This window comes from Sebastes fasciatus, chromosome 6, assembly GCF_043250625.1.
Source record: "Sebastes fasciatus isolate fSebFas1 chromosome 6, fSebFas1.pri, whole genome shotgun sequence".
Lineage (NCBI taxonomy): Eukaryota > Metazoa > Chordata > Actinopteri > Perciformes > Sebastidae > Sebastes > Sebastes fasciatus.
The window spans coordinates 30473923-30755953 of record NC_133800.1 but is presented as its reverse complement, the minus strand read 5'-3'; the positions used below and the strand labels follow the sequence as shown (position 1 = coordinate 30755953).

At 39.0% G+C, this 282031-nt stretch overlaps 31 protein-coding genes across 45 annotated transcripts; 8 read left to right on the top strand and 23 right to left on the bottom strand.

The window, feature by feature from the left end:
• Positions 1–46540: 46540 nt before the first annotated feature.
• Positions 46541–68749, bottom strand: LOC141770151 (uncharacterized). Its single transcript, XM_074639812.1, has 6 exons — positions 68441–68749; positions 65708–66735; positions 59446–59650; positions 54087–57263; positions 51956–52138; positions 46541–50067 (listed from the first exon to the last, which is right to left on the bottom strand). The coding sequence occupies exons 1-6, from the start codon at positions 68610–68612 to the stop codon at positions 47711–47713; spliced, it is 7122 nt and encodes a 2373-aa protein (XP_074495913.1). The 5' UTR covers positions 68613–68749; the 3' UTR covers positions 46541–47710.
• A 675-nt stretch (positions 68750–69424) lies between these two features.
• Positions 69425–71740, bottom strand: LOC141769770 (uncharacterized). The gene is made up of 2 exons (XM_074639173.1): positions 71435–71740; positions 69425–71282 (listed from the first exon to the last, which is right to left on the bottom strand). Exons 1-2 carry the CDS (start codon positions 71601–71603, stop codon positions 70282–70284), a joined length of 1170 nt encoding a protein of 389 aa, XP_074495274.1. The 5' UTR covers positions 71604–71740; the 3' UTR covers positions 69425–70281.
• A 793-nt stretch (positions 71741–72533) lies between these two features.
• Positions 72534–74960, bottom strand: LOC141769765 (uncharacterized). Its single transcript, XM_074639167.1, has 2 exons — positions 74634–74960; positions 72534–74492 (listed from the first exon to the last, which is right to left on the bottom strand). The coding sequence occupies exons 1-2, from the start codon at positions 74803–74805 to the stop codon at positions 73267–73269; spliced, it is 1398 nt and encodes a 465-aa protein (XP_074495268.1). The 5' UTR covers positions 74806–74960; the 3' UTR covers positions 72534–73266.
• Positions 74961–76456: 1496 nt separating this feature from the next.
• Positions 76457–79498, bottom strand: LOC141769772 (uncharacterized). Its single transcript, XM_074639176.1, has 2 exons — positions 79213–79498; positions 76457–78096 (listed from the first exon to the last, which is right to left on the bottom strand). The coding sequence occupies exons 1-2, from the start codon at positions 79370–79372 to the stop codon at positions 77123–77125; spliced, it is 1134 nt and encodes a 377-aa protein (XP_074495277.1). The 5' UTR covers positions 79373–79498; the 3' UTR covers positions 76457–77122.
• A 1222-nt stretch (positions 79499–80720) lies between these two features.
• LOC141769771 (uncharacterized) lies at positions 80721–85838 on the bottom strand. 2 transcript variants are annotated; one of them, XM_074639175.1, is made up of 2 exons: positions 85487–85838; positions 80721–82518 (listed from the first exon to the last, which is right to left on the bottom strand). In XM_074639175.1, the coding sequence occupies exons 1-2, from the start codon at positions 85632–85634 to the stop codon at positions 81554–81556; spliced, it is 1113 nt and encodes a 370-aa protein (XP_074495276.1). In that variant the 5' UTR covers positions 85635–85838; the 3' UTR covers positions 80721–81553. The 2 variants fall into 2 exon arrangements, with proteins under 2 accessions (XP_074495276.1, XP_074495275.1); XM_074639174.1 differs by lacking the exon at positions 85487–85838 and adding an exon at positions 82614–82965.
• LOC141769775 (uncharacterized) lies at positions 83777–103388 on the bottom strand. Of its 2 annotated transcripts, XR_012594330.1 has the most exons (3): positions 102704–103388; positions 97109–99375; positions 83777–84331 (listed from the first exon to the last, which is right to left on the bottom strand). XR_012594330.1 is itself a non-coding variant. In XM_074639181.1 (2 exons), the coding sequence occupies exons 1-2, from the start codon at positions 102726–102728 to the stop codon at positions 101472–101474; spliced, it is 1089 nt and encodes a 362-aa protein (XP_074495282.1). In that variant the 5' UTR covers positions 102729–103010; the 3' UTR covers positions 100805–101471. The 2 variants fall into 2 exon arrangements, 1 of the variants encoding a protein (XP_074495282.1); XM_074639181.1 differs by lacking the exons at positions 83777–84331; positions 97109–99375 and adding an exon at positions 100805–102535 and having other exon boundaries at positions 102704–103010.
• LOC141770150 (uncharacterized) lies at positions 87412–88388 on the bottom strand. Its single transcript, XM_074639811.1, has 2 exons — positions 88069–88388; positions 87412–87932 (listed from the first exon to the last, which is right to left on the bottom strand). The coding sequence occupies exons 1-2, from the start codon at positions 88238–88240 to the stop codon at positions 87412–87414; spliced, it is 693 nt and encodes a 230-aa protein (XP_074495912.1). The 5' UTR covers positions 88241–88388.
• On the bottom strand, positions 89350–91815 carry LOC141769767 (uncharacterized). The gene is made up of 2 exons (XM_074639169.1): positions 91496–91815; positions 89350–91359 (listed from the first exon to the last, which is right to left on the bottom strand). Exons 1-2 carry the CDS (start codon positions 91665–91667, stop codon positions 90245–90247), a joined length of 1287 nt encoding a protein of 428 aa, XP_074495270.1. The 5' UTR covers positions 91668–91815; the 3' UTR covers positions 89350–90244.
• Positions 92762–95778, bottom strand: LOC141769756 (uncharacterized). Its single transcript, XM_074639152.1, has 2 exons — positions 95432–95778; positions 92762–95285 (listed from the first exon to the last, which is right to left on the bottom strand). Exons 1-2 carry the CDS (start codon positions 95601–95603, stop codon positions 93619–93621), a joined length of 1839 nt encoding a protein of 612 aa, XP_074495253.1. The 5' UTR covers positions 95604–95778; the 3' UTR covers positions 92762–93618.
• Positions 103389–103566: 178 nt separating the features above from the next.
• LOC141769768 (uncharacterized) lies at positions 103567–106719 on the bottom strand. Its single transcript, XM_074639171.1, has 2 exons — positions 106452–106719; positions 103567–105098 (listed from the first exon to the last, which is right to left on the bottom strand). Exons 1-2 carry the CDS (start codon positions 106621–106623, stop codon positions 104065–104067), a joined length of 1206 nt encoding a protein of 401 aa, XP_074495272.1. The 5' UTR covers positions 106624–106719; the 3' UTR covers positions 103567–104064.
• A 1016-nt stretch (positions 106720–107735) lies between these two features.
• LOC141769773 (uncharacterized) lies at positions 107736–109740 on the bottom strand. 2 transcript variants are annotated; one of them, XM_074639179.1, is made up of 3 exons: positions 109259–109740; positions 108364–109111; positions 107736–108279 (listed from the first exon to the last, which is right to left on the bottom strand). In XM_074639179.1, the coding sequence occupies exons 2-3, from the start codon at positions 108905–108907 to the stop codon at positions 107777–107779; spliced, it is 1047 nt and encodes a 348-aa protein (XP_074495280.1). In that variant the 5' UTR covers positions 108908–109111; positions 109259–109740; the 3' UTR covers positions 107736–107776. The 2 variants fall into 2 exon arrangements, with proteins under 2 accessions (XP_074495280.1, XP_074495278.1); XM_074639177.1 differs by having other exon boundaries at positions 107736–109111.
• Positions 109741–111289: 1549 nt separating this feature from the next.
• LOC141769769 (uncharacterized) lies at positions 111290–113953 on the bottom strand. The gene is made up of 2 exons (XM_074639172.1): positions 113630–113953; positions 111290–113480 (listed from the first exon to the last, which is right to left on the bottom strand). The coding sequence occupies exons 1-2, from the start codon at positions 113799–113801 to the stop codon at positions 112477–112479; spliced, it is 1176 nt and encodes a 391-aa protein (XP_074495273.1). The 5' UTR covers positions 113802–113953; the 3' UTR covers positions 111290–112476.
• Positions 113954–117253: 3300 nt separating this feature from the next.
• On the bottom strand, positions 117254–137213 carry LOC141769763 (uncharacterized). Of its 2 annotated transcripts, XR_012594329.1 has the most exons (3): positions 136753–137213; positions 135031–136605; positions 117254–117518 (listed from the first exon to the last, which is right to left on the bottom strand). XR_012594329.1 is itself a non-coding variant. In XM_074639166.1 (2 exons), exons 1-2 carry the CDS (start codon positions 136922–136924, stop codon positions 135311–135313), a joined length of 1467 nt encoding a protein of 488 aa, XP_074495267.1. In that variant the 5' UTR covers positions 136925–137213; the 3' UTR covers positions 134491–135310. The 2 variants fall into 2 exon arrangements, 1 of the variants encoding a protein (XP_074495267.1); XM_074639166.1 differs by lacking the exon at positions 117254–117518 and having other exon boundaries at positions 134491–136605.
• Positions 117525–119812, bottom strand: LOC141769766 (uncharacterized). The gene is made up of 2 exons (XM_074639168.1): positions 119506–119812; positions 117525–119365 (listed from the first exon to the last, which is right to left on the bottom strand). The coding sequence occupies exons 1-2, from the start codon at positions 119675–119677 to the stop codon at positions 118140–118142; spliced, it is 1398 nt and encodes a 465-aa protein (XP_074495269.1). The 5' UTR covers positions 119678–119812; the 3' UTR covers positions 117525–118139.
• Positions 120254–158288, bottom strand: LOC141769761 (uncharacterized). Of its 3 annotated transcripts, none has more exons than XM_074639162.1 (2): positions 122369–122631; positions 120254–122225 (listed from the first exon to the last, which is right to left on the bottom strand). In XM_074639162.1, the coding sequence occupies exons 1-2, from the start codon at positions 122538–122540 to the stop codon at positions 120760–120762; spliced, it is 1638 nt and encodes a 545-aa protein (XP_074495263.1). In that variant the 5' UTR covers positions 122541–122631; the 3' UTR covers positions 120254–120759. The 3 variants fall into 3 exon arrangements, with proteins under 3 accessions (XP_074495263.1, XP_074495265.1, XP_074495264.1); XM_074639164.1 differs by lacking the exons at positions 120254–122225; positions 122369–122631 and adding exons at positions 123195–125006; positions 157920–158288; XM_074639163.1 differs by lacking the exons at positions 120254–122225; positions 122369–122631 and adding exons at positions 123195–125006; positions 125147–125764.
• On the bottom strand, positions 125979–128195 carry LOC141769760 (uncharacterized). Its single transcript, XM_074639161.1, has 2 exons — positions 128009–128195; positions 125979–127866 (listed from the first exon to the last, which is right to left on the bottom strand). Exons 1-2 carry the CDS (start codon positions 128178–128180, stop codon positions 126401–126403), a joined length of 1638 nt encoding a protein of 545 aa, XP_074495262.1. The 5' UTR covers positions 128181–128195; the 3' UTR covers positions 125979–126400.
• On the bottom strand, positions 128759–131056 carry LOC141769759 (uncharacterized). Its single transcript, XM_074639160.1, has 2 exons — positions 130872–131056; positions 128759–130731 (listed from the first exon to the last, which is right to left on the bottom strand). The coding sequence occupies exons 1-2, from the start codon at positions 131041–131043 to the stop codon at positions 129266–129268; spliced, it is 1638 nt and encodes a 545-aa protein (XP_074495261.1). The 5' UTR covers positions 131044–131056; the 3' UTR covers positions 128759–129265.
• On the bottom strand, positions 132116–134120 carry LOC141769762 (uncharacterized). Its single transcript, XM_074639165.1, has 2 exons — positions 133742–134120; positions 132116–133594 (listed from the first exon to the last, which is right to left on the bottom strand). The coding sequence occupies exons 1-2, from the start codon at positions 133911–133913 to the stop codon at positions 132129–132131; spliced, it is 1638 nt and encodes a 545-aa protein (XP_074495266.1). The 5' UTR covers positions 133914–134120; the 3' UTR covers positions 132116–132128.
• On the bottom strand, positions 137548–139610 carry LOC141769774 (uncharacterized). The gene has a single exon (XM_074639180.1). It carries the CDS (start codon positions 139424–139426, stop codon positions 138320–138322), a length of 1107 nt encoding a protein of 368 aa, XP_074495281.1. The 5' UTR covers positions 139427–139610; the 3' UTR covers positions 137548–138319.
• Positions 140515–142972, bottom strand: LOC141769758 (uncharacterized). Of its 2 annotated transcripts, XM_074639157.1 has the most exons (3): positions 142649–142972; positions 141876–142508; positions 140515–141704 (listed from the first exon to the last, which is right to left on the bottom strand). In XM_074639157.1, exons 1-3 carry the CDS (start codon positions 142818–142820, stop codon positions 141016–141018), a joined length of 1494 nt encoding a protein of 497 aa, XP_074495258.1. In that variant the 5' UTR covers positions 142821–142972; the 3' UTR covers positions 140515–141015. The 2 variants fall into 2 exon arrangements, with proteins under 2 accessions (XP_074495258.1, XP_074495257.1); XM_074639156.1 differs by having other exon boundaries at positions 140515–142508; positions 142649–142968.
• Positions 143410–154576, bottom strand: LOC141770106 (uncharacterized). The gene is made up of 6 exons (XM_074639769.1): positions 154147–154576; positions 152965–153998; positions 151098–151272; positions 149817–150933; positions 145769–145944; positions 143410–145530 (listed from the first exon to the last, which is right to left on the bottom strand). The coding sequence occupies exons 1-6, from the start codon at positions 154316–154318 to the stop codon at positions 144551–144553; spliced, it is 3654 nt and encodes a 1217-aa protein (XP_074495870.1). The 5' UTR covers positions 154319–154576; the 3' UTR covers positions 143410–144550.
• Positions 155229–165537, bottom strand: LOC141769757 (uncharacterized). Of its 3 annotated transcripts, XM_074639153.1 has the most exons (4): positions 165262–165537; positions 161545–164570; positions 158657–160847; positions 155229–157789 (listed from the first exon to the last, which is right to left on the bottom strand). In XM_074639153.1, exons 1-2 carry the CDS (start codon positions 165431–165433, stop codon positions 162928–162930), a joined length of 1815 nt encoding a protein of 604 aa, XP_074495254.1. In that variant the 5' UTR covers positions 165434–165537; the 3' UTR covers positions 155229–157789; positions 158657–160847; positions 161545–162927. The 3 variants fall into 3 exon arrangements, with proteins under 3 accessions (XP_074495254.1, XP_074495255.1, XP_074495256.1); XM_074639154.1 differs by lacking the exon at positions 158657–160847; XM_074639155.1 differs by lacking the exon at positions 165262–165537 and having other exon boundaries at positions 161545–162925.
• A 1224-nt stretch (positions 165538–166761) lies between these two features.
• cenatac (centrosomal AT-AC splicing factor) lies at positions 166762–173553 on the top strand. Its single transcript, XM_074639151.1, has 11 exons — positions 166762–167025; positions 168054–168220; positions 168681–168779; positions 168870–168936; positions 169641–169703; positions 170134–170201; positions 170319–170433; positions 170548–170578; positions 170878–170979; positions 171458–171590; positions 172316–173553. The coding sequence occupies exons 1-11, from the start codon at positions 166909–166911 to the stop codon at positions 172434–172436; spliced, it is 1083 nt and encodes a 360-aa protein (XP_074495252.1). The 5' UTR covers positions 166762–166908; the 3' UTR covers positions 172437–173553.
• A 1475-nt stretch (positions 173554–175028) lies between these two features.
• On the top strand, positions 175029–204383 carry atosb (atos homolog b). 2 transcript variants are annotated; one of them, XM_074639148.1, is made up of 11 exons: positions 175029–175374; positions 188118–188294; positions 195247–195403; positions 195657–195870; positions 196732–198078; positions 199794–199852; positions 200201–200300; positions 201388–201546; positions 202432–202500; positions 202822–203027; positions 203513–204383. In XM_074639148.1, the coding sequence occupies exons 5-11, from the start codon at positions 196891–196893 to the stop codon at positions 203664–203666; spliced, it is 1935 nt and encodes a 644-aa protein (XP_074495249.1). In that variant the 5' UTR covers positions 175029–175374; positions 188118–188294; positions 195247–195403; positions 195657–195870; positions 196732–196890; the 3' UTR covers positions 203667–204383. The 2 variants fall into 2 exon arrangements, with proteins under 2 accessions (XP_074495249.1, XP_074495251.1); XM_074639150.1 differs by lacking the exon at positions 188118–188294.
• Positions 204384–208112: 3729 nt separating this feature from the next.
• Positions 208113–232689, bottom strand: naaladl1 (N-acetylated alpha-linked acidic dipeptidase like 1). Its single transcript, XM_074639183.1, has 19 exons — positions 232265–232689; positions 231794–231966; positions 231264–231385; positions 230091–230210; positions 214770–214962; positions 214461–214554; positions 214264–214368; positions 213435–213520; positions 213214–213333; positions 213037–213122; positions 212869–212932; positions 212476–212543; positions 212260–212351; positions 211265–211358; positions 210695–210776; positions 210292–210465; positions 209818–209905; positions 209632–209724; positions 208113–208568 (listed from the first exon to the last, which is right to left on the bottom strand). The coding sequence occupies exons 1-19, from the start codon at positions 232459–232461 to the stop codon at positions 208391–208393; spliced, it is 2229 nt and encodes a 742-aa protein (XP_074495284.1). The 5' UTR covers positions 232462–232689; the 3' UTR covers positions 208113–208390.
• Positions 215954–217894, top strand: LOC141769779 (uncharacterized). The gene is made up of 2 exons (XM_074639185.1): positions 215954–216261; positions 216564–217894. Exons 1-2 carry the CDS (start codon positions 216090–216092, stop codon positions 217760–217762), a joined length of 1371 nt encoding a protein of 456 aa, XP_074495286.1. The 5' UTR covers positions 215954–216089; the 3' UTR covers positions 217763–217894.
• On the top strand, positions 219433–221293 carry LOC141769782 (uncharacterized). The gene is made up of 2 exons (XM_074639187.1): positions 219433–219741; positions 220143–221293. The coding sequence occupies exons 1-2, from the start codon at positions 219570–219572 to the stop codon at positions 221147–221149; spliced, it is 1179 nt and encodes a 392-aa protein (XP_074495288.1). The 5' UTR covers positions 219433–219569; the 3' UTR covers positions 221150–221293.
• Positions 223674–226423, top strand: LOC141769781 (uncharacterized). Its single transcript, XM_074639186.1, has 2 exons — positions 223674–223950; positions 225265–226423. The coding sequence occupies exons 1-2, from the start codon at positions 223779–223781 to the stop codon at positions 226290–226292; spliced, it is 1200 nt and encodes a 399-aa protein (XP_074495287.1). The 5' UTR covers positions 223674–223778; the 3' UTR covers positions 226293–226423.
• Positions 232690–234792: 2103 nt separating the features above from the next.
• On the top strand, positions 234793–253570 carry LOC141769753 (endoplasmic reticulum aminopeptidase 1-like). 3 transcript variants are annotated; one of them, XM_074639145.1, is made up of 19 exons: positions 234793–235026; positions 236221–236739; positions 244412–244550; positions 244749–244883; positions 245037–245157; positions 245354–245508; positions 245706–245819; positions 246161–246298; positions 246547–246678; positions 247311–247391; positions 247686–247843; positions 248030–248109; positions 248229–248412; positions 248602–248758; positions 250182–250366; positions 250520–250681; positions 250812–250952; positions 251514–251595; positions 251709–253570. In XM_074639145.1, exons 2-19 carry the CDS (start codon positions 236249–236251, stop codon positions 251877–251879), a joined length of 2826 nt encoding a protein of 941 aa, XP_074495246.1. In that variant the 5' UTR covers positions 234793–235026; positions 236221–236248; the 3' UTR covers positions 251880–253570. The 3 variants fall into 3 exon arrangements, with proteins under 3 accessions (XP_074495246.1, XP_074495248.1, XP_074495247.1); XM_074639147.1 differs by lacking the exon at positions 234793–235026 and adding an exon at positions 242783–243301 and having other exon boundaries at positions 236625–236739; XM_074639146.1 differs by lacking the exons at positions 234793–235026; positions 236221–236739 and adding exons at positions 241550–241698; positions 242783–243301.
• A 1485-nt stretch (positions 253571–255055) lies between these two features.
• Positions 255056–267475, top strand: LOC141769752 (endoplasmic reticulum aminopeptidase 1-like). The gene is made up of 19 exons (XM_074639144.1): positions 255056–255194; positions 256387–256905; positions 257633–257771; positions 257980–258114; positions 258267–258387; positions 258584–258738; positions 258939–259052; positions 259374–259505; positions 259678–259809; positions 260375–260458; positions 260761–260918; positions 261308–261387; positions 261502–261685; positions 261854–262010; positions 263459–263643; positions 263809–263970; positions 264106–264246; positions 265179–265260; positions 265374–267475. Exons 2-19 carry the CDS (start codon positions 256415–256417, stop codon positions 265542–265544), a joined length of 2823 nt encoding a protein of 940 aa, XP_074495245.1. The 5' UTR covers positions 255056–255194; positions 256387–256414; the 3' UTR covers positions 265545–267475.
• A 1054-nt stretch (positions 267476–268529) lies between these two features.
• On the top strand, positions 268530–274110 carry LOC141769751 (uncharacterized). Of its 3 annotated transcripts, none has more exons than XM_074639143.1 (4): positions 268530–268772; positions 271190–271286; positions 271770–272046; positions 272190–274110. In XM_074639143.1, the coding sequence occupies exons 2-4, from the start codon at positions 271258–271260 to the stop codon at positions 272307–272309; spliced, it is 426 nt and encodes a 141-aa protein (XP_074495244.1). In that variant the 5' UTR covers positions 268530–268772; positions 271190–271257; the 3' UTR covers positions 272310–274110. The 3 variants fall into 3 exon arrangements, with proteins under 3 accessions (XP_074495244.1, XP_074495243.1, XP_074495242.1); XM_074639142.1 differs by lacking the exon at positions 268530–268772 and adding an exon at positions 270955–271083; XM_074639141.1 differs by lacking the exon at positions 268530–268772 and having other exon boundaries at positions 271099–271286.
• Positions 274111–282031: the final 7921 nt, after the last annotated feature.

The window sequence follows — 282031 nt, the reverse complement described above, 5'->3', positions numbered from 1 at the left end:
TATTGTCTTCCATGCAATAAATACCACCTTTGTTAATTTGATGTTGGTTTACCATTACAGAAGCTAATAAAAGTAGCATTACAAACGGTTATTTATGAGTTGTGTGACTTCTTTCTTAGACAGCGATTCAAGTTAAGATTTAAAGCAGTATTAATAGACTTTCTACTACAGTTTCCTACGTACACACCCAGCAAACCTGGAGAAACATTTTCATTTATTCAAAGCTGTGTTTTCTTTTGGCTCTATTTTAGTCTCCACCGCCTCCCAAGGGGAAGATCTGTCTCTTTAGCTGCTAAATGCTCCACTATGTTCACCAGCTAGTCGCTAACTTTGTCTTTGTACCATTTGGTGCTGGGCAGATAGTGCACAGTGGGTTTAGTCAGAGCTTTTTTCACTGATAACAGCTGCCAGCTACTGCGGAAACAAGATTGATGAGAGTGGTGAGACTCAACCAAAACAGTAAAGTTAAAGCGCACCTTTAAACCAAAACAATAAGTTTAAGGACGCTAAAAAGTTCCACAGAGCTGAGGGGAACTGCAGAGCTGAATACAATTTTTAGAAGAAATGAAGCGGTTTTAACAGAAAGCAGTCAAATTCCAGTCTCTAATCTGAGATAATTGAGTTAATTTGTACTGTATGGTTCAAGTACAACGGTATCTTACATAAACGATAAAATGCCATCACATCTATCTGTCTGTGCCGTTAGTTGTCTCTCCAACTCCTCCACTCTCCTGTCAAGCTAAACGCTCTGCTGCTGATCACATGAAGCATAAGTGCTTTTCTCGTCTGTCAGCGCAGCTCAACCCACAAACACACGATAAACACCATAATGTGATATTATCTGGAACTGGCATCAAATGTTCTTTCTAGTGGTGTTGTAATGTAACGTCTGAAATCCCGTCAACCTCAAACCTCAGGCGTGTTTTGACAAATCTGGCATGCAGCGACAGTTTTTGTTTTGTTTTTTAAAAGTATGCAGACTCTGATGACTGGCAAAATCTGATCAGTGTAATCTTCTCCATGGAAAAAAAAAATAGGTTAATGGTTTTAAAATGTTGCTATTCTTGTTGTGTCTTTCTCACTTGCTGAAGTGGTGACGATTATCTCTCCATGGACAGAGAGCCATATTTAGACAGAGTTCATGATGTGATGAATGTATGTTTCCAGGGCACGACATTAACTTTATGGTCCACCAGCTTGCAAGAGATTTGCACCATCAAAATTAATTTCCAGCATATTTTGGCCACATTGTTTGGAAGATCAGTCCATCATAAATATTTCTACTAACCAAAAACTTAAGCTTGTGAATAGCATTAAATTTAAAACGACTGTCACTTTACTTTGGCTAAACAGTTGGATGTTTTCCCCTCACAGAGAGAAAAAGGTCAGCACGTCTGGTCTTTGAATCTTTGATATCAAACTCTCCAGCACACTCAGGTCTTATCATTAAAGCATTTTCTGGGCTTGAGTAAGCCTCTTCACAGGGGAGGAAAGACACCCGGGCTATGCTTTGAACTTGAGATAACATGGTCTCCACATGGTGTGTGTTACGGAAGTGCTTTTGTGTGTGTGTGCATGCATTTGCATTTTCAAGTAAAAGTAAAATAAGGCATAAGGAACATTTGGCAGGTAGAATCTGCAGAGGTTCACTATCCGAAATGTTTTTCTCATGCAGGCACCTTGGAAAAGAAAGAAGGAAAGTATTTAAAATTGTTCAACCACATGTTAAACATCAGCACACACATAAATAACAATCTACAAAACATTAACCAGTTTGCCACGTTGTGATGCCATTCTTTCTTGATTGTAATGCTCCCTTCAGTCTCAAATTCATTCCAGTTTCATGTTAGTTTTTCTAGTTTTACATGTTTAGGGTATTCAGAGGACAAACTCTCCTGACTGAGTCCAAAAGGATTCCTTCTAAGTAACCTGATTTTTCCATCAGGCTTCACTCAAGTCTCTGGTTGGAGTTTGGGGACAAGCAAACCCTGATTTACACATCTTCCAGTTCCCCCACCCACCCCCCTCCCCTACCTGACAGGAGCAGCTGCATCTCATGACAGATAGGCCATGTCATCTCCAAAATTCCTGCAGGGCTGCCCTGCTCTCAGCATTTCTGTCAGCACTCAATATGACGTTCTAATTTTACCAAGGCTGGCACGCCTGTGCACCCTCAGTGTGCACCGCACACATATGTATATTCTCAGTTGTATAGATGCGCTCTTTTGCCACATGTACCAAGTACTGTCCTGAAGTACCTCGAGTATTTAAATTTTCTGCAACTTTATACTTCAACTGCACTACATTTCAGAGGGCAATATTGTACATTTGACTTCACTAAAGGTTTTATATAGAAAATATAACATGAAAAAACACCAGACTTTCGCCAGGAGAGCGGCGTTTGTACCCGTGTGAAACCAGAAGTCAACAATGATATATTTGTCACGCAGCTTCCATATTTAAGTTACGCCACTTCCGCAGTTATTTTAATACAAACCAGGATCTTTTACTAAACCTAACTAAGTAGTTTTGTTGACTAAACCCTAACCAAGTTGTTTCCTGTGAAGACAGAAGTTTATTTTGAAAAGACTGTATGCATGTAACGAGCGGAAATTGACATGTGTCGCTGGACAGTTGGGCACATTCACATGCACGAATATGCACTAAAAGCACGCACAGCCGACCCGGCTATGTCAACAAAGCACAGAGAAGCTTGGATTATAACACACACAGAGGGAGAGCGACTTCATTCTCTGCTCAGGCAGCAATTAGTCCTCTATATCTTTACATAGCAAATAGTTGTTTGATGATATATTAATGCTATGGATATCGTAAAGAGCACCTTAAAAATCTAAATACTTTTTCTTCCACTGCCACATACACAAACCAAAACAAGGATAAACAGATACAATTACAAAAAAGAAGTGACTTGCTGGTGTCTCCGGATTTGTGGAGCCAGTACACGCTTTATGGGTGAAAAATTGGTGTTGCGACAAATTCACATACACAACATCCAATGCACAGCCATACACAAACCAACGCAGGCGCTCCAAGGTCTTGTTAAGGCCATGGAATGAGCTGCACAGCCCTCTGGGTAATGGACAGGGGATGTGCTGGAAGGAAACTCAAGCCTTCTTGCCATTCCAGGCAGAGCACAGCAGGCCTTGCTCCGTATCAATGACAAAAGCAGACAGGCAGCAAGAGCTGATGCATAAAACATGAGCCTGAGAAAGTTAGCACAACTGAGTCAATTATAATTTTTTCAGGAACATGGGATAAGTTGCTGCAACAGAACGTCTACCGAGTGTTTGGTAAACTACATAATAACTCTGTCAACCAAAATAAGTTTCCATTGTTTAAGAAGTGCTATGAACATTCCCACCGTCAGACTACCAGACTCCGTAGAGAATATGATTAAAGAATTACGGAGGAAAAAAGTATTTCATATAATGATGTGTAGTAAAAGATGACTTTGCTAAAGAGTGTTAACTCTAAGACAAACACATTTAAACACGCATGTAGTCAAACTACTGTGTAGTCCACAAAGATACAGCAGTTTTGTATAAATTCAGACAAGGCCAAGGAGTTGTTTTGGTTGAAGCCATATGGGACTCATTTACGAAGGAACTTCTGGCATCGATTCCAGGGCCTGGTTTTGATGTTCAGATAGGCACGGTACACACTTCGATCAACATGAAACTATTCCAAGATAAATGTGTCGCTGTCACTGTAATAGTGAGGAAAAATCCAAACCTAAACCACATTTAAATGTCTTTTATTTCCTTTTTTTTCCACACTTCAACAGACATGAAGGGAGTTAGCTTGTTCCATATCTTTTAATAATCCTCTCGCTACGTCCATAAAAAAACAAACGTCAGTATTAATATTTCTTTGCCTTGAAAGTCGAGCGCAGCTTTTTATGGCGGGATATTCCAGTAATTGGATTCCATTTTAAAAAGTGTAAAAACTATTGTGTCTATAAAGTTACAGTGAACGTTTCTCAGTTCAACTTTAACAGGCAGATTTCTGTCTGCTTTTCTCTCCTGCTTGGATCAAATTAGTTGAGGGGCCTGTTTGGGGAGAACTTCGGCTACAGCAGGGACCAACACAAGGTTCAACTGCAAAACGTCTTGTGTTGCATCAGCTTCTCATGCAGTTACATCAAATCTTTGAAAAAAAATAGGGCACATAGAGAGCAAGAAGCTTCCCAAAACAACAAGGAACCTCGTGATGAACTAACCTGTGACCTCTGAGCCAGGGAGCCAAAAGAACATCTGTGAGAGCTTGACTGATTATAGCTTTTAGTCGTAAGTAACAGTAGAAGAGACAATTGTCTTGGGCCAGTAGCATCTTTATAAAGTTTTCTACTTAGTCCACACAACTTCAAACGTCTGCTGCAATGGGCAAGAGAGAGGCTGTTGTTTTTTTCCCCACATATTACTGGCATTGGTTGTTTAGGTTTTTTTAAATGCAATTTTTCAACAATGTTCTCACGATGAAAACAGAGGTGCAGTGTCGAGTATGGGTCCCTAGAGCTGCCAAATTTAGTGGTTGTGCTGCAATCCGACTCCCACAGATAAAAATGCAAACAAAAACAAAATGTCCTATCTAAAAGTACATGAAATTGCTGCCGATTACAGTGCTGGTAATCATTCATATAATGCCGTTCTTTGAAAACAGCACAACATATTAGTGTTCTTGTAATCTGGTGTGTTGCCCTTGAATGTTTCACAGTAATGCCCCTCACCATGTTAGCCATGCTGTGATTACCATCTGCGCAGCTATGAGAACGCCATTTGCTTTAGATGTGTGGTAAATTGCAAGGAAAACAAAGCCCACACACACGTATAGTAACATGCAGACACTGTGGCACCAAAATACCAAATGTTGCACCATTCTGTAGCTGTGAGAAAAACCTCCAGCTCTTTTGACACTACCTACACTGTCCTGGCGTAGCACACTGGAGAGGGAAAACTAGATTAAGTATTGTACCATTCTCAAATTTCCACTGGCCAACTTCTTGCTCCTTTAAAGCCAAATGAACGTCTGAGCGGAGCCTCCAACTGGTCCAGGACTCTCAGCAGGCCACAACTACCTTTAAGCTCCAGTAAGTGGTTTCTTGGCACACAAAGGGAAAGTTCTCCCATTTTAGCGAGCAGTTTAATCTTGTGGTTTTTCTGGAACTGATGGATTGAACTTTACCTTAAACGCCGGGGCTTCTTTGTGGACTTGTGTCCTAGAAGACAGTCTCCAAGCATTCAAAAGTACACCATCATGTTACACCAATGATCTAGCAGTGCCAGTAGTCGGATTTTACATATCAAAGTCTGATTACAGATCTTGGGGAGTGCTACTGCATGAAAAAAGTTGTATAAATCCTTGTGTAGCTCCAGAGGGAGCTGCGTGAAATCGGAAAATTGCCTGAATATCTTTGGGTTCTGGACTGTTGCTTGAACTAAATACAATATTTCATTACATCACCTTGCAGTTTACGTACATTTTCAGTATTTCAGAAGCCTACATTCTTTGCTTCATAGCACACAGTACTGTACTCATACACAAAGCATCTCTTTTGGCCATGGCCAATTCTTGCAAAGCTACTTAATGACATATTTTAGTTTAGCATAACAAATGACCAAGATGAGGTTTTACCGAACAGCAGTCATTTCTGACATTTTATTAGAATGATCCAACAACCCCATGCTAGAAATAAGTTGGAGAAAATGTAATAAGTTGGCTTTGGAGCAGGAAATTTGAGAATGCTTTCAAGTGCAGGTATTACACACCATGCAGTGTTTGGAGACAGGAGGGCAGCGCTGAAGCCTGCTGGAATTTCTTCACCTCAGATGAATTTGACAGACTCAAATCAAAAGTGTCTGCGTGGAGCCTCGGCCTCTCTTTTTTATGGCAACCTTGCGCAACAAAGGAGGCCTCTTCTATGAAATATGAGTACAGTGTGTTTAGTAGTAGTAGTATTATGAGTATAGAAGCTTGCTGTAGCTTCTTCTCCTGTAGGCCGTGACTCTTTCAACCTGTAACTTCAGTCCACCAGCAGCTGCACGCCCGCATGGAGCCGCCTCCATGAGAGATTCACTGCCTGCATCCATCAGACAGACGGAGAGAGATTGAGGATGCAGTCAGGGTGACAGGCAGCGCAGGTTAGATTTCACATTCACATATTGATCAGAAGAGATATAGAGGATCACTAGCAGGGACTGAGACACCCATTTTAACTCACACAACACTATTCTTTTAAAGGAAGAGGCTGGTGTTGTTCTCTATTTTTCATATTGTCAACAAATTCAATGAAAAGACGAAAACCAACAATGTTTTAGACTGATCAAAAATGTATCAGAGCAATCGCAAACAGGCTGGAGATCGCAGCGAAATAGGAAACGCACACTTGAATTTGTCCATCATACAGGCTTCAATAGATATGAAGGGGAAACAGAGTGCAAGATAGGGAGCATTTCTATTGCCTCCGCACGGCTCTCTACTTGGCAACAGTTGAGCTGGCAGCTCATAGCTAACAGGGCTAACAGTGAAAACAACGGCAACACTAATGACAGAGCTAACAGTGTTATCCTGAGGGGGCCCACCGGAGGATGGGTGCTACACTTCCAAAACAGCGCCGTCGGTAGAGATGGCGTTATCAACTTTAACCACCGTATGTGCACAGTGCAGAGCGGTGGCTGTGAGTTAGCTAGTGGGGCACACTCACATGCACGAAAAGCATTCGCGGCCGGCGAGGTCAACAAAGCACAGAGAAGCTCGGATTACAACACACTAGGGATGGAACGGTTCAGGTAAAAAATTCGAACCGTTCGGTTCGCTAGTCACGGTTTGGGACGTGTATGAATTGTTCGGTTCATTTGAAATAAGTTATGCGGCCGATTCTGTATTTTTTCATGTAGAGTTAGGCACCCGTTTATTGTCACATAGAAAACAAGGCGTATTGAAGGAGGCTGGGAGGTACGGGGTTTAAAACATGCGCAGTAACTGAAGCTGCGGTCATGCCTTGCTATTGGCTCAATTTCGGCGAGTGCAGACCAGATTTTACTGCGCATGTGTTGTACCCCTCGATATGACGCGTGACCCAGCCCCTTCTCAGCTGGCACGGATGAAGTGGCGAATGCTGCTGTCACTCAGATAAGGAAATGGCGAGTGGACACGATAAAGTCCAGTTAGAGGATCCACCAGCATCGTTTGGCTCTGCTGTATGGGAGCATTACGGATTTAGTGTTACCTATGAAAATGTCGGAAAAAGGTGGTGGATAAAACCACCAACTTTAACAGCACCAGGATGGTGTATGTGTGGCTCACTGATGTGTATGGAGCTCTATGGCACAGAGGAATGAGATATATTATGCTTTGTCTATACGACAATACGCATTTCAGTTCAAAAGAAAAAATGTTGTTATTTTTTTCTGTTGAACTGCCCCTTTATCCGCTGCCGGTATGCCTTTAGGCAAGTGAGAAGATGAAAGAATTTGTTGCATCTATTATCATTTCACATTCATGATTTCTAAGTAAGAGGCAAATACTTGAAGGGAAATGGGATACCTTCTCTTCTGGTGGTGACAGCTGGTCAGAGAGAGAGAGGGAGGAGAGCGGTGTGTGTGTTGGTCAGAGAGAGAGGGAGGAGAGCGTGTGTGTGTGTGTGTGTGTGTGTGTGTGTGCGTGCGTGCGTATAAGTGAGAGAGGATGCAGCTGCAGCCTGGCTATATGATGGTAGGGGTCCAGAAGCAGATGGGGGATTCAGACTGCACTGCAACATGATAGCCATTTTTGAAATACCCACATATTTTTAAAAAAATATATAAATAAAATCACTTTCTGGACCCAGGCTCTTGAACATAACAACAAAGGAAAAATCTGAATTTTCCAAGCCCCTATTTAACCAAGTTTTTTCTTGTAATGGATGACATTCTCTTATGCAAACACTTTTAACTTTAGGACTTAAGTGCATTGTGACATTTGAAAAGATAAATTACATAATAACCCATCCGTACAGATGTAGTTTCTGTCTTCTGTAAAGCTTCCCATGACGAGCGACGTCAGCTGATTATGGAGTCCTGCAGTCTAGTTTTTGTCCTTCAGGTTTGAAATGACTGAACAACTTTGGCATCTGAACTGAAGGAAACCTAATATTAGGAATTCTCCCCCATAAAGCATCTCCCTCCCCCCCTCTCTCTCTCAGCCCTGAGGGCTTCTAGCCTCGAGCCTCATGAGGTCTCACTCTAATGATATCAGCAATTTTGGTTGAGCAGGAATGTTTCATGAAATGTACTGCGGGCCAGTCGTAGGTTGGCCGTCTGTGAAGAGTTTCTGATTACTGAAATGTGTAAGAGATTGTTCCCTAATTACTAATATCTGCTGTGGAGTCAAAAGTGTACGATGCACGTAGAGAGAGACATAAAAAATTAATCACATTTTGAACTTAATTTAAATGGACAAACTTTCTAGGCAATTTAACATTTTCAGCAAAAACAGCATTCCTATATGAAGCTTTTTGGACCATTACTTTTTGGTACAATATACATTTATTTTCACTTAAACATAAATTAATATGGAGTTTCTGTTTTCCAGATGACATACTAGAGCTCCAAGAGTGTGGGTAGCGTATTAATACCACAAATCCAAACTTAAATCCTTTGCTCCATTTAAGCAATTTCCATCAAGTCTGTAGCCAGGATGACGACATAATGCGACACCGCTCAAATCTTACACATCTATGTAATGACACAATATTATGAAGGTTTCATATTACCATCTATAGCCTCAATAGGCTTAAATATATATTACAGGCTGAAAGCGATAAAGGAGAAAGCTCCCTCGCTGCTCTGGATGTGATCAAAACCTGCTGTCCCTCGAGGAGGTCGACCCCATGAGGCCAAATCTGTTTGACTCTACTTTTCTCACGTTTGTCTTGTGTGACAGCGCTGAGAAAAATGAAAATAACACCGACTGCACCATAATCCAGTGTGATATATAATATTGCAGGATTTCAGGTGACACAACACATCGTCTGCAGCCTCACAGATCCTCAGTCTTAATAATGTTGCCATTGATCTACTTCAGATTAACAATGCTGGGTTTTTCGGTCAGCTCGCCAAGTTGTCAACTACACAGATATTATCCTTTTTCTTAATTAAATGTATTATTAATAGCACTCTCATGGCTGTAAGTTAAATATGACGCTACAGCAGATCCAAACTCACACCTTAGAGTCTCTGCTGGTTGCCTGGCAACCTCGGGATGACAACAAAACAAGTCACTGCACCAAATAGTCCTGCATATGTTCCTGGTAAAATCAAAAGTTGTCGTTTTTACATTTTGTCTAGATTAAATAAACGATATATAACATGTTAATTAGTGAGCTTTAGAGGATTGTTAGGACACAGTCAGGCTAACCGTTTCCCCCTGTTTCAAGTCTTTATGCTAAGCTAAGGTAATCAACTGCAGCGTTATATTTAACGGGCATATATTCTAATGGTATCAATCGTCTCATCTAACTCTAGCAGTCAGATTTCCAATAACAAATATATTCATACGTTTTCATAAAGCAGCATATTTGCCCACTCCTGTGTTGATAAGAGTATTAAATACTTGACAAATCTCCCTGTAAGGTACATTTTGAACAGATAAAAAATGTGCGATTCATTTGCGATGAACTATTTCAATCGGTTGACAGCCCTAATTATTGCACTATATCTATTATCTTTCTATTTACAATATAAAAATCCGGCTTCCATTAATGAAGAAGACCATTAGCTAATAAATGCTTTCTTGACCTCGCCATGCTAGAACATATCTCTCTTGCACAGCAGCATGCAAATCCTCCTATATGTTACCCGAGTCTGGACATGAGTTACAGCAGCTATAATGTGGTGGCTGTTTCACTTTTATCACTCCAATTATAGTTAAAAACATGACGCCTGCGTAAGTGCCTGCTTGAATCTTCACTGGTCAGGGGAATAGAAGGGGAGAGCGGAGGGCTGCAGAGGGAAACGTACACTCAACACTGTGAAGCGAGGGTTTATGAAGAGCCTATCCCCCCAGCAGGAGATGTTTTATTAGTGGTGTTTAAATGACCGGCTTGTTAAACATCAAGCGGCAGGCAGGCAGCCAGGCGGTTGTGGCCTCAGGATCCACTGCAATGCTACATCGCTGGCTATTTTCACCCTCTTCAGAGCTTTATTTGACATGCTAGTGTGTAGACAGGGTTGTTTCGAGACACAATAATCACTTTTAACTTCAGTTGAAACACTAGATTCCCACCTGTGAGTGCTCGGGTGGTCCTGGGTTATTCAGTATCTCCACAACGTCAGAGAGAGAAAGAAAAGCGGGCCAGGGAAGAGAGGTTAGATAAATAAGAAGCCTCTCCTGAAGTCTTGATGATATTAACACCTCCTTGACACATGCAGAGAATCAACTTAAAAACCCTGCATGTATATTCATTCACACAAATGAAGAGTCATGGAATAATCAAACCACAGGCCCCATCTTTAACTTTTAATGTATGATAAAATGTGATTCATTTGCTTAAAGGTCATGGGAGCACGTTAAAAGTAAATGATCCCTGGAGATTAAGGATGCAGTCATGGAAAATATGGGACATTAACTGTGCTCTTTGATGATGATGACACAGATGGAACATAAGAAAATGGGAAAAGTCAAGTAATCGCTTCAGATGTCGATCCATTTTAGGGCAGTGCTCAGTTATTGCTGATTATTTCCTCTCCTTTCTCTTGGTTTGGATTCCTCCAGAACAGTTCATGTCTGCACGGTTTTAAAGCATCATGAACATTATTTATCACTGGCTGCAATTAAAATGACTTAGAGGGATTTTGCAGTAATTAAAGTTTGGAAAAATAAAATTTTCTTAAAGACTGATGTAATCAATTTAGAGCTGCAATGATTAATCAGTTAGTTGATTGACAGAGAACTAATCAGCAAAAGTGTTTGGAGCTATTTCAAAATACCCAAATTCTCTAGTACCTGCTTCTCAAATGTGAATATTGTCTTTGATTTCTAAATATGTTTTCTTTTATGATTATAAATTTAATATCTTTGGGTTTTGGACTGTTGGGCGATCAAAACAAGATATTTGAAGACATCACAATGGGCTGTAGGAAATTGTGACTGACATTTTTCACTAGTTTTCAAATAGATCAAACAATTAATAGAGAAAATAACTGAAAGATTAATCGAAAATGAAAATAATGCTGATGTTAAAACCAATTTAATGAATTAATTATCCCTTTATGGTTATTTTACTTTATTTTTTTAGTGGAATTTTGTGCACTTCCGTTGAGGTCATGACATTTATGTTGGCTAAGAAATTGTGACCGACATTTTTCATTATTTTTAAATAGATCAAATAATTAATAGAGAAAAAAACTGACGGATTAATCAAAAATGAAAAAAAATCTGATGTTCTGAAAGCCAATTAGATTAAATAATTATCACTTTCTGGTTATTTTACATTTTTTACTATAATTTTCTGTATATCTGTTGAAGTCATGACCCTTATGATGGCTAAGAAAATTATATTATAAAAAATATTATATTACATTATATAATATATCTGTATATCTCATATGGATATATATTATATATCATGTGCAAAATCTACAGATGCAAGTCCAACAACAACAAAAAGTCTCATTTTGACATGACACCAACAAATGTGGATTGCCTGTTTCTTATTTGCATACACAGCAGCCTACTAAACTGCAGAGAAAGTAAGGAGCATCACAAACTGTCAGATGGTTATTCTGCACTCTGTACTGTCAGACACGTATTGCAGTATCAAAAGATTATGCACCAAATCACTTCCCATCCCACAGACTGTCAATCAAAACAGGAGGATTCTGGCTGCATGAAAAGGTAGTGAAGACAGTTTTGCAAGACGTTTCTCTGTCGCAACTTTCAGTGTTATTCTCCTATGATTGAATTATTTTATCCTCTCTGCAGTCTGGGTTTGTGTCGGTGCCGCTTGAGGGGTGAATAAGAGGACTCCTCTGGCTGAAGACAGAAAATTGGCACAGGAGGATCCAAATTTAAAGTTGATTGTAAACCTCAAACTAGAACACTTTCAAGTGTTTCTGCTGTGGATGTCAAAAGAAGCAGTCAGTAGTGCTCAGACGGGGTTAACCTCGGTCACTTTCAAGCTGTAAAGTAGAGGATGTTTGAAATCTGAAGATCATTTGCCTGCAATGACGCAACTTCAAGGTTCTTGAAGGATAAAGTAGATAAAAAGCTAGAAGAATAAAGTATTTTAGAGGTGACCAGCTACTTGCAGCAGAATTAAACTGAAAAAAAAGGGGACAAAGTCAGGGATTTGTCAGCTTCTGTCAAAGGAGGAAAGGAAGCACCATATATTCACGACTATATAAAGTACTGTAAGTTCTCATGCAATGTTTACACGGACAGGAATAGCATGCTATACTGCAGATAAGTATACAGGCAATAGACCTTGAAGCCATTCCAGAAACAAACCACTCAAATTCACAGAAGACAACTTATCTCTGCAGTAACTCAAACAACACACTAGATTTAGAAACCTTATCATCAAATCCACCTGCAACAGTCTAAATAAAGCTCTGTTGTTCTGTTGGACTGGTTGCTGGAGTGCCGAGCGACACTTGTGTTAGTTTGCAGCACATTCGTGGTCCTGGTTACAAAGACTGAACACTCAGGGGTGGTCTGATCTATTATAGACAAAGCTGTTACTGATATATTATCACTGTTTTCCATGCCCGACCTAATATAATGATGTGTCTTCAATTGAGCTTTCGCTTTGGCAAGTGATCGAGGGATGTGGGATGGTATTTAAATAAAGGAATAGTGTGAGCTAGGTGTTCTTCCTAAACCTAACTAAGTGGTTTTGTTCACACGGAAAGCCTAAAATGCGTTACCATAACACGTGGAAATGTCGTGCTATTTATACGCCTTCCCATGAGATCGGGTTGATGAAATGTTATGACAACTCTGCACATTTTGTCAGGTTTTGGTGATTAAAAGGAGAAGTCAATCGTTGAACTAACTTCAGTCAGCTCACCCAAATTGCATAAAACATATCCCCATGACAAACTGTAAATCATTTCCATTGGGACTATTTCTTAGAGTGCTTTCACAATCAATCAAACCAAATGAGGATCAATACTACTTTAAAAGGTTCCAAGTGAACTCTGGTACGGCTTTTAATAAATCCATTAAAAAGTGTGTGACATATCGATCCCTCAGTAATAAATCCTGTAACATTGCTGTACAGTACAAGATGTCACTTTTTCATCCCATCTCTTCCTGTTTGACACACGGCCGATTTGCAGTCATGTAATACTAATGATGTTCATAATCAGTTATTTCTTTGCGAGGTGACATCTTTGTGATACCAGACCTGCTGTTGGTCAACAACAGGATTACATTTTCCGACGTGACTCCTGAAAATGTATGCTGACAGTCGCCAAAACTGTCTAATCGATGCGCATTATCAATCTGTCAGTCTATATAACTTCATTTTTACAACTCTTGGTTTATTTGTGGAACGTCAGTGTGAACAGGGACAGGTCCAGAGGTAAAAAGCAACATGGTATAATTTTTTCCCCTTCATCCAGACCAAAATGAATCGAACTACAGGTGTGAAAGCGCCCTTGGATAGAAAATAATTCCACAGAAAACAGCTCACAACGTGTGTGGTTTACTCAGAGAAGGATATTGTTTCTGTAAAAGCTCATTTTTCAATGCTGTGAGCACCACAAAAGGAATTTAATTTACTTCCACTGCGTTGGGATGGCGACAGAAATCTCAGAGATGAATATCTCACAACCTCGACAAACACAACATTTCTAGATACTGTATCACTTGGTGTAAGAAAATATGTTTTTTTCATAGTAATTTGGATGAACTGACCCTTATATGTAATCTTACCTTCTCTCACTGTCTGACCTTTCAGTGATTTAACTTGTTCCTGCGACAATAATGTGACTTTTTCTTTTACGGGAGCACAAGCAGGCTTTTATTGCCGAGTCCTGAGCCGTCCAATTGATAGATTTGATTTTGATCCTGCTACAACTGCCCGGCGTGGTTGTCCAGACTGCCTGTGATTTATCTGGTGTCTCTAGATTAAACAGTGTACACTTTGGCAGCGTCGGAGACAAGCTGCGCTCTGAACAATTTCAAATGTAAATACAACCTGACTATGAAAATCTGTCTTTGAGCTTTAGGGCTTCGTTGTGTTCTCCGAGCAAATGAGGGCAGGGAGCAGGAGTCAGATGATTGACTGCACAGGGAGTCTTCCTTCAGCTAGTGAAAAACTTAGATAGGAGTTTGAGAAAGTTGTGTAAGCCTGAAAACCTGCAGGGAATTGTGCAAAATAGACATTTTTTTTAGTTTGATACACATTTATGCAAACAAAAGCACACAGGATGATCGGATAATTCAAACAACATGAAAAGAGAGCAAACATTTGGTCTAACATGGTGTCAAAGCAGAACAAGCTGAGCAAATTCTCCTGAACTGTGATTGTATTCCATTAACCCCAGCCTGCTTTCTCTGTAAGAGACAACAGTTGAAAGCAAATGCTGGCAGCACTGACACAGCGCCGTATTAATGATCCACTGGGGAGTGGTTTGAGTCCAGAACATATTTCATGAGCCAGAAGAATGAGCGCTGAGGTTTCTGGTTTGGGGTCAACTGAAGAGTCAAGACCAAACATCCCTCGTGGGGTCCCCACAGGAAGTCATCGCTAAGAGTGCAATTAGAGAGAGGAAGCCCCCCAGTTTTTGCTCCGGGTCTTCCTGCCCAAAAGATAGCATTGGCATCTCTATCTTGGGTCAAATTGATATCTGGGTGATTCAGTTACATGAGCTGTAAAACAGAGACATATAGTCTTTAGAGTCATGCTGAAATGTGCCATATGTTCTGTGAACATGAAGATAACCAAGTAAACTCCGCTCCATACTTCAAGACTTTGGCAAGTAGTTCAGCAAATACGTTTTGATTGATTGAAATATCACAAAAATGCTTATATGCTCGGGCTGAGGTGGAAAAGTAGTGAAACGCACATTAATCTTGCAATTTTCTTTTGCCCTTTTTTTTAAATTCAGTTAAAATTTGCACTAAATGTGCATGGAAACTTGACTAGTGATCCACTATACAGGATGAGTTATTTGTAATGTAAACAAAACTATTGTTAAAAAAAAAAAATGGAGCACTTCCTTCACTCAAAAAACATAACTGACAAAGCAAATTAATGGTTTATAAATGTAATTTGAGAGTCTGATTAACCATTCAACTTAAATTTTATTTTAAATCGTCACATACCAACATGTTTTCATCCCATCTAATCACATACTGACGTTTGGTTAGAACCCCTTTGACGTCACTTTCTAACAAACTGAGTAACCCAGCGCGTCGGACGCTATGATACGGTCGCAGTAAACACATGGTTAACAATGCTTACGTTTAGGCAACAAAACCATTAAGTTAGGTTTAGGGAAAAAACATCATGGTTTGGCTTAAAATGACTACGTTTGTAAAGTGAAAGTGAAACTTAACGTAGTGAACACAAACACAAAAAATAATACGTTCCAACACGGATACCAACAGCGGTGGCCTGTATGTAAGCCCTGTGTTTGTTGGACCCATCCACCTCCACACCCACCCACACCTGTGTGTGTATTTTCGGTCTTTAAACTACATCATCCCACTTCCGGAGCACTTTCTCTGAGTGTTTAATATTTATGTGGATGGGTTTACATTGTCATACAGACGCTAAAGGTTGCCTTGTGCGTCGGTATCAGACGCCAAGGGGCGGGACAAAGCGTCGCTATTTGATGCCCTGGGAGTGGGAACTGGCTGCACATATACATTAAATTAGACCTCTGCATTTAATACATCCTAAGCATTTAAGGAGCAGTGGGCTGCTGTGACACCCTCGGAGAACATTAGATGCCATCTCTCAATGATTGACAGTTTTTTATATTTGGTGCTCATGACCCATGTTTCCCATCCCTAATTGGGAATAGATGGGAGATTAAACAAATTTGACACACAGAAAAGGTCTTCAGAACAGTTAAAAAATAATCACCTCATGGAATCTGAATCTGAAGTGCTAATAGATTTTAAGGGAAAGTGCTCTGAAATAGCATTAATACTATAATAACAATCATAAGTTAATTATGGCCAAATTGAAACACACTGACTAATGTCTAATGTTGTATTATTTGGTGGAGTTGAAGCAATCCAAAAACATCTGAAAGCTATCAGCTCATTTGATCAAATTACACCAATCTATTCCCTTATGTTTCACAGTTACACGCTGGAGCTGCTAACCACTATGCTGAAACAGATCACAACCTTAAAACAGAACTTGCCAAGTCTCTGCGTGTTGATGTCTCCAACTGTGATGACTTTTACGTGACCGCTTACTCACAAAGCTGACTGATGTGTGTTTACGTGTTGAGGAGTTTGGCGTTAGCACCAGGCGGGCTCCTGCTCCAGCTGCTTGTTTATGTTCATTCTGGAGACCAACCACCTTCGACCGACATCAATTCAGGCTGGAGAGACACAACCACCATGTGTGAGTGTTCTCGTACTGTAAATATTTCCTTAGCTGTCGGCTGCCCTCCCTGCCAGCGCTCACATTTTAAGAAGGTGTGGTCTCAGACAGATTTAGAGCAGGTTTACATACTACAGTACATCAGGGGCTGTTGAGGATTACTTGTCAGTTAAAGAGTTCTCTCAACAAAAATATGTCTTTCTACATGACGACTTTAGTTAGTCTGGTAAAGTTGATTAATGGTGACTTTGTCCTCATCATTTGAACAAATTAGTCGTTAGATACCTAAGATTCAAACCTGATCTTAGATCAGTATTCATGTAATCTAAAGAATATCAAACAAGGCAATACCTGAACAAACGCATCACTTCATCATTTTATCCTATTAGACATTTCTGTGAAATTGTCGTATGAATTCTTGAGTTATGGCCAAAAACGTGTTTTGTGAGGTCACCATGACCATGACCTTGACCTTTGACCACCAAAATCAAATCAGTTCATCCTTGAGTCCAAATGGGCGGTTGTGCTTCGGAGATGTCACATTCACGAGAATGGACCGGACGGACAAACCTCTGGCCATGTCTGTCGCCGGTGTGGGGCCATAAAAATACATCAGAGCCAAATCAGCTTTGGCAAGACTCTGAATGCTATTTTTAAACTTCTTGATTTTTATGGGGGTTGAGAGACATTTTAGATGAAGCAATTAGTCGATTAATGAATTAATCAAACTTTTCAATATCAATTAATCGTTTTTAAACAACTAAAAACCAAACCAAACCAAAAAAAACTAATATGGAAAACAAATTAACTTGTTCCAGCTTGTCAAATGTGAACTGAAAATATCTGGATCTTGGACAAAACAACACATTTTAAGGCGTCACCGTGGCCTCTGGGAACTATATAAATGTTTTGCTATTAGCTGACATAAATAAATCAAGACAATAACCTGTAGATTAAGCAATAATGTCTATTATCATTAGTAGCAGCCCTAAAGACTTTACTTCACTATTAAGTGTTCTAAATACTACATGCTTACAAGGTAGCTCAGACGTTTAATTGCCTCATAGCCTCATTTACAGTTTGTACAAGCTTTGTAGGAAGAATATGAGAATATGTGGACTTGAGGGGGAAGATATACTAAAAAATAACTGTAGTGGAAACATTTTGAACAAAGACCTCCAAGATATTCATTACTAGATTATTGGTTCATGGTTTTCATAGCATTTAAACTTTCAGTGCACAGTCACTGTGAGGGATCTGGAGTTGGTTTACTGTGTGGATTAAAAGCACCACAATGGGATGGGTGAGAGTCCCGCAAAAATCAAACGTTTCTTGGGTGGCTTTTTATTTCACAAAAGCAAACACAAGCATGACTAATCACCGGACAGTCTCACTTTTCTTCTTTTCTTTTTCCACACATTAGGAGACTTTGCACTATTTATCTTCCCAAACTGTTTGAGTGTGAAATAAAACAACACTTCTTTTATTCCAATCCAGAAAATAACGAGTGTCCATATTAGTTGAGGTTTTTTTCACAATAAATAATTAGTTGCTATGGCTATGCTGAAGGGAAAATATGATGTTGCTCCATTGGAATGTCTCCTCCATGTCCTGCCAAATCTGAGCTGGAAACACTTAGTAGGGAACCTGTGTGTACTAGGAACCACTAATAATTTGCTTAAGGGAACCCACATCTGGTCGGATGGCTGAGGCAGAGGTTAAGAGTGTCGAAACTGGGCCACCGCTCCCTGCCAGTTGCAGGCTGAGAATAGGGCCTAATGTTAAACAAAAATCTTAACTACAGGAAATAGGCCTGTTATCATAATATAACCATTTGCCTTGGCTGACAACCAGACTGAAATTGCTCCTTGTTTACTATTTTTGAGTGGGGCCAGAAGTTTATGGACAGATAAATCACAAATCCTTAGCGGAACAACTGCAGTCGCCGAGCTGTTTATTTTTAGTATCGAGGCCAAAAAGTAGAGCAAATAGACGGAACAAGTGTGAAAAAAGGCAAGTTTGTTTACACAGCTATCAGCTTTGTTTGAGGGCTTAGATGATAATCCGGAGAGTTCCGCCCTCCGAGCTACCGAACACTGACGAGCGCTCAAACGCTTCACAACTTCTCAAAACAGCTGCTTTTGGAAACAGAAGCAAACAGCAGAGGAGTGTTTAAAAGTTACAACCTGGCTGAAACAAAACCCGAAAACCAATTAAACAACACGAGGAGGGAGATTGTTCTTCAACCTGCGAAGGCCGTTTCTGTCATTTTGGGAGTTTTAAAGTAGAGTATGTCCCAAAACATGTCACTCATGTTTTCCTCCTATCTAGATTCCACTTGCTATCTATTACTGTAGGGCTGTATATTGGCAAGAATCTGGCGATACGATGCGTATCATGATACAGCGGTTACGATTCTATATATTGCAATTTTTTTAATATCTAATTTTAGGAAAACTGTCATAGTATAAAGAACACACCACCATATGCATAAAATCAGAGTATATAAAGTTTACTTTTTTGTGTTTTATTTGCATTTATCACAGTCCCTGTAACATCCAAATAGGGCTGCAACTAACGATTATTTTCATTGTCTATTAATCTGTTGATTATTTTCTTGATTAATCGATTATTTGTTTCCCAAAGCCCAGGATGATGTGCTCAAATGTCTCGTTTTGTCCACAACTCAAAGATATTCAGTTTACTGTCATAGAGGAGTGAAAAAAACAGAAAATATTCACAGTTAAGAAGCTGGAATCAGAGAATTTTTACCTTTTTCTTAATCGATTATCAAAATAGTTGGTGATTACTTTAATAGTTGATAACTTATTAATTAATCGTTGCATCTCTACATCCAACATCATGGCACTATACGAATAAAGTATTGACTGAGTTAATCTTTGCGTGTATACCAGTGTTTTTGAGAATCAATACAGTATCACAAAACATAATATCGCGATATTCAATATTTGCAATATTTTCTTACACTCCTACTAGTGAATAAGACAAGAGGGAAAAAACAGATGATCAAGTGAGAAGGAATTTTTAGCAAGGCATTTGTGTTTTAGCATCACAAATGTGTGAATTTTGGCCTAAAGGGTCTCACCTGTGTTCTAACACTGTAAACTCTGCTGACGAAGCATTCCTTCCACTCGCATAACCTTCAGTGAGAAATTAACCCAAAGCGACAGCATTGCACAGTTTGACCCAACGTGAAAACGACTTCTCAAATCCCCTCTGAAAGACCCATTCAGACGACGGCAGCAGGACCCAAGCGGCTCATTGGTGACCAGGAACAAGCCTCGAATCAGTGCAGTGTTTTGGCAGCGCGCCCTGCCCTGCGCTGATGGGATCAGTGTTTTGGTTCCTGCGTCAGGGTGTAGTTTTCCATCAGAACTAGGGTGAACCACATCCATATGAATTGCCGCATATTTGAGGTTATTAAAGGAGGCCTACGCTGGCACGCTGATCCTCGGTTCTGTGTATGATAAAGTTTTAGGACCCCGGGACAGCGCGGCACCCTTGTTACTGCAGCAGACCCGCTGAGAGAAGCCTAAAGTAAAAAGAAAAGACCAGCTGGGAACACTTAAAAGCAAAGCTAGCATATTAAGTTTTTCCAAAAACAAAGTAACAGTCTTTTCACTTCTATCGCTAATATACCAGCTTTCTTTTTTTTTTCTTAAATGTGAGCAGTGGTTGTTTCACCCAGTTTGTTTTGTGTTTTGCCTGCCAAGGAAAAGTTATTTTTATGAAGTTCCTCAGAAGTTTTAAGGTAAGAAGGTCAGCCAGAACTGATCAGAAATAAGAAATAGTGTACCATCACAACAATAAAAGCCTCTGAGAAAGTCAGAGTCCCATGGCCAGAGTGGAAAGTAGAGTGATTGATTTTTGAATAAGGTGAAACTACTTAGCTTTTGAAAATTGAAATAGCACAATATTCCTCTTACAAATGAAAAGTTGGTTTTATTAGCAATAAAAATGCCAACTTGCTCAGTTCAATACACCACCTGCTCATGGTGGCTCATGCTAGCTAACGTTAGCAAACTTTAGATGGATATTGTTTTAGTGTAACTGACATTGCTGAGTCAGTTTGTGTGTAATGTCACAGATCAGCATTCCAAAGGTTTTATCACAAAACTAAAACACACTGTACCTCCCAAGGACGCGTGTTTGTGGTTTCCTGGTTTGTGATCTCATTCCACTTGTATGTAAAAGCTCGTTTTGACCAACCCACAGATAATCACTACCCAGCTCAGCAGTTCACTGAAACTCTACGTTCTTTAGCTTCTTTTAGCTCATTGATTTAGTTTTCTGACCCACAACTTTACTGTTTTGGTTCACTCTCCTAGCTCAGTGGTTTTTACAGGTTTCAGGGAGAAAGCTCCGATAAACCTGCTGTACACTACCTGGTAAAGGTAGCTACTAGCTTGTGAACATAAAGAAGAATTTAGCTGCTAAAGAGCCGAATATTTCCCTCAGGAGATGGTGGAGACCAAACACAGAGCTCAAAGGAGATTGAATATTGGACTTGCATTCATCGGGTGGACACAAGCAGAATTGCAAATGAATGCTAATGTTTCTCTGGAAGGTTTGGGGGATGTGTAAATAGGCAAACATTCACAAGCAAGTTCCCCACATCAACTTAAATAGTGACAATGTCAATGTCAATGATGTGATCACAGCTTGTTTCTGTTCACAATTCAGTTATTGCAGGTTTAAAGTAACGGACTGAAGGGACAATGTCATTATGCTGCAACTTCAAATTGTGGTCAAAACAAGCCAAAAGCTTGTTTAGTAAAAATTACATAATCTCACTTTAAGAAAATCTCACACTACAGAAGTGCACTGAAAGCCAATCTCAAGTTGTTCACGTGTGATTTTAAGATTTTTATCACGCATGAGATGAGAACTACACAGAAATGCAACATAAATCTTCAAGATAAATATGACAGAGAGAACACAAAAGAAAAAGGGTATTGTATGCAGTGTTTTGTCTTACTATCAATTACACCAGCACACATTGTAGACAACTCCAGAGGGATATAATTAATGTCTCAGACCAACAAAAAACAGATGTAATTCTGTTCATAAAGAGGCCAACATGCAGCCTCTACCAATGTTTTACCGTGGAACTATTCGCTTCGGGCACTGCTACATGCTTATTTGTTTTAACGAGGATTTCTAGCCTGCATGGTTCTCCTATATTAAAGCAGTGAAATACAAAGAGGAGAAAAGTACACCAGCCATGAAGAAAGGGGATATTTATTATAAAGCTGGGACACTATACAGGTATGATAGGAAAAAAAAAAAAAAATGGCTCGTTCGCCTCTAGGAAAGACCTGATTTCACAACGTCATTTTTGCTGCATTAGGCGCTGGCACGTTTCTTTGGAAAAACAAATGAACATGTGCTGCTAGTGGTGACACATATGTAAGGTCACTCATATCCCAGACAACCAAGTGTTTCATTTGAACACCATTAAAAGAGCTCTTTGTCAAAACAGAGGAGCCAACAAGTGACGGTACATACTGCACCTAATGGAGGCAGTTCCTTTTCTGAGTCTTGAGTTTTGACGTATAGTTTAGTAGAGTAGTGTTATATCTTGTTAGGATCTCATTAACTGTCTTTTAAAAGGAAGTAGTAAAGTAATATAAAGGATACAAAGTATGATGCTATTGAGGCGTTATGAAGTTAAGCTGTAGTAAAAAGATTGCACTGTGGAGCAAGACACAAAAATGCCAGTTTTCCCAGCGCATTACAAATTTATATGACAATGAGCATGAATGTGTTAGCTGTTGAATCAGTTAGCTGGTTTTAAGTATTTATATTTGCCATTGCTGTTTTTTCTACCAGATTTATTTGGACAGATTTCTCTCTGTTTTCTCAGGCTGCTACATCAAATTTGCTCTGCATTTCCCAAACTCAAAAAATGACCATCAACATCTGCAAGGGTTCATGCCAGCTTTCCAGCGTTTTGTTTTTGGTCACTCTGACTAACATGATGACTCACTCTTTAATAGGGAAATGCAACAGATCTCTTTAAAGTTTACGATTATTTCTAATGGAAAAACAGTTGTACAGTCACGAGTTACTGAAACAAAACTGTCCAGTACAAACCCCTTTCTATGGGGTCATTACATGCAACAAGGGATTTTATGTAGGACAAATCAAGGAAACAACGTCATTATGGATTACATTTGTGTTAACTTCATTCTAGACGTTGTTTTTAAAGTTTTAACAGAATAAAATGTTCTGTCCCGATGTCTATTACTGTATTCTGTAGATATAGTAATGCCATAAAAGTGTTTTTAAACAAAGTACAAAGTATTTGTTTGTTTTCAGGGTGGAACAGGTAAAAGTCTGTGTGAGACAAACCAGTAGGTTTTTGTCTGCAGGCCTATCTTAACCATCTGAGGGAACCTAAAGCAGGGGGCTGTACCCAAATCTACAGACTCTTGTCGGAGTTCATTTCCCCCCAAACCTCCTCCTCTCAATGAATTCCAGATGTTTTGCAGACGAAAGTGAATTCTAAAGGGTGGAGGGGTGCTGGCAGTTGGAGGTAGTTGTTCTTTTTTTTGCACAGTATGTATAATGTATGTATGTCATCTACCTAAAAAGCAATATAGGCCCCTTACACATGGCAGGGCTCCAAGGTCGTGCAGAGACATTTTGTCCTTAATGTCTTAAACAAGTTTTGAAACTCAATTCAGCTGTACGCCCAGCTACATAATTCACATTTACGATAAATGCAAATGCAGAATATACAGCTGATTCAGCTGAAACAGTCGTAACAAAAAGCAAGTCCACACATACTACACGATTGCCAACTCAGTTCAAGTAACAGCCAGCATAGAAACTATTCCAAGTCTAATGAAGTCCTGACTTGCACATCTTTGGCACAGAAACTCTACAATTCTGCGAACCCTCAAACTCAAATAGTAGGTCAGGCAAACAAGCAGAGGAGGTGTTTCAGATCTAGTGACTGTGTGTGGTCCGCCTTCACTGGAACAACCTGGGGTAATGAAGACACGACTGGAAGAAATACACTGCTCTCTATTTTTAATAAATATCAAATCCGCCTTGCCTGAGGGCAAGATGAAAAGAAGCCTCAACCTGGTGTTCCTCTTGGCTCGTAATAAAGTGGCAGCCCCCATCCAAGCTTCTCAGACAAGAGGAATCAAATGAAAAAATGCATGAAATGCAGTTATTATCCCCGTAGTTTCTACAAAGTCTATAGATCTAAAAGTACACCACACTGATGAGGTGTTTCTGCTCTTGCAGACAACTATACTGGAAGCGTGAACTTGAACATGACATACTTTAAAATCTTTCGTAAGGATGTTTATGCTTTTAGCTACCTGTGGTTTGTTTTTCTTTCAAATATGAACGAGGCTGATGTGAGAAATTAGTGTTTCACCATGAACTTCCCTGACCCCTCATCAGACCCATTAAGGCATCCCTCAAACTGCTCTAAGCACCGCTGTCCCCGAACCAGTCTGACTTCTAGCTGCAAATCATGGTTTCGTGCTCACCACTCTTTTGCCTGACTCACTCGACCAAGACTGCAGACTCATTGTTTGCTTTCCTTCCTGGTAGCGGCACACGTCGGCTACCGCGCATGACATTGGCAGCAGATGTGGCGGGGCCCAGAAAAAATAAACTGGCCGACGACGATGCCGTCCGCAGAAGCTAAATATTGACTTAGCGACCTGTAATCAGATTCACACACATGACAGAATGGAAATAAACAGCAAACTTTTACCCGTGTCGCCTCTGCCGACCCTCCCACCACAACACAGGAACCCCAGCTCGCTGGGAAAAACCAGCCGCCTGGGGCTCTCGGCTCAGCCGATCTGGTAATGAGAACTTGCCTATGACGCCAAGGGGTGGGAATAAGAAAATAGGAGACATATTATGATGTATAATTACTTGTGTGACAGTCCTGCCTCCTACCAGCTCTAAGATCAAGCTTTGGAGTGAAAGCTTTGGAGTTCTTTTCTTCTCAAAATAGAAGATTTCTAGCAAAAAGACGACTTTTGAAGATGAAGTGACTGAGTCTATGGTTATATGGCTATATGTTGACGTTAAACAGGCAATAATGAATAAGTAAACACAGATTTCCTATTGGATTCAGTGGAGTTTAGAGCCACGGTTTCTGTTTTTTACTAAAACTAATGTAGCCTGTTTAAGAGATAACCTTTCTCCACATCTGTTTATAAGATCAATGTTAATCCAAGCATCTGTTTATCTGCAAGAGTCACAGTGCTGGCTCATCTTCTACAGAGACAGAAAACATTAAGCCTGCATTCTCTGAGCTCTATAAATTAAGTCTCCAAATATAAAGACCTTCATGTGGTTGGAATCTGGAGATTAAACAATGGTCGTAAATCAGGCACATCTGGGGTGCAATAAATCTGTCGTCCTATCTTTGGGCTCATCTCGCTCTGGGTGCCGTTTACCAGGATTTGAAGAGCTCACAGTGCAGATAGAGGGATCACTTTGAGGGGATTATCTCACGCGCTTGTTGCATTGTTCATCCATGAAAATCACTTTTTGCTATGGATCAGCATGTGCTTGGAATCAAATTGTGCATGAATTTCATTACTTTAGATACTTACATTTGTTTCCAAGGATTATTTTTGGCTCACAACAAGGGCTTTGCTTTCCACTGATCTGCAAAAAGGCCCGATATAGTGGTGACTCATACGGCTTCATAGTTTGTATTGAAAACTACTAGCAAGTCTCAATTTGCGTGTTATACTCCAGAATTACCTCCTAAAATGTTCTTGTGAGTGCACCTGCTGTCATACCTGCAGGAACTAGTTATCATACCAATTATTTGTGCATGAAAATTGCAACACTATGATGTTTGTGCTTCATATCAGACACCAGTCATTTCTCTAGACACAACCACTCCTTTCTTTATGTGTTAAAATATGTAATTCCTTCATTATTATGCAGTAATGTGTTTTTACACCCCTTTCAGAATACTACTGAATACATTATTGTACCAGTATGCTTTGATCAAGCTACAGTATAGTCACGTCTACTGTATATTTAAAGTTTCACGCATAATTATTATTTCTCTCCATGTCTCCCTGGCTTATTTGCACCAGATGTTTGGGAATTGATTCTGTATCATACACCACCGAACCATCTGTTATTCATTCACTCTTTATTTGTTTTGTTTTCTATGAATATAACACACTCAAAGTGAATGTCGAGAATCTTTTATCACTTGCCAGTGGACCAAACTAATGAGGGATATGAAAGCTTTCTGCCGAGCTTTATGTTTTGGAGCACTGAAGCCTTCAACCACATACTTTTGTAGCCTATATATATGTATCTGAAGTCATCAATCTGAAGTACTGTAAGAGGATAAATTGACGTTGAAGTCAACAAGATGTTCATTTTTTCCCCCATAAAAGAGTTAGAGGGATAAAAAGCTTAAGTTAGACCACGCCAAACTGGCGTGGCGCTTTTCCAACCTAAGCTAAGTTCAATACTTTACTTTTTCCAGCCTTCTCACAAGTACAGTATACCAGGAACAGTCTCTTCTTGCGGATTCAAGCAACAACAACTCAGACAACGTTTAAAGAATACATGGCGTCCACTGTGATGTTTTAGGTATCTCAAGCAAGTTTCAAGTCTCTGCAAGTGGATTTGGATTCTGTGCCGACATGAACTGGAACTATTGGCAAGGTAAAGTGGGGAAAACACATTAAATCTAATAATCTACAGTATGCCTTTGGAAAATTGGCAGGTTCTCTTTAAGATGCTCAAAGTACATCCAAATGTGGGCTTGTTTTAGACATTATATTTCAGAAAGGGGCCATTTTACAATTTGACTCAGACAATTCGGGGCTATCTAACAAATGATTTGAATCATCAAACTCAAGGGGACAGCCCTATTTGTTCTACAAAGACCTGTCCCAGAATGAAATATGCATAAGTCATCGGAACACCTAAGACACAGTCCATTACCAAGGTAAAACACCCACATGCGTTCAGACTTATGCAGGTCAGTAGAATAGATGACACCAAATTGCCCATATCTTTTGATGGTGGGAGGAAACCTGATGAAAGAGACGAGATTCATAAAAGAAAAGGAGAAAATGCTTCATACAGAAAGGACTAAGATTGTGATCAGCTGGATATTAGCACTGTGTGGGGGGGGGGGGGGGGGGGGGGGGGGGGGGGGGGGGGGGAAGCCGGATTGTCTGGCAAAAGAAAAGTTGAACTTTGCCCAACTTTTACCACAACGCATTCCGATGACATCCAGCAACACGCTGTGTAAGCCTATCAAATATTCACAAGCCTACATTCCTGGTAGATTAATTTGTAATGTCAACAGTGAATTTCTATTATTCTAAAATGATTGTTGCTGTAATAGTTGTAAAATTCTCCCTAATAGTTTTATAAACCACTGTGCAGTGTTTTTGGCATATGATAATACTTAAAATTTCTGGATCTATTACTCAAATTGGACTTCTTGGATCGTGTTTCATGTCTCACCAGAACCTGAAGCAACATGCTCCCACCAATGCAGCCCCTCGTTTTAATGCTGCTTGGGTAACACAGAACTTTAAAACCAGAGCCAGAGTAAGGTATTATCTCTCAGGTAGCATTTTATTTACTTAAAGGTCCTAAATACGAAATTGGGAGCATTTCTATTGCCTCCACATGGCTCTCGTCGGCGGCTCGCAGCTAACGATGCTAACAGCACTGAAAGTGAAAACAACGGCAACAGAGTTAACATTGTTTACCTGTCAGGATCAGCAGTAGCCGCCATGTGAGCAAAGTGCAGAGCGGTGGCCGTGAGCTAACCAGTGAGGCACGCTTATATACACAAACGTGCACTAAAAGCATGCCCGGCCAGCCCGGCTATGTCAATAAAGCAAGGAGAAGCTCGGATTACAACACACAGAGGGAGAGTGACTTCATTCTCTGCTCAGGTAGACATTACTTCTCTATATCTTTATATAGACAATAGTTATTTTCTGCTATATTAATGCTCTGGATATCGTATAGCACCTTTAACAGCAGCTCAACACACGTACTTTAATATTATAGACTCAATCAGGGATTAAAACCACCACAACGTTTCCCCCAAACAGCCTAGGACACAGCTTATAAAATGTCTTCTTGATCAAAATATTGTTTTCGAGCCTAGACGACAAGCACTTTACCGTGTCCAAGATTTGACAATAAGTGAATATTCATGGCTACACTATATATCTGGTGTATTCCATAGTGGTTACAGTAAAAACGTAATGTGGAAATAGATGTTAAACTACTAATGCTACTTTTTCCATACACTCTAAAAGGCAGCTTTTGAACCAGACCCAGGTAGGATGGCTGCCATATGGTTCCATTTGTGTGTGGGAATGTGTTTTGACATTTCCTCTCTATTGTTAAGATCTAAATGAACTATCCAAATGTTGCCTTTTATTTCAGTAGGAGGCTGTAATTGTCGGATGCCTGGATAAACTGTCAGCTTAGACCAATTTCTTCCGCAGCCATCTGGACCATTCACGATTTGGCCCATTAGTCCCCCCCTCAATGCCTGCACATTTTTGGCCTCCCTACACAGGAGAGGAGATAGCGGCTCAGATGACGCCAAAGGTAATCACAGGAACTCGAACGAGCCCCTGCCATTGGTGCGCGGTCCAGACTGATAAGTTGGACAAAATGCACATTGGAGGTTGAGGAGGAGATTTTATTCCAGGCCAGGCTAATTGCTGCTGATTGCCGGGCAGATTGGTGGATCGTTGGCTAATCAAGATGGCAGCAAATTGATTAAACCCTGGCCAGTCCTTTGAATGAGGGTTTGTTCCCTCCAAGTTAAAATGACTATCATGGAAAAAAATCAGCAATCAGGAAAGAAACACGATTGTTTCGTGAGAAAAATGTGTCATGTTCGTAAACATGCATCTTGTTGGTCTGTTTTGTGATAGGAGGGCATATAAAGGACACATTTTTGAAATAACAACAAAATATTAGGGCTGCTCCCTGTTAGTTGACTAATTTTGGCCTTAGTTATCTTAGATTTCTTTAGTCGATTTGTCTTTTTTATGCTTTTTTTCATGCTGAATGACTTCTTTCCAAGAAACTTATGATGGTAAACACAAGATTTAAAGTGATGCTTTTGTGTGATTCTTTGAGGAGAAACCCAGTTTTAGAGATTTAGTTTTGGAGTTTAAATCAACTAATCGATTAGTCGACAAAAAAATCATATGAGTATTAGTCAACTAAGAATTTCTTTGGTCGAGGACAGCCATAGAAAACATTAAGGCAAATGAATATTATATTGATAAGTTGCACTTTAAGTATTCTTTACATATATCAGTGTTAATTTAAAGTGTTAAAAACTAGGATTCAAGTCAACTATTACCAGGATTTAGACATAATGGTACGTCCTTGCTTAGCTAATAACTATTTAATGCAATCCTGCAGATATTTTAGCTTTCATCAGTAAATGCCACAGTGCAGTATAAATGCCAAACTCTTTTCCAGGGTATGAAATATTTCTCCTGAATAATAGCAGTCATGAGAAGAAGTTTTGTGAATTTATCCTTCTAACCTTCTGTGTTATAAACGGAAGTCGGCTCTCAAGTTTGATGATGTGGTCCATAATGGGCTGTGTGTTAAAATGATGGCCTTGCAACACTAACGTCTAATTATCTAATCACATTCATATACGTCAAGTAATAAAAACATAAATATGAATAGATACACAGTACAAGTATAATTCAAAAGGAGTCTTGCACAAACTTTCAATCAATAGGTCCCAAAAGATTCAATAAAAACACCAAACAGACATTTCATTTAAGCAGCAAGGTTATCAAAGTTAACAAGACACTAAGGTGAAACAAGAGTCAATAAAAGAAGAAAGAACTGTTATGTCTCCATATGTTGTGTAGTATGAAAAGTGCAAAACATCTTAAAGCGTTTTCATGATCAGCTTTGGATGAAAACAGGATGAGAGCTGCATATTACATAAATCCTCCTCAGCTCATTTGTTGTTTACGTAATGACACTTCTTCAAAAAGAACCCCTTTCTTCAAATGAACTTGTTGCCTTCACTAACTCAGGTTTGGCTTGTCCAATGTTAAAATTAAAGTGTTACTCTTGTATTCTTTTGTTCTGTTCAAAATCTGATAAATGAGATGGCGAAACAGTGGACTCAGCATCAATTCCTGGAACTGATCTGATCCCCCAGAAAATCCCCCTGGAGAAAGCCATGTGCATCTTTTCTACATTTTCCATCTCATCTATTTCATTTCCTCTGGAGCTTTGCGCAAATGAAACTCTTCACTTGCCTCTGGCAGAGCGAATAAAGTGGAGTAGTGAATGTTTACTACTGCAGACTGCAACCGTAACAGGGAATCACCAGATCTTTCAAACACAATAATAGGACGCATTCACGGCTACTGACAAATTGATGAAAACTGAAAAATGTAAAAGAATTGGAACAGGAGTAAATATGAGAATCTACAAAGCTCTTCAAAATGGCTCATAAGGTGCCAAGTGATATCTCGCCAATTCCATTTTTGCAATTAAACCTGCAATAACTGATTTGTTTTGCAGTGCAACAAGCTATAAACACAACATTGACATATTATCACCCCATAAAGTCGATGTTGCGTTTCTAGTCACCTGATTAGATTTTATTTTATTGATTTTATTCCGTCATAAAAAAATACATGATGCCTTTTTAAATAATCACAAAAAAGACATAATGGAACGTGGACATGTGAGGGGGAAATATATATATTTTTTTTAATTATAAACCAATTATAAACACATTATTACATTACATATTGAACTTGGCAAATGTATTCGCTCTCCTTTAAGCTCCGTTTTGAACCTAAAGGGCCACATATCGTTGCGCGGGGCATAAATGGACAGTGCAGCTCCTTAACTTGGATATAAGCTTTAACTCTGAGGAGATACAAAGGGTCTATTCTCCGCCTTGCTGACCTGAACACCTTACTGTAGGGCAAAGGGATTTCTGTTACTGAAAGAAGAGGGATGGGGAAGTGGAGACAGAGCAGTGACCCTCTGAAAATTACATTTCGATGTCACATAAACAGATTTGAGTTTCAACCACTCACATGCTTTTTTATAGCTGCACTCCGGCTTTAGTTAAAAAACAAAAAACAAACACTTAGTGGATTTTACCCCTCAATTTAACAATGCACACAGAGTGGTTGACTGAATAAATTCAATAACGCACCAAGCTGAGATTTGTCTCGGATGAATTTAAATCCACCCTATTCCCATTTGGGAAGGGCTGTCGGAGATACAATCCCAGTAGAGACGGGGGGACAGCAAACTGTTGTTTATTCTTTAGTTCTCTCCAGGGCGCTAAGAAAATGCCAACAAGGTTTCCATTGTGAAAGAACAGACGTCCTTTGTGTGCCCTGCCACAGAGTTCTGTGTTTCCATAGCCCTGTGCTCTCCACCCTCTAAATCATATAATATTCCTGAATTACAATGACATGTGCAGGATAGGGTTTCTCCTCTCTCAGACGTTTCTGTCACAGCGTCTTAAAGTTTTGTCTTGGCCAGGAAATCTGAGCCAGCTCAACACACTGACTGAAGACAATGGTCTTCAGTAATTTATGGGTTTAAAGAGGTCTGGTGTAAAAGCCATAAAAAGTTAAAGTCTGAGGGAAGAGGAACAGTTTTGAATTATTTTTGGTATCAACAGCATCCAGCATGGATTTAACCAGTCAACCAAATTTACAAGACTAAAGGCACTTTCACAAGCCAACATTTAGTCCGTTTTAATCTAACTCTGGCGCGGTTCAACCCCTGGTTCATCTGGGCAGTTGTGGACGCAGAAATCGTACTCTGGTGTGGACCAAAACAACCGGTTAGAGACTGTTTGAGATAGGTGTTCTCGGAGCGTTTCCAAGCGAACCAAAATGCAGGCTGCTCGTGCGGGCATTTGTTGAGTTGGACACAGGTAAAAGACAGGTTAACATGAGTGGGAGAGGACTGACTTTTCAGTTGACATCCGGGCCAAAGAGAACATACAGAATATGTTAAATAAAGTCCAAACTGGAGGAGAAGAGATTCATAAGCATAGTAGGTAAGTGCCGAATCAAAGTGAATAAAGTTAGGACAGCTATATATCAAAGTTTGAGATTCCCTGCGTAGAAGTGGCAGAATCATCTGAATAATGAAATTATCTTCTGAATTCCCATGAATGTCTGTGCCAAGTTTTACGACAACCCATCCAATAGTTGTCCAGATATTTCAGTCGACCAGCAGGCAGACATTGCCTTCCCTTGAGACCACAAGCATGGCTAAAATGAGAGTAAGAAAGAAAGTCTACAATTTGTTGCAGGAACACTGTATATTTTCGGGAATTGCATATGCAAGTGTGTGCTTCTCGGTTTGACATGTGCATTAACATCTTGGCAGAAATACTGTCTGTTGCAACATCCTCCCTCTCCTTCTTACTCTCACCCTCTTTCATTCTCCCTGCAGCTCTCCTTTCATGCCCTCCTCTCCTCCTCTCTCATTGGCTGTCGGAGACATGTCTGTGGTTCTGTGGGATCCTCCCATGTAAACAAGCATGTTTCACCGCCAGCAGACTGCCAAAACCCCTCAATTTGTCACTTCCCCAAGTCAGTTAGTGTTTTGCGGCTTGCAAGGTGCTAGCAAAGGTACTTCAAGGGGAAACCTCAGGCAAAGTGAGGCCAGAGATGGAGGAGATGTGGTTGGTGGCTGGCGCTTTTGTAGGTGTGCTGAAAGTAAAAACCACCAAACAGCCTCCAAAAGAAACCAATACAACCTTCATCTGTTTACACTTCAGACTATGTTTTAGCTTGACAGATGTTACTTCTTAGCGAATTAGACCATCAGGTCGTCATATTACTCCCGGCACAGTCAAACTGTGTAACCGATGGTCACTGGCAGCTCTGCGCATCCAGAACTTGGCATCTGTCTGGTCCGAACCACAAACCCACCATTCATTAGCAGCACATGGCCATGAAAGGCTGAATACTCTTATTTTAGTGCTTTTTATGCTTCAGCTCAAAAGTCACGATGTCAAAAGTTTAACAAAAAAAGTGTCAGAGAAATCGCATAATATCATAATACAGTACTACACATAAATAAAGGAATTCATCTCAAAAGGTCCCTTTTTGAACACTTTTCTTTTCCAAATGTCATCTGTTCGTTAACATCATTCACTGATACTTCATTGATGATTGAGGTTTCATGACCCCAAACTTTGTCTACAAAGATGATCAGCCATGGGGTCACAACATATCAGTAGTATATCATTTGATTTTGACTAAGCCTACTGGACTAACTTTATGAGTAGTAGTAGTATTTAACCCTAATGACTTTAATACAAGAGGTCATTTTGCCATGTGAGGTGTCAAAATGGAGTACATCTTATTTTGAAAGGGTATGACTACTGCAGAACTGAAGATTAGTCTATCAATCAATTAGCTGATTGAAAATAAATCTGCTCCAATTATAATGATCAATTCAAAGTTTACTCTTTTTTAAAGTAAAAAAAATCCCCAAAATTCACTTTAAAATGTGAATATTTGTTGTTTTTTAGTTTTCTGTAATAGTAAACTGAATATCTTCTGATTTTTGTGTCTCTTGTTATGATGACCATTTTTTAGCTGATGTTTTACAGGCTAAACAATGAATCTATTCATCAAGAAATGGATCTGTAGATTGATCAATAACGGAAAAGATTAATTGCAACCCTAGTCATGACATCTCACAGGTTGTTCTCACAGCCAGAATCAAAGTGCAAAGCCAGTCACATTAATATACTAAACATGCAATTTACTCATTTCAAGGTGGTCTCAGCTGTTTGTACTTGTAACAGCTTGTCAGATAATCTACAGCTTGAGGATCTAGTGTGGCTATGATGGTACTTGAGGTTTCATATAAACAAGGGATGCCAAAACACTGACAATCACCTCTCAAAGTTGAACATCTTTGCATTTGAACACATTTGTATTATTTTTAGTACATTAAAGCATGCTAATATTAAAAATAACTGGGAGGACTGATGGGGGAATTAACATTATACTATAAATAATGTAATGAAAAAATAGATATTTGTGCGTAATTTAAATCTAAAACAACTTCAACTTAAAGATGTCTAATCCCCATGTTCACAACCTGTACCTGTGTGAAAAGCATAGGGTGGAAAAGCAGCAGAATATATATCATGTGAAAAAAGCGTGAGGACAGATAAAAGGTTTGATAAGAGATTTGTTAGCGTCAGAGCTTAAAGGGGCTAAATATGAGATTGAGAGCATTTCTATTGCCTCCGCACAGCTCTCAACATGGCGACGGCTGAGCCGGCGGCTCGCAGCTAACGATGCTAACAGTAAAAACAACGACACTGCTGACAGAGCTATCAGTTTTTATCTGAGGGGGAACCGGAGGGTGGGTGCTACACTTCCGCGACAGCTGCATCGATCACGACGACGTCATCAGCTGTAATCGCCGTATGAGAGCAGTGCAGAGCGGCGGCCGTGAGCTCGCCAGTTGGGCACGCTCACATGCGTGAACATGCACTAAAAGGCACGCGCACAGGGAGGTATTGGAACCCATCCCTAATTGTCCCTGATAAACCTGAGTAACAAAACGTAATCTAAGCCAAACACAGTCTGCATTGACTGTAACTACTTATAAAGCATTTTGAGTTATGAGGTCTGCTTCGCTATATAGAAGTTGTTGCAGTCCCCTGACAGACCAACCAGTATACATGTTCCTGTATGATTCTGTCCAGTTGTTGTCAAGACAGATGGATACATTTGCTGTTAAGGGGATAAAATCTGTGATCACATCGTTACAGAACGGACTCTCTAACCACCAGGCTTCTTTGCCAGCTTTTGAAATGCAGAGTATGTTCATGATATTATGACATACTGAGAGATTTCAGCAGCCCTTGTTGGACAGCTTAGCGACTCAAGTGTCAGTGGTTTTGTGGCTGTCAGTACAGAACCCAAAGCTCATGTGAAAATACTTTCAGATGGGATTGAGTTAACGAAGACGCACAGTTGTCTTTGTCATCTGTGCATATGTGCACACGCATGCAGATGTGTACAGCCGCCCCCGCACAATACACACACACACACGCTCGCCCACACACTTCTCCCATTACTTGTCTGTTGTCTTTCCACAGCTCATGTTCACCAGATGCAGCAAGAAACAGATGAGAGAGAGAGAGAGAGAGTGAGTCTAAGGAAGCGATTGAAAATGTAAAAGAAGATAGAGGGAGAAGGGAGGAGAGAGGCGAGGAGTGAGCAGAGGGAGGGAGTGTGGATAGAGATGTGTGCGTGTCTGATGATTCACGCCTGCAAGGTGGAGGAGGAGAGGGGTCAAGGGGACCGAGAAGAGAGGGGGAGGGAGAAGGAGAAGGAGAAGAGGGAGTGCAAACCTCCCTTGGCCAAGCTGAAGAAAACACATGCTGGCCTCCCGCTGATATCTGTGTTAGCCATGAGACCGGCCTGGACAGGTCTGCTCACTTTCTCCCCTCATTCCTCTTCACTCCTATCTTCTTTTTCACACTCACCATTTGCTCACTGCCCTATTGCCTCACATTTCCTCCTCTCTCTCTTTTTCCTTTTTTGTGAGCTGCAAACTGTTGCAACCACTCAGCCTTTCTACTCTCTCTCTCTCTCTCTCTTGCTCTCATGCTGTTTGGGGTGCGACCTTATAAGGGTGTAAGAAAATATATATAATCGAATATTGAATATTGAATATTGCGACATGTTTTGTGATATTGTATGTATTTTTTATTAATAGTGCAAAGATGAACTCAGTCAATACTTTATTTAATTTGCAAAGAGATGCGCCCTCTCAGTGTATGCACCCTCTCAAAGTAGTGCTATGATGTTACAGGGACTGTGATAAATGCAAATGCAGATCCCACTGTTCCGATTGCTTAAAGAAAAATACCTTTTTATGCATATGGCGATGTGTTCTTTACGTATCGCATCACCAGATTCTTCCCAATACGCAGCCCTACTGTATATGTTGATATTGAAAAAATATGATTGATTTTAATCATATAGCCCGGCCCTACTTACTGTATATCTAACTTTTTCTTGAGTCATGTGTCTACCTCGTAACTGTACCTGAAAATGTTGTCCCACTTTGCTTCCCTTCCACACAGCCTTTCTCAGGCCACAAGGTCAAACCAGAACACAGAAAAAGCCCAGGAGCCTCCTGGAGATATCTGGAGAATGCCGAACATGGCCGACAAATGAAGACACAGCTGCGCTGGTCTGAGAGCTCCCAGGCTCTCAGGAACGTGGAGTTATGAGGCCGCTCACACACGACTCTGTTTGCTTAGTCTCTGACACGGAAAGACAACCAACACGAGAGACGGGCAGAGAGGGAGAAAGGAGGGAAGAAAAGGGAGGAGAGGGGTGAGACGAGAGAGGGTGGGTGAAAGACTGATGGTCAAGTAGAGAGATCAAAGTTAGCACAAAGACAGATCCCATAAAGAAAGAGTAATACCAGAAAGATATTGGAAGGACGTTGCCGTTACTGGAATGCTCAAACACCCTGCAGGCCCCTCAACACATGATCAGCTGCTTTCACAATAAGGAAAAGGTGTTAAAGTGATGCGTCCCTTTAGAGAAACATTAACAAATACAAGCATTATATGCTTTTATTCATTCTAATATGTGACCACAAGGATGTTTGGGCATTTTTCTTGTAATTGCAAACAGCTTCATCGGTTTCTTAAAAGAATGTAGAACAAAGTCTTTGTCCAAAAAATTGCAATATCATGAATTTTGAAAAGAGAAATCATTTCCCAGATTCTTGAGTCAGTATTAAAGCCAAAGGAATCCATTTTATTAAGCAACTGTATGCTTTGGCAAAGTTGCCCATAATCTTTTGAGAAGTAGCTTTTTTCTTGAGAAAATTCCTGTTTCATACATTTCTTCTCAGAATGATTCAGATTAGATTCTCAAATTAGACCAAACTCCTGTATGTTTTACAATAAAGCTTTTCTTCTCAGAGGTCAATCACAGTCTTTCATGAGATGTCAGACCTCATGCGGCAGCCGTTTTTAAATATTTAGTGTTTTTCCCATGGGTGTGACTCACTTGGAGACAAAATGTTCAAAAAAATTATATAAAATATAGATTTTGCTGTTCTGTGACCTGAGATTAGTTGTTTTTTTGTCAGAGAACTATAAAATTCAAGCAGCATTTTGCCTGTTTTTCTCATTTACTGCAAATCACATATACTCCACATAGATGGAGACCTTTTCCTAAAGTATGCTGTAATATTTTAGGTATCTTGTCTTTCAAAACAGCTCTTACAGCTGCATCAACAAGCTGAGATGAAGTAGCTGATAACAATAAATGCAAAAATTAGGATTATTTTCCCTATCGGTTAATCTGCAGTGGATTATCTGAATTAATCAATTAATTCTTTGGTCTATAACATGTCACAATATAGTCATAATGCCCGTTATATTTTCCCACAGTCCAGAGTGACTGAAGATATTCAGTTTCCTATCATATATCATGAAGAGAAGCAGTAAATTCCTATATTTTAAAAGCTTTTTTGCTTAAAGAATGAATGATTAATCAATAATCAAAACAGTTGCCAATTAATTTTCTGTCCTTTGACTAATCAATTAACCGTCTCATTGTTGCAGCTCTACTCTCAAATAAGTTGATTTTCATATTGTAAAGGACATGAAAGGAAACTACGGTTTCCTGGAAGGTAAAAACACATTTTAACACTAATAGGCTTTCGAAAATGATGATTTGTAGCAGATGGACTACAACGTGTAAAAACTTTAGTATGGTCCTTTAAAACTCAAAACGTTTCAGAATGACACACACACAAACAAAAACACCGTCCAAAAGGTGTCAGTCATTGCTCCTGGTTGGTGGCCTATTGATGTCAATCCCAACACACACACACACACATGCAGTTGAAACAGCTGGCCAAGCTAAACCTGTATCAGTAAAGGCAACAAGTTCATTTGAAGACATGGGTTCTCTTTGAAGTCGTGTCACTCGGTCAGTGAGCCAACACTATTGTGAGCGGAGGAAGATTTACGACCTCTCCTCTGTGTTCCCACAGCTGCTTTAACACTATCTGCTGGTGACAGCGCAGCCGGGCAACTGATAAAGACTCACATAAAAAACACCAAGAGTACCACTTTTCAACTCTAATGTGCACTCTGATTTAGTAAGTGTGATGCATTATACAGATATTAAAAATAATGCATACAAGCTTTGTTTGGTAAACGCACCTGTATGTAGTAAAACTATAATAATAAGCTTTCTTTGTTTTATGTCTAATGCAGGTGTGGTTTGAATAGAAAAAATCTGAATTTGATTTGTGTCTTGGTTTAAATCCTGATCCTGTTGAAAAACTCATGCTATGACCACCTCTTTATTTTAGATTTTAGATTTAGATTCAGGGTGAGGCAGTCACAGCCCAATCAGCCAGTGAACTGGCGCCCCCTGCTGGCCATGGGGAGGTACTCACGGCTAGAAATGTGTCTGAGAAATGAGATTTTGATACTTTCTGGCAGGGCTATATAATATGACCTATAATCAATATCAAAATAAAGTTTGTTGCAAACTGAGTAGGGCTGCAAATACCTATTTTTAATATCGATTAATCCAGTGATTCTCAAAGTGGGGTCTGTGGCACTCTGTCAGGGGTCCGCAAAATAATTTGCTATAAATCATAAAAGTGTGCTGTCTCATTAAAAAGTACATATCTACAAAGCATATTGTGTCCAATACTTCCACCCATGTTAGAAACTCTGATATGATTGTGACACACAGCAATAAGTTCATTATTGTAAAGCTGAAGCACTGAAAGTCAGCTTTAGACTGGTGAGTTTAAACATCTGGATTTTGTAGGACTATGTCAGTCTTGCTAATTAAACTAAGTTAATTTTACAGTAAATTAAGTTAATTTTCTGTAAACTTTTAAGATCAATTACTTGAACTGTAGGCTATAAATGCTGTCAAGTTGAGTCTAAATGCTATTTGAATAAAATCACACTCTGTTTAAAAGGTATATAAGTGGTATTAGAATTAAATAACATTGCAAATTATTGTGAAAAATGGCCACCACAGTGTCCTGAAGTCAGCAAAAAGTAACTAGTTTTGTCAGAACAGCAGTCCAAAACCTCACAGAAACAGAGCATTTTGGCATTTTTCTTTAAAAATGACTCAAAGCGATTAATCGATCACTAAAAGTGTTGCAGATTAATTTTCTGTCGATCGACAGAGCAATTAATCTACTAATCTTTGCAGCTCTACTGTGTGCACATACTACATGCACATTAACATCTATGGCCACAAGCATTGATTATCTAAAATTTTGCCCATCTGGAAGCAAAACACAATCTGCTGCCGTACAACACACACCCACAGATTAAATATAAATATTAAAATGTCTAATAGCACACAGTTGTATACTTTAACAGCTGGCTGATTAATGCTTCCTCCCTTCTGCTCTCCTCTCATCAGCTACACCGCCTACCCAGGTTTAAAGGCCCTTTCCACCATTATTTCTGTAAAAGACCCTCATTCTCACTGCATTCAGTCCAAGTTATCACAACCACGGAGCTGCACTTAAAGGCCATTATTTATGTTAGAGCTCCGGCTGCCAGGTTGAAACTAGAGCACTTGTCTCCCATGGCTAAAAGGGAACTGGAAGAGGTAATGCCACCATTACACAACTCTAATGTGTCAGCTTCTCCTTGGCTCCCTGATGGTGAAATAACTGTCCTACTGTGATCAGAACAGCAGTCGCTTCCTTCCTTAAAAAGCCATCTTTTCAGCTATTACCTCATGTCACCTTGAAACAATCAGATCGCCTCTCTGCTTTTCACTCAAAAGTTTCCGTAAAACTCCCCTCTCACAGCTCTTAAAATATCATTCTGAGGTCATGGGAATATTGTTAGAGAAATATTCCCTGACTTTTAATTGTTTGGCTGTAGATTTTGGGAAGTAGGAACAAAAGCTTGTTGTGCTGGCGCTCTGGATAACGGCATCAGTTTAAAGCCCTGAAGCATAAAAGCACTGGAAGAAGACCGAGAAAAAGACTGAATTCAAACTTCTGTGAGCAGTTTTTGAAGAAAATTACATACAAAACCCCACTAACTAAAAGCAGAATAACAAATAGAAAGGGCCTTAGATATTCAAAAGGGGACTTGTCATGAAGATTCTGGTAAAAAAAAATACAACAAATACAGGAGTGAAAATTGGAGAGATGGTTGGAGCCCACGTTGTTTGTCCTTCACATTGTCAGTAATAATCCGCTATGTTTGAGAAAATGGACCTGCACCTGTTGACAACAACTGCCACACTGCCTGAGTCATCCTCCTGCTCATTAGTGTCCATCTCTCATCTGTTGCAGAAGTTTTACTGTTACATAAAGTGTTGGACATATTAAAAGTTTCTTTAGAACATCTCAGTTCGACATTAAATCCTATAACACTATCATGTAATAATACTCGGGCTGCAACTAATAATTATTTTCATTATCTATCAACCTGTCAGTTATTGTTCTCAATTAAATCAATTGTTTAGTCTATAAAAAACATTAGAAAATAGTGAAAAATGTCAATCACAGTTAGATGTCATCAAACATTCCACAACCCAAAGATATTCGGCTTACAATGAAATAAAAATCCTCACATTGGAGACGCTGGAACCAAAATGATTCATCAAACATTAAAATAGTTCAGACAGTTATTGATGGTTGATTATCAATACTGTTGAAATAATTTATCAAACAAAAATTCCAAACATTCAGGTTATCGGATGTGAGGACTGGACTGGTTTTCTGTGTTTTATTTAACATTGTAGAGCTGCAACAATGAGTCAGTTAATTGATTACTCGATTGATAGAAAATGACTTGGCAGGTACTCTGATAATTGGGTAATTATTTACGTCTTTTTTTTCATGCAAAAATACTGAATATTGGATGGTTCCTGCTTAAATATTTTCCTTGCTCTACATTAATTGCAGATCTTTGAGTTTTTAACTATTAATTAGATAAAAAAAAAACATTTGATGACATCACGTTTGGCTCAAGGACACTGTAATGGACGTTTTTCAATATTTTCTGATGTTAAAGACCAAATGATTCATCGGGAAAATGGACTACTGAACTATAAGGATAAAATCTTCAATCATGGGGTATGCAATTTTATATCATGATATCACTACAGTATATTTTGATATAGTAAATGTTCTGAAAACTCAATTGAGAAAATATTTATAAATAAAATAACGAGATGTGAATGTCTGTTTAAAGATACTTCATCACGTTGATGCAAAAATCCTGTGAATCGATTTTTATCATGAAGAAATGGTGACCTAATACTACCAGATATATAAAAGGGATAGTACACTCCACCTTATTAGGTATACCTGTGCAGTCTAATGCAATCCAATGCAAGTGTTCTGCCATAAAATCTCCTTTTATGATGACTATAATGTTCAGGTTTGTTGACACTGTCATAGAGGTGTTTATTCAATTATATGTTTTAGTATTGAGGTCACAGTTAATAGTGGTGGTGTTGTACTGGGCTGCATTATACTGAGAGGTGTTGCTAATATTCTGCTCCCCTCACGTATTGTATGTAAATGGGAAGGACAAAAAATTAGGAACACTTCTCAATATAATGTACGGTAACACCACCTTTAACTATGACCTCAGTGATGAACATAATTGAATCCGACAAAGTCAACACAAACTGAACATTATGTGCTTCGTAAAGATATGTTATGAGAGTTGAATTGCATTAGATTGTACATGTGTAGCTAATAAAGTGGCCGCTAAGTGCATTCGTCATATTGCCCAATAAAAACTCTAGTGCAATTTTATTAAACAATATGAAAATTACACAACCATTCAGCCACAACAGGCCTTAGTCAGAGTCGTTATATTGTGGCTGAAATGTTGCCTGCGACTCAAGATAAAGTAGAGCACATTTTCTCCTTACAACAATAGGACATGCATATGGTGCTTGTTAGAGTGAAACATTTTTGCTCTGGCACAAACTAAATACAGAACTAGTTCAGAATATCATACAGTCTGTCAGCAGTGTATGATCAATAGTTTATGAGTCGTCAATCTGCACACCTGCATCCATGCGCTTTTTAGACCCAAATGTAACATCTACAAAAATCCCACATCCTGTGAAAATTAGAGCTCAGTTTTTAAAAACATGCATAACTTCTTACACGAAAACGCAAACAAACAAACCCAAAGAAAAACTGGGGTCTCAAAATTGCTACGTTTGTAACCATGAAATTACAAGGTAACATTATGGTTTATTCAGCTATAAAAACATAATTATGCACTGTGGCTTTATGAATACTGCGGTTTTCAAAATTAGGTCTCTTAGAAAAGCTAAATACCTTTCTGTTAATTTGTTCCCCTTTCCCAGGCCCTTGATTTGGCCACTGTGGTGAGATAAGCGTTTATAAATGACGGGGTTAGCAACTGAGACACTTTCCGCGAGCACACAAGCGTGTCGGGCCAGAATGGATATGGATTTGATTTGCAGTGCACGCCGACGCTCCAGCCAACGCTAATCGCCAGGGAAAGCTTGTGAAAACCATGATGGATTCCGCAGACATGGTTTTTGAGCTTGGGGTTTCATCACAAATCCATTTAAGCTTTTATGTAATTTGGTTAAATATACAGAAACCTTTTTATCTTTTTATGTGTCCATTTTTGACCCACTAGCCTTGTTGGAAAGTATGATGTAGGGGGGGAAATTCCCATTGAAACTGACCTCATCTATGAAACTCAAACTCTGCAGTGTGTGTGTGTGTGTGTGTGTGTGTGTGTATAAGGGATAAAATGAAGGTGATGCTGAGTGACAGAATTAACAGACGGTAGAACCAGACAATATCGGAGTTTAGTACTGTAGTATTTGGTTTAAGGAGCTCTGCCGGAGCAACTCGGCTTCTAGGGCCTGACTGCTGTCCAATCCAATTTCCACAGTGTTAACTAGAAACAAATATTTGCTGAAAAGCAAAATGTCAGCCAGAACATATAGGCAGTGACAGGCTGCTCCAACATGCTGAGCTTAATGAGAAAGAAGACGGAGAGACTGTTGTTAATGAGGCTAAGGCGTCACGTTTTTTGACCTGTGATGATTCCTGATTAGGATTTGAGTTAGTATTTTTTTTTAAACTACAGAGAGAAGAAACATATGAAAGGCTATGTTTTTCTTCTTACATTTGTTATTTGAAAAATAGTTATATTACTCCCAAACTCATACGCAAGTTTCATCTGTTCATGCATGGTCTGTCACAGCCACAAAAAAACTAAAATGGACCAATTTGGCAAGTAATGTGATGGACCCTACCAGCATGGACCAAAAGCAAAGATGCAAATCCACTAATGAGGGCTAGAAACTCCTCTCACTCCAGAGTTCAAATTTCTCTCATAAAATATGAAGTTGGTGGTTATTTTTTTACAGCATGTTATGTTTTTAATACCCAATTTCACTTCATCCAAAATTGTCTTGCAAAGATAGTCTCCCTGTCAACTGTTGTTGCCACTTATCAAATATATATATATATATATATATATATGCAAATATGGCTCCAGTTACTGCCAAGATGGCTGCAGGCCGAAAACCCAAACCTTCTGTGCATTCCAATATCCATACTACCATACCATTTAGTATGCTAGAAGTCGATTTAGTATGTCCCAATACATAGTATGTCAAATACAGTATGCCAAAAATACCAGGATGTCCTACTACATCCGGACACATTTTGCAGTATGCAAACCTGCATCCTTTTCTGACTATTTTGACCCACTATCCTCTGTGCAGCAAGAAGGTCAAAGTTCAAGACACAATGTTATGATGAAATAGTATGTCCCAATTGTATGCATACTGCAACAGTACATACTTTGTAAAGTCAGCTGCAGTATAGACTAAAAGTAAAAATAAAAAAGTATGCAATTTGGAATGTAGCCTTGGCCTTTAATATGACTTCAGAAACTTATGATCACAGATGCGTTCACTATGTTATAGTTCAGTAAGACAACTCGAATGAATGTAGCCTATTGTGTACAGAATATGTGCAGAGATGTTATTTGCCATCTACAATATAGGCTCTGACCTCATCACTCCCCACAAGCAACACCTAGCTCAGCACACCAGATGTAAGAGATAATAATTTCCCCCCAATGAAAACTAAGACACAGAAACTGTAAGCGCATGCCGAGGAAATGCTATCTGAGCAGCAGCAGCAGCAGTGTTACATCAAAGAGTGCAGCAGCAGCAAATCCAAACATGAATACATTTAAGATCAATGCACAGCAGCAGGCCAAAATATAAAGCAACGAGTAATTATTAAAAAATGCACATTTAAATTCATATGAAATCATGGCATGCAGCAGGCTAATTTAAAGTCTTGTAGCATGGTAAGCAACAGATGATCACCAGTGCATGAATATGGAGATGAGTGTGGCTGAATGCAACAGCAGTATAGGCGATAGAGCAGAACATCAGCAGTAAAGCAAGCTGACACAAAGCCACTGTTCTGCAGGAAAAATCATATTCACATAGGCTATATAGAACCAAAATTAGAGACTACAAAAACTATAGTGACCCACGTTTGCCGTGAGACAGGGTAACACCTCAAAAACCAACGACTTGAGAAGAAACAAACATGCCACAAAACCAAACATCCATTCTGTAAACAACTTATCTACTCTGACATGTGCATTCACCTCCATGTAAATCAACAGCATGAACTGCATCAAACAGTAGCAAAACAACAACCAAAGTAAAAGCAATATTAGACAAGAAATTAATTCAGCATGATTAAATAATACAATTAAAATAAAGCACACAAGCAGCAGCATAATCAGACATTAGCAGCTGGAAGAGGCAAAAAATTGAACACAAGCAAATGTAAACACTGCATTGAACAGCCATCAGCAGCCTCATACCATGCCACAAATACTTACCAAACAGAGCCAAAACATGGGCTCACAATTTGCATATATTAATACACAAGCAGTAAATTCTTACCTTGGAGAAGTAACGTTAAAGCAGCAGATGTTTCGCCTCTGGACAAGGAAGGGGTTGCAGGTGTTTTGGCTTGAAGGGCACATGTGCAGCTAACGATCAAAGTAGGAAACATGGTGCAAATATATGTTATTTCTCTACAAATCCTTCCATAATCAACAGGATTGGACTGTTAATCAATGAAATGCTACTTACGGTCTGCTTCTTGCCTTGGTGCAGTGAAGTTTGCACACATGCAATGCAGCAGCAGCAGCAGCAGTGTGAGCAGAGTGTTAGGAGCTCAAACGACCCGCCGCCAGGTAAAGGTGAAAGGGTGCTTGTTGCAGTGAATAGAGTCCGTCAGTCTGCAATGTGTGAGTGTAGGACGGTAACAGCTAATGGTGTCCTTTCAGAACCAGGATGCAAAAACAATAAAAATGTAAAATCATAATTATGTTCTTCATAAAGTTAATGAATGGCCGAGACATGAGTGCAATTGATGAGGGGGAGGAGGAGGATGCTCCTGGTGGTTGCACTTAATTAGGGGTGTAAGAAAATATTGAAAAAAGTTCATGATATTATTTGTGATGCAAAAACACTGCATCGATTTTTAATTAATAGTTTACATGCAAAGATTAACTCAGTCAACTTTATTTAAAGCTGCAGTAGGCAACAAGTTTCTGGCATCATTGGACAAAAATTCTATAATAACCTTTCAGCATATTGTAATTCGAGTGTTCTGAGAGAAAACTAGACTTCTGCACCTCCTCATGGCTCTGTTTTCTGGCTTTAAAAAATCTAGCAGGTGACGGGAGAATTTGACCAATCACAGGTAATTTCAGAGAGCGAGCGTTTCTATTGAGCGTTCCTATTGGCTGTGCTCCGGCTGGTGGGCGGTGTTTGGTATTTCCCCAAGAGATCTCAACATGGCTGCCGGGTCACAAACTTTCTCATTTTACAGCTAAACAGTACACTACAAGATGTTTCTGAAAACATTTGAGGTGAGAAATAGGCCTTACAATAACAGAATATTGATTCATATTTGATCAGCGCTGCCTAGTTTGACTGTTTGATTGGACTTTGCAAGTGATTGACCTGCGTTGAATGAACAGCCAATGGGAGCGCTCTCTCTCTGAAATGACCTGTGATTGGCCAAAGTCTCTCATCACGAGCTAGATATTTTAAAGCCTGAAAACAGAGCCATGAGGATGTGCAGGAGTCTAGTTTTCACTCACAACACATGAATTACAATATGCTGAAAGGTTATTATGTAATTTTTGCCCAATGATGCCAAACATATTCTGCCTACTGCAGGTTTAATACTGCGATATCTCATACAAGGTAGGGGTCAAACAGTCTGTGAAAGGGCTGGAAAGAGCCCTTTAGGATGCTGTAGGCCTTTTGCAAACATCTCTGTGTCCTGGATGGAGGATGCAAACAACCATTAAGGTTTTCTTTGGTAGATAAATGGTGTCTAGTTATACAGTCTAGAAGAAAAACATCCATTTCAATCCAACATACTGAAGTTTGGGACTGTTTTTCTGTTTTGCAGTTGCTTCCCCCAAAGTCCTACTCACACTTACTCCATCAATCACATAATGAAACAAAGTAACACAAGTCATCCAAGATGATTACAAATATTTGCCTGTTTGAAACTGATACAGTGGCCGAGGTTGGGGTTAGGAGAGTGGAGGGTTGCAACCAGCTGTGCAAACACAATCTAGATGATTTATGAACCCACCTGTGAGCTGCTAATGGTTCAAAATGACGCTGGAGCCACTGCAGCTCTGGAACCACGACCCACTGATTAACCACTGCAACACAGACTGATAAATATACTGTACAAAGATGTAGGTGGGTGGTCTGGCAGACAGATAGAGACAGTTTCTGTAAGTTCATTTTATTCATCTATTATCAATTTTTATCACTTTGTATACGCCGTGAAACTACCACTATATACATGCATATGGGCTACACTTCATTTTGATACCTGACAGGAAGCTCTGCACTAAAATAATATTTTGCAGTGAGTGAGCCTTCGGTTGGGAGTGTATATATAACTGAGAAGACAAGATGAAGAGATAGATAAAGTGTGTGTGCATACAAAGGATATAGTGAACGTAATGAAAACATACCATATTTGGTAATGAGCCCACTCAGGTGGTAGGTTTCAACCACAAGGCAAAGCACACTTTGAGTCTGGATCTCAGCTTTAATGGTTGCCCCTGTTACCAGTCTCAACATAACTACAACATCTGGGGGTTATTTTAAGAGCATAAAGTTAGCTCAATAACTTTAAAAAGAAATGCTATTAAATATCTAGTGAAATCAACAACATGGTTCACATATTTACTATTATTTGACTATTTATTGACTTCAATGGTGCAAGTACATAAATGGATAGCAGAATGAGGTTACGTTTGATTAAATGCTGCTATAAGGTTTCTCTTTAACAACATGAGACAGATAAGGTAGATAATATAATAAGCTTTACATGAGGGATTACCTCACACATCACAATTTAATTGAGAGACAAATACATCAGCTGCATGAAAGCATCACATGCCAAACAAACACCAGAATAGAAAAAAGTTCAGCCACTATACAAGAAATTAATTCACAATACCATTAAAAATTGGGCAGCTGACAGCAGCATTAAACACAGAAATAGACAGCCTAAAAATGTACGCACAATTTGCACATTAACACACCACCACAACAGACAATATCGCCTACTCAAAAATATAAAATTCAATGATGCAAATATAAAAAAGACCACATGATGGCAGAATGGGACCATGAGTGTTTTTCCTGCAGAGGCACGTGTTGTAACCGGTCTATCAGATCTGTCTCAGAATTTCGACATCCATTTCCACATGGGTTGTGATGTCATCACTTACCAGTCATTGCATGTTTATCTATATCAGATATGTGTGCTTGTGTCAGCCATTTCAACAGCAGTGTGCTCTGGAAAGCAAAGGCATAAACCTCCAAGACTATCTCTAAGGCCAAAGTTCATTGTTGTTATGCCCATGCAGGGAATTTTTTTTACATGATCTATAAAAAAAAGGCCCTATTGATTAGTCAGGCACAATTAAAACTTTTAAGAACTGCCCTTCCGTAAGACATCTTTATGAACACTCATGTGACTACACCGTTTTGTGTTGCTTATGAACGCAGCTCCACACAAACGGCATATGTACGGTCTCTCGCCTGTGTGGATCCTAATGTGTGTTATCAAGTCTGTTTTTTGAGCAAAACTGGTTCCACAAGTGTCACACTGATACGGCTTTTCACCTGTGTGTGTTCTAATGTGCTTTGTCAAAGTCATGCTGATTGAGAATCTTTTCCTGCATTGAGGGCATTTATAGGGCTTCTCCCCTGTGTGCACTCGAAGGTGAATTTTGAACGCTGAGGAATCTGCAAACTCCTTCCCGCATTCGATGCAGGTGTACGGCTTCTCGCCGGTGTGAACCCTCGAGTGCTTCTTCAAATTAGCACCGCAGCTGAATGTTTTCTCACAGGTTCTGCAAACGTACGGCTTCTCGCCTGTGTGAGTTCTCATGTGGTTAGTCACCGCAGCAAACTGGGCGAACCTTTTCCCACATGTGCTGCAATTGAAGGGCTTTTCTCCAGTGTGAGTTTTTGTGTGTCGTTTCAAGGTCGACTTCTGGACGAACTTCCTTTCACAGTAGCTGCATTTAAACGGCCTTTCACCCGTGTGGATTCTCATGTGAACTTTCAAGTTTTTCATGTAAGAAAAGGGTTTACCGCAGTCGTCACACTTGTAAGGTTTGTTTTGGGGGTTCGGCTCAATAGTATCAGCTGATTTTGCGTTCCCATGGTGACTCTCTTGTGTTTTTTGTGTATGATTTGAAGTTAATGTGGCATGGCCATTGTTACATTTACTCTTTGGTTTTGGCTCAATGCTTGTGGCTGATCTTGCATCCTCATTCTTCTTTGGTTTCGTCTCAGTGCTTATGGTTGATTCTGTGTTCCTTGGGCTCTTCTTTGGTTTTGCCTCAGAATTTGTAGTTGATGTTTTCTCTGCATTATGTTTCTTCTTTGGTTTTGGCTCAGTATTTGTCGTTGATGTTGTGTTCCCAGAATTCCTCTTCAGTTTAGGCTCAGTATTTGTCATTGATGTTGTGTTCTCAGACTTCCTCTTCAGTTTAGGCTCAGTATTTGTCATTGATGTTGTGTTCTCAGACTTCCTCTTCAGTTTAGGCTCAGTATTTGTCGTTGATGCTGTGTTCCCAGACTTCTTCGGCAGTTCAGGCTCAGTAGTTGTAGTTGATGTTGTGTTCCCAGGCAGTTTAGGCTCAGTATTTGTAGTTGATGTTGTGTTCCCAGACTTCTTCGGCAGTTCAGTATCAGTAGTCGTAGTTGATGATGTGTTCCCAGACTTCTTTGGGTTTAGCTCAATATTGGTAATTGATGTATTCTCTGAATTATGTTTCTTCTTTGGTTTTGGCACAGTATTTGTGGTTGGGGTTGTATTCACAGAGGTCTCTTTTGGTTTTACAGTATTTGTAGTTGATGTTGTGTTCCCAGACTTCTTTGGCAGTTTAGGCTCAGTATTTGTAGTTGATGTTGTGTTCCCAGACTTCTTCGGCAGTTTAGGCTCATTATTTGTAGTTGATGTTGTGTTCCCAGACTTCTTCGGCAGTTTAGGCTCAGTATTTAATGTTGTGTTCAGAGACTTCTTTGGCAGTTTAGGCTCAGTATTTAATGTTGTGTTCCCAGACTTCTTTGGCAGTTTAGGCTCAGTATTTGTCTTTGGCGTTCTGTTCCCAGACTTTTTTGGCAGTTTAGGCTCGGTATTTGTAGTTGATGTTGTGTTCCCAGACTTCTTTGGCAGTTTAGGCTCAGTATTTGTTGTTGGTGTTGTGTTCCCAGACTTCTTCGGCAGTTTAGGCTCATTATTTAATGTTGTGTTCCCAGACTTCTTCGGCAGTTCAGGCTCAGTATTTAATGCTGTGTTCCCAGACTTCTTCGGCAGTTTAGGCTCAGTATTTGTCGTTGGTGTTGTGTTCCCAGACTTCTTCGGCAGTTTAGGCTCAGTATTTGTAGTTGGTATTGTGTTCCCAGAGTTCTTTGGGATTAGCTCAGTATTTGTCATCGGTGTTGCGTTTCCATGGCTTTCCCTCCTGGGATCTTGGTTATCAGCAACGCGGGAGGTGTGAGAGAGGAGCTGATGGTCACTCTTTGGGTCTGATACTCCAGAGTCCGTCCTGTCACATTCAGATCTTACACATTCAATACGGATTTTGTCGAGGGGATCATCCTCTACTGCACTCTCCTGCTTCAGTACAAGCTGACTGGTGGAGACGTCCTCCTGTTCCTCTTTGATCTGGGGAGGCTTTTGGTCCAGACTGGAGTTCCTCTCTGGATTACAGAGCTGCTGGTCAAGAAGAACTTCCTTCTTCTCATCCTTACAGACATATTGCTGAGGGAGCTCTGAAGGGACAAAACAAAGAACATTAATGATTTTTCTTTCTCCCTTGTGCAGCTTTATTAAGAAATATACTATAAAATAACTCTTGGTGTATGACATATGACTCCGTTTTTAACTACTGTGGCAGTATAAAAGTGCCAGTAGTCTGTGGTCTGCTCAATAAATAAAAAGTAGAATATAAAGAGAAGTCAATCCAAGCTTCACTTTATCCTAAGTTATCCTATGGGGACTGTGTGTTCATTTTCTTTAGATGAGGGGGGCAGGTCTGATTGTTTTGGGGACAAGGGAGGGCCTTTTATTAATTTATTTTTCACTCCAGATATATATATTAATTTAGCTTTCCTTTGAGACATGTACTGTGTAAAACAACAACCAATATTTACATTGACACAGAACCTTGTAACTCACTGCTTCTGCATCATAACTGTAAGCAGAATTGGAGTATAGCTAGGCTAAATTGTCACTGAGTTACCTGACCTACTAAAACTGAATTTCAGTATAGGCCGTAAAATAAACTCACATTGACAATAAAAATAGGCCTCACATTTCTTTTCACTTAACTTTCAAGTGCAAATATTTTTAATAAAGTGAATTCATTCATTCAATTTATTAATTTCAATGAAGTGAATTCAAATATTTCTACTTCCCTTATCTGAATGGAAATTTCCATTTCTGTCCTACCAAAGCTGCTATCCATCTATATCAAAGATAACATTACTAGCAAAAGAGGGAAGATTTCACTTCATGTTGTGTTCCCATCAAATGCAGATCTGTGTGTAAGACAAATTCAGAAAAAAAATGCAAGTGTGACACATGGTGACAAACATCAGTGTGACATTAGATGAACTGGGCTTTTACCTTGCTGTATTTTTCAGGTATAAAGACCTTTCAAACGTGACAAGATAAACATCTTAAATAGGCCCCTTTCTATTTCCTGTTTCCAGTGGTTGCAGTAACTGACAGGAATTAAACTTAGAAGCTGTTGCCCTAGCAACAGAATGGCAATGAAAAGGTCTATAAAGACCCTTTGATGCCACTGGTCAGCAAGATTCACTGACCGTTACCATGGAAATGTGGCTCTTAGGTCTGAGTAGGGAGGCTAACTTATTTTGGCATACATTACTGTATTTTTGTGAAACTGTCTAACTTGCATTAGACAAACCTAAGAGCAAAATCAAGACAGATATGAAAAAAACCTTGACTTCTGCTTGACTTGCTTCAATTTCACACCAAAAAATAGCCTATATTAATTAATTAATTAATTAATTGTAGGGTACTTTATACTTTATATTTTACTCCACGACATGTATTTAACAGCTGAAGGTACTTTTCAGATTCATTTTACAAACAAAAAATATGATCAATTTATAAAATATGTTCCTCCTCCAGCAGCTGCAACATTAAATAAATAATAATATTCCAATAATATGATATACATAATAATCTATCTAACTCTCTGAAAGGGACCATTCTGTCCAACAAGTACTTTAATTTAATACTTCAAGTACATTTTGCTGTTACGTACTTTTAATTCAGTGAAATCTTGAATGTAGGACTTTCATTTGTAATTTTTACAGAGCAGTAGGCGTACTTCTACATGTACTAATATGTAAAAAATATGAGTAAGCTACTTCTGACACCACTGGTTGTTATAGTCCTATTTGAACTTGTTTCACTGACAATAAAATAACAATTAAGATTGCTTTGTAAAACATGAATTTTAATTTTCAATGAGTAACATGATGAACCAGCAACAGCAGCTGAATGTGGTTCATCTGTCAAATGTCCAAATTTAAACTGACGTTTATTTTTTTGTTGTTGATGTTTTTTCTTTTTACACCTAAACCAAGTTAGAATAATGTTACAGTAACAAAATGATCTTCTACAGACCTGTCCTGTGTAGCCTTATCACAGGCTTCAAAAGGACATCCAGCAGTCTGCGTTGACGGACAAGCTTCTCCTCATACACAACTAAAGTCTGCTCACAAACTCCTAATATTTCCTCCACGGCAGCATTTAGTCGCTCGTTGATTAACTTTCTCAAACTCTCAATTGCAGACATTTTCAGGAGATTAGGATTTTAGTTCTGTGGCTGTAACTCAGACACACACTGTTCGTCACTTATCTGAACAGAAACGCTTCCTTTCCTGACAAAGCTGTTGGTTATCTATCTGTTCATCAGAGATAACCTTAGAAAAAAATCGAAAGAGAGACGGTCTCATCAACCCAAACCGGTAGTGCTGCGTGATAGAGGCAGCTACAGGAAAGCCACGTTAGTAGCTTACATCCTGCAACTACATGTCACCCTCAGTAATGTCTGTCCATCAGCTGCCAAAAATATAAATTACAAGCACACAGTTTAAGGAAATAAGGTAATTACAATTTATTAAAAATGTATGAAGTAAAAACATCCTCAATGCATTCAGTGCGTTTTACAGAACGGATGTGCTGTAGAGAGAAATAGACTGCATTTTTAAAAACAAACTCATTACATAGAAGCAACATTTGCCTACAATCAATAATATGAAATCTGATAACATTGAAAAATTGCATTAACAATTTTTAATAATTTCTTTGTATTTTAACAATAAAAACTTTGCAAGGCCCAAAACTGTGAGTCCTTTCCAGTTTCTAGATCTATAAAAGAGTCATAACAATCTAAATCCCAGTGTTCAAAAATATGTACAGATGTTTGACAATTTCTCTGTATTCACAGTCTATATTCCACAAATGAATAAATAGCCTCAGAAAATGGGATCCAAGACTGTCTCTGGAAATAGGCAACAGACTTCCACAGAAGCAGGCATGTTTTCCAGTGTGTGGTAAATACAACAACAGCTTGAACATTTGATTCAATTGAAGCCGTCCTAAACTACTATGTTGACATTCATTTTGAGTCACCATCATGAGACCCAAAAAAACAGCGATAAGGCCACATTTCGACTCATATTGGCATTGTGTGCAAAAGCGCAGCCCACTCATTCATTTCAATGAGACAGCTCAAAAAAGAACACAGGGCTGTCTAGCAAAAAAAGTTAAAGCTGGATCAAGTTTAGCTGTAACACAATGCAACTGCATCCAATCCGGCAAAGTACCACGTTGGCCAGTCAAATACATGCAAGATCACATTCCAGGTAGACTACTTTGTAACAAAAATAGCGTAAATCCACTATTTACGTCATGAATGTTGATAAAATGACTGTCACTGTGATAAACATCTGTGCAGTGTTCAAGCCTTCAAACTCATAGATCTATTACTCAAACCAACCTTCCTGGACTGTATGTCATCTTCTAACATGAAGCAACAAACCCTCACCAAAGCTTCCCCGTCTGAACACCCGATGCGAGTGGCTAGTACACTAAAGTTTGTGCAGCAAAAAAAAGCTGATTTTATTTACAATCAAGACCACGAAGTAAAAACTAAAAAAGAGAGAAAATTTAAAGTGTAACTCCACCTATTTTAAGTCTGTATACAGGTCTAATACTGCATATATGGAAACAAGTTGTAATATTCTATTAAGACAGTGTAACACTAACAAGGTGAACAATAACTGCTGAGTCCTGGAGGCTCGATAAAGCTCTGTGGCTCCAGAGAGAGCTGTGTGAAGTCTGATGAATTGTGTCAGCACGGTTGGGATTAAAAATTACAAAAACATGAATGAAAAAAATCTGAAGCCCATTCCTCATCTCTGACTGAGGCTAGCGTCCCAAGGCTATATTATTAGCAGCTACTAGCACACCAAAATCTTTGGCCAAACTGTCTGCAGATGTGCTGCATTGTGGGAAATGTAGGCATCCAATTTTGACAAGGAAGAAGAAAAAAAAAAAAAAGACGATATGTCTGATTCTGCTTTCTGCTTGTCTGATTTTTACATTTCTTAACTGTCATCCCTGAGTGCAATGCTAAATTGTTGGAGCACTTTAAAATAAAATGAAAAATTTGCAGTAGCAATTCTACTTTAGTGTAATTCATTTACTTGTATCTTACGTATGGTGTATCAAATGCAGACAGGTTTTTAATCAGTGGAGCTTTCTGTATCACTTGCATGTACTTTCTTGTTGTGTTTGTGGCGTTTTATCCAGGTGGAGAACTGTTCTCCACAAGTACTGCATTTGTAAGGCTTCTCCCCAGTATGTAGCCTCATGTGTATTTTCAGGTCTGTTTTATGACCAAACATCTTCTCACACTCAGTGCACCCGAATGGCTTTTCCCCCGTGTGTGTCTTTTGGTGCCTTCTCATAGCTGTATTGGTAGCAAATTTTTTCTTGCAAAAGGAACACTTAAAGGGCTTTTCCCCCGAATGCACTCGCAGATGATTTTTGAAAGACGAAGAATGTGCAAAATCCTTCCCGCAGTCGCTGCAGATGTAAGGCTTCTCACCTGTGTGAATTCTCATGTGCTTCTTCATGTTCACACACGTGCTGAAGCTTTTATCGCAGGTGTCGCATTTGAACGGCTTTTCCCCAGTGTGGACCCGAAGATGCAGGTCGAGATTATAACGTCGGAAGAATTCGTTTCCGCAAACCTTGCATTTGAAAGGCTTCTCAGAGTGAATTATTATGTGTTTATTCAAATCCCAACTCTCCCTGAACATTTTCCCACAAGTGTCGCATTTGAAAGTCTTTTCAACAGTGTGGGATTTCATATGAAATTTGTAGTTTTTGAAATTAGTCATCACTTTACCGCACCTGTCACACTTGTAGGGGTTATCATCATCCTCGATGCTACGGCCAGATGTCTTCCCATCTTTCTTCTTTGAGGGTGGGTCAGTACTTCCATTGTTGCGTTTCTCACTTTGTGTTCGCTCTGTACTTGTGGTTGATGTCGTCTTTCCATCCTTGCGTCTCTTTTTTGGTGTTGGGTCAGTACCTCCATTTGACGTTGTGCTGTCATCGTTTTGTCTCTTATTTGCTGTTGACACCTTGCTTCTTGTAGACATTGCGCGCCCATCATTACGTTCCTTATTTGGTGTTGGCTTTGTACTTGTAGTTGATGTTATTTTCACATCTTTGGGTTTCTTATTCGGGGCTGCTTTAGTGCTTTTAGCTGATGTTGTGTTCTCACTGTTACAATTCTTATTTGATGTTGACTCAGTACTTCTAGTTGACGTTGTTTTCCCACCATTGCGTTTCTTATTCGGTGCTGGTTTAGTGCTTGTAGTTGCTGTTATTTCCCCATCGTTGGGTTTCCCATTTGCTGTTGGATCAGTACTTTTAGCTGATGTTGTCTTCTCATTGTTACGTTTCTTAGTTGGTGTTGGCTCTGTGCCTGTAGTTGATGTTTTGGTCTTATCGCTACGTGTCTTATTTGGCGTTCGCTCAGTACTTCTGGCTGATGTTTTATTCCCCTCGCTACGTTTCTTTTTTGGCGTTTGCTCAGTATTTCCATTTGATGTTATGTCCTTGTCTTTGCATTTCTTCTGAGGTGTTGTTTGAGTTCTTGTAGCTGATGTTGTCTTCTCCTTGTTACATGTCTTATTTGATGTTGGCTCAACACTTCCAGGTGAGGTTGGTCTGCCATCTTGGCTTTTCTTGTTTGGTGTTGGATCACTATTTCCTTTTGATGTCGGGTCATCATCATTACCTTTCTCATTTGGTGTTCGCTTGGTGCCTCTAGCTGATGTTGTGGTCTTATCGTTACTTTTCTTATTTGGTGTTGGTTTTGTACTTTTAGTTGATGTCGTGTTCTCACTATTATGTTTCTGGTTAGCTGTTAGCTCAGTACCACTGGTTTTATTCCCATCGCTACGTTTCTTATTGGGTGTTGGCTCAGTATCCCCATTTGATGTTGTGTTCTCATCACTATGTGTCTTATTTAGCGTTGGGTCACTATTTCCACTTGATGTTGGGTTCTCTTTGTTACCTTTCCTATGTGGTGTTGGCTTAGTACTTGTAGCTAATGTTGTTTTTACATTATCTGGTTTCTTATTTGGCGTTGGCTCAGTACCTCTATTTGGTTTTGCTTTCCCACCACCACTCTTTAGTGGTGTTGTCTCAGTACTTCTGATTGACACTGTGTTCTCATCATTATGTTTCTTATTTAGTGCTGGCTCACTATTTCCACTTGATGTTGGGTTCTCATTGTTACCTTTCTCATTTGATGTTGGCTCAACACTTCCAGTTGAGGTTTGTCTCCCATCTTGGCTTTTCTTATTTGGTGTTGGCTTACTCTTTCCTTTTGTAGTTGGTGTCTCATCTGAGGTGGTGTTCTCATTATCTTTCCCATGTGGTGTTGGCTCCGTACTCGTAGCTGATGTTGTGTTCCCATCGTTGCTTTTCTTTTCAGACGTTTGCTCTGTACTTGTAGCTGATGTTGGGTTCCCATCGTTGCTTTTCTTTTCAGACGTTTGCTCCGTACTCGTAGCTGATGTGTTCCCATCGTTGCTTTTCTTTTCAGACGTTTGCTCTGTACTTGTAGCTGATGTTGGGTTCCCATCGTTGCTTTTCTTTTCAGACGTTTGCTCCGTACTCGTAGCTGATGTTGTGTTCCCATCATTGCTTTTCTTTTCAGACGTTTGCTCTGTACTTGTAGCTGATGTTGGGTTCCCATTGTTGCTTTTCTTTTCAGACGTTTGCTCCGTACTCGTAGCTGATGTTGTGTTCCCATCATTGCTTTTCTTTTCAGACGCTTGCTCTGTACTTGTAGCTGATGTTGTGTTCCCATCGTTGCTTTTCTTTTCAGACGTTTGTGCTGTACTTGTAGCTGATGTTGTGTCCTCGTCGTTGCTTTTCTTATTTGGTGTTGACTCAATATTTCTGGCGGGTGTTGCACTTCCATGGTTACAAGTTATCTGATCTTGGTTCTCAGCTCTCACAGGAGATTTGTGAGAGAGGAGCTGCTGGTCAGTGCTTGGTGCTGATGCTGCAGAACTCTCCCTGTCAGACCCAGATAATATATCTTTGTTTGAGATGCTGGATTGAGGATCTTTAGTCGCTGCACTCTCAGTTTGGTCAGGGTCCAAAGGCTGAGACCGGTCACTGTGGACACTTCCCTCACAAGTTGGAGTCACCTTAGAGGCGTTAGCTTCCTGTTGCTGTGCAAGCGGCGGTTGTTCCTGACTGATGCACATTTCCACATGTTCCTCTTTAATCGGTGGAGGATCTGGTGGGACCAATCTGGATCTCGTCGCATGGTGCTGCTGCTGCTGCTGCTGATACAGGATAACCTCCTCCTTAGGGACATGAGTGCGTAGGAGATCTGAATGGAAGGACAAAAGAATGGGACAATGATGAAATGTAAATATATATATAGCCTAGATTTTAGGGCTGCAACTAATGAGTATTGTCATTATTAATTAATCTGTTGATTATTTTCTCAATTAATTGATTAGTTGTTTGGTCTATAAAAAGCCAGAAAATGATGATGGTGATGATGGTGAAAAATGTCATGATGATCAGTGTTTCCCAAAGCCCGAGATGACGTCCTCAAATGTCTTGTTTTGTCCACAACTCAAATAGAGGAGTAAAGAAACAAAAAAATATTCACATATAAGAAGCTGGAATCAGAGAATTTTTACTCTTTTTTTTTCTTAAAAAATTACTCAAACCGATTAATTGAATATCAAAATAGTTATAGGCGATAATAACGTGTTAACGCAAATTTGTTTTAACTCCACTAAGTTCTTTAACACATTAACGCAATCAATGTTTTGGAGGTTGTAGCAGGCTTAGTTTGAAAGCCAGAGGGAAGATACTGGTATCATATGAAACAAGAAAACCTAAGGAACCCATTGGTACCAACCATGTCATACTAGCTTGTCACGAAGGAGGTTAAATAACACTGCAGATTTGCGCTGAATTTTGGCGAGGAAAAACTGACCATTTTCAAAGGGGTGCCTTGACATCTGACCTCAAGATATGTGAATAAATAAAATATTTAAAAAGCCTCTTGGATCAGCTGGAAAAAGCATCGTCACAAAACTGAAAACAGGGCTGATTTTCTGAGCTCATGAAAAGTTGACTTTTTAGAGATACATGTATGTGGTTCTCACAGGACAGCGATGCTACAAACATATGATGAACTTATAGAATATGATGCATCACTGTAGATTAAACTACCCAACAGTATATAAAATAGTTAAAAACACCTACAGGAGTAAAATGCAACATGCACATTAATGCAGCAGTAATATTAATCCAGAACCATCACATATAATAGTAAAACACTGATAGGGAACATTTTACTACATGATCAATACTTTTACTTTTAATACTTTGAGTCCATTTTGCTGATAATACTTACATACTTTTACTTAAATACGTTTTTGAATGCAGGACTTTTACTTGTAGTGGAGTATTTTCACAGCGTGGTATTAGTACTTTTACTGAAGTAAAGGATCTGATTAATTCTTTCAAAAACTCAAAACTGCATTTAAATACAGTACTTGAGTAATAGCCTACAGTATGTTTAGTTACTTTCCAACACTGATTATTGTCAGTGGTGGAAGATGTACTCAGATACTTTACTTAAGTAAAAGTAGAAATACTGTAGTCTAAAAATACTCTGTTACAACAAGTAAAAGTCCCAAATTCAAAATGTTACTTAAGTAAAAGTACAGAAGTATTATCAGCAAAATATACTTAAAGTATCACAAGTAAAAGTGCTTATACTATGCAGAATGGCTCCTTTCAGTGTAATAGAATATTATATTATTCTGTTTGTATCACTAACACATACATGTAAGAGCATTTTAATGTTGTGGATCCTCATCTTGGAGATACTTTGTATACTACTGGGTAGATTTCAAGTAAAGTATTACATCCTATCATGTGTGTTTTTTTTTATGTAAAAAAATAAAGTAGTTATAACAGTATATAAATGTAGTGGAGTAAAAAAAAAGTACAATATTTCCCTCTGAAATGTAGTGGAGTAGAAGGCTAAAGTAGCAGAAAATAAGCAGGAAATACTCAAGTAAATTACAAGTAAGTCAAAATTGTACAGTACTTGAGTAAATGTACTTGGTTACATCCCCTAGCAACAGTAGCAACAGCAGTTGCTAGGGGCAACAGCTAACAGCCTGCTAATAATTGTCATGCGTGTATTTACCATGGATGTATTAAAAGAAGGTATTTACTGGTATTTACTGCCCTCTGGAGGATGTGACCCGGTATGACAGGAGAACAGAGACTTCCGCATGTAATGACATATCACGTGTGATAGTATTTCGTCAGAAATAAGCACATTAAAGTGTACAAACAATGTGGACACACGTAGCGAATCCGTGTTTTGATCACCTGTACACTAATCCATCACAGCTTTAATCTCTCTAAACCACATAATCCGTTACAATTTTCAACCTCTGTAAAGTGGGACTATACATAGTTAAAGAAATACACATATAACACACAACTGTCTTCATTAGAGATGATCTTTTACCCACCTGTCCGTCGTAACTTGAGCTCAGGTGTCAAAACGACGTCCAGTATTCTGCGCTGTCGAGCGATTTCTGTCTCTAAATCTTCTACTTTCCTCTCAAAGGTTCCTAATATCTCCTGAGCAGCCGCAGTGAGACGATCACTGACGAACTGTCTCATACTTTGGACTGAATCCATTGTTGAATTAAAACTGAGATGAACTTTTATTCGCTAAAAAGTTCATCCAACTCTTTGAAGCTGAACTGAACGTGCTTACTATTTACAGTTTACTTCCTCATTTAGACGGGAGTGTCTACAAGGGAACCTGGAAATTGGGGGAAACTCTCGCGAGATTTTAAGGTGAGGCTATTGATCTATAATAGTTAAAGTTAGGCATTTTATTGTGTTATAAAGTGATTAAAAAACAAGTGAAGACATGTGCAGGGACATATATAAAAAAGACCAAAATATATTATACAGAGAAAGACAAATAACAAAGTACAAAACTAAACTAAACTAAACTAAACTAAAACAACACAAGGGGATAAAAGCAGGTTGAAGAACGTGTGTGTGTGTGTGTGTGTGTGTGTGTGTGTGTGTGTGTGTGTGTGTGTGTGTTTGTGTGTGTGTGTGTGTTTGGCATTGAATGAGGCTAGATGGACATACATGACATATATCTACTCTTAAACACATATACTGTACACATTCACACATATCAAGCACACACATACAGATATCCTTCCTTTTATGTGTAGAGCATAGGGGGAACAAAAATAAAACAAAAAGAAAATAAATGAGTAAAATATATATATAATACAGTATACACACATACACATATATATTAATAATATGAATAATAATAAAGATGATGATGATGGTGATGATGATGAGGTCATGATAATAATATCAATAACAATAATAATACCAACACTTACAATAATAAGTGAGATAAATAAATAAATAAATAAATAAGTAAATAATAACAATAATAAAGAAAAAAAATGTTTTAAGTTAATTCGAAGGTCATATATAATTATAACTGTGTATGTGTGTGTCAAACTATCTTTAATAGGTAAAGTTAAGCATTGATCTCGAATAATTAAGGTTAGGATAGGATGGGTCGTCGGGCAGTAAGTCTCGCGAGAGTTTTTGCAAGTTTCTGCAGATCTCAGATCAGATTTCACAATTTGCAGGTTACCTTCTATACCTTTGAGACACGACCACATTAGTAGATTATAAACAACCTCTGTAACTCATACAGCCACCTACTGTCCCGGAGTGTGTGCTAAAAACAGTGTGTTATCTTCTACAGTATTTTCATGTGTCATTTTTAAAATAAAGAAAACCTGATTCTTATTAGCAGTTTATAAATAATAATAATAATAATAATATACTTTATTATATGGTACTTTTCAAAACAGCAGTTCCAAAGTGCTTCACTGTTAATAACAAAAAATACATAATAGTACACTGCATGAAAATACAATTTATAAAACGAAAGAAGATACTCAACAATAAAAGCAATACAACAAACAAAACACAATTAAATGTCAATAGAACCAAAGTTGATTTAATTAAATTTTAATTTTATTTCATTTTTTTAAAAAAAGGACAATTAATCAACATTCAAACAAATGTAAATTTCACTACACTCTACGTTTCTCCATCCACTGAGATTTGTTTATCAACACCGTCTTGTATAACTTTAAATACTACATTACATTTCTGATTCACCGAGGTGAATTACTGACACATCCCTGTTACGCACAATTAAAGCTTGTAAATATCCACACCGGTTATTTTATATAAAATAAAGACAATAAATAAAGTTGGACAATAGCTTCTTTGTTCTAGCTTTTTGTCCATTAGCTCTTAAAGCTTTGTAAATAGTTACAACTAATTATCTTTGTGATCGATTACTCTGTCAGTTTGTTTGTTTTGTCAAACAATTTTCTCCGTTTGTGTCCCGTGCGCCACGTTACAATCAGCTGTTCGTTCGTGTCCCCTGTTCACAACGTTCAGTGTCATTTTCACTGTACAATCATAGTAGTTTAAAGCCCAACCATGTAGTTTTTTTCCTAAACCTTACTTTAGTGGTTTTGATGCCTGATCCTAAAGTGACGCCAAGTGGCAAGACAAAGCGTCAGTATGTGACGAGTTGGGATGAAACGTGTTGATCAGAGATATGATACTGCAAGGAACAAAATGTTTTGACTGTGGGAACATGTGATGATCTACAGCCACAGGGAACGAGAATTCCTGGTAAATAAAGTCAAACATTTGTAGCTAAAACTCTCTTTTCAACATGTCAAGTCTGCAATGATACACTCAGAAGCATCACACAAGTGTCTGTGTAAACAGTTATCTGCTTCTTCATGGTTGAGCAGCCGCTCGTGAACTCATTTCCTTCGAGGCGGCACTTGTTATTGTAAAAGTGTAAAAGCTCTCCCCAAATGCTGCAGCTCTAAGGCTTCTCACCCGTGTGCAACCGGACGTGTTTCGTCAAGGCCGAGCTCGAAGATAACGCCTTCTCACAGTAAACACAGCTGTAAGGCCTTTCACCTGTGTGACTCCTTATGTGAACTTTCAAATGTTCGAAGCGCCGGAAAGTCCTCTGACATTGGCTGCAAGCGTACGGCTTCTCGCCTGAGTGGGTTATCATGTGTCGTTTGAGGTTACGCTTGAAACTGAATCCCTTTCCACAGACTGTGCAACTGAAAGGCTTCTCGGCAGTGTGAGTCGTCATGTGAATTTTAAGATGTGTGAACAAATAAAAGTCTTTACTGCAGCTGTTGCACTTGAATGGTTTGTCGCTTAGTTTGGTCCCCTTGTGTTTCAACCAATGCAACCCATTTCCATGGTCGCCACTTGTGTGATCTCGGTTATCTGCTACGTGAAAGTTGTGAAAAATGAACTGATGGTCAGTGTTTTGTTCTGGTCCTCCAACGCTCTCTCTGTCAGATTCAGATTTTGTCCTTTTTGGTGAAATGTTGTCTGGAGGCTCAGTCTGTGCTGCACTTTCATTTTGATCAGGAGCCAATAGCTGAGTCCAGTCTTCCTCGTAAGTAGTCTCCTGTTTCAGTTCAAGCTGCTCTCCCTCCTGACTGGTGTAGAGTTCCTCCTGTTCCTCTTTAATCTGTGGAGGCTCTGGGTCCTCTTGGTCCAGACTGGAGTTCCTCTCCTGAATACAGAGCTGCTGGTCAGCGAGAACCTCCTCATCCTTACAGACATCTTGCTGTGGGAGCTCTGGAGGGACAGACAACAAAAGGCTTGCTGATACCAATACCGGTATATATCATGGGATGCAAAGTATGCAAAATCACATTCAAAATAATCAAATTAAAGCTGGATTGCAGACTTTTACATATAAATGAATGAGCCCTTGCCATATGAGTTCACACAATGCTGATTAAGCCTATCGTCGCCAGGGAAAGTTCTCTGTATTTCGCAGTATACTGGAGTTGTGGTGTCTGAGCCGACTTTCCCGCACTGGCACACATGCCTACAGGTGAGCTCGCCGCTGCTTGTGCACATTTTTTTTAAAACTTTAATCCCTCTTCTGAATGCTTTCTTTTGTTATCTGGAGCATCCAGTTCAGAAACTTTTCTTGGACGCTTCTTCGCGACACTTATTTTGTACAAATAAAGAAAAAGAAGCACAACATCCCAATAGTGTTTTCCTTTGTATTTCACATATTGTGTTGACAAGAAGATGCAAGGGATTAACAAGAAGTCAATGCTGTTAAATCTCAGGTAAAAGGCAAAACAAAATGTTGTACAAAGCAAAGAGATGACCTGTGTATTTAAAATCACAAGTGTTTACTGCTCTCTAGGGGTCACTGTGAAAAACTGCAATATTAAATTCATCAAGTTAGCATCAGTACAGCCATGATAACATACTGCTACTGGGAAATGTATACTTTCTTAGCACATTACATGGTGCAGGGCTTTATATTATTTTATAACAAAGTATACATTAGAAATACAGATAATATTATGAACATATGATTGTCTTATCGATACCTCTAAAGAATATAATCTGTATTGATAACTGTATTAATCCTATTAAAGTCTGCAATGGTGCTAGTTTGACAAAGTCTAATAAAGTTCCTGCCTGTGACCACTAGAGGACATTAAAACTCGTGATTTTAAATAAACAGGTCAAGTTAGTAACAGGCCATTTTTATTTACCAGTTGTTTAACCTGAATAATGTATATTTTTTATTATTATCAGTTTCTGAGTCTGCCTCTATGTTGATCTGTGCATTTAAAATCACGAGTGTTTGCTGCTCTCTAGTGGTGACAGCTATGAACTGCTAAATTAGTCAAAGTAGCGTCACTGCAGATATTATAGCATACGTAACTTCCGGTAAATCATTTCAAAATAAAACTTACATAGATGTATAGTTATTCGTGGTCAGCGCGGGAGGGCAGTATATATTGTCATGGCAATGATTGGCTATAAGCAATAACGACATGGCAAATACATGATATTTAGTGTAATAATTTCATATTAAATAAATCCCATATTAAATAAAGGAAATAAAATAAAATAATATATAAAATATAATATAATATATATATAATATCATTATAATTATAATTATAATTATAATAATAATATATAATATAATATAAAATAAAGGAAATACAAAGGGAAACACGATTAGGATGTTGTGCTTCGACGCACAACATCCTAAACGTGTTTTCCTTTGTATTTCACATATTGTGCTGACAAGAAGATGCAAGACACTGCTGTTAAATCAAAGATAAAAAGGAAAAAAAAAATGCTTTTCGGTTGTACAAAGCTAATATTAAACTGCAATATTAAATCGTCAAGTCAACATCAATGCAACCATAATATAGGAGGACAGCTGCACAGCTCCTAAACCCTCTATAAATCCAGGGGGAAACCTGAATATGTGTGCAAAATGTTGATAACTATTAAATATAAATCATCCTGGCCATTCAAATTAAAGCAAAAAACATTAATCTTTAGTATAACTCCATCATATAGACTGATTTTCTTTCAGCAACCTCGACTAACTCATCTCCAGCGACTGTAATGTCTGGGTACTTTGCAGCATGTGAAGCAAAGGAAGAAAATAATTATTTACCGAGTCTTTATTCATGTGTGCAACGAATAGCAGTTTTATAATGAACATGATTGACTGTTACACACCTGTCCTGTGCAGCTTTATCTCAGGCCTCAAGACGACATCCAGCAGTTTGCGTTGACGATAAATCTCCTCTTCGTATGCTGATACAGTTTGTGCAAAAATGCCTAATATTTCCTCTGCAGCTGCAGTTAGTCGCTCGTTGATCACATTTCTCAGATTCTCAACTGAATCCATATTTCTCTCTGCTGTGGAGAATAAGCTCAAACGACTTCCGTGTTTTTTTCCCTGGCAGGAACAACAACAATACAACTTCCTGTTGAATTTTCACATTAAAATAGTAATTTCATATTATTACTCTCGTATTTTTGTATTATTATTGTTTTTTGTTTTTTGATGTTTTTTGTTTTAGTTTTTTTAACTCTATTCTTTCTTTTTATTATTATTATTATTATTATTATTATTATCATTTCTTTTCTTAATTTTATTTAAATTTTGAATGTTGAAGTTGTTTTCTCTAGTGTACTTAATGAGTTTGTCTATAAGCTCATCTACTTAAAAATTGGTTTATAAACTGTTGTAATTACGAACTGTAAATTGCATGTATGAAAACAACCTTGAAAAAAGGGAAAAAAATAAAGTATAAAAAAAATGAAAGTGTAATTTCTACAAATCCACAGAAAAAAAAAATAAAAAACACAGATACACATTCTGACTGAAAACCTAAGGTATTCAAATAAATAAATCATGTAAGGGAAAAGAAAGAAAAAGAAAACAGAAAATCTGGGACCAGTGTATGTTTGGAATATTTCCTTGTTTATTTCAAATAATTATTTCATGAACAGTTTTAGCCATGCGTAGGGAGTTATTTTGATTACTTATCACCTACATTTGAATGGCATGCGTCCGCTCATATAGGGAGCATGCAGGTAGTGACATATTTCTTATAGAGCTGGATGGTAAATAAACAGACCTGTATGTCAGTAAGTCACCCCCCGTTGTTTATATGTGATGGCAATTTAACATGTCTGAATAAGCCTTTGAGTCAGTTTTACTTACAAATCTTGAATCTCTTTCTGTTATGCTTCTAATATGGCACAAATTTTACGTTAAATCACACCAGTCTAATCTTACTTTGTACACATTTTGAACCTTTCTCAAAAAAAACGTCAGCTCTGTTGTTTCTCCCGTGCATGGATCCTCTTGTGTAATGTCAGTCCTGTGCTATGAGCAAAATTCCTCCCACAAATGTTGCATTGATACGGCTTTTCCCCTGTATGGACTCTGGTGTGTATTTTCAACGTTGTGCTGACAGCAAACCTTTTCCCACACCAAATACATTTATATGGCTTCTCCCCTGTGTGCAGTCGGACGTGATTTGTGAGAGATGAGTGGTAAGAAAACTCTTTTTCACAGAAGACGCAGCTGTACGGTTTCTCCCCCGTATGAGTTCGGGTGTGCCTCCTCAAGTCTGCGCCACGGCTGAAACCTTTCCCGCAGGTGTCGCAAGCGTGGGGCTTCTCACCTGAGTGAGTTTTCATATGCGTGACGCGGTTTGACTGACAGTTGAATTCCTTCCCACAAACTCTGCATCTGAAGGGCTTCACCCCCGTGTGGGTCATCATGTGTTTCCTCATCAGAGCCTTCTGGGTGAACCCTTTCCCACAGGTGTCACATTTGAAACGCTTTTCACCGGTGTGGGTCCTTAGGTGAATTTTTAACTTCAAGAAATCATTAAACTCCTCAGCGCAAAATACACATTTGAAATATTTGTCCTCTGGTTTCTGATCATCAGAACTTGCATTCTCTTGGTTCCCTCTCGCTTTGTCTTGGCTTTTAGCTCTGCGAGAGTTGTGAGGAAGGCGGTGGTCATCGTTTGGTTCTGATACACCTGAGCCCTCACCGTCAGATTCAGATTTTATTACTATAACTGCGGTGTTGGTCGGTGGCAGTGGATCCGGAAGCAGAGTCTGATCTTCACTGTGATCCCTTCCCACACAAATAGGCCTCAACTTAAACATATCAGTCTCCTGCTTCAGTTCAAGCTGCTCTTCCTCCTGACTGGTGCAGAGTTCCTCCTGTTCCTCTTTAATCTGTGGAGGCTCTGGGTCCTCTTGGTCCAGACTGGAGTTCCACTCCTGAAAACAGAGCTGCTGGTCTGCAAGAACTTCCTCATTACAGACAGATAACTGTGAGATCTCTGAAAGGAAGGACAGGAGAAGCACTGTTATTGGTCAGGTTAAAGAAGCTCCTATGTAAAGCCAGTGGTGGAAGAAGTACTCAGATCCTTTCCATATGTAAACATAGCAATACCACCAAGTAAAAATACTCTGTTACAGGTCCTGCATTAAAAATGTTACTTGAATAATTATACATCATATTAGATTATACATGTTGATGCATTAAACGGACTGTTTGTAACTTCTTACATGTATAAATCAATCCTGGTCAGTGTCCCATGCGTGCTCGCGTGTAGCTACGCTGTTCAGACGCAGAGTACAACACAAACTACACGGAAGCACCAAAACCACAAAGTTCTATCTAGTGAAGCCCGTCTTGCAAAACAGTGTTGGCCGCGGTCGGAGGTCACGGGGGAGACCGTAGCTTTGGTCTCCAGGGCCGGAGTCTCTGCTGTACTCTGCTCCTCTGCCTGCTTGCCTAAATACAAATATTTACCTATACATTTATTGAAAATTACTTTACTATAAATATTATTTAATAATTATATTCCGCTATTTCCCCAATAGCTGGTAATTTATTTAATACATTTCCAGGAAAAGAATACAAAGTTAATTGATTTGCTTTATTTCTATGTCTGCTGGTAAATAGATGATAATGAGCAAATAACTTCTTTGAAATTTCTTTAAAAACTACCTGAATCATGACACTAGCTACCAGGTTACATCTGTGTAGACAATAAGTCACACAATGGTGAGATTTGTGCCTGATCAGAAGTGTTTTCTATTAGTTTTGGTTTTGGAGGTAAATATTAGGTAAATATTGGGGTAATTTGACAGTAATTCCAAAGAAATTGCAAACAGGTAACTTGCTAATTATCACCTAATTACCATAAAATGTATGGACCTGTAAAATGAAGTGTTACCAAATATAGTCATGCATTAAGGTTACATGATATATTCCATAATTCTACAGTCTGGTATCACTGACTCAGTGTTGACAATTTTAAAGTGTTCTCCATATAGATTTCAGAAGTGGCAGACAAAACGAGAAAAAAGTCGTAATATTATGAGAATAAAGTCATAAGTTTTAAAAAAAGTTGTGATATTATGAGAATAAAGTCATAATATTACGAGAATAAAGTCATAAGCTTACGAGAAAAAAAGTCGTAATATTATGAGAATAAAGTCATAAGTTTAAGAAAAAAAGTTGTGATATTATGAAAATAAAGTCATAAGTTTAAGAAAAAAAAGTTGTGATATGAGAATAAAGTCATAAGTTTAAGAAAAAAATATTGTAATATGAGAATAAAGTCATAAATATAAGAGAAAAAAGACATAATATTATGCGAATAAAGTCATAAGTTTAACAAAAAACAGTTGTGATATTATGAGAATAAAGTCATAATATTACGAGAATAAAGTCATAAGCTTACGCGAAAAAAAGTCGTAATATTATGAGAATAAAGTCTCATAATAAAAAATAAAGAAAAAATGAATGGCCGGTAGAGATGTTCAGTGACCTGCCACAGTGTCAGGTGAGGAAAAAGATTAATTTCAGACCCTGGTACTTATGTACAAGCATCATAAGGCAATACAGTAAAATATACTAATAAGAATACATGCAGGAAGTAATCATTTGATCAATAGGATCAACTGAATAAGAATATAAACAGATCCCCTCATGTGATCTACTAGCAAAGGAAAGGATAATGTAATATAACAAACTTTTCTTGTGTAGTTTGATCTCTGGCTTCAGAGCGATATCCAGCAGTTTGCGCTGTCGGTCGATCTCTTCTTCATACTCGACGATGGTTCTTTCAAAGACTCCTAATATCTCTTCAGCAGCAGCAGTTAGTCGCTCGTTGATAAAGTTTCTGAAGCACTGGACGGAAGACATTGTGAGCGAAGTAGTTAAACATCAGATAGCATGCAGGCCTTTTGGTTTTTATTAGATAAACACACCAACAGCTAGAAACAGCTATGTCCGCTCTGCTACTAACTGCTTCTTACTTCCGCCGGACTCAATATGATGTTACACCGATTTAAAGGGAACGCGCTTTCTACTGCAGAAGAGTTACATCCGGTTTCATCTGTCACAAAATAATGTGAAAAATGTGAAAATTAAAAAAAAGTTCATACACAAATTATATAATAAAACTACGACGGAGTATTAGGGCTACATTGAGGAAAAATAAATTAATTTTAAATTAGAGAATAAAGTCATAATATTATGAGAGTAAAGTCAGAAGTTTAAGGGAAAAAAAGTCGTAATATTATGAGGATAAAGTCATAATATTATGAGAATAAAGTCAGAAATCTAAGAAAAAATATCGAATTATGAGAATAAAGTCATAAATTTAAGAAAAAAAAGTCGTAATATTCTGAGAATAAAGTCAGAAGTTTAAATACCACATTCATGGTGCATTCAAAATGTTAAGTAAAAAAATGGAAGTACTAGCAAAACACGTTCAAGGTAAGAAACGCTAAATTAATTATTATATATTTAATATTTTGGGGGTAAAAGTGAACAATTCCAATACAGCTTGGATATTAATAAATATTTCATTACAAAAGTGATGTTATTTTTGATAACATCACTTTTGTGTTGATGTTATTTTGACTTTCAAACTGTGTCTACATCAGCTGTCAGTGTTTTGAAGTGATTGCACACTAGAACTACTGACATTAAACATGTACAAGACGCTGATCTTTTGAAAAACTGACATTTATTGCATTTTGGAAAATGCTCTTATCCACATCACACCATTAGATTAACAGCCACTACTGTGCACTCACTGTGAAACAAAGATTCCAGAGATACTGGGATTTTCCCAGAAACACTTTCGCTCCAACATATATCTTACTCATGGGGGAAAACACACTCGCAGCTTACTCATGGTCACACCGGTGAAATACACTCTGGTTCGATTCTGTGTCCAGATGGCTATCCGCTTATGTTGACTCAAGGGAAGCGAAGAAAAGTCCGGTTGTGACATTATCCAGCAAAGAACTGCAATGAGCCACGGTCTGCACGCTGTTGACGTCATGATGGACTGCCTGCAGAGCCCTGATGCCTCGCTTGCTGCACAGAGCGCTGTGTGCTTGTTTATTCAAAGTTTATCAATACTGAATGTGTCGCGTGCCCAAATTCAACAAAGCACTCCATGGGGTCCCCAGCAACACACCCACCAAGTGTGAAGTTGATCGGATGAGCGGTTCTCGAGATATGTGTAGGACATACAGAAAGACAGACAGAGATTCCTTGCTTTATAGTTAAAAGAAATACAGCGGCTAACAGAAATATAAGTAATACAGTCATATGACTGGAAACTTTACACAATGATATTGACATGTCATCTTTGTGCAAACCATTTTACATTCAACTACAGAGATGAAGCTATTGCTACAAGTGTATTTCATTCTGTTAGTGAAAACATCTCCACAGCAGTTTCAGCTCAATAGTTTCTCCTTTGTATATTGATCCTCGGGAGTTTTTCCAAGTATGTCATTTGAGTAAAACTTTTTCCACAAAAACTGCAATGATGTGGCTCCTGACTTGTGTGAGTTCAAATAGAAAACGAATTGTCTGTATGCACTCCTATATGCCTTTTGAATTCAAGCACTCCAAAGAATCTTTCCCCGCAGATCTTGCAGAGGTACGGCTTCTCACCAGCGTGGGCTCTTATCATGTGGAGCAACAAGCCCCTATTACGTCCGTAACCTTTTCCACATGTTTTGCAAGGAAATGGCTTCTCACCTGTGTGGGTTCTCATATGGACCGTCAAGTTACTGTTCTGTCTGAAAGCTTTCCCACATGTTTTACAAGCATACGGCTTCTCACCTGTGTGGATTCTCATATGTTTTTTCAATGCTGAAAAATCACAGAATCTGTTACCGCAGGTCTTGCAAAGGTACGGCTTCTCACCTGTGTGGGTTCTCACGTGGACTTTTAAGTCACCAGGAAGTCTGAAATCTTTCCCACATGTTTTGCAAGAATACGGCTTCTCACCTGCGTGTACTCTCATGTGCCTCTGCAATTTTGACTTATAATTAAAATCTTTTCCACATGTGTCACATTTAAAAGACTGTTTACCTGTGTGAGTATTACAGTGAATCTTTAACAAGTTAGAGTTGTTTACATTGCGACTTGTGCTTTTGTGATGTCTTGACTGCTGTTTTGGCTCTGCACAATGAGCTTGGCTCTCAGCTACATGAGAGTTGTGAAAGAGGAGCTGGTGGTCACTGTTTGGTACCGATACAGAAGTGTTTATAACTTGTATGTTGACTACAGACTCTGCTGCACTTAAAGTATCATCAGCATTAAAGTACAGAGTCTGATCTTCACTGTGGTCACTTTCCTCATCAGTAGGAGTCAACATAAAGGTCTCAGTCTCCTGCTTCAGTTCAAGCTGCTCTTCCTCCTGACTGATGCAGAGTTCCTCCTGTTCCTCTTTAATCTGTGGAGGCTCTGGGTCCTCTTGGTCCAGACTGGAGTTCCTCTCCTGAATACAGAGCTGCTGGTCAGCAAGAACCTCCTCATCCTTACAGACATGTTGCTGTGGGAGCTCTGGAGGGACAGAGAACAAAAGGAAGAGGATACTACTGTGATGGTAAAGAAAAACCAACATCTGAGCAGAAAAAATACAATATTTAGACCAGGATCATATAGAAGAGACATTGGCATGTTAGGTTATTAAAGATTACTGAAGTTGTACACACCTATCATGTGTAACCTTTCAGGTTTCCAAACGATATCCAACAGTTTGCGCTGACGATCGATCTCTTCCTCGTACTCGATAATAGCTTTTTCAAAAACTCCGAATATTTCTTCAGCAGCAGCAGTTAGTCGCTCGTTGACAATCTCTCTTAAATACTCAACTGAAGACATTGTTGCTTAATCATAAATTAAATAAGTATCCGTAATTACAAGATCATCTTACAGCTAACGCTACTAGAGCTTATGTTGTTTACTTCCGCTGGGTGTCACACTGTTAAGGTCCGACACCGGAAGTGCGGCAGCTTCTCTTTCCGGTTTCAACTGATGGCATTTATTCAAACGTGTGTGTTTAACAGCAGTAACCAGGATGTTCACGTGCCTCGCTTCATTCCACAAAGAAATCTGGTTATCTTTAATAAACTACTACTTTTAACTGACAGACATGTTTTTGTTGCGGTTAGTTTTTTTTTGCACATGTTGTGTACTTCTTGTTGTTGTTTAACTTTTGTTGTATTTTTTAAATTATGTTAGTTTAGATCTTTCTTCCTTTTTTGTTATTGTTTTTTTTTTTCCTGGGGTTGGGGGGGATGTCCTTTGTATAAGGCTGTGGCTTCTTGACCTCTCCTGACACATTTCTTGTTTGTTTTTCATTGACTGGATTTTTGTGCAGTTTTATATACAGTCTGTGCAAATAAATAAATTAAAATAAATTGTTATTTTGCAGATAATGATTTTGCATTAAAAAAAAAAAGCAGTGGTGGAAGAAGAGTTGAGACTGTTTAAGTAGAAATACTACAGTGTAATTCAGGGTGCATTCAAAATGTTAAGTAAAAGAATGGAAGTACTAGCAAAACATGTAAGAAACGTTAAATTAATAACTATGCATAATGGCCCGTCAGTCATATAATTATGCAATATTTAAATGTTTTGGAGTAAAAGGTGGTGAACAATTCCAACACTGCTTACATGTTAACAATTATTTCATTACAAAAGTGATGCTATTTTTAATTTTGACTTTCAAACTGTATCTAGATCAGCTGTCAGTGTTTTGAACTGATTGCACACTAGAACTACTGACAAAAAACACATACAATACGCTGGTCTTTTGAAAAATTAATATTTATTGAAATTTAGGGCAAATGCTCAGTCATCCGCACAACAATAAGTCATCCACATCATACCATTAGAGTAACACTGTGCACTCACTGTGAAACAAAGATTCCCGAGATACTGTGCTTCTCCCAGAAATGCTTTCGCTCCAACATACTGTAAAGTATAACTACAAAGACGCACCATTGCAAAATTATGGGGTTGTACATCTTATATGGACCTGAAATCTCTCCTGCATATTTTGCAAGAGTACGGCTTCTTGCCTTTATGGGTCAGACTACACCAGCAACCTCTGTGCCACAACTAAGCACTCACTATGAAACTAACATTCCCCTTGATTTGGGAAACTACGATCGTTCCAGAGAAATACAGTTTGCAAACAGACATATAAGTAGTCATATAAAGGGAAACTTTACATTAAGATATTACATCTCGTCAAGTGGGAAACATTTTAAATTCAGTTATAGAGATGTAACTATTGCAAAAGTGTACTTCATTCAGTTCGTGAACACGTCTCCACAGCAGTTTCAGCTCAATGTTTTTTCCTGTGTATATTGATCCCCTTGTGTTTTCAAGAATGTGATTAGCTTTTCCCACAAATGCTGCATTTATGTGGCTCCTGGCTTGTGAGAGTTCAATTATAAAACTACCTGTCTGTAAGCACTTCTATATGCCTTTCCAATTCAAGTACTCCAAAGAATCTCTCCCCACAGGTTTTGCAAAGTTACAGCATCTCACCTGTGTGGGTTTTCATGTGGACTGCCAAGTAACCACTCTGTCTGAAAGCTCTCCCACATGTTTTGCAGGTATACGGCTTCTCACCTGTGTGGGTTCTCATGTGGACTGTCAAGTCACCATTGTTTCTGAAAGCTCTCCCACATGTTTTGCATGAAAATGACTTCTCACCGGTGTGGATTCTTATATGAGTTTTCAGTGTTGACATATAACCAAATCTTTTCCCGCAGGTCTTGCAGAGGTATGGCTTCTCACCTGTGTGGACTATCATATGCCTTTTCCATGCTGAAATATCACAGAATGCTTTGCCGCAGATTTGGCAAACGTACGGTTTCTCACCCGTGTGGGTTCTCATGTGGACTTTCAAGTCACCACTTAGTCGGAAATCTTTTTCACATGTTTTGCATGAATACGACTTCTCACCTGTGTGGATTCCTATATGAGTTTTCAGTGTAGACATGTAACCAAATCTTTTCCCGCAGATCTTGCAGAGGTACGGCTTCTCACCTGTGTGGATTGTCATATGCCTTTTCACTGCTTGCATGGAACAGAATCTTTTCCCGCACGTCTTGCAAAGGTACGGCTTCTCACCCGTGTGGACGCCCAGGTGTCTCTGCAATCTTAACTCATACTTAAAAGCTTTCCCACAAGTGTCACATTTGAAATATTTTTTACCTGTGTGAGTATTATTGTGAATCTCTGACAAGTTAGAGTTATGTACATTGCTACTGTAACTTCTGTTTTGTTTCTTTGGCTTCAGCTCTTCATTACTAGTTGATCCTGAGTCTCCATGTTTGCCTCCTTTCTGATCTTGGCTCTCAGCTACATGAGAGTTGTGAGACAGGAGCTGGTGGTCACTGTTTGATTCTGATTCTTCAGGGTTTTCACAGTCAGATTCGTCTTTTAGCCAACTGATACACATGCTAGCTGGAAGCTCTGTCTCTGCTGCACTCTGACTTTTGTCAGGATTAAAGTACAAAGTCTGATCTTCACTGTGGTCACTTTCCTCATCAGTATAAGTCATCATAAAGGTCTCAGTCTCCTGCTTCAGTTCAAGCTGCTCTCCCTCCTGACTGGTGCAGAGTTCCTCCTGTTCCTCTTTAATCTGTAGAGGCTCCGGGTCCTCTTGGTCCAGACTGGAGTTCCTCTCCTGAATACAGAGCTGCTGGTCAGCGAGAACCTCCTCCTCCTTACAGACATGTTGCTGTGGGAGCTCTGGAGGGACAGAACAAAGGGAAGATACTACTGTGATGATAGAAAACAGACATCAGAGCAGAAAAAACACATTTAAAACAGGATCATATACGAGTCATACAGCCACGTTAGGCTTTTAAAGACCGTTGAAGTTTTACACACCTATCCTGGTTATCTTTATATCAGGATTCAAAACGACATCCAACAGTTTGCGCTGACGATCGATCTCTTCCTCGTACTCGAAGATAGTCTTTTCAAAACCTCTGAATATTTCTTCAGCAGCAGCAGTTAGTCGCTCGTTGACAAACTCTCTCAAATACTCAACTGAAGACATTGTTGCTTAATTACAAAATTAAATAATTATCAGTACTACAACTACAATATCGTCTTCCAGCTAATTCAACACGTCCATACAGCTAACGCTACCAGAGCTTGTGTTGTTTACTTCCGCTGGGTGTCACACTTTTAAGTTCCGACACCAGAAGTGCGGCAGCTTCTCTTTCCGCTTTCAACTGATCAAATAATTATCTGCGCTTCAGCTACAATATCGTCATCCAGCTAAATCCATATATCCATAGAGTAAACGTTAACTTTGTAGTAGCTTGTATTGTTTACTACCTCCTCCTTGTTCTTCTGCTTCTTCTTTTTGGGGGTTTACGACATCCGTTATCTTGTATTTATTTTATTTATTTTATTTATTTTATTTATTTTATTTATTTTATTTATTTTATTTATTTTATTTATTTTATTTATTTTATTTAATTTATTTTATTTATTTGCGTAAGGACCTCCCCCTCCAACCCCAGCAAAAAAAAAAAACAATAACAAAAAAGGAAGAAAGATCTAAATTAACATCATTTTTAAAATACAACAAAAGCTAAACAACAACAAGAAGTACACAAAATGTGCAGAAAAACCCTACCCAACAGTGGAAAACAATCCAATAAAAACAATGAAATACATACAAAAAAACAGTACAGAAGAAAAGAAAATATATCTAAACATATCAAAAGATAATTAGACATCATTAATTAAATGTGATGATAATTTCCTTTTAAAATGTTCTAAGGATAGCAAGCTCTTGATAACATGTATTTTGGTGTTCCATATTTGTACACCACGATATCTGAGGGAGTACTGGCCATGTTTTGCTCCCTCCTTCTGAAACTAGTTCGCTACTGCACCATCTTCAAGATCCTTTTCATTAGGCCAGTGTGTCTCTCAAGAGGTCAAATAGGCATTTTACGCTTAACAACTTAAGAAATCCATTTTAAAATATTAAGCGGAGTGTATCCATCGAGTGATTTGTCGCGACAACAATTTGGAATTGAAACCAATAACTGTATTTTGTGATGATACTGAAACTACTGATGATTTATTATTTTTCATTGTATGTATTCTGGAGCTTTATGGCTTTATGATATACATGACTGGCTTTTCCCAAAAGTTTCTCATCTGGGAAACTTCTCTCAAAAGGACATTGTTTATGGACTTGTCATGGACAATAACAAAGATGACTTTCTGGTGAATAACATTCTCATTCTTGGAAAATTTTATATGCACAAATCCAAGTATATGAAATTGAAACCTGTGTTTCATTCTGAGTTTTGTTTCTTACATAAAAGCCCTTAAAGTCATGAAAAACAAAAATGCATTGAAACTTCTTAGTATAATAGAAGAATATGAAATACAGGTACAGCCTTAGCCCTTAATTTAATTTATTATTATTTTCATGTATAATTTTACACATTTTATCTGTTCTTGTTCTGTATGCACCTTGTCCTTTACTCTAATGCAATGATCTATGAGCCATGTTGTTTGTAAATTTGAATTTGTTTAATTAAAAAAAAAAACTCTTAACTTGTTTGGCTAGTCTGCAACTCTCATTAGCTAGAATGTAGAGACTCAACCGTATGTACATTAAAGAAATGTGAGGTCCGTTTGCATTATGTCACCACTGTGGCTGGGAAGTATTCATCACATCATCACCATACAAATCTTTATTGTTAGAATACATACATGCAAAACTGCATTTTGTTGCAGACGTTCCTTTCGGAACCATATCATATTTTAATTGTTGATCAAATTCATTGATTGCGTCATGTAGCACATCATCTATAATGTGTGTGTGGGTCTCCTTCAAAGCCCAAAACATTACAGTATATCAAGTAATAGTATAGTATATCACGTTGAACCAATCACAAAATACCCCAAAATATTAAATTAACAGAAATACTGCAGATAATAGACTAGCTGGCAGGATTACAACATAAGTGACCCCAACACCAGTAGAGGGTTTCACAGCTTCAACTTCAGAGAGTTCACAATCCACTCATATAAATTAACAAAAAATAAATAAAATTAAATAAATAAATATTTATATATATACTTTTTCAACAAGGGCTGTATAGAAAACTACTTGTTTGTATGCACTCTTGCATGCATTTCCAATTCAAACACTCTAAAGAATCTTTTCCCATAGATCTTACAAAGGTACAGCTTGTCACCAGTCTGGGCTTAAGTCCCCACTAAGTCTGAAAGCGCTCCCACGTGTTTTGCAAGTATATGGTTTCTCACATGTCTGGATTCTCATGTGCTTTTTCAAATCTGGCATCCAACAGAATCTTTTCTCACAAGCACGAATATGGTTTTCAACCTGTGTGGATTATTATATGATTCTTCAGTGCTGACATGTAACCAAAGCTTTCCCCGCAGGTCTTGCAAAGATACGGCTTTTCACCTGTGTGGATTCTCATGTGGACTTTCAAGGCATTGCCACGTCTGAAAGCTTTCCCACATATTTCGCAAGTATGTGTTGTCTCACCTGTGTGGATTCTCTTATGCCTTTTCAATGCTTTATTGTCACTGAATCTTTTCTCACAGGTCTTGCAAAGGTACGGCTTCTCACCTGTGTGGGTTCTCATGTGGAGTTTCAAGGCACTGCTAAGTCGGAAATCTTTCCCACATATTTCGCAAGTATGTGGCTTCTCACCTGTGTGAATTGTCATATGCCTTTTCAATACTGAAATGTCACTGAATCTTTTCCCGCAGGTCTTGCAAAGCCACGGCTTCTCACCTGTGTGGGTTCTCATGTGGACTTTCAAGACACTGCCAAGTCGGAAATCTTTCCCGCATGTTTCGCAGGTATGTGGCTTCTCACCTGTGTGGATTGTCATATGCCTTTTCAATGCTGCCTGGGCACAGAATCTTTTTCCGCAGGTCTTGCAAAGACACAGCTTCTCATCTGTGTGGACGCTCAGGTGTCTCTGCAACGTTGACTCATTGTGACTTATGCTTTGTGCCTTTAGTTTTGGCTCCTTATTTCTAGTTGATCCTGAGTCTCCATGTTTGCCTCCTTTCCGATCTTGGCTCTTAGCGACATGATAGTTTTGAGAGAGGAGCTGGTGGTCACTGTTGTTATTTTCCTCATAAGTAGGAGTCAACATGAAGGCCTGCTTCAGTACAAGCTGCTCTCCCTCCTGACTGGTGCAGAGTTCCTCCTGTTCCTCTTTAATCTGTGGAGGCTCTGGGTCCTCTTGGTCCAGACTGGAGTTCCTCTCCTGAATACAGAGCTGCTGGTCAGCGAGAACCTCCTCCTCCTTACAGACATGTTGCTGTGGGAGCTCTGGAGGGAAAGAGAACAAAAGCAATAAATTGCCTTTGTGATGTAGACAAAAACTAGAATTAGCGCATCACTGTTGTATACCTCCGCCAATCAGTCTAGTTGTAGTTGACATTCACGTCTTATACGGTAGTGGAGTAAGTGTTTTAAAAAGTACGATTTTGGCGAAAATGCATGTGTTCAGGAAGTATTGCGATAAACGAGATTTGGATTATTCTGCACGAGTTTTTGATTTTTGATATAGTTTTGCTGTTGTTAAACCTGGCTTCCATTTACTCTGTTTTGGAATTTTTGGGATTCTCTTCATCGTAGAGGCATTCAAGAAAAACAAAGTTTTCTTCAAGAATTCAAGTAACACGCGATGAGTAATTGATATACAAATGGTCATTCTAAGGGTGAAGTATTCCTTTAAAGGGACTGTTTGTAAGAATCAGAAATGCTTGTTAACAGCGACACCTGTGGCCGTTAAGTCAACGAAAGTCAGCGTCGGGCTCGCGCTTGTGCTCGCTCTACATAGACATGAACGAGCATCGCTCAAAACAGTGAGGCGACACACGTCAGCTAAAACCACAATATCACTCTATATTTCAGCTGCTTGGCAGTAATGTTAGCAGACCAGACGAAGGTCTCTCCATGAATCACTGCTGATCCTAGTGTTGGCTTTTCCTGCCTCAGCCTCCTGACCGCGGCCGGAGGGAGACACCAGCCACAGGTGTCGCTGTTAACAAGCAATTCTGATTCTTACAAACAGTCCCTTTAATGAAGTTTGACAAACACAAGTAAATTGATTTTTTTTTTTTTTTTTTTTTTTTTTTTACAGTTACTCTCTTAAAGGCAAGAACCTGGAAGAAAACACTTAAAAATAAAATCCCACAATTGGCATCATCAAGGTAACATGATGTGTTGCTGCAAAGTGCTGTCCCATTCATATTTATACCAATTTCAAGCCCTTGCAGCCTCTCACACTCACAACCATTTACCAGGTGACATCAGTCAAGTCCCTGAGGGTTCAGGGTTTAAGGCCTTAGGGAGGACATTGGGAAGCAAATAAGTACCAGTATATATTAGTATATATATTCCTCTGTTCTGTGTTAATAAGATAATTACATTTTTACACACCTATCCTGTCAGGATTCCAAACGACGTCCAATAGTTTGCGCTGACGGTCGATCTCTTCCTCGGACTCCAAGATAATGTTTTTAAAAACTCTGAATATTTCTTCAGCAGCAGCAGTTAGACGCTCGTTAACAAACTCTCTCAAATACTCAACTGAAGACATTGCTATCGGGTTAAAAAAATTAAATAATTGGCTGCACTACGACTACAACATCGTCTTCCAGCTGATTCAATGCATGCAGCTAAAGCTACTAGTGCTTGTGTTGTTTGTTTACTTCCGCTGGGTGTCACACTGTTAAGTTCCGACAGTGTCTTTCCGCTTTCAACTAGTCTACTACATCTCAACTACATGTAGCCTACATCTACCTTGCTTCATTCCACGTGGAAATGACTAAAATGTTATTATTTTCTAAACTACTACTTTTAACTAACAGACAACATTTTTGTGACTTCACAGATAGTCTAATTATTTCGTATTAAAAAATAAACATGGCCCATGTAAATTTAATTATGTATATTATTATTATTTACTATATATTTGCGCTTCACACCCTCCCCCCCTTTTTTATTTTCTATTAACTTATTTGTTTGTTTAATTTATTATTACCCTCTTATTTTTTGTAGTATTGTTTTTTTTGTTTGTTTTTTAACTCTATTCTTTCTTTTTATCATTATTATTATTATTATTTCTTTTCTTAATTTTATTTCAATTGAATTGTATATATATTATTTATTATTGTATTTATTTCAACTGAATGTTGAAGTCGTTTTCTCTAGTGTACTTAATGAGTTTGTCAAAAGCTCAACTATTTAAAAATTGGTTTATAAACTATTGTAAATACGAACTGTAAATTGCATATATGAAAACAACCTCGAAAAAAGGGGAAAAAATAAAGTATAAAAAAAATAATAATATAATAAACAGTGTGGAAGAAGTTTTCCGATTATTTAAACTTGCAGTAGACAGAATGTTTTGGCATCATTAGGTAGAAATTCCATAGTAACCTTTCAGCATATTGTAATTCAAGTGTTCTGAGAGAAAACTAGACTTCTGCACCTCCTCATGGCTCTGTTTTCAGGCTTTAAAAAATCTAGCCCGTGACAGGAGACTTTGGCCAATCACAGGTCATTTCAGAGAGAGAGAGCGCTCCTATTGGCTGTGCTCTGGCTGGTGGGCAGTGCTTGGTATTTCCTCAACTGATAACTGCTGCCGGTTCACAAACTTTCTCATTTTACAGCTTAACAGTACACTACAAGATGTTTCTGAAAACATTATTTACTTCCACTGGATGTGACACTGTTAAATCATCCTCCAAATCATACTTTAATTCAACCTCCAGCTGGTGAGCTGCAACATTAAAATACATCTTGCATGCTATAACTTAACACTGTGAAAAGAACTATTATTCACTATAACTTTTACTTGTGATATCAGTCACATCGATTTGCAGCCTTGATAAACAGAATTTTCTTATAGCTTTAGACTTCAGGGTGAATCTGGGATTCTTGAATCATCACCATACAAAGCTTTATTAACATACATACATGAGATCAAATAACTGCATTTCGTTGCAGACGTTCCTTGGGCAATCATGGCATGCACTACATTGTTATTGCTTGTAGTTAACGTAATCCTCCAATCCATCAAGCTGGGAACATCGGTCTGAATAACTGGCATTTAAAAAATATTTTAATTGTTTACAAAATTATTTACAGCACCATGTAGCACACCATCTACATTATGTGTGTGTCTCCTTGAAAGCCCCCAAACAACATTACAGTATCAAGTAATAGTATAGTTTATCAAGTTGAACCAATCACAAAATACATAAATAATAAAATGTATAGAAATACTGCAGATAAAAAATGACACCAGTAGAGAGAGGGTTTCTCAGCCTCAACATCAGAGTTCACAATCCACTCATATAAGTGAAGTGGTGTATAAAAATATATTTTTTGAATTACATTTATTTAACAGGTCAAATGTTAAAAGGAACTATAAACTCATTGTGTAATAAAGGTGTTTCAAAGATTTGATTGTTTCAAAGAAATATTGTTGCTAGCACAAATAGGAGTAATGCAGTAATATGAAGGAAAAAACAGGTTGATTTAACAAACCTTAAAGTCTCTCATTGTTGATGATGTACTACTTCATTACAGTAGGATTTTGTGATCTATTCTTTATGGGAAATTATAAATATGTTTAATATGTTAATTATATAATAAGTGTACACTCGACCAGAGGAGTTGATGGTTTGTCCTGTTTATGGACAAGTGCTGCATTCATGTGTGGGTTCAAAGAGAAAACGACTTGTCTGTATGCACCCTTTTAGGCCTTTCCGATTCAAATACACAGCGTCTCATCAGTGTGGGCTCTTCTCATGTGGACACCCAATTCATCGTTACGTCTGAAATATTTCCCACATGTTTGACAAGCATACGGCTTTTCACCCGTGTGGATTCTCATATGCCTTTTCAATTTTGACATTTCACTGAATGTTTTCCCGCAGATCTTGCAAAGAAACGGCTTCTCACCTGTGTGGGTTCTCATATGAGCGTTCAATCCCGATGCCTGACTAAATCTTTTCCCGCATGTCATGCATAAATGTGGCCTCACACCCGTGTGGATTTTTTTATGAGCACTTAATCCTGATGACTGACTAAACCCTTTCCCGCATACTTTGCAAAGGTACGGCCTCTCACCTGAGTGGATTCTCATGTGGCATACCAACTGACTATTGTGTCGGAAATCTTTTCCACATGTTTTGCAAGTATATGGTATCTCAACTGTGTGGATTATCCTGTGTCTCTGCAATAGGGACTCATTGTTAGTGTTGCTTTTGTGATTTCTATTCTTCTCTTCTTCTGGCTCTGCATTTCTAGCATGCTTGCCTCCTTTCTGGTCTTGGCTCTCAGCTACATGAGAGTTGTGAGAGAGGAGCTGGTGGTCACTGTTTGATTCTGATACTTCAGGATCTTCCCAGTCAGATTCATCTTTTATCCAACTGACACACATGCTAGCTGGGAGCTCTGTCTCTGCTGCACTCTGACTTTTGTCAGGAATAAAATACAGAGTCTGATCTTCACTGTGGTCACTTTCCTCATCAGTAGGAGTAAACATAAAGGTCTCAGTCTCCTGCTCCAGTTCAAGCCGCTCTCCCTCCTGACTGATGCAGAGTTCCTCCTGTTCCTCTTTAATCTGTGGAGGCTCTGGGTCCTCTTGGTCCAGACTGGAGTTCCTCTCCTGAATACAGAGCTGCTGGTCAGCGAGAACCTCCTCCTCCTTACAGACATGTTGCTGTGGGAGCTCTGGAGGGACAGACAACAGAAGGAAGAGGATACTACTGTGATGATAAAGCAGAAAAAAATTGGATTATATGTTTAAAAATAAACGTTTTACACACCTATCCTGTGTAACTTTATTGCAGGTTTCCAAAGAATATCCAACAGTTTGCGTTGACGATCGATCTCTTCCTCGTACTCGAAGATAGTTTTATTAAAAGCTCCGAATATTTCTTCAGCAGCAGCAGTTAGTCGCTCGTTCACAAACTCTCTTAAATACTCAACTGAAGACATTGTTACTTAATTACAAAGTTGAATAATTATCTGCGCTTCGACTACAACACCGTCCTCCAGCTAATTGAATTCAATGCTAACGCTACCAGCTCTTCTGTTGTTTACATCCGCTGGGTGTCACACTGTTAACGTTCCGACTGTGGAAGTGCGACTGGTGGCCAAAACATGTACATCTACCTCGCTTCATTTCACAAGGAAATGAAAGATGTAGAAATCTAGGAGAGATTCTCTTTACTGAATCTCTCCTACATGTTTTGCATACATTCTTGCATTTATGGGTCCGACTACACCAGAAACCTCTGTGCTGCAGCTGTTCATTTATGTGCGGCCTCATGTGGCCTTTCAAGTTACTGCTAGATTTGAAATCCCTCCGACATGTTTTGCAAGTATATGGTTTCTCACCTAAGAGATCAGGACGTGTAGTGATACACGTATGTGTAGGCTCCTGTACACACAGAGGCCATGGTTGGCCCTGCATACATTGGAGGCATGTATTTTCTTCTAATTTATCAGAGCATTTCTATGAATTTGTATGCTGTCGTTTTGCTGTAATAATGGTTTTTTTTGTTTTCTTTTCAGAGTCAGGATAAATGATAGATAGTCTGGTATTGCATTGCACCCTCATTTCTACTTAGTACAACTTTTTCCATTTTATTTATTGTTATTATTATTATTATTATTATTTATTGTCATTATTATTATTTATTTATACTTACTATGTATCTATACATTGCCCACATCTAACAGTCAGACCAATGATCTGAATCTGGACCTATAACAAGATTTCAATGCAACCCAATTTAAATATCACTTGCATAATCCAACATTCCTGGACTAGTGACACTAGACTTTTTAGAAAGTAGACCTCAAAGACTTATATTTGAGTACCGCTTATATCTTGCTATATCTTGGTGGTACTCAAATACAAGTATACAGTATCTAGAATATGTACATTTCACTGTATCATGCAACTTTTCACAATTTGTCACAATTGTTGTTTAATTAAACGTTTATTTGTCTGGATGTTACACAGTTAAGTTCTGAAAGTGGAAATGAGGTTCCACTTATAATTGTTGGCATTTTATTCTTTGAAATCAGTTAGCATTAATCAAAAACTAACTTTAATCAATTAATCATTTTGTCATTTATTAAGGAAAAATGGCAAAAATTTGGCCAGACATAAAAGTGAAATAGTGAATAAAAATAGCAAAAAGAAAGGCACGTTCACATTCATAGGGTTTCTCTCTGGTAATATAAAACAGTGATGCCAGTTGCTCTCAAATGTAAAATCTGACTTCTTATAAAGATGTGTAGGAGGTTTCATATAAAACTGTCAAAGATGACTTGAAGTATATGGATTTTACTGCAAACTTCACATTAAGATATTGATTTCTCGACTTTATTTAAAACAGTTTCAGCTCGATGGTTTCTCCCGTGTATATTGATCCTCAAGTGTTTTTTCAGGAATGTGATTTGAGTAAAACTTTTCCCACAAGTGCTGCAATTATGTGGCTCCTCAATTCTGTGTGTTCTTGTGGGTTTTGACCTTGAACCATGATAACTGAAACTGTGAAGCCTCCCACATATTTTACAAATACAAGGCTATTTGCCTGGATGCGATCTTATATGTTTTGCCAAATAAGATACATTAAAGTACATTTTCCCGCAGATCTTGCAACGTTACGGCTTCTCACCAGTGTGGGATCTTCTCATGTGGACTGTCATGTCACCGCTACGTCTGAAATCTTTCCCACATGTTTTGCAAGTATATGGTTTCTCACCTGTATGAATTCTTATATGAGTGTTCAATGATGATTTCTGACTGAATCTTTTGCAACAGGTGTTGCAAGAATACGGCTTCTCACCTGAGTGACTTCTCAGGTGCATGTCCAAGCATGACTGATAGTTAAAAGCTTTCCCACATGTGTCACATTTTAAAGTCTTAAAGCAAGAACTTTCACCTGTGTGTGTTAACAGGTGTCTCTGCAAATGTGACTTATACTTAAACGCTTTCTCACACGTGACACATTGGAAAAACTGTATACCTGTGTGAGTATTACTGTGAATCTTTGACATGGTAAAGTTATGTACATTGTTAATGTGACTTCTGCTTTTCGGATGTTGATTCTTTGTTTTTTGTTCTGCATTTCTAGTTGATCCTGAGTCTCCATTCTTGCCTCCTTTCTGATCTTGGCTCTCAGCTATATGAGAGAGGAGCTGGTGGTCACTGTTTGGTTCTGGTACCGCAGAGCTAACTGGCATGTTGACCAAAGACTCTGTCTCTGATGCACTTACAGTGTCATCAGGATTAAAGTACAGAGTCTGATCTTCACTGTGGTCACTTTCCTCATCAGTAGGAGTCAACATAAAGGTCTCAGTCTGCTGCTTCAGTTCAAGCTGCTCTCCCTCCTGATCGATGCAGAGTTCCTCCTGTTCCTCTTTAATCTGTGGAGGCTCTGGGTCCTCTTGGTCCAGACTGGAGTTCCTCTCCTGAATACAGAGCTGCTGGTCAGCGAGAACCTCCTCGTCCTTACAGACATGTTGCTGTGGGAGCTCTGGAGGGACAGACAACAGAAGGAAGAGGATACTACTGTGATTATTAAGCAGAAAATGCAGACATGCGGGCATTTAAAATATTGTGATTTTATATTAATTGAATCCCCCTGTTCTGTGTTATTAAAACAATGTAGTCTTTACACACCTTTCCAAAAGATATCCAACAGTTTGCGTTGACGATCGATCTCTTCCTCGTACTCGAAGATAGTTTTATTAAAAACTCTGAATATTTCTTCAGCAGCAGCAGTTAGTCGCTCATTGACAAACTCTCTCAAATACTCAACTGAAGACATTGTTGTTTAATAACAGATTAAATAATTATCTGCGATACAACACCGTCCTCCAGCTGATTTAATTCAATGCTAACGCTACCGGCTCTTCTGTTGTTTACTTCCGCTGGGTGTCACACTGTTAACGTTCCGACAGTGGAAGTGCGACTGGTGGCCAAAACATGAACATCTACCTCGCTTCATTCCACAAGGAAATGTAAGATGTAGAAATCTAGATTCTCTTTACTGAATCTCTCCTACATATTTTGCAAGCGTACAGCTTCTTGCCTTTATGGGTACGACTACACCAGAAACCTCTGTGCTGCAGTGCTGCAGCTTTTCATCAGCATAACAGACAAATAGCAGTAAACAATAAATAAGATGAACAATAAAGATTAGTCAAAGTGATCTGAATTTATTGAAAAAACAGTGATAGTACAGTAATTATACAATTAAACAAAAAACAATCATACCCAATATCGTAACAGTTATTCATTGGTGTCACATGTTACACTGTAAATGGCAACTTTATCGCCCATTTTCAAGAATACCCCCCCAAAAAAGTCCAAATGAATGTCCGTAGTACTTCAAAGTTTACTGAGCACATCTTCTCATATGGACTGCCCGAATATGGATTCTCATGTGGCTTATCAAGTAACAATTGTATCGGAAATCTTTTCCATGTTTTGCAAGTATATGGGATCTCACCCGTCTGAATTTTCATATGCCTTTTCAATACTGAAATGTCACAGAATTTTTTTTCGCAGATCTTGCAAAAGTGCAGCTTCTCGCGTGTATGGATCGGTATATGGACCTTCAACGTTGACGTCTGACAGATTCTTTTTGAACGTTTCGCATGAATATGGTTTCTCCCTGTGTGGATTCTAGTATGAGTTTTTAGCGCTGTCATGTAACTAAATGTCATCCCGCAGGTCTTGCAAAGGTACGGCTTCTAACCTGTGTGGATTGTCATGTGGAGGTTAAATTCACCTTTATGTCTGAAATCTTTCCCACATGTTTTGCAAGCGTATGCTTCTCACCTGGGTGAATTGTCATATACCTTTTCATGACTGAAAGGTCACGGAATCTGATCCCGCACGTCATGCAAAGGTGTGGCTTCTAACCTGTGTGTTCTCATGTGGACTTTCAATGTTGATGCTACGATGATTTTTTTTCCGCAGATCTCGCACAGGTACGGTTTGTCACCTGTGTGTATTCTCATGTGGATGTTAAGTTCACCTTTATGTCTGAAATCTTTCCCACATGTTTTGCAAGCGTACGGCTTCTAACCTGTGTGTATTCTCATGTGGCGGTTAAAGGTACCTTTAAGTCTGAAATCTTTCCCACAAGTTTTGCAAGCGTACGGCTTCTCACCTGTGTGGATTCTCATATGCCCTTTCATGACTGAAAGGTCACAGAATCTGATCCCGCAGGTCATGCAAATGTGTGGTTTTTCACCAGTGAATTGACATATGCCTTTTCATGATTGAAAGTGTACGGAATCTGATCCCGCAGGTCTTGCAAGGGTGTGGTTTATCACCTGTGTGTGTTCTCATGTGGATTTTCAATGTTGATGCTCTGATGAATTTGTTTCCGCAGATCTCGCACAAGTACAGCTTCTCACCTCTGTGGATTTTCATGTGCATGTTAACGGTACTTTTATGTCTGAAATCTTTCCCACATGTTTTGCAAGCGTACAGCTTCTCATCTGTGTGGATTCTCATATGCCTTTTCATGACTGAAAGGTCACAGAATCTGATCCCGCAGGTCTTGCAAGGGTGTGGCTTTTCACCTGTGTGATTTAACAGGTGTCTCTGCAATAGTGAATTATACTTGTGCATTTGTGATGTCTTGTCTGTTGTTTTGTTTCTGCATTACTAGTTGATCCCAAGTGTCCATTCTTGCCTTCTTTCTGATCTTGGCTCTCAGCTACATGAGAGTTGTGAGAGAGGAGCTGGTGGTCACTGTTTGGTTCTGATACTTCAGGATTTTCCCAGTCAGATTCGACTTTTATCACACAGATACACATGCTAGCTGGGAGCTCTGTCTCTGCTGCACTCTGACTTTCGTCAGGATTCAAGTTCAGAGTCTGATCTTCACTGTGGTCACTTTCCTCATCAGTATGAGTCAACATAAAGGTCTCAGTCTCCTGCTTCAGTTCAAGCTGCTCTCCCTCCTGACTGGTGCAGAGCTCCTCCTGCTCCTCTTTAATCTGTGGAGGCTCTGGGTCCTCTTGGTCCAGACTGGAGTTCCTCTCCTGAATACAGAGCTGCTGGTCAGCGAGAACCTCCTCCTCCTTACAGACATGTTGCTGTGGGAGCTCTGGAGGGACAGACAACAAAAGGAAGAGGATACTACTGTGATTAAGTGCAAATAAGTTCTAGGATATATGTAAACAACTGAATTCCACTGTATTGTGGTATTGAAATAATAATAATAATAAAAAAGTTTTACACACCTATCCTGTGTAACTTTATATGAGGTTTCCAAACGATATCCAACAGTTTGCGCTGACGATCGATCTCTTCCTCGTACTCGATAATAGTCTTTTTAAAAACTCTGAATATTTCTTCAGCAGCAGCAGTTAGTCGCTCGTTAACAAACTCTCTTAAATACTCAACTGAAGACATTGTTGTTTGATTATAAGTTAATTAATTATCTGCACTACAATTACAATATCGTCTTCCAGACAATTCAACACGTGCAATGCAGCTGACGCTACTAGAGCTGTGTTGTTTACTTCCGCTGGGTGTCACACTGTTAAGGTCCGACAGTGGAACTGCGGCAGCTTTTCTTTCCGCTTTCAAACTGATGGCATTTCATTCAGAGCTTTTGCGTCTTTAACATCATCTACCTCGCTTCAATCTACAAGGAAATTTGGTATAAAACTACAACTTTTAACTGACAGACAAAACAGTGTTTTTGTTACTTCGCAGGTACTGATTTTGTACAACAAACAAGCAGCGGTATTCTGATTATTTAAGTAGAAATAACAGGGAAAGTAGGTTATTTTCTATGTACTACTACTACATGTAAGTGATGTCTTTTAGAGCTATCACAAAATCATATTAGTGGATGTTGAAGAACTTTAAAGGTAGGATGTTAAAAGTGGCAATAACACACTAAAATGTACCCATGCACTGAAAATGTTCGCACACCTACCAAATCAGAAACATGTGATTTAAAGCAAGAAAGTGTTTGTGTAGTTCACATATTGATGGATAACAAGGCGTCATACTTAATAAGCCCACTACAAGTTTTTGAACAAAAAAGTATTCATCAGCAAAGCAACTATGCCTTCAAATAAATGTAGTGAACTAAAAAGTACAATATTTGCCTATAAAAGGTAATAAAGTGGAAGTATGTGTAGAATAAAATGAAAGTAATGAAAGAATACCTCAAAACGGATGTTTTTTTATTCGTAGATTTGTGTGGAATTTACATTTAATCTTGGCCAAAAGAGGACAATCATTGTTGTACATGAGTACATGCATATATATTTGTTTTAATATAAGGCAGCTCCACTGATCAAACTTCATAGTGGTATTAAATAAAATATTTTCTCTATCTTCAGCCGGTGAGCTCCAACATTGAAACACCTCTTGCATGCTATAACACTCTATTCTTCACTATGACTATTTTAACTTTTGATGTCAGTCACACACATCTGCAGCCTTAATGAACAGAATATACTTATAGCTTTTTTTTAGACTTCAGTATGAATCTGGTGTTCTTACATCATCACCTTACAAAGCTTTATTGCTAAAATACAAACATGAGATCACAAAACAGCATTTCCGTGCCCACCTCCCTTTGGGCACTGATCATTGCATTCATTCACTATTCATTCATTACTACTGCTTGGGCTGATACGTTTGAGAGCACCATGTGCAATTTCTGTTTGTGTGTCACTTCTGAAGTCCAGAAACAACAGAAATTATAACAAGTTGATGCAATCCCAAAATACATTCAAAAACATTCAATTAAATGACATGACAAAAAAGAAAAGTCATTGGAAGAATTGCAACATACACGACCCAGCCCCTGTAGAGAGGGTTTCTCGGCTTCAACATTAGAGTTCACAATCCACTCATATGACTAAGGTGGTGGATAAAAATTGTAAAAAAATAATAATAATATTCATTTTACAGACTGAAAGTGTGTATAAGAGCTATAAACTCGTTGCGCAAGAAAGATTTGAGAGATTATGATTATTTCAAAGATATAATGTAGTAATATGAAGAAAATGTACTACTTTATTATAATAAGATATTGTGACCTCCTCTCAAAGGAATTGTTGACATTCAGTTAAAGAGATGTAGCGTTTGTATTTCATTCAGTTAGCGAACACATTTCAACAGCAGTTTCAGCTCAAAAGTTCCTCCTGTGTTTATTGATCCTCAGGTGTTTTTTCAATTCTGTGATAAGAGTAAAACTTTTCCTTCAAGTTCTGCAATTATGGGGCTCCTCACTTCTGTCAGTTGTTCTGTTTTAACCATGAACCATGAGAACTAAATTGTCTCCCACGAATTTTGCAAATACAAGGCTACTTGTCTGAATGCAATCTTATATGCCTTGCCAAGTGAGACAAATCAAAGTATCTTTTTCCACAGATTTTGCAAAGGTACGGCTTCTCACCGGTGGGGACTTTTTTTATTGTGTACTGTCAATTCACGGCGACGTTTGAAAGCTCTCCCACATGTTTTGCACAAATATGGCTTCTCACCCGTGTGGATCCTCATATGTTGTTTCAACGATGACACGTCACAGAATCCTTTCCCGCAGGTCTTGCAAAGGCACGGCTTCTCACCTGTGTGGATTCTCATGTGGCCTCTCAAGTGACTGCTACGTCTGAAATCTTTCCCACATGTTTCGCACGAATATGGTTTCTCACCTGTGTGGATTCTCATGTGGCGGTTAAATACATCTTTAAGTCGGAAATCTTTCCCACATGTTTTGCAAATATATGGCTTCTCACCTGAGTGAATTGTCATATGCCTTCTCATGATTGAAAGTGTACGGAATCTGATCCCGCAGGTCTTGCAAGGGTGTGGTTTATCACCTGTGTGTGTTCTCATGTGGATTTTCAATGTTGATGGTCTGATGAATTTGTTTCCGCAGATCTCGCAAAGGTACAGCTTCTCACCTCTGTGATTTAACAGGTGTGTCTGCAATTGTGAATTATACTTAAAAGCTTTCTCACAGGTGTCACATTTGAAAGACTTTTTACCTGTGTGAGAATTAAAGCTAATCGTTGACATAGTAGGGTTACATACTTTGTTAGTGTGACTTCTGCTTTTGCGATGTCTTTTTTCTAGTTTAGACTCTGCATTACTAGTTGATCCTGAGTCTCCATTCTTGCCTTTTTTCTGATCTCGGCTCTCAGCTACATGAGAGTTGTGAGAGAGCTGGTGGTCACTGTTTGGTTCTGATACCACAGAGCTTATAACTGGCATGTTGAATACAGACTCTTTCTCTGCTTCACTTAAAGTGTCATCAGAATTGGAGTTCAGAGTCTGATCTTCACTGTGGTCACTTTCCTCATCAGTATGAGTCAACATAAAGGTCTCAGTCTCCTGCTTCAGTTCAAGCTGCTCTCCCTCCTGACTGGTGCAGAGCTCCTCCTGCTCCTCTTTAATCTGTGGAGGCTCTGGGTCCTCTTGGTCCAGACTGGAGTTCCTCTCCTGAATACAGAGCTGCTGGTCAGCGAGAACCTCCTCCTCCTTACAGACATGTTGCTGTGGGAGCTCTGGAGGGACAGACAACAAAAGGAAGAGGATACTACTGTGATTAAGTGCAAATACGTTCTAGGATATATTTAAACAACTGAATTCCACTGTATTGTGGTATTGAAATAATAATAATAATAATAAAGTTTTACACACCTATCCTGTGTAACTTTATATGAGGTTTCCAAACGATATCCAACAGTTTGCGCTGACGATCGATCTCTTCCTCGTACTCGATAATAGTCTTTTTAAAAACTCTGAATATTTCTTCAGCAGCAGCAGTTAGTCGCTCGTTGACAAACTCTCTCAAATACTCAACTGAAGACATTGTTGTTTGATTATAAGTTAATTAATTATCTGCACTACAATTACAATATCGTCTTCCAGACAATTCAACACGTGCAATGCAGCTGACGCTACTAGAGCTGTGTTGTTTACTTCCGCTGGGTGTCACACTGTTAAGGTCCGACAGTGGAACTGCGGCAGCTTTTCTTTCCGCTTTCAAACTGATGGCATTTCATTCAGAGCTTTTGCGTCTTTAACATCATCTACCTCGCTTCAATCTACAAGGAAATTTGGTATAAAACTACAACTTTTAACTGACAGACAAAACAGTGTTTTTGTTACTTCGCAGGTACTGATTTTGTACAACAAACAAGCAGCGGTATTCTGATTATTTAAGTAGAAATAACAGGGAAAGTAGGTTATTTTCTATGTACTACTACTACATGTAAGTGATGTCTTTTAGAGCTATCACAAAATCATATTAGTGGATGTTGAAGAACTTTAAAGGTAGGATGTTAAAAGTGGCAATAACACACTAAAATGTACCCATGCACTGAAAATGTTCGCACACCTACCAAATCAGAAACGTGATTTAAAGAAAGTGTTTGTGTAGTTCACATATTGATGGATAACAAGGCGTCATACTTAATAAGCCCACTACAAGTTTTTGAACAAAAAAGTATTCATCAGCAAAGCAACTATGCCTTCAAATAAATGTAGTGAACTAAAAAGTACAATATTTGCCTATAAAAGGTAATAAAGTGGAAGTATGTGTAGAATAAAATGAAAGTAATGAAAGAATACCTCAAAACGGATGTTTTTTTATTCGTAGATTTGTGTGGAATTTACATTTAATCTTGGCCAAAAGAGGACAATCATTGTTGTACATGAGTACATGCATATATATTTGTTTTAATATAAGGCAGCTCCACTGATCAAACTTCATAGTGGTATTAAATAAAATATTTACTCTATCTTCAGCCGGTGAGCTCCAACATTGAAACACCTCTTGCATGCTATAACACTCTATTCTTCACTATGACTATTTTAACTTTTGATGTCAGTCACACACATCTGCAGCCTTAATGAACAGAATATACTTATAGCTTTTTTTTAGACTTCAGTATGAATCTGGTGTTCTTACATCATCACCTTACAAAGCTTTATTGCTAAAATACAAACATGAGATCACAAAACAGCATTTCCGTGCCCACCTCCCTTTGGGCACTGATCATTGCATTCATTCACTATTCATTCATTACTACTGCTTGGGCTGATTCGTTTGAGAGCACCATGTGCAATTTCTGTTTGTGTGTCACTTCTGAAGTCCAGAAACAACAGAAATTATAACAAGTTGATGCAATCCCAAAATACATTCAAAAACATTCAATTAAATGACATGACAAAAAAGAAAAGTCATTGGAAGAATTGCAACATACACAACCCAGCCCCAGTAGAGAAAGGGTTTCTCAGCTTCAACATTACAGTTCACAATCCACTCATATGACTAAGGTGGTGTATAAAAATTGTAAAAAATAATAATAATAAAATTCATTTTACAGACTGAAAGTGTGTATAAGAGCTATAAACTCGTTGCGCAAGAAAGATTTGAGAGATTATGATTATTTCAAAGATATAATGTAGTAATATGAAGAAAAAAACAAGGTTTATTTAACAAAACTTGATGGCATTGTTGACAATGTACTACTTTATTATAATAAGATATTGTGACCTCTCAAAGGAATTGTTGACATTCAGTTAGAGATGTAGCGTTTGTATTTCATTCAGTTAGCAAACACATCTCCACAGCAGTTTCAGCTCAAAGGTTCCTCCTGTGTTTATTGATCCTCAGGTGTTTTTTCAATTCTGTGATAAGAGTAAAACTTTTCCTTCAAGTTCTGCAATTATGGGGCTCCTCACTTCTGTCAGTTGTTCTGTTTTAACCATGAACCACGAGAACTGAATTGTCTCCCACGCATTTTGCAAATACAAAGCTACTTGTCTGAATGCAATCTTATATGCCTTGCCAAGTGAGACACATCGAAGTAACTTTTCCCACAGATTTTGCAAATGTACGGTTTCTCACCGGTGTGGACTTTTCTATTGTGGACTGTCAATTCACGGCGACGTTTGAAAGCTCTCCCACATGTTTTGCACAAATATGGCTTCTCACCCGTGTGGATCCTCATATGTTGTTTCAACGATGAAACGTCACAGAATCCTTTCCCGCAGGTCTTGCAAAGGCACGGCTTCTCACCTGTGTGGATTCTCATGTGGCCTCTCAAGTGACTGCTACGTCTGAAATCTTTCCCACATGTTTCGCACGAATATGGTTTCTCACCTGTGTGGGTTTTCATGTGGCGTATCAAGTGACTATTGTATTGGAATTTTTTCCCACATGTTTTGCAAGTATGTGGCTTCTCACCTGTGTGAACTGCCATATGACTTTTCCACGCTGACTGGTCACCGAGTCTTTTCCCGCAGAACTTGCAAAGGTATGGCTTCTCGCCTGTGTGGATTCTCATGTGGACTCTCAAGTTACTGCTACATCTGAAATCTTTCCCACATGTTTCGCAAGTATACGGCTTCTCGCCCGTGTGAATTGTCACATGCCTTTTCAATACTGAAATGTTACTGAATCTTTTCCCGCAGGTCTTGCAAAGGTGTGGCTTCTCACCTGTGTGCTTTTGCATGTGGAGCGTTAAGCAACTATTCCATCTGAAACCTTTCCCACATGTTTCACAAGTATATGGACTCTCACCTGTGTGGATTCTCATGTGGACTATCAAGTGACTGTTGTATTTGAAATCTTTTCCACATGTTTTGCAAGCATACAGCTTTTTAACTGTGTGTATACTTAGGTGTCTCTGAAAATGTGACTTAAACTTAAAAGCTTTCTCACACGTGACACATTGGAAAAGGTTTTTACCTGTTTTGGTATTACAGTGAGTCATTGACGTAGTAGGGTTAGACACATTGATAGTGTGACTGTTGCTTTTGTGATCTTCATTCTTTGGTTTTGGCTCTGCATTTCTAGTTGAGTCTCCATTCTGGCCTCCTTTCTGATCTTGGCTTTCAGCTACATGAAAGTTGTGAGAGAGGAGCTGGTGGTCACTGTTTGGTTCTGGTACTTCAGGATTTTCACGGTCAGAATCATCTTTTAGCCGACTGATGCTAGCTGGGAGCTCTGTCTCTGCTACACTCTGACTTTTGTCAGGATTAAAGTCCAGAGTCTGATCTTCACTGTGGTCACTTTTAACTGAAATGTAGCTTAGAGGCTTTTCCTCCATCAAACTATAGGTTTCATCAATTCTCATGTTGCAAGTCTGACCTTCGATGTGGTCACTTTCCTCATCGGTAGGAGTCAACATAAAGGTCTCAGTCTCCTGCTTCACACTATAAGTTTCATCAATTCTCAAGTTCAGAGTCTGACCTTCGGTGTGGTCATTGTCTTCATCAGTAGGAGTCATCATAAAGGTCTCAGTCTCCTGCTTCACTTCAAACTGCTCTCCTTCCTGACTGGTGCAGAGTTCCTCCTGTTCCTCTTTAATCTGTGGAGGCTCTGGGTCCTCTTGGTCCAGACTGGAGTTCCTCTCCTGAATACAGAGCTGCTGGTCAGCGAGAACCTCCTCCTCCTTACAGACATGTTGCTGTGGGAGCTCTGGAGGGACAGACAACAAAAGGAAGAGGATACTACTGTGATTATTAAGAAAAGATGCTTGCAATTAAGTTCCTGGATATATTAAAACAACTGAATTCTACTGTTTTGTGGTATTGAAATAAAAATAATTAAAAAGTTTTACACACCTATCCTGTGTAACTTTATTTCAGGTTTCCAAAAGACATCCAACAGTTTGCGCTGACGATCGATCTCTTCCTCGTACTCGAAGATAGTTTTATTAAAAACTCTGAATATTTCTTCAGCAGCAGCAGTTAGTCGCTCGTTAACAAACTCTCTCAAATACTCAACTGAAGACATTGTTTAATTACAAATGACATAATCATCTGCGTTACAACTACAATATCTACTACGTCTTCCAGCTAATTCAACCCGTGCATGCAGCTAATGCTACCAGTGCGCTTGTGTTGTTTCCTTCCTTTGAATGTCACACTTTTAATTTCCGACAGTGGAAGTGGGTTCTTCTTCTTCTTCCTCTTCTTGGGGTTTTACAGCAGCTGGCATTCTTTGTGTTGCATTGCTGCCTCCTTCAGGTTTTACCCGTCCACTACACTAGCCACAATGACCAGTAGGGTGTTTTCCAATAATATATAGTGAGCTGTTTAATTTGGCAGTGCCCAATTCTTAGTCTGCTAATTATAACCTGTTCTTTTCTGTTTTTGCCATGACTTCTTAACCCTCCTTCTTTATTTTGGATTTTATATAAATGTCTCCCTTTGGACTCTCTATCCCAGGGCTGCTGCCACTGTTGAAGTCATTTATCTCTCTGCTTTTAATAAGGGTTGTCTGTGGTTGCACAGCTGTCTCGCTTAATTTCACAGGGAAATTATGTGTTTTTTTCTCCGTGCTTGACTGATGTATTTACGAGCTATTTCGAAAAAAAAATAATTTTGAATAAAAAAAATATTAGCATGGATGGAAGGACTTAATACAGGTAACGTTCAGTAAAACATACCCCTGCATTAAAAATGTCAGTAAACACACGACACTTTATTGTTAGAATACATACATGAGATCACAAAACAGTATTTCGTTGCCCACATTTCTTTGGGCACTGATCATTGTTTTCATTCAGTTTAGGCTGATTTGTTGACAGCACCATGTAGTACATCATCTACAATTTGTTTGTGTGTTTGTAGACCAGAAATAACAACAAATATTTAAAGTGCATGCCATTCCAAAATAGATAAAAAATATGAAATTAAATAACTAGCTGCAGACAAAAAGAAATGTGTGTAGTTGGCAGGATGGCAACATAAGTGACCGAGCACCACTATAAACAGGGTTTCTCAGACTCAACTACTTCATAACCCACTCATATCACTGAGAGGGTGTATGAAAATAGTAAAACAAATGACAATATATATATATATATTTATATTGTGTGTATTCATTTTTAGGAACTATTAACTCACTGTGCGTCCAATATTGTTTTCAAAGTTGGGAGTCTCCCAATGAGAAATTAATTGTTTCAAAGGAATACCCATAAAAAATTCAAGTAATGCAGTAATATTAAGAAAAAGGTTAGTTCACCAAAACTTGATGGCATTGTTGCCAATGCACTACTTCATTATAATAAGACATTGTGACCTCTTCTCAATGGGAAATTGTAGAAATTAAATTATGTAGCGATTGCAAAAGGGTATTTCATTCAGCTAGTGAACAGCAGTTTCAGCTCAATGGTTTCTCCCGTGTATATTGATCCTCAGGTGTTTTTTTTCCAAGTAAATGATTTGAGTAAAAAAATGTCCTTCAAGTGCTGCAATAATGTGGGTCTTCACTTCTGTGTGTTCTTGTGTTTTGACCATGATCCACTAGAACTGAAACGTCTTCCATATATTTTACAATTATAAAGCTACTTGCCAGTATGCAATCTTATATGCTTAACCAAATCAGACATATAAAAGTAAAATTTCCCACATATCTTGCAAATGTACGGTTTCTCAACCGTGTGACTTTTCAATTCTGATGTACGACTGAATCTTTTCCCACAAGTGCTGCCAAAAATATGGCTTGTCACGAGTGTGCATTCTCATGTGGACTGTTAAGTCCGTATTAAAATATAAATCTTATGTTTCACATAAATAAGGCTACTCACCTGTGTGGATTCTCAAGTGTATATCCAATTTTGACACTGAAAAGCTTTCCCAGATTGTCACTGTGTAAGTATTAGGGGGAATTTCTGCCATGGTAGAGTTGCATACATTGTTACTGTGACTGGTGCTTTTGTGATGTCTTTTATGTGATTTTGGCTCTGCATTTCTAGTTGATCCTGAGTCTCCATGTTTGCCTCCTTTCTGATCTTGGCTCTCATCTACATGAGAGTTGTGAGAGAGGAGCTGGAGGTCACTGTTTGGTTCTGGTACTTCCGAATTTTCATGGTCAGATTAATTTTTAACTCCTCCAGAATTATCATTATGAACGTAAACATAATGAATGTAAACAATGAACATGTTGTTAGTACTTACAGTTGAGAACTTAGTAGCTTGTGGAAGATGCACAGTGAGTGCATGGGCAGAGTGTACCAGGCAGGCAGGCAGCCCATCCAATCATTTCATTTGGACCAAATTAAATTATTGGACGGGCTTATTACAGTCCTACGACAGCCACAGATCCCGGATTTTTTTCTTTTTTTGTCAGTACATAGTGAATTTCAACAAGTATAACAAAACAAAGTGTGGTAAAAAGCTAGCTAGCTTAAACTTTCAAAGTATCTACTCTAACTATAGATCGTATAAATGTTTAGATTACAAAAGTGATGCTATTTTTTGTCTTGTTTCCTGTCCATCAGGTTGTATCTAGATCAGCCGGTCAGAGTTTTGAATTGATTGCACACCAGAACTACTGACAAAAAATCACAAGATTAACAGCCACTACTGTGCACTAACTGTGAAACAAATATCCCCAAGATATGGAAAACTGATTGTTTTGAGAAAATTATTTTACTTAAACATATTGTCATGTATGTAAATACTAAGATGCACCTACTGCGAGGTTATACATCTTTTTACTAAAAAAAAAAAACCCCATCCACATGTTTTTTTTAAGTACATAGCTTCTCTCTTCTAACTCAAACTGAAACCTCTGTGCTGCAGTTATATAGCATTTCACCTGTGTGAGTTCTCGTGGCCTTTTAAGTTACTGCTAGATTTGAAATCTCTCCCACATGTTTTGCAAGTATATGGTCTCTCACCTGAGTGTGTTCTCATGTGGAGTTTTAAACAACTACTCCATTTGAAACCTTTCCCGCATTTTTTGCAAGTATACGGCTTCTCACCGGTGTGAGTTCTCATGTGGTCTAACAAGCCACAACTGCGTATGAAACCTTTTCCACATGTTTTGCAAGAATATGGCTTCTCACCTGTGTGGATTCTCATATGAACAGTCAATAATGATGTCTCAATGAATCCTTTACCACAGATGCTGCAAGAAAATGGCTTCTCACCTGTATGGATTCTCAGGTGTCTCTGCAGTTTTGACTTGTACCTAAAAACTTTCCCACATCTGTCACATTCTAAAGGCTTTTTGTGAGTATTACAGTGAATATTTAACATAGTAGGGTTACATTCATTGTTAGTGTGGATGTTGCTTTTGTGAGGGCTTTTCTTTTGTTCTGGCTCTGCATTACTAGTTGATCCTGAATCTCCATTCTTGTCTTTTTTCTGATCTTGGTTCTCAGTTACATGAGAGTTGTGAGAGAGGAGCTGGTGGTCACTGTTTGGTTCTGATACTTCAGGATTTTCCCAGTCTGATTCGTTTTTTAGCCAACTAATACACATGCTAGCTGGGAGCTCTGTCTCTGCTGTACTCTGACTCTTGTCAGGATTAAAGTACAGAGTCTGATCTTCACTGTGGTCACATTCCTCATCAGTAGGAGTCAACATAAAGGTCTCAGTCTCCTGCTTCACTTCAAGCTGCTCTTCCTCCTGACTGGTGCAGAGTTCCTCCTGTTCCTCTTTAATCTGTGGCGGCTCTGGGTCCTCTTGGTCCAGACTGGAGTTCCTCTCCTGAATACAGAGCTGCTGGTCAGCGAGAACCTCCTCCTCCTTACAGACATGTTGCTGTGGGAGCTCTGGAGGGACAGAGGACAAAAGGAAGAGGATACTACTGTGATGTTAAAGAAGAAAATGCCTACAGGCTAACTAAACAATTTGGATTTTACATAAATCAGATTTTTGTGGTATTAAAATGACTATTTTTTACACACCTAACGTTATCCTGCGGAACTTCATTTCGATATCCAGCAGTTTGCGCTGACGATCGATCTCTTCCTCGTACTCGAAGATAGTTCTTTCAATAACTACAAATATTTCTTCAGCAGCAGCAGTTAGTCGCTGGTTTACAAACGCTCTCAAATACTCAACTGAAGACATTGTTGCTTAATTACAAATGAATTATCTGCGCTACGACTGTCTACAATATCTTCTTCCAGCTAATTCAACACGTGCATGCAGCTAACGCTACTAGCGCTTTGTGTTGTTTACTTCCGCTTGTGTTGTTTACTTCCGCTGGGTGTCACACTGTTAAGTCCCGGCAGTGGAAGTGAGCTGGCCTTTCCTTCCGTTTTCACTTGAGGTTGAAAATCTGTCTTGCTTCATTCCACAGAAAAAAAATAGGTTATTTTCTCTACTAATACAGTTAACTGGTGTCTTTTCGAATTATTTCAAATAAATTATTTTAAATAAAAAAACACAATAGCAGGGATGGAAGGACTCAGGGAATGAAATTAGCACCTGCCACTTGCCAAATAACAGGGTAAATGTTGGCTGTGGCAGGTACAAAATTCAGGTCACCTGCCACCATGGCAGACAGGTTTTCCTTATATTAAGAAATATTATTTTTTAAAAAGCAATTCTAAAGCATAAATTAAATATTAATTTATACTACTTATATAGGTAGTATAAGGTTATAAGGTTACATGATATATTCAGAATTCTACGGTCTGGTTACCACTGACACAGTGTTTAAAATTTTAAAGTGTTCTAGCTAGAGTTCAGAAGTGGCAGACAAAAGAAATTGAGTGGCCGGTAGAAATGTTCAGTGACCTGCCAAAGGGGCAGGTGAGGAAAAGGTTAATTTCAGACCCTGGAAGGACTTAACACAGGTAAGTAAAAGTAGCATAACACAGTGTAAAAATACCTCCATGCATATATTAGTAAACATGCCAAATTAGTGTCAGAAAAAAGTTAATTCAAAGTATGAAACGTTAAAGTATTCATTCACATTGGCCTGTCGGTGTTACTGCAGTTATAATTTGTAAATAGCATTTTTGTAGCACATAATTGAGGTGGAATTTTTTACCTGGTTCACATACTAATGGATATTTCAACAAGGCTTCATACGTAATAAGCTCACTATAGGTTTTTGGATGTAAACATCCTTATCAGCAAAATAACTATAGCTGTCAAGTAATTGTAGTGGCCTAAAAAGTAAAAAAAAAATGCCTATAAAATGTAGTAAAGTAGAAATATAAGACGATAAAAAGGGAAGTAATCAAAGAATACCTCAAAACTGTCTTTTTATTTGAAGTGTTCAAGATTTCATATCCGTGTGGAATTTACATGCACTCTTGGTCGTCTGAGGACAATCAATGCTCATAGGTTTAGACTTCAGGGTGAAACTGCGGTATTCTTAAATCATCACCTTACAAAGCTATATTAGTAGTAATTACATGAGATCAAAAAATTGCATTCTGTTGCCCACATCCCTTTGGGCATTGATCATACTTTTGTAGGAACTATGAACTCGTCCAACAAAGATTTTTGAAAGATTTGGGATTTATGATTGTTTCAAAGAAATGATGTTACCAACAGAAATGAGTAATGCAGTAATATGAAGGAAAAACAAAAGTAGTTTAACAAAACTTGATGGCATTTTTGAAAATGTACATCACAATAACACATTATGACCTCCTCTCAATGGGGAATTATATATATTCAGTTACAAAGATGTAGCTATTGCAAATCCACAAGTGTATTACATACTGTGAACAAATCTCCACAGCAGTTTCAGCTATTTTGATCCTGAGGTGCTTTATCAAGTGTGATTTCAGTAAAACTTTTCCTTCAAGTGCTGCAATTAAGTGGCTCCACACTTCTGTGAGTTCTTGTGTTTTGACCATGAACCACTAGAACTGAATTGTCTCCCACATATTTTGCAAATACAAGGCTAACTGCCTGTATGCAATTTTATATGCTTTGCCAAATGAGACGAATCAAAGCATCTTTCCCCACAGATCTTGCAAAGGTACGGCTTCTCACCAGTGTGGGCTCTTCTAATGTGGACCAACAAGCCATCATTACGTCCAAAATCTTTTCCACATGTGTTGCAAGAATATGGCTTCTCACCTGTGTGGATTCTCATGTGGCCCATCAAGTAACTGTGAGATCTGAAATATTTTCCACAGGTTTTGCATAAATACGGCTTCTCACCTGTGTGGGTTCTTATATGAGTCTGCAAATCGTTTGACCGACAGTATCTTTTCCCACAGGTGTTACAAGAATACGGCTTCTCACCTGTGTGGATTCTCATGTGAACATTCAATAATGATGTCTCACTGAATCTTGTTCCACAGGTGCTGCAAGAAAATGGCTTCTCACCTGTATGGATTCTCAGGTGCCTCTGCAACTTTGACTGATACCTAAATACTTTCCCACATGTGTCACATTCTAAAGGCTTTTTGCCTGTGTGAGTATTACAGTGAGTCTTTAACGTAGTTGGGTTACATACATTGTTAGTGTGAATATTGCTTTTGTGAGGGCTTTTCCTTTGTTTTGGTTCTGCATTACTAGTTGATCCTGAGTCTGCATTCTCGCCTTCTTTCTGATCTCGGCTCTCAGCGACATGAGAGTTGTGAGAGAGGAGCTGGTGGTCACTGTTTGGTTCTGATACTTCAAAAGTTTCACAGTCTGATTCGTCTTTTAGCCAACTGATACACATGCTAGCTGGAAGCTCTGTCTCTGTTGCGCTCTGACTTTTGTCAGGATTAAAGTTCAGAGTCTGATCTTCACTGTGATCACTTTCCTCATCAGTAGGAGTCAACATAAAGGTCTCAGTCTCCTGCTTCAGTTCAAGCTGCTCTCCCTCCTGACTGGTGCAGAGTTCCTCCTGTTCCTCTTTAATCTGTGGAGGCTCTGGGTCCTCTTGGTCCAGACTGGAGTTCCTCTCCTGAATACAGAGCTGCTGGTCAGCGAGAACCTCCTCATCCTTACAGACATGTTGCTGTGGGAGCTCTGGAGGGACAGACAACAAAAGGAAGAGGATACTACTGTGATTATAAAGAAGAAAATACCTACATGTGAATACATTAGTGCCAGTATATAGGCTAACTAAACCATTCGGATTTTATATAAATTGAATTCCTATGTGTTGTGGTATCAAAATACTTAAGCTTTACACACCTAACGTTATCCTGCGGAACTTCATGTCGTGTCTCCAAACGATATCCAACAATTTGCGCTGACGATCGATCTCTTCCTCGTACTTGAAGATGGTTTTATTAAAAAACTGCAATTATTTCTTCAGCAGCAGCAAACTCTCTGCTTAACTGAAGACATCGTTGCTTAATTACAAATTAAATATCTGCGCTACGACTTCAATGTTGTCTTCCAGCTGATTAAATCCGGGCATGCAGCTACCGCTACTAGTGCTTGTGTTGTTTACTTCCGCTTGTGTTGTTTACTTCCGCTAGGTGTCACACTGTTAAGGTCCGACAGTGGAAGTGAGCTAGCCTTTCCTCCCGTTTTCACTTGATGTTGAACATCTCTCCTGCTTCATTCCACAGGGGGGAAAATACGTTATTTTCTCTGTACCACTACATTTAACTGATGTATTTTCGAACTATTTCAATTAAATTATTTTAAATAAATAAATAAAAAACATAATAGCATGGATGGAAGGACTTAATACACCTAAGTAAAAGTAGCAATAATACAGTGTAAAAATACCCCTGCATATGTTATTAAATATGCTAAATTAATATCAGAAAACTTTAATTTAAAGTATGAAATGTGAAAGTACTCATGCACATTGGCCCGTTAGTGTTACTGAGGTTATAATGTGTAAATAGCATTTTTGTAGTGGAGATTTCTCCGCTTTCAACCTGATGGTTTGAATAAATTGCTACATTTGTCGCTTGTCACTTTTTAGAATTAAATGCTCCGATAGTGTCTGAAAAACTCTCCAGTCCAGCGAGAAAGTCAAGAATAATTTCATCCACCAAATGCAGAAAAACAAACTGAACAAAGTGGTAAAATAACAAAACTTTTGTTTTTCACGACATTTAATATTTTCAAAAGTAGGAGACCTACTTTCATAGGAGCTATGAACTCATGTGCAACAAAGATTTTTCAAAGAAGCAATAATGTTGCCAACAGAAATGATGATTACTGATGATAATGCAGAAATATGAAGGAAAAACTAGGTTAGTTTAACAAAACTCGATGGCATTGTTATAAATGCATCACTTCATTACAGTTAGACATTGTGACCTCCTTTCAATGGGGATTACATACATTCAGTTACAAAGACGTAGTTATTACAAAAAAAAAAACTGTATTACATACTAGTGAACAAGTCTCCACAGCAGTTTCAGCTTGTTGGTTTCTCCTGTGTATATTGATCTTCAGGTGTTTTATCAAGTCTGTGATTTGACTAAAACTTTTCCCACAAGTGCTGCAATTATGTGGCTCCTCACTTTTGTGAGTTCCTATGTTTTGACCATGAACCTGAATGGTCTCCCACATATTTTTCAAATACAAGGTTAACTGCCTGTATGCGATCTTATATGCTTTGCCAAATGAGACGAATCAAAGCATCTTTCCCCACAGATCTTGCAAAGGTATGGCTTCTCACCAGTGTGGGCTCTTCTAATGTGGACCAACAAGCCATTATTGCGTCTGAAATCTTTTCCACATGTGTTGCAAGAATATGGCTTCTCACCTGTGTGGGTTTTCATGTGACCCATCAAGTAACTGTGAGATCTGAAATATTTTCCACAGGTTTTGCACATATATGGCTTCTCACCTGTATGGCTTCTTATATGAGTCTTTAAATCGTTTGTCCGACAGTATCTTTTCCCACAGGTGTTACAAGAATACAGCTTCTCACCTGTGTGGGTTCTTATGTGGCATAATAAGACACTATTATATCGAAAATCTTTTCCACACATTTTGCAAGAATATGGCTTCTCACCTGTGTGGATTTTCAGGTGTCTATACAAATAGGACTCAAACTGAAAAGTTTTCCCACATGTGTCACATTTGAAACACTGTTTACCTGTGTGAGTATTACGGTGAATCTTATGCAAGTTAGAGTTGTTTACATTGTTACTGTGACTTGTGCTTTTGTTATGTCTTTTCTTTAGTTTTGGCTCTGCATTTCTAGTTGATCCTGAGTCTCTATTCTTGCCTCCTCTCTGATCTTGGCTCTCTATATGAGAGTTGTGAGAGAGGAGCTGGTGGTCACTGTTTGGTTCTGATACTACAGCGCTTATAACTGAAATGTAGCTTAGAGGCTTTTCCTCCACCACACTCCGAGATTCATCGAACCTCAAGTCCAGAGTCTGATCTTCACTGTGGTCACTTTCCTCATCAGTAAGAGTGAACATAAAGGTCTCCGTCTCTTGCTTCAGTACAAGCTGCTCTCCCTCCTGACTGACGCAGAGTTCCTCCTGTTCCTCTTTAATCTGTGGAGGCTCTGGGTCCTCTTGGTCCAGACTGGAGTTCCACTCCTGAATACAGAGCTGCTGGTCAGCGAGAACCTCCTTCTCCATACAGACAGGTTGCTGTGGGAGCTCTGGAGGGACAGAGAAAAAAAGAAATAGGATACTACTGTGAGAAAAACAGACATCTCAGAAGATAACATTTTTGTATATTTACTCCTGTTTTTAAATGGAGCCCGGGGAGGGACATGGAGGGGGAAAAAAACAAAGTTTAAAGGTGTACCTTTGCGAGATTTTGCAAATGTTAATGTACCTCTGGGTCAGTTTGGCATCATGAAAACAATGGTTAGGTTAAGTTATCTTTATTGTACCATGAGGGGAAATTTGTTTTGCAGCCAGGGCTCACCACGAGAAACGCATGCAGCTGTTCGCTGCAAGAGCAGCTGTTCCGCTCTCTGGAGCGCAGAGACCCGTGGGAGAGGTTCATAGAATGTTATTTTGAGATTGGTCTCAAATATAAAGACATTAAATCAGTGATACTAAATACTTGTTGCAACAACAGATTAATGCTTAAAATATAATTTATTTCAATTAAAGACTGTGGTTAAAACAAAAACGTACTTTTGAAATCAACGTAGTTTTAGTATGCTAACAGAGAGACCAGATACTGCAACGATACAGTAGCTAGCTGTATAGTATGATTCATTGCAATGACATAAAGCATGATAAGCATGTATAGTTTACATTTTTATATGCGGTTTATATTATTATATGGTTAAATAGACAATAAATGAGTACGTTTATTTTTATTTAACATTTTTAACAGCTGGGTTTAAAGGGGATGGCAGCAAAAAAAAAAAAAACACTGTCTGGGGTGAATGTAAATGAGTATAGCTAATTACTTCTCTATCAATTTATACTTTTCATGTTATGTTAGTACATCATATATAGATTTATTCCATAGAGTTGTTTTTTTAATGTTGTGTGTGTAGAATCAAATATTTGCAAATGACAATACATATTGAAAGATTAGGTATTGAAGAGTAGTTCGTCAAAGAATACAATAAAAGCATGAGAAATTGCAATGACTTAATTATTTTAACTTTAAAGGAGAGATTAGAGATTGTCTTTTTTCATATATATATTTACTGTATTGTTATTGTTATTATATATATCTTTTTCTAATTGTTTGTTATTACTCATGTTGTTTCTTTATATTAATCTTGTCTCTAGGTGGAGGCTTCAGATAAGCCCAGTGGGCTTTTTGCCTCTTCCTGCACGTATATTATTATTATTTTTTTGTTATGTTGTGTAGTTTTAAACTGTGCAAAATAAAAATATATAAAATAAATTAGACTTTCATTTTAACTAAAAATGGGGCAGTAGGCCTATACTGTATATTAACATGTCTGAAAGGCTGATTTGGTGGGCTGAATGTGAAACCATACTCCTCTATTACTATTTATGAAAAGACCAGTTTTACACACCTATTCTCTGTAATTTGATTTCAGGTTTCCAAACGATATCCAACAGTCTTCGCTGGCGATCGATCTCTTCCTCGTACTCGAAGATAGTTTTATTAAAAACTCTGAATATTTCTTCAGCAGCAGCAGTTAGTCGCTCATTGACAAACTCTCTCAGATACTCAACTGAAGACATTCTTGTTTAATTAATTACAAATGAAACAGATGCGCAACGACTCGTCTTCCAGCAGAAACAAGCAGCTGACTAACGCTACTAGCACTTACTTGTGTTGTTTACTTCCGCTGGATGTCACACTGTTAAGCTCCGACAGTGGAAGTGAGAAAGCTTTTCGTTCCGTTTTCAATTAGGGTTGTACATCTGTGTTGCTTTAATTTTACAGGGAAACAGGTTATTTTCTCTTTACTACTACATTTAACTGATGTCTTTTCGAGCTATTTCAAAGAAATTATTTAAAATAAAAACATATTAACTTATTCATATATGTTATATTTATAACATATAAACATATTCTGCACTTTAGTCTATTTAAAAAAAATAATAATCTCTACCTCAATGCTTATCCTGCATTATATTACATATTTGAAATTTCTTAATATCTATATCTCCTATATTTTATTATCCAGCACTATATTCACATTTTTAATAGTCCCGTATCTCAGTTGTTACCCTGCACTATATTCATTTTATATTCTCCTGTTATTTTTTTATATCTGGTATATTTTTTTATACTCAGTATTACTCAATGGGGAATTGTATCCATTTCATTAGAGATGTAGCTATTACTTAATTTCGCTGGTGAACACGTCTCCACAGGAGTTTCAGCTCTATGGTTTCTCCTGTGTATATTGATCCTCAAATCAAGTATGTGATTTGGTTAAAACTTTTCCTTGATGTACTAAAATTATGTGGCTCCTCACTTCTGTGAATTCCTCTGTGTTCTGACCATGAACCACTAGAACTGGGGCCCATTCCATAAAGCATTTGTTTTAATTTGCTTTAGATTGTTTAATTTGTTTTAAATTAATGTATCTTTGTATTAATTCCCTTATTTATTTAGTCTTGTTTAATTTCCACTTACATTTTTTATGTACTGTGTTGGCTTTCTACTGGGACACTGTGTGAAACAACTCCTTATCTGTGTAAAACTACTCCTTTTCCCACACTCTCCGTTGCAGATTTCTATATAATCACATTGTAATAATCTCCTGCAGGCAGTCTTCTGCAGACTCTGTGTGACTCTGTATAACCAGTGCCTCTTCCTATAAGAATAAAATACAACAAAGACATTTCATCTGTTTGAGATCTTTATTTCAACGTTCATTAGGACTCATCTAGGGAAATTGACAGAATTTCCATTACAATGCAAATATCTTTTATGGCTCGACAATACACACGCATCAAAGAATTTTTTCCCACAGATCTTGCAACGGTACGGCGTCTCACCAGTGTGGGCTCTTCTCATGTGGACCAACAAGCAACTATTACGTCTGAAATTTGTTCCACATATTTTGCAAGAGTGCGGCTTCTCACCTGTGTGGGTTCTCATGTGGCCTGTCAAGTGACTGCTACATCTGAACTCTTTTCCACATGTTTTGCAAGAATGTGGCTTCTCATCTGTGTGGATTAACAGGTGTCTCTGCAATTTTGAATTATATTTAAAACCTTTTCCACAAACGTCACATTTTAAAGACTTTTTTTCTAGACCAGTGGGAGTAGTACGGTGAATTTTTAACATGGTAAAGTTTTTTACATCGTTACTGGGACTTTTCATTTTGTGATGTCCCTTCTTAAGTTTTTCCCCAAAAGGGTTGCAAGAATATGGCTTCTCACCTGTGTGAGTTCTCATGTGTCTGTCCAGTGATGACTTATGCTTAAAAGCTTTCCCACAAGTATCACACTGGAACAATTTTTTACCCATGCTAGTATTACAGTGAATAGTTGACATTGTTAAGTTGTTTACATTATTAGTGTGACTGTTGCTTTTGTGATGTATTTTCTTTAGTTTTGGCTCTGCATTTCTAGTTGATCCTGAGTCTCCATTCTTGCCTCCTTTCTCATCTTGGCTCTCAGCTACATGAGAGTTGTGAGAGAGGAGCTTCTCACTGTGTGCTTCTGACACCACAGAGATTATAACTGGCATGTTGACTACAGACTCTTTCTCTGCTTCACTTAGAGTTTTATCAGCATTCAAGTCCTTATTCTGATCTTTGTGGTCACGTTCCTCATCAGTAGGAGTCAACATAAAGAATCCTTTCTGGTCTTGGCTCTCAGCTACATGAGAGTTGTGAGAGAGGAGCTGGTGGTCCCTGTTTAGTTCTGATATTTCAGGATTTTCCCAGTCAGATTCGTTTTTTAGCCAACTGATACACATGCTAGCTGGAAGCTCTGTCTCTGCTACACTCTGACTTTTGTCAGGATTAAAGTAGAGTCTGATCTTCACTGTGGTCACTTTCCTCATCAGTAGGAGTCAACATAAAGGTCTCAGTCTCCTGCTTCACTTCAAGCTGCTCTCCCTCCTGATTGATGCAGAGTTCCTCCTGTTCCTCTTTAATCTGTGGAGGCTCTGGGTCCTCTTGGTCCAGACTGGAGTTCCTCTCCTGAATACAGAGCTGCTGGTCAGCGAGAACCTCCTCCTCCTTACAGACATGTTGCTGTGGGAGCTCTGGAGGGACAGACAACAAAGGGAATATTATACCACTAGAAATGCAGACATGTGACCAAATTAGTACCATAATATGTATAGTGATCATATATAAATCTTAGTCCTCTGTCTTGTGGTATTAATTATTAACAATTAGGTTTTACACACCTCTCCTGTGTAACTTTATTTCAGGTTTCCAAAAGACATCCAACAGTTTGCGCTGACGATCGATCTCTTCCTCGTACTCGAAGATAGTTTTATTAAAAACTCTGAATATTTCTTCAGCAGCAGCAGTTAGTCGCTCGTTGACAAACTCTCTCAAAGACTCAACTGAAGACATTGTTGCTTAATTACACATTAAATATTAATCTTATCTATAACTGAAATATCGTCTTCCAGCTAATTCAACACGACCATGCAGGCTCGCTACTGGCGCTTGTGTTGTTTACTTCCGCTGGGTGTCACGCTGTTAAGTTCCGACAGTCGAAGTGAGTTATTTTTTTCTTTCAGCTTTCATTAGGGTTGTACATGTGTTGCTTCATTTCACAGTGACAAATTAGGTTATTTTTTCTCTTTACTACTACATTTAACTGATGACTTTTAGAGCTATTTCGCAGACAATCATGTAAAATAAAAACACAGTCTTTTAGCGAGGATGGAAGAACTTTACACAGGTAAGTAAAAGTAGCAATAACACAGTGTAAAAACACCCATTCATTCAAAAATATTAGTAAATGTACCAAATTACAATCAGAAAATTTGTATTTAAAGTATAAAACATGTGTTGTACAAGTGCTCATGTACAATGGCCCCTGTCAGGTTATATAGCATTTTATTTTAGAGCAGCTAGTTGAGATGGAGAAAATATATATATATTATCATTTAAGACGTCAGTCGTTTACATTTATAGGAGAGTTTCTCAGAATCAACATCCATCCACTCAGATAACCTACATATGTAGTGTATAAACATAGTGAAAAAATAATATTAATTTAACAGGTCAAACATTTGACATATGGCTTCTCACCTGAGTGCAACGCCGAAAGGAGATACAAAAACATTCAATAACTTCACTGTTATACAGTGTAGTGCTACCAAAAGCCCTTCACACATCGTTAGTCTCTTCCTGATAATAGTACACCAGTTATTTCTGGAAAAACAGGTCAAACAGGTCAAATATTTGTAGAAACTATGAACTGAACTGAAAGGAATTGTTTCTGCAACTACTGCTACTAACAGCAATCGGAGAAATACAGCAATATCATTCAACAACACTTGATGGCACTGTTGATGTACTACTTCATTACAAGATATCGTGACAGCTTGATGGTTTTGCCTGACAAAACAAAACAAAATAGAGATTTTAGAAAAACTTTGAGTGCTGCATTCATGCGGCTCCTCACTTGTGTGGGTTCAAATAGAAAACTACTTGTCTGTATACTCTTTTATGCCTTGCCAATTAAAACATTGCTCATTATCTTTTCCCGCAGGTGTTGCCGTTATGACTTCTCGTCTGTGTGGTCTTTTCTCATGTGGACAAACAAGCCACTACAACATCTGAAATTTCTCCCACATGTTTTTCAAGGATATGGCTTCTCACTTGTGTGGATTCTTATATGACAGTTTAATGTTGATTTATGACTGAATCTTTTCCCACAGGTGTTACAAGAATATGGGTTCTCACCTGAGTGCAATGCCGAAAGGAGATACAAAAACGTTCAATAACTTCACTCTTATACAGTGTAGTGCTACCAAAATCCCTTCACACATCATTAGTCTCTTCCTGATAATAGTACACCAGTTATTTTGGGGAAAATGTGCTTTTGCATCATGTCTGTGATTTTTTTCTTTTGACAAGTATTCAATACCTTCACTGTTATAAAGTTTAGTGCCACCAAAATGTTTTGACACATCAACGGTCTCCTGTTGGTTATACTCCAACACTAAGTTTGGAAAAATGTGCTTTTGCATCACTTTGGTGAATATTTGTGGGATATCCAATAACTTCACTGTTGGGAAAAATGTGATTTTGCTTCATTTTGGTGACTTTTTAGTGGGAAAATATTCAATCAAGTGCAAACAGCTGCTGACGGCAAATTATTATATCAAGAACATTCTCTTACATTCAAATTTTCTGTATTTCATGTTGTCATGTAGATAGACATGTGTGTTGTGTGTATAATATATATCACTCAATCATATAATGCCACTCTTTATTTGTACAGTATAGTACTTTTCATACAAACATATGTAGTGCTTAACACAATACAATATATAAAGGTTGTAATTTGTGTGTTAAAGATCCAACATCCGTTCATTCTTGTTGCATTATGTCACATTGTGAATTGAATTAATACTAGTAAATATAGCCTTTAAGTTGTCATGAACAATGTATGCACATCTGAGAGAGATCATAAAATACATTGGTAAAAAAAAACAATGGACGGCTGATGCAGCTGTGCCACAAGTCACATTTAATTGACGTTGCATTAAAATGACGGCTCCGAGGCAAAGATGTCTCATTTGTTGCAATGCCTGTTGCCTTCACTCCTCTGTCCTCGCCTCCTCCGCTCGCATCTCCCGTGGGAGGGACTAAGACGCGAGGAGAGGAGTCGAGGAAAGGAATCAGGGATGTACAAACTGGGAAATGGGAAAGGCCTAATGACTTCATCAACCCTGGCACTCACCAAGAGTGCATGTAAAGGCAGATTTCAAAGTAGTGTCAAAAATTCAGTTATCAAGACAACATTTGGAGAATTGGTGTACTTCATCTAGACAGCATAGAGATGTCTGTAATTTGTTATTTTTACAAAGATGTATTGCTCAATAAGTGGGAAACTTAAGTTTAAAGATGCTCTATTTCAATTGACTGCAATAGCCTACATGATAGAATTCAAAATACTGTCAAACATTCAGTTTTTGAGATACAATTAATCCACCACACAACATCTACCATGGCATCAACATCTTGTCATTTATTTTCAAGAACATTGGAGATTTATTTAGCGAGCATTTGCAGTAGCAGTTTAAAGTAAAACATTTTGATGCACTGTGGGCTCAATTTTTAATAATTCAAAAATCTGTCTTGATCATTTGTGGAGGACAGTCTGAAGAAAGCGTAGCAAAAATAGTGTCAATCAAGCAATAAACGGGGGAGGAGATAGGTTTAATTAGTTTTACAGTTTTTGCAAAAAACAGAGTGATGGACTTCACAAATCCTGGCGGCTTGAAGCATCTGAACATTTCTGCTCTCTCAATTAATTTCAAATTTCAATTAATGACATGATGCAGACAAAAAAAAACTAGTTGGTAGGATGACTAAATAAGTGACCCAACACCACAAGAGAGGGTTTCTCAGCCTCAACATTAGAGAGTTCAAAACCCACTCATACCGCTGAAGTATCTAAAAATTGTAAAAGAGAATATTGATCTGGCAAAGGTACGGCTTCCTTCTTACCTATGTGTGTTCTCATGTGGCGTATCAACTGACTGCTACATCTGAAATCTTTCCCACACGTTTTGCAAGAATATGGCTTCTCACCTGTATGGATTCTTACATGAGTGTTCAATATTGACTTCTGAGTGAATCTTTTCCCACACGTACTGCAAGAAAATGGCTTTTCGCCTGTGTGGATTCTCAGGTGGGATGTCAACTCACTACTCTGTCGGAAGTCTTTCCCACATATTTTGCATGTAAACGGCTTTTCTCCTGTGTGGATTCTCATGTGGTTCAACAGGTTACTGCTACATCTGAAATCCTTCCCACATATTTCACAAGAATACGGCTTCTCACCTGAGTGGATTCGTATATGACCGTTCAATATTGATTTCTGCGTGAATCTTTTCCCACACGTGTTGCAAGAGTATGGCTTCTCGCCTGTGTGAATTCTCAGGTGTCTCTGCCAATGTGACTTTTTCTTAAAAGTTTTCTCACAGGTGTCGCATTTGAAAGACTTAATAGTTGATCCAGAGTGTCCATTCTTGCCTTCTTTCTGATCTTGGCTCTCAGCTACATGAGAGTTGTGAGAGAGGAGCTGGCGGTCACTGTTTGGTTCTGATACTTCAGGATTTTCCCAGTCAGATTCGTCTTTAAGCCAAGTGATACACATGCTAGCTGGGAGCTCTGTCACTGCTGCACTTTTGTCAGGATTAAAGTACAGAGTCTGATCTTCACTGTGGTCACTTTCCTCATAAGTAGGAGTCATCATAAAGGTTTCAGTCTCCTGCTCAAGCTGCTCTCCCTCCTGACTGGTGCAGAGTTCCTCCTGTTCCTCTTTAATTTGTAGAGGCTCTGGGTCCTCTTGGTCCAGACTGGAGTTCATCTCCTGAATACAGAGCTGCTGGTCAGTGAGAACCTCCTTCTCTTTGCAGACATGTTGCTGTGGGAGCTCTGGAGGGACAGACAACAAAAGGAAGAGGATACTACTGTGATGATAGTAAAAAACGACATCAAATTAAATTAAAAGTGTGTATTTAACCCATCAGGATGCTACATGTCACACTCCTTTGTCAGTATATCAAAGAACATGTTTTACACACCTATCCTGTGTAGATTTATTTCAGGTTTCCAAACGATATCCAACAGTTTGCGCTGACGATCGATCTCTTCCTCGTACTCGACGATAGTTTTCTCAAAAACTCTGAATATTTCTTCAGCAGCAACAGTTAGTCGCTCGTTGACAAACTCTCTCAAATACTCAACTGAAGACATTGTTGTTTAATGAAGTAATTAGCTGCACTACGACAATAATATCGTCTTCCAGGAAATCCAATACGTGCATGCAGCTAATTGAGCTAATGCTACTAGCGTTTGTGTGGTTTACTTCCGCTGGATGTCACACTGTTAAAGTTCCGACAGTGGAAGTCAGTTATTGTTCCGCTTTAAGTCTACAGCTGCTTTTATCTGGATCAAACAGTCTCAACGAGCAAATACACATAACTTTATGTCCATGGTAATAGCAAAAGTATGTCTTTGTGAAACTTTAACGTTTATTGTAACCGAATAATAATTACAATTGTGGCTAAAGAAGTGTTTGCAGTTAATTTATATAACCAGGCATGACATTTACATGAGAATATAGGCATAGGCTACTATAGGCTCTTGTTTCTGATGTTTATACGTGTTTGGTAGGCTTAGCTATGTCTAAAATCATTGTTTTATTTTGAAACTAGACTGTAATTAACATGATTTACGGATGGATTATATATCAAATAAAGAAAAGGTCTCTTTTACAAATATGACTTCATTATTTAACCTACCTACAAACCATAAAATGCTGTGATTTAAAGCTGTTTCAGTGATTCAGTGAGTTTTTTGAATTCATTTATGAGGATTATATCTGACAGATTAAAGCCCACTCAGTCCTTTTTAACTGCTGAAATTCCTTAAAAGGACCATTACAATACAGTTTTCACCTGCCAAAAACTGTTTGCAGCTCCTAAATTGTGCCCGGAAAGTTTTTTCTGTCTCAGAATGGTTTGATTTCATTCATGAGGATTAAATCTGACAGATTAAAGCCCACTCAGTCCTTTTTACCTGCTGAAATTCTTTTAAAGGACCATTACAGCCCATGAAATACAGTTTTCACCTGCCAAAAACTGATTGAAGCTCCTACCTTGTGACTGGAAAGGTTTTTCTGTCTCAGAATGGTTTGATTTCATTCATGAGGATTATATTTGACAGATTATAGCCCATTCGGTCCCTTTTACCTGCTGAAATTCCTTTAAAGGACCATTACAGCCCATGAAATACAGTTTTCACCTGCCAAAAACTGATTGAAGCTCCTACCTTGTGACTACAAGGTTTTTTTCTGTTTCAGAATGGTTTGATTTCATTCATGAGGATTATATCTGACAGATTAAAACCAACTCAGTCCTTTTTACCTGTTGAAATTCTTTTAAAGGGCCATTACAAGCCATAAAATACAGTTTTCACCTGCCAAAAACTGATACTATTAATATTTCTAGTAATTTTACCTTTATTTGATAATCGTTAGGTGTACATATTTGTGTTATCTTCATATTTTTATGCAGTTATTTAACTTCCATAGGATTTTATACTACAGTATCCATGGTAACTATGGAGCTATAAAAGCTCATCACTGGGGCAACAAGTCAGACCGGGCTTGTATTTCCCAGGTGAGTGTGAGTGTTTAAACTACTAATCTGTAAATATGAATGTATAGTCTATGTGTATAATCTAATAGACCGGGCTTGACGTTTGTCCCGAAGTGCTTGTAAGCAAAATAAATGTATGTTGAATCGACATCGGAGCTGTCTGTGGTTCATTGGAGTGAACCGTTAACCGTTAACCGTCAGCTGTTGGTCTACATTCAAACACAACGCAGAGACTGTTGGCTGCCACCGCTATCAGCGGTACAATACAAAGTTAACGGGGCCGTCATGAACTGTTTTATAGAGGAAGTAACCTGAGGAAGTTACACTGTGAGGTAAGTAAGTTGGAGTTGAGTGGTATAAGACGGTCCTTGGTGCTACACCGTTCGTGTTCCTCCGCCATATACCGTTTCCTAACGGCCGGCGGTAGTGATGGGAATTCCGGCTCTTTTTAGTGAGCCAGTTCATTTGGCTCAGCTCACCAAGAAGAGCCGGCTCTTTCGGCTCCCAAACAGCTCTTCGTTTTACCACTTCTGCCTTTTATAATTCAGCTAAATTTAGCGCTGTTTTGACCTATGATTAGTATGTGTGCACATATATAACTTAAATTATTCAATGTAATTATACCTGAACGGTACACCATCAGGGAACAATTTATACCACTCTGTACTACAGCGACACACCATTAGCCACTTTTCAATCTCGGCGCTACTGAAATATTCATCAAGAAGGTCTTGTCATTAAAATTTAGATCAAGTCAAAAAAACGTTCAGTCACATGGTAGGAGCTGCGATCAGTTTTTGGCAGGTGAAACTGTATTTTATGGCTTGTAATGGTCCTTTAAAGTAATTTTAAACAGGTAAAAAGGACTGAGTTGGCTATAATCTGTCAGATATTATTCTCATGAATGAAATCAAACCATTCTGAGGCAGAAAAAAACTTTCAGTCACAAGGTAGGAGCTGCAATCAGTTTTTGGCAGGTGAAAACTGTATTTTATGGGTTTTAATGGTCCTTTAAAGGAATTTCAGCAGGTAAAAATTACTGAGTGGGCTATAATCTGTCAAATATAATCCTCATGAATGAAATCGAAAAACTCACTGAATCACTGAAAAAATTTCAGTCACAGCATTTTATGGTTTGTATGTAGGTAAATAATGAAGAGTCATAATTGCAAGAGACCTTTTCTTTATTTATATATAATCCATCCGTAAATCATGTTAATTACAGTGTAGTTTCAAAATAAAACAATGATTTTAGACATAGCTAAGCCTACCAAACACATATAAACATCAGAAACAATAGCCTAGTAGCCTATGCCTATTGTCTCATGTAAACGTCATGCCTGGTTACATAAATCTCAAAAACTTCTTTGGCCACAATTGCAATTATTTGGTTACAATAAACATTAAAGTTTCACAAAGACATACTTTTGCTATTACCATGGACATAAAGTTATGTGTATTTTCTCATTGAGACTGTTTGATCCAGATAAAAGCAGCTGTAGACTTATATAAACTGGGCGATACAGTTTTAAAGGGCTGTGCGCGCTCCCGCAGACGGCAATCAGTTTCTGGCGGATGATCGCTTTTTGGCACAACACCTGCTCTTTCGGCTCCCAAACGGCTCTTCATTTTACCACTTCTGCCTTTTATAATTCAGCCAAATTTAGCGCTGTTTTGACCTATGATTAGTATATGTGCACATATATCACTTAAATTATTCAATGTCATTATACTACATCTTATAATTTCCCGAATTCTGCTTTTGTGTTATCACAGTTATTAAAATGCATCCAAATGCCGCTTCGTTTCAGACTGTAGTGTCTCTGGCTGCTGGCACTGCTCACATAACCTGGTTGGATAATAAGGTTATTTTCTCTGAGTACACAAAGTAGTAAAGTAGTACTTAAGTAAAAGTAGCACCATGTAGTACCATCCATCCATCCATCTGCAACCGCTTATCCCGTTAGGGGTCGCGGGGGGGCTGGAGCCGATCCCAGCCGACATTGGGCGAAGGCAGGGTACACCCTGGACAGGTCGCCAGTCCATCGCAGGGCTGATGAATTAGCCATGTAGTACATCGGCTATAATTTGTGTTTGTTGGTCACCTCTAAAGCCCAAAAAAATGAAATATCAAGTTGGTGTTATCACAAAATACATAAAAATATGAAATAAAATGACATCTTGCAGATGAAGAAAAAAGTTGGCAGGATGACAAAATAAGTGACCCAACACCACTAGAGAGAGGGTTTCACAGCTTAAACGTCAGAACTATCAACTCACTTTGCAACAAACAAGGTTAGTTTAACAATACCTGATAGCATTGTTCACAATATACTACTTCATTACACTCAGATAGTGCAGATCGACATATTGACCTTTTCTCAATGGGAAATTGTAGACATTCAATTACAGAGATGTAGCTATTTTCAAAAGTGTATTTGATTGAGTTATTCAGTTAGTGAACATGTCTCCACAGCAGTTTCAGCACGATGCTTTCTCCTGTGTATATTGATCCTCAGGTGTTTTTTCAAGTCTGTCATTTGAGTGAAATGTTTAAGTGCTGCAATTGAACTGTATTGTCTCGCACATATTTTCAAATACAAGGCTACTTGCCTGTATGGGATCTTATATGCCTTGTCAATTGAGACACATCAAAGAATCTTTTCCCACAGATCTTGCATAAATATGGCTTCTCCCCGGTGTGGGCTCTTCTCATATGGACCAACAAGTCATTATTACGACTGAAATCAATTCCACAAGTTTTGCATGTAAACGGCTTCTCACCTGAGTGGATTCGTATATGAACATTCAATGCTGATTTCTGAGAGAATCTTTTCCCACACGTGTTGCAACAATATGGCTTCTCGTCTGTGTGGATTCTTATACGAGTCTTCAAATCGGATGTACGAAAATCATTTTTCCCACAAGTGTTTCAAGAATATGGCTTCTCACCTGTGTGGGCTCTTCTCATGTGGACCACCAGGTCACTATTCCGAAAAAAATCGTTTCCACATGTTTTGCATAAATATGGCTTCTCACCAGTGTGGACTCTTCTCATGTGGAACAACAAGTTACTATTACGACTGAAATCTTTTCCACATGTTTTGCATGTAAACGGCTTCTTACCCGAGTGGATTTGTATATGAACATTCAATGTTGATTTCTGAGTGAATCTTTTCCCACACGTGTTGCAAGAATATGGCTTCTCGCCTGTGTGGATTCTTATATGAGCCCTCAAATCGGATGTACAAAAATAATTTTTCCCACAAGTGTTACAGGAATATGGGTTCTCACCTGTGTGGACTCTTCTCATGTGGAGCAACAAGTCACTATTACGACAAAAATCTTTTCCACAAATTTTGCACAAATATGGCTTCTCACCTGTGTGGGCTCTTCTCATGTGGACCGATAAGTCAGTATTACGACTAAAATCTTTTCCACACGTTTTGCAAGTAAACGGCTTCTCACCTGTGTGTATTCGTATATGATTGGTCAATATTGATTTATGAGTGAATCTTTTCCCACACGTGTTGCAAGAATATGACTTCTCGCCTGTGTGGCTTCTCAGGTGTCTCTGCCAATCTGAGTTGTTCTCGAAAGCTTTCTCACAGATGTCACATTTGAAAGACTTTTTACCCATAGTAGAGTTATATATGTTGTCACTGTGACTTATGCATTTCTGATGTCTTGTCTGTGGTTTTGGCTCTTCATTACTAGTTGATCCTGAGTCTCCATTCTTGCCTTCTTTCTGATCTTGGCTCTCAGCTACATGAGAGTTGTGAGAGAGGAGCTGGTGGTCACTGTTTGGTTCTGATATTTCAGGATTTTCCCAGTCAGATTCGTTTTTTAGCCAACTATTACACATGCTAGCTGGGAGCTCTGTCTCTGCTGTACTCTGACTTTTGTCAATATTAAAGTACAGAGACTGATCTTCATTGTGGTTACTTTCCTCATCAGTAGGAGTCAACATAAAGGTCTCAGTCTCCTGCTTCAGTTCAAGCTGCTCTTCCTCCTGACTGGTGCAGAGTTCCTCCTGTTCCTCTTTAATCTGTGGAGGCTCTGGGTCCTCTTGGTCCAGACTGGAGTTCCTCTCCTGAATACAGAGCTGCTGGTCAGCGAGAACCTCCTCCTCCTTACAGACATGTTGCTGTGGGAGCTCTGGAGGGACAGAACAAAGGGAAGAGGATACTACTGTGATGATAGAAAAAAACATCATAGCAAATTACAAGTTTTTATTTAATCCATTAGGATGCTACATGTCATACTCTTTGTTAATATATGAAACATGTTTTACATACCTATCCGGTGTAACTTTATTTCCGGTTTCCAAACGATATCCAACAGTTTGCGCTGACGATCGATCTCTTCCTCGTACTCGAAGATAGTTTTATTAAAAACTCTAAATATTTCTTCAGCAGCAGCAGTTAGTCGCTCGTTAACAAACTCTCTCAAATACTCAACTGAAGACATTGTTGCTTAATTACACATTAAATATTAATCTGCGCTACGGCTATAATATCGTCTTCCAACTAATTCAACACGTCCATGCAGCTCACGGTACTCGCGCTTGTGTTGTTTACTTCCGCTGGGTGTCACACTGTTAAGGTCCGACAGTGGAAGTCAGTCAGCTTATCGTTCCGCTTTCAATCAGGGTTGTACATCTTTATTTCTTGGGGTTTCAAGGCAGCTGGCATCCTCCTAGAACTAGTCCACTACTGTGCCATCTTCATTCTAGGTCCTTTTTACTGGACCAGTGTATCTCAAGATAGCCGCATTATTCCCTTTCCTTTATACTATTATATTACATATTATACTTATTTCTGTTAATCATTCCTCATTTCAGTTAACATCACTTCTGTTTCTGCCTCATACCTCCTAGGAGACACAAGAACATGCTGTACTGTCACTGGCTGCTGGCACTGCTAACATAACCTGGTTGGATAATAAGGTTATTTTCTCTGTACTACTATAAAGTACAGAGAGTAGTAAAGTAGTACTAAACTAAAAGTAACAATAGCACAATTTAAAATACCCCTGCACTCAACATTTTAGTAAACATAAGAACATTTATTGTTAGAAAACATACACAAGATCACAAAAACAGAATTTCATTGCCCACGTCACTTTGGCCACTGATCATTGTATTTATTATTTAGGCTGAATAATTGACAGCACCATGTAGTACATCGGCTACAATTTGTGTTTGTGGGTCACCTCTGAAGCCCAAAACAACAACAAATATTTAAAGTTGATGCAATTACAAACATAAAAATATAAAATAAAATGACATGTTGCAGATTAAAAAAAAGTTGGCAGGATGACAACATAAGTGACCCAACATCACCAGAGAGAGGGTTTCTCAGATTCAACATCAGAGTTCACAATCCACTCATATTAACAAAGGTGGTGGATGGAAAGAATATTATTTTAAGAGGTCAAATATTTGTAGGAACTATAAACTCACTTTGGCACAAATATTTTTCTAAGATTTGTGAGTTTATGATTGTTTCAAAGAAACAGGTTGATACCAAAGATATGAGTAATGCAGTAGGCTACTTGCCTGTATGGGATCTTACATGCCTTGCCAATTGATACGCATCAAACCATCTTTTCCCACAGATCTTACAAAGGTACGGCTTCTCACCATTGTGGACTCTTCTCATGTGGAGCAACAACTCAGAATTATGACTGAAATCTTTTCCACATGTTTTGCATGTAAACGGCTTCTCACCTGAGTGGATTCGTATATGAACATTCAATGTTGATTTCTGAGTGAATCTTTTTCCACACGTGTTGCAAGAATATGGCTTCTCGCCTGTGTGGATTCTTATATGAGCCTTCAAATCGGATGTAGAAGAATATTTTTTCCCACAGGTGCTACAAGAATATGGCTTCTCGCCTGTGTGGGCTCTTCTCATGTGGCGCAACAAGTCACTATTACGACAAAAATCTTTCCCACATGTTTTGCATGTAAACGGCTTCTCCCCAGTGTGGACTCTTCTCATGTGGACCAACAAGTTACTATTACGATTGAAATCTTTCCCACATGTTTTGCATGTAAACGGCTTCTCACCTGAGTGGATTAGTATATGAACATTCAATGCTGATTTCTGAGTGAATCTTTTCCCACACGTGTTGCAAGAATATGGCTTCTCGCCTTTGTGGATCCTTATATGAGCCCTCAAATCAGATGTACAAAAATATTTTTTCCCACAGGTGTTACAAGAATATGGGTTCTCACCTGTGTGGACTTTTCTCATGTGGAGCAACAAGTCACGATTACGACTGAAATCTTTTCCACATGGTTTGCATGTAAACGGCTTCTCGCCTAAGTGGATTCGTATATGAACATTCAATGTATATTTCTCAGAGAATTTTTTCCCACACGTGTTGCAAGAATATGGCTTCTCGCCTGTGTGGATTCTCAGGTGTCTCTGCCAATTTGATTTGTTCTTGAAAGCTTTCTCACAGGTGTCACATTTGAAAGACTTTTTACCTGTGTGAGTATTAATGCCAATTGTTGACATAGTACGGTTATATATGTTGTTACTGTGACTTGTGCATTTGTGATGTCTTGTCTGTTGTTTTGTTTCTGCATTACTAGTTGATCCTGAGTCTCCATTCTTGCCTTCTTTCTGATCTTGGCTCTCAGCTACATGAGAGTTGTGAGAAAGGAGCTGGTGGTCACTGTTTAGTTCTGATACCACAGAGATTATAACTGGCATGTTGAATACAGACTCTTTCTCTGCTGGACTTAAAGTGTCATTAGAATTGAATTTCAGAGTCTGATCTTCACTGTGGTCACTTTCCTCATCAGTAGGAGTCAACATAAAGGTCTCAGTCTCCTGCTTCAGTTCAAGCTGCTCTCCCTCCTGATCGATGCAGAGTTCCTCCTGTTCCTCTTTAATCTGTGGAGGCTCTGGGTCCTCTTGGTCCAGACTGGAGTTCCTCTCCTGAATACAGAGCTGCTGGTCAGCGAGAACCTCCTCGTCCTTACAGACATGTTGCTGTGGGAGCTCTGGAGGGACAGACAACAAAAGGAAGAGGATACTAATGTGATGGAAGAAAAAAAACATTAGAGCAAATTAAAAGTTTGTATTTAATCCATTAGGATGCTACATGTCATACTCTTTGTTAATATATGAAACATGTTTTACATACCTATCCGGTGTAACTTTATTTCCGGTTTCCAAACGATATCCAACAGTTTGCGCTGACGATCGATCTCTTCCTCGTACTCGATAATGGTTTTATTAAAAACTCTGAATATTTCTTCAGCAGCAGCAGTTAGTCGCTCGTTAACAAACTCTCTCAAATACTCAACTGAAGACATTGTTGCTTAATTACACATTAAATATTAATCTGCGCTACGGCTATAATATCGTCTTCCAACTAATTCAACACGTCCATGCAGCTCACGGTACTAGCGCTTGTGTTGTTTACTTCCGCTGGGTGTCACACTGTTAAGGTCCGACAGTGGAAGTCAGTCAGCTTATTGTTCCGCTTTCAATCAGGGTTGTACATCTTTATATCTTGGGGTTTCAAGGCAGCTGGCATCCTCCTAGAACTAGTCCACTACTGTGCCATCTTCATTCTAGGTCCTTTTTACTAGACCAGTGTCTCTCAAGATAGCCGAATTATTCCCCTTCCTTTATACTATTATATTACATATTATACTTATTTCTGTTAATCATTCCTCATTTCAGTTAACATCACTTCTGTTACTGCCTCATACCTCCTAGGAGACACAAGAACATGCTGTACTGTCACTGGCTGCTGGCACTGCTCACATAACCTGGTTGGATAATACGGTTATTTTCTCTGTACTACTATAAAGTACAGAGAGTAGTAAAGTAGTACTAAACTAAAAGTAGCAATAGTACGATGTAAAAATACCCCTGCACTCAACATTTTAGTAAACATAAGAACATTTATTGTGAGAATACATACACAAGATCACAAAAACAGAATTTCATTGTCACATCACTTTGGCCACTGATCATTGTATTTATTATCAGGCTTAATCATTGACAGCACCATGTAGTACATCGGCTACAATTTTTGTTTGTGGGTCACCTCTAAAGCCCAAAACAACAAAAAATATTTAAAGAACATGCCATTACAAACATAAAAATATAAAATGAAATGAAATGTTGCAGATAAAAAAAAAGTTGGCAGGATGACAACATAAGTGACCCAACATCACCAGAGAGAGGGTTTCACAGCTTCAACATCAGAGAGTTCACAATCCACTCATATTAACAAAGGTGGTGGATTGAAAGAATATTATTTTAAGAGGTCAAACATTTGTAGGAACTATAAACTCACTTTGGCACAAATATTTTTCTAAGATTTGGGAGTTTACGATTGTTTCAAAGAAATATGGTTGATACCAAAGATATGAGTAATGCAGTAGGCTACTTGCCTGAATGGGATCTTACATGCCTTGCCAATTGATACGCATCAAACCATCTTTTCCCACAGATCTTACAAAGGTACGGCTTCTCACCATTGTGGACTCTTCTCATGTGGAGCAACAAGTCAGAATTACGACTGAAATCTTTCCCACATGTTTTGCATGTAAACGGCTTCTCACCTGAGTGGATTCGTATATGAACATTGAATGTTGATTTCTGAGTGAATCTTTTCCCACACGTGTTGCAAGAATATGGCTTCTCGCCTGTGTGGGCTCTTCTCATGTGGCGCACCAAGTCAAATTTAAGAAAGAAATCTTTTCCACATGTTTTGCATAAATATGGCTTCTCACCAGTGTGGGCTCTTCTCATGTGGACCAACAAGTTAGTATTACGACTGAAATCTTTTCCACATGTTTTGCATGTAAACGGCTTCTCACCGGAGTGGATTCGTACGTGAACATTCAATGCTGATTTCTGAGTGAATCTTTTCCCACACGTGTTGCAAGAATATGGCTTCTCGCCTTTGTGGATCCTTATATGAGCCCTCAAATCGGATATACAAAAATGTGTTTTCCCACAGGTGTTACAAGAATATGGGTTCTCACCTGTGTGGACTTTTCTCATGTGGCGCAACAAGTCACTATTACGACTGAAATCTTTTCCACATGTTTTGCATGTAAATGGCTTCTCGCCTAAGTGGATTCGTATATGAACTTTCAATGTATATTTCTGAGAGAATCTTTTCCCACACGTGTTGCAAGAATATGGCTTCTCGCCTGTGTGGATTCTCAGGTGTCTCTGCAAAATTGAGTTGTTCTTGAAAGCTTTCTCACAGATGTCACATTTGAAAGACTTTTTACCCGTGTGAGTATTAATGTCAATTGTTGACATAGTACGGTTATATATGTTGTTACTGTGACTTGTGCATTTGTGATGTCTTGTCTGTTGTTTTGTTTCTGCATTACTAGTTGATCCCAAGTGTCCATTTTTGCCTTCTTTCTGATCTTGGCTCTCAGCTACATGAGAGTTGTGAGAGAGGAGCTGGTGGTCACTGTTTGGTTCTGATACCACAGAGCTTATAACTGGCATGTTGAATACAGACTCTTTCTCTGCTGGACTTAAAGTGTCATTAGAATTGAATTTCAGAGTCTGATCTTCACTGTGGTCACTTTCCTCATCAGTAGGAGTCAACATAAAGGTTTCAGTCTCCTGCTTCACTTCAAGCCGCTCTTCCTCCTGACTGATGCAGAGTTCCTCCTGTTCCTCTTTAATCTGTGGAGGCTCTGGGTCCTCTTGGTCCAGATTGGAGTTCCTCTCCTGAATACAGAGCTGCTGGTCAGCGAGAACCTCCTCCTCCTTACAGACATGTTGCTGTGGGAGCTCTGGAGGGACAGACAACAATAAGAAGAGGATACTAATGTGATGGAAGAAAAAAAACAGAGCAAATTAAAAGTTTGTATTTAATCCATTAGGATGCTACATGTCATACTCTTTGTTAATATATGAAACATGTTTTACATACCTATCCGGTGTAACTTTATTTCCGGTTTCCAAACGATATCCAACAGTTTGCGCTGACGATCGATCTCTTCCTCGTACTCGAAGATAGTTTTATTAAAAACTCTAAATATTTCTTCAGCAGCAGCAGTTAGTCGCTCGTTAACAAACTCTCTTAAATACTCAACTGAAGACATTGTTGTTTAATTACACATTACATATTAATCTGCGCTACGGCTATAATATCGCCTTCCAACTAATTCAACACGTGCATGCAGCTCACGGTACTAGCGCTTGTGTTGTTTACTTCCGCTGGTTGTCACACTGTTAAGGTCCGACAGTGGAAGTCAGTCAGCTTATCGTTCCGCTTTCAATCAGGGTTGTACATCTTTATATCTTGGGGTTTCAAGGCAGCTGGCATCCTCCTAGAACTAGTCCATTACTGTGCCATCTTCATTCTAGGTCCTTTTTACTGGACCAGTGTATCTCAAGATAGCCGCATTATTCCCTTTCCTTTATACTATTATATTACATATTATACTTATTTCTGTTAATCATTCCTCATTTCAGTTAACATCACTTCTGTTTCTGCCTCATACCTCCTAGGAGACACAAGAACATGCTGTACTGTCACTGGCTGCTGGCACTGCTCACATAACCTGGTTGGATAATAAGGTTATTTTCTCTGTACTACTATAAAGTACAGAGAGTAGTAAAGTAGTACTAAACTAAAAGTAGCAATAGCACAATTTAAAATACCCCTGCACTCAACATTTTAGTAAACATAAGAACATTTATTGTTAGAAAACATACACAAGATCACAAAAACAGAATTTCATTGCCCACGTCACTTTGGCCACTGATCATTGTATTTATTATTTAGGCTGAATAATTGACAGCACCATGTAGTACATCGGCTACAATTTGTGTTTGTGGGTCACCTCTAAAGCCCAAAACAACAACAAATATTTAAAGTTGATGCAATTACAAACATAAAAATATAAAATAAAATGACATGTTGCAGATTAAAAAAAAGTTGGCAGGATGACAACATAAGTGACCCAACATCACCAGAGAGAGGGTTTCTCAGATTCAACATCAGAGTTCACAATCCACTCATATTAACTAAGGTGGTGGATTGAAAGAATATTATTTTAAGAGGTCAAATATTTGTAGGAATTATAAACTCACTTTGGCAAAAATATTTTTCAAAGATTTGGGAGTTTATGATTGTTTCAAAGAAACAGGTTGATACCAAAGATATGAGTAATGCAGTAGGCTACTTGCCTGTATGGGATCTTACATGCCTTGCCAATTGATACGCATCAAACCATCTTTTCCCACAGATCTTACAAAGGTACGGCTTCTCACCATTGTGGACTCTTCTCATGTGGAGCAACAACTCAGAATTATGACTGAAATCTTTTCCACATGTTTTGCATGTAAACGGCTTCTCACCTGAGTGGATTCGTATATGAACATTCAATGTTGATTTCTGAGTGAATCTTTTCCCACACGTGTTGCAAGAATATGGCTTCTCGCCTGTGTGGATTCTTATATGAGTCTTCAAATCGGATGTAGAAGAATATTTTTTCCCACAGGTGCTACAAGAATATGGGTTCTCACCTGTGTGGGCTCTTCTCATGTGGCGCAACAAGTCACTATTACGACAAAAATCTTTCCCACATGTTTTGCATGTAAACGGCTTCTCCCCAGTGTGGACTCTTCTCATGTGGACCAACAAGTTACTATTACGATTGAAATCTTTCCCACATGTTTTGCATGTAAACAGCTTCTCACCTGAGTGGATTAGTATATGAACATTCAATGTTGATTTCTGAGTGAATCTTTTCCCACACGTGTTGCAAGAATATGGCTTCTCGCCCGTGTGGATTCTTATATGAGCCCTCAAATCAGATGTACAAAAATATTTTTTCCCACAGGTGTTACAAGAATATGGGTTCTCACCTGTGTGGACTCTTCTCATGTGGAGCAACAAGTCACTATTACGACTGAAATCTTTTCCACATGTTTTGCATGTAAATGGCTTCTCGCCTAAGTGGATTCGTATATGAACATTCAATGTTGATTTCTGAGAGAATCTTTTCCCACACGTGTTGCAAGAATATGGCTTCTCGCCCGTGTGGATTCTCAGGTGTCTCTGCCAATTTGAGTTGTTCTTGAAAGCTTTCTCACAGATGTCACATTTGAAAGACTTTTTACCTGTGTGAGTATTAATGCCAATTGTTGACATAGTACGGTTATATATGTTGTTACTGTGACTTGTGCATTTGTGATGTCTTGCCTGTTGTTTTGTTTCTGCATTACTAGTTGATCCAGAGTGTCCATTCTTGCCTTCTTTCTGATCTTGGCTCTCAGCTACATGAGAGTTGTGAGAAAGGAGCTGGTGGTCACTGTTTAGTTCTGATACCACAGAGCTTATAACTGGCATGTTGAATACAGACTCTTTCTCTGCTGGACTTAAAGTGTCATTAGAATTGAATTTCAGAGTCTGATCTTCACTGTGGTCACTTTCCTCATCAGTAGGAGTCAACATAAAGGTCTCAGTCTCCTGCTTCAGTTCAAGCTGCTCTTCCTCCTGACTGATGCAGAGTTCCTCCTGTTCCTCTTTAATCTGTGGAGGCTCTGGGTCCTCTTGGTCCAGATTGGAGTTCCTCTCCTGAATACAGAGCTGCTGGTCAGCGAGAACCTCCTCGTCCTTACAGACATGTTGCTGTGGGAGCTCTGGAGGGACAGACAACAAAAGGAAGAGGATACTAATGTGATGGAAGAAAAAAACATCAGAGCAAATTAAAAGTTTTTATTTAATCCATTAGGATGCTACATGTCATACTCTTTGTTAATATATTAAACAGGTTTTACATACCTATCCTGTGTAACTTTATTTCAGGTTTCCAAACGATATCCAACAGTTTGCGCTGACGATCGATCTCTTCCTCGTACTCGATAATGGTCTTTTTAAAAACTCTAAATATTTCTTCAGCAGCAGCAGTTAGTCGCTCGTTAACAAACTCTCTCAAATACTCAACTGAAGACATTGTTGTTTAATTACACATTACATATTAATCTGCGCTACGGCTATAATATCGCCTTCCAACTAATTCAACACGTGCATGCAGCTCACGGTACTAGCGCTTGTGTTGTTTACTTCCGCTGGTTGTCACACTGTTAAGGTCCGACAGTGGAAGTCAGTTAACTTATTGTTCCGCTTTCAATCAGGGTTGTACATCTTTATATCTTGGGGTTTCAAGGCAGCTGGCATCCTCCTAGAACTAGTCCACTACTGTGCCATCTTCATTCTAGGTCCTTTTTACTAGACCAGTGTATCTCAAGATAGCCGCATTATTCCCCTTCCTTTATACTATTATATTACATATTATACTTATTTCTGTTAATCATTCCTCATTTCAGTTAACATCACTTCTGTTACTGCCTCATACCTCCTAGGAGACACAAGAACATGCTGTACTGTCACTGGCTGCTGGCACTGCTAACATAACCTGGTTGGATAATAATAATAATATTCTCTGTACTACTATAAAGTACAGAGAGTAGTAAAGTAGTACTAAACTAAAAGTAGCAATAGTACGATGTAAAAATACCCCTGCACTCAACATTTTAGTAAACATAAGAACATTTATTGTGAGAATACATACACAAGATCACAAAAACAGAATTTCATTGCCACGTCACTTTGGCCACTGATCATTGTATTTATTATCAGGCTTAATCATTGATAGCACCATGTAGTACATCGGCTACAATTTTTGTTTGTGGGTCACCTCTAAAGCCCAAAACCACAAAAAATATTTAAAGAACATGCCATTACAAACATAAAAATATAAAATGAAATGAAATGTTGCAGATAAAAAAAAAGTTGGCAGGATGACAACATAAGTGACCCAACATCACCAGAGAGAGGGTTTCTCAGATTCAACATCAGAGAGTTCACAATCCACTCATATTAACAGAGGTGGTGGATGGAAAGAATATTATTTTAAGAGGTCAAACATTTGTAGGAACTATAAACTCACTTTGGCACAAATATTTTTCTAAGATTTGTGAGTTTATGATTGTTTCAAAGAAATATGGTTGATACCAAAGATATGAGTAATGCAGTAGGCTACTTGCCTGAATGGGATCTTACATGCCTTGCCAATTGATACGCATCAAACCATCTTTTCCCACAGATCTTACAAAGGTACGGCTTCTCACCATTGTGGACTCTTCTCATGTGGAGCAACAAGAGAAAATTACGACTGAAATCTTTCCCACATGTTTTGCATGTAAACGGCTTCTCACCTGAGTGGATTCGTATATGAACATTCAATGTTGATTTCTGAGTGAATCTTTTCCCACACGTGTTGCAAGAATATGGCTTCTCGCCTGTGTGGATTCTTATATGAGTCTTCAAAACGGATGTGGAAGAATATTTGTTCCCACAGGTGTTACAAGAATATGGGTTCTCGCCTGTGTGGGCTCTTCTCATGTGGCGCACCAAGTCCAATTTAAGAAAGAAATCTTTTCCACATGTTTTGCATAAATATGGCTTCTCACCAGTGTGGACTCTTCTCATGTGGACCAACAAGTTAGTATTACGACTGAAATCTTTTCCACATGTTTTGCATATGAACGGCTTCTCACCGGAGTGGATTCGTACGTGAACATTCAATGTTGATTTCTGAGTGAATCTTTTCCCACACGTGTTGCAAGAATATGGCTTCTCGCCTTTGTGGATCCTTATATGAGCCCTCAAATCAGATGTACAAAAATATTTTTTCCCACAGGTGTTACAAGAATATGGGTTCTCACCTGTGTGGACTTTTCTCATGTGGAGCAACAAGTCACGATTACGACTGAAATCTTTTCCACATGGTTTGCATGTAAATGACTTCTCGCCTAAGTGGATTCGTATATGAACATTCAATGTATATTTCTCAGAGAATTTTTTCCCACACGTGTTGCAAGAATATGGCTTCTCGCCTGTGTGGATTCTCAGGTGTCTCTGCCAATTTGATTTGTTCTTGAAAGCTTTCTCACAGATGTCACATTTGAAAGACTTTTTACCTCTGTGAGTATTAATGCCAATTGTTGACATAGTACGGTTATATATGTTGTTACTGTGACTTGTGCATTTGTGATGTCTTGCCTGTTGTTTTGTTTCTGCATTACTAGTTGATCCAGAGTGTCCATTCTTGCCTTCTTTCTGATCTTGGCTCTCAGCTACATGAGAGTTGTGAGAAAGGAGCTGGTGGTCACTGTTTAGTTCTGATACCACAGAGCTTATAACTGGCATGTTGAATACAGACTCTTTCTCTGCTGGACTTAAAGTGTCATTAGAATTGAATTTCAGAGTCTGATCTTCACTGTGGTCACTTTCCTCATCAGTAGGAGTCAACATAACGGTCTCAGTCTCCTGCTTCACTTCAAGCTGCTCTCCCTCCTGATCGATGCAGAGTTCCTCCTGTTCCTCTTTAATCTGTGGAGGCTCTGGGTCCTCTTGGTCCAGACTGGAGTTCCTCTCCTGAATACAGAGCTGCTGGTCAGCGAGAACCTCCTCCTCCTTACAGACATGTTGCTGTGGGAGCTCTGGAGGGACAGAACAAAGGGAAGAGGATACTACTGTGATGATAGAAAAAAACATCAGAGCAAATTAAAAGTTTTTATATAATCCATTAGGATGCTGCATGTCATACTCTTTGTTAATATATCAAACAGGTTTTACATACCTATCCTGTGTAACTTTATTTCAGGTTTCCAAACGATATCCAACAGTTTGCGCTGACGATCGATCTCTTCCTCGTACTCGATAATGGTCTTTTTAAAAACTCTGAATATTTCTTCAGCAGCAGCAGTTAGTCGCTCGTTAACAAACTCTCTCAAATACTCAACTGAAGACATTGTTGTTTAATTACACATTACATATTAATCTGCGCTACGGCTATAATATCGCCTTCCAACTAATTCAACACGTGCATGCAGCTCACGGTACTAGCGCTTGTGTTGTTTACTTCCGCTGGTTGTCACACTGTTAAGGTCCGACAGTGGAAGTCAGTTAACTTATTGTTCCGCTTTCAATCAGGGTTGTACATCTTTATATCTTGGGGTTTCAAGGCAGCTGGCATCCTCCTAGAACTAGTCCATTACTGTGCCATCTTCATTCTAGGTCCTTTTTACTGGACCAGTGTATCTCAAGATAGCCGCATTATTCCCTTTCCTTTATACTATTATATTACATATTATACTTATTTCTGTTAATCATTCCTCATTTCAGTTAACATCACTTCTGTTACTGCCTCATACCTCCTAGGAGACACAAGAACATGCTGTACTGTCACTGGCTGCTGGCACTGCTAACATAACCTGGTTGGATAATAATAATAATATTCTCTGTACTACTATAAAGTACAGAGAGTAGTAAAGTAGTACTAAACTAAAAGTAGCAATAGTACGATGTAAAAATACCCCTGCACTCAACATTTTAGTAAACATAAGAACATTTATTGTGAGAATACATACACAAGATCACAAAAACAGAATTTCATTGCCACGTCACTTTGGCCACTGATCATTGTATTTATTATCAGGCTTAATCATTGATAGCACCATGTAGTACATCGGCTACAATTTTTGTTTGTGGGTCACCTCTAAAGCCCAAAACAACAAAAAATATTTAAAGAACATGCCATTACAAACATAAAAATATAAAATGAAATGAAATGTTGCAGATAAAAAAAAAGTTGGCAGGATGACAACATAAGTGACCCAACATCACCAGAGAGAGGGTTTCACAGCTTCAACATCAGAGAGTTCACAATCCACTCATATTAACAGAGGTGGTGGATGGAAAGAATATTATTTTAAGAGGTCAAACATTTATAGGAACTATAAACTCACTTTGGCACAAATATTTTTCTAAGATTTGGGAGTTTACGATTGTTTCAAAGAAATATGGTTGATACCAAAGATATGAGTAATGCAGTAGGCTACTTGCCTGTATGGGATCTTACATGCCTTGCCAATTGATACGCATCAAACCATCTTTTCCCACAGATCTTACAAAGGTACGGCTTCTCACCATTGTGGACTCTTCTCATGTGGAGCAACAAGAGAAAATTACGACTGAAATCTTTCCCACATGTTTTGCATGTAAACGGCTTCTCACCTGAGTGGATTCGTATATGAACATTCAATGTTGATTTCTGAGTGAATCTTTTCCCACACGTGTTGCAAGAATATGGCTTCTCGCCTGTGTGGATTCTTATATGAGTCTTCAAAACGGATGTGGAAGAATATTTGTTCCCACAGGTGTTACAAGAATATGGGTTCTCGCCTGTGTGGGCTCTTCTCATGTGGCGCACCAAGTCCAATTTAAGAAAGAAATCTTTTCCACATGTTTTGCATAAATATGGCTTCTCACCAGTGTGGGCTCTTCTCATGTGGACCAACAAGTTAGTATTACGACTGAAATCTTTTCCACATGTTTTGCATATGAACGGCTTCTCACCGGAGTGGATTCGTACGTGAACATTCAATGTTGATTTCTGAGTGAATCTTTTCCCACACGTGTTGCAAGAATATGGCTTCTCGCCTTTGTGGATCCTTATATGAGCCCTCAAATCAGATGTACAAAAATATTTTTTCCCACAGGTGTTACAAGAATATGGGTTCTCACCTGTGTGGACTTTTCTCATGTGGAGCAACAAGTCACGATTACGACTGAAATCTTTTCCACATGGTTTGCATGTAAACGGCTTCTCGCCTAAGTGGATTCGTATATGAACATTCAATGTATATTTCTCAGAGAATTTTTTCCCACACGTGTTGCAAGAATATGGCTTCTCGCCTGTGTGGATTCTCAGGTGTCTCTGCCAATTTGAGTTGTTCTTGAAAGCTTTCTCACAGGTGTCACATTTGAAAGACTTTTTACCTCTGTGAGTATTAATGCCAATTGTTGACATAGTACGGTTATATATGTTGTTACTGTGACTTGTGCATTTGTGATGTCTTGTCTGTTGTTTTGTTTCTGCATTACTAGTTGATCCTGAGTCTCCATTCTTGCCTTCTTTCTGATCTTGGCTCTCAGCTACATGAGAGTTGTGAGAGAGGAGCTGGTGGTCACTGTTTAGTTCTGATACCACAGAGCTTATAACTGGCATGTTGAATACAGACTCTTTCTCTGCTGGACTTAAAGTGTCATTAGAATTGAATTTCAGAGTCTGATCTTCACTGTGGTCACTTTCCTCATCAGTAGGAGTCAACATAAAGGTCTCAGTCTCCTGCTTCAGTTCAAGCTGCTCTCCCTCCTGACTGATGCAGAGTTCCTCCTGTTCCCCTTTAATCTGTGGAGGCTCTGGGTCCTCTTGGTCCAGACTGGAGTTCCTCTCCTGAATACAGAGCTGCTGGTCAGCGAGAACCTCCTCCTCCTTACAGACATGTTGCTGTGGGAGCTCTGGAGGGACAGACAACAAAGGGAAGAGGATACTACTGTGATGGTAGAAAAAAAACCATCTGAGCAAATTACAAGTTTGTATTTAATCCATTAGGATGCTGCATGTCATACTCTTTGTTAGTATATTAAAGAACAGGTTTTACATACCTATCCTGTGTAACTTTATTTCCGGTTTCCAAACGATATCCAACAGTTTGCGCTGACGATCGATCTCTTCCTCGTACTCGATAATGGTCTTTTTAAAAACTCTGAATATTTCTTCAGCAGCAGCAGTTAGTCGCTCGTTAACAAACTCTCTCAAATACACAACTGAAGACATTGTTGTTTAATTACACATTACATATTAATCTGCGCTACGGCTATAATATCGTCTTCCAACTAATTCAACACGTGCATGCAGCTCACGGTACTAGCGCTTGTGTTGTTTACTTCCGCTGGTTGTCACACTGTTAAGGTCCGACAGTGGAAGTCAGTTAACTTATTGTTCCGCTTTCAATCAGGGTTGTACATCTTTATATCTTGGGGTTTCAAGGCAGCTGGCATCCTCCTAGAACTAGTCCACTACTGTGCCATCTTCATTCTAGGTCCTTTTTACTAGACCAGTGTATCTCAAGATAGCCGCATTATTCCCCTTCCTTTATACTATTATATTACATATTATACTTATTTCTGTTAATCATTCCTCATTTCAGTTAACGTCACTTCTGTTACTGCCTCATACCTCCTAGGAGACACAAGAACATGCTGTACTGTCACTGGCTGCTGGCACTGCTAACATAACCTGGTTGGATAATACGGTTATTTTCTCTGTACTACTATAAAGTACAGAGAGTAGTAAAGTAGTACTGAACTAAAAGTAGCAATAGTACGATGTAAAAATACCCCTGCACTCAACATTTTAGTAAACATAAGAACATTTATTGTGAGAATACATACACAAGATCACAAAAACAGAATTTCATTGCCACATCACTTTGGCCACTGATCATTGTATTTATTATTAGGCTTAATCATTGACAGCACCATGTAGTACATCGGCTACAATTTTTGTTTGTGGGTCACCTCTAAAGCCCAAAACAACAAAAAATATTTAAAGAACATGCCATTACAAACATAAAAATATAAAATTAAATGACATGTTGCAGATAAAAAAAAAGTTGGCAGGATGACAACATAAGTGACCCAACATCACCAGAGAGAGGGTTTCACAGCTTCAACATCAGAGAGTTCACAATCCACTCATATTAACAGAGGTGGTGGATGGAAAGAATATTATTTTAAGAGGTCAAACATGTGTAGGAACTATAAACTCACTTTGGCACAAATATTTTTCTAAGATTTGGGAGTTTACGATTGTTTCAAAGAAATATGGTTGATACCAAAGATATGAGTAATGCAGTACTATGAAGGGGAAAAACTAGGTCCGTTTACAATACCTGATGGCATTGTTGACAATATACTACTTCATTACACTCAGATATTGGGACGTTTTCTCAATGGGACATTTTAGACATTCATTACAGAGATGTAGCTATTTGAAAAAGTGTATTTCATTGAGATAGTCAGTTAGTGAACACTTCTCCACAGCAGTTTCAGGTCGATGCTTTTTCCTGTGTATATTGATCCTCAGGAGTTTTTTCAAGTCTGTGATTTGAGTGAAATGTTTATATGCTGCAATTGAACTGAATTGTCTCCCACATATTTTCGAATACAAGGCTATTTGCCTGTATGTGATCTTACATGCCTTGCCAATTGATACGCATCAAACCATCTTTTCCCACAGATCTTACAAAGGTACGGCTTCTCACCATTGTGGACTCTTCTCATGTGGAGCAACAACTCAGAATTACTACTGAAATCTTTTCCACATGTTTTGCATGTAAACAGCTTCTCACCAGTGTGGACTCTTCTAATGTGGAACAACAAGTTACTATTACGACTGAAATCTTTTCCACATGTTTTGCATGTAAACGGCTTCTTACCCGAGTGGATTTGTATATGAACATTCAATGTTGATTTCTGAGTGAATCTTTTCCCACACGTGTTGCAAGAATATGGCTTCTCGCCTGTGTGGATTCTTATATGAGCCCTCAAATCGGATGTACAAAAATAATTTTTCCCACAGGTGTTACAGGAATATGGGTTCTCACCTGTGTGGACTCTTCTCATGTGGAGCAACAAGTCACTATTACGACAAAAATCTTTTCCACAAATTTTGCACAAATATGGCTTCTCACCTGTGTGGGCTCTTCTCATGTGGACCGACAAGTCAGAATTACGACTAAAATCTTTTCCACATGTTTTGCAAGTAAACGTCTCACCTGTGTGTATTCGTATATGATTGGTCAATATTGATTTTTGAGTGAATCTTTTCCCACACGTGTTGCAAGAATATGACTTCTTGCCTGTGTGGCTTCTCAGGTGTCTCTGCCAATCTGAGTTGTTCTCGAAAGCTTTCTCACAGGTGTCACATTTGAAAGACTTTTTACCCATAGTAGAGTTATATATGTTGTCACTGTGACTTGTGCATTTCTGATGTCTTGTCTGTGGTTTTGGCTCTTCATTACTAGTTGATCCTGAGTCTCCATTCTTACCTCCTTTCTGGTCTTGGCTCTCAGCTACATGAGAGTTGTGAGAGAGGAGCTGGTGGTCACTGTTTGGTTCTGATATTTCAGGATTTTCCCAGTCAGATTCGTTTTTAAGCCAACTATTACACATGCTAGCTGGGAGCTCTGTCTCTGCTGTACTCTGACTTTTGTCAATATTAAAGTTCAGAGTCTGATCTTCACTGTGGTCACTTTCCTCATCAGTAGGAGTCAACATAAAGGTCTCAGTCTCCTGCTTCAGTTCAAGCTGCTCTCCCTCCTGACTGGTGCAGAGTTCCTCCTGTTCCTCTTTAATCTGTGGAGGCTCTGGGTCCTCTTGGTCCAGACTGGAGTTCCTCTCCTGAATACAGAGCTGCTGGTCAGCGAGAACCTCCTCCTCCTTACAGACATGTTGCTGTGGGAGCTCTGGAGGGACAGACAACAAAGGGAAGAGGATACTACTGTGATGGTAGAAAAAAAACCATCTGAGCAAATTACAAGTTTGTATTTAATCCATAAGGATGCTGCATGTCATACTCTTTGTTAGTATATTAAAGAACAGGTTTTACATACCTATCCTGTGTAACTTTATTTCCGGTTTCCAAACGATATCCAACAGTTTGCGCTGACGATCGATCTCTTCCTCGTACTCGATAATGGTCTTTTTAAAAACTCTGAATATTTCTTCAGCAGCAGCAGTTAGTCGCTCGTTAACAAACTCTCTCAAATACTCAACTGAAGACATTGTTGTTTAATTACACATTACATATTAATCTGCGCTACGGCTATAATATCGCCTTCCAACTAATTCAACACGTGCATGCAGCTCACGGTACTAGCGCTTGTGTTGTTTACTTCCGCTGGTTGTCACACTGTTAAGGTCCGACAGTGGAAGTCAGTTAACTTATTGTTCCGCTTTCAATCAGGGTTGTACATCTTTATATCTTGGGGTTTCAAGGCAGCTGGCATCCTCCTAGAACTAGTCCATTACTGTGCCATCTTCATTCTAGGTCCTTTTTACTGGACCAGTGTATCTCAAGATAGCCGCATTATTCCCCTTCCTTTATACTATTATATTACATATTATACTTATTTCTGTTAATCATTCCTCATTTCAGTTAACGTCACTTCTGTTACTGCCTCATACCTCCTAGGAGACACAAGAACATGCTGTACTGTCACTGGCTGCTGGCACTGCTCACATAACCTGGTTGGATAATAATAATAATATTCTCTGTACTACTATAAAGTATAGAGTAGTAAAGTAGTACTAAACTAAAAGTAACAATAGCACAATTTAAAATACCCCTGCACTCAACATTTTAGTAAACATAAAAACATTTATTGTGAGAATACATACACAGGATCACAAAAACAGAATTTCATTGTCACATCACTTTGGCCACTGCTCATTGTATTTATTATCAGGCTTAATCATTGATAGCACCATGTAGTACATCGGCTACAATTTTTGTTTGTGGGTCACCTCTAAAGCCCAAAACAACAAAAAATATTTAAAGAACATGCCATTACAAACATAAAAATATAAAATTAAATGACATGTTGCAGATAAAAAAAAAGTTGGCAGGATGACAACATAAGTGACCCAACATCACCAGAGAGAGGGTTTCACAGCTTCAACATCAGAGAGTTCACAATCCACTCATATTAACAGAGGTGGTGGATGGAAAGAATATTATTTTAAGAGGTCAAACATGTGTAGGAACTATAAACTCACTTTGGCACAAATATTTTTCTAAGATTTGGGAGTTTACGATTGTTTCAAAGAAATATGGTTGATACCAAAGATATGAGTAATGCAGTACTATGAAGGGGAAAAACTAGGTCCGTTTACAATACCTGATGGCATTGTTGACAATATACTACTTCATTACACTCAGATATTGGGACGTTTTCTCAATGGGACATTTTAGACATTCATTACAGAGATGTAGCTATTTGAAAAAGTGTATTTCATTGAGATAGTCAGTTAGTGAACACTTCTCCACAGCAGTTTCAGGTCGATGCTTTTTCCTGTGTATATTGATCCTCAGGAGTTTTTTCAAGTCTGTGATTTGAGTGAAATGTTTATATGCTGCAATTGAACTGAATTGTCTCCCACATATTTTCGAATACAAGGCTATTTGCCTGTATGTGATCTTACATGCCTTGCCAATTGATACGCATCAAACCATCTTTTCCCACAGATCTTACAAAGGTACGGCTTCTCACCATTGTGGACTCTTCTCATGTGGAGCAACAAGTTACCATTACTACTGAAATCTTTTCCACATGTTTTGCATGTAAACAGCTTCTCACCAGTGTGGACTGTTCTCATGTGGAACAACAAGTTACCATTACGATTGAAATCTTTTCCACATGTTTTGCATGTAAACGGCTTCTCACCTGAGTGGATTCGTATATGAACATTCAATGTTGATTTCTGAGTGAATCTTTTCCCACACGTGTTGCAAGAATATGGCTTCTCGCCTGTGTGGATTCTTATATGAGCCCTCAAATCGGATGTACAAAAATAATTTTTCCCACAGGTGTTACAGGAATATGGGTTCTCACCTGTGTGGACTCTTCTCATGTGGAGCAACAAGACACTATTACGACAAAATTCTTTTCCACAAATTTTGCACAAATATGGCTTCTCACCTGTGTGGGCTCTTCTCATGTGGACCGACAAGTCAGAATTACGACTAAAATCTTTTCCACATGTTTTGCAAGTAAACGTCTCACCTGTGTGTATTCGTATATGATTGGTCAATATTGATTTTTGAGTGAATCTTTTCCCACACGTGTTGCAAGAATATGACTTCTTGCCTGTGTGGCTTCTCAGGTGTCTCTGCCAATCTGAGTTGTTCTCGAAAGCTTTCTCACAGGTGTCACATTTGAAAGACTTTTTACCCATAGTAGAGTTATATATGTTGTCACTGTGACTTGTGCATTTCTGATGTCTTGTCTGTGGTTTTGGCTCTTCATTACTAGTTGATCCTGAGTCTCCATTCTTACCTCCTTTCTGGTCTTGGCTCTCAGCTACATGAGAGTTGTGAGAGAGGAGCTGGTGGTCACTGTTTGGTTCTGATATTTCAGGATTTTCCCAGTCAGATTCGTTTTTAAGCCAACTATTACACATGCTAGCTGGGAGCTCTGTCTCTGCTGTACTCTGACTTTTGTCAAGATTAAAGTACAGAGTCTGATCTTCACTGTGGTCACTTTCCTCATCAGTAGGAGTCAACATAAAGGTCTCAGTCTCCTGCTTCAGTTCAAGCTGCTCTCCCTCCTGATCGATGCAGAGTTCCTCCTGTTCCTCTTTAATCTGTGGAGGCTCTGGGTCCTCTTGGTCCAGACTGGAGTTCCTCTCCTGAATACAGAGCTGCTGGTCAGCGAGAACCTCCTCATCCTTACAGACATGTTGCTGTGGGAGCTCTGGAGGGACAGAACAAAGGGAATATCATACTACTGTGATGGGAGAAAAAAAACCATCTGAGCAAATTACAAGTTTGTATTTAATCCATAAGGATGCTACATGTCATACTCTTTGTTAGTATATTAAAGAACAGGTTTTACATACCTATCCTGTGTAACTTTATTTCCGGTTTCCAAACGATATCCAACAGTTTGCGCTGACGATCGATCTCTTCCTCGTACTCGATAATGGTCTTTTTAAAAACTCTGAATATTTCTTCAGCAGCAGCAGTTAGTCGCTCGTTAACAAACTCTCTCAAATACTCAACTGAAGACATTGTTGCTTAATTACACATTAAGTATTAATCTGCGCTACGGCTATAATATCGTCTTCCAACTAATTCAACACGTCCATGCAGCTCACGGTACTAGCGCTTGTGTTGTTTACTTCCGCTGGTTGTCACACTGTTAAGGTCCGACAGTGGAAGTCAGTTAACTTATTGTTCCGCTTTCAATCAGGGTTGTACATCTTTATATCTTGGGGTTTCAAGGCAGCTGGCATCCTCCTAGAACTAGTCCATTACTGTGCCATCTTCATTCTAGGTCCTTTTTACTGGACCAGTGTCTCTCAAGATAGCCGAATTATTCCCCTTCCTTTATACTATTATATTACATATTATACATATTTCTGTTAATCATTCCTCATTTCAGTTAACATCACTTCTGTTACTGCCTCATACCTCCTAGGAGACACAAGAACATGCTGTACTGTCACTGGCTGCTGGCACTGCTCACATAACCTGGTTGGATAATACGGTTATTTTCTCTGTACTACTATAAAGTACAGAGAGTAGTAAAGTAGTACTAAACTAAAAGTAGCAATAGTACGATGTAAAAATACCCCTGCACTCAACATTTTAGTAAACATAAGAACATTTATTGTGAGAATACATACACAAGATCACAAAAACAGAATTTCATTGTCACATCACTTTGGCCACTGATCATTGTATTTATTATTAGGCTTAATCATTGATAGCACCATGTAGTACATCGGCTACAATTTTTGTTTGTGGGTCACCTCTAAAGCCCAAAACAACAAAAAATATTTAAAGAACATGCCATTACAAACATAAAAATATAAAATTAAATGAAATGTTGCAGATAAAAAAAAAGTTGGCAGGATGACAACATAAGTGACCCAACATCACCAGAGAGAGGGTTTCACAGCTTCAACATCAGAGAGTTCACAATCCACTCATATTAACAGAGGTGGTGGATGGAAAGAATATTATTTTAAGAGGTCAAACATTTGTAGGAATTATAAACTCACTTTGGCACAAATATTTTTCTAAGATTTGGGAGTTTACGATTGTTTCAAAGAAATATGGTTGATACCAAAGATATGAGTAATGCAGTAGGCTACTTGCCTGAATGGGATCTTACATGCCTTGCCAATTGATACGCATCAAACCATCTTTTCCCACAGATCTTACAAAGGTACGACTTCTCACCATTGTGGACTCTTCTCATGTGGAGCAACAAGAGAAAATTACGACTGAAATCTTTCCCACATGTTTTGCATGTAAACGGCTTCTCACCTGAGTGGATTCGTATATGAACATTCAATGTTGATTTCTGAGTGAATCTTTTCCCACACGTGTTGCAAGAATATGGCTTCTCGCCTGTGTGGATTCTTATATGAGTCTTCAAAACGGATGTGGAAGAATATTTGTTCCCACAGGTGTTACAAGAATATGGGTTCTCGCCTGTGTGGGCTCTTCTCATGTGGCGCACCAAGTCAAATTTAAGAAAGAAATCTTTTCCACATGTTTTGCATAAATATGGCTTCTCACCAGTGTGGACTCTTCTCATGTGGACCAACAAGTTAGTATTACGACTGAAATCTTTTCCACATGTTTTGCATATGAACGGCTTCTCACCGGAGTGGATTCGTACGTGAACATTCAATGTTGATTTCTGAGTGAATCTTTTCCCACACGTGTTGCAAGAATATGGCTTCTCGCCTTTGTGGATTCTTATATGAGCCCTCAAATCAGATATACAAAAATGTGTTTTCCCACAGGTGTTACAAGAATATGGGTTCTCACCTGTGTGGACTTTTCTCATGTGGCGCAACAAGTCACTATTACGACTGAAATCTTTTCCACATGTTTTGCATGTAAACGGCTTCTCGCCTAAGTGGATTCGTATATGAACATTCAATGTATATTTCTCAGAGAATCTTTTCCCACACGTGTTGCAAGAATATGGCTTCTCGCCTGTGTGGATTCTCAGGTGTCTCTGCAAAATTGAGTTGTTCTTGAAAGCTTTCTCACAGGTGTCACATTTGAAAGACTTTTTACCTGTGTGAGTATTAATGCCAATTGTTGACATAGTACGGTTATATATGTTGTTACTGTGACTTGTGCATTTGTGATGTCTTGTCTGTTGTTTTGTTTCTGCATTACTAGTTGATCCCAAGTGTCCATTCTTGCCTTCTTTCTGATCTTGGCTCTCAGCTACATGAGAGTTGTGAGAGAGGAGCTGGTGGTCACTGTTTAGTTCTGATACTTCAGGATTTTCCCGTTCAGATTCGTTTTTTAGCCAACTGATACACATGCTAGCTGGGAGCTCTGTCTCTGCTACACTCTGACTTTGGTCAGAATAAAAGTCCAGAGTCTGATCTTCACTGTGATCACTTTCCTCATAAGTAGGAGTCAACATAAAGGTCTCAGTCTCCTGCTTCACTTCAAGCTGCTCTCCCTCCTGACTGATGCAGAGTTCCTCCTGTTCCTCTTTAATCTGTGGAGGCTCTGGGTCCTCTTGGTCCAGACTGGAGTTCCTCTCCTGAATACAGAGCTGCTGGTCAGCGAGAACCTCCTCCTCCTTACAGACATGCTGCTGTGGGAGCTCTGGAGGGACAGAACAAAGGGAATATCATACTACTGTGATGGGAGAAAAAAACATCAGAGCAAATTACAAGTTTTTATATAATCCATTAGGATGCTGCATGTCATACTCTTTGTTAGTATATTAAACATGTTTTACATACCTATCCTGTGTAACTTTATTTCCGGTTTCCAAACGATATCCAACAGTTTGCGCTGACGATCGATCTCTTCCTCGTACTCGATAATGGTCTTTTTAAAAACTCTGAATATTTCTTCAGCAGCAGCAGTTAGTCGCTCGTTAACAAACTCTCTCAAATACTCAACTGAAGACATTGTTGCTTAATTACACATTAAGTATTAATCAGCGCTACTACAATATCGTCTTCCAGCTAATTCAACACGTCCATGCAGCTCACGGTACCAGCGCTTGTGTTGTTTACTTCCACTAGGTGTCACACTGTTAAGGTCCGACAGTGGAATTCAGTTAACTTATTGTTCCGCTTTCAATCAGGGTTGTACATCTTTATATCTTGGGGTTTCAAGGCAGCTGGCATCCTCCTAGAACTAGTCCATTACTGTGCAATCTTCATTCTAGGTCCTTTTTACTAGACCAGTGTATCTCAAGAAGTCAAACAGCCACATTATTCCTTTTCCTTTATACCATTATATTACATATTATATATTATTCATATTTCTGTTAATCACATGTTCCTCATTTCAGTTAACATCACTTCTGTTTCTGCCTCATACCTCCTAGGTGACACAAGAACATGCTGTACTGTCTCTGGCTGCTGGCACTGCTCACATAACCTAGTTGGATAATGAGGTTATTTTCTCTGTACTACTATAAAGTATAGAGTAGTAAAGTAGTACTAAAATAAAAGTATCAATAGCACAATTTAAAATACCCCTGCACTCAATATTTTAGTAAACATAACACAATTTATTGTTAAGATACATACACAAAATCACAAAAACATAATTTCATTGCCCACGTCTCTTTGACCACTGATCATTGCATTTATTATTTAGGCTGAATCGCAGACAGCACCATGTAGTACATTGGCTACAATTTGTGTTTGTGGGTCACCTCCAGAGCCCAAAACAACAACAAATTATATTAAGTTGATGCCATGACAAAATACATTAAAATGTAAAATGAAATGACATCTTGCAGATGAAGAAAAAAGTTGGCAGGATGACAACAGAAGTGACCCAACACCACTAGAGAGCTTCAACATCAGAGAGTTCACAATCCACTCATATTAAGTAAGGTGGCGGATGGAAAGAATATACTTTTAACAGGTCAAACATTTGTAGAAACTATAAACTTACTTTGCAACAAATATTTTTTTAGATTCTGGAGATTATGATTGTGTCGAAGAAACCGGCAGCAGTCGGGAGGCTGAGGCACGAAAAGCCAACACTAGGATCAGCAGTGATTCATGGAGAGACCTACGTCTGGTCAGCTAACATTACTGCCAAGCAGGTGAAATATAGAGTGATGTTGTGGTTTTAGCTGTCGTGTGTTGCCTCATTGTTTTGAGCGATGCTCGTTCATGTCAATGTAGAGCGAGCACAAGCGCGAGCCCGACGCTGACTTTTGTTGATTTAACGGCCACAGGTGTCGCTGTTAACAAGCATTTCTGATTCTTACAAACAGTCCCTTTAAGAGATTATAATAGTTTCAAAGAAATGTTTCTAACAAAAATGAGTAATACAGTAATATGAGGGAGAAAACGAGTTTAGTTCAACACAACTTGATGGCATTGTTGACAATATACTACTTCAACTTATGGTGACCTCGTCTCAATGGGGAATTGTAGACATTCAGTTACAGAGATGTAGTGATTGCATTTCATTCAGTTAGTGAACACGTATCCACAGCAGTTTCAGCTCTGTGGTTTCTCCTGTGTTTATTGATTCACAGGTGCTTTTTCAAGTCTGATTTGAGTAAAACTTTCCCTTCAAGTGCTGCAATTATGTGACTCCTCACTGCTGTGATTTCTTCTGTTTTGACCATGTACCACTTGTATCACCAAATATTTTTTTCAAATACAACGCTACTTGTCTATATGGGTTCTTATATGCTTTGCCAATTGAGACGCATCAAAGTATCTTTTCCCACAGATCTTGCAAAGGTACGGCTTCTCACCAGTGTGGGCTCTTCGAATGTGGGACAACAAGTCATTACTACGCGTGAAATATTTTTCACATATTTTGCAAGAATATCGCTTCTCACCTGTGTGGGTTCTCATGTGGACCGTCAAGTCACTGTTACGACCGAAAACTTTCCCACATATTTTGCAAGAATATGGCTTTTCACCCGAGTGTATTCGTATATGACCATTCAATACTGATTTCTGAGTGAAGCTTTTCCCACACATGTTGCAAGAATATGGCTTCTCGTCTGTGTGGATTCTTAGGTGTCTCTGCCAATCTGAGTTGTTCTTGAAAGCTTTCTCACAGGTGTCACATTTGAAAGACTTTTCACCCGTGTGAGAATTAAAGTGAATTGTTGAAAGAGTAGGATTACATACGTAGTTGCTGTGACTTGTGCATTTGTAATGTCTCGTGTCTGGCATTGGCTCTTCATTTCTAGTTGATCCTGAGTCTCCATTCTTGCCTTCTTTCTGATCTTGGCTCTCAGCTACATGAGAGTTGTGAGAGAGGAGCTGGTGGTCACTGTTTGGTTCTGATACTTCAGGATTTTCCCAGTCAGATTCGTCTTTTAGCCAACTAATACACATGCTAACTGGGAGCTCTGTCTCTGCTGTACTCTGACTTTGGTCAGAATAAAAGTCCAGAGTCTGATCTTCACTGTGGTCACTTTCCTCATCAGTATGAGTCAACATAAAGGTCTCAGTCTCCTGCTTCAGTTCAAGCTGCTCTCCCTCCTGACTGGTGCTGAGCTCCTCCTGTTCCTCTTTAATCTGTGGAGGCTCTGGGTCCTCTTGGTCCAGACTGGAGTTCCTCTCCTGAATACAGAGCTGCTGGTCAGCGAGAACCTCCTCCTCCTTACAGACATGTTGCTGTGGGAGCTCTGGAGGGACAGACAACAATAAGAAGAGGATACTACTGATAATAGAAAAAAGGATAGCTGCGAAGAAAAAAACAAGTATGTATTTTAAGCATTAGGATGGTATATGAGTTTTTATAGTGCCTCTTGTGTTTTTTTTTTTTATATGAACCTTAATTCTGCAAATAAAGTTTGAATTGAATTGAATTGAATTGAATATCACACTCCCTTGTTGGTATATTAAAGAACAGGTTTTACATACCTATCCTGTGTAAATTTATTTCAGGTTTCCAAACGATATCCAACAGTTTGCGCTGACGATCGATCTCTTCCTCGTACTCGATAATGGTTTTATTAAAAACTCTGAATATTTCTTCAGCAGCAGCAGTTAGTCGCTCGTTGACAAACTCTCTCAAATACTCAACTGAAGACATTGTTGTTTAGTTACAAATGAAATATGTATCTGTGCAGCGAGTTTAATATCGTCTTCCAGCTAATACAACACGTCCATGAAGCTAATGCTACTAGTGCTTGTGTTGTTTACCTCCGCTGGTTGTCACACTGTTAAGGTCCGACAGTGGAAGTCAGTCAGCTTATCGTTCCGCTTTCAATCAGCGTTGTACATCTTTATATCTTGGGGTTTCAAGGCCGCTGGCATCCTCCTAGAACTAGTCCATTACTGTGCCATCTTCATTCTAGGTCCTATTTACTGGACCAGTGTCTCTCAAAACAGCCGCTATATTCCTTTACCTCCATACTATTAGAAGAAGAAGAAAGCACTTAATTGATCCCCTGAGGGGAAATTAAATTTTTTCACTCTGTTGTTTTTTTTACAAACAGGCCCAAAATACACACATGCATAAACAGGACGTATATAAATGCATTAGTGGAGGGATGTCAGAGCGAGGGGGTTGCCCCTGACAGGCGCCTCAAGCAGTTGGAGGTTTGTTGCCTTGCTCATGGGCACCTCGGCAGTGCCCAAGAGGCAAACTGACATCTCTCCAGCTACCAGTTCACACTCAGTACTGAAAAAAAGTCTGAAAAAATGTCTGAAAAAAAAGTCTGAAAAAAAATATCTGAAAATGTCAGACAAAAAAAGTCTGAAAAAAAGATCTGAAAAATGTCTGAAAAAAAAGTCTGAAAAAAATTTCTGAAAAATGTCCGAAAAAGAGATCAAAAAAAATGTCCGAAAAAAATATCTATAAAATGTCTGAAAAAACAGATCTGAAAAAAAAAAATCTGAAAAAAAAGATCTGAAAAATGTCGGACAAAAAAAGTGTGAAAAAAAGATCTGAAAAATGTCTGACAAAAAAAGTGTGAAAAAAAGATCTGAAAAATATCGGAAAAAAAAAGTCTGAAAAAATGTCCGAAAAAAAGACCTAAAAAAAGTCTGAAAAAAAAGATCGGAAAAATATCTGAAAAAACAGATCTGAAAACAGATTTGAAAAAATTTACGAAAAAAAAGATCTGAAAAAAGTGTGAAAAATGTCGGATAAAAAAAGTGTGAAAAAAAAGATCTGAAAAATGTCTGAAAAAAAAGTGTGAAAAAAAAGATCTGAAAAATGTCTTAAAAAAAAGTGTGAAAAAAAAGATCTGAAAAATGTCAGACAAAAAAAGTCTGAAAAAAAAGATCTGAAAAATGTCTGACAAAAAAAGTGAAAAAAAGATCTGGAAAAAAAAGATCTCGAAAAAAAAGTCTGAAAAAAAAGATCTGAAAAATGTCTGAAAAAAAAGTCTAAAAAAAAAGATCTGAAAAATGTCGGACAAAAAAAGTCTGAAAAAAAAGATCTGAAAAATGTCGGACAAAAAAGGTCTGAAAAAAAAGATCTGAAAAATGTCGGACAAAAAAAGTCGGACAAAAAAAGATCTGAAAAATGTCGGACAAAAAAAGTCTGAAAAAAAAGATCTGAAAAATGTCGGACAAAAAAGGTCTGAAAAAAAAGATCTGAAAAATGTCGGACAAAAAAAGTCGGACAAAAAAAGATCTGAAAAATGTCGGACAAAAAAAGTGTGTAAAAAAGATCTGAAAAATGTTGGATAAAAAAAGTCTGAAGAAAAAGATCTGAAAAATGTCTGAAAAAAAAGTCTGAAAAAATGTCAGAAAAAAAAGATCTAAAAAAATGTCCGAAAAAAAAGATCTGAAAAATGTCTGAAAAAACAGATCTGGAAAAAAATTCTGAAAAACAGATCTGAAAAAATTTACGAAAAAAAAGATCTGAAAAAAGTCTGAAAAATGTCGGATAAAAAAAGTCTGAAAAAAAAGTCTGAAAAAATGTCCGAAAAAAAAGATCTGAAAAAAGTCTGAAAAATGTCGGATAAAAAAAGTCTGAAAAAACAGATCTGAAAAAATGTACGAAAAAAAAGTCTGAAAAAAAAGATCTGAAAAATGTCGGACAAAAAAAGATCTGAAAAATGTTGGACAAAAAAAGTGTGAAAAAAAGATCTGAAAAATGTCGGACAAAAAAAGTCTGAAAAAAAAGATCTGAAAAATGTCGGACAAAAAAAGTCTGAAAAGAAATTCTGAAAAAATGTCCGAAAAAAAAGATCTAAAAAAATGTCCGAAAAAAAAGATCTGAAAAAAGTCTGAAAAAAAAGTCTGAAAAAAAAGATCTGAAAAATGTCGGACAAAAAAAGTCTGAAAAAAAAGATCTGAAAAATGTACGAAAAAAAATATCTGAAAAAAGTCTGAAAAATGTCGGATGAAAAAAGTCTGAAAAATGTCGGATAAAAAAAGTCTGAAAAAAAATATCTGAAAAAATATCTGAAAAATGTTGGACAAAAAAATGTACGAAAAAAAATATCTGAAAAAATGTACGAAAAAAAATATCTGAAAAAAGTCTGATAAAAAAAGTCTGAAAAAAGATCTGAAAAATGTCTGAAAAAAAAGATCAGGAAAAAAAAGTCTGAAAAAAAATATCTGAAAAATGTCTGAAAAAATGTCTGAAAAAATGTCAGAAAAAAAATATCTAAAAAAATTTCCGAAAAAAAAAATCTGAAAAATGTTTGAAAAAACAGGTCTGAAAAAATGTACGAAAAAAAATATCTGAAAAAAGTCTGATAAAAAAAAGTCTGAAAAAAAAAATCTGAAAAATGTCTGAAAAAAAAGTCTGAAAAAATGTCCGAAAAAAAAGATCAGGAAAAAAAAGTCTGAAAAAAAGATCTGAAAAAAGTCTGAAAAAAAAGATCTGAAAAAAGTCTGAAGAAAAAGATCTGAAAAATGTCTGAAAAAAAAGTCTGAAAAAATGTCCGAAAAAAAAGATCTAAAAAAATTTCCGAAAAAAAAGATCTGAAAAATGTTTGAAAAAACTGATCTGAAAAAATATCCGAAAAAAAAGATCTGAAAAAAGTCTGATAAAAAAAGTCTGAAAAAAAAGATCTGAAAAATGTCTGAAAAAAAGACAAAAAAAAAAGTCACTACAGTCAGAGCTACTGCCATATTACATATTATGCATTATACATATTTCTCTTAATCACATGTTCCTCATTTCAGTTAACTTCTCTTCTGTTTCTGCCTCATACCTCCTAGGTGACACAAGAACATGCTGTACTGTCTCTGGCTGCTGGCACTGCTCACATAACCTGGTTGGATAATGAGGTTATTTTCTCTGTACTCCTATAAAGTACAGAGTAGTAAAGTTGTACTTAAGTAAAAGTAGCAATAGCACAATGTAAAAATACCCCTGGATTCAACATGTTAGTAAATATAAGAACATTTATTGTTAGAATACATACACAAGATCACAAAAACAGAATTTCATTGCCCACGTCACTTTGGCCACTGATCATTGTATTTATCATTTAGGCTGAATTGCTGACAGCACCATGTATTACATCGGCTACAATTTGTTTTTCTGGGTCACCTCTAAAGCCCAAAACAACAAAAATTATTTCAAGTATTTGCTGTGCAACAAATATTTTTCCAAGATTTGGGAGATTAAGATTGTTTCAAAGAAATGTTGTTGATACCAAAATTATGAGTAAAGCAGTACTATGAAGGGGAAAAAAATAGGTTAGTTTAAAAAAATGTGATGGCATTATTGACAATATACAACTTCATTACACTCAGATATTGAGACTTTTTCTCAATAGGACATTTTAGACATTCAATTAAAGAGAAGTAGCTATTTCCAAAAGTGTATTTCATTGAGTTATTCAGTTAGTGAACATGTCTCCACAGCAGTTTCGGCTCGATGCTTTCTCCTGTGTATATTGATCCTCTGGTGTTTTTTTAAGTCTGTCATTTGAGTGAAATGTTTAAGTGCTGCAATTGAACTGAATTGTCTCCCACATATTTTCAAATACAAGGCTACTTGCCTGTATGGGATCTTACATGCTTTTTCAATTGAGACGCATCAAAGAATCTTTCCCAACAGATCTTGCAAAGATACGGTTTCTCACCAGTGTGGGCTCTTCTAATGTGGACCAACAAGTCACTATTACGACAGAAATCTTTCCCACATGTTTTGCACAAATATGGCCTCTCACCAGTGTGGGCTCTTCTCATGTGGTCCATCAAGTTACCGCTAGATCTGAAATAATTTCCACATGTTTTGCACAAATATGGCTTCTCACCGGTGTGGGTTCTCATGTGGTCCATCAAGTTACTGCTAGATCTGAAATCTTTTTCACATGTTTTGCAAGGATATGATTTCTCTCCTGTGTGGATTCTCATGTGTTTTATCAAATTACCGCTACACTTGAAACTTTTCTCACATGTTTTGCATGTAAACGGCTTCTCGTCTGTGTGGATTCTCAGGTGTCTCCGCCAATTTGAGTTGTTGTTGAAAACTTTTTCACAGGTGTGACATTTGAAAGACTTTTTATTTGTGTGAGTATTAAACTCAATCATTGTGCTTGTGCATTTGTGATGCCTCTTCTTTGGTTTTGGCTCTGCATTTCTAGTTGAGTCTCCATTCTTGCCTCCTTTCTGATCTTGGCTCTCATTTACATGAGAGTTGTGAGAGAGGAGCTGGTGGTCACTGTTTGGTTCTGCAGAGTTTTTAACTGATGTGATGATAATAGACTTATCAGCTAGATTCTGATTTAAATCATGATTCAAATACGATACACTGTTTGGTTCTGATACTTCAGGATTTTCCCAGTCAGATTCGTCTTTTATCCAACTGATACACATGCTAGCTGGGAGCTCTGTCTCTGCTACACTCTGACTTTGGTCAGGATTAAAGTTCAGAGTCTGATCTTCACTGTGATCACTTTCCTCATCAGTATGAGTCAACATAAAGGTCTCAGTCTCCTGCTTCAGTTCAAGCTGCTCTCCCTCCTGACTGGTGCAGAGTTCCTCCTGTTCCTCTTTAATCTGTGGAGGCTCTGGGTCCTCTTGGTCCAGACTGGAGTTCCTCTCCTGAATACAGAGCTGCTGGTCAGCGAGAACCTCCTCCTCCTTACAGACATGTTGCTGTGGGAGCTCTGGAGGGACAGACAACAAAAGGAAGAGGATACTACTGTGATTATTAAGCAGAAAATGCAGACATGCGAGTAAATGAGTATCCAGCATATATTTAAACAATAGTAATCATATCTTAATCGAATTCCTCTGCTTTGTGTTATTGAAATAATTAAGTTTTACACACCTATCCTGTTCAACTTTATATCAGGTTTCCAAACAACATCCAACAGTTTGCGCTGACGATCGATCTCTTCCTGGTACTCGAAGATAGTTTTATTAAAGACTCTGAATATTTCTTCAGCAGCAGCAGTTAGTCGCTCGTTAACAAACTCTCTCAAATACTCAACTGAAGACATTGTTGTTTAATAACAAATGAAATATTAATCTGCTCTACAACAATTAAGATGACTCGAAGTTTTACTGATTGACTAACTTCCATAAATAAACTCAATCAATCCACTCAAGTAGCGCGACTGGCGCCTGTCATCTGTTTACTTCCGCCAGATGTTACACTGTTAAGTGTCCGACGGTGGAATGTATGTGTATTTTTGTTCCGTTCACAATTGTTCCCATTTTTACAGAACATGTGTTTAACACCATCGTCGGGGCTGTAACCAGTTATTTCAATAACATTTGTGGCTTATAAATAGGCAACAATGACAGCGCAGAAGCCTTTTTTTGTATTTAAACTAAGTATGGGAATTGTTGTGTTGGGTTTACATTTGCCCCCCACTGAATAATATGTCCTCATCAGAACCTGAGTCTCCATGTTTGCCTTCTTGTTGATCTTGGCTCACAGCTACATGTAAATTGTGAGACAGCTGATGGTTATTGTTTTGTTAGATATAATTATACATTAACGTTATAACAACATCATTTGACATAGCATATAGCACATGATCTACAGATTGTGTCACTTTATATCACGTTGAACCAATCACATGCATGACAATACACGGTTAAGAGAAATGCTGCAGATTAAAGACTGAAAACAAAAATGACCCAACTCCACTAGAGGGTTTATTCATTTAATTTTATTTCAATCAATAATTTCCATTTGTAAAAGAGTTCATAGATTCATGATCAGAGAGTTCACAGTCCACCCATATAATTGAGGTAATGTATTGTATGAAAATGGTAAAAAAAAAAGAAAGATTATTAATTCAACAGGTCAAACATTTATAGGAACTATGCAACAAAGATTTTTCAAAGATTTGGGAGATTATAATCGTTTAAAAAAAAATACTGTTGCTAAAAGCAATATTAGCAATACAGTGATGTGAAGGGGGTAAAACAGGTTAATTTAAAGCAGCAATGGGTAGAAATGGAGCAAATGATTAAAAAAAGTTTTTTTATAAAACGGTCACTATATCCTCACAGTAGTGCATGAGACAGGTAATCTGAATCATATACCTCTGTGTCCTCCGGTGCTCCTAACGGCATCTGCAAGATTTCACAGACCGGAGGAAAACAACCAATCAGAGCCGAGCTGGAGCCTTGCCATCTCTGAGCAGCTGTCAATCACTTGCAAGCTCCGATCAAACTAGGCAGCGCTGATCAAATATGAATCAATATTCTGTTACTGTAAAGCCTATTTTTCACCTCAGATGTTTTCAGAAACATCTTATAGTGTACTGTTTAGCTGTAAAATGAGAGTTTCTGACCCAGCAGCCATGTTGAGATCAGTTGAGGAAATACCAAGCACCGCGCCAGCTCCAGCTGGAGCAAACTTTCTCATTTTGCAGCTAAACAGTACAATACAAGATGTTTCTACTCATTACAATAAGATATTGTCACCTCTTAACGGGAAATGCTTTATTTACAAAGATGTTGCCATTACAAAAGGGTATTTATTTTAGTACGAGGACACTCATACAGAGGGGTTGGTGGTTTGTCCTGTTTATGGATGTATGTGAACTGAAAAAAACTTTTCCAAAAAAAGATGCATTCATTTGCATTTGGACTTGTGTGTGTTCAAATAGAAGGCTATTTGTCTGTACTCCTGTTATGCCTTTCCAATTCAAACATCTTTTCCCAAAGGTGTGCAATTATGGTTCCTCATCTGCATGGCTTATTAAATGAACCTTCAATAGTTTTGTCCACCTGAATCTTTTCCCACACGTTTTGCAAGGATATGGCTTCTCACCTGTATGGATTGTCATATGAGCTTTCAATAGTGATCTCCGACTGAATCGTCTCCCACAGGTGTTGCAAGAATGTGGCTTCTCACCTGTATGGACTTTCATATGAGCGTCCAATAGGGATTTCCGACCGAATATTTTCCCGCAGGTGGTGCAAGGATGTGTCTTCTCACCTGTGTGTGTTTTTGTATGAGCGTTCAATGTTGATACCTGACCGAATATTTTCCCACAGGTGGTGCAAGAAAATGGCTTCTCACCTGTGTGGATTCTTTTATGAGCGTTCAATGTTGATGTCCGACTAAATCTTCTCCCACACGTGTTGCAAGAAAACGGCTTCTCACCTGTGTGGATTCTCAGGTGTCTCTGCAATTGTGACTTATACTTAAAATCTTTCTCACACGTGACACATTGGAAAACGTCTTTACCTGTGTGAGTTTTACTGTGAATCGTTGACACAGTCGGGTTAGATATATTGTTAGTGCTGTTGCCTTTGCGATATCTTTTCTTTCGTTTTGGTTTTGCATTATTAGTTGGTCCTGAGTCTCCATTCTTGCCTCCTCTCTGATCTTGGCTCTCAGCTACATGAGAGTTGTGAGAGAGGAGCTGGTGGTCACTGTTTGGTTCTGATACCACAGAGCTTATAACTGGCATGTTGACTACAGACTCTTTCTCTGCTGGACTTAAAGTGTCATCAGAATTGAATTTCAGAGTCTGATCTTCACTGTGGTCACTTTCCTCATCAGTAGGAGTCAACATAAAGGTCTCAGTCTCCTGCTTCAGTTCAAGCTGCTCTCCCTCCTGATCGATGCAGAGTTCCTCCTGTTCCTCTTTAATCTGTGGAGGCTCTGGGTCCTCTTGGTCCAGACTGGAGTTCCTCTCCTGAATACAGAGCTGCTGGTCAGCGAGAACCTCCTCCTCCTTACAGACATGTTGCTGTGGGAGCTCTGGAGGGACAGACAACAGAAGGAAGAGGATACTACTGATAATAGAAAAAACAAATAAGCAAATAAGTTTGTATTTAAACCATAAGGACTCTATATGAGTCATATTCCCATGTTTTTGCTTTTAAAGACCATTAAAGTTTTTACACACCTATCCGGTGTAACTTTATTTCAGGTTTCCAAACGACATCCAACAGTTTGCGCTGACGATCGATCTCTTCCTCGTACTCGATAATAGTGTTTTTAAAAACTCTGAATATTTCTTCAGCAGCAGCAGTTAGTCGCTCGTTGACAAACTCTCTCAAATACTCAACTGAAGACATTGTTGTTTAATTACAAACAAGATAAATCTCTGTGCAGCGACTACAATATCGTCCTCCAGCTAATTCATCAGGAGCATACAGCTAATGCTACTAGCGCTTGTGTTGTTTACTTCCGCAGGATGTCACACTGTTAAGTTCCGACAGTGGAATGTGTGTATACTTTGTTCCGCTTGCAGCTATGGAAAAACTATGAAACCACTGTATACCTGCTTGGTCAATATGAGGCTGCCCCACTGATTAAACTACCAAATGGTATTAAATCCTATATTAACTTAATCTCCAGCCCGTGAGATAAACACCTCTTGTTCACAACAACTTAAAGGTCCCATATTGTAAAAAGTAAGGTCTTTTATATTATAAAGCAGGTTTAAGTGCTATATAAATACTGTGGAAGTATCAACGCTCAAAATACTGAGAAACACACACACACAGCCCGTATTCAGAAATTGTGCGTTTGAAACAAGCCGTTAGGATTTCTGTCCATTTGTGATGTCACAAATATACAATATTTAGATCATTACACGGTTTTAAACATAAACATTCTGAATGTGTCCCAGTTTATTTCCTGTTGCAGTGAATGTAAATAACATCAGCTGACAGGAAGTAAACATGGACCCAAGCTGTTGCCTAGCAACGCAATTCCGTTGAAAGGTGCTAAAACGGAGCGTTTCAGAAAGAGGTTGAATACAAGTATATTCAGGGAGACAGTAAGAGGAAAATAAAGTTGTTTTTTTAACATTACAGCATGTAAACATGTTCTAGTAGAAACACAAAATACAAGTATGAACCAGAAAATGAGCACGATATGGGACCTTCAACACTCTAATATGACGACTTGAACTTTTGATGTCAGTCACACCCATCTGCTGTCTTGATGAAAAGAATTTGCTCATAGCTTTAGACTTCAGGATAAATCTGGTATTCTTACATCATTACCTTACAAAGCTTTATTGTTAGAATACAAACATGATATCGAATAACTGCATTTTGCTACCCACATTTCTTTGGACACTAATCATTGTACTTATTTATTACTTTATTTATGTATTGCTGATACATTAACAGCACCATGTAGCACACCATCTACAATTTGTGTTCATTGTATGCATATGCATGCTTGTAGTTACCGTAATCATCCATTTCATCAATTTGGGAACATCAGTGTAAAAAAATATAATTTATAAAAATATTTATATAGTTAACAAAATTCTCTGACATCATGTACCACACCAGATACAATGTGTTTGTGTCTTATTGACAGCCCAAAAACAACAACAATTATTATATCAAGTTGATCAAATCAAATGACATGCTGCAAATAAAAGAAAAGACTCTAAGTTGGCAGGGTCACAACATGAGTTGCCCAACACCAGTAGAAAGAGGGTTTCTCAGCCTCAACATCAAAGAGTTCACAAACCACTCATTAAATGAGGTGGAGTATAAAAATATATATAAAAAAGAATATACATGTAACAAGTCAAACATTTGTAGGAACTATGAACCCACTGTGCAAAAAAAGATGTTTCGAAGATTTGGGAGATTATGATTGTTACAAATAAATACTGATGCTAACAAAAATATGAGTAATGCAGTAATATGAAGGACAAAAAATAGGTAAATTGAGCAAAACTTGTATGCATTGTTGATGCTGTACCACTTCATTACAATAAGATATTGTGACCTCTTAATTAATGGAAAATACTTTATATACAATTACAAATATGTTACTACTATATTACAAAAGTATATTCCTTTTAGTGGGGTGAGAACCAAAAAGGTTTCAGCTCAGTCATTGGTCCTGTTTATGGATTGTTTTGTGCGGAATGAGAAGAACATTTCTCTTCACTTTTGTGGCTTTAGGTGAGCTTTGCTCATGAAGCATAACCACTGAGTCCTCTCCCGGATTTGCGAGTAGAAGTCTACCTGCCTGTATGCATGCAGTCTTATGTATGCCTTGCCAATTGAGACACATGGAATAATCTTTTTCCCACAGGTGTTGCAATTATTTGGCTACTCATCAGTGTGTGCTCTTTCATGTGGACTGTGAAGTCTCCACAGAACTCTCCTGTGTTTTGCAAGTCCACTGCTAGTCACTTGTATGAAGTCTTGAGTGCCTTTTCAAGTCTATCATCCGATGGTACCTTTTCCCACAGGTGCTGCAGTTAAACGGCTTTTCATCCGAGTGAATTTTAATGTGGACTTTCAAGTCACCGTTAACTCTGAATTTTTTTCCACATGTTTTGCATGAATATGGCTTTTCACCTGTGTGAATTGTTTTATGCCTCCTTAATGTTGATATGTCATTAAAACCAGTCTCACAGATGTTGCAAAAATATGGCTTCTCATCTGTGTGAACCCTAAAGTGTCTATCTAATTTGTACTTGGTATCAAAATCTTTCCCACAAACGTCACATATGTGATTACCTGTGTAAATATTCAGGGGAGTCTTACATACATTGTTACTGTGACTTTTGTTTGAGTCTCCATGCTTGCCTCCTTTCTGATCTTGGCTCTCAGCTACATGGGAGTCCTCTTGGTCCAGACTGGAGTTCCTCTCCTGAATAAAGAGCTGCTGGTCAGCGAGAACCTCCTCGTCCTGACAAATATACTGAATTGTATGAATTCTTGAGTGCCTTCTCAAGTCTACCATCCGACAGTATCTTTTCCCACAGGTGTTGCATTTATACCGTTTTTCACCTGTGTGGGTTCTAATGTGGGATTTCACGTCACTGTTGAGTCTGAATGTTTTCCCACATATTTTGCATGAATATGGCCTTTCACCTGTGTGAATTCTTTTATGACCATTCAATGTTGATGACCAACTAAATCTTTTCCCACACGTGTTGCAAGCAAACGGCTTCTCACCTGTGTGTTTTCTCAGGTGTCTCTTCAATAGTGACTTAAACTTAAAAACTTTCTTACATATGTCACACTGGACAATGTTTTTACCTGTGCGAGTATTACCGTGAACTGTCGACATAATAGGGTTAGATACACTGTTAGCGGCACTGTTGCTTTTGTGATATATTTTCTTTGGTTTTGGTTCTGCATTACTAGTTGATCCTGAGTCTCCATTCTTGCCTTCTTCCTGATCTTGGCTCTCAGCTACATGAGAGATGTGAGAGAGGAGCTGGTGGTCACTGTTTGGTACCAACACCACAGAGATTATAACTGGCATGTTGACTACAGACTCTTTCTCTGCTTCACTTAGAGTTTTATCAGCATTCAAGTCCAGAGACTGATCTTCATTGTGGTTACTTTCCTCATCAGTAGGAGTCATCATAAAGGTCTCAGTCTCCTGCTTCAGTTCAAGCTGCTCTCCCTCCTGACTGGTGCAGAGTTCCTCCTGTTCCTCTTTAATCTGTGGAGGCTCTGGGTCCTCTTGGTCCAGACTGGAGTTCCTCTCCTGAATACAGAGCTGCTGGTCAGCGAGAACCTCCTCCTCCTTACAGACATGTTGCTGTGGGAGCTCTGGAGGGACAGAGGACAAAAGGAAGAGGATACTACTGTGTTGGTAGAGGGATAAAATGCAGATATGGAGGTAAATTAGTACCAGAATATATTTAAACAATTTTAAACGATTAAAACATGCTTTACACACCTGTCGTGTGCAACTTTAACTCGGGTTTCGAAACGATATCCAACAGTTTGCGCTGACTATCAATCACTTCCTGGTACTCGAAGATAGTTTTATTAAAAACTCTGAATATTTCTTCAGCAGCAGCAGTTAGTCGCTCGTTGACAAACTCTCTCAAATACTCAACAGAAGACATTGTTGTGTAATTACAGATGAAGTTATTATCTGCGCTGCGACTACAACATCGTCTTCCAGCTAATTCTACACGTGTATTCAGCTAAACGTAGCAAGCGCCTGTTTTGTTTACTTCCGCTGGATGTCACACTGTTAAGTTCCGGCAGTGAGTTCGTCTTTCGTTCCGCTTTAACTGAGGGTTGCGCATCTTCATTTGACTGAGGATATTAGGTTATTTCCTCTGAACTACCCATGGTACTTCTGCATTTAACTGATGTTTTTCGAGTTATTTCGAAAACAATCATTTTAAATAAATAAAGGGGGAAGAACTTAACACAGATTAGTGGGTGCAAATGTGTAAATGTCAAAATACCCATGCATTCAAAATGTTAGTGAAATGAAACGTGAAGGTTCTCATGCACAATATAGCCCGTCAGTGATTGGCCATGATGTGTAAATATATTTTTTTGTAGCTTGTAGTTGAGGTGGAGCTATATCATTTTTATTTATGTACTGCTGATACATTAACAGCACCATGTAGCCCACCATCTACAATTTGTGTTCATTGTACAGTATGTCATATGTACCTTGCTTGCTTGTAGTTGCCCTAATCATCCAGTTTATCAATTTGGAAACATCAGTCTGAAAAGGCATAATTTATAAAACATATTTATATAGTTTAAAAAAAAATCTCTGACAACACCATGTAGCATACAATGTGTGTTTGTGTCTTCTTGACAGCCTAAAACAACAAAAAATATTATATCAAGTTAAAAAAATTAAATGACAAATAAAAGAAAAAACTCCAAGTTAGCAGAGTGACAACATAAGTGACCCAACACCAGTAGAAAGAGGGGTTTTCAGCTTCAACATCAAAGAGTTCACAATCCACTCATTAAATGAGGTGTAGTATAAAAATATATATAAAAAAGAATATACATGTAACAAGTCAAACATTTGTAGGAACTATGAACCCACTGCGCAAAAAAAGATGTTTCAAAGATTTGGAAGATTATGATTGTTACAAATAAATAATGATGCTAACAGAAATATGAGTAATGCAGTAATATGAAGGACAAAAAATTAGGTAAATTGAGCAAAACTTGCATGCATTGTTGATGATGTACCACTTCATTACAATAAGATATTTTGACCTGTAATTTATTAAAAAAACTTTATATACAATTACAAATGTCCCTCCACAGAACCCTCCCGTGTTTTGCAAGTCCACTGCTAGTCACTTGTATGAGTTCTTGTGTGCCTTTTCAATTCTATCATCCGACGGTATCTTGTCCCACAGGTGTTGCAGTTAAACCGCTTTTCACCTGTGTGGGTTCTACTGTGGACTTTCAAGTCACTGTTAAGTCTGAATTTTTTTCCACATGTTTTGCATGAATATGGCCTTTCACCTGTGTGAATTGTTTTATGCCTCCTTAATGTTGATATGTCATTAAAACCAGTCCTACAGGTGTTGCAAAAATATGGCTTCTCATCTGTGATGTCTTGTCTGTTGTTTTGTTTCTGCATTACTAGTTGATCCCAAGTGTCCATTCTTGCCTTCTTTCTGATCTTGGCTCTCAGCTACATGAGAGTTGTGAGAGAGGAGCTGGTGGTCACTGTTTGCTTCTGATACCACAGAGCTTATAACTGGCATGTTGAATACAGACTCTTTCTCTGCTGGACTTAAAGTGTCATTAGAATTGAATTTCAGAGTCTGATCTTCACTGTGGTCACTTTCCTCATCAGTAGGAGTCAACATAAAGGTCTCAGTCTCCTGCTTCACTTCAAGCTGCTCTCCTTCCTGACTGGTGCAGAGTTGCTCCGGTTCCTCTTTAATCTGTGGAGGCTCTGGGTCCTCTTGGTTCAGACTGGAGTTCCTCTCCTGAATAAAGAGCTGCAGGTCAGCGAGAACCTCCTCGTCCTGACAGATATACTGAATTGTATGAATTCTTGAGTGCCTTCTCAAGTCTGTCATCCGACAGTATCTTTTCCCACAGGTGTTGCATTTATACCGTTTTTCACCTGTGTGGGTTCTAATGTGGACTTTCACGTCACTCTTGAGTCTGAATTTTTTCCCACATATTTGACATGAATATGGCCTTTCACCTGTGTGGATTGTTTTATGTCTCGTTAATGTTTGCATGTCCTTAAACCTATTCCCACAGGTGTTGCAAAAATATGGCTTCTCATTTTTGTGAGCCCTAAGGTGTCTATCCAATTTGGACTTAATATCAAAATCTTTCCCACAGAAGTCACATATGTAAAGTGGAAACGTTTTATCCGTCGAAGTATTCAGGTGGGTCGTAAATACATTGTTGCTGTGACTTTTGTCTTGGCTTTCCATTGGTTCTGGCTCTGTATTTCTGGTTGATCCTGACTCTCCATTCTTGCCTCCTTTCTGATCTTGGCTCTCAGCTACATGAGAGGTGTGAGAGAGGAGCTGGTGGTCGCTGTTTGGTTCAGGTATCGCAGAGCTAACTGGCATGTTGACCAAAGACTCTGTCTCTGATGCACTTACAGTGTCATCAGGATTAAAGTCCAGAGTCTGATCTTCACTGTGGTCACTTTCCTCATCAGTAGGAGTCAATATAAAGGTCTTAGTCTCCTGCTTCACTTCAAGCTGCTCTCCCTCCTGACTGGTGCAGAGTTCCTCCTGTTCCTCTTTAATCTGTGGAGGCTCTGGGTCCTCTTGGTCCAGACTGGAGTTCCTCTCCTGAATACAGAGCTGCTGGTCTGCGAGAACCTCCTCGTCCTGAAAGATATACTGCAGTGGGAGCTCTGGAGGGAGAAAGGAAACAGGACGTGTGATGGAAGAAAAACTGACACCAGAGCAAATACTATACTAATGCGATGTTGAATGAGTTCCAAACATTCCCCTGTCCAACGCTTTGCTCCAGCCTGAAGTATCGCTATTTGGTGGATCGGCATAAACTTTAGTATACACATTCAGGATGAATTATACTGACTTTAGTTATCCCCTAACTTTTATCTTCCGCCATCGGCAGGTCTTTTTTTTTTTACTTTGACAATACTTGAGTGCATGACCAGATGCTTCCAAAACTAATAATAAAAATAATAAATGTATTTATATAGCACTTCTCAAAACAGATGTTACAAAGTGCTTCACAAGACAATAAAAGCTGAAAAACAGAACATCACAGAACATATCAATAATAATATAAATGGTAAAATGGTAGGACAAGTTGATAAAACAAATATGCAGTATATATACATAAATGTGTATAAATAAACACATACGTCCAGAAACGGATGTTTATATACATATATTTATACCCAGCCTTATACTTATAGGAATACTATCCTAAGAAAAGAAAACAAATAAAAATGTACCCTCCCATGAGCCACAGCTGTAAGCATACTACCAGGCTGATGGTGAACATGGTAAATAATATACCTGCTAAACATTAACGTGTTATATATTATGTACAGTGAGATAATTTAAAGGATTTCATACCTATCCTGTGCAGCTTTATTTCAGGTTTCCAAACGATATCCAACAGTTTGCGCTGACGATCGATCTCTTCCTCGTACTCGAAGATGGTCTTTTTAAAAACTCTGAATATTTCTTCAGCAGCAGCAGTTAGTCGCTCGTTGACAAACTCTCTCAAATACTCAACTGAAGACATTGTTGTGTAATTACAGATGAAGTTATTATCTGCGCTGCGACTACAACATCCTCTTCCAGCTAATTCAACACGTGTATTCAGCTAAACGTAGCAAGCGCCTGTTTTGTTTACTTCCGCTGGATGTCACACTGTTAAGTTCCGGCAGTGAGTTCGTCTTTCGTTCCGCTTTAACTGAGGGTTGCGCATCTTCATTTGACTGAGGATATTAGGTTATTTCCTCTGTACTACCCATGGTACTTCTGCATTTAACTGATGTTTTTCGAGTTATTTCGAAAACAATCATTTTAAATAAATAAAGGGGGAAGAACTTAACACAGATTAGTGGATGCAAATGTGTAAATGTCAAAATACCCATGCATTCAAAATGTTAGTGAAATGAAACGTGAAGGTTCTCATGCACAATATAGCCCGTCAGTGATTGGCCATGATGTGTAAATATATTTTTTTGTAGCATGTAGTTGAGGTGGAGCTATATCATTTTTATTTATGTACTGCTGATACATTAACAGCACCATGTAGCCCACCATCTACAATTTGTGTTCATTGTACAGTATGTCATATGTACCTTGCTTGCTTGTAGTTGCCCTAATCATCCAGTTTATCAATTTGGAAACATCAGTCTGAAAAGGCATAATTTATAAAACATATTTATATAGTTTAAAAAAAAATCTCTGACAACACCATGTAGCATACAATGTGTGTTTGTGTCTTCTTGACAGCCTAAAACAACAAAAATTATTATATCAAGTTAAAAAAATTAAATGACAAATAAAAGAAAAAACTCCAAGTTAGTAGAGTGACAACATAAGTGACCCAACACCAGTAGAAAGAGGGGTTTTCAGCTTCAACATCAAAGAGTTCACAATCCACTCATTAAATGAGGTGTAGTATAAAAATATATATAAAAAAGAATATACATGTAACAAGTCAAACATTTGTAGGAACTATGAACCCACTGCGCAAAAAAAGATGTTTCAAAGATTTGGGAGATTATGATTGTTACAAATAAATACTGATGCTAACAGAAATATGAGTAATGCAGTAATATGAAGGACAAAAAAATAGGTAAATTGAGCAAAACTTGCATGCATTGTTGATGATGTACCACTTCATTACAATAAGATATTTTGACCTGTAATTTATTAAAAAAACTTTATATACAATTACAAATGTCCCTCCACAGAACCCTCCCGTGTTTTGCAAGTCCACTGCTAGTCACTTGTATGAGTTCTTGTGTGCCTTTTCAATTCTATCATCCGACGGTATCTTGTCCCACAGGTGTTGCAGTTAAACCGCTTTTCACCTGTGTGGGTTCTACTGTGGACTTTCAAGTCACTGTTAAGTCTGAATTTTTTTCCACATGTTTTGCATGAATATGGCCTTTCACCTGTGTGAATTGTTTTATGCCTCCTTAATGTTGATATGTCATTAAAACCAGTCCTACAGGTGTTGCAAAAATATGGCTTCTCATCTGTGTGAACCCTAAAGTGTCTAACTAATTTGGACTTGGTATCAAAATCTTTCCCACAAATAGCACATATGTGGAGTGGAAACATTTGACCTGTGCATGTATTCAGGTGAGTCTTACATACATTGTTACTGTGACTTTTGTTTGGGTCTCCATGTGTGCCTCCTTTCTGATCTTGGCTCTCAGCTACATGAGAGTTGTGAGAGAGGAGCTGGTGGTTACAGTTTGGTTCTGATACTTCAGAGCTTTTAACTGATAAATTGACAATAGACTCCTTCTCAGCTGCATTCTGAGTTAAATCATGATTTAAGTCCAGAGTCTGATCTTCACTGTGGTTACTTTCCTCATCAGTAGGAGTCAACATAAAGGTCTCAGTCTCCTGCTTCACTTCAAGCTGCTCTCCTTCCTGACTGGTGCAGAGTTGCTCCGGTTCCTCTTTAATCTGTGGAGGCTCTGGGTCCTCTTGGTCCAGACTGGAGTTCCTCTCCTGAATAAAGAGCTGCTGGTCAGCGAGAACCTCCTCGTCCTGACAGATATACTGAATTGTATGAATTCTTGAGTGCCTTCTCAAGTCTGTCATCCGACAGTATCTTTTCCCACAGGTGTTGCATTTAAACCGTTTTTCACCTGTGTGGGTTCTAATGTGGACTTTCACGTCACTCTTGAGTCTGAATTTTTTCCCACATATTTGACATGAATATGGCCTTTCACCTGTGTGGATTGTTTTATGTCTCGTTAATGTTTGCATGTCCTTAAAACTATTCCCACAGGTGTTGCAAAAATATGGCTTCTCATCTTTGTGAGCCCTAAGGTGTCTATCCAATTTGGACTTAATATCAAAATCTTTCCCACAGAAGTCACATATGTAAAGTGGAAACGTTTTATCCGTCCAAGTATTCAGGTGGGTCGTAAATACATTGTTGCTGTGACTTTTGTCTTGGCTTTCCTTTGGTTCTGGCTCTGTATTTCTGGTTGATCCTGACTCTCCATGCTTGCCTCCTTTCTGATCTTGGCTCTCAGCTACATGAGAGGTGTGAGAGAGGAGCTGGTGGTCGCTGTTTGGTTCTGGTACCACAGGGTCTTTAACCGATATGTTGACAATAGACTCCTTGTCAGTTGTATTCTGAGTTAAATAATGATTCAAGTCCAGAGTCTGATCTTCACTGTGATCACTTTCCTCATCAGTAGGAGTCAACATAAAGGTCTCAGTCTCCTGCTTCACTTCAAGCTGCTCTCCCTCCTGACTGGTGCAGAGTTCCTCCTGTTCCTCTTTAATCTGTGGAGGCTCTGGGTCCTCTTGGTCCAGACTGGAGTTCCTCTCCTGAATACAGAGCTGCTGGTCTGCGAGAACCTCCTCATCCTGAAAGATATACTGCAGTGGGAGCTCTGGAGGGAGAAAGGAAACAGGACGTGTGATGGAAGAAAAACTGACACCAGAGCAAATACTATACTAATGCGATGTTGAATGAGTTCCAAACATTCCCCTGTCCAACGCTTTGCTCCAGCCTGAAGTATCGCTATTTGGTGGATCGGCATAAACTTTAGTATACACATTCAGGATGAATTATACTGACTTTAGTTATCCCCTAACTTTTATCTTCCGCCATCGGCAGGTCTTTTTTTTTTTACTTTGACAATACTTGAGTGCATGACCAGATGCTTCCAAAACTAATAATAAAAATAATAAATGTATTTATATAGCACTTCTCAAAACAGATGTTACAAAGTGCTTCACAAGACAATAAAAGCTGAAAAACAGAACATCACAGAACATATCAATAATAATATAAATGGTAAAATGGTAGGACAAGTTGATAAAACAAATATGCAGTATATATACATAAATGTGTATAAATGTACACATGTGTCCAGATGTTTATATACATATATTTATACCCAGCCTTATACTTATAGGAATACTATCCTAAGAAAAGAAAACAAATAAAAATGTACCCTCCCATGAGCCACAGCTGTAAGCATACTACCAGGCTGATGGTGAACATGGTAAATAATATACCTGCTAAACATTAACATGTTATATATTATGTACAGTGAGATAATTTAAAGGATTTCACACCTATCCTGTGCAGCTTTATTTCAGGTTTCCAAACGACATCCAACAGTTTGCGCTGACGATCGATCTCTTCCTCGTACTCGATAATAGTATTTTTAAAAACTCTGAATATTTCTTCAGCAGCAGCAGTTAGTCGCTCGTTAACAAACTCTCTCAAATACTCAACTGAAGACATTGTTGCTTACAAATGAGGTTGTGTTACGAGTCTACAGCTACAACTGTCCTCCGACAGCTGAGACGACTAGCTAGTAACGAGGCTCTTCCTTCAACCATCAGTCTTCTTCTTCTTCTTCGTGTTCTTTTTTTCTGGGCGGTTGGCAAACAAAGAGCTGATGCAGTACGCCACCTACCGGTATGGAGTGTGACTCCAGTCTAGCCTTTATAGACTATGCCAGACAGTCTATGATTAATACCAATAATTTAAATTGATTAATGATAATAGTACGACGGAGTATTAGGGCCACATTGAGGGGGGAAAAACAAATTGGAGATTTCGAGAATAAAGTCATAGCTTTACGAGGAAAAAAAAGTCATAATATTACAAGAATAAAGTTGTAATTTTACGAGAAAACAAGTCATAATATTACGAGAATAAAGTCATAAGTTTTATTTTAGAGGGGAAATAGAGCAGCGTGTCGTCTGTGTGAAAATGAGGAACGTGGAGCATCTTGTAATACTTTAGTAAAGGTTTCACAAATAAGGAAATACTTATTCTGGTACATCAGCACCACATTATCATCAGTATCAGGACATTGAAAAGATTGTGAAAGAAACTGCAATTATTCCAAAGAAATAAACCGAGACAAACAGCTGCTACCCGTCCAGATCAGGCTCAGGCTATGTCCTCTTGTCCGTTTTGTTGGTTACTGGTAATATCTTTTCCTAATATTACGACTTTATTCTCGTAATTTTAGAATTTATTTTCTCGTAAAGTTACTTTATTCTCGTAATAAAATCTCAGATTTCCCCCCCCCCTCAATGTGGCCCTAATACTCCGTCGTATCATAGAAAGTTAAGCAATGAAAATAAGAAAATAGTGTTCCTCTATGACAATGAAACAAAAAATAGATAAAATTTATCTCATGAAATTATCACATAAATCAGACTTCAATTAAATATCTCTTATTTTATCTTATCATATATATCTGACACTTCTGTTTTGTATTATGTTTTCATATTTCAGTTAATGTAGTAGCTACTGTTTAGTCCTGTATGACCAAATATTAACCTGGAAATGATTGTCTTTCTCCTGCTTGTAGCCTACTTTTCATTTCCCCAACTTCTATAACAAAACATTGTCCTGTTCTCTCTTCAAGCATATGTTGAAGGACAAGTGGCAAAAATTTCACTTTATTCTCTCTTTCTGTTTTTGGCTTCCAGACCCTTCCCTTCTCCATCTCTTAATACATCCATGTTCTCCATAGCATATGAGAGAATCGGAACAGTTTAACAACAGCACCACATCCTGTCTGCTTCTGCTTCCGGTGGGAAACATATCGAGACGGCATCGCTTCCGGTTGTCTTGTGTTTTCTCGCAGTAACGTTAGATGTTTTAGGAAAGAAGGCCAAATGCTTTGTTTTAGCTCGGGGTTTGCGTCAAAAGCAGCTTTAGTAACGTATATATCTTAGGGGTTTCTACACACTGTCTCAATGGGTGCATATTACTGTGCTATTTGTAGGCAAACAACCTTCACTGGGAAGGGACATATCTTCGGGAAAAATCACCAGAGCACACTCAGAGTGGTTCTTCTTAAGTTCTTAGAAAAGGTAAGTAATTTGTTCCTACTGATGTATAACATTTGTAATATTTTGTGCTCATATTTTCTTCCACATTGCTGAAGTTGACCTGTTACTGTGCTAGCCCTGATGCTTTAGCTGCAAACCTTTGTCACAATCCAAGTAATCAAGTTGTTATGACACAGATTTCTTTGTTTTTATGTTTAATAGCTTGTGCTACCCAGAGACCAGGGAATGAAATTAGCACCTGCCACTTGCCAAATAACAGGGTAAATGTTGGCTATGGCAGGTAAACATTTCAGGTCACCTGCCACCATGGCAGACAGGTCTTCCTTATATTAAAATATTATTTTTCAAAAGCAATTCCTAAATTAAAGATAGTCAGTGATTACGGTTACATGATCCATATTTCTACTCTCTGTTAACACTGACTCAGTGTTTACTAAGGATGGAAGAAAATATACAAACTAAGGAGTATTGCAATATTATGTTTTGTGATACTGTATCGATTCTCAAAAACCCTGTATTGATTTCTAATTATTAGTTTACAAGCAAAGATTAACTCAGTGAATACTTTATTTTATTTGAATAGAGAAATGCAACTGTAGATCCTACTATTCTGATAGCATAAAAAAGTTAAAAAATATATATTTTTACTCAGATTTTATGCACATGGCGGTGTGTTTTTTATACTATGACCGTTTTCCTAAAATTAGATTTTAAAAAATCAATATATCGTCTTGCTTACAGTACCGCAATATATTGCAGTATATTGAATCGTAACCCCTGTATCATGATACTTATCGTATCGACAGATTATTGCTAATACACAGTCCTAGTGTTAACAATTCTAAAGCGTTCTACATCGATTTCAGAAGTTGCAAACAAAAAAACTGTGTGGCTAGTAGAAATGTTTCGTGACGTGCCACAGTGGCACGTGAGAAAAAAATTAATTTCAGACCCTGCCAGCAACACATAATGTTTTAAGGTATCATCAGTTTAAATCAGGGTGTAACTTTTATGTTTCCTGTGTTTGTCTTATTTCCACTGTCTTCTAGGTGAAGGAAGCTCGCAGAACACTTAAAAAACCCCAAGTAGAAAAGTTTGATTGCACCCAGCACAAGAAGACATTCTGGTGCTACTGCTGTGGGTGTGAAATCGACAGAAATGTTACAGACGACAACATGACTGTGCTGTACGGAGGCTTGATAGAACACATGGCCACGTAAGTTTTATTGAATAAAGTTTTATTCAGCTTATTTTGTTTTCACTGATGCCATGCTACACGTCCACCCTGTACAACCCCAGGATGATCCACACAGAGCACTTGACTTAAGATAAAAGATTTTTTTACTTAATACACACATCATCAATCTGTCTTTTATTATAAAATATTATTAAAAGTATCCTAAATCCACCCTTGTAATAAGGAATCAATTTAACTACAGGAAATAGTATTAGGATATCATCTGTGTTGTATGTTCTGCATCAGAAAAAATACTTCAGAAATTTGTTTTTGCTATCTTGATTGCATATTTTGTGATTACACTACGGTTTAGATGCAGCTCATGTTGCCCAAACTAACACATGCATTTGGGAGAATTCTCATACCCATGCTTTTTTCCATATGACGTTTTGTGATAAAGTGCTTTTGTTTTGACATTTTAAAATGCATTTGCTTTCAGCCCAGAACACAGGAAGAATACTCACAAGTTCTGGTGGGACAATAAGGCTGACCCCAAGTTTAGAGACAAGGTCATCATCACAGAGGAGGAAACTGAAAGGTAGGCCTGGTGAGCCAAAAATCTATATTAATTAAGCTCGTTTGGGAAATAAAATATTCTCTGCAATGATAGTTGTTTGTTTTTGTTTAGGTTTAAAGTGGAGGTGGCAAAAGCGCTGGAATCATTTGTGGAGGAGGAGGATGAACACATAAAACAGGTAATGCATAATGACTTTTAAAAAAAAAAATTAACTTGATAACAACTTAACAAGCCCAAGAGTCATACAGTCATGTGATAGGGCTCTATTAAGCTGACACCGTGGTGATTAGAGCTAAATGCAAACATCAGCATGCTAACATGCTCACAAAGACAATGCTATCATGCTGATTTTAAGCAGGTTACCATGTTCACTATCTTAGTTTAGTGTGCGAACATGCTAACATTTGCTACTTCGCACTAAACACAAGTACAGTTTGAGGGCTGATGTCATAAGTTTTGGTCATAAACCTAAGTTTTGGACAATTTGATATTCTCACCTGATGATCGTGATGAAGTCGGGGGATCACAAAACTTTTTTTCACAGCAATCCATCGAATAGTTGTTGAGACATTTCACTCAAAACCATAACTGTCAACCTCACGGTGGCGCTTGAGGAAAAGTCAGAGGATTAAGGTCATTAAGTCATGAGAATACATCGTCCGGGCACCATTGATGTATGTACCATACGTTATGCCAATCCATCCAGTAGATGGATATTTCACAGGATAAGTGAGAATTTTGTGAGATAATTCAGTCGGGACTAAAGTGGTGGACAAACCGACATTGCCACCCTTGGAGCCAAACTGCTAGCATGGCTATAAAAACCAGACTTAAAATCTGCTGATCATTTTTTTTTTCTTGTTTTTCTTTTCATGCCTGCAGCAAGCTCATCATATCCGGGCCCAGGAGAAGCATCGTCAAGAGGTCCTTCAGTCTCTTTTAGAGGTTTGTTTTCCAAGGATGCAGTGGCAGTATCCATTGCTGTGGCCTTGACTGTTGTTTTTTTGATTTTCACTAATATGGGAAATGCCATCATTCTCCAGCTTAATTGTTGTAACTGCCACAGTAAGTAACCAATGAGCCTCTGGAGATCCTGTTTGAATTTAAATATTGAGGATGGTGAAATCTGGTATTTAGTGGTTTAGAGAGAAAGTAGTTTTCCTCATCAGGTTATAGTAAAAAAAAAAAAAAAAAAAGAAGCTTTTTAGTTACAATCCTAGATGAGATGTTGAGAATGGATAGAAGTTGTAAGAGAAAAGACATTAATAGAGAGAGGTTTATGTTAACATTGTGATGATGAAAGCTGAGATGAAGCATGATTAGTGCTCAGACTTCCTCTATGAACCACTGTTGGCTATTCCTGAATCAATATCAGCGTGAAGCAGAGCTGGAGTTGTTCAATGGACCCAACGGCACAGACATGTCTGCTGAGGATGCTGTCAGGTAACACTTTGTCTACCTACTACATTTTATCCTTTTTTTTTTTTTTGCATTGTATCATTAATAGAGCTTGAATTAACTTTTGTTGTTTTGGGGCTCATTTTGTTGTCTGGGGAACAGCTCTCAATTTACGCCTCAGGGATCATACCAGCAGGCAGGGAGCAGCTTTGTCAAGTCAATGGTCAAAGCACCGCGGGCTGCAGCAGGAAAAGGCCTGACTTTCATCGGCTATCAGGTAGCTCACATTTAAGAACGTGTTTAAGTTTAATAATGAACTGTATTTATGCTGTTTGTTTTTTTCACACAAACACAGTTGTCTCACTTGATCACTTGTTTTTTTCTGTTACAGGATTCTTCAAACGGTGGAAATGTTCATACAGGTACAGTGATATATTAATTTATGTAATGGTAAAGTATCTGAAGAAATCATGCTGAGAGTACATCGGAAATATACATGGGACACAACAACAGGAAAACCTTGCAATGTATACCAATCCAATACAAATAGCCTCACAGTAAGCACTACTTTTGAGAAGTTGAGTTGAACCATTACTATTATTATGTATACAAGTAATATTTCAGCTTGTGCACCATCCCAGTGTCTCTAATAGTTATGAGCTGAGTTCACCTGTTGCGTGTGATTGATGAACAATAAGCATAAAGCCTCTGTGTGTCGTAGGTGCCGTCCCTCCTTGGCTCCAGGACGATCCTCTGGAGGGGTCCTCCGCAGCTGGAGCACATCCGGAGATCGGTCCATCGCTCCAAGACTTCCTCAAACGGAGTAGGAATCACATTTACAGATTTTTTTAAGTTGTGTGTTATGTGATTTTATTGTCAGTTGAACAGTTTGTTTGCTCAAAGAAATGTTCCAGCCATGATGATAATTTCCACGCGCAATTATGTTTTATTGGTTGCTGTCACATCACTTGTGGTAACCAGGGAGCTGTGATTTATAACACGTCGTCTTGTATTCTGCTGGTTTTATGCCTCCATACGTTTGAAGACTTCTTTGTTGCCATTTGCAAGCAAAATCACAGCAACAAATTTAGATTAAAGTACTACTGTTGTACCTTTAACAACCATGGCACTTAAGCCGTACTGACATATTGATATCAGATCTTAATCTTAGTCAGTCTTAATGATACAAAGATTATGTCCATGTACACTTTAGGAAAGATCAACACAAATCTCACAAATATTGGAGTATAATTAAAATATGTTATGATATACAGTATGTAATATATCATATGCTTTGACAGAGGAGCAAGAGAAGCTGAAGAAGCTTCCACCGAACAGAGTGGGCGCCAACTTTGATCACAGCTCGCAAACAGACGCCAACTGGCTGCCCTCCTTTGGTAGAGTGTGGAACAGTGGCCGACGCTGGCAGTCCAGGTGAGATCACAACGCTCTTCACTACACCTGAGACTAATATGCAATGATTGTAGCCCAAGACTCTTCTCACTCCATCCCATGCATTTTACACACATACAGGCCTTAAATTAAGGCCACTTTGGCAGATGATCATCAGTGTGCAGAGAAACCTATTGCAGCAACACGGGGTATGATAGTTAATTCAGATGTTATTTTTAAGGATTTCTTTACATGATTCTTTTTATAGTTGCAATCTTCCTGCTGTCTTCTGCTTTTTTAATGTTCCTTTGTCAGTCCCATTCAAAACACCACAAGTGACGCTCCAGTTTGCCTACTTTAATAACTGGAAAATATTTGGATACTTATGCATTCATTCATTATCCGACAGTCACCTTCCAAAGTGGCCACTAATGATGTAGTCATACCTGACAGCCAATGGAAAACATCCTATCTTCATTCTACTGGCTAGAGACGATCTCCATACTATTGTAATTAATTAGTGGTCATCTTTTTTATACTATCCCAATAGTATTTTAGCACTTGCTAAAGAAAGCTGTGAATATGTAAATACTAAAACCATTTTCATTAAATACATTTCATTGTATTTCATTATTATATGAGCCAGAGTGTACCTAACATTGGCCGAACATTAAAAAGTAATGTTAGAATTTACATAATGGTTCATTTTCAACCCGGTAAATTAACTTCACTGATCTAAGCATGCAAATGTGATTTATTTTTAACAGGCACCAATTCAGAGAAGAGGAAGGGCAGAAGAACAAACGGAAGAGGAAGAGGGAGAACGGCACAGAGGAGTCAAAGAAAGCGAAAATGACTGAACAGCTGACAAATTCTGCCAACACTTAAAACTGAGTATGGTGTGTGAGAATTGAGTGAAGAGATGTATATAGTTTGCAAGATGTGAATGAGGTTTTATACTATGATTCTGACAAGTTGTAATTGGTTGAAATGCTCAGGCTGACTAGAAACCCTACTCTGGTACCTACCAAACAGTATTTGTACATGGGGAAATTGTTTTTAACCATGTAACATAATTGGAGAAAGTTTGCAGTATAGATGTTAACTTAGTATATTAAGCAGTGCCTCTCAGACATATTTATATTAGAAAGTTACCTTTTGAGAATTACATTTTTGTAAAAAAAAAAACATTGCATGGTCCAACACCATTTCCAAAATAATTTATCAATTTGTGTACACTCACTCAACAACAACCGGCTGCATATTCAATGAGTTAAACCAAATTGGTGCTGCCACTCAGTTGGTCACTGACCTGCTCCATTTAATCAAATAGAAATCAGTGACTTCATTCAAAGGCAACAGAGAGAAAATTATATTATTATTATTATTATTACTTTATTATTAGGCGTTTTCCTGCCCAGATTCTCACAGCAAGTCCAGGCTTCTGATAAGCAGGTTAATGGTTAGACTGGCTCTTTGAAAATACAACATGATTGTTCTGGCAAGTAACCAGCAGGGGGCGTCAGCCACTCAACTAACAAAGGCATCTGCTGTGTGATAGATGATAAGAAAGGACTTTACATGAAGGCAAGCTGTTGAAGTCGACATTTAGATAACAATGTGGTAAAAAAAACTAAAGTGTATCATACAACTTTAAGGAAGTATGTCCTTGTTTGTCCTTATGTGGCAGTAAAAGACAGCACCATCGAATAATACGTTTTTTTTTGTGTGTTTTGTCTCTGTCTCAAATTCTGACTTATCAATATTATTTTGCCAATAACCCTAAATGGCAATACACATAATGAGCAGCGTTATTCCCAGTGTTTCTAAAACCTCCAACAATAAACACATCTCTTTTTTGCAGTGAACCTGTACAACCAAATGATGAGCTTTCATTTCCCTTTTCATGATCTATGTTAAGTGATGCATTACTGGAAAAGGCTTATAGGCTGCATATGCAAATGTTTGTCACTTTGAGAGACGTGATAAAATATGTGAAAACAAAGTGTTTGAAAAAAGTGTATATCTTTTGTCTCAATAGAATCCGCATTTTAGATTCAGTGCTTTCTAAAACTAGAAAGTTCCACCTTTATTACAGAAAGAAGGAAGTTAGTTTCTGTGAGTAAAGCTTTCAGTGGTGTGTGGGGACGCTGACGCTCTTCAGGGACATTTCTTGTCTCAAGAAGCTAATTTAAAGATGGTCAGGTAAAATATTCTTGTAATAGGAGTTCTCATACAACTTGCAATAGATGATGATAATGATAACTTGATTTGCCACTTAAAATGGTATATTTGCACCCATATTGCACAGGGCAGGGGTCCTGCAAAATCCAGCTTTTGTCTGCATGCATGCTTAGTCTGCAACTACTGCTGCTCATTCAAATTCATCCATGATGAGGAATAATTTTTTTAAATGCTAATCACTTGATAACTGGTTTTGTAATAGGTATAACGATTTGGTTCTAATCCCCTGCAATGTTTAATGCAGCATAACCCGTCTAAGATAAAAAAAAAAAATACAGAGGCAATTTTGCAATGACGTTGACAAAGGGGAACGTCAGCACAGAGATGGATGAATGGCCAAGGGCAGTAAATGCAATATATTCCACTCCCTGAGCTCACAGTCGGCCTTTCTTTTATCTGTACAGGCCTCCTCCTCTCCATGACAAGGTATAATCAGGCCCCAGTGTGCACTGGGTATATGGGCGTGGAGCTCAGTGCAGCTGCAAGGCAATATGGGGAATACAACGTGTAGCTGATCTATTCTTAGCTATGTGACAACATGGCTATGGCTGATTCACTACAAAACTGAAGAAAATGGGGTTTCCATCTGTACATTTGACTGTGAATGTAACCGTAAACTGTAAATATATACCACATATGGATGTCAGCACTGTGTGACTGTATAAAGATAAGATAAGATAGGATATTCCTTTATTAGTCCTGCAGTGGGGACATTTGCAGTGTACAGCAGCAAAGGGGATAGTGCATAAAACAAGAAGCATCAGCTAACACAGTGTAACAAAATATGAACCATTTAAATAGAAGGAAGTACAAAAATAGGAGCAGTATATACAGTATTGACAATAAACAGACTATTAACAAAATTGCACAAGTGGAAAATGACATTGCACGGTGAGAATGAATGAATAAAGTGTTTGCTTTCATATCAGATCATGTTTTATTGTGGTTTTCTATTAAATATTAGAAGATCTATTGATAGCTGGAGCTCCAGTATAACAGCCATCCTTTGCACTAAAGAATGGGAGGGGAGAAAAAGCACGTGTACTGGGCGTTTCTCACATTAATCCCTCGTCCAATCACAGAGCAGGATTTATGCATATTTTAAAGAAGGCGTAATCCCTGAGCGCTGATTGGCTGAGAGGAATAGAAGCGACCAATCAGTTAAATGACAGGCGCTCAGCTGGCCGTGAAGCCCCGCCCCCTCTATATATTTACTGACGAACCCCGGAAACGTTGTCGCTTAAAGGGCCAGAGGAGGACTTTCAGGCTGAAAGGTTGAAACAACGAAAACAGCTGCGAGCACACAAAAAGACAGGCACACAGAGAGGAAGGGACGTAGTCAGCCTACTAGCGAGCTATGTGGCAAGACAGAGTGGGAGGAAGAGACTGAATCTGGCTGATTATCTTACCAATCAGACATCCAGATAAGGTTTTAACAGCTTTTTAGCTTTTTGAAGTCGATTTTTTACCCTTTAGCTACCTGAAATGCGACAACGCTGCAGATAGATAACAAAAAAGGCCAAACGACTGGGACACGTCAGTGCAAGCTTGAGTTTTTCCTCCTGAGTCCACCTTTTGTTTGGTGAGTAGCCTTCAAAACCTGTGAAATCTGGCTTGCTAAATCTTCTGCATTGTGTTGCACTTTAAATGATAGATGTTGCATTATACAAAGGTTATTTTGGTGATTCATGGATGCTTGCAGTGACACATGCAGGTAATCATTTTCCTTTAATTAATCTGTGCAAAGAATGATTGGAATCCAGCCTAAACCAGCTGATGACCTGACAGTATAGCTTGCCTGGTGTAGGGGGCGTTCCCATTGCTTTGTCTGCCTTCCTCACTCTTTCTTTATGTGTGTGTGTGCGTGTGCATGCAGTCTGCAGTGGTTAGGGATATAAATCCCAATGCATTAATCACCATCATGAGTGGGTGTGTGTGTATCTAATCAAAATGCATGTGCAAATATTTAGTTATAACTGCACACTCATGCCCTCCTGGCATTGTGCATAATGGGCTTTGCAAAGAAGGAGGGATCAACCAGCACTAGCATGTAGTCTTTAGGCCTATATATATATGTATATCTGTGAGATTATGACTATAACTCAGCGGATGGAGTGATGATGATAAAGCTTATAGGAGATGAGGAGTGCAGTAGGCGTATTGTTCCCTTTGGATTGCACTTGGGAATTGCATTGCATCATGCAGTGAAGGGAGCATTGACACCTTGTTACAGTAGATGTAAAATCTATAAAGTGCTAGAGTAGAGTCAGTTATTACTGTGTTATAATGCTGCCTGTGATGCACTGCCTCCCATTGTCCTGACATGCAGGACAGGATGGCATTGACACACACATTAGGCACAAGTATATGCAGTCAGACTCACTCTGCATCAGCCCATACAGCACACGTGCATATGGGAATCCATCAGCTGTCTCACATGTATGTTAATAAAAAAGATTTCTGCACACACGCACACACAGTCATTGCCGCAGCAAATCCATCTGCAATAAGTCGACATTTTTCTCTCTCTTGCTTGTCCTTGCGTTGCTCTGACAGCCACCCCCCACCCTTCTGTCTGGGAGAAACCAGTGGGCTTTGTCCTCAGCTGAGTGTGACGTCACGCAGATCTTTGCTGTAACCAACCCTGAAGGCGAGGTGCATGTTGTTCAGCAGGCCTGGGTCCTGAGTCTGGGCTTGTCCCATGCACAATCACTCTTTCACTTAAGTTCCCAAATGCTAAAACACACTGGGCAAAAAATATAAAAGAGAAGACATTAATTCAGTGTATTCAGGTGAGACAAAGAAACTTAGAAAATCCTCTCACATCAAAAGAAAAGATGGGGAGTGATCAAAAACTCAGCAAGGATTAGTGTGGGACATTTTAGCGTGGAAGGAAAACAACAGCAGGAATTCCCAGCGATGATTGGTCTGTTTGCTTCTATGCTTACTGCCCAGTCAAGGACGTTGAGTTAAGCAAGAGTGTGGTCATGAGTGTGTTTTTTCATGGTAATATACAGAGCCATCAGTACCTAGTTATGCTATTTAGAAGAGTACATTATGGTCGACATGACGCTAACTTGAAGCTTGTAATACTGTAAGAGCCTAGTTTCTTCTGATTGATTAGATTAGGCCCAGACTAACACTGTTACAGCCTCTGTCTAACATTGGCCTGCAAGTGGCTCTTCTTACCTTGCCTGCAGTTCAGTTACAGTATACCGTTTTATTTAGTTCTAGTCTGTGACATTAAGGAGTCCAAGTTAAAGGGCACCTGTGCACCCAACCTATGTTTGAGCAAATGGAATATAGCTTCCGTACCTCTTACGGCTATCTAACTGAGTGGTTATGGTTCACGGTTGCAATTCTCCTTTTTCTTTTTTGCATCTCAACCTGCCAGCGCTTTGTGAGTGTGGCAAGTGGGGGTAGCTATTAAACGCTCTGAGCTGATGAAGGCTTGTTGTCAGCCCTCCAATGTGTCTCTGCAGGATTTGATGTCAGAGATTACAGATGATTATGTGGGTTAGATCCAGTACTCAACACTGCTCTGGGCTATATTGATCTCTCATGTGAGTGTGTGTGTGTGCATGCAATTTACATCCTTATGAGAGCTAAATTACCTGTCTTTAATAAAGAGCTATTTAGCTATTAAGTGTTAGCTGTAAAGGGTAAGATAGCAAACATAGTTGTCAAGCATGTGTATGTCACTGTGAATACATGTTTTATAGCCTTAAATCAACACCAAGAACCAGTTCTGACTGGTAGACTGACACAGAACAATGTCTTTCTTGTCCTAAAATAATAATGATAAAAACTACAGCACTTGTTTTAGGAGCTCAAGATTCAATATTCCTTTATTGTTAAATCTCAATATACAGGTATAAGAGAGTAAAATTATTTTGTTCTGGCTCCTCGACATAGCAGCATAATAGCATTAAAATGCAAAGTGCATATAGTGTGCAAATAAGTGTATAAGGTGCTGTGTGTGTAAATGTGCAAATGAGCTTATACCTAATGTAGTTTTCTCTTATTTCACAACAATGACCGGCTCGCTGTTCATTATCCCTTACATATTTTTTTTTACTTACTCGATCCACTGTTTGTGGAAGCCCAGTGGCATAAAATTGTATGCATTTTTTAAAGATTATAACATCTATCACACAGATTATAGGCAGTATATGGCATTACTAGATGTTTTAAAAGTTGACATCATCTCATGACCCCTCAGGGATCCCAACCATGGGTTTTAGATTTGCTGAAATGATTAGAGAGTCAATCAGAGTGATGCTGTTTTGTTATAAGATACCTTGTCCAGCCAAGGGACAGAGCAGTGGCAGGTGGAGATGAAAGATAAAATTAACAAGAGGAGAGGTCACAGGGCAACTGTGTGTGTTTGCTTGTATTTTCACCAAATGGTTGTCACTTATGCAAAAACGTTGTTGTAAGGAGCTTTTAAAGCTTAAAGTACATGTTTTAAATTGTTTCTCTCTTTCTTAATAATAGCTTATTCCTCAAGGCACCTGTGTAGCTTTGACAGGTACCACTTTGACCTTGAAACCGACACCTTTTAAACCAAGTGTCAGGCTTAACATTTAAGGTCAGTTAGTCCACTTAACTGTCAATAAGAGGGACTAGTTAGTCCTCTTACAAACCTGCAGATTCCATATGTTTGTAACTGTGTTCCAGCATTGACTGACTGTGGTTATCCTATTTATAGGGCACTGAAGGGAATGTCAATGATTTCAAGCATGCTTGTTCAAGAATAAGTAAGTATCAGGAGACTATTTTAAATGTGGTAGAGGGTCTAAGTCTATTGGCAATTAGACCAAACTCAGCAATGCAATAATGGAATGAAAACTCAAATAATGAGGTAGTCACCTAGGCAGTATATTTAAGGATGAAATTAAGTTGAGGTATTCAGTAATTACAATCTAAGTGTCTCAAACTGCCCACTCCAGCCAGGATTGAAGGTCATTTTAATGTTGCTTCTGATTGACCTTGCAAAGGGCGGATACTGCTTGTGACATGCTGGAGTTGCCTAAATGACTCATAATTTGATGAAGCAGTTATTTAGAAAACCTATAAATCAATGTTTCAGCACATATCGTCCCATTGAGGATCAGTGCAGCAGTAGATTACCTGCAGAATGGAAATATTGAGACGTGGCTAATATTCAGTATTATTTCATTTTTCTCATGTTTCATTAATGGATGCAAAACCATCATCACATCTTTTGAGAGACAGTCTGAAAATGTTGTCTTGTGTCAAGTGCTCCATCTTTGTTTTGGGTGTTTGGTAGCTCCATGTATAGTAGCAGCCTGCTCGACTTTATTCAAACACATTTGACAACAGAAGTCCAGAGAGAGAGGAGGAGGATGGCAAGGCGACAGTACCACCTGCTGAATAAATCAACATGGTTTGACATTACACCCTGAGAGACAAAGCGCTGTGATATCCAGTTCTGTTCAGTGTGGGTATGTGAGAGTTTTATCTCTGGCTAGCAGTACTTGTGAATGTACATTTAAGCCATTTTATCAAGCAAAAATGTCAAACATTATCGAATAGTCAATCAACGGAAAAATAATCAGCAACTATTTTGATAATCAATTTATTATTATGATGAATTATTAACAGAATATTATTATTAATATTCCCTAGTTCCAGCTTCTCAGTTTGAGGACTTGCTGTCTTATTTGACAGTAAACTGAATATTATTAGGTTTTCAGTGGGGAAAAGATAACGAGTAATTTGATGACATCACTTAAGGCTTTGTGAAATTATGAAAGGTATTTTTTCACTATTTCTAACATTTCATTAAACAATGAATCGATTATTCAAGAAAATGATTGCCAGATTAACCGATAATGAAAATAATTGCATGTTGCAGTTGTTAATTTACTTCTTCAGGCTTCTCAAAAGAGAGGATTATTTAACCATTTGATTCAATCTTAAACTAAATATCTTTGGGTTTAGGGCTGTTGGTTGGGCAAAACAAACCATTTGAAAATGTCATCGTGGGCCTCTGGGAACTTTTCATTTTTGGAAAAATAATTGACAGATTAATCAATTATTTCTTACAGCCATAGTCGGGGTCAGTACCACAATTACCACACTGATGCACAAATATGAAAACTACAATATTTAGGTGGGTATTGGAAGGTTATAATAAGGTTATAGTTGAAGATTGCTCCGAGAGAATTTACCACAGCTCAGGAACCACAGTTGGGCACGCAATATTGCTTGATACATCAATTCTGGATTGATATTCTTTGTTGTTTTATTCATGCAAAGTATCACAACTAGAACCAGAAAACTAGTTTAGTATGTGTTGTTTAACATGTGTATATTGGTAATAATGAGCTGCTGCAACAAACATGGAAGATGTCTAAAATGCAATATTCGTAAGTGGGTTTTGATCCTAGTGGATGACTTGGCGTGCATATACACAGGCTAAATATAATTCTATGTATGTAGCCTGTGAACCATTTATTCTGTTGATATTGCTTCCATACAACCCCACGAATAAATGAGTAGATGTTGGAAGGCAGATGAATCTCTGTGCATTATATAGGTCAACACAGAGCTTATCAAGCTAAGACCTGTTCACTCTGTGTCCTCTCCCTCTCGTCCTTGTCTTGTTCCCTCTGTCCATCACTCTCCAGTGCGTTGTCATTTGTTTCCTTCCCCTCGCCGTGCATCAAAAGCCCTCTTGTCTATCTGTGCTGCTTGTTTTCCCGTCTCTCCATCTTGTAGAGGCTGAGCATGTATGACAGGCCCGGGCCTTTGCATGCATCATTTGTCACTTAAATTGAGTTTTACAAAAAATGAAAAAGCGTTTCACATTGGATAGCTGTGATAACCGCTCTTGGAAATTCATTATTAATATTATTTTACATACTGGATTTGTATGTTGGGATTTATAAAAAAAACAGTAATGACCTTCAGGTAATGATCCAAACTGGATAGGGAGCTTTTTTGTGTTGATGTTTGCATCTGAACTGGAAGTATGGTGGGTTCAGCTGAAACAGTCTTGTTTTTCCTAATATTAAAGAACACAAACAATTGTGTATTTCCTGAAGGCCTGAAAGCATTAGTACGTCTCATGTCCTCCCAAAGAGGTTTAAAGCTGTGGTGTACTGTACACCTTCAAGGAGTATGGTGCTGTATGCGTGTGTGTGTTTGTTTCTTTTCCACAATGCCTAGAGAAGCAAGAGCTAATCACACAGTAGGCCTACAGAAGTGGAGCCCTGAAGCTTTTTGTTTATCACTGGGGCATATCTGTGTCTTTATTTGTATACTCACAGTTGTGGTGCATTATTGTGCTGTAAATGTTTGTGTGTGTGTGTGCCTGGCCACCATTCTTGCGGGTCTCATCGGAGCCAGGAAAAATCTGAGCCTGCGCAGTTTTTTTTCCAAAACTGCACTGTCCTTGGCAGGATCCCCTTTGTTTGCAGCCCAGTGTAACAAGCAGAGGGCACTATCAGTGTCATGACACAGTTGAGAAGCGGTCACCAGATGGACTGAAGAAATGACCTTTTATACAATGTCAAATTATGATCAATATACTGCATGTATGGTTGAGTGTCCAGTGACGAGTTATCTGAAAAGATCAGTCTCACAGTGTGATCAACTAGTCATCTGGCATCATCATGTTGAATCAGAATGTTTTTATGCCTCTGTACCGATGACAGCCGTGGTCAGAGGCATAATGTTTTTGGGTTGTCCGTCCATCCGGTCCATTCTTGTGAACATGATATCTCAGGAACGCCTGAAGGGAATTCCCTCAATTTTGGCACAAACGTCCGCTTGGACTCAAGGATGAACTAATTTGATTTTGTGGTCAAAGGTCAAGGTCATTGTGACCTCACAAAACATGTTTTTTGGCCATAACTCAAGAATTCATCTGCTTATTATGACAATTTGACACAAATGTCTAATAGGAGAAAAGTGATGACATTTTGGACAGACATATTTTGATGACATATTATGGGAGAAACATGCTGTCATTATCATATTTGCATGCAGAGAGGTATTGCAAAATTAAGATGCATATAATGTGATACATTGGCAGCTTTCATACAAAGAGACATACACACATATAGGACCTGTGTCCAACTTATTTAGGTTGCTTGTGTTTTATTTATGTGCTTGTGTAATGTCTGTTTGCCTATTTGATTTGTATATGAATGGGTGCAGCCCTGCCATAGAGCTCAAACACAGAGTTGCAACTCTTGTGATACCAAAGCTTCTCATTATTAACTGCTGCTTAACGAGCACAAGCATGTGTGTGTTTGTGTTAGACTGATCTCAGGATTAACCCTAGCCAGACCTCTCTCCACCCTTCACCCCGTAACGCCCGCCCCAGACCAAAATGGATGAGCCGCTCGCTGTGTATGTGTGCGTGTCCATAAACATGCACGTGTGCAAGCTTCGCTGGTATTTTAGTTTAGGTTAACACTTATCCTTAAGGTCATTGTAAAGAGGTGCTTTGTTTCCTCAGCTTATTCTGCTGTTGTGAAATGATCACACACCTACAAATGTGGATATAATGAAGCAAGCTCTAATCGCTATTGTAATCTTCTCCCCCATGCCACTGTGGCTAGTCACTAGGGCTGTCAAAGTTAACGCGATAATAACGCGTTTTGCCGCCACTAATTTCTTTAACACATTAATGCAATCGATCTTTCGGAGGTTGTAGCGGACTCAGTTTTAAAGCTACAGTTAGAGTGAAGATACTGACATCATATGAAACTAGACAACCCAAGTTATCCAACCAACCATGTCATACTAGCTTGTCGGGAAGGAGGTTAAATAATGCTCCAAACTTAAAGTTTTGCAAGGAAACACTGTCATGGCCATTTTCAAAGGGGTCCCTTGACCTCTGACCTCTAGATATGCGAATGAAAATGGGTTCTATGGGTACCCACGAGTCTCCCCTTTACAGACATGCCCATGTGATATGTGATAATCACATGTAGTTTGGGGCAAGTCATAGTCAAGTCAGCACACTGACACACTGACAGCTGTTGTTGCCTGTTGGGCATGTTATGATTTTAGCATATTTTTTACTGCTAAATGCAGTACCTGTGAGGGTTTCTAGACAATATTTGTCATTGTTTTGTGTTGTCAATTGATAAAATTATTAAATACTTGACAAATCTCCCTTTAAGGTACATTTTGAACAGATAATTATAAAAATTAACCATGGGCAATCTTGCGATTAATCGTGATTAAATATTTTAATCGATTGACAGCCCTACTAGTAACCAATCATCAGTCAGGTTGGCTGGTTAAATAGCGACAACATACCCTGGTTAGGTATTAGTGAGCAAAATAGCGAAGAAAGTGATGTTCTTTCTTTTCATTTCAGTGCCCAGATGGCAGGCTGGACTACATTCAGCCCCTACCAGCCTGAGTGGTGCAGCACCACCATGCTGTGCGAGTTCCCCAAGCATGAAAGGGAGAAAAGGAATTGATTTAAGCTGAAGGAAGATGGACAGAAAAAAAATACCCAAAGGCCAGGAGAAGGGGGGGCACACAGAGAGTGAGGTGAAAAGACAGGCAGCTGAATTCAGGGTGAAGGAGTGAGGGCTGAGAGGGAGCTAGAGAGAGAGATGGGGCTTTATATCCTGTCCTCCATGAATAGGCAACATATTTCTCTGGAACATTCCATCCTCTGAGCTGGCCCGGCCTGTCACCAAGACTCAGGGTGCCACACTCCTCCCCATCTCTGCATTTCTTCCCATTGCACTGTCTCTCTCTTTTCTTCTTGTACGTATCAACCATTACTTGATTGTGTCCTTCTCTTTCCTTTTACTCCCATCTTCCCGCAACAAAAGTGAGCCAACTGTAAAGGAAAGCTTTTCTGACCAGACACCAGAAAGCATCACAGAGTAGACCTCTACTCCTGCGAGTGGAAGTGTTTGATATTTCATAGAAAAAAGTAACAAAATCATGACATAACATTAGTGTTAGTTATAGATCAGTAGGTAAATATGTTAGAAAATAAAAGAAAGGAAGACTGGATCACACCAAACTTTAATTATCTGTGAGGAAATCCACTGATTACAAGATACTCAAAAGAAACATTTCCACACATGCAAAATCTAGTCAAGAAACGATTGCAGAAGTGAACAGAGAGGCACATCTGGTAATGGAAAAACAAACAAGTTATTTGAGGAACACTTTATTTGGACAGTCCAGTGTTTAAAATGGACTAACAAAAAAAGTCTGTGTTCAGTATTCAGCTGCATTGGCGTGGTTTAAACTTCACCCCAATCCTAAATTTAACCCTAACCCATATAGATGCCATTATATCAAGTGACACTTATCACTTGATAGTAAAGTTCAATACTTAAAGAAGCACGTCTCTTTTCAGCATTGTGATCTTATTCATCAACAGGCAGCTGGTTAAACACACCCTCCCAGAGAGAGTTCATCTCACCGGCTTGTTACAGTGCTCTTGAAATGTAAATATAAAGCAACCACTCCGAGTGGGAAACAACCTGCAGGAACTGGTCTGATCTGATAATGGTAAAGTTTTTGGGTGGGGTAATAGCAGTCAAACTGGCCTAGTCCTGTAGCCTGCAGGAAGAAAGCGGGATGTATAAGACACTCTTGCCTGCAGAGAAATAAGGGCTGAAATGTTGAAAATAGAAAGCAGTTAATGTTATTACCATGTGGTGACACATAATAACTGAGGCTGCTGAAAATAGAAAATGAAGACAAAATAGCATGTGCTGTATAAGTGAGACAGCCAGCACTTAAAACGGGAAGGTTGATATATTTATTTAATAAATGTTTTATAATGGCTTTAATTTATACTAAATGGGGCCAACAAGTTAATGATTGTCATTGTAAACATCAGCTTTCCTACAATATTACTGCCTAATTACAGCATACTAATGCACCTAAATGTTACAATAAAACCAAACACATTGCATCAGAGAATTCAAATGGATCTGAGCCAATAAGGCAACGCACCAGTGCTTCCCGTAGATATTAGCTGGGAAATTTGCCTCTGCACACCGGAGCTTTGTTGATATTCACTGTTTGGCTGCTCTCACCACTCACTCGGAGAGATGTACACCTCTTGACTTAAACACACATATAGGTCTCCTATGTGTACTACTGACACACTTTTGTACATGCCGATAGAAATGGACACCGACACACGCAGGGGTCCATGCCTCTTCAAACATGTCCAGTATTGCACAGACACCCCCCCCCCTTTCATACACTCAGAGACACACTTTCCTTTCCCACCCTTCCTCCACCTCCCTTCTTCCTCTCCTCCTTTTGTTCTCTCCCACCCCGAGAAGGAGGGTGAATTGGACCTTGTTTTCGATATTTCAAACTGGTTACTTTACACTGTGACTGAATGATTTACTCAAGGAAGTTTTGGGCTGGTAGAGTCCGATCGAAGCTCTTCAGTTTTTTAAGGATATGACCGATTAGTGCTGTTGGGTAAAACCCCCCAAAACACAGCTGGTGTCACTTTCAGAGGCCCAGAAAAACAAGGTACTGTATGAGAGTAGTGTGTTTATGTGTGTAACGCAGCGTTTCACATGCCCTGGATGAGAATCCAACCCCAACATCGTGATCTAGACATCAAAACAAACACTGCCAATGCTCTCAAGTCATGGACTGCATCAATGCATGTGTTTGATGGAATGTGAACAGTGTGTTTTCAATGCTTCTTTCTCCTCAGCTGCACTCAGCGTGCCCTTGAATGGAGGAGGGTCTTCAGTGATTAGACACACCCTTTTTTCCAAATATGGAAGGCAACATGGGCTCTTAAAGGGACAGAAGTGTGTTTGTGCATGCTGAAACACAAAATCCTACATAACAGTGCTGCTTGAGAGCAGAAAGTCCCCATTATCACAGTTTTTACAGGCTTCTTGCCTCATTTCAATCTGCCCCGAGTTTATCTTCCTCTGTCTATTTTGCAGTCTTGTGCCGTCTACCTCCCCCTCCCCTAAAAAAATGTTTTTGTAGTTTTATCCACCTGACAGGTGTGACAGATTTTGATGTAGCAAGGTAGTTTTCTTTATTCCATGATTATGAGAAACTGTATTTCTACATATTTTGTGATAACTCCACCTAATGTTAAGGTGCTAAAATGACATAACTATGCAGGTCATATCACTTAAAATAACCCCAAATCACATGTTAAACTTGAAGCGTTTTACAATCTGCACAACATACAACACCGTCTATACTTAGACCCTTAATTTGGGTTAAGGAAAAGCTCCAGAAAACTACATACATTGTCCTCTTCACCCTTCTGTATGAGGGAGATAACACAGCAAAGCAGCAGCAACTGGTTCTGGAAACAGATGGAAACTGAGCAGGAGATAGACGTAGATGAGGAGTCTGAGAAAGACAGTGACAGAAACATGTGAGACAAAGCTATTGATAGCTCTGTGTGTCTTTGCATCTCAACCAGCACAGATCTGATAACAAGTCAATCCTGGTTCCCTAAATAAGGGTAAAGCATAACCGGGTAGACGTGTGTTTGTGTCTGTAACAAAGCTGCGTGCTAAATATGTGTTCTTGACAGCTCCAAGTATGTTTTGTGCTCAGTGCTTTAGCTTGTGTAATCTCCGGCCACAATGTGTGTGTGTGTGTGTGTGTGTGTGTGTGTGTGTGTGTGTGTGTGGTGAGAGCGGGCACACAAGTGTGTGATGCACTTGCTCGCACACTGTGTGTACTTTAACCACATCAATCCGTTTGAAATAGTTCATGCCTCGTCAACATGCTGCTCCTTATTAGCTCACAGATGGCAAAATATACACACTCGCACACACAGCTGAGGGCTGCTGCTGGTACTCAGCTGATAAACTTTTTCACATGCACTTCATTCTCTATCTGTACTGTAGCAGCCGATAAGCCTTCTGCTTTTGTGCTGCGTACATACCACGCTACACACAGAGTGCCTTTTGTGTTAAAAAGACAGCAAAGGAAAGGGGAGGATGAATTGCATAGATGTTTGCGTCTGTATTCTCCGAGGCATTAACCTCCTTTATTAACTGTTGTTCTTTAACTAACAGACACACAACCACACTGTGGGGGGCTGGCACACTATGGGAAGAGATTACACAAGTTAAACACTGTACACAAAACATGCTTGTAGCTGTCAAACACACACACGGTTAGAGGAAAGTGCTCTTTGATCTCTACTCAGTGTTGCCAGATCTCGCGAGAGAAATGAGCAACCAGGTCTATAGAAACAAGCCCAAAAGAAGCAACTCTCCCCCAAAAAATAGACCAAAACAAGCGACCTTACCTACCACAATATGAGAGAGAGAGGCGGCCACTTGATCACTTCATATATATGTATGAATTTATTATGGATTGCATGCATTGGATTGCATTTTTGCGTCCATTTTTAGCTTATAACTTTACATTTTTCTCGTTATAAACTTAAAGTTCAACGTATCGTGTCATTTTTGCATTTACAAGATTGGATTTAGATCGGGGTTGTGTATGGATCCTGCAACAGGACAAACTAGACGGGTATAGAAGAGAGAGACAGGAGCTCAAATAAGCAACTACACTTTAGAAACAAGCCCAAAAAACCGCAACCCGCGACTACCAATATGTCTTAGCCACTTTTCAGGAAAACAAGCCCAAAGTCACTTATAATAAGCAGACTTGGCTACTCTGTCTCTACTTCTGTAGAACAGGCCAAGCAGGAGCAGGTGGGCGTGGTTTTGGTTCCCCACGCCTCCTCCCCCCCTTTCACTCCCTCGCCCCAGCCAATCACGACCTCAGCCACTACAGCTGACCCCCCTTTTCACTAACCAATCAGCTTTCAACGCTCCCTCCCCTCTTTCTTTCCCCTGTATGCCTTCACTGCTGAGTGAGCAAAGCACGCCTTGCTCTATCAGCTGAGAGGAAACGACAGAAAGAAAACACACAGAGAGAGAGAGAGAGAGCTGGTGGCGAGAAAGGGTTGAAAGGAGGGGCCTGTAGATAGAGGAAGAGAGGAGAGAGTGAGGGAGAGGAGGAATGGGAGGAGAGGAAAGGGGGAATGCTAGCATTTGCATTCAAGATATTTTGGAGGGGCGCGAATGAGAGAAAGGAAGAAAGAGGGCTAGGGGGGGAGCTTGAGAGAGAAAAGGAGAGGGAGGGAGATGGGTGAGGGGTGAGACTTGTTGATGGGTTTTCGATTTGTGTATGTGACTGAGGGTGGAGAGAGGTAGACAGGAAGAAAACAAAGTACAGAGAGAGAGAGAGGCAGAGCTAGTGCAGGCCTTCTCACAAAACAAGCAGAGGGAGGCAGAACAAGTTGACTGATCTCTGTCTTTCTCAACACCACCTATTCAGGAGGAAGGAAGCAAAGAGAGACAACAACCCGGAGAGTCGACAGAGAGAGAGAGAGCAGCTTGATCCTGTGGAAATAGAAACACAGCAGAGCAGAGTTACCCATCCAGCCACCAAACTAAACAGAAGGAAGAGAGACAGAGAGTGAGGAAGCGAGATAGACCCCATCTTTCTAAGAGGGTGAGTGCCACAAGTTCTCCTGCTGTTATAACGTTGCTCCTGTCATATTGTCAGCTGGGCTCGGGTGACTCAACGTCTCCTAAAATGGCCACATGAAAGGCATACAGACAGGCAGACCTACAGACAGAGTGAGGGAGGGAGAGACAGAAAGGGACCCCGTGTCAAACAGCATTCTCAGCAAATATGTCACTGAGCCAGCTTAGTTTAGACTCCCAAGCCTGAGTACTGGATGTGTGTTTGGTGCAACACTGTCTCGCTCAGGGGTTTATCAGATTCAGTCAACTTAAGCTGTCACTTTCTGCTCTTTCATCGCTGCTTCCTGTCTTCTGTCTTTGTCTGACACTCAAACACACTCTGACTCGTCTCTCTAACACACAGTCTGTTGTCATTCCATCCCCTTGTGACATCAGATTTCCAAACTCTAGATGACTCCTGTAATCTAATCAACAGGTGATTGTGTTTTTGTGTTGGAGAATGTGCACATATGTGTGTGTGTGTGTGTGTGTGTGTGTGTGTATGTATGTTTATCAGCCTCCAGGCACAGCACAGGCCTGGGAGTAGCACGGGCGGGGTTCTGCTGAAAGTTGATGAGACAATCGGGGCATTTGGGAGGCTCCTAACTTCACGCTGACGTTATCATACCTCTATGTTAAAGGCTGGGTGTAAAGGGTGGACTGAGGACACAAAGTGGACAGGGTGCAGCTAGAGACAAGACTGTTTACAAGAGGCCCATTCAAGATGAGTGTGTGTCATTGATTGAAAACAAGTAATTTCAATTAGCCTATAACAAGGTTGGAGAAGTAACCCCATCCAAAAGCCAAATGCTGACAAATGCCCCCTTCTCTCTTGTCGTTGTGTAAAAAGTTTGCGTGCTGACTAGGGCTGTAGACGTTAACGCGATAATAACGCTAAATCGTTTTAACGCTTCTAATTTCTTTAACGCATTAACGCAATCGATCTTTCAGAGGTTGTAACAGGCTCAGTTTTAAAGCTAGTGAAGATACTGGTATCATATGAAACTAGAAAACTAAGGAATCCATTAGTACCAACCATGTTATACCAGCTTGTCGGGAAGGAGGCTAAATAACATTACAAAGTTACACAAAATTTTGGCGAGGAAAACTGCCATGGCCATTTTCAAAGGGGTCCCTTGACCTCTGACCTCAAGATATGTGAATGACAAAGGGTTCTATGGGTACCCACGAGTCTCCCCTTTACAGACATGCCCACTTTATGATAATCACATGCAGTTTGGGGCAAGTCAGCACACTGACACACTGACAGCTGTTGTTGCCTGTTGATTTGAGAATATTTTTTATGCTAAATGCAGTACCTGTGAGGGTTTCTGGACAATATTTGTCATTGTTTTCTGTTGTCAATTGATTTCCAATAATAAATATATACATACATTTGCATAAAGCAGAATATTTGCCCACTCCCATGTTGATAAGAGTATCAAATGCTTGACAAATCTCCCTTTAAGGTACATTTTGAATGGATAAAAAATGTGTGATTAATTTGCGATAAATCACGATTCACCATGTACAATCATGCGATTAATCACGATTAAATATTTTAATCGAGAGTGTGTGTGTGTGTGTTTGTGTGTTTGTGTGTGTGTGTGTGTGTACACAGGCCTGTAGCATCTAGGTGTTGTGATGAATGTACACAGGCCAAATGTCAGGGTTATTTTCTGAAGATAGGTGCTGGCTGTGACCTCTGCCCCCTTCAACTTTATACATTTCACTGAGAGCTGGTTTTAGAGGTCAGAGCCTTTGCCATACCTCCTGGTGAAAAGTTTGTGAATACTTTTGTGTGTGTGTGTGTATGTGTTTCACCCCACACATGTGCAACTTTTTAAAGTTTACAGGGAGAAACAGGGTCTTAAGTGTATTATTGTCTGTTTTGCAGATGTTTTTGCTTAACATACTGACGCTCCAATTACTGATGAGTGTAGTCTAACAAGCTCTTAATTGGCTGTTCAGTGGAACTAACCCAGTGTGTGTGCAAATCATTTGCCACGTGTAGATCAGCACCTTGTTTGACTTTATGTTAGTTTTTTACCACCACGCCTAACACCACCTCTCTCATGATGATGAAATTAAACGCATCTGGGCTTCCTGATGTGCTTCAAGTCATCTGACCTGAGACCGTTGACCTTTGACCTAATGACCACAGCTGCCTTTGGCCTAAAGGAACACCCAGACTTGCACATATTTCAACAGCAGCTAAATATCCTCCTTGAAGGGCTTGACCATCTCCTGAACAAAATGTCTAAGCTCCACAACAGGCATGTGTCAAGTCAGAGGTATTGAACCCTTTGACCTCAGTCCTTATACACGACTGTGAGTAAGAGTGCTGTGCTAGTGGTTCTTGATGCTGTTGCTTCAGTTGGAATGCCCTTGTGACCTTTACTTAGTTTTAGCTTTAGTTTTATTGATGGTTTTAATGGAAACAAGCAGTTAATAAATACATGTATTGTTGTCCTTTAGCTTACTTCTTTTGGAAAATCACTTCCCATTTCAATGTTTCTGTAAGCTTGACTCTATTCTCATTTTGATCCAGATCTAGGCCTGGGCCAAGGCAAACTGTTCCACTTTAAAATGCATTTTGTCTTGGTCAAGCCCAAGCAGCCTCTATTATTGTTTTTCACCTTTTTTCTCATTTGTCTTTGTTTCACCCACACACGCATTGTATTTCAGAAGCAGGTTTATTTGCCAAGTACATATATACAAGGAATTTGACTCTGGTTTTATGCATCTCTCTCAATGTACTTACACAGAAATAGAAGTAACAGCTAGGAACAAGGACAACAAAGCTGGACAAAGGAGGAAAGAATAGTCAGGATTGTTATGTATGCAAGCAGTGAACAAATAGGTCTATATATATAAATAAAAAGCACCAATACAATAAGAATAAAATAAGAAATAAAACGTCTATATACAAGTCAAGTGTTCTGTAAGTGTAGACAATACAAATGGACTGGATGATTATGTGCAGTATGTACATGTTTACATGTCTATATACTGTATGTAGAGACTTTAAATTGTATTAATCATATGCAGACTATACAGAGGACGGTCCTGGTGGCTCAAATGTTTTTTTGTTGTTTTTTTAAACTGAAGAGGTTCACTGGTATTCACAGGGGGTTGCCATACATCTTAATTTTTAGGCTGTGTGCTAACAAGTCTCAGACCTGCTGATTTATGTACTATAGCCATGAACACTGTTCAAGAACACTGAGTTGACCCTGATGCTGGGGAGCTCTAGCTGCTCCTGCTGTATTTATACCTTCCTCAAGGTCTTTGGCTGGGCTGTACTCTCTCTCCCTCTCTGTCAATTTCAGTTCAGTATGCTTTATTAGCACAAGTGTAACAAAGGCAATATTGCAAAAGCATCAAGCAATAATGAGATTTAAAAAGAAAAAGGTACATTCATGAAATGATGAAAATAGCAGAAAACAATGAACACTTGCTCTGTTTGTCTGCGTCTCTGTCTCTGTCTGGGTGTTTCCCTCTTGTCAGGCATTTCTCATTCCTTTGTCTGTCATCTCACCATTTCTAATCTCGCACTGTCTCTTTTTGAATAATTACTTGCTGGTCCATTTCCAGAGATGCTGCAGATTCTGCAGATGTTACATCGAGATAGCACTTGGCCTGCCAATGATGTGTGAAATCTTCCTGCTTCATGTCAGCAGCGTTCAGTCAAAAAACATGTTTTAATGTTTTTATGTAAGAATAAACTGTTTTGTTTAGTCATGTTGGTGAAATCGGTTCACTGAAGTTGCAAAAAGGGGGTTTGCATTAGTTTTATATACTATTACAGGTGCGGTACAAGTATGAACAGGTCATGTGCATTTTACACACATCAGATTGTACAAGTAGATTAGATGTGAATATGGGAACATTGTCTCTGAGGGAAAGTGTGAGTGTATTAAAACCACTACAATGTTCAGCGATGCAGTAACAGCGTTCTTAAATTCTCCAGTCGGAGCTGGCACACATGCCCAGCAACCTGAAGCCTTTCTTGGGGAGAAGCCAGAGTTTGTTCCCTCCTCTGTTGGTTCCTGGATCAAGCCTGAAAAGGGCTGGGTAGCCTCTGCCAGCCTCCGGCTCAGCTAGTTCAAAACAAGGTCAGAAATCAAGTGGGAACTAGCACAGAGCCTTTGGGTTCTCCCAGTGAGCTATGACATAGGCGATGACTATAAATAATCATTGCTGACTCCTCTCCCATTCTTTCCCCATCCCCCACCCCGTGGCTGCCCCTGGGTGCTCGCTGTGGAGACTCCACCTGTCTTCAGGGAGGTGATTCCTTGTATTGTGTTGATTGAACTCATTATACAGTATACAAGTCATGCTGCTTATCTGTTGTTATTTGACTTGGTAATTCCTGTTTGACTGGGGCAGTTCTGGTTTGGCCGAGCGTCCCCCACTCCGAGAGACATCAGCAAAACAATCTGGTTTACAGCATTGTCTTCCAAATGTCCTGGCTTGGTCAGCAGCAGTTGATATATGACCCTTGAGTGTTTTCAGAACTTGTAGCGATACTGTCTTGTTCCCTCCTCTTCATATTAGCCTAATTCCAGCCAAAAACAATGAGATATAGGAGTTGCAATTTCATGGCGCTTAGGCTATGAATGTTAGAATCTAGCAGGTCTATTTTGTGAATGTATGTGTGACTGCATAGGGACCATATGTCATGTGAGTAATTACTTTACTCCTGACATTGTCTCCACGTGATTCTGATTGTTTGCAGGGATAGGAAAGCGTCTTACCTGATGATACACCCTTATACTGCAGTTAATCAGGTTATAATGTATAGCGGAGAGGTTTCAGTCTCTCTCTATTTCTCCTCTAATGTCCCTCTGTCTGGATCCCTCCCATTCTTGTGTCATCTTTGACAGATGATCCCTTCCTTCTTGTTAAAGTTGAAGAACGTATTGTCCCGAATGAATGGAGAATTTGTTTTGGAAAAAGATATGAAACACAATACATGCTCATATAAGCACTATTTTTCCGCCAAGTCATTTAAACATTGGCTGCAGGTCACCTAGAGTGCAGCTAGTAATACTTGCCTAGTTTGATTATTACATATTTTTATAGCAATTTGGGGATTTTATTCAACATCCCTTGTGGTTTCACCAGTGGATACATTTCAATCTGGTGGAAAATACCAATGAACAACTCTCGTTCTCCCTTTCCTCACCAGTTTTTTCTTTCCTCTTGCTTGATATTTAGCTCTATGTCATCACTTCTGTGTACGTGATGGATCCAGTCATGGTGATTCAAAAGGAAATACTAGAAAGTGAAGTAACTGGTTGCTGTAATGTACTGTAGGTCTAAATAGGAACCGACTGTAATTCTCTTCTTTACTGATTGATGTGAATGTCACATCTTGGCTATTTTCAAAACTCCTCCAGTTTTCACATTTTACATTCCAGTGAATGATGAAATGTGTAAGCAGGTCAATGAAATTATTATTTTTGCCTGCTTTGGGTTAACAGAACATAGGCCTTTGTCACAGTGTGTTGAAATGTTTGGCTGGCTGTACACACCTCATGGAGGACAGCCATTTTGATAGATATTTTCTTGGTGGAGCATCTTTAGACGGGCTCCCCCAGTACCCCCCCACCATCCACCACCCTCCTCTCTCTCTCTCTCTCTCTCTCTCTCTCTCTCTCTCTCTCTCTCTCTCTCTCTCTCTCTCTCTCTCTAGCCCTGCTTCTCTTTCTCCCTCTTTGTGGCCAAGCACAAAGGAGCCGTTATCCTTGGGCTACTGGTTGCCACGGCGACGGCTCACTGTGACTCTCTCCCCCCCCCCCCCCCTTTTCTCCACATTCCCAAGTTCTGGTCCAAGTGGGTCGGCCTGCTTCACTTGGCCTAGCACCATTTACTGCCAGTCTAGAACTGGAAATATCAACTCTCTGTTCCACGACTCGCTCCTCCATGTTTGATCCTCAACCCAAAGTGTTTGGGTTTCTGTACTTAAAAGGAAAACATAAAACAGAATGAGTGTAATGTTTCTCCCTCAGTTGACTTGTTGAGTACTTACTGTATATGATACGGAGATTGATTATTTGATTGATTTGTCTTTTGTGTTGTTCTTCCCAAGTTCATTAACAGGCTTAGATATTGACTTCCTAACTTGCCGTGTTTGCACAATGCGTGTGCCTTTGTCTACTACAGTGTATGTCTGTTCAAGTATGCACAGGTATGATGACGTATATGAGTTTCTGTGACTCTCTTTGGTATAATTTTGAACATGTATATCATAGGTTTTTCAAAGTTAACGCGTTAACGCAAATTTGTTTTAATGCCACTAATTTCTTTAACTCATTAACACAACTTGAGATTTTTAGGTCGTAGCGGGCTCAGTTAAGGAATCCATTAGTACCAAACATGTCATACTAGCCTGTCGCAAAGGAGGCTAAATAACGCTCCAATCTTGCGCTAAATTTTGGGGAGGAAAAACAGTCATGGTCATTTTCAAAGGGATCCCTTGAACTTTGACCTCAAGATATTTAAATGAAAATGGGTACCCACGAGTCAGCTGTTGTTGCCTGTTGGGCTTGAGTTTGGCATGTTATGATTTGAGCATATCTTTGATGCTAAATGCAGTACCTGTGAGAGTTTCTGGACAATATTTGTCATTGTTTTGTGTTGTTAATTGATTTCCAATAAAAAACTATTTGCATAAAGCAGCATATTTGTCCACTCCCATGTTGATAAGAGTATTAAATACTTGACAAATCTCCCTTTAAGGTACATTCCAACAGATACAAAATGTGTGATTAATTTGCGATTAAATATTTTAATTGATTGACAGCCCTGGTACTTCATTATATCTGTTGAGTGTGTTTTCAGGATGAATAGTCACATCTTAATGACAGTTAGTGGTAAAGTAAAATTAACTGACTGATTTGATTTGTTTCTTTATCTTTCCATCTCTTCAGGGACTCTGGGTGGAATGACCCTGTCATGACGCCACAGACCTGCCACACCCCACGCCCAGCCAACCACAGAGGGAGCCCCAATAGAGTTATTTCCAATTCCAGTTCAGAGACATTTCCTCTCAAGAGCCTCTTGCATCACTGACACACCACCCCTCTGGTAAGCTTTAACAAACTAAATGCATTTGATGTGTATTGACCAACTGGTTGCATGACCAAGTTGCTTGTAACTTCTAATGATAATGAAAACTTTTTTTATTCTTGGAAATGCACCCAAATGTGTTCGACAATGCAATGATGCATTATATATAATCGCGCTGTAGTAACTTCAAATCATAAACTATAATATCTATCATGATTTTAGTTGATTGTATTTAATTTTTTCACCGACAAACCTCTTTATTTCTCCTCAGGTTGTAGCTTCCGTGCCCGCCTCATTCACTCCTGCTTCCTGTGGAGTCGTCACTGTTTCCTGACTACCTATCTTGGGATGTTGGCGTCGTTTCGTGGCAGCTGCCATGGAGATAAATGGATTCTTTTAGTAGACCATTTTAGACACAACCTCCAGATGTTGTGCCAGATGCAGGTTGGCCACACGGGCAGAATTAGACAAGGACAGGCACAGAGGTGAGATGCTGATCTCGGGCATTGTCTCAATATGTTATTCAATTACACAGGAGTCAAATTAGGCTTATGCCTTGTTTAAATTGAATTATGTATAGTGGCTCATTAATTCAATTACAGAGCTGTGGTTTCATATTGTTTTAAATCCGAAAGGTCCTGAGTGGTGTTAAGATTTTATGTTCAACTGTCTATAAATATAAGGACCTGATTTCTCCTCTGCTTTTGTGGCAAGAATATTTTTCAGGGTAGAAAAAGGTTTATTACATACACCTTGTTCAGATAACACCATGACAAGTCATTGCATCATTATTGCAATTTAAGTGTCAGGCAGTGTGTCATAACCAACAGTCAGAGGCAAACTATTCCTTTGCAGTCACAATAAAGAAAGCAGCAAAAAGGGATTCAGCACCCCGGCTTTAACTATTTTTTTTATCATGTAGTCCTGAATTTCTTCTGAGGTTAAAAATAGGATGGGACACCTGTTTGAAGTGAGTGTCATCATCAAGCATGTACCAGATACCACATGTGTGTCTATGGCAGTCAGTCAGTACTCTGCTATGTGGAGAACTGTAAAAGATAAGAAAACCTTCATACCAAATGAGATGCGTTAATTCTATTGAAAGATGTAGCAAACTTTGCCACGTGTGATGCAACAAAAATATTATCAGAACCCAAAGCTCCAGAATTACAGATATCATTAGTTCTCACATCATTGTTGACAGCTTAGAAAGGCTCAGTGCGTTCTTGTCCTTTTGAATTTTAGCATGCTATTTCATGTTTTCCATTACTCATACAGTCTTTCATTGTTAAATGCTTTATTGAAATGTATCCTGAATAGTAATGTTGTATTTCTCTTCCTCTCAGGTGCTGTGCGGCTCAGCTTCCTAATTCACACAGTTTGACAACATCACAGCAGGAAGTATAGGACTTCCTATTCCTGTGGAACATCTTACTCTGCCTCCTGGCACTTGAGAGGACCTACTTGACTCTGTTGCAAGTTAGTCAAGACTCTTATCCTTAACCATGCGGCACATTCACGTTGAGTTAGCCCACAAAAAGGCTCCATTAGAGCTTCCAGGCCAGGAGGGGGACCTGCCTCCACCTACAGCCCCAACACCGGGTCTAGACCCTGGTGTCAGACCGGGGGCGCCCAGGCGCTTTGGCCAGGAGGAGTTGCGGCTCCAAAAGGTCTACCAGCTCTCCATTTTCTCCCAGTTGGGGGGATTTTCTACCTCCACAGAAACCCACACTGACACCCAACCGAGGCCTGTCCGGTTGGGCGTGAAAAGGGGGCTCGAGGAGCCACAGTTGACTCATAAGCGCCCCCACCTGGGGGACTTCTCAGACACTGAGGCGTTAGAGGAAGGGGTGCTGTGTGGGCCAGCCCCAGCTCAAGGTGTTGGGATGGGGTTAACTATGGGCCCTGGTGGGCCTAGTTCTGTATACTCTTGCACACAGATGGAGCACAGAGACTCTGAGGGGGGACTGTCACCAAGGTCTCCGCCCCTCTCCCCAAGCCACAACCCCTCCCGACGCCCAACTCAGCACAATCATGACAGGCCCATTCCTGATGTGTTTGCTCCACTCTCACCTAAATCACCCCCAATGTGTGACCCACATGGACATCTCTCTGAGCAGGGCCATTCCCTCGGTGGCTCAGCTAGGACTGAGCAACCTAACGGGGGCCACACACCCTCCTACTCACTAGGTAGTCCTGCAAATGAGAGCTGCAGTAACGGCTCATCTGGGGGCCAGCCCAGCCCCCACTTGTATGAAATGTCCACGTATGAGACTCCCAACCCTGCCAGTCCCACCAGCCCTCCAGGCCCTTTCTCCCCCCCACACCACACAGAGCTGCAGGAGCCAGGGGAGGCCACCGAATGGGAAGTTGGACTTGAATCTTCTCCACCTGAGCGAAGTGCCACCCAGGCTGCCTCCTCATCCTCTAATGGTCTGGCTTCCTGGGAGAAAACTCCCAGCAGTAACGGCCACCGTCTATCCTCCGGAGGCCACTGGCCAGCCAAAAAGAGGCTGCTGTCGCCTACCGACACAGGGGAGTCGTGCTCAGAAGATGAGGGACCCTCCACATCCAAGAGAAGCAGGCTGTCATTGCTGGCTCCAGGACTTGGCCCGACCTCATGTCGCAGCACTGATGCTAAAGCTGCCCCTTACTGGAACCACCTGCTGCCCTCTTCATGGGACCGGCCTAAGGTCAGCACACTCACACACTTCTGTCTTGGAAATGTTCTTTTAAGTAATTTACCAAAACAACTGCAACAGCCTATTAGTTCCAACTACTGTAACATTACTATTAATAGCTAACGTTAGCTGTTATGCAACTTAACTGTAATTACAGGAAAATATCACCCATGGTGTACGAGTACCTACTTCACTTCAAGTTAGCTTAACACACCACGTACAGTTGCAAACTGAGAAGTTGCAGTAAAAAAACAACACAGAATTGAACCTTTCTCAGTACATTTGGTGACAGAAATGCAGTTCGCTCTGAGCAAGTGTAAATAGTTTACAAAATATTCCTTTGATCGTAATATTAGTCATATCATAAAGTACTTGAAGGAAGCAAATTAGAGTTGAGGAAAAACTGTTTTCTTTTTTTAATGACCAGATGATACAGTTTCCCAACCCTAATTAACTACCACTAGAAAGAAGCTGCAGGTGATTTTACGGCAGCATACATTAAGAAACAGCATGTGCACATTTGCATGCAAATACCATGCTTTTAGACCAAAAACATTAAGACCACGCTATGCGGAGGCTTCTAAAACTTTGAATACAGAATAAGGAATAGCCGTTCAAAGTCGGCGGTTGATGGCGAGACATCTGTGAGCCTTTGACAGTCCTTGGAACGGAGGCTGAGGCATAAATAAAGAGAAACTAAAAGAACGAGTAAATGTGAAAGAATGAAGTGATGGCCGGCTCATTATCACGCCGTGCTGGAACAGGCTGAGTAGCTCCAGAATAAAGCCCATTGAGGGAGCGTCCATTGTTCCCCCCCATGAGTGTACTGTGTCTCTCACACACACGCACACACATAAACACACAGACACACGCACACATGTACATACGTCCTGCTTAAAAATGGTTCTGGAAGTGAATTGGCCATTTTTGAACATTGGGAGGCCAGAAAGAGCTTTGAGTGTGCGTGTTTGTGGGATGGGAGTGTGCTAATGGGGCACAATAGGGTTCACTAGTTAGGTTTCATACAGTGGTGGGCTCATTGTGACTAGAGGTGTTTAGAGTATGTGTGAGGGAAGCACAGGGAGAAACAGGTGTAAGAAAGACTCAAGGACACAAATCAGGACTAGAAAGGAAGAGTTAAAGAAAAGGAGCAAGGCTAAACTGTCACAGTCGATATTTCAGTTAATAAAGGAGATATTTAAGAGACACAGAAAAGCGTAGACGGGAGGATATTCTAAAATGCCGTCCGTGGTTTTGATCGAGTGTGACGATGAGACGACAAGCTGACAAAGAGCTCCGAGCTCTATAGAGAGCCAGTGTGACCAAGGGTTGGCTAATACCAATAAGCTAACCATGAGTGAAAGGTTTGCTGTGAGCAAATGGCTCGCAGGAAGCATAGGTCTGGCTAGGGACGAGTCATCTGACAGTTGGGTGGCCTTTACGATGAACGGCAGCCTGGAAATGGGGAATGTTTATGCGTGTGATGCAACATCCAAAAGTCAGTGCTCAGTAAGTAAGAAGACACCTGAAATACACAATTACACCTATAAATTACTCTCACGGGAACACAGAAACACTAACACACGCCCATTTAATCTTTATTTTCTCAAGCAAGTTTGTTTTTTGATTTAATTTGTTTGTGAATAGATAAGGTCTGACTTAATTAGGATATTAATTGAGAAAAACAACTCATAATTTCCTGTTTTTTTTGTCCTCTCTTTGTTCAGACCGCCACAGACTGCACAAGATCAGGGAGACGGCTAAAAAGTGGGCTGCGGCTGAAAAGGTGAGTTCTCCATCATATTTCCAACAAAGTTATATCATTTAATTACAAATAGTTACATAAAAAACACAAGGTTTCTAAAAAGGGATTAAGAGAAGAGTATTTAAACTTCAGCAGGTGCATGTTTAGAGTTTAAGACATGCACACGTGTGTATGGATCAGCTCAATGTCAGTTAGATTGACTGCAGCAAAGTCAACAGAGGGAAAAAAGGTGGTAGTTAATGTAGGTTGTGTGTTATTCTGAATTAAAGTTTGAGGCAAGTGACACGTTGGTTGAGACAAAATGAGTGTAATCTTAACCACCACTAACCACCGGTGTGTTTTGTGTGTTTTTGTGGTCATATTATTCAGTCGGCAGCTGCGCAGTGGCAGACACACAGACACCGGCCGCTCCACACGTTCCAGTTGGCCCTCATCTTCTATCAGCAGATCTCTACTTGGCAACTTTGAGGTACAATTTTTAAACATTGTTTTAATAACTTCAGAAGGTAACTGCAGGTCAAAGATGGCGCTGGTGTCCATGGCGTATTGACAGATGCGGCTGCAAACACAAACCTTAACCAAACCCAACCTAAACCCATTCCAAGTGGAGAGTCTTGGTTCTTCCATGACCACACACACTTTGTGGCCACCTGTACAATCTAATGCAATTCAATACAACAGCTCAGCCATAAACTCTACCTTTATGAAGTTTATAATCTTCAGTTTTTGTTGACATTGTCAGAAATGTGTAAATTCAATTATATGCTTATTATTAGTTAAAGGTGGTGTTGCACTGAACTACATTATACTGAGAGGTGTTCTCATTCACATACATGAGGGGAGCAGAATATCAGAAACACCTCTCAATATAATACAGTGCAACACCACTACTAATCATGATCTCAAAGCTAAAACATATACATGAATTAACAATAACATTAACTCTCCGTGTCAAAAAAGCACTTTTAAGTTATTTCAGTCTTGTTATTGGGACATTTTTGGAATGCTTAGAAATTGTGTCTGTTCCGATGTACAGGATATGTCAGAGTTTTATTTGCAAATTTACAATTTACATGAAAATGATAATGGAAAGTAATGTGTAGTGAGAGGGCAAAAAGTACATTATTCATTACATTTCAATTATCAATTATAAAACACTTTTTAGGACTTTTATGGACAATTTTAACCATTTTCATAATAGGTTGCATAATATTCGTTTGCATTAAAATAAGGTAAAACACATAACAATATAATAATGGTGGTCCCAGATTTAATGCTTTCAAAATATCCTGCTCTTGGCTCACACTGTTGTTGGCCTGCAGATGCATACTTTATTACTGTGTTGAACACTGCTTTGGTTTTAATTAAAATGAAATATTTATGTATTTAGTTTTTATGGATTTCACAGTCCAAGGGTGTATTTCAGATTTCTTGGCCAAACTTGACTCAGGGTGCAACAGTAAATGCTTAAGCCATTAATGAATACCAAGTTTTACAATATAAAGAGTTTTAAAAGGCTCCTGTTAACTCTCTTCTCTCTCTCGTGTGTGGTCCAGGAGTCCATACTGAAGGGACGATTCTCCCCGTCAGGCCAGATTGAAGGCTTTACAGCAGAGATCGGTGCCAGCGGCTCATATTGCCCACAGCACGTCACCCTGCCGGTGCAGGTTACGTACTACGACATCTCAGAGCACAGTGCGCCCTCACCCTTCCTGGTAAGTCTGTGTGTGTGTGGTTGTGTGCCCGTTTAGTCAAGCACAAACAATAAACCAAACAATAACCAACACTGTTTATTGCACGTGGCAGGTAGTGTGTTTGCTAGTATGAAAATAATAGACTCATTGAAAGAAAAACGATGCAAAATTAGAGATCAGAACAACTCGCCAAAACAATAACAGATACAGAATTGGCTTCAACAAGGTTGATGTTGGCTTGCTTCAAAACCAGATGTAAAAAATATGTGGCATGTTTTTCCTTTCCTGCATATATCGTTAAGCCTTTTGTCCGTCCACATCAGCACTGAATACTATATATTCTATATATTCATCACACACATAGTTTCACAATATAACATAAGATCAACAAGTGCTTAGCAAGCTAGTACCAACATTAATGTGTGGACAACTTAAGTCCTGCTTACAAGAAGTCCTGTGTCTGCTGTTACACTGGACCATTTGGAAACCAGCTGTTTTCACTTTCTTAGCTTCGTGCCTCATATTGCATTTGATTTGCTGTGGATAAATGTGGCATTCAACATTATATGACTCCCTGTGTAGCCGCCTTTGTAACAACAGCATGATGTAGTTATTTTAGCATTAGTCCGCTTTCATGTAGGATTTTTTTATATGTGTTTAGTGGATTTGATGAGGAATTGGTTTTACATGCATAACATATACAGATGTGTTTCACTTACTATTGTAATACTGCTGCCACGCTGCTGCTGCTCCCTAAAAGTTTCATTATGGCCGTTTCTTCTATAAGTAGATGTAGATTTTGATCCTGATGTAGAAGTTCACAGCTTTTAAAATGTACCAAAGAGTTATTTCGTCGTTACAGTGATTGAGGACATGTATTCAGTGCCGTGTCTCTCTCCCTCACAGGGGGTGATCTCCCTTGAGCCTCTTGGAAAGAAAGGATACAGCATACCCAAAGCAGGGACCATTCAAGTGGTAAGTTTATCTTTTCTTTCATCCAAAATAACCTCATGTACTCTTAATTTAAAGAGGACCGATTATGCTTATTTTCAGGTGCATACTTGTATTTTGGGTTTCTACTAGAACATCTTTACATGCTTTTAAATGTTCAAAAAATACTTTATTTTTCTCATACCGGCTGTGCTGCAGCACCTCTTTTCACCCTCTCTCTGAATCGCTCTGTTTGACCTCATGGAAAAAGCACAAAAGCATAATAGGTTCTTTTTAAAACCACTGCCAGCGGTCTTATTTTTTGGCTGTTTGAAATGCTGACTTTGGTCTGACATCTGTTCTCAGACCTTATTTAATCCCAACAAAACTGTGGTGAAGATGTTCCTGGTGACCTACAACTTCGGCGACATGCCCGTTAATCACATGACCTTCCTGCGCCACCGGATCTTCTTGATGCCCGTCGAGGAGGGGGTCGAGGGTAAAGGCGAGGCATCTCCAGGGGGCGTAGTCGTAGACAGGAAGAAGATTCTCTGCTACCTGATACATCTCAGGTATGAGTGAGGTTTCAGCCGTATGTGTATATTTATTATTGGAAATCAATTAACAACACAAAACAATGACAAATATTCTCCAGAAACCCTCACAGGTACTGCATTTAGCATAACAAATATGCTCAAATCATAACATGGCAAACTCAAGCCCAAGCAACAACAGCTGTCAGTGTGTCAGTGTGCTGACTTGACTATGACTTGCCCCAAACTGCATGTGATTATCATAAAGTGGGCATGTCTGTAAAGGGGAGATTCGTGTGTATCCATAGAACCCATTTTCATTCACATATCTTAAGGTCAGAGGTCATGGGACCCTTTTGAAAATGGCCATGCCAGTTTTTCCTTGTGAAAATTTAGCTTAAGTTTGGAGCATAATTTAGAAACTAAAAACTATTCTTGAGCACTCGCAGTAATTTTCCAGGTTTAAGTAGAGTTAGAAAAAAGCGTTTTTTCTAACACATTCTTTTTGGTTCTGACTTTCACAGATTCCAGAGCTCCAAATCTGGGAAGATCTACTTGCACAATGATATCCGGCTGCTATTCTCCCGCAAATCCATCGAAGTGGACACAGGGATCCCTTATGAGCTGAAATCTTTCACCGAGGTGCCAAGAAACCCTAAATACTCCCCCCGCGTGTGACCCCGGCTTGACCCTCCCCGACGCCAATGCAGCCCCTCCTGTGCTTCCTAAAGAGGAGGGAGGGAAACAGACAGACTGCTAGAATGATGGACACAAAACTTGATGAGACACGCCACATGCACACGAGCCACACGTGCACATATGATACGGTGTGGGTCGTTGTAAAAGTCCCCCTTTTATGCAATTATTCTCCATTGAAAGAACAGACAGTCAAAAGAAATTGGTGATAAAACAAATGTCACTCAACCAAACACGGCATTCCTTGTATCTTCCATTCACTGAAAATATGAAAAAATAATAGTCTCAGATCAGTTCAGCATGTATGCAGTCAAAAGCAAGACTTTTACAACGCCTTCATCTGTACAAAAAATAATTGCACAAACACTGACACGCACTCCAAAACAGACAAGACTCACGCACAGCACATACTACACACGTCACAGCTGAAACACTTCTGGTGGTGACTCTCTGAGTTCAGTGTTAACATGCATGCCTTGTGACTTAAACACCTGGATTTTCCTCTAGTGCCGTATCACACTGTCCTTCACTCTGCCTGCAGCTCCAACCGCCTCATCGGACCAGTCGTTTCCAAATCATTGGATTTGACAAACAATAAGCACATCCCTGATTGTGGGGTGACGATAATGATTACCCCACCTCCCCCACTTTTCACACACACTTCCTGACCAGCAGAGAGGAGATGAGCAGAGACACAAACACTAGTGAAAGGCTGAAATGGAGTCAGCCATCTTGATCGGATGTCTTATCATTTAACACATGATAAAAAAACACCACACTGACATGATTTGACCAAACTCAGGACAGGTGTTGAAGAATACATTTCTTACCATTTCACCTATCATGGTACAGACCGCTGTGTACACTTCAAGCCAGGAGGGTCATACCATGTCATGAAAAACAGGGGAATCCAGTTCATTCTATGTAGCCAGACTGAGGGACACTGTGCTGTTTTCTTTTTTTAAATTTTTCTTCTTTTTTTTTTAGACTCTGTTCGGAGCAGTCTGATGTTGGAGCAGAAAATGAAAAAAACAAACAAGCTGTAGTATTTTTAATTTATGTTTTCGCAAATGTCTTAATAAGCAATATGCTGCACAAAGTAGAGTGTGTTTTTCAGCTGGACGAGCTTTCTCTCTGGAGGGGGGAACAGAGAAAGTGGAGGATTGAGAGTGAGGGAAGGAAATGGGAGGAGGGAGGGATGATGAGGGAGGGAAGGGTGGTGGGGTATTTAATATGGGGAAAAAGTCTATGTATATTTAAAAGAATAAACTCTGCGACTGGCGAGTAACACCTGTCTTTGTTGTTGTTTTTGATTGACGAACATTATGGAAATCCTACTTTTTCACCTACACTTCCCATAATGCAATTTGTGTCATAAATTTGAACAAAAAGTCTCAAGCCTGATGACATCACTATGACGTCATCAGGGTTATTTTCGTCAACTTGACAGATGGAAAACATTATATGACTGTTTTCACAGACTGTGTAGCACTAACCATGACAAGTAAACTGAACTTTAGGGCTGCAACTAACGATTATTTCTATTGTTGATTAATCTGTCTTTGATTTTCTCGATTAATCAATTAGTTGTTTGGTCTATAAAATGTAGAAAATGGTGAAAAATCTGTGTTTCTCAAAGCCCAAGATGACGTCCTCAAATGTCTTGTTTTGTCCACAACTCAAAGATATTCAGTTTACTGTCATAGAGGAGTAAAGAAACCAGAAAATATTCACATTTAAGAAGCTGGAATCACAGAATTTCTTTCTTTTTTTCCTCAAAAAAATACTCAAACCGATTAATAGATTCATCTTTGCAGCTCTACTGAACATCATATGTAAAATCGGTGGAAGTGCCCCCTTAAAACTAATCCAGAGTTTTCTTCAGAACAGTTAGTATCTTAGTCAAAACAATATTCAAGTCAAATAAATACGTATGTGTTAACAGGCTATTCTATTTCTACCCTGACATGAAACAAACCAGAAATATGTGTTCTACTACAAAATTTAAGTTCCATCGTGTAACATTTGAGGATTATCTGCAATGAAAAGCATCATCAATAACAAGATCAGTTCACACAAAGTAATGTTCCATCACGCTTACATAAGTTGCTTATTCACAGTACACCTAGAATGAGCTTTACAAACTGCGTCTGCACGTGTTTTGATAAAAGCAAATTGGAGACATATTGTCAGACCACTAAGAGAAAGCAGCTGACTAAAAATCACGAAAGGAACCCTGAGATCAGAGATTCAGCTCGATTTCTATTCTTGCAGACTGTTTACAAACCGGCACGAGAGGAACCTTTAAGCTATAAAGTGTTTCCTCCCCCGGCTTCTACTGCACCACTGAAACTGCTCTGTGGCCGTGAACAGACAGACTTTGGTTGTTCTGGCCAGTTCTGCAAAATATTAATGTCAAACTGCATGAACGTCAAGAGCGGCATTGAATCTATCCTCTGTATATATTCCCCAGCTAAAAATACAGAAGAACATCTATATATATATATCACACGAACAAAACAGCCAGTCATTCCTGCAATACACTTGCCACAATGTCAGAAGAATTTGCTTAAAGCAAGATAAATAATGGCGTGATCCTGAACTAATGAGGTAATTTTATAGTTTGTGTAACATCCAAAAAGATAGTTTCAAGGATGTTTTCTACAGACAAAATCACATAAACACAATCTAATGAAAACAACTGCAAATACTGCTGCATGTGATTCATATTAGATTGCTTGTCAACTGCTGCACACGTCCGTTATATCCCTGCCTATTACTTTTAACTCATATCTTCTGTTCCTCTTTGTTTGACTTAGTAAATAACCATATACATATCTACACATGTTGCCATTTTTGTGACTGATACACCTGTCGCTGGTCTCTAGATCTCTGTTAGGTGCTTTGAATGCATGTTTTAAAGCTTACAATGCTTCTAAATGGCATTTAACTTCATTTGACTCACCTGTGTAACAGTGTTTATCATTTAAGAATAACCAAGAACCAAAGGGTGGCATCTTTTTAGGAGTATAAAGGTAAAAAATAAATTATGTTACACCAGTACTACCTCAAAGTTGTGTTTCTGCAGTGGCTTGAAGGGCTCAGATGGTTGTGACTACACTAAACTCTAACCAGAGGAGGGGAGGTGGCTGGATAAAACCAGCAGTCCCTGAGAGACCAGGAGAGCCTGGACAGGAATGTAGAGAAGAGCCCATGTTGTTGGGCAACAAGACAATTTTTCACACTTCTTCTTCTTTCCCATCTCTCTCCAAAGCTTTTTTGTTCTTCTTTTCTTTATTACACATCACATATTATCCAGGCTTAACAGCATTATGGTGAGATGGATCTGTGAGATGAATTAGGCTGATTTGATTGGGCTTGTAGCCACTATTGTCACTCAGGTTTTGTGACATGTAATCCCAAATGCTGACTAGGCCCATAGGATTGTCTCAAAGCATTTTGTGACCCCTGGTGGCAGCAGCCATTATTGCAGCTCCACATTCAGTTCTGAAACAGGGCTGCATGCAGTTTTTTTGCACATTTTGCAGTTTAGTTATAGAGAATTTAGCTTCTTTGGAGCTCTGATAGTCATCTCATGTTGCTGTGAACACATATCATCCTGCGCTGATTGCAGGATATTCCTGACAGATGTTGCTAATATAGGCCTTCATCCCAATATGACAAACCTTTGCACCAATCTCTCCAACTAACATTAACCTTTTGTATGCTCAGTATGGAGGATGGTCTTGATTCATTATCTTCTGGATCATAAACCCAGTGAATCTGCATTGCATCATTCTGCGATAATGGCTCTGCAGTGCCTGTCTGCTTCCCTCGTTCCCAGACAGTCTGGTGGCTGCAGGGCTACGACCGTTTACTGCTCCTACCAGATGAAATAGTTGTGGCACACATAAATCATTTAAATGTCTGAATAATTAGCAAGTCATCAGGCAGGCATCAGGCTCAGGCAGAACTGTGCTGTGTTTGATCTTTGAAGTGTAAATAATACCATCATATGTCTTTGTCAAGACACTAAAATGTTAATTATGAAAAAATTTTATATTTGCAATGAGAACAGAAAACTTATTCTATTACTCAACTGTTTATATTTTTAAAAAATAAAATTTTGCTGTCAAATACTAACATGCATCAGCAACACTGCTTTTCAGTGGTTAGACACAATTTTACAAATGTAGGTGTAATGCTAACATTCATTTGGAGATGAGCTGGTCATTGATTTTCTAAAGAAAACAAAGACAGCTTTTTCTTTTATAAGCACATGGCAAGATACGATAATGCAATTATTGCTTTGCTTATTGTTGTTCACACAATGCGGAAAGACTAGTATTAGTAATCTGCATGAAAACAACTACTTTTGACCTCTAGTGTAAGCAAATTTGTTGCACACATACAGTAAAGAAACTACAATTGTATTAACAGTGGTTCATCTTTAATATTTAAAGTGCTTTAATAAAAAATATTCATTATATTTAAATATTTTAATCCTGCGACAAAGATAGAAGACATCATTCACGTTGCTGTTTGGTGATGAGCTTTGTTCACTGATTCTTAAATCTCCTCAATTAATATCATCCATAAATATTCTTATCATGGCCGAGCTGATCAGAGCTCATTGGCTGAGAGTCCCTATCTTTTTAATATTTTTTAAATCCCTGAGCGAGTGCAGTTCCTCCTCTTCCTCTATATTATATGACGTCAACCAGCGTGTGGGCAGCGCCCTCGATGGCCTGGCTCAGGACTGACAGGTGGTAGTGCACTTTGTCCCAGGCGTTGGACTGTCCCGATGACTCAGCGTTGGCGAAGGCGTCAGCCAGACCTGGGAAGGTTGGCTTGCCGGCACTACTTGAGGCCCAGATAACATGCCTGTGTGACATACAGGGAAATAAAGAGTGATATAACAATGATAGGCGGCTGAACGGTTAAGTGCTAAGTCACAATGAAGCAGACAATCATGGTCATTATCTCCAACATGTCATGACGAGAGGAGTGTAAGAGGACGATTTTTAAAAGAAACTGAGCTTTGGGAACCCTCAACAATGCAGCATGTGTGATAAATGCAATGGGGTGTATTGTATAGGATGAATGCTTTACAGTTGTCTTTGTAACAGCCATGCTAGCACCACTGTCTAGCTTTCTTTAGGCACAGAGGTTTGAGCATGCTCACAATGACGATATACATGCTAATGTTTAGCAGATAATATCTAGAAAACCACGAATGTCAACCTCATGGTGGTGCTAGAGGAAAAGAGACGGGATCACCAAAGTCAATCGTCTGGCGAACATTAATGTTTATTCAAAATTCCATGGCAATCTCTCCAATAATGGTTTAAGACATTTCAGTCTCGGATGTTATGTGTTCCCTGTGCTGTTATCCCTACTCCCCCTCCAGTAGCTCTGCCCAGGTGTGCTGCATTACTCACGAGGTGCACCTGGACTGGGAACGAAGTGTTTCATTAAAAGCTTCTGTGTCGGCAGCAGAAGGGTGAGGCCTCATCTGTATTTTCTTTGTCCCTTTGCACCAAACATGAGGTCATGCTGTCTTTCTATCATTGTGTGTCGGTATTCATGTCTGTCATTATACTATAATGTGAGTTGTAATGACCGTATGTTGCAACCAGAATGCCAGCAAAAAAATGGGTAGCCTACATTTGTTGTTTGTGGTAAAAACATATAGTCCTGCAGAAGCACTTTGTGTTAACCCTCTTGAGTCCGAAGGTTTCACTTAAAACAGTGGCTTTTACCAGGGTAATTAACCAGGCCTTTACTGGGCCCTCATTCCTCCTACTGTCTTTGTATTATGTACAGTATACCTTGTGGCCATCAAGTACAGTGCCGCATCAGCAAACAACACATGCCAGCTTCCTTATATTTTGCATGCTTGCCTTGCGCTCCCCGGGGCTATTAGACTGACACATCATCATCTTACCTGAATGCATATTTATCTGGGAAGGCCAGAGGGTTCAGGAAAGCTCGGTCCAGCAGCATGAGCTGGTCGTTGATCCTTCTGACCTTCAGCGGTCTACGAGAAGAGAGGCGGAGAGAAAGGGGGTTGATTCACTTCTATGTGGACGGCAAAGGAGATTTAATATGTCTGTATTGTTTGTGCTCTTACGTTTCATTTGCCAGGTCTGAACTGTGAATCACCTGGTCCAAATGAGTCGCTGCACTGCGGAAGCTGGCCACGGCTTGTTTTAGTGGTTCTGAAACAAGACACAGATCAGCTGTAGCAGCAGCCTCTCGGCAAAGATTTCACCCTCTCTAATGCTCTGTGACTGCTGGTAGGAGAAACAGATGCTGCTTCTACTATTTGTTCTGTTCTTAAGTGCAGCCTGAAGACAGTTTTTCTAGTAGTTTCTTGCAGAGAGCATTTTGTTTAGGTTCCAGTCAGAGACTCTGTCAACTTTAGGTCCAACAATTAGAAGTAATGCAGTAAGTCAAATGATTGTTCCACCCCTTTGTCTGAACCATAAAACTATAACATCCACTGCCCCATTTGAAACACAAAACCCAGATTGAACTCATTTATCTATTTACCCTTTAGTGTACTGCACGTTCCTGCATCACTGAAACATCTCTAACTGCTTACCAATGGAGATATCCTTAGCTTGCAGTTGGTTCTGATAGAGGGTCACTGTTGTGTTGAGGTAGTCTTCAAGAATCTCAGCGTAGTCACTGCAGTTTAATGGCAACACCAGGCTGTCAGCCAATCGGATCAGGATGTTTCCTGCTGTCCTGGCAATGGCCTGGTGACTGACGAACCCTGAGAGGAGGAAGTAGTAGAATGAGATGTTATTAACAAAAGAGGAATTGTTGGGAGATGTTTTGCTGTCTTTTTTGTGGTCAAATTTGACAACAGAAGGTGGAGAAATTGAGTAGAATCTGTTTGGCTTAGAAATACAAGGCTTTTTGTTAAAATATACCACATTTTCAAATGATATAACATAAAAATAAAGCTTCATCTGCAGTACCATGACAGAAGAAATGCTCACCAGGGTCAATGAACTTTGAAGCGTAGTCAAAGGTGTCGTATGCTGTGTGGTACGCAGGGTAAATCCGAGCTTTTGTTTTACTCTGTATGAAGAAAAATATCCATATGTTGGGAGTTTCATGACTAAATGAGTCTAATTCTGACTTCTCCTCACACGTGCACACAAAATAAAACTGTCTTGGGTGACAGCCTGTTATAAACAAGAACTAAAATGAGACAGCTTAAAGGTAAACAGCAGCAAGATAGCAAAGTGCAACATATTGATCCAGTTGGCAGGGAGGAGGGTTGGCTTGTGTCTTCAAGCCAATGAATAGTTAAATAAATGATGAAAAATAAAAAACAAGGCTTGTATTTGTGGTCACATCATTGCACCACAGATTGAAGATAGTTGTTGTGCTTGTTGCTGCTGCCTTCACATATTTCGATGGGGAAATCAAACTGTATTACAGTTGAATAACTTTTGAAATTATAATTGTCACCATACAAGGTTTCTACAACCTACATACAGCACTCACATTGTCATCAGACAAAAATCTATGACAGTACGTCAAAGGCAGCGAGTCTTTCATACCTTGTCATATGTGTATGAAATGTCCATGGAAGCGATTCCCAGGTGATGGACAAAGGCAGCGTAATCACTCCCTGCTCCTGCCAGGTACCCCACCCTGTCCAAGGAAGACGAGAAAACAAGAAGCATCTTTTATTGAGTGCAACACAGATCTGAGATTTCCATGGGGACACATACAGTATACTTTAATATGAACGATGCAAATCTCACAATACTATAAACTATTCTGTATTTTCAATGCAATGATTTGTCCAATCTTCAACAAAACAAAAAAAAGCCATGTGGGGTTATCTAACAAGGTACTGCCTGTAAAATAATTAGAACTGTCATGATAATGCAGACGATAGGCAACAAAAATGTAATATTATATCCCATGCATTCTGTTGTTGCTGAGAATACTTGATCATCTTCAGCTACACACTTTTAGTGACAGCCCCCTTCATTTGCATTATGAGGCAGAAATGCATAAAGAAATGTAAAAAAAAAACTGTACAGAAATAAATAAGTTTGGGAAAATAAATAAGGGGTGAAATGCAAAGCGAAAATCGTGCAGAGTTAATTATGTAATTAATTAAATAAATACATAAATACATTTAAAAATAAATATGAAATAAATAAAAATAAATAAGAAAAAACAAACAAAAACAAATGCAAAAATAAATAAATAAATAGAAAATGCATAAATAAATATATAAATAAAGGAGCAAATTAAAACTGAAATATCAATTTATGTTACATTTTTATCAATTAATTAATGGCTACATTTATTTTAAATATTATTTTTGCCACATTAAATGACTATTTATGAGTCATTTATTTATTAATTTATTTTTTATTTTGGCAGGTACCGTCCTCCATATTCTTGGTCTAGATCAACAATGGGCTAAATACCTTGCATACATAGTATTGCAAAAATTCAAACAGAGATGAGGGGTGCTTCTCCCAGGATGCAATGCAATATGTGGGAAAGTTAGAGAGGTGGAGCAGTAGTTCATTACTTGGGAATGCGTCCATGGGCCGGGCTGGTCCTGTTGGCATACTGGATCCAGTTGTCATACACAGATGTGGAGTCCAGTCCAGGTGCATCGATCTGGAGAACAAACACACATTCATGTGACAGGCTCCTTGTGGTGTGTGGACAATAGTTTTGCTCAAGTTCAGATGTTGAAGAGAAACACCTGAACACATACGTAATTTATTTTTAAAGAGCTCACCTGTTTTGTGGCTTTGAAGATGACGTTCTGTAGTGATGGCATCGCAGAAGCCCTCAATGTGGCATTGGCTGAGGAGTGGAAGATGAATGAGTGTTTTGGATTGGCAATACTAATACCTTGTACATTTCCAAGGCACAACACTTGCAGTCTCAGAACACAACTTACAGTTGCAGCCATTGTAGGAATCCTTCTTCATGCATTTAATATTTTGTACCACTAAATAATTCATGTCTGTCAACAAGAACATTCTTACAAACATCAGAAGGCTGAAAAATCAATCATAAATCAATCTAAATTGTAAATGTCCGAATTTTTTTGAGGAAACTACAATGGATGCATCTGTCCAGATGAAACCAAGGACTGAGACTAGATATTTTCTTCTTAGCTTCTTACCAAAAACAGCTATATCCACATTGATGTAAGCAACGGTTCGTTCACTGAGCTTGGTGAAGTATTGCTAAAGAAAATACAAGATCAAGGTCATATTGCAAGGTCATATATATGCTTATGAACGCATGAGCATATTGCTGGGTGTTATGTCTAATCCTGTGGATAAATCACCTCTGTGTACTCTGCAGACCCAATAAGGCCGAACTCCTCCGCTCCCCAGCTTCCAAAGATAATGGACCTGCGAGGCCTCCACTTGCCTGCATGGAACAGAGAGGAACAGAGATTAAGTCTTTATCCAGAACTATAAACAAAACAAGAAGTCATTCATTCAGCTATGACTGTCCTCACCCTGCTTGACCATCCTGCCCAGCACTCTGGTCAATTCAAGCATGACCGACGTCCCACTGCTCGGGTCGATGGCGCCATGCACCCAACTGTCCCTGTGGTTCCCATAGATCACATACCTGTCTGTGGACATAAACACACACAGAGTAAAACACAGTAGAGTAATTACAAGCTGAAAATAGATGATATAGAGTGACTGATTTGGACTCGGCCTCCAGTCTCACCTGGCTCGACACTCCCTCTGATAACTCCCATCACATTGGAGGAGTTCTTCACCTCCTCATAGTTGAAGATGTCCAGTCTCACATCACTGGAAAAGAGTTCCCAATTCAGAAGTATGAAGCAACAAGGAATGGAGACTAATAGATGTCCCGCTGCTCCAACAGGAGATTGTATTTATTAAAAAAAATAGACATAAATTTGCTATTTTAAGCATTAAGCTGGGACACTTTAGTTGCTCTTTAGGTCAACATTAAAGGTCCAGTGTGTAGGATTTAGTGAGATCTAGCGGTGAGGTTGTAGATTGCAACCAACTGAATACCCCTCCGCTCACCGCTCCCTTTCCAAGGTCGTTGGAGAACTTACGGTGGCCTTCAGGTAACGTAAAAACACAAAAAGCCCTATATAGAGCTGGTTTCTCCGTTCTGGGCTACTGGACCCGCTCCTTACGTAGATATGAACAAAAGTTTCAGGTGATTATACACGAATGAAAACATAGTTATGAATATTATATTCCATTTCTGCTAATAAATCCCCCTAAATCCTACACACTGGTCCTTTAAGACAAATAAAAATAATCAGACTGAATTTCTATTTCATTTTCACTTCATTATCGTATTATTTATTTGAATTGCTGAAAGAAATTTGGGCAGCTAGTGAGAGGTGTGGAACCAGGCTGCAACATCAAAATAATGCTTGAAAACAAGAGAAACAACAGATATAACATATGAAGTAAAAATGAAAGGATTGATTTCTTTTATAATTTAAACAGGTGCATTGCTCTATAATTCTCCCAGATCATTTTTAAATGCAGCTAATGCCTAGCAGTACTACCTGTCGTTGAAAAGAGATGTGGGTTTGAACCCCGGACCGCCAAAGTTGTAGGTACAGTTGAACGCTCCCTGCCATAGAGCTGGAGCTGCTTCGCCACCTAGTTCACTGAAATGACCCATGGGAAAACAAGTTAGAATATATTCATAATCAACCATTTGCTGTATTAATTCCACAAGCAGATTTGCCAAATCACAAACCAGATTAGCCTGTAGGCATCCTCAAATCCGATTGGTTGCATTGGAATGGGAGGGATCCCTGTGATGTTCTCGACTGGAATTCTGTAGGTTTCATCTAAAGTATAATTGTGAAGAATTTATAGAAAAGTTAAATATTAAAATAAAAATGACCTGATTTTATCTTTGTGTGCGTCTTTGAAGCTAAATGAAGCTGTTGTAAAAGTCCCTCCCTGGATTGTATGGGAGCCAAAGTGCAACAGTAGTAGAGTAAACAATAAAAAAGAAAACACTACTGTATTGTGAAACATTTTTACACAAGTCACTGGTTACCTTTGGCAGCCAGGTAGGGTGTGAGCATGTCTCCATAGTTAGTGCCAAAGGAACCTCTCTCCACACCAGAGGGCGGCATGTACCAGGAGTGAGGATACGTCTCATTGATGTCTGACATGAGACCATCGTTGATGTCCAAAGGGTCTGTGTAGACCAGCACACCGATGACTCCGTAGGGTGCTGCATTGATGGCCTGCATGAGACACACATGGCATTTGATTAACAACACAATTTAATTTACACCTTTCAATAAACTTAAAGGAACAGTGTGCAGCATTTCGGGAGATCTATTAGCAGAAATGGAATATAATATTCCCAACTATGTTTTCATTAGTGTATAATCACCTGAAACTAAGAATCATTGTGTTTTTGTTAGCTTAGAATGAGCCCTTCTTATCTACGTAGGGAGCTGGTCCTCTTCACAGAGTCCGCCATGTTGCTCCACCATGTTTCTACAGTAGCCCAGAATGGACAAACCAAACACTGGCTCTAGAGAGAGCCTTTCACATTTTTTTAACGTTACCTGAAGGCCACCGTAGTTCTCCGTCACGCTTGTGAAACTGCAGTAACGTGAGCCACAGAGTGCTAAACCGTGGTAACGCCAGCCTCTGTCTGACTTCTGTTGCTCCTAAAGTAGTGTTATTATGGTAAGGACGGCATCTGAGCGAGGCGAACGACATTACCCCGGTTTTGCACTCTGCAGCTCACGTTACCGCAGTCTTGGAAAGAGAGGAGTGAGCGGAGGGGTACTCGGTTGGTTGCAATCTGCAACCACACCACTATCCTACACACTGTCCCTTTAATGTAACAGGCATTTCCACCTGGAAGCATTGCAGTACAACCATCTTTCTACTGATGGCCATTGAACTGTGACAACACTCTGCATGCTTTACCCAACCTTATTTTTTGTGCCTGCCATTTATGCATATTTGTCTTTGCGTTGTTGACTGATCTGGGTTTTTGCTGGTCAAAAGAGAGACCATATAACTGTAATACATGTGGGAGAGAATTCAGATTTAGCTGTAACTTGAAAAGCCACATATATTATTAGATATATTTGGTTGGGTAGGGAATGACATTGCAAAACAATTTGGAATGTTTGATCTGAGGATAAGCCCTTCAGTACTTTATCGGGTGGTGGATCCATGGAAGAAGAAGAAGAGCTCACTTCCACTGTCGGAACGTTTACAGTGTGACACCCAGCGGAAGTAAACAACACAAGCGCTCGTAGCTGTGGAGCCGCATCAGAGACTGTTATTATAGAGCATCTTTGGCTGCATTGAATCAGCAGGACATTCTTTCATTTGTAATTAAGCAACAATGTCTTCAGTTGAGTATTTGAGAGAGTTTGTCAACGAGCGACTAACTGCTGCTGCTGAAGAAATATTCGGAGTTTTTAATAAAACCATTATCGAGTACGAGGAAGAGATCGATCGTCAGCGCAAACTGTTGGATATCGTTTGGAATCCTGAAATAAATTTGATTAGGATAGGTGTGTAAAACTTGATTATTTTAATACCACAAAACAGAGGAATTATATGTATATGTAATCAAAATTATTTAAAGTGTAACTAAACCCCCAAACCATTTTTCCAGCTGAAAACCAATGTACTTTTGTCAAAAGCATTTTAATTCTACATATTGTATTTTAAATATGCATAGTGACCCCCTCCTATAAAACCACCGTCTCCAACGCTTCAATGTCTGCATTGCACTGCAATTTACTTCCATGTCTGCATTTTCTTCTTTACCATCAAAGTAGTATCCTCTTCCTTTTGTTCTCTGTCCCTCCAGAGCTCCCACAGCAGCATGTCTGTAAGGAGGAGGAGGTTCTCGCTGACCAGCAGCTCTGTATTCAGGAGAGGAACTCCAATCTGGACCAAGAGGACCCAGAGCCTCCACAGATTAAAGAGGAACAAGAGGAACTCTGCACCAGTCAGGAGGGAGAGCAGCTTGAACTGGAGCAGGAGACTGAGACCTTTATGTTGACTCCTACTGATGAGGAAAGTGACCACAGTGAACCAGAACCGAACAGTGACCACCAGCTCGTCTCTCACAACTCTCATGTAGCTGAGAGCCAAGATCAGAAAGGAGGTACGCATGGAGAAACAGGATCAACTAGAAACACAGAGCCAAAGAAAAGACATAAAAAAAGCAAAAGTCGCAGTAACAATGTAAACAACTCCAACTTGTTGAAGATTCACCGTAATACTCAGGCAGATAAAGCGTCTTTTCAATGTGACACGTGTGGGAAAGCTTTCGAGTTTAAGTCCCATTTGTATATACACCTGAGAATACACAGAGCTGAGAAGCCACATTCTTGCAACGTCTGTGGGAAAAGATTCAGTCAGATATCAATATTGAACGATCATGTAAGAGTCCACGCAGGTGAGAACTTGAAGCCATATTCTTGCAAAATATGTGGAAAAGTTTTTCGATATAATAGTTATCTGACGGTCCACATGAGAACTCACACAGGTGAGAAGCCATATTCTTGCAACACCTGTGGAAAAGATTTTCGATCTAATAGTCACTTGATAGACCACATGAGAATCCACACAGGTGAGAAGCCGTTTGCATGCAAAACATGTGGAAAACATTTCAGATCTAGCAGTAACTTGATGAGCCACATAAGAGCCCAAACACACGGGAAGCCACATTGTTGCAACACCTGTGGTACAAGATTCAGTCGGAAATCAGAATTGAAAATTCATATAAGAACCCACACATGTGAAACGCCACATTCTTGCAAAACATGTGGGAAAGATTTCGGTCGTAACAGTGACTTGACGGTCCACATGAGAACCCACACAGGTGAGAAGCGATATTCTTGCAAAACATGTGGAAAATGTTTCACACGTAATAATGACTTGTTGTCCCACGTTAGAAGAGCCCACACTGGTGAGAAGCCGTACATTTGCAAGATCTGCGGGAAAAGATGGTTTGATGCGTCTCAATTGGCAAGGCATACAAGATCGCATACAGACAAGTAGCCTTGTATTTGCAAAATATGTGGGATACAAGGGGTTCATGGTCAAAACACAAGAACTGATAGCAATGTAGAGCCACATAATTGTAGCACTTGAAGGAAAAGTTTTACTTAAATCAGGCTTGAAAAAGCACCTGAGAATAATAAACACAGGAGAAACCACGGAGCTGAAACTGCTGTGGATACCTGTTCACTAACTGAATGAAATACAATCACTACATCTCTGTAACTAAATGTCTACAATTCCCTTGAGACAAGGTCACAATATGTTGAAGTAGTATATTGTCAACAATGCCATCAAGTTGTGTTGAACTAAACTTGTTTTTTCCTTCATATTACTGCATTACTCATTTTTGTTAGCAACAATATTTCTTTGTAACTATCATAATCTCCCAAATCTTTGAAACATCTTTGTTGCGCAGTGAGTTCATAGTTCCTACAAATGTTAAACCTGTTAATGAATATTATTTTTACAATTTTCATACACCACTTCGGTTATATGAGTGGATTGTGAACTCTGATGTTGAGGCTGAGAAACCATCTCTCCACTGGTGTTGGGTCACTTATGTTGTCATCCTGCCAACTAGAGTCTTTGTCTTTTTTGTCTGCAACATGTCATTTTAGAAGTGACACATAAACACAAATTGAATATGGTTAAATGCTGTACTCTGATCTCATGTTTGTATTCTAACAATAAAGCTTTGTATGGTGATGATTTAAGAATACCAGATTCATCCTGAAATCTAAAGCTATAAAAAAAAATCCTGTTCATCAAGGCAGCAGTCGTTGTAGCACGTAGTTCTGAGTTATAGGGAATACGGGACGCAGAGAGAGACGATGGGGAATACTAATCTGAGGGAATTAAGGGGTGCTGGAATTCACATTAAATGGATACTGAGCATAGTAGAGAGAGCACAGGTCCAGGTACTGTTAGCTTTTTTTAAGGGGAACATTTTTAAAAATATGATATGGATAAACATGGATAGGGTGCTAGGGTGGCTGACATGGATAGGGATTTTATAGCAAAACTAGACTGTAAAACATGGAGGATTAAATATAGGTTGGATAGATAGATAGATAGATAGTAACTTTATTGATCCTGAGGGAAATTCAAGTTTCCAGCATCACAGTTCCATAGTGCAAAACATGTTAGTAAAAAGGCAGTTAATAAAGCTAGTAGTGCAAAGTACAAAGTACAAAAAAATTATACCAGATATAAAAATACAAGGAGATGAAGAAAACTGTTAAAACTGAATATAGTACAGAGTAACAGCTGTGATACAGGACTATTAAAAAAGTGAATATAGTGCAGAAGAGACTATTAAAAAAGTGAATATAGTGCAGAAGAGACTGTTAAAAATGAATATATTGTGCAGGGTAACTCCAGTAGCTTAGTCTGTGAAAGTGCACTGTGTGCATTATTATCTGAGTCTGTCTGTGGAGCACTTTTTAGGGGGGGTTAGGGTTAGGGGGTATTTCTGTGGGTATGTTTATTATTATTTTTTTGAGAGATAAATAATAAGTCTACTGTCTGGAACAGAGGGTGGCAGTAATGCACCAATACACTGGATTCCAACAGTCGTTAACAAGAAGAAGAAGAAGAAGTAGCAGAAGAAGAGCTCACTTCCACTGTCGGAACGTTAACAGTGTGACAACCAGCGGAAGTAAACAACACAGGCGCTACTAACAGCAGCTGCATCCAGAGACTGTTATTATAGAGCATTTGGCTGCATGCACCTATTATTGCATTATCTAGAAAACGATATTATAGTCGCAGTGCAGATAATTATTTAATTTATAATTAAGCAACAATGTCTTCAGTTGAGTATTTGAGAGAGTTTGTCAACGAGCGACTAAATGTTGCTGCAGAAGAAATAATCGGAATTTTTGAAAAGACTATCTTCGAGTATGAAGAAGAGATCGATCGTCAGCGCAAACTGTTGGATATTGTTTGGAACCCTGAAATAAATTTGCACAGGATAGGTGTGTAAAACCTGTAATACCACAAAACAGAGGAATATTCTATTTATGTGTGATCAAAATGGTTTAAAGTGTAATTAAACCCTCAAACCACTTTTTTCAGCTGAAAATGAATGTGTATGTGTATTTAGTAACGTTATTGTTACTGATAGATTCAGGTCCTAATCTTGACACTAAGTGCAAAGTATCTGAATTCTACAGTATTGTGTTTTAAATATGCATTATTTACTTTACTGGTTGAAAACTGGTTATTGCAATTGAATTTTGCTATTCGATGATCTGGAGGCAGGTGACGTAAATGGAGGCAGCTTTCGCACAAACCAACTCTCCAATGCTTCAATGTCGGCATTTTCTTCTTTACCATCACAGTAGTATGATATTCCTTTTGTTGTCTGTCCCTCCAGAGCTCCCACAGCAACATGTCTGTAAGGAGGAGGAGGTTCTCGCTGACCAGCAGCTCTGTATTCAGGAGAGGAACTCCAGTCTGGACCAAGAGGACCCAGAGCCTCTACAGATTAAAGAGGAACAGGAGGAACTCTGCATCAATCAGGAGGGAGAACAGCTTGAACTGAAGCAGGAGACTGAGACCTTTATGTTGACTCCTACTGATGAGGAAAGTGACCACAGTGACACAGAACCAAATAGTGACCACCTGCTCCTCTCTCACGACTCTCATGTAGCTGAGAGCCAAGATCAGAAAGGAGGTATGCATGGAGACTCAGGATCAACTAGAAATGCAGAGCCAAAACCACAAAAAAGACGTCACAAAAGCACCAACTTTTTCAAGATTCACCGTCATACTGAGGCAGAAAAAGCGATTTTTCAATGTGACACATGTGGGAAAGCGTTCGAGTTTAAGTCCCATTTGTATATACACCTCAGAATACACAGATCTGAGAAGCCACATTCTTGCAACGTCTGTGGGAAAAGATTCAGTCAGATATCAGTATTGAACGATCATGTAAGAGTCCACGCAGGTGACTTGAAGCCATATTCTTGCAAAACATGTGGAAAAGATTTTCGAAGTAATAGTTACTTGACGGTCCACATGAGAACTCACACAGGTGAGAAGCCATATTCTTGCAACACCTGTGGAAAACATTTTCGAACTAAGAGTCACTTGATAGACCACATGAGAATCCACACAGGTGAGAAGCCGTATTCGTGCAAAAGATGTGGAAAAGATTTCAGATCTAGCAGTAACATGATGAGCCACATGAAAACACACACAGGTGAGAAGCCACATTCTTGCAAAACATGTGGAAAACGTTTCACACGTAATAATGACTTGACGGCCCATGTTAGAAGAGCCCACACTGGTGAGAGACCATACCTTTGCAAGGTCTGCGGGAAAAGATACTTTAATGGTTATCAATTGGGAAGGCATATAAGATCGCATACGGACAAGTAGCCTTGTATTTCCAAAATATGTGGGAGACGAGTGGTTCATGGTCAAAACACAAGAACTGACAGAAGTGAGGAGCCATAATTGCAGCACTTGAAGGAAAAGTTTTACTCAAATCACAGACTTGAAGAAGCACCCGAGGATCAAGAAACACAGGAGGAACCATTGAGCTGAAACGCCTGTGGATACGTGTTCACTAACTGAATGATCATCTCTGTAACTGAATGTCTACAGACTCATTTTTGTTGACAACATTTCTTTGAAAAAATCATAAACTCACAAATCTTTGAACATCATTGTTAAACAGTGAGTTCATAGTTCCTACAAATGTCTAACCAGTTCAATTTTTTTTACATTTTATATACTTCAGTTATATGAGTGGATTGTGAACTCCTGCCAACTAGAGTCTCTTATTTTTTGTGTGCAACATGTCATTTAAGTTTATATTTTTATGTATTTTGTGATTGCATCGACTTGGTATAGTTTAGTTGTTTCTGGCTTTAGAAGTGACACGTAAACACAAATTGTAGATGGTGTGCTACATGGTGCTGTCAATGAGTCAGCCTGGTAATAAATATTATAATCAGTGCCCAAAGGAACATGGGAAAATAAATGTTGTTTGTTTGATCTCATGTTTATATTCTAACAATAAAGCTTTGTATGGTGATGATTTAAGAATACCAGATTCATACTGATGTCTAAAGCTATATGAAAAGATATGAGAAGATGCTTAAAATGTTTCTTGTTCTTTACTACGTATAAGGCTGTGCAGGTTTACACTTGAATGTGAGTGGTTTATATTAAATGACGCACTCCTATACAGCCAGCAAGACAACCTTCATCCCACACATATGCATCAAACTCACTGCAGACTAGGTTGTAAAACATGGAGGATAAAATATAGGTTAGGCTTACTGTGTGTGGGTATGTGTAGGCCTATGATTTTATTATTATTTTATTTTTATTTTGTTTTGTAAGTCTGTTGTCTGATAATGCACCAATAAGCTGGATGCCAACCACAGTTAAAACAAGAAGAAGAAGAAGAAGAAGAAGAAGAACCCGCACATCCGGCGGGAAGTAAACAACACAAGCATGAGTAGCGTTAGTTGAATGCACCTGTTGAAGGAGCAGGAAGACGATGTCGTAGTGCGGATAATTATTTAATTTGTAATAAAACAACAATGTCTTCATTTGGGTACTTGAGAGAGTTTGTCAACCAGCGACTAACTGCTGCTGCTGAAGAAATATTCAGAGTTTTTAATAAAAACAAAAACAACAACAAAAATATATAGAGGTATTTGTACATTTAATAGGCCCATCTTAATGTGATATTATACTTCTACTTTACTACATTTTACAGGCAAATATTGTATTTTTTAGGCCACTATATTTACTTAACAGCTATATTACTTTGAGGATTAAGATTTTTACAAAAAAACTCTGATAGTGAGCTTATTAAATATGATGCCTTGTTAAACTATCCATCAGTATGTGTACCTGGTAAAAAAATTAAATAACTCCAGGTGGAGGTACTATCATTTGCTACTTTTACTAACCAGTGAAAAATTGTCTTTGAAATAGCTCGAAACAAAGGTTCAGGTTCAGGTGACTTTATTTGTACCCGTAGGTAGATTTGTTTTGCAGCAAAAATAGAGGATGGCATTCGTATTGACAATAAGGTAGAGCACAGACAAGAGACAGACATACCAAAAACATGACAAAGAGGACTCACAGGGAGAGGATAACATATACCTTGAAAAACAAACTGGGTGTTTACGAGGAAATATGGAAATCATTTAATGATTTCATAAAAAGTAGTGTTATTGGTGAGCTTCTACAGGAGGAATACTTAAGATAGGACATGTAAAAATTCAAAATAGTGGTAGACCCTCTGAAGGGAATGAACTCTTTTTATTTTATTTATTATTTATTTGCTATATATTTATTTTCTGTTTATGTGTATCTTCATTTTGTTAGAGGTGCCATTTAACTGTTTAACTGTATGATTGATACTGTGAAGCTGTATATTGATTTTGGCCCTGTGAGAAAGAGAAAAGTGAAGAGAGAACGGGTGGGTGGGTGGGGTATGTTATGTTTGTTAAAGTAAATCCTGTATTGAATATATTACATAATAATGCTGATGTTTGTATAACAAAAAAAACAATAAAGACATTGTTAAAAAAAAAAAAAAAAGAGTACTCAAAGGCTTACTGGAATATAAGGACCGAGCAAAAAGAAAAGAAGGCCACAAGAACAATATGAAAAAAAACTGAAATATCAGGACAAAAAAGACAATAAAATGAGAAAAAGGATAAACTTTTCCATAAATATGTGCAAAAGCTGCTAGGACTTATTTAAATGAACAATTGCAGCAAATTGCAGAAAATAAGTCAGTGTAGAGAGAGAAAAAAACAATTTCCCTGTGAAAGGAAACAAGACAGATGTACAACCTTTAATGAAAGCGGAACGATAAGCTGACTGACTTCAACTGTCAGAAGTCGGAACGTTAACAGTGTGACATCCAGCGGAAGTAAACAACACAAAGCGCTGGTAGCTGCGTGGACGTGTCGAGTTAGCTGGGAGGTTATATTGTATTTGTAGCGCAGATAATCATTTCATTTGTGATTAAACAACAATGTCTTCAGTTGAGTATCTGAGAGAGTTTGTTAATGAGCGACTAACTGTTGCTGCTGAAGAAATATTTGGTGTTTTTGAGAAAACTATCGTCGAGTATGAAGAAGAGATCGACCGTCAGAGAAGACTGTTAGATATCGTTTGGAAACCTGCAATAAAGTTACACAGGATAGGTGTGTAAAGCTTCATTATTATAATACCAACAAACAGAGGAGTTCGATTATATAACCTTATAATTCAAAGTAATTTATACTGCGTTCAAAGAGATGTTTATGCGAGCCTGTTTGGTTCAGGGCTTTCTGCTAGAAAGGTTTTATTTGAACCTAAAGAGTGTGTGTATTAAATTAAATAAGGATTAATGAATTTTGCAAAGCCATAAAAAATGTATTTGTTCTTATTTATACTTATTTTGTAATAATGTGTATATTTTTTTTGTTGTATTTTTTCTATTTTCAAAGTTTTTTTCACCTAATGACTAATAATAATTCCAAAATGAACTGAACTTTCAACTCAACCTACAAAATAAAGGAGGGAAAAAGGAAAAGCTGTTTATCATTGAGTGGATTCCAGTTAAAAATCTTCGAGTGGATGTTTCAATCTCTCTACTGCACATATTTAAACAATAACTTGACCATTATATTTTGCTAAACCTAACTGGGCTTGTTGCCTAAACCTAAGGAGTTTTTTTTTACTTTATTACCAACACAGTAATATTACAGTACATTAGACAATACAACAGTAAAGGGAGTAATTAAAATTATGCTAATTACACACAATAAGGAAAACACCACAAATACTTAAAATGTGAATAATCCACATATATATTTTTAAAAATGTTGTCCATGCGATACGTGTGGGAAAGCTTTCACTTGAGAATCCACACAAACGTGAAGCCGTTTAAATGCAACACCTGTTGGAAAAGGTTATGTTGGGCATCAGAATTGAAAACTCACATAAGAACGCACACAGGTGAGAGGCCATATTCTTGCAAAACATGTGGAAACATTTTTGGACGTAGTAGTAACTTGTTGGTCCACATTAGAAGAGCCCACACTGGTGAGAAGCCGTATTTTTGCAAGATCTGCGTGAAAAGATACTTTCATATCACATCCATCCATGGTCAGTAGTAAACAGTTGTTAAATAATAATAATAACAATATATATTTTTCACGCTGGTATTGGATTGGCTCTCGGTATCGGCCGATACCACAAGTTCTGGTATCAGAATCGGTATCGGGAAGGAAAATTGCTTTTGGAACATCTCTACAAAAATGCTATTTACACATTATAACCTAAATAACACTGACGGGGACTACTGTACATGAGTACTTTCATGTTTTATACTATAAATTACTGACCGTAAAATGGAACGTTTACTAAAGTTTTCAATGCATGGGTATTTATACACTGTTATTGGTATTTTACTTACATGTGTTAAGTCCTTCCATCCCTGCTAATATGTTTTATTTATTTCTCTGTCCCTCCAGAGCTCCCACAGCAACATGTCTGTAAGGAGGAGGAGGATCTCGCTGACCAGCAGCTCTGTATTCAGGAGAGAAACTCCAGTCTGGACCAAGAGGACCCAGAGCCTCCACAGATTAAAGAGGAACAGGAGGAACTCTGCACCAGTCAGGAGGGAGAGCAGCTTAAAGTGAAGCAGGAGGAGACTGAGACCTTTATGTTGACTCCTACTTATGAGGAAAGTGACCACAGTGACCCAGAACCAAACCGTGACCACCAGCTCCTCTCTCACAACTCTCATGTAGCTGAGAGCCAAGATCAGAAAGAAGGCAATCATGGCGACACAGAGTCAACTACAAATGCAGAGCCAAAGAAAAGACATCACAAAAGCAAAAGTCACAGTAACAATGTAAACAACTCCAACTTGTTAAAGTTTCACCGGAATACACAGGCAGGTAAAGCGTTTTTCCAATGTGACACATGTGGGAAAGCTTTCAAGTTTAGGTCTTATTTGTATATACACCTGAGAACTCATTCAGGTGAGAAGCCACATTCTTGCAGCTTCTGTGCGAAAAGATTCAGTCAGATATCAACATTGAAGGCTCATATCAGAATCCACACAAGTGAGAAACCATACACTTGCAAAACATGTGGAAAAGATTTTCGATACAGTGGTCACCTGATGGTCCACATGAGAACCCACACAGGTGAGAAGCCGTATTCTTGCGAAACATGTGGAAAAGATTTTCGATATAATAGTCACTTGATAAACCACATGAGAACACACACAGGTGAGAAGCCGTTTGCATGCGAAACATGTGGGAAAGCTTTCGCACTTAGTGGCCACTTGATAGGCCACATGAGAACACACACAGGTGAGAAGCCGTTTACATGCAAAACATGTGGAAAAGAGTTTGGACGTAACCGTGGCTTGTTGTCCCATATTAGAAGAGCCCACACTGGGGAGAAGCCGTACCTTTGCAAGATTTGCGGGAAAGAATACTTTGAAATGTCTCAATTGGCAAGACATGTAAGACTGCATACAGACAAGTAGCCTTGTATTTGCAAAATATGCGAGAGACAATTCAATTCTTGTGGTTCATGGTGAAAACACAAGAACTGACGGAAGTGAAGAACTACATAAATGCAGCAGGAAAAGTTTTACTCAAATCAAGGACTTGAAAAAACACCTGAGGATCAATATACACAGGAGAAACCATCGAGCTGAAACTGCTGTGGAGACGTGTTCACTAAGAATACCAGATTCACACTGAAGTCTAAAGCTATAAGCAAAATGTATTCATCAAGGCTGCAGATGGAAATGACACTCTGTGATTCAAAATTGTTTTCAGATATCCCAAAGGTGAAATATTTGAGCTATTTAAGAATCCAGATATAGCCTTCAGTTAATCAAATCACTAAAAACAATTTCACTTCTATTTTAAGGATTGTTGAAACTCTGTTCAGTCACGATTCTCAGTCATTAAAATTAATGGTCTTTCCTGCATAAACTTTTATAGCTCTATAATCCCCCCGTCACCACCAGCGGGGTGTTGGGATAGGTTGCATTCATTACTCTCAAAATTTATTTGGAAAAGCAAATGCCCTTGTATTAACTTCTTTACCTCACAACAAGATGGACAATCCCCAAATTGCATGCTCTGCCATCGGGGAGTTTCTGGTACATTTTTGCATATTGTATGGGATTGCTCAGATGTTTTTAGATTTGGAAATGTGTCTCTTCATGTCTGTCAGAGATTACAGAATGCTCTGTACCATGCTCTCCATTGGTTTTATTGTTGAATGATGATTGTATGTTGAAATTTAGTTCCAACAACGATCGAGTATGGCAGGCTGGCCTTACAGCAGCCAAAAAAAAAAATGATCGCTCTACGTTGGCAGGCTCCATAGTCTTTGCAGAGACAACCGTGGTTACTTACTTTTCTAGATATTCTTTACAGTCTGTCACAAGAACTCATGGTGCAAAACAAAATACTGTAAATGTTTTAGTAAATGCTGTTGAAAGTATAAAGGAGCTAATGTAAGTAATACGTAAACCCTGGCAGGGATGTGTCATGGGTGGTTGACTGTGTTCTTGGTTTGGTCATGGTATCGGTCATTGTGTGGATGATTTGCAATGGTGCTGCCTTGGTGGAGTTAGTGTGTTGTATGGTACCACTTCTGCACGTGAGTGGCTGTCATGAGGTGATCCAGTATGGATCAGTACCACATCGTATGGTATGGTGTTTCCAACATTTTTTTTTTGCTCCCTACTATTACCGTATAGCAGTTTTGTATACATGTAAATGTATGTGCTATGATACCTCTTTGTAGGGAATGATTGGTGTAGTCCTGTGGGGCGGCGGGGATATGTTGGGATATGTCCCGTGAAGTTGTTTCTATCTGTATGTATGTATTATGTAATCAATAAAAATCTGATCACAAAAAAATCAAGGCAGCAGATGGTTGCGAATGACATATAAAGTAAAAGCAGTTAAAGTGAAGAATAGTTCTTTTCAGACTGTTAAGTTATAGCATGCAAGAGGTGTTTTAATGTTGCAGCTCACAGACTGGAGGTTAAATTGTTAAAGTATGATTTAATACCGTTTGGTAGTTTGATCAGTGGCGCTGCTTCAAACTGAACAAGGGGAATTTAACTACATCTACTCAAGTACAATATTCAAGTACATTAATTGTCCTCAGATGGCCAAGATTGCATGTAAACTCCACACCGATGTGAAATCTTCCAATAAAAAAAGATCAGTTTTGAGGTATTCTTTGATTACTTTTCTTTTGTGCAACAGCTAAAGTCACTTTGCTGGTAAAGATTTTGACATACAAAAAGTGTGTACTGTAAGTGCCAATGTTATTAGAAGCAAAGATTCAGCCTTCAGCTCTGGATTCCCAGCAGACAGCCTGAGAGACTCTGTAGACATAAGGGTCTGAAGGTACAGTCATAACACTGTGTGTTTATTAAAGACACGTGCTAAGAGTGAGAATAAGGGATGTTCGTGAGGTGGGAGATCCGCCATTTGTGCATGTGAACCCTGTTTATTGCAATAAAACTCCGAAAAGCAGATGTTCTCTGTAAGTTCATGTTTTATATTTTGTTAAGAGGAAATTTTCCAAAACAATTTGCTCGGCAGGATCCCAACAGAAACCGCCACTCGGTGAGTGAATAAATCATTTTCTTTTCCTTTATCTTACCCTGTGTGCAGCTTGATGGGAAAATTGTACCAAATTGAATATTTGACAGGGCAGCCTCCTCGGGAAAGTTAAATCCAGGATGCTGGAAAGGAGGCTCCGACCGGTGGTGTAGTGTATACACAGGTATATGGGATATACCTACCTCTTTTTCTGCCCACCTATCAGCCAAAAAACCTTTTGAGGAGAGAGGGAGAGTATACCCACCTCCTGCTCGACAACCTACCAATATACCTAGTCGCACACTCACCTCATTAATGACCGCTATACCACAGGCTCCGACCGATTGTCGAACCTCAGATTCAGGAGGAGCAATGCAGTTTCCATCCTGGCCGTGGAACAGTGGACCCGCTCCTTTGCAGGGCTGTTGGAGGGGTCATGGCATAATGCTCATGCAGTCTAAATGTGCTTTATTTGGTCTCAAGGCACAGCCGGGGAGGAGGAGATTGTCTGGTTTGGGGGGCTCAGAATTGCGCTTCTGCTCTTTGCAGATGATGTGGTCCTGTTGGCTCCATCGGACTGTAACCTCCAGCACTCACTGGGGTGGTTTGCAGCCGAGTGAGAAGCGGTCGGGAGGGAAGTCAGTACCTCCAAGTCTGAGGCCATGGTTCTCTGCTGGAAAACAGTGGATTGCGTCCTCCAGGTTGGGAGTGAGTCATAAGATCTGGGTAGTGACCAAAGGAATGAGATTGCGGATACAAGCGGCCAAAATGAGTTTCCTTCGTAGGGTGGCTGGGCTCAGCCTTAGAGATAGGATGAGGAGCTCAGATATCCGGAGGAAGCTCGGAGTAGAGGCGGTGCTCCTTTGAGTCGAAAGGGGCCAGTTGAGGTTGTTCAGGCACCTGATTAGATGGTGCGGCTGAGGCTCAGAGGTCGGCGATTCGATCCTCGACTCCTCCAGTCCACATGTCGAAGTGTCCTTGTGCAAGATACTTAACCTTAAATTGCTCCCGAAGGCTGTGCCTTTGGTGTGTGAATGAGTATTTGTATTAGATACTGATGGGCAGGTTGGCACCTTGCATGGCAGCCTCTGAATGCCTCCTGGGCACCTCCAGCTAGAGGATTGCCGGGCACCCCCAACTGGTAAGAGGGCCCGGGGTAGACCCAGAACACGCTGGAGAGATTATATATCTCATCTGGCCTGGGAACGCTTCGGGTTCCCCCAGGAACCACTGGAGAGAGGGACGCCTGGAAGACTTTGCTAAGCCTGCTGCCCCTGTGACCCATCCCCCAAATATGCGGATGAAAATGGATGGATGGTTGTATACAGAAACTCATTTTGAATCTTGCTGACATACATTTTCTTGATTTTCAGGCCTATTGTGCAACACATTAAAGTATGCAATGTTTTTTTTAAAATTTGTTTTCAGTTGATATTATTTCTCACAGTCACATTGCTGTAATGAAAAATACAAGCAAGGTGAGTTTCGTTAAATTGGTTAGACTGTAAATTCCTGTCCTCAACACCCTTTACTATCTCAATAAAAGGTGTCATTTAAAGATCAGAGGTGTTGACTATATTGCTGACACTTGGCAAAGCACTCAAAACTCACTAGCATGCAACTTTTGGCACAGAAGTCTGGACAGATTGTCTCCGCTTATCTTTATAAACCATAACCAAACACAGAAAGGATAATAAGTTACTCACTTTAGCAGCTCTTCCCGCTCCGCCATATCTGGTGATCGCGATGGTTCCTTCCAGGTCCACTGTCTTGTTCAACAGCTGGTAGTCACTTGGTTTCCCCTGGTTGGCGTACACCAGTCGTCCCTAAAACCATAAGAAAAATCAACATTGGCCAATAAAAGCAACACACGTGATGGTGAATGACGCCAGGATTAGGTGAACTTTTCATGACCCAAGTTCAGATCCTCCTTGGGATTCGGCAGAGCGAAGGTAAACTACACAATATTTAAAAGAAATACTGTATCCACGATATAAGACCTACGATATATTTATTCAGATTTCCCAAATCTTCTCACAAAGCCAATCATACAACTCCCTGTGAACCCTTTCACTAAACTCTTGTTCTGTTATTTCAAATGCTGAAAGACTGTTATATAATACTGACTAACAAAAGACTTTATTGTATTCCTTATCACTGCCTCCTCTTTCATTACATGTCTTATTATCCTCCTCACCTGATATAGATGGTCACAGATAGTAACAACCAGCCTTTATTACTCTCAACAGATGGGCTCTTGTTGGTTTATGAACTCAGTCTACATTATAAAGTGTGATGTTATCAGTACTTGAGAAACAAAGCATTGGGGGTTTATTATCTTTTAGGAAATGCAATTTTGTGGCATCTGTAAAGTCGCATCTGAAAAAAATGAAACAGCTAAAAAACAATCATTCCAAATTATTGTTCTCTTATGCTTTTCCCTCTTTCCCTTTTTTCTCATTGTTTAGACATGTATAAACTAAACCTTCCTCCAAGCTCCAGATCTACTTTTGTTGCACCACCACTTAACTGTGATTGCTTAAATCAGGATAAATATCCCTTATCCGTCCTCTGCCAGGAGGCTTGTGCTGTGTGAAACAGGGATGTGACAATCATGTGATTTTTATAGTGTCAGTGAGTTACTTCCCTGAAATGATGTACGCCTCATTTAAAGAGGAAGTCCCATGAACAGACTATCCATAGCTTTATCTGTTATACGGTATCTGTGCAATAAAACACTGGATGCTCCTTCTTTTACTATATTAAGTAAGTGAGTTTGGCTACAGATTTGGTTTCCAAGACAGGTTATTCTTGTTAAAAACGCCTTCTTTGGCTTTTTATTAAAAAATATTACATTACCCAAAGGGGTAGCTTTTTACCTTTGGGTGTCCAGCAGGGGAGTATGCAGCGTATGGCTGAACCACATCAGGATCATTTTGGTCTTCAGTATAATTCTTCTCTTTTTCTCTGGCAGTGTGCAGCACAGTATCAGACGAGCTCACTGAAATGAACAACTCACGGTGAATGGGCTGCTAGCACAGAGAGTAAAAATGATTATTTCCAGCTAAAGTTGATTTTGATGCAGCATCATGGGAAACATACAACAAGCAACATTTTATAATGTATAAATTGGCTTCCCTGGAAAAACCCTGCAGATGTTATAGATCATTTAAAATCCAGTTTTACTGCAGAAAACCATACAGCACGACACACGTAGTAAAGACTATTGACTCACTCCATCTTATAATGCAATATGCCATTTGAACAGTTTCTATGAAGTCACTGTGTTAGCCCCGATACCTTTTAATCCCCCTGTATCCCTGAACTTTCTAAACCTGTAGGTAAAGGATACGTGCTGAATGTAGAGGGATGGTGTAACTGTCCCCACGTTGATTCCAACACGACTCACCTACAGTGACCTTGTTGGGGTTCTTGGGATCCGGGAAGGACAGGTAGACCATGTACTCCTCTCTCCAGGCTTGGTCCAGACCGGTTTCAAGGTCCTGCCATCTCTTTAGCATAAACTGCACTGTCTGCTCGTCTCCTTTTGATGTGGCCATATGAGGCACTTTGGTTAACTCCCTGTGGAGGAAGAAGAGGATAAAGAAAGGTTTGATCCGGTAATGTTTTGGATAATTTACTGTCAAAAGCCACGAGGAATTTAAAGTGGTACCTCGGGGAAACCACAAAGGGATCGAGTGACCTGTTGTTTTCCATGAAACCTTTAGGAATATATTGTATGATTCTAAATGAACCCCATGACCTCATAGACTGAGACATTTCAATGTGACAAAAGCTGCTTGAATATAGGTTGAAAATGTTGTATCACTTGAATAAATAATTACAAAATGAAAAGCATAATTAATTGAATTTAACTCACCGAAGGTTTTCCTGAATCTGGATGTTGTCCACCTCAGACAAGAACTTCTCAATGAGGCTCTCGTCCACATCCTTCGCCACATCCCTCACCCAGGACGGTGCGCTGCTGCTCTTGTCAATACCATAGTGGCCGATCAGGATGCCTGCAGTCAGTACGGCAGCACCACACACAATCCCAATCAGCACCTGCTTTATCATTCTCCTCCCTGGAATTAGACCTTCTGAGAAGATAGTTCTCCTCCTCTTTGGACCTGAATCTTGAGCCAGACAGTGAGCTCTCTCCAAAAGTCAGGAATGTTTGTGGTGCTGCTTATGAATCCACGCTTATGTAAGAGAAAATCCTCGCATCTGAGTCTCAAATGATCACCGCAACACCAGTGCAGCTGCTAAAGCGACCTCCCATAAGAAAGAGACATGCTCATTGTAAAGTTTTCTCATTAATATTTTCAGATGGGATGGACTTTATCCCTTTGTGTGTGTGTGTGTGTGTGTGTGTGTGTGTGTGTGAGAGAGAGAGTCCTGTGAATATGAATATTTGGATTTGACGTTAAACTTTAAATCCTTATCAGTTTCTAACCTGAGATTATGATTTTAAGAGTGATTTCTGGACTTCTTTTGGGTGCAAAAGTGGCCCTCTACTAAGGATGAAAGGCTTAACATGTTTTAAACTGTATTCATTGCTAAAAAAGCAATATATTCACAATTTAAGTGCCTCTTCTTAGCTTCATAATACTTTGAAAAGCTGAAAATGTCATTGTGTGACATGATAAAGACTGTTCTCCATTACATTAATAGTTAGTTTAGTGACTTAAACATAACAAAATACACAAAATAACTTAAAATAATCAAATAAAGACATTATGTTCAAATGATGTTTCATGTGCAACACAATTCTGTCAGCACATAAATAAAATTACTGAACAACATGTTCTTGTTTCAACTTTTTCATACAAGTACAGTATGGAACATAACTAAGACTGTCTTGACTGTGTGCTTATAAATCATGAACTTAGATCATTTGATTTGCTAAAATTGTTCATGGATCTTGTGAGTCGAAGGACATAATGTGTTTCATTCTGTATGCCAATGCCACATGATCACGATCTTTATTAGGGTGGCATATGACTTCTTCTCAGTTCAATATTATGTGATGATAGCACACACGATAAGATCATGTGCTCCAAGACAATTTATTTAATTTTATAGTTGCTTTAAATGCTACTAATAATGATATAATCATCTGTAATTTTAGGTTGATTGTCAGTGTAACCCCCTACCAAAAAGAAGTTTGATGAGTTAATTTCAGTTAGTTCCATCAAATGTATTTATATTTGAGGGACCACTATTTTTTTTAAAAATCTTATTTTCATTTATAGACTCATGTAGGGAGCATTAGCTTGCATATGAAACAACAACACAAGTCAGAAGGTACACACATATGCATTATAAGACAAAAAAAACTGCAGTTAAGGAAAAAAATAAAATAAATAGTAAACAAAAATAAACAGTTAAACATTTGGACATTCAGGGGGTTGACAGTGGGTCATAACGTAAACTTAAAGGTCCCATATCGTGCTCATTTTCAGGTTCATACTTGTATTTTGTGTTTTCTACTAGAACATGTTTACATGCTGTAATGTTAAAAAAAAACTCCTCATACTGTCAGCCTGAATATACCTGTATTTACCCTCTGTCTGAAACGCTCCGTTTTAGCGCATTTTGACGGAATTGCAACAGAATTGCGTTGCTAGGCAACGGCTTGGGTTAATGTGTACTTCCTGTCAGCTGATGACATTCACATGCACTGCAACCAGGAATAAACTGGGACACATTTAGAATGTTTACGTTTATTATTGTATATTCGTGACATCACGAATGGGCAGAAATCTTGACAGCTTGTTTCAAATGCAGAGCTTCTGAATACAGGCTGTGTGTATTTCCCTGTGGATTGATTGTTTCAATACTTTCACAGTATTTATATAGGACTTAAGCCTGCTTTATAATAAAAAAACATGAAAATGTCATTTTTTTATAATATGGGACCTTTAAGTAATTGAGCCACAAGGACTAAATTAAAATGAAAGAGACTTAGGTATGACATCATATAAGTTATTAACAGACTGACTATTCTTAGATAATAGCTTTATGAATGATAAGTAGCTTTTGCATTAATTTTTTTAAACAAATTAAGGAGGGTTTACTGTTTTTTTTTTTCATTGCAATTATGAATATGATATTCACCCAGAATGATAATTATGTTTAGACGGACCCCTATCATCAGGCATACAATTACAGGAAGCCAAAAGAAACAGACTGTTAATAAAAAGCAAATGGTACCATCTAGTGGTGAATATATATCATTACAGACCATAACAACACGGAACTTCCTGTTCACATGTCGATGTTTCCTTCTATTTCCTACTGTAACATATGGTCGCTCTTGTTTTGACTTCTTTAGACAGTAACCATGGTGGAGTGATGCAGTTATGCTACTTAATTATTAGTAGACTATTTGATAAAATAGCTGAAGCTGCAGACATGAAAACAAGACATCCTGAAATAATGATAATAAAAAAGCACATCTTATCTTGAATTTAAAGTCATGTCACCAGAGCTGCAGGTCACTAAATGATCTGATATCTAACTAACTAACAGTGGACGTTTCCTCTGGTTTCTCCCAGCATGCAACACCTCCTGCATCTCTTTCACTTTCAGTCTTGAAGCAGCTAAATGTGCTAAACACTACGTGCTCAGGACGACTCGGTAAGTTGACATTTTCTTTGACATATGCTGACGTTACATCACACAAATGATTAATGTTAACAATGTAAAATAATAATCGATAAAATGCATCAGTTTTGATTAAATAGGAGGGTTTTTTTCGACCATAAATGAATGGAAACTTTGTGTGAAATCGAAAGTGTTGCACTTCCAGCTCATCTGCCATGTTTGTGCGTTGTCACTATTTTATTCTTATTCACTGTGTTTGTTTGCGTAGCAGCAGTTTGATTCACTTTACAGCTATGAGTTGTTTTTTTAGAAAAGTGAGATGCATATTAAGAATGTGACACCTAAGAAATGTGATGCTAAATCTTTCAGTGGACAATAAAGTCCTGGTTGTTCACTAAGAACACGTCTATCTGTGTCCACATGTCCTTGGGAAATAAGATAAGCTATTAATCAGAATCAGAAATACTTTATTGAAATGAATTCAATAAATATATAAATAATAAATGTAAAAACATGCATAAATAAATAAATAAACAAAAAATAAAAAAATTAATGAATACATTTAAAAAATAATAATACATAAATAAATAAAAGGGAAAATTAAACAGAAGAGTAAATGAAAAAGGGAATTAATGCAAAGATAAATAAAATAAAGAAGCAAATTAAAACAGATATGAATTTATGTCCCATTTTATTAATTAATTTATCAATACATTTTTTATATTATTTTTGCTACATTTAATTACATATTTATTTATTTATTCATTCATTCATTTTTTATTTTGGCAGGTTCCGTCCACCATAATTGTGATGTTACAGTTGCTCTTATATATGAGCATAAAGAAATGTAAGAAAATAGAAGTAAAGGAGTATGTAACATGTAAATTATGTACATAATGCTACAATATATAGCACAATATATGTAGAGAAATATAAATAAATAATAAAAATAAGAATAAGAAATTGGAAATATAAGATATATGTGCATCAAACACATACAATATATAACCACAGTGTAAATAAGTACATACAAAATGCTGAGAAGTGGGATCAATTAATTGTACTAAATATTATTATATAAAATAAGAGTAATTCTTGAAATGCACAGTACAGTATAAATGCAGTATTGATGACACTATGAATATTGCACAGTTGAATTATTGTACAATTTACTCTACAGTTTAGTAGTATCTTTGAACATAATTTGTATGTTTTGGTGTTTTACAGGTGAGGATTTCCTGCTTTCATTGTCACCATGTTAGCAGCACATCTCCTGCTGCTGCTGTTCGTTCCCTTTCCTCCCTCATCAGGAGCTCAGCTACCAGATCAGGGTCAAGCCAAGGATGCCCCCATAGCCACCAACGGCCAGCCGTTCCCATGGGACCGCATGAGACTTCCTAAAACCATCTCCCCCGTCCACTATGACCTGACCATCCACCCCAACCTGACCACCCTCGACTTCACCGGAGTCGTTCGTATCCAGCTGGACGTGCACGAAGACACCAGCACCATCATCCTCCACTCCAAGCAGCTGCAGATATCCAACGTGTGGCTCCTTATACCTGAAGGTTTGCAGCCTCTCCGGGTGTTGGAGTATTCTCGTTTCCATGAGATTGCTCTGCTGTCAGACTCGGTGCTGACCAAAGGTAGGAGGTATGAAGTTCAGCTGGAGTTCGCTGCCAACTTCTCTGACAGCTTCCATGGTTTCTACAAGAGCACCTACCGCACCAGCAGTGGAGAAGTCCGGTAATAACTTCTTCTTCTATGTTTCTTTGAAAGTAGCTGTATGTAGCATTTTAACATCATCGAATCAGCAACACATTAAGTTGACCTCTAGGATAATCACAGCCTCATGAAACTTTACAGCCACAAACTAGAGACCGAGAGCATTCAGAGCATGGACGGCTTTCCTAGCTATGTTTACAATAAGGAGGTTTCTGCAGGATTGGCAGGTCATCCAAGATGGGATAAGTATTCTTATAGGCAGCCTTGGCACTCAGGAAAGGAGGCAGTTCAGGGTAATCTGTCTGTAGAATATAGAATAGTTCTTGTTTCTTCACCTGAGGGGCTGTAATCTAGAAATAGGTCAAGGATTTACAGGATAGTTGGAGTAGGTAAGAACCAGTGTGTGTGTTGGTGAGTGTGATTGAAGACAGAGCTCCGGCTTTGGTGAGGAGGAGTTGCACATCTGTCCTGGACCGTCACCTAAACGTGACCTGGTAGAGAAGACGCATTTCCTCTTGCACTGAGGGTGTGTGTGTGTGAGTGTATTCTGATCACTGGCAAGAAGGTCGTACTCTATATCCTATACCGGATTGGCACTCAGTGTGATCTGGTGGACGGGGTACGATCGTCTGTGGACCACTGAAAGGAATAAATGAGTTCTGAAACAATAGTTGCTTAAATAAGTATACTATTGTGTACGAAACAGCGTGATGGAGTGAGGTGCTAAATAAGCATTGGAATAAGACACTCTTGAGATTACACAATTAGTGCACACACACACACACACCCACACACTTACACAATCAGTTCACACAAAGACACACACACACGCCCACACATTTGTTCCCATGAGAAAGAAGTATTAAGAACATTTTTTTTTTCTTGAGACACACCTTCTCCTAAAAGTCCTTCCAAGCACACAGTTATCTATTTTTACTCAAAGCAGGCGTGACTTACACAACTGTCAAAACACTAAATGGGAACCCCTGTGGGCATGTGCATGTGTGTTAAAGTTTATGAATTCACCTTCATGACAACACATATTTTTTGCAGTAGGTGAAGTTCTATGCAGACATTTAGCTACAAACTGATTATTTTGGTGCTATATATTTATTATAATTCTATCTTGTCTAAAAGTGTTTAGAATTAAAACAATATAACCATCCAGATAAAGAGACAATAACTGTTGTCATGAACATCATAGCAAAGTAAAGACAACTTTATTTATATTAGGGATGTACCCGAATCCAAATTGGTTATTCAGGAAAGCAAAAATGATGCGATGAACACAGATTAAACAAGCGTACAACAACACAACGCCAGTGTGGGAAAAAAACGCGTGAACGAGCCCCCAAATATGTTACGGCCTCTCAGACAAACAAAGGCTATATAACAATCAATTTATTTTAAATCAGGACAAAAGTAACTATAAAAAATGTAACTGAGTAAACAAAAGGTTGGAGATCCCGGTTAAATGAACAAAAGAAGGGGAAGTTGCTGGGCCAGCCACGCAGTGGGCCGTCGCACCCAGCTCAACCGTCTAAACTCAAAAGTGTCTAACTTAAACCAAAAAACCACCAAAATTTATATACCGGAGATCTCAAGCCCAAAAACAAAGTCACAAACTAAATGCTGGGAAAATGTATATATATATATCTATATCTGGGTAATCACTACTTGTGGTGGGTGATATTCCAAAGAATAAACTACCTTACAAAACCGAATTAAAATCATGATTACTTCTAAGTAAATGTTGTCACTCTCAACCTCTGACTTCCTAGGAAAAGAAGCTCCAAAGCTACTTATATACTTACACAATCAGTGCACACACACACACACACACACACACACACAGACACACACACACACACACACACACACACACACACACACACACACTTACACAATCAGTTCACACAAAGACACACACACACACACACACACACACACTTACACAATCAGTTCACACAAAGACACACACACATGCCCACACGTGTTCCCATGAGAAAGAAGTATTAAGAAAAAGATGTATTTTCTTGAGACACACCTTCTCATAAAAGTCCTCCCAAGCACACAGTTATCTATTTCGATCAAAGCAGGCGTGACTTAAGCCTGGGGCACACTGCCCGCTTCAGGCTCGCCTGACAGCAGCGTTGCGTCGTGCCCGCGTGATGCACACCTAGGGTGTTCGCACTAGACCCGAGTTAGCTGCCTGTCGGGAGCGTGCCAGCTACCTGTCAGCTGTGTTTCTGATGCTGCTGTCAGCCCTTTCTTTCTACATAGAGTTTGCCTTTAATGGTATTATATAAATATAATTTATATTTATTTTAGACAGAGAAAGGTTCAGAAACGTGTGGTAATTAGTAAATAATAGTAATAATCCACAATTAAAACTCCATACTGTATTCATTTATGATGCTTTACAACTCTCTGCTTGTTCCACATCACTGTCCGGCACATATTTCAGAATAAAACCCTCGTGTTAACAAATGAAGGAATTCTGTGCAAAGAAAACCCGCTTTAGGGCTTTTATTTCGAAATGACAGCAGGAAGTGTTGATTTAAACCCCAAACTTTATACATTTTTGGAGCCCCCAAAGTGACTGCGTTTTCCACATCACTGACTGCTCATATTTCAGAATAAAAGCCTCGTGTTAACAAATGAAGGGATTCTGTCTATAGCAAAAACGCCTGAGGGCTTTTATTTTGAAATGAAAGCAGGAAGTGTTGATTTAAAAACAAGTTTACTTAACTTTACTTTTTTTTCATCTCCGTAACATATTCTACAGATAAACCTCGAAACTGTAGTAAAGTCTTGCTGGTATGAAGTTAATATACAGTCACTAGATCACTTTCACTGTCTGTGACATATTCTACAGATGTCTAGACATGGAAACTGTGGTAATCTTGCTGGTATGATGTTCATATACTGTCAATAGATCACCTTCACTGTCTGTTGCTGCTGGGACACGCAGCTGAGACGCGAGGGGCTCGCGTGTAAAATAGGCGAGTCTTCTATCCTATAAAATAGACGCGCGTCTGACGTGCGTCTGACGCGCGTCTGACGCGCCTCTCATGCGGGCAGTGTGTCCACTCTAACCTGTTAACATGGTGTGTAACCTGTTGCTAGGGGTCAGGGGGGCCCCAGCAACCAACCTGATGAATCTGATGACACTTCTCCAATTAAAGAACTCTGATTGGCTCTTTGTTTTGTGGCCTTCATTTAAATACAACAGGAGATCCCATCGTAAATGCTGAACATGTTTAATGTTTACGATTTGAAATCGGTGCGTCCAGGATGGACTTCCGAGCCGATTAGGGGATGTTTAAAACACTCTTAAAGTGTCAGCAGGCAGTATATTTTTGGCATCATTGGGCAAAAATTCCATAATAACCTTTCAGATTATTGTAATTCAATTGTTCTGAGAGAAAACCAGAACTTGGCGTTCCCTCACCAGATTTTAAAATGGCAGCGGCGTCACAAACTTTCTCATTTTATAGCTAAACCGTGCACTACAAGATGATTCTGAAAACATCTGAGGAGAGAAATAGGCATTAACATAACAGAATATTGATTCATATTTGATCAGCGCTGCCTAGTTTGACCGTTTGGTCGGAGTTCGTGAGTGATTGACAGCTGGCTCTCGCAGATGGCAGCTGGACAGCAGACCTCAGATCAGCTCTTACTGCTTGTTTTCCTCCGGTCTGTGAAATCTTGCAGATGCCGTTAGGAGCACCGGAGGACACAGAGGAACATGATTTTTTTCAGGTTACCTGTTTCATGCACTACTGTCACGATATAGCAACCGTTTTATAAAAATAACTTTTTATGTAATTAGCTGATTTTCCCTCCCAAAAGTAGAAGTCATTTTCTTTAATATAACTTATCCTTACCCCTCCAAGTCAAAATAAAACTAATAGAATTGGTGTACATCATCTGAGCTGGGAACCTGAAGATTAATTTGAGATGCAGCTCAGACGCTATCCCATCTTGGATAACCTACCAATCCTGCAGAAACCTCCTTATTGTAAACCTAGCTAGGAAAGCCATCCATGCTCTGAATGCTCCAGGTCTCTAGTTTGTGGTCAAGTTTCAAAATGGGGACTAACATCATCACACATGAATACAGATGGGCTATTGGAGCTCAGGAGGTAGACACAAACACACACACAAGGTGTGGTCCAAGGTAGCTTTGGAGCTTCTTTTCCTAGTAAATCAGAGGTTGAGAGCCACACCCATACTTGGAAGTAATCATGATTTTAATCCGGTTTTGTAAGGTAGTTTATTCTTTGGAATATCACCCACCACAAGTAGTGATTACCCAATGACATTCAACATCTCTGTCCTCTATCTATATCTATATATATATATGTTTTTTCCCCACACTGGCGTTGTGTTGTTGTAGGCTTGTTTAATCTGTTTTCATGGCATTATTTGTGCTTTCCCGAATAACCAATTCGGATTCCGGTAGATCCCAAATATAAAAAGAGTTGTCTTTACTTTGCTGTGATGTTCATGACAACAGTTATTGTCTCTTTATCTGGATGGTTATATTTTTTTTAGTTCTAAACACTTTTAGACAAGATAGAATTATAATAAATATGTAGCACCAAAATAATCAGTTTGTAGCTAAATGTCTGCAAAGAACTTCAACTACTGCAAAAATCTGTGCCATCATGAAGGTGAAATCATAAACTTTAACACACATGCACATGCCCACAGGGGTTCCCATTTAGTGTTTTGACAGTTGTGTAAGTCACGCCTGCTTTGAGTGAAATAATTAACTGTGTGCTTGGGAGGATTTTTAGGAGAAGGTGTGTCTCAAGAAAAGAAAATATAACCATCCAGATAAAGAGCATCACATTTATTAGGTGTCACATTCTTAATATGCATCTCACTTTTCTAAAAAAAAACCTCATAGCTGTAAAGTGAATCAAACTGCTGCTACGCAAACAAACACTGCATGCTCAAGAAGACTCGGTAAGTTGACATTTTCTTTGACATATGCTGACGTTACATCACACAAATGATTAATGTTAACAATGTAAGATAATAGTCGATAAAATGCATCAGTTTTGATGAAATAGGAGGGTTTTTTTCGACCATAAATTAATGGAAACTTTGTGTGAAATCGAGAGTGTTGCACTTCCAGCTCATCTGCCATGTTTGTTCGTTGTCACTATCTTATTCTTATTCACTGTGTTTGTTTGCGTAGCAGCAGTTTGATTCACTTTACAGCTATGAGTTTTTTTTTTAGGAAAGTGAGATGCATATTAAGAATGTGACACCTAAGAAATGTGATGCTAAATCTTTCAATGGACAATAAAGTCCTGGTTGTTCACTAAGAACTCGTCTATCTGTGTCCACATGTCCTTGGGAAATAAGATAAGCTATTAATCAGAATCAGAAATACTTTATTGAAATGAATTCAATAAATATATAAATAATAAATGTAAAAACAAATGCATAAATAAATAAATAAACAAAAAATAAAAAAATGAATGAATACATTTAAAAAATAATAATACATAAATAAATAAAAGGGAAAATTAAACAGAAGAGTAAATGAATAATTTGATTACATATTTATTTATTTATTTATTCATTCATTCATTTTTTATTTTGGCAGGTTCCGTCCACCATAATTGTGATGTTACAGTTGCTCTTATATATGAGCATAAAGAAATGTAAGAAAATAGAAGTAAAGGAGTATGTAACATGTAAATTATGTACATAATGCTACAATATATAGCACAATATATGTAGAGAAATATAAATAAATAATAAAAATAAGAATAAGAAATTGGAAATATAAGATATATGTGCATCAAACACATACAATATATAACCACAGTGTAAATAAGTATATACAAAATGCTGAGAAGTGGGATCAATTAATTGTACTAAATATTATATTAAATAAGAGTAATTCTTGAAATGCACAGTACAGTATAAATGCAGTATTGATGACACTATGAATATTGCACAGTTGAATTATTGTACAATTTACTCTACAGTTTAGTAGTATCTTTGAACATAATTTGTATGTTTTGGTGTTTTACAGGTGAGGATTTCCTGCTTTCATTGTCACCATGTTAGCAGCACCTCTCCTACTGCTGCTGTTCGTTCCCTTTCCTCCCTCATCAGGAGCTCAGCTACCAGATCAGGGTCAAGCCAAGGACGCCCCCATAGTCACCAACGGCCAGCTGTTCCCATGGGACAGCATGAGACTTCCTAAAACCATCTCCCCCGTTCACTATGACCTGACCATCCACCCCAACCTGACCACCCTCGACTTCACCGGAGTCGTTCGTATCCAGCTGGACGTGCACGAAGACACCAGCACCATCATCCTCCACTCCAAGCAGCTGCAGATATCCAACGTGTGGCTCCTTATACCTGAAGGTTTGCAGCCTCTCCGGGTGTTGGAGCATCCTGGTTTCCAGGAGATCGCTCTGCTGTCAGACTCGGTGCTGACCAAGGGTAGGAGGTATGAAGTTCAGATGGAGTTCGCTGCCATCCTTTCTGACAGCTTCAGTGGTTTCTACAAGAGCACCTACCGCACCAGCAGTGGAGAAGACCGGTAATAACTTCTTCTATGTTTCTTTGAAAGTAGCTGTATGTAGCATTTTAACATCATCGAATCAGCAACACATTAACACCTGAATTGGATGAAAGCCGTGTGCTTGTTGTTCCCCCTGGGAATGAGAACGAGCTGAGTGGACATAAAATTGGTGGCCTGATGTGGTGATGTTGTTTGTCCAGACAAATATGCAACTGGAAACACAGGGGTTGATGGGAAATGTAGTCTTAATTTTGAGAAACAGCACTACCCCCAATATCACAAGTATGAGACAGAGGCCAACGGTAATGTTAACTAGAAAATTTCGCAAGAAATTCTGAACAGTGTGCCTGGTGCTGGGGGCGTGTCTGAGGACGATAGTGAGATTATAAGAAGGGGGATGATAGGCCCAATAAAGTCCGAAGTCTCGTGACCTGTTTAAACTTTTAATCATTTTTCACTCTAGCGATGATGTCACACACTCTAGCCCTTAACGACCCACGCAATACACACCCATTATAAAATCTGAAACGGTCTGAAAATTTCACAAAACGTAAACTGCGATTTCGTGAAAACCGTGCCAGCTATCAAAAAATTGCCATTTGGCCAAATAAAGTCCCAAGTCTCGTGACCTGTTTAAACTTTTAATCACGTTTCTACGTTAAAGTATGGCGACTCTGTATGGCCCCAAAGAGGAGTGCTTTTGAGCACTCTTCACGTCGATTTTCAATGCATTCCTATGGAGCAAATAATAGCGCTATCGCGCGATTTTTTTTCGGAAACCGCTGCGCGAATCTCTTAGTCAGGTCATAGCACACGATTCCCGATCATTCCGCACGTTTTGATGTATTTTTTGTACATATGCTGGCAACGCTGCGGGACAAGTAGCGTGCCAAAGTTTTAGGCGGAAGATGAAGAATATTAAGATTAAGCCCGCAGGATAATAGACCAGTTCTAGGCACACTGGAATGATGGTGTCATTTGTTTACAAGTGCAACAACTTTGTCAATGATAAATTGATTCTGAAAAGGCTACATATAGCAGCTTTAATTATCCTTTTAATCTACTCACATCATGCTCTGTTAAACATAATATAACCTCTATTTCACCATTATTTATTTGCATTATTAGGGTTCTGGCTTGCACGCAGTTTGAAGCCACCTTTGCTCGAGGAGCTTTCCCCTGTTTCGATGAGCCCGCCTTCAAAGCCGCCTTCACCATACGGATTATACGAGAGCCACGCCACATCGCCATATCCAACATGCCCAAGGTACACATGAATGCAGCTATATCAGTTTACTGATTGACAAAAATCAAGTTCTGCCTTCATCTTTGCTGTGAAACTTTAATAATAAGATGCACTACACAGAGAAAAGCATTACGATTTTTAAAAAGGTACTTATTCACCGTACTCTGTCTCTCTCCTTTCTTTTCTCCATTTCTATCACTACACACCTGTGTTTCTCAGGTAAAAACTGTGGATTTGCTGGGCGGTTTGCTGGAGGATCACTTCGACACGTCTGTGAAAATGAGCACTTACCTGGTGGCCTACATTGTGTCTGACTTCCTGTCTGTGAGCAAGACCAGCCGGCATGGTGTCAAGGTGACGAGGACAACAGACGCCGGCCATGCCATCATTTAATTCTCTCACTCAGAAACTGTTTATATATAAAGATATTTGTAACTTTTAAAAATGTGCAGTATTTTGAATCGACAGTATACATTTTAAATTGTTTTGTTTTGTGATTACCGTCAGATTTCAGTCTACGCTGTACCTGAGAAGATCGACCAGACGGCCTACGCGCTGGATGCTGCTGTCAAGCTGTTGGACTTCTACAATGAATATTTTGATATTCCTTACCCACTCCCCAAACAGGGTGAGTAGAAATACATGTTATTATCTTATTAATAAGCCACTGGAGTCACAGTAGCTGCAGTATTTACTTTGTAAAAATTGTTGTTATAGTTATTAATATTTGTGTTAGTACATATTTCAGAGGAGTTGGACCAGCAGGTGATGTGAATGTCCCATATGTGTAGTTGTACTTATGTGCTTGCTGTTGTACCCTGCAGACCTGGCTGCTATCCCTGACTTCGAGGCGGGTGCGATGGAGAACTGGGGGCTGACCACCTACAGAGAGACGGGCCTCCTCTTCGACCCTGACAAGTCCTCAGTTTCAGACAAACTGGAAATCACCAAGGTCATCGCCCATGAGCTCGCACACCAGGTAGCTGGCCTGCATCGGTTTGAAAAATAACTAGTTGATGATCTTTGAAGTTACAAAGAAAAATTGCCTCGCTTTTATGAGGAGGTGATTGAAGTCAGAAGCTGCTGTCTCATGCTACAAGCTGAGACTAAGATGCATTTGTATGTTAAATACTGGTTTTGCACCTGAAGCTCATACATGCTCTTCTTCCTGTCCAGTGGTTTGGGAACCTGGTGACGATGGAGTGGTGGAATGACCTGTGGCTCAATGAGGGTTTCGCCAATTTCATGATGTTTATTTCTCCGAACATCACCTACCCGGAGCTGCAAGTGGTGAGAGCCGAGCACAGGGAACGGACCTGTATCTTACTTATGTTCAGAGCATACAAATCAGCAATTCAGTATCTTTCATAATCATATCTCCCTATTTCTGTCTCTTCAAGTGTAATTCAAAAAGAAATCTATTAATGGTACAGTGGTATAAAAGTATAGTACAGTACATTAGCTGAATAACTCATCAGTCAAAGTAATCAGCTTTTTGTTAGATATGGCTACAGTATTTCTGTATTATTTTGACATTGCAATGTGTGTGCTTTACGTTGATGTTTTTTTAAAAATGTTTGTCCCAAGTCAGACCTGAACTACACTACCTCTTTCCTCTCTCTTTCTCCCAGGATAAATTCTTCTTGGAGATATGTTTCAAGGCCATGGAGGTCGACTCCCTCAACTCCTCCCACCCCGTCTCTGTCTCCACCCCCGTGGAAAACCCCACGCAGATCCAGGAGATGTTCGATGGCGTTTCGTACGACAAGGTCAGCCTCATTCTGTCAGAGGACCGACCATTTGGTGCTGATGCTCTTGGATATTTGAACTGTGTGAACAATTATCTGGGCATAAATCATAATTTGCGTGAATGAGTTATTCCCAACACTTAATCCAAACTGTGCAGTTGAAATATAACATTAAAATACAGGTAAAATAACATATAAAAGTACTTAATCACACAACAGGAAGTATTTGGATTGTTAATTCACGGCATTTCTGTTTTTTTTATTTTTAGGGAGCATGTATTCTGAATATGCTGCGGGACTTCCTGACTCCTGAGGCTTTTGAGATTGGCATCATCCGATACCTGAAGCGCTACAGCTACCAAAACACTGTCAACAGCCAACTGTGGGAGAGCCTAACTGATGTGAGTGATGTGTGTGTGTGAATGTGTGAGTATGGCTAAGTGATTGAGGGATATACCACAATGTCTGGACTGCTGTCTTTTTTGCTTAGGAAGGTTTCTAACTGAGTGAAATGACCCGGAAGTATTTAAGTGGCAGTCATGATAAGAGCTGGTCGAATTCTCTAAATGCTAAGGAAAGGTGCTTCAATGCTTCCTTTCTTACCTCCTTTAGCATAGGATACACTGGACCACCATTTACCAAAGGACAGGATCCTCCTTCTTAGGAGGTGTGATTTTATTTTGGACAGGAATCCTTAATTGAATGGTACAGAATCGAGTTTGTCACTGGACTCGTTTTCTATGTGTTATAAATAAAGTAAAGAATTCTCTTTCACATCTTTCCTTGACCTCATGACATTTTCCATGGAGGTCAAGGAAAAGTTGTGTGGAAAACACATTAGGACGTCATTTTTTTGACCGTTTGACTACAGCCCTGGTGTCACATTTACATCAGAGCTTAAAATAAGTGGTTGCCTGTTTTTCAGCTCGCCATACAAATATTTTTGTTAGACAAATTTGCCATATACGCCATCCACTGCCAGTGCTGGGACTCTTGTGATTCTCTGCTAAAGTTTTGTGCGCTTCCCCACCAGGTCTGCAGCTCAGACAGTCTGGACGAAGGAATGAAACACAAAGAATTCTGCTCAAAGCGCAGCGTCCAGTCTGGAGCCTCTGTAAGTTTTCAACAGTTTCAACAAAGCACTCTGACTGAGCAAACAGACTCTAGTTATTATAATTACATTGAGCTCCGCAAGCATAATTAATCAAAGTGGAATTTCACTCATGTCATTTTTATGGTTGCCTGCAGAAATCTTGTTTTCTGTTTCTTTCATACTATTTTACGTACATGATACTTTGCTACACAAACTCCATATTTATGTATTTCCCAAATGTTTCTATATGTTTCTGTCACTGTTTATGATGTTAAATCATTTATTGTGTATTGAAATGTGTGTGTGCATACGCAGAAACGGTACTCCGGTGATGAGCTGGATGTCAAGGCCATCATGGACACCTGGACGCTGCAGGAGGGCTTCCCGCTGGTCACTGTGGATGTCAGAGGTCGGGAGGTCAGGCTCAGTCAGGAGCGTTACCTGAAGACAGACGACCAATCCCTCACTGAAGGGTAAAATGTCTTAGATTAATCATGATTAGTCAATGGCAGATAAGTGTACAGCAAAAAAGATGCATTATCATTTGTTGCAACTTCTGACTTCTAGAAAAGCAAAACTACAGTTTTCTAAAATGCTCCATTTTGGGGTGTAATAGTTTCTGTTACATTTTATTCATTTTTTAAATTGTGTGTTGTCAGATTCCTGTGGCAGATCCCACTGACGTACATGACCAGCGCCTCCAACACCATCCAACGCTTCCTGCTTAAGACAAAGAATGGTGATTTTTATATTTCTATAGTGCTATAATTCTATCCTTTATCCACATATTGTTCATACAATTTTAATTCTGCAAGTCTGCATCATTTCATAGCCTGTCTCTGCTCCTCCTCCATGCAGATGTCCTGAACCTACCGGAGGAGGTGGACTGGGTGAAGTTCAACGTGGACATGAGCGGCTACTACATGGTCCACTACGCAGGCGAGGGATGGAACTCCATCATCAAACTGCTGCGGGACAATCACACAGCCCTGAGCAGCAACGACCGCGCCAGCCTCATCCACAACGTCTTCCAGCTGGTCAGGTCTGTTTAAAGATCGGCTAACAACAGCTGAGCCTGCTGTTTATCCTGCATCGCACAATAGTTACTAGTTTTAGCTGACAATTACCATAAAAATACCAACTTGGTGGTAAGAAAGGTTGTCTTTCTTGCTGACAAAACGGACAAAACTGCAGCATGGTTTTGATTTTAAGCCTTTCATGTGTGTTGCAGCACAGAGAACGTGAGGCTGGACACGGCTCTGGAGCTGTCTCTTTACCTGTCCAGAGAGACTGAGATCATGTCTGTGACGCAGGGCTTTGGACAGCTCGTACCTCTTTACAAACTGATGGAGAAGAGAGACATGCCCGCTCTGGAGAACCAGATGAAGGTTAGTGGAGGCAGCATTCATGGCACAAAACAGACAATATTCCATATATTTCAATAAAATCTTGCAGTCTGCCTGAAAGTTGAAACCACTCTTAATGGAGGTTTGTGTCGTCATACTACTTAAAAGGTTTTGGGAAACTCAAACTTGTCTTTGAATGGGATGAATCCAATATGTGAATTGAAACAGCCACTCAGAGCAAAAATCTAGGTAATGACAATAAGAGAGAAATGTGTTCTTCCACTTAAAGATGCCTTGTGGAGTTTTCTTGTAGACAAACAAAAGTTATATTTACATTCAGTGTTACTCACCAAAACTCATTGTGTGTCGAGGCAAGTTTTTTTAGGTATTTTAAATCCTGTGCTGTTTACTAGCTTGCAGTTTTCTTCTTCACTGCCTTTGCTGGCAAATTGCTGCATTTCTTGGTGCATTACCGCTACCTCAGTTCAGGATCAGTAGGCAACCTCCGGGGTCTGAGAAGTGAAGCCAATGCAGAAGTGCCTTAAACTTGCATTCTTTCTAATATCCAGCAGGGGGCGACTCCTCTGGCTGCAAAAACAAATCTGATTGTATAGAAGTCTATGAGAAAATGAGCCTACTTCTCTTCACTTGATTTATTACCTCAGTAAACATTGTAAACATGAGTTTATGGTCTCAATCGCTAGTTTCAAGTCTTTTTCAATACAGCATGATGTTCATTTAGTAAATTATGGTCCCATTTAGAGTCAAATAGACCATAAAGCAGGGGATGCTTTAGGGCGTGGCTACCTTGGGATTGACAGGTCGCTACCACGGCGTTGTCCGAGTTGTCCGTGTTTTCGTCTTAGAAAATTAACCCTTTCACAGTGTGTTTACAGTTCATGAAAGTTAATTTTTGGTCGCCTAAAAATGTCACTTCGGCATCCACACACCAGTGAGTGACTTTATGGTGACTATGTCCACTTCTTCTATACAGTCTATGCCTACCATTGGCAGGAATGTGCATATGCGTGCTTGTGCACGAGACAAACAAAAAGGGGACCCACTTCCTCATATTGCTACAAGAGGTCAAAAACTCCACAAGGAACCTTTAAACTTCTAGTGCTTCTGTGTTGCAAGAACGGTATCCACACTGAGTCATGGTTCCTTGCATAAGCACTAGAAAACCCTGAAAAAACAATGTGCACATGTTGTATAAGCAGAGTGCTCCTTGTAACTTCTGGCAGTTCAAACAAACAAAATTCCTCCTCTCAGGCTTTGAACCAGAATACAACACAAGTTCAGGAAACACACAGTTGAAATTTAGTTATTTTAACATTTACCTTTTTAATAAATAATGTTTAAGGATTGATGTAGGGCTGAAACTAGCAACTATTTTCAACATTTCTTTGGTTAATTCATTGATCATTTTGTCTGTAAAACGTTACTGACTGCGTGTGTTTCTCAGGACTACGTTTTGGATCTGTTCCGGGGGCTGATTGATCGGCAGGAGTGGACTGACTCTGGATCAGTGTCTGAGCGAATGCTGAGGAGCAAGCTGCTGCTGTTTGGCTGCGTCAGGAACTACGCGCCCTGCGTGACAAAAGCCACCAAGCTCTTTAACAAGTGGATGGACTCTGACGGCACAATGAGGTCAGTGGTCATAAACGGCACAACAGACAGTTTCCTATAGATATTTGTGTATGATTCCTCACAAATACTGCCTCGGTTCAGAGCTGAGCTTTCAATATTTATAAGCTATTTTCAGATATTTTTTACTGAACTGGAATCCTTCTCTGTTTTTAGCCTCCCTGTTGACGTCACCATGGCTGTGTTTGTGATTGGAGCTCGAACACCAGAGGGGTGGGACTTCCTGTTTGAGAAGTACCGCAGTTCGATGCAAATATCGGTAAAGAGCTGCATGAAGATTGCAATGGCCGGCAGCCCCCTGCAGTACAAGCTCAAGAAGTGGGTACATTGTGATTCACACTACAGCGAGCATTTTGTTTCCATTATTTTTTATACTCTAAACTCCGTCCTCTCTGCTTTCTCCCACTGTTTCTATTTCTGTTTCCTTTACCTTTATTTCTGTGTGCAGGATGATGGAGGAGAGCCTCCAGGGTGAGGTGATGAAGACTCAGGACCTCTCGGGTGTAGTCGTCAATGTCGGCAAGAACCCCCATGGCTACAAACTGGCCTGGGACTTCCTCCAAGACAACTGGAACACCCTGATCAAGAAGTTAGTCAGCCCATCACGCATGTCCTTTACATCCATCTCTACTTTTTACACAAGTTTGCAACGATGTGTAATCCAAAAATGTTAATAAAAAAACTTCTTAACCCCGTAAAAACGGACCTCCCATGGTTCGTTGTTTGAATGATAAATTGATGTAAAATAAAAAACATAATAGCTAGAGCATTCATTATTTTTGCAGCTGAAAGCTAAGGCTTCTGTCTTTTGCATCATCATGTTGTACTCTCATGATGACGTCAATAGGTTACGTTACGTGCAGAATGTAATGAAACAATCAAAATTCCTTTGCATTCGATCTGCTCATAAAAATGAGCATACAGTATCTCAAAAATAAACAAAAATGTGCATGGTTCAAATAACTTATGGAGTGTTAAGAAATATTTTGTTCATGTTTCCACATTTAGAGATCTTTTAGATCAATATGTTTTGTTGCTTTTGTTAGTTCTGTAGCTCAAATCTGTCGATCCCTGGAATACTTGTTTTTCCACAAAATGTTAGCAGAGTTGTGTTTTCTAAACTTTGTCTCTGTTTGCTTCGATGCCATAGATTTCACTTGGGCTCTACCGCCATATCGCACATGGTGACTGGGGTGACGGACCAGTATTCTACCAGGGAGATGTTAGATGAGGTAAGGAAGGCTGTAGCCATACTTGTGGGTGTCCATTACTTATGTCTGTCTATAGATTCATGTCAAATATTGGATATTTGTGTTTACAGTAAGTCTACCTTCTCTGTACTCAGGTGAGAAGCTTCTTTGGCTCTCTGACTGAGGAGTCCGGCTCAGAGATGAGGTCTATCAGGCAGACCTACGAGACCATCGAGGGTAACATCCGCTGGATGGACACCAACCTTCGTCTGCTGCAGGCCTGGCTGGACAAACGCAGCCCTAGAGCCGTGCATGAAGATTTATAGTTCCAGGGGAAACCGAAAAGTTTAGATTGGACGATTATGTGGCTAAAGGCAGAAACGACAAGAGGTATGGATGCAACTCAAAAGACTTGAAGCATCTCTTGGAGTCCGACTTGAATCACAAATTTGATGACTTAATATTTGAACACAAAACTCAAACAGACTTTTCAACTTTGATTTTAACACCAGTGACTCCTGACTTATACCCAAATGTAAAGATAAAAGAAACAAATTTGGATGCTGTGTTATCTCAGTGCAAATTATTAATTACCCCAAACCTGACTGACCTGATTTGGCACTTATGTGTCAACACTTATGACTTACTTGTGACTTGCAAAACAATTACGTTCTGCCAACTCTGTAAAATACAGCCTGTGTTTCACAAAGGGGGTGTTCCTCAGGTTCAAAGAGATCTAAGTAGATTTCCTTAAAGGACCCCCACATGGGAACGGTTTGAGGGGGTAATATCACTTTGAAAAAAGTACTCTGTCATGACACCTGAACATTTGTGCTCAGAACTGTCTGTGTGTGTTTGCATGTTTGTTGGTGTGTGTGTTGTGTGAAGTTGGGGTGGGTGAGTTTTTACCTGACATTTTAAGATGTTCAAAGATGAATTCTGTGTGAAGTCTCTGTTTTTGTAAAGTTTATTTCCATCTGTGCTGCATTATCACTGCAGAAAGCAACAACATCCATATTGTACAGTATTGTACAAATAGTAAATGTTGCACAAAATAAATGTCGTGCACATTGGGTATTTATTTTTTCCTCAAATATTTACCAGATACCAGACCACTCCTTCTCACCTAAAAAACAAAAAAACAAAAAATGATTGGATATTCCCTCTCACCAGAAATTCACCAGAAAGAAGGTTACTGCCTTCAGCCTTCAGTAAACATGCTTCATGTTAAGGGATAATGCACAGCGAGCCGGTCATTGTTGTGAAATAAACCCCGACAGGGTGGCCCTTTAAAATGACCCGCTAGCTGTACATTATCACGCTTATTTCTCGGCTACTTACTTAAGAAATCAATAATTTGACACAAAAAATGGTCCGCCAGAGTCCGACATTTTTGCCCATTTTAAGGGTTGTTGAAAGTCCATGCACTGATCAATTTGAATATTTTGGGCTATTTTGAACCATGTCATTTTTTCAGACTAGTTGAAAGAAAACATCCAAAATACACATTTAGGTGTTTATTTTACTACTATTTGTCTATTTGCATCTGTAGAATTCTCCTAAATTTACCAAAAATTAGCAGTAGATAATGCCTCATTTGCATATTTAAACATCAAATTTCAGAAAACTTGTAATACAAAAAATAATTGTCTTATTGTAAGAAAATCAACTGGGGACGTTTGATGGTGATATCTGCATGTAGTGTCTCCCCTAAAATGTGCTTCTGTAGGATCAGATAGAGTTTCCAGTATTGGGAATGTGAATGTGAATTCTGACACCACTGGTCCTTCTTGGTAGCATTTTTAATTTTATTGAAATTCTCATATAAATGCCAAAAGAAAGTGCACTATAAAGAATATGTTGTTACAAAAAGGTCTGTGGTTTATTCAACACAACAGTGTCTTATTGTGATGCTACTGTAAAATCGTCTGTTGGACAGGATTCATAGCAATACTTTGTCAAGACAATATGTGTTCGTTGAATAAAATATTGGACCAATAAAGTTAATTTGACTTAATTTCCCATTGTATTTATATCATTGTATTGTATTCTATTATTTTTTACCTTAATAATACTGGTAATTGTTGCATGTGAAGCCCTGGGAGTTATATGGATGTAACCTTTGTACCTTTTCTCTGATCAGCAGGTTGGCAGTAAAGATTACATTTCTAGGTTTGTTTTATAATCATATATAGTTCACCTGTATTTCTATTCAGTCACACAAAACCACACACACTCGCACAGCATAAAACCAAACTTGAGCAGGTGGCCGAACAACTAAACTCCACCAATTTGTATGCATTAACATCACTTTACTTGTCGAGGAGAGCAGCCTGCTGTTCGGCCTGTGACGACAGTTGCACAATGTACCCTGCTGCTCTGGAGGAGCTTTGCCTCTAAAAATAACATCTGATGATGTCATAGTGATTCAGGTTCATACTTGTATTTTGTGTTTTCTACTAGAACATGTTTACATGCTGTAATATTAAAAAAAAACTTTATTTTCCTCATACTGTCAGCCTGAATATACCTGTATTTACCCTCTGTCTGAAACGCTCCGTTTTAGCGCATTTTTACGGAATTGCAACAGAATTGCGTTGCTAGGCAACAGCTTGGGTCAATGTGTACTTCTTGTCAGCTGATGTCATTCACATCCACTGCAACCAGGAATAAACTGGGACACATTTAGAATGTTTACGTTTATTATTGTACATTCGTGACATCACAAATGGACAGAAATCCTGACAGCTTGTTTCAAATGCAGAATTTCTGAATACGGGCTGTGTGTGTATTTCCCTGTGGATTGAGTGTTTCAATACTTTCACAGTATTTATATAGGACTTAAGCCTGCTTTATAATAAAAAAAACATGAAAATGTCATTTTTTTATAATATGGGACCTTTAAGTAATTGAGCCACAAGGACTAAATTAAAATGAAAGAGACTTAGGTATGACATCATATAAGTTATTAACAGACTGACTATTCTTAGATTATGAATGATAAATTGCTTTTGCATTCATTTGTTAAACAAATTAAGGAGGGTTTACTGTTTTTTTCCCCATTTGCAATTATGAATATGATATTAACCCAGAATAATAAATATCTTTAGACGGACCCCTATCATCAGGCATACAATTACAGGAAGCCAAAAGAAACAGACTGTTAATAAAAAGTAAATGGTACCATCTAGTGGTGAATATATATCATTACAGATCATAACAACACGGAACTTCCTGTTCACATGTCCATGTTTCCTTCTATTTCCTACTGTAACATATGGTCGCTCTTGTTTTGACTTCTTTAGACAGTAACCATGGTGGAGTGATGCAGTTATGCTACTTAATTATTAGTAGCCTATTTGATAAAATAATATATATAACTCATACTTCCTGGACTGGCTGCAGAAGCTGCAGACATGAAAACAAGACATCCTGAAATAATGATAATAAAAAAGCACATCTTATCTTGAATTTAAAGTCATGTCACCAGAGCTGTAGATCACTAAATGATCTGATATCTAACTAACTAACAGTGGACGTTTCCTCTGGTTTCTCCCAGCATGCAACACCTCCTGCATCTCTTTCACTTTCAGTCTTGAAGCAGCTAAATGTGCTAAACACTTCGTGCTCAGGACGACTCGGTAAGTTGACATTTTCTTTGACATATGCTGACGTTACATCACACAAATGATTAATGTTAACAATGTAAGATAATAATCGATAAAATGCATCAGTTTTGATTAAATAGGAGGGTTTTTTTCGACCATAAATGAATGGAAACTTTGTGTGAAATCGAAAGTGTTGCACTTCCAGCTCATCTGCCATGTTTGTGCGTTGTCACTATTTTATTCTTATTCACTGTGTTTGTTTGCGTAGCAGCAGTTTGATTCACTTTACAGCTATGAGTTTTTAGGAAAGTGAAATGCATATTAAGAATGTGACACCTAAGAAATGTGATGCAAAATCTTTCAATGGACAATAAAGTCTTGGTTGTTCACTAAGAACTCGTCTATCTGTGTCCACATGTCCTTGGGAAATAAGATAAGCTATTAATCAGAATCAGAAATACTTTATTGAAATTAATTAAATAAATATATGAATAATAAATGAAAAAACAAATGCATAAATAAATAAATAAACAAAAAATAAATGAATACATTTAAAAAATAATACATAAATAAATAAAAGGGGAAAATTAAACAGAAGAATAAATAAATAAGGGAATTAATACAACAATAAATAAAATAAAGAGGCAAATTAAAACAGAAATACCAATATATGTCACATTTGATCAATTAATTCATTAAGGGCTAAATTTATTTCTAATATTATTTTTTCTACATTTAATGACATATTTATTGAGTCATTTATTTATTCATTTATTTTTTATTTTGGCAGGTCTTTCTCCATAATTGAGACGTTACAGTTGCTCTTGTATACAAGCATAAAGAAATGTAAGAAAATAGAAATAAAAGAGTATGTAACATGCAAATTATGTACATAATGCTACAATATATAGCACAATATATGTAGAGAAATATAAATAAATCATAAAAATAAGAATAAGAAATTGGAAATATAAGATATATGTACAAATATCTGCATCAAACACATACAATATATAACTACAGTGTAAATAATTATATACAAAATGCTGAGGAGTGGGATTAATTAATTGTTCTGAATATTATTATATTAAATAAGAGTAATTCTTGAAATGCACAGTACAGAATAAATGCAGTATTGATGACACTATGAGTATTGCAGAGTTGAATTATTGTGCAGTTTTAGTAGTATCTTTCTACATAATTTTTATGTTTTGGTGTATTACAGGTGAGGATTTCCTGCTTTCATTGTCACCATGTTAGCAGCACCTCTCCTACTGCTGCTGTTCGTTCCCTTTCCTCCCTCATCAGGAGCTCAGCTACCAGATCAGGGTCAAGCCAAGAACGCCCCCATAGCCACCAACGGCCAGCCGTTCCCATGGGACCGCATGAGACTTCCTAAAACCATCTCCCCCGTCCACTATGACCTGACCATCCACCCCAACCTGACCACCCTCGACTTCACCGGAGTCGTTCGTATCCAGCTGGACGTGCACGAAGACACCAGCACCATCATCCTCCACTCCAAGCAGCTGCAGATATCCAACGTGTGGCTCCTTATACCTGAAGGTTTGCAGCCTCTCCGGGTGTTGGAGTATCCTCGTTTCCATGAGATCGCTCTGCTGTCAGACTCGGTGCTGACCAAAGGTAGGAGGTATGAAGTCCAGCTGGAGTTTGCTGCCAACTTTTCTGACAGCTTCCATGGTTTCTACAAGAGCACCTACCGCACCAGCAGTGGAGAAGTCCGGTAATAACTTCTTCTTCTATGTTTCTTTGAAAGCAGCTGTATGTAGCATTTTAACATCACTGAATCAGCAACACATTAAGTTGAGATGTAAATGTAAACACAATAAATCAAGACCATAAGTGACCCAACACGTTCTCATCCCAACTCGTCACTTACTGACGCTTTGTCAGACCCCTCCGCATCACTTTTTGTTCGCAGTAAACACACGTTGTGAATTAAAGAAAAACACTTGCTTAGGTTTAGGAAAAAATAACATGGTTGTGCTTAAAATTACTACATTTTTACAGTGCAAATGTGACTTGACGCACAATAAGTGGAAGTGAAATGTACGAAACACGAACAGTGGTCTCCTGAATTGGATGAAAGTCGTGTGCTTGTTGTTCCCCTTGGGAATGAGAACGAGATGAGTGGACATAAAATTAGTGGCCTGATGTGGTGATGTTGTTTGTCCAGACAAATATGCAACTGGAAACACAGGGGTTGATGGGAAATGTAGTCTTCATTTTGAGAACCAGCACTACCACCACTATCATAAGTATGAGACAGAGGCTATCAGTAATGTTAATGATGGTGTCATTTGTTTACAAGTGCAACAACTTTGTCAATGATAAATTGATTCTGAAAATGCTACATATAGCAGCTTTAATTATCCTTTTAATCTTCTCACAGCTTGCTCTGTTAAACATAATATAACCTTTATTTCACCATTATTTATTTGCATTATTAGGGTTCTGGCTTCCACGCAGTTTGAAGCCACCTTTGCTCGAGGAGCTTTCCCCTGTTTCGATGAGCCCGCCTTCAAAGCCAACTACACCATACGGATTATACGAGAGCCACGCCACATCGCCATATCCAACATGCCCAAGGTACACATGAATGCAGCTATATCAGTTTACTTATCAGAACTTGTTGACAAAAATCAAGTTCTGCCTTCATCTTTGCTGTGAAACTTTAATAATAAGATGCACTACACAGTGAAAAGCATTACGATTTTTAAAAAGGTACTTATTCACCGTACTCTGTCTCTCTCCTTTCTTCTCTCCATTTCTATCACTACACACCTGTGTTTCTCAGGTAAAAACTGTGGCGTTGCCGGGCGGTTTGCTGGAGGATCACTTCGACACGTCTGTAAAAATGAGCACTTACCTGGTGGCTTACATTGTGTCTGACTTCCTGTCCGTGAGCAAGACCACCCGGCATGGTGTCAAGGTGAGGAGGTCAACAGACGCCGGCCATGCCATCATTTAGTTCTCTCACTCAGAAACTGTTTATATATAAAGATATTTGTAACTTTTTAAATGTACAGTATTTTGAATCGACAGTATACATTTTAAATTGTTTTGTTTTGTGATTACCGTCAGATTTCAGTCTACGCTGTACCTGAGAAGATCGACCAGACGGCCTACGCGCTGGATGCTGCTGTCAAGCTGTTGGAGTTCTACAATGAATATTTTGATATTCCTTACCCACTCCCCAAACAGGGTGAGTAGAAATACATGTTATTATCTTATTATTAAGCCACTGGAGTCACAGTAGCTGCAGTATTTACTTTGTAAAAATTGTTGTTATAGTTATTAATATTTGTGTTAGTACATATTTCAGAGGAGTTGGACCAGCAGGTGATGTGAATGTCCCATATGTGTAGTTGTACTTATGTGCTTGCTGTTGTACCCTGCAGACCTGGCTGCTATCCCTGACTTCCAGTCGGGTGCGATGGAGAACTGGGGGCTGACCACCTACAGGGAGACGGGCCTCCTCTTCGACCCTGACAAGTCCTCAGTTTCAGACAAACTGGGCATCACCAAGGTCATCGCCCATGAGCTCGCACACCAGGTAGCTGGCCTGCATCGGTTTTGAAAAATAACTAGTTGATGTCACAGGTCATCAGGTTAGGAAGATACAAGTTGCTTTTATGAGGAGGTGATTGAAGTCAGAAGCTGCTGTCTCATGCTACAAGCTGAGACTAAGATGCATTTGTATGTTAAATACTGGTTTTGCACATGAAGCTCATACATGCTCTTCTTCCTGTCCAGTGGTTTGGGAACCTGGTGACGATGGAGTGGTGGAATGACCTGTGGCTCAATGAGGGTTTCGCAAAGTTCATGGAGTTTATTTCTCTCGACATCACCTACCCGGAGCTGCAAGTGGTGAGAGCCGAGCACAGGGATCGGACCTGTATCTTACTTATGTTCAGAACAGACAAATCAGCAATTCAGTACAGTGTGTCTTTCATAAGCTCTTCAAGTTTAATTAAAAAAGAAATCTATTAATGGTACAGTGGTATAAAAGTATAGTACAGTACATTAGCTGAATAACTCATGTCATCAGCTTTTTGTTAGATATGTCTACAGTATTTCTGTATTATTTTGACATTGCAATGTGTGTGCTTTACGTTGATGTTTTTTTAAAAATGTTTGTCCCAAGTCAGACCTGAACTACACTATCTCTCTCCTCTCTCTTTCTCCCAGGATGACTTCTTCTTGGGGAAATGTTTTGAGGCCATGGAGGTCGACTCCCTCAGCTCCTCCCACCCCATCTCCACCCCCGTGGAAAACCCCACGCAGATCCAGGAGATGTTCGACGACGTTTCATACGATAAGGTCAGCCTCATTCTGTCAGAGGACCAACCGTTTGGTGCTGATGCTCTTGGATATTTGAACTGTGCAAACAATTTTCTGGGCATAAATCATAATTTGCATGAATGAGTTATTCCCAACGCTTAACCCAAACTGTGCAGTCGAAACAAATCATTAAAATACATTTTAATTTCAGGGAGCATGTATTCTGAATATGCTGCGGGACTTCCTGACTCCTGAGGCTTTTGAGATTGGCATCATCCGATACCTGAAGCGCTACAGCTACCAAAACACTGTCAACAGCCACCTGTGGGAGAGCCTAACTGATGTGAGTGATGTGTGTGTGTGAATGTGTGAGTATGGCTAAGTGATTGAGGGATATACCACAATGTCTGGACTGCTGTCTTTTTTGCTTAGGAAGGTTTCTATCTGAGTGAAATGACCCGGAAGTATTTAAGTAGCAGCCATGATAAGAGTCGGTCGAATTCTCTAAATGCTAAGGAAAGGTGCTTCAATGCTTCCTTTCTTACCTCCTTTAGCATAGGATACACTGGACCAGCATTTACCAAAGGAAAGGATTTTGTCACTGTACTCATTTTCTATGTGTTATAAATGAAGTAAAGAATTCTCCTTCACATCTTTCCTTGACCTCATGACATTTTCCATGGAGGTCAAGGAAAAGTTGTGTGGAAAACACATTTGGATGTCATTTTTTTACTATTTGACTACAGCCCTGGTGTCACATTTACATGAGCTTAAAATAAGTGTTGTTGCCTGTTTCTCAGTTCACCATACAAATATTTTTGTGAGACAAATTTGCCATATACGCCATTCACTGCTAGTGTTGGGACTGCTGTGATTCTCTGCTAAAGTTTTTTGCGCTTCCCCACCAGATCTGCAGCTCAGACAATCTGGACGAAGGCCGAATAAAACACAAAGAATTCTGCTCAAAGCGCAGCGTCCAGTCTGGAGCCTCTGTAAGTTTTCAACAGTTTCAACAAAGCACTCTGACGGAGCAAACAGACTCTAGTTATTATAATTACATTGAGCTCCGCAAGCATAATTAATCTAAGTAGAATTTCACTCATGTCATTTGTTTTCATTTTCTTTCCTACTATTTTACGTACATGATATTTTACTACTATCTACACAATTTCCATATTTCTGTATTTCCCAAATGTGCCTCTAGTACTCTCATGTAAGAATGTGCCACAAATCTGTCAGTGTTTATGATGTTAAATCATTTATTGTGTATTGAAATGTGTGTGTTCATACGCAGAAATGGTTCTCGGGTGATGAGCTGGATGTCAAGGCCATCATGGACACCTGGACGCTGCAGGAGGGCTTCCCGCTGGTCACTGTGGATGTCAGAGGTCGGGAGGTCAGGCTCAGTCAGGAGCGTTACCTGAAGACAGACGACCAATCCCTCACTGAAGGGTAAAATGTCACATTAATCACGATTAGTCAATGACAGATCACACGAGTCAAGTATACAGTATCAGTCATTGCAGAAGTGTCTCTTCCTGCATTGAAAGTATATTTTAAAACCACCGTGTCATTCTACCACCAGGTTGTGACAAAGGAAGGACTTTTCAAATAGTACATGCACTGGTGTAGTCTATTTGCAAAAATCCATCAATTTATTGCCAAATTGCAACATCATTTGTTGCAACTTCTGACTTCTAAAAAAGCAAAACTACAGTTTACTAAACAGCTCATTTTTGGGATGTAATAGTATAGCAGTATTTGAAGAAATCACTATGTATAGTTTCAGTTTTTGTTACATTTTATTCCAAATTTTTATTTTTTAAATTGTGTGTTGTCAGATTCCTGTGGCAGATCCCACTGACGTACATGACCAGCGCCTCCAACACCGTCCATCGCTTCCTGCTTAAGACAAAGACTGGTGAGTGTGATGACACTGATTTTTATATTGCTATATTTCTATCCTTTATCCACATATTTAAATTCTACTAGTCTGCATCATTTCAAAGCCTGTCTCTGCTCCTCCTCCATGTAGATGTCCTGTACCTGCCGGAGAAGGTGGACTGGGTGAAGTTCAACGTGGACATGTGCGGCTACTACATGGTCCACTACGCAGGCGAGGGGTGGAACTCCATCATCAAACTGCTGCAGCACAATCACACAGCCCTGAGCAGCAACGACCGCGCCAGCCTCATCCACAACGTCTTCCAGCTGGTCAGGTCTGTTTAAAGATCGGCTAACAACAGCTGAGCCTGCTGTTTATCCTGCATCGCACAATAGTTACTAGTTTTAGCTGACAATTACCATACAAATGGTACAAATTTTGCTGACAAAACGGACAAAACTGCAGCATGGTGTTGATTTTAAGCCTTTCATGTGTGTTGCAGCACAGAGAACGTGAGGCTGGACACGGCTCTGGAGCTGTCTCTTTACCTGTCCAGAGAGACTGAGATCATGTCTGTGACGCAGGGCTTTGGGGAGCTCGTACCTCTTTACAAACTGATGGAGAAGAGAGACATGCCCGCTCTGGAGAACCAGATGAAGGTTAGTGGAGGCAGCATTCATGGCACAAAACAGACAATATTCCATATATTTCAATAAAATCTTGCAGTCTGCCTGAAAGTTGAAACCACTCTTAATGGAGGTTTGTGTCGTCATACTACTTAAAAGGTTTTGGGAAACTCAAACTTGTCTTTGAATGGGATGAATCCAATATGTGAATTGAAACAGCCACTCAGAGCAAAAATCCAGGCAATGACAATAAGAGAGAAATGTGTTCTTCCACTTAAAGATGCCTTGTGGAGTTTTCTTGTAGACAAACAAAAGTTATATTTACATTCAGTGTTACTCACCAAAGCTCATTGTGTGTCGAGGCAAGTTTTTTTAGGTATTTTAAATCCTGTGCTGTTTACTAGCTTGCAGTTTTCTTCTTCACTGCCTTTGCTGGCAAATTGCTGCATTTCTTGGTGCATTACCGCTACCTCAGTTCAGGATCAGTAGGCAACCTCCGGGGTCTGAGAAGTGAAGCCAATGCAGAAGTGCCTTAAACTTGCATTCTTTCTAATATCCAGCAGGGGGCGACTCCTCTGGCTGCAAAAACAAATCTGATTGTATAGAAGTCTATGAGAAAATGAGCCTACTTCTCACTTGATTTATTACCTCAGTAAACATTGTAAACATGAGTTTATGGTCTCAATCTCTAGTTTCAAGTCTTCTTCAATACAGCATGATGTTCATTTAGTAAATTATGGTCCCATTTAGAGTCAAATAGACCATAAAGCAGGGTATGCTTTAGGGCGTGGCTACCTTGTGATTGACAGGTCGCTACCACGGCGTTGTCCGGTCTGGGAGCTCTCCGTGTTTTCGTCTTAAAAATGTAACCCTTTCACAGTGTGTTTACAGTTCATGAAAGTTAATTTTTGGTCGCCTAAAAATGGCAGCGTTGGCTCCACCCTCTCATGTCACTTCGGCATCCACACACCAGTGAGCTTTATGGTTACTACATTCACTTCTTCTATACAGTCTATGCCTACCATTGGCAGGAATGTGCATATGCGTGCTTGTGCACGAGACAAACAAAAAGGGGACCCACTTCCTCATATTGCTACAAGAGGTCAAAAACTGCAAGGAACCTTCAAACTTCTAGTGCTTCTGTGTTGCAAGAACGGTATCCACACTGAGTCATGGTTCCTTGCATAAGCACTAGAAAACCCTGAAAAAACAATGTGCACATGTTGTATAAGCAGAGTGCTCCTTGTAACTTCTGGCAGTTCAAACAAAGCAAAATTCCTCCTCTCAGGCTTTGAACCAGAATACAACACAAGTTCAGGAAACACACAGTTGAAATTTAGTTATTTTAACATTTACCTTTTTAATATATAATGTTTAAGGATTGATGTAGGGCTGAAACTAGCAACTATTTTCAACATTTCTTTGGTTAATTCATTGATCATTTTGTCTGTAAAACGTTACTGACTGCGTGTGTTTCTCAGGACTACATTGTGGATCTGTTCCGGGGGCTGATTGATCGGCAGGAGTGGACTGACTCTGGATCAGTGTCTGAGCGAATGCAGAGGAGCTACCTGCTGCTGTTTAGCTGCGTCAGGAACTACGCGCCCTGCGTGACAAAAGCCACCGAGCTCTTTAACAAGTGGATGGACTCTGACGGCACCATGAGGTCAGTAGTGATAAACGGCACACCAGACAGTTTCCTTTAGATATTTGTGTATGATTGCTCCTCACAAACACTGCCTCGGTTCAGAGCTGAGCTTTCAATATTTGCCGCACTTGTATGTAGAGATTAAAAGTTTTCAGATGACCTGGAATCCTTCTCTGTCTTTAGCCTCCCTGTTGACGTCACCATGGCTGTGTTTGTGATTGGAGCTCGAACACCAGAGGGGTGGGACTTCCTGTTTGAGAAGTACCGCAGTTCGATGCAAATGTCTGTAAAGAGCCGCATGAAGATTGCAATGGCTGTCAGCCCCCTGCAGGACAAGCTCAAGTGGTGGGTACATTGTGATTCACACTACAGCGAGCATTTTGTTTACCTTGCTTTTTATACTCTCCAACTCCGTCCTCTCTGCTTTCTCCCACTGTTTCTATTTCTTTCTGTTTCCTTTACCTTTATATCTGTGTGCAGGATGATGGAGCAGAGCCTCCAGGGTGAGGTGATGAAGACTCAGGACCTCTCGGGCGTGGTCGTCAGTGTCAGCAAGAACCCCCGTGGCTACAAACTGGCCTGGGACTTCGTCCGAGCCAACTGGCACACTCTGATCAAGAAGTTAGTGAGCCCATCATGCATGTCCTTTACATCCATCTCTACGTTTTACACTCTGTTTTGCAATCCAAGAATGTTAGTCAAAAACTTCTTAACCCTTTAAAAACGGACCTCCCCTGGATCGTTGTTTGCATGATCCTGTGTAAATTGATATAAAATAAAAAACATAATAGCTAGAGCATTCATTATTTTTGCCGCTGAAAGCTAAGGCTTCTGTCTTTTGCGTCAACATGTTGTACACTCATGATGACGTCATTAGGTTGCGGAACGTGCAGGAAGTAATGAAACTGCTTATAAAAATTAACATACAGTATCTCAAAAACAAAAAAATATGTATAGTTCAAATAACCTATGGAGCGTTAAGAAATATTTTGTTCATGTTTCCACATTTAGAAATCTTTTAGATCAATATGTTTTGTGTTTTATTTAGTAACATTTATTGAAAAAAACTTGTCCGATTTTTATATTTTTTTAAATTATGAAACAATTTCAATACTTTTATCAATTATTATAGTTTATTGACTGACACAATCTTGTAGCTTAGGTTGTACAGATTTTAGGGACATGAAGCATATGAAGATACTCCAAGAAATGACATCACAATAAGAATAAAAATACCAACGTAGGTACTGGAGAACCATTTCTATTGCAGAGTTCAAAGGGTTAAAGCTGCCGTTTTAATAACTTGGTGTCCAAGATATTTAAATCTAAATTTTAGTGTGTTTGCTGACATTTGAGTGTTTTTGTCATTTTACTAGAAAGAACTTCAAGATTCAAAAAGTGTCGATAACGAAGCATTTTTTTAAAAACCCATATGTTGATTTTTGTTAGTTCTGTAGCTCAAATCTGTAGATCCTTAGAATACTTGTTTTTCCACAAAATGTTAGCAGAGTTGTGTTTTCTAAACTTCGTTTTTGTTTGCTTCGATGCCATAGATTTGACTTGGGCTCTAGCACCATATCGCACCTGGTGACTGGGGTGACGGACCAGTATTCTACCAGGGAGATGTTAGATGAGGTAAGGAAGGCTGTGTCTATACTTGTGGGTGTCCATTACTTATGTCTGTCTATAGATTCATGTCAAATATTGGATATTTGTGTTTACAGTAAGTCTACCTTCTCTGTACTCAGGTGAGAAGCTTCTTTGGCTCTCTGACTGAGGAGTCCGGCTCAGAGATGAGGTGTATCCGGCAGTCCTACGAGACCATCGAGGGTAACATCCGCTGGATGGACACCAACCTTCCTCTGCTCCAGGCCTGGCTGGACAAACACAGCCACAGAATCGTGCATGAAGATTTATAGTTCCAGGGGAAACCGAAAAGTTTAGATTGGACGATTATGTGGCTAAAGGCAGAAACGACAAGAGGTATGGATGCAACTCAAAAGACTTGAAGCATCTCTTGGAGTCCGACTTGAATCACAAATTTGATGACTTAATATTTTAACACAGAATTCAAAAAGACTTGCAGTTTAACTTTGATTTTAACACCAGTGACTCCTGACTTATACCCAAATGTCAAGATAAAAGAAACAAATTTGGATGCTGTGTTATCTCAGTGCAAATGATTAATTACCCCAAACCTGACTGACCTGATTTGGCACTTATGTGTCAACACTTATGACTTACTTGTGACTTGCAAAACAATTACGTTCTGCCACCTCTGTAAAATACAGCCTGTGTTGTCCAATGGGGGTGTTCCTCAGGTTCAAAGAGATCTAAGTAGATTTCCTTAAAGACCCCCACATGGGAAAGGTTTTAGGGGGTAACATCACTTTGAAAAAAGTGCTCTGTCATGACACCTGAACATTTGTGCTCAGAGCTGTCTCTGTGTGTGTTTGTATGTTTGTTGGTGTGTGTGTTTGTATGTTTGTTGGTGTGTGTGTTTGTATGTTTGTTGGTGTGTGAAGTTGGGGTGGGTGAGTTTTTACCTGACATTTTAAGATGTTCAAGGATGAATTCTGTGTGATGTCTCTGTTTTTGAAAAGTTAATTTCCATCTGTGCTGCCTTATCACTGCAGAAAGCAACAACATCCATATTGTACAGTGTTGTACAAATAGTAAATGTTGCACAAAAGAAATGTAGTGTACATTGGGTATTTATTTTTTCTCAAATATTTAGGTACCAGAAAAATTCTTCTCTCCTAAAAAAAAAAAAGATTGGATATTCCCTCACCAGAAATTCACAAGAAAGAAGATTACTGCCTTCAGCCTTCAGTAAACATGCTTCAAGTTAAGGGATAAGGGAAACGATAATGAAGCGAGCCGGTCATTGTTGTGAAATAATTTCACAACAATGACCCGCTAGCTGTACATTATCACGCTTATTTCTCGGCTACTTACTTAAGAATTCAATAATTTGACACAAAAAATGGTCCGTCAGAGTCTGACATCAGAACTGCGCCCATAGCAACGGTCTGTTATACATAGCAACGGTCTGCTATAAAGAAATAACAGACCGTAGAACGCCGTGATTGACCAATTAGAATCAAGTATTCAACAAAGCTGTGTCATAAAATGTAGGAATTCCTACAATGGTTACACCTGAATGAATTCGGAAGATATTGTTAAATGCACTTGTTTTTTTGCCCATTTTAAGGGTTGTTGAAAGTTCATGCACTGATCAATTTGAATATTTTGGGCTATTTTGCTTCCATAACATCTTTTTTTCAGACTAGTGGAAAGAAAACATCCAAAATACACATTTAGGTGTTTATTTTACTACTATTTGTCTATTTGTATCTGTAGAATTCTCCTAAATTCACTGAAAGTTAGCAGTAGATAATGCCTCATTTGCATATTTAAACATCAAATTTCAGAAAACTTGTAATACAAAAAATAATTGTCTTATTGTAAGAAATCAACTGGGGAAGTTTCATGGTGATATGTTGGTTCAAAATGTTTGCCCTATTCACCTCTGGTGTCTCCACTTGAATGTGCTGCTGTAGGATCAGATAGAGTTTCCAGTATTGGGAATGTGAATGTGAATTCTGACACCACTGGTCCTTCTTGGTAGTATTTTTAATTTTATTGAAATTCTCATATAAATGCCAAAAGAAAGTGCACTATAAAGAATATGTTGTTACGAAAAGGTCTGTGGTTATTCAACACAACAGTGTCTTATTGTGATGCTACTGTAAAATCGCCTGTAGGACAGGATTCATAGCAATATTTTGTCAAGACAATGTGTGTTCGTTGAATAAAATATTGGACCAATAAAGTTAATTTGACTTAATTTCCATTTGTATTTCTATTATTGTATTGTATTCTATTGTTTTTTACCTTAATAATACTGGTAATGGTTGCATGTGAAGCCCTGGGAGTTATATGGATGTAACCTTTGTACCTTTTCTCTGATCAGCAGGTTGGCAGTAAAGATTACATTTCTAGGTTTGTTTTATAATCATATATTTTCGCCTGTATTTCTATTCAGTCACACAAACACACACACTCGCACAGCATAAAACCAAACTTGAGCAGGTGGCCGAACAACTAAACTCCACCAATTTGTATGCATTAACATCACTTTACTTGTCGGGGAGAGCAGCCTGCTGTTCGGCCTGTGACGACAGTTGCACAATGTACCCTGCTGCTCTGGAGGAGCTTTGCATCTAAACATAACATCTCATGATGTCATAGTGATGTCATCAGGGGTTATCTCGGCTTAGGTTCGAAGGCTACAAAGTTTTAACAGAAAGTCAAACGGGTGGAGTTTGTGAGATATGGGTGTTGAGCTGCATTCTGGTAAATGTAGGATGAAAACTCATGATATTTCAATTCCGTCTCCGTCCCAGTCTTTTGCAAGTGTCCCAACTTTATGGATGTGCAATATTAAACAGCTGGAGTACCCCTTTATTAACCCTGATCCAAAACAATGAGTTAAATGAAAGATGTAACGCTCAAATTTAGTCAAAGAAAATCCCATGAATTGTTGCTTTAATCCTAGTTAAACAAAGTGTGTCACGTTTTTTCCCCCACACAGAGAGCGGTGTCGTCACCTGTCGATTTGACTCTGGAGCACCAGTATTGACTCTATGCTCATGTAAACACTGCAAATTGTAGCTGTTTATTAGGAGTTTTAATCTCTCCTAACCTTTACGTAAAAGTGTATTTTACTGCTCTTCCTCTGCTGCTCTAGTTTCTGAGGTAACTTCCTTCTCAGCTGAGGCCTTGTGGAGAAAGGTAGCTGTCACTTTAAATCTCCTAATGCTGCCATAAACTTCTGATGGACCTTTAGCACAAACTAATAAAACACACCTTCCAACTGATAAAACACTTGCATACATTCACATTTATGAGCATATATTCATACACTTAATATTTGTGTATAAGCTGAGCACGAGCTGTTGATATAACAAAGACTGGTTTGATTTCTGAGGGTGTTTCAGTGGCTGATACACATGCTGGGCTTTGCACTCTAGTGCACGTACACACACACACACACACACCGCTCCCTTCATCAAACTGCACTCTGCTCCAGTGAGTTTTCCTTCCCAGTCGTACACCTGAGGAGAGTCGTCTCTGGACTGGAGGTAAGAGCCTGAAGTTTGTCTTTCTGCTTCCTGTTTATAGAATTAACTGCTTAATGACTGAAAACTGATCAAATTTAATCTGAAGTATCTCAAACGAAGCGTGTAAGGAGCCGTTTATTTGTTTAGTCAGTATTTACAGACTTGGACCCTTGTTCCAATGTGCTCACTGATCATGTGTTGTGTATTTTGACCTCACTTTACCGCTACCTCTCGTGATTTTTGTGGTCCTTTGCTTGGTTTTGTTTAATAATCTATTCAGCATATAAAACATGGTAATGTTAGACCACTTCAAAATATGTATCACACTTTTGTTTGCCTATTAGTACAGATTCAACATCACGTTGACAACTTGATCCACGCTAGGAAAGTTCAGTCAATTTTGATCAAAATGTGTCTTAACGTGTGATAAACTTTGACCAACTTTGTAAGTTCCACCTCACGAGAGGAGATAAAGCGACAGTGTACCCGTAGCTACAACTTGTTAACAGTGACTTTATTGAACTGTAACTTAGTGCAGGGGAACTCGAACTTTTTGGGGCCAGGGACCCCTTAGAGGGGAGAACATTTTCCAAGGACCCCCTCTTAATCGTAACACCAATCAAGCATACGCTTACTACCATTTGTACTCTTAGATGTCATTGTAACTATTTGTATTCTAAAACTGTTCACCTGTTTCACAGTGACACGGAAACACATTTCAATTTTAATCATGTTAAGATAAGATGAGATAATCCTTTATTAGTCCCATAGCTGGGAAATTTGCAACGTTATTGGATGTTAATACCACTTATATACTTTTAAACAGGTGATTTTATTCAACTTGCATTTGGACTCAACTTGACAGTATTTATAGCCTACATCTCAAGTAATTGTTCTCACAAGCTTTCAGAAAATGAACCGTAGCAAGTCTGGCATAGTCCTAATAAATGATATTTAAACTCACCAGTCTAAAGCTGATTTTCAGTACGTCAACTTAAAGATAATGAACTTTTTGCTGTGTGTCACAATCATAGAGTTTCTATTGGCCCAAAGCTAATGTAGGTGGGAGCAATGGACACAGTAGGCTTGTTTTATTGGCACAAATGGTCCTCATCTGTAGATATGTACTTTATTAAAGCACTTTATTTATTTACTAAAGTGTGCTTTGTGCGTTGGTATCTTAACGCCAAGGGCCGGAATTTGACACTCTGTGAATGAGAACGATCTGGTATAATTGTGTTGCTGTCCTATGAAACAATGCATCTCCATCAACTTTTCATGAACATAGAACAGCCCTCTTTTCAGCTTGTGACAATCCAGTTTCAGGCAATCCAGTGTGGTTTTGAATTGGCTACTTAGTTTGAGAGGCCGGAGAATCTTCTCAAGCCAGTTCATTTGACAAAAAAGAAAAAAAAGAAAAAAAGAAAGAGATACTGAGAGAGTTTTATGCAAAAATTAAATTTAGACCACATCTTATGCTTTGATACCGATGCCTTTGACTTCCTTATTTCCTTATTACCTCAGAATGCCCGTTGATCACCTGACAGGTTTCCAAGCTCAGTGGAACAAATGTAATCATCAGATCTTTGCGTAATAATACCAACCAGTGCAGGTTAACTAAAGCGTATATGAGGTTACTGCAGGACAGACTGTTTTCCAGTGAGAGATGTACATCTATCAGTCTATTATCTCTCCGCCTACAAGTAAAGACAGGCAATAAAATATTCTTGGAGCATGGTGTCTTGGGCAAAACATTTATGGGTCTTAAGTTCAAAGTATAGTTTCCTGTTGATCCAAGGAGAGAAAAACAAGGTTAAGCAGCTATAGAGAGACAACATGTTTTTTAAGCGTCAATTTGCAATAGTTGCGACCACGTATGTGTATAGAAGGTATAGAAGCACACCAATGAAAGAGGAACTCTCTGTTGAGACCAATGATGCCTCCCACAAGAGTCTCAAAAACCAACCAGTCAAGGTTTCTACCTGCCAAAGGGGAGCTTTTTTCTTGCCACTGTCGCATAACTATGCTCATGGGGGATCTCTTGTTGGGTCTCTAAATTATAGAGCTAGACCTGCTCTATATGAAAAGCTTGAGATAACTTCTGTTATGATTTGACGATATATCAAAATGAATTGAATAGAATCTACGACAAACGGTTCATGAATTAGGCCAAGGTACATCCGTTTAGAAGTTATGCTCCTTTTTGTTATAGGCCACTCCCACTGCCACACCCCCTTTTTTCCAATTGGCATGACACACACCTTCTCACCCACACACCTGACCTCCATGCCAAACTTCAGCCTCCTATGACAAAAACTGTGGCTGCCAAAGGGTGGGGAAATCCTTGTGGGCCGACCGACCAACTGACATGTTTGCAACTAATAATTGTGTAACTGAAGCTCAATCAATATGCATTGTTCTGTTTGTTTCCCCTTCAGGTTCGTACTGCGTCTCTGACTCCATTTCCATTTTGGTCCATCGGGAGATTATCCACAGAGCTCTAAGGATGCCATTTGACTACATTCCCGTTCTAGAGTAAGGCCCATTTCTTTTCAAAAGTATTATGGTGATAACTCTGCTCTTGACCACAAACTGAGCTTGCATAATTGATGAAGGTGACAAAATATAGAAATGACCATAAAGCCTTTTATTTACACCAAGTAAGGATATATTTCATGTTTTATGTTATATGGGCTATGCCAATACTCAAGGGAGGAAGGGTAATGAGGGTCAGGTGAAGCTAATCAGGACAAGGTAGGTAATCATCACACATGTGGCAATCACAAGGGCAGGAAGGGAAAATACCTGAAACAAGAGACAAGGTGTGAATAAGCACTGGTGTTAGTTGCATTCTAGTTCAATTTATTGAAGTTTTATTTTTAAGAAAAGATTATTATTATTATTTATTTAGTTAGTTTTTTGTATTTTTGTCTCCCTCCAATTTTTGTCTCTCCTCTCACTCCTCCACCTTCCCATTGACAACTCCTTACTCATTTTCTCCTCCTCCTCCTCTTTCAGGATCTTCCTGGGCATCCTGGGCTTCGGCCTCTCCATCATGTTCTGCACGACCTTCTGCAGGGCGTGCAGTCGCCTGAGGGAGGAGCAGATAGAGAGGGAGGCATTGAGACGCAGTGAGCAGAACGGTCGCCCTCCTCCCATATATTTCATCCCCTTCCATGGAAGCAGGCAGGACGGCGAGGACCACCCCAGGGTGCCTCGATACAGCCAGGAGCTCCTCACACCACCAGTATATAGCAACGCTGCCTACTGTGGACCCCCACCTTCATATAATGAGGTGACAAAATAATTTGTCCCATTTTTATTTTGGCACTTCCTGTCCCTGAAACCTTAAATTCACTGCAAAAGTAATGCATCTACCTCAATGTGTATTTCCTCGTATTTAGGTTTGAACTTTGCATTTCCTTCTGTGTATTTCAGCTGGGATTGAAGCCTGAGGATCACCCCCCTGCTTACACCGAGTATACCGTTCCTGTGTATCCCATCACACCTCCACCTCACACAGACATGGTTCAACCACAAACACAGTCACAACAATAAGCCGGCACCATCACACTGGGCCTGTGTTGAGGTTAAGGAGCGTATTGATTACTAAACTGCCGCGTGGACTTGAGTGAGCTGGAACTGGACTTTATAACTTTTCAAAGATTGTTTTTTATTGTGAGCTTGTTTTTTTATTACGGTAATGAATGTGATGATGGCACAAAGCTGCAGAAATGGCACCATGTTTAAAGCTACAGTGCCATGAGTGTATAGCACATAAAACACTTAAGACCCACAATAGATTTTATTCACATGTGTGGTGGTTGTTAAAACGGGATACGTTCACATTATTTCCCTTCTTGTTCTTATTTTCCAACAAGCACGTTTTGCTTTTGGTCCTGTTTTGTTCGCATGTCATGTTTTGTTTTTTCATTAGCAGGATCTCACAAATCACTTTAAGAGTATTAATGAAATGAGTGTAAATTCAGGTGTGAAAGTGAATCCAACGATGCTACTATGTGGCCTTTTATAAGCCCTTTGTTTTGGGTTCATGTCTCCTGAATCATGAGGAGTTTGTGCCATTCCTCCCCCCCTCCCCCCCTCCCCCCGGTTTCCTTTATGTTTCAATTAAACATTTTCTCACCACTTCTAGTTTATCTGATCTTCACAAAATCTGGTACATTATATATTTGGATGAGCTGCATATGTAGTATCAGTCTCCTAGTTGTGGCCTATTTGACAATTAGAAATTAAAACATATTTTTATAATTCAGTTCAATCCTATAAAGTTTGATAGTATTTTGCCGATAGGTGACACAACAAACATGATGAATTGAAATGGCCATAACTTAGTGTTCACTTGATCCTTTGGCACAATGTAACCTTGTACAAAATTCAGATACTCATAGACAGGATTCATACATTTGCCAGAAGCCATAAACACTATTACCTACTCAGGATCTCTTTCTATGCGTATTTTAATGCAGATCCTGATCTACATGCTGATTAAAAATGTTTTCTTTCATCAAAATTACAAGTTTAGAATATTGTTCAGTCTTTGGGAGGTGTGTGCTTCCTGAGTGCTTTGTAGTTTATGTTGTGTTTGATATGTAATATAATACATAATGATATAATACTGAACTGAGTAGCAGCCTTGAGACAAAGGCAGAGACACACTGGATGTATAAAAATCATGTGTTTTTACACGTAGCAGTCGTTTTCAGTGACTGAATGATGTATTCATGTTGCATTTTGACATGATGGTCCAAAGCAACAAACTTGTTCTCAGGTAATCAAAGTTGACTGAAGTTGTCTGTAGATTTTGATATGATTATATTGTGTCATTGTATGTTTAAAGCCATGTTAATAGTATTAATTTACCTGCAAACTGAAAGCAGTATTTTAAGGCCAGAGGTGCTGTATATCTACAGTCTTTCTCAAATGATGTGAATGCATGAAATACTGATGAGAAACTAACAGCCTGATCTGAAAGCAAGAGAGCTGCCTTTTATGAGATTTCTGGAGATTTTGATCCAAACAATGACGATACTGTAAATGAAATGTGTAAACGAGCAAATAGCACGAAAGAAGTGTTTAAATCTCAGGAAAAAATATAGTAGCTGGTCTACAAACAGATCTCTGAATAGAATGACGAAACATTTGTGTCACTCCGAAGATGTGTCTGTAATATCAAGAAACATGTAATTAGTAATATTGACTCAATATAGAAATCTACCTTTATGTCTATATATTTAATTTTATATTATATTTCTATGTAAATATAAGATGTTCATAATGATATCATGTGCACACCATATTTTGTTTTTCAACAAACAATAAATTCAGCCCTGTATCTGAACTTTCTGTTGTGTATCAACACTTAGGCACGAGAGGCGGCGTACGTCAGGACGCCAGTCCCGTGTCATCCAGTCTGACTTTATAAACATTTTTCTTCAGTCCAGCAGAGTCCACTCTTGCACCAAAAGTATAACTTATTACAGTACGCACATGTTAGCCAGGCATTTCTTCAAGAAACAACCTTTCCTGTCCAGTGAAGTTTAGTTAACCGTGAATTTATTCATAAGATCCTAACATCTATGTGCATTTTTTTATCTTCGTTATGCACACAAACAAGTTTTTCTCACTTTTGAAAACTGCTAAAAGTTACAAGGAAACAGTGGTGGAAGAAGTACATTTTACTTAAGTAGCAACACCAGGGTATAACGATACTCTGTTACAAGTATAAGTCCTGCATTCAAAATCTTACTTAAGTAAAAGTACATAAGTATTAGCATCAAAATATACTTAAAGTACCAAAAGTAAAAATTCTCATTCTGGAGAATAATTTATATGATATAATTGTATTAAAATGATTAATGCATTACTGTGTTCATCGCTTTAATGTTGCAGCTGGTAAAGGTGGAGCTCATTTTAATTACTTTATGTGCTGCTGGAAAGCTTAATTCATAATAATAAAACATAATTTCTTAGTTGATTTATATTTTGTATTATTAATGAATGAATCTGCAAAGTAACTATAGTAACTGATGTCGTCAAATAAATGTAGTGCGGTAAAGAGTACAATATTGGCTTCCAAAATGTAGTGGAGTAGAAGTATAAAGTAGCAGAAAATGGTACTCAGTACCTCAAAATTGTACTGAAGTGCAGTACTTGAGTAAATATATTTAGTTATATTCCACAACTGAAAGGAAAAGCCCGCTAAATAGTTGGTGGAGAGTCATAAATCAGATGTATTGGACTGGATGAATTAGTAATCAAATTCTGTAAATCCACAGTCATGCATCTTTTTCTCTGGTTCAGTGAAAGCCGGAGTACACAGGCAGGCTGGCCAGATGTCTACAATCACTAACTCTGAGTGTGGACAGGCTGACATACAGCCACACATGGTCCAACATGTATCACACACATGCACACATGATCTGTAATCCTATATATGTCAGGAGGGCTTCAACGTGTCCCTTTCTCTCTGTTTTACAGCAACTGGATGTGGTGTCGTCTTCCAGCCTCTATAAGGGGAAATCCTCTCCTCTTATACACGTCTTTACTACGCTATGCTATCACTTAAACCATGCAGGGGCGTATATATGTGTGTGTGCAAGTGTCTGTGTGGATGCGTGCTTTAGCTTTAATCCCAGAATATCTTTCTTCCTGTACTCGTTTTAGAGTCAGAATGTAATATTATGACAACAGCTGTTCCTGATTCGTGATATTAAACTCTGCAAGTCATTGAGAATACAACACAAACAATATTAGTCTCTCCTCTCCCTCTTTTCACATGCACACACACTCACACGGACACACATGGTTTTGTTTTGTTTGTAGAAGTATAGGGTGTTGTTGTAAAGTGCACATTAAACACTAGAGGGCAGTGCAAGTGTGTAGACTCGTGCCCTCAGTGTATATTCATATTTATATTATTTCTAGGAAGTTCTTGCATTGTTTTCACCTTCATCACAACGACTCTGTAGTTGGCCGGTAAGTGCCTTGCTCAAGAGCAGATGACAATAAGTGTTCAGAAGAAAGAGCACTCACTTTCGGATTAACGTCTGTCAATAGCTCATCAGACGTGCTGTCTTATGTGTTGACAGAAACAATATTCCACTATGCCTACATCTATATATTACAGGGATGATTGTATTCATTCTCTGTATTATACTGCTACTATGAGTCATGTAACAGCACGGTGATTTCAATAGTTTGGCACATGTGCACACAGGCCAACCAGCCCTTGTATGGAGCTTTGACTCTGTAGCCATAAAAACTTTTGGCTTTGGAAATAAGTAAGAGGTTATCAGTGGGAAAATATGATTCAGAAGGTTGATGGTGCAAGTGAGTAATATAAGTTTAATCAAGTGGAGGGGGTTCAAGGTTCAAGTGAATCAGAATCATGTTAACACATATAAAGAACTTGCAATAAAAAACATAAAAGCTATAAAAAAGCACTATAAGCAGACCTGCCAATCATTCACCTGTATGTTAAACTTTTTTTCTTATTTACCATCTTTTAGTACAAACCTAGGAGTATATATACTGTATTTCCTGTCATGCTTCTAAAGGAGCAAACCGGAGTGACATCATGCAGCGTGCAGGCATCCTATTGGATGATGGCATCAATCTGTAATCAAGCAATGATCTGTATCACCTGTTGCTCCACCTGTCTTCACTCTGTGTCTCGTCAGTGGGCCGTCTCGTGCTCCACTAAATCACAAAGAAAAGAGTAAGTATTACACCAAATGTATTGTGAAATTTATGTATACATCAAAATCAAACAGGCTTAGTTCATAAGAAAACATACAAGCGCTTTGCTGTGGCAGTATAAACCCATAAATCCAGATTTCTGTTTATGCTTTGAAAACATAGACTAGAGAGAGTGTGTTAAAAATATTTTGTTAGTTCCATACTATATCTTGTCTTCTAATTCGCACATTTGTAATCTGAAATATGAATTTTCACTTGTCCTTGCATAATAAAAAAATCTATATTAATTTGAAGAAGTAACTGTAGCAGTAGTAGCAGCAGGATAAATGTATGAAGGGGGACATCTTGAAGTTTCTGTGTCAAAAACTGCTGCTGCTCCTCCTCCACTGTTACACCATGTGTGCATTTCAATACCCATACCACCATACTATTTAGTATGCCAGAAACATATTTAGTATGTCCCAATACATAGTATGTCAAATGCAGTATGCCAAATATACCAGGTCCTACTACGTCCGGTCGCATTTTACAGTATGCAAGCCAGCATGCTTTTCTGGCTATTCTGACCCACAATCCTCTGTGCAGTGGATATATGAGCATGACGAAGTAGTATGTCATAATTGTATGCAACACGGCGGACTCCGTGACGAGGACCCTTGTAGATATAAACAGCTCATTCTAAGCTCAGGAAAACACAACGATTCTTATTTTCAGGTGATTATACACTAATGAAAACATAATAATGAATATTATATTCCATTTCTGCTAATAGATCCCCTTAAATGTTACACACTGTTCCTTTAAGTTATTTTTGTATATAAAAACACATGCATGCATTTCACTTCCTTACATTTCAAGAGGAGTTTGTCATATTTGTATCCCTTTCCTATAACTATAACTATATAGTGCCAACATGCTGATCCTTTCATCTCTAGAGGTCAGCTCTATACTGCCTAAAAATAGGAACTGTTGTTTCCCTTTCCACACACACTCACACACAGGTGAAAAGGGTTTTGCCTGATTGTAGTTGTGAGTTTGATTCATTTGTACTCGGTGAAGGAGTCAAATCTCTTAAATGTGTTGGCACAATTAAGTTTATTGAAGGAATAAAGTTGCTATCCTGATTATTCTATACTTCTTGTATGGGGCAAATATAGCCAATTGTTTTTCCTTGAAGTATTATCTGCTTGCGCCGAGGACCAGCACTATTGAGTTAAACACCATTGGATTATTTTGAATTACATGCAGGGACTTCTACATCAAGGGGGAATGCAGCTGTTGCATCCATAATCTTTTACACTTCTCATTTAGCAGGATTTGTCATGATCATCTTTGTGATCTGGACTCCCATTTAAAACATTGTCTTGTGGGTTTTAATGAGTCTCTCTTTGTGCATTTGTATCAATGACCCACATGTGGGCAGTTTAAGAGGTCAGTCTGTCCATTAAACTACAGTCTGGTTATCAGTGTTTATTAAATCCTGCTGCTGGCAGACACAGCGAGGAACAGAGAGAGACAAGTTAAATTAAAAATGTATTTTGGATGTGAAGCTATTCAGAAAAGGAAAAGCAGCACATTGTCTGAGTGAGTTCTGGTGAGTTTGAGTGCTGCTGCAGCTGTGGAGGAGACATGTGGGATCCTGGAATAGATTTAAAACTCCCTAAGGGCAGCGGAGACAGAGAGAAGCACAGATATAATATAAAAAGGAATGGATGGGATGTTTTTGTGTCTGTGCATGTGAGCATGTCGGTCAAAGAAAGGAGCTGCTGAAGGTATGTGTTTGTGTATGTAAGTCTGTTCTCTGATGAATGATAGCTGAGCACAGTTGCTTTTATTACCAGGATGACCCGACTCTCTCTCTCCTTCCTCCCATTCTCTTCATCCTCCCCTCCCCCTCATCACTGTGATATGAATACACACTGGAGAGCCCCTGGCATTACACTGTCTGATGACGTTCTCGCTGAGTCTTTCCCTGCACGGCTATCTTTGTCTGGCCTTCATCACCACTTCGGCTGTGACAAACTCAAACTGGCAGTACAAGCGCGCCTTTCAGTCTGTATCTGTTCGGCAAAACCGTGAAAAAGGAAAAATTACATGCTAACATGTTGAGTGATTGGCACTATCTGACTTTTCTTTTAAATGAATGCATCATACACAAGGTTTTACTCATCTTAATCTTAGCTTTCTCAATGCAACTGCTGAAGCTCTCGTTTGTTTTTGGATATTTGTAACCTCATTTGATCAAATATTCTACAATGAAGAGTCATCAGACTTTTTCTATTTGTGTGTGTGTCTTTTAATATTTGGTCACCAACAATAGAAGAATATTAGTAAGGTTAACTCAGGATAAATTTGAGTTTTTGTGTCCACAAAAAGCAAAGAAATGAGCACAAAATAAAATTATCTATGCATAATTGAGCTGGCCAAGCTGGTTGCAAACTTGAGCTGATCGATAATGTGACACTACTGAGACTGAGCTGAATCATGCTGTTCATGTTAAGGTGGTGTCATGCTGGTCTCAGTCATTATGCAAACAGCTGGGAAAACTTGCTTCACACCTCGGCCAAATTGGTGGAACTGAAAGCAACAAAAAGAGCAAAACACAAGCTTTTTGAAGATAATCTCGTGCCTGTGGGGTTCCTACAGTTATCCCTAGAATTAGATTTGCCTGATTAACTAAGAGATAGAAGTGTCCTTTGTTCACAGCAACAAATCTATAACATGCCTGATTCAGGCAAAAGCTCATTTTAAAACATGCTTTTATCCCTTCCCTTCCCTTACCATCATAAATGTTGTTTATCTTAGCAATTGCTGATAACTGACCAACCCTAACATGCAAATGAAATCCTTATTTTACACTAAATTATATATAATTTAGTGTAAAATAAGGATTTATAAGATCCTCCTTTAGAACCCAATATGGTATACCATATTGGGTTCTAAAGGAGGATCTTAACCCTTAGAGACCCACACTAAGTTTTGTTTTTTTTAGGGGGGGGGGGGGTACAGGGGGTCTTTAGGGGGAGATAGCAGGTCAACAGTAGATGTCACAAAGAAGTGGTGTACATCACCTGAAAGCTGGGAAATTTGCCATCAAAAACTTGAAAATTTCTGCAAGAATTGCATTTTTCGGCGATTGGTTGGCGAGCGCTTCTGTTCAGCATTATTTAGCCTCCTTCCCGTCTCAGAGGGTTAAAAGAAGTCAATGAAATGATGTTCTTTTACAATTTAATACATTGTTATATTTATACAAAGACTTAACAGCAGAGAGAGGCTTGCATTTTCTAATGATCATGATGACATTTTCCCTACATGTGAAAACAAAGAGTGGCACTTTTCTGCAGCTTTCGGCTGCTGCTGGCGGGACTCAGGAAGGTCAGAGGTCACAAGAAACCAGGAGAGTTGGTGGCTCCAGAGGGACTGAGGGGTCAGAGGTCAATAGATATCATGTTACAGGGGTCTGGGTTAGAGACCTCAGGAGCTTTTCTCATGAAGTACTATTATTTGCATTATTAGTATCATGCTGGAACCAAGTGGAACTTTACGTTGCAGACACTCTGCTTCAAAGAAAGGCCCCTGATTAAGAGATTTCATTTCATTGCTTTCAAAAGGTTTCTTTATACAGCTGCCAATGCTTACAGTATGCCTACATATCTTTGGCATATTGAAATTCTGCAAATAGCAATAAGTTCAAGTAGTGAAGTTAATGTTCTTTTCCTCTCCTAAAGTACTTTCTAACTCCTGTTTTCAAAGGTTTATGTAAATTAGGTTTGCTTCCTGGCTTGCTGACGTTATTTATTTACCTTCACAGCTGTACTTTGAGACAATTATGTAGTCCTCTCTGGCCTCATCCAAAAAATAACATTGGAGAATTATAAAACAAACACAATTTACCTTGAATAGATGCAACATGTTAGAAAGAAAACCAAATAAAAGTGAGCATCTGCATCACTGCTGTGTAAAAACACATTGGACCCTCTTTTCTCCAGTGTGTATTAAATTCAAACTGTGCTGTGTTTTCAGAGTATTTAGTTAAATATGTCTGTATTGATGTAATATGTATCTCTACGGACTATACGTCTGAAAACCCCCAACCTGAAAACAGTTATTTAGTCAGTAGTTGTTTGACTTTGTGTGTGTGTGTTTGCACTGATGGGACAGGGTTGGTAACCATGGAGCTAACCGGGGTGTTTGTTGACGAACAACATTCCAGTGTGCGCCTGACGAGTGTGTGTGTGTGTGTGACCCATTTCAGCACAGGTAAACATCAAGCGTCTATTTAGGGAGGATGATTCTCCTCTGACCAGCTGATGGCCTTTTGAGCGCTCGCTGTGTTGCCTGCAGTCTTCAGGAGAAACTGAGAGGCCTCTGTATTATTATATGGATACTACACAGAAAGCCCCAGTGGAGTCACACAGTATCTTGTGTTTTACACTGTATTGAAAGAAGGATCATCTTCCTCTTTTCCTGCGATTTTATTTAAAGAAATCCCTGTTATTTATAAAACACATCTGCAGTTTTTTAATTCCATCAGCTGTTTTATAGTTTTAAGGGGAGACACTATGTGGTCCTTTCAATTGTAACTTGTGTTTACAACATGGAAAGTCGTGTACACGATATGCGTGACGTTCAAGTGGGTTAAGTCATGAAGAACACCGCTGCTAAGCAACGGCAATATTAACCTATCATATCAACATATAATAAAAGCAACATTTTCCTCAGACCTTATATAAAATTATTAAGAAAAACAATAAACGTGTAAAATTACAATATATTAACTTATTATGCACCAAAAAATGAACTTCCATGGCCTCTGCCATTTCTGACAATGTCAACAAACATGTCACAACTCGCGAACTCTGAGCTTTGAGAAACTTTCAAATTTACGAGGTCGTGAATACCACAAGAAGGGGAGGGGGGGGCGTTCATATGGACTCGTCTCGTGAACACGGTAAACACGACCCCATATGAAGGCAACATCTACAGGTGAATAGAGAACTAATTTTTTACTAATATCACCATGAAACTTCCCCAGTTGATTATTTACATTAAAGCAATTATTTTTTTTGTATCTAAACTTGTATGCTTAAATATTCAAATGTGGCACTATATTATCAAATATATGCTAATTTGCACACATTTCCAGAACAGAAACCTTCATTTTGTTGACATATTTGAGTCAAGAGTTTTTTGACACTGTCAACAGTCATAAAAAACAAAAAAAATTGCATAATTTTAGGAATAAAAGAAGTTCTATAAATCAGACTATGAATGATACATGAACAAACCCCTCAGTTAAAACCTCCAGAATACAGATATGAATTAAACTGGACAGTTTGGTGAATGTAAGTGCCTCTGAAGTGGAGATTTCTGGCTCAGAGTCTGAGAAAAACACAAAGTTTGAGAAAACAGCCTTTAAAGATATGGATTATATAATTCCATACAAAAAACAAATAGATATCACCCCGAAACTTCCCGAGTCTATTACTTACATTAAGACAATTATTTTTTGTATTACAAGTTTTCTGAAATGCTATGTTTAAATATGCAAATGAGGCATT

Bases quoted from the DNA above. Each gene is read 5' to 3' on its own strand.
- LOC141770151 (XM_074639812.1), bottom strand. From the start codon at position 68,612: ATGTCTTCCGTCCAGTGCTTCAGAAACTTTATCAACGAGCGACTAACT. The intron at 52,139-54,086 runs ATTAAAAACCTG...ACTAAAATCCTA, and splicing joins TGATACAGAAAGCTCCACTG to ATCTCCTGAAAATGTCTGCA. The intron at 50,068-51,955 runs GTCTGTAGAAGA...TTGTCCCTTCAG, and splicing joins GATAAGGCTACACAGGACAG to AGCTCCCTCAGCAATATGTC.
- LOC141769770 (XM_074639173.1), bottom strand. From the start codon at position 71,603: ATGTCTTCAGTTGAGTATTTAAGAGAGATTGTCAACGAGCGACTAACT. The intron at 71,283-71,434 runs GTGTGTACAACT...CTGTCCCTCCAG, and splicing joins TGAAAGGTTACACATGATAG to AGCTCCCACAGCAACATGTC.
- LOC141769765 (XM_074639167.1), bottom strand. From the start codon at position 74,805: ATGTCTTCAGTTGAGTATTTGAGAGAGTTTGTCAACGAGCGACTAACT. The intron at 74,493-74,633 runs GTGTGTAAAACT...CTGTCCCTCCAG, and splicing joins TATAAAGATAACCAGGATAG to AGCTCCCACAGCAACATGTC.
- LOC141769772 (XM_074639176.1), bottom strand. From the start codon at position 79,372: ATGTCTTCAGTTGAGTATTTGAGAGAGTTTGTTAACGAGCGTCTAACT. The intron at 78,097-79,212 runs GTGTGTAAAAAT...CTTTCCCTCCAG, and splicing joins TTGGAATCCTGACAGGATAG to AGCTCCCACAGCAACATGTC.
- LOC141769771 (XM_074639174.1), bottom strand. From the start codon at position 82,785: ATGTCTTCAGTTGAGTATTTAAGAGAGTTTGTGAACGAGCGACTAACT. The intron at 82,519-82,613 runs GTGTGTAAAACG...CTGTCCCTCCAG, and splicing joins AATAAAGTTACACAGGATAG to AGCTCCCACAGCAACATGTC.
- LOC141770150 (XM_074639811.1), bottom strand. From the start codon at position 88,240: ATGTCTTCAGTTGAGTATTTAAGAGAGTTTGTTAACGAGCGACTAACT. The intron at 87,933-88,068 runs GTGTGTAAAACT...CTGTCCCTCCAG, and splicing joins TATAAAGTTACACAGGATAG to AGCTCCCACAGCAACATGTC.
- LOC141769767 (XM_074639169.1), bottom strand. From the start codon at position 91,667: ATGTCTTCAGTTGAGTATTTGAGAGAGTTTGTCAACGAGCGACTAACT. The intron at 91,360-91,495 runs GTGTGTAAAACT...CTGTCCCTCCAG, and splicing joins TATAAAGTTACACAGGATAG to AGCTCCCACAGCAACATGTC.
- LOC141769756 (XM_074639152.1), bottom strand. From the start codon at position 95,603: ATGTCTTCAGTTGAGTATTTGAGAGAGTTTGTTAACGAGCGACTAACT. The intron at 95,286-95,431 runs GTGTGTAAAACT...CTGTCCCTCCAG, and splicing joins AATAAAGTTACACAGGATAG to AGCTCCCACAGCAACATGTC.
- LOC141769775 (XM_074639181.1), bottom strand. From the start codon at position 102,728: ATGAAGTTCCGCAGGATAACGTTAG. The intron at 102,536-102,703 runs GTGTGTAAAGCT...CTGTCCCTCCAG, and splicing joins GTTCCGCAGGATAACGTTAG to AGCTCCCACAGCAACATGTC.
- LOC141769768 (XM_074639171.1), bottom strand. From the start codon at position 106,623: ATGTCTTCAGTTGAGTATCTGAGAGAGTTTGTCAATGAGCGACTAACT. The intron at 105,099-106,451 runs GTGTGTAAAACT...CTGTCCCTCCAG, and splicing joins AATCAAATTACAGAGAATAG to AGCTCCCACAGCAACCTGTC.
- LOC141769773 (XM_074639177.1), bottom strand. From the start codon at position 108,907: ATGAGGAAAGTGACCACAGTGAAGATCAGACTCTACTTTAATCCTGAC.
- LOC141769769 (XM_074639172.1), bottom strand. From the start codon at position 113,801: ATGTCTTCAGTTGAGTATTTGAGAGAGTTTGTCAACGAGCGACTAACT. The intron at 113,481-113,629 runs GTGTGTAAAACA...CTGTCCCTCCAG, and splicing joins AATAAATCTACACAGGATAG to AGCTCCCACAGCAACATGTC.
- LOC141769766 (XM_074639168.1), bottom strand. From the start codon at position 119,677: ATGTCTTCAGTTGAGTATTTGAGAGAGTTTGTTAACGAGCGACTAACT. The intron at 119,366-119,505 runs GTATGTAAAACA...CTGTCCCTCCAG, and splicing joins AATAAAGTTACACCGGATAG to AGCTCCCACAGCAACATGTC.
- LOC141769761 (XM_074639162.1), bottom strand. From the start codon at position 122,540: ATGTCTTCAGTTGAGTATTTGAGAGAGTTTGTTAACGAGCGACTAACT. The intron at 122,226-122,368 runs GTATGTAAAACA...CTGTCCCTCCAG, and splicing joins AATAAAGTTACACCGGATAG to AGCTCCCACAGCAACATGTC.
- LOC141769760 (XM_074639161.1), bottom strand. From the start codon at position 128,180: ATGTCTTCAGTTGAGTATTTGAGAGAGTTTGTTAACGAGCGACTAACT. The intron at 127,867-128,008 runs GTATGTAAAACC...CTGTCCCTCCAG, and splicing joins AATAAAGTTACACAGGATAG to AGCTCCCACAGCAACATGTC.
- LOC141769759 (XM_074639160.1), bottom strand. From the start codon at position 131,043: ATGTCTTCAGTTGAGTATTTGAGAGAGTTTGTTAACGAGCGACTAACT. The intron at 130,732-130,871 runs GTATGTAAAACC...CTGTCCCTCCAG, and splicing joins AATAAAGTTACACAGGATAG to AGCTCCCACAGCAACATGTC.
- LOC141769762 (XM_074639165.1), bottom strand. From the start codon at position 133,913: ATGTCTTCAGTTGTGTATTTGAGAGAGTTTGTTAACGAGCGACTAACT. The intron at 133,595-133,741 runs GTATGTAAAACC...CTGTCCCTCCAG, and splicing joins AATAAAGTTACACAGGATAG to AGCTCCCACAGCAACATGTC.
- LOC141769763 (XM_074639166.1), bottom strand. From the start codon at position 136,924: ATGTCTTCAGTTGAGTATTTGAGAGAGTTTGTTAACGAGCGACTAACT. The intron at 136,606-136,752 runs GTATGTAAAACC...CTGTCCCTCCAG, and splicing joins AATAAAGTTACACAGGATAG to AGCTCCCACAGCAACATGTC.
- LOC141769774 (XM_074639180.1), bottom strand. From the start codon at position 139,426: ATGTTGACTCCTACTGATGAGGAAAGTGACCACAGTGAAGATCAGACT.
- LOC141769758 (XM_074639156.1), bottom strand. From the start codon at position 142,820: ATGTCTTCAGTTGAGTATTTGAGAGAGTTTGTTAACGAGCGACTAACT. The intron at 142,509-142,648 runs GTATGTAAAACA...CTGTCCCTCCAG, and splicing joins AATAAAGTTACACAGGATAG to AGCTCCCACAGCAGCATGTC.
- LOC141770106 (XM_074639769.1), bottom strand. From the start codon at position 154,318: ATGTCTTCAGTTGAGTATTTGAGAGAGTTTGTCAACGAGCGACTAACT. The intron at 151,273-152,964 runs TAATTGCACACC...TGTTATTAAACA, and splicing joins GCCATGCAGATGAGGAACCA to ACAATGTCTTCAGTTGAGTA. The intron at 145,531-145,768 runs GTATGTAAAACC...CTGTCCCTCCAG, and splicing joins AATAAATTTACACAGGATAG to AGCTCCCACAGCAACATGTC.
- LOC141769757 (XM_074639153.1), bottom strand. From the start codon at position 165,433: ATGTCTTCAGTTGAGTATTTGAGAGAGTTTGTTAACGAGCGACTAACT. The intron at 164,571-165,261 runs GTGTGAAATCCT...TTCTCCCTCCAG, and splicing joins AATAAAGCTGCACAGGATAG to AGCTCCCACTGCAGTATATC.
- cenatac (XM_074639151.1), top strand. From the start codon at position 166,909: ATGGGTGCATATTACTGTGCTATTTGTAGGCAAACAACCTTCACTGGG. The intron at 169,704-170,133 runs GTTTGTTTTCCA...AATCAATATCAG, and splicing joins TCCTTCAGTCTCTTTTAGAG to CGTGAAGCAGAGCTGGAGTT. The intron at 170,202-170,318 runs GTAACACTTTGT...TCTGGGGAACAG, and splicing joins TCTGCTGAGGATGCTGTCAG to CTCTCAATTTACGCCTCAGG.
- atosb (XM_074639150.1), top strand. From the start codon at position 196,891: ATGCGGCACATTCACGTTGAGTTAGCCCACAAAAAGGCTCCATTAGAG. The intron at 200,301-201,387 runs GTACAATTTTTA...TGTGTGGTCCAG, and splicing joins CTCTACTTGGCAACTTTGAG to GAGTCCATACTGAAGGGACG. The intron at 202,501-202,821 runs GTAAGTTTATCT...ATCTGTTCTCAG, and splicing joins AAGCAGGGACCATTCAAGTG to ACCTTATTTAATCCCAACAA.
- LOC141769779 (XM_074639185.1), top strand. From the start codon at position 216,090: ATGTCTTCAGTTGAGTATTTGAGAGAGTTTGTCAACGAGCGACTAACT. The intron at 216,262-216,563 runs GTGTGTAAAACT...CTGTCCCTCCAG, and splicing joins AATAAATTTGATTAGGATAG to AGCTCCCACAGCAGCATGTC.
- LOC141769782 (XM_074639187.1), top strand. From the start codon at position 219,570: ATGTCTTCAGTTGAGTATTTGAGAGAGTTTGTCAACGAGCGACTAAAT. The intron at 219,742-220,142 runs GTGTGTAAAACC...CTGTCCCTCCAG, and splicing joins AATAAATTTGCACAGGATAG to AGCTCCCACAGCAACATGTC.
- LOC141769781 (XM_074639186.1), top strand. From the start codon at position 223,779: ATGTCTTCAGTTGAGTATCTGAGAGAGTTTGTTAATGAGCGACTAACT. The intron at 223,951-225,264 runs GTGTGTAAAGCT...CTGTCCCTCCAG, and splicing joins AATAAAGTTACACAGGATAG to AGCTCCCACAGCAACATGTC.
- naaladl1 (XM_074639183.1), bottom strand. From the start codon at position 232,461: ATGATAAAGCAGGTGCTGATTGGGATTGTGTGTGGTGCTGCCGTACTG. The intron at 214,555-214,769 runs GTAACCAGTGAC...ATTATACTTTAG, and splicing joins ACCCTACCTGGCTGCCAAAG to ATGAAACCTACAGAATTCCA. The intron at 211,359-212,259 runs GTAATGAACTAC...TTCCTTGGACAG, and splicing joins GCCCATGGACGCATTCCCAA to GGTGGGGTACCTGGCAGGAG.
- LOC141769753 (XM_074639145.1), top strand. From the start codon at position 236,249: ATGTTAGCAGCACATCTCCTGCTGCTGCTGTTCGTTCCCTTTCCTCCC. The intron at 236,740-244,411 runs GTAATAACTTCT...TTGCATTATTAG, and splicing joins ACCAGCAGTGGAGAAGTCCG to GGTTCTGGCTTGCACGCAGT. The intron at 246,299-246,546 runs GTCAGCCTCATT...TTTTATTTTTAG, and splicing joins ATGGCGTTTCGTACGACAAG to GGAGCATGTATTCTGAATAT.
- LOC141769752 (XM_074639144.1), top strand. From the start codon at position 256,415: ATGTTAGCAGCACCTCTCCTACTGCTGCTGTTCGTTCCCTTTCCTCCC. The intron at 258,388-258,583 runs GTGAGTAGAAAT...TGTACCCTGCAG, and splicing joins TTACCCACTCCCCAAACAGG to ACCTGGCTGCTATCCCTGAC. The intron at 261,686-261,853 runs GTCTGTTTAAAG...TGTGTGTTGCAG, and splicing joins AACGTCTTCCAGCTGGTCAG to CACAGAGAACGTGAGGCTGG.
- LOC141769751 (XM_074639141.1), top strand. From the start codon at position 271,120: ATGTTTGCAACTAATAATTGTGTAACTGAAGCTCAATCAATATGCATT. The intron at 271,287-271,769 runs GTAAGGCCCATT...CTCCTCTTTCAG, and splicing joins GACTACATTCCCGTTCTAGA to GATCTTCCTGGGCATCCTGG. The intron at 272,047-272,189 runs GTGACAAAATAA...TGTGTATTTCAG, and splicing joins CCCCACCTTCATATAATGAG to CTGGGATTGAAGCCTGAGGA.